The sequence below is a fragment of the Ranitomeya imitator genome, chromosome 1 (genome assembly GCF_032444005.1).
Source record: "Ranitomeya imitator isolate aRanImi1 chromosome 1, aRanImi1.pri, whole genome shotgun sequence".
Classification (NCBI taxonomy): domain Eukaryota; kingdom Metazoa; phylum Chordata; class Amphibia; order Anura; family Dendrobatidae; genus Ranitomeya; species Ranitomeya imitator.
In genome coordinates, this window is record NC_091282.1 from 630,265,927 (window position 1) to 630,554,284 (window position 288,358).

The 288,358-nt window shown below is 44.8% G+C and overlaps 2 protein-coding genes and 1 long non-coding RNA gene across 4 annotated transcripts in view; 2 read left to right on the forward strand and 1 right to left on the reverse strand.

Annotated features, from left to right (window-relative positions):
* Positions 1 to 47,023: 47,023 nt before the first annotated feature.
* On the reverse strand, positions 47,024 to 48,042 carry LOC138657980 (uncharacterized). Its single transcript, XR_011317280.1, has 3 exons — positions 47,881 to 48,042; positions 47,519 to 47,714; positions 47,024 to 47,372 (listed from the first exon to the last, which is right to left on the reverse strand). It is a non-coding gene; the product is annotated as an uncharacterized lncRNA (long non-coding RNA).
* Positions 48,043 to 92,056: 44,014 nt separating this feature from the next.
* Positions 92,057 to 230,092, forward strand: LOC138637985 (SH2 domain-containing adapter protein D-like). 2 transcript variants are annotated; one of them, XM_069726921.1, is made up of 9 exons: positions 92,057 to 92,192; positions 92,582 to 92,676; positions 100,234 to 100,528; positions 102,463 to 102,580; positions 115,931 to 116,113; positions 116,513 to 116,717; positions 116,791 to 116,904; positions 191,157 to 191,212; positions 228,900 to 230,092. In XM_069726921.1, exons 3-9 carry the CDS (start codon positions 100,241 to 100,243, stop codon positions 229,505 to 229,507), a joined length of 1,572 nt encoding a protein of 523 aa, XP_069583022.1. In that variant the 5' UTR covers positions 92,057 to 92,192; positions 92,582 to 92,676; positions 100,234 to 100,240; the 3' UTR covers positions 229,508 to 230,092. The 2 variants fall into 2 exon arrangements, with proteins under 2 accessions (XP_069583022.1, XP_069583029.1); XM_069726928.1 differs by lacking the exons at positions 191,157 to 191,212; positions 228,900 to 230,092 and adding an exon at positions 131,867 to 134,057.
* Positions 230,093 to 278,128: 48,036 nt separating this feature from the next.
* Positions 278,129 to 288,358, forward strand: part of LOC138637996 (C-reactive protein-like) — a 22,558-nt gene continuing 12,328 nt past the window's right edge. Inside the window, exon 1 of the mRNA XM_069726942.1 lies at positions 278,129 to 278,232. The gene's annotated coding sequence lies outside the window, so the exon portion shown is untranslated. The remainder of the gene's footprint in view (positions 278,233 to 288,358) is intronic.

Below are 288,358 nucleotides of genomic sequence, written 5' to 3' on the forward strand. Positions count from 1 at the left end.
GGCTTGGGAGTAAGGGTGGAACCACAAAAACCACAAAAAGAGAAAAAAATCCTCCAATATTCAAGAAAAAATCAAAAACAGGCAGAGATGATTACCTATCTAAATGGGCCTCAATACAATTGCACTACCAGGGTGCAGCGGACCCAAGTAAAATGGCAACTGCACAGGTGCAATACCAAATGAGACAACCAGCTTTCAATCAGGGATTGCTTGTGTGGCACACCAATGCAAAAAAATATACTTTGTATGCGGCAATGTTCACACAAGGAATGCAGAGCATAATGGTGGACCCACACACGGAGATGGCAATGGCAGGGAGAGAACACAAGGAGTTCAATTTTTGACAGATAGAAGGAGGACATGATGTTAGAGACAGCATTAAGACAATCACTGGTGTTTTCTAAAAAGGCAGGCGTGATATCAGGAGAAGTGTATAATTGGGTGTTATCAGCATAGGGATGGCACTGGAAACCAAATCTACTGATTTTTTGTCCAATAGGGGCACTATACAAAGAGATGAGGAGGGGGCCTTGGACTGATCCTTGAGGAACCCCAATAGTAAGGGGAAGGTGAGAGGAGGAGAAACCAGCAAAAGATACTGTGAAGGAGTGGTCAGAGAGATAGGAGGAGAACCAAGAGAGAAGGGTGTCCTTGAGGAGTGTAGCATAGTTGGGAGGAGTTGCTGATCCACAGTATCGAATGCTGCGGAGAGATCCAAGGGAATTAGCATGGAGTAGTGACCATTAGATTTAGCTGTTAGTAGATCATTAGAGACTTTAGTGAGGGCGGTTTCAGTAGAGTGTAAAGAGCTTAAACCAGATTGAAGAGGGTCGAGAAGAGAGTTATCTGAGAGATAGCGGATAAGACAGGAGTGGACCAGGCGTTCGAGAAGTTTAGAGATGAAGGGAAGATTAGAGACAGGTCTTTAAGTTTTTTTTAAAGTAATGAATGTATGATAGCCTGCTTAAATGAGGAGGGAAAGATACCGGAAGAGAGAGAGGTTGAATATTTTTGTTAGGTGAGAGGTGACAGCCGGGGAAAGGGACTGGAGGAGATGTGACGGTATGGGGTCACTGGTGCAAGTGGTCGGGCGAGAAGATGCAAGGAGCCTGATTAATTCTTCTTCTTTAACTGGTTCAAAGTCAGAGAGTGAACTTGATGCAGTGAAGGAAGGAGGACAGTGCATGGTATGAAGGGAATGGGAGATAATTTCCTGTCGGATGCAGTCAATTTTTTCTTTGAAGTAATTGGCCAGATCGTCAGCATGGAGATCCGTGGTTGGGGCCTGAACTCTTGGGTTGAGTAGGGCATGAAAAGTGTCAAAGAGACGTTTAGAGTTATTGGACAGTGAGGTGATGAGAGTGTTAAAATAGGTTTCTTTGGAGAGGTGAAAGGCAGAGTTGTATGTTTTAAGCATGACCTTATAATGGATGAAATCTTCGGGGAAATTTGATTTTCTCCACAGATGTTTGGCGCACCTGGAGAACTGCTGAAGGAAACGTGTTTGCAGCGTGTGCCATGGTTGTCGCCATCTGTGCCGAGTTGTTCTATGTATAGGAGGTGCAATTTCAACCAGGGCACTTTGCAGGGTTTCATTGTAATGCTTCAGTGAAGAATCAGGACATGAGATGGAGGAGATAGGAGCCAATCAGGACTGCAAGTTCTTCATAAGTTTCTGGGTGTTTATGGTCTGTATGTTTCTATAAATGTGGAAAGTGGGAGTGACCTGAGCGGGATGGCAGTTCTTGATAGAGAATGAAAAAAGGTTGTGGTCAGAGAGCGGGAGAGGGGAGTTTGTGAAATCGTCCATTGAGCAAAGCCAGGAGAAGACCAAGTCGAGGGAGTTTCCATCTTCATGCGTTGGAGAATTAGTATGCTGTGAGAGGCCGAAAGAGGAGGTTAGAGATAAAAGGTGAGAAGCAGATGAGGAGAGAGGAAAAGCAATTGGGATGTTGAAATCACCCATGATGAGGGTAGGGATGTCACAGGAGAGAAAGTGTGGAAGCCAGGTGGCAAAATGATCCAGGAACTGATCAGAGGGGCTGGGAGGATGATACACCACCGCCACTCACATGGAAAAGGGGGTGTAGGGTCTGACAGCATGGACTTCAAAGAAAGGGAAGACAAGGGAAGGTACTTGGGGGATAACTTGGAAGGTACATTTGGTTGATAGGAGCAGACCAACGCCTCCACCTGCTCTGTTGTCTGATCTTGGGGTATGAGAAAATGAAAGAGCAGCAGCAGCGGTGTCTGACTGCTGGATCCAGGTTTCAGTAAGAGCCAGGAGGTTAAGAGAATTAGAAAGGAAGAAGTCATGGATGAAAGGGAGTTTATTACACACAAGTTATATTAAGGATCCAATATCATGCCAAAGCTTTTACCTCCCGAGGCTCCTCTGGTACCCAGAAGGGCTGGTCTGACTCTGTTTACTAGGGTTGAGCGAAACGGGTCGAACATTTTCAAAAGTCGCCGACTTTTGGCTAAGTCGGGGTTTCATGAAACCCGATCCGACCCCTGTGCGGGGTCGGCCATGCGGTACGCGACTTTCGCGCCAAAGTCGCGTTTCAATGACGCGAAAAGCGCCATTTCTCAGCCAATGAAGGTAAACGCAGAGTGTGGGCAGCGTGATGACATAGGTCCTGGTCCCCACCATCTTAGAGAAGGGCATTGCAGTGATTGGCTTGCTGTCTGCGACGTCACAGGGGCTATAAAGAGGCGTTCCCGCCGACCGCCATCTTACTGCTGCTGATCTGAGCTTAGGGAGAGGTTGCTGCCGCTTTGTCAGAAGCAGGGATAGCGTTAGGCAGGGTCCATTAACCACAAAACCGCTTGTGCTGCAGCGATTTGCACTGTCCAACACCACCCTCGGTGTGCAGGGACAGTGGAAGTTTTTTTTTTTTTTTTTCCCCTCAGCGCTGTAGCTCATTGGGCTGCCCTAGAAGGCTCCCTGATAGCTGCATTGCTGTGTGTACGCCGCTGTGCAAACCAACTGCTTTTTTCAAAGCACAAATCCTCTTGTTCCTTCCTTTCTGCACAGCTATCTTTTTTGTTTGTCCACACTTTTTATTTCATTTGTGCATCAGTCCACTCCTTATTGCTGCCTGCCATACCTGGCTGAGATTACTGCAGGCAGGGAGATAGTAGCTGCCTGCCATACCTGGCTGAGATTACTGCAGGCAGGGAGATAGTAATTGTAGGACATTCCCTGTGTTTTTTTTTTTTTTTTTTTTGGTGGGAGATTAAGATTGGCAATTTGGCATTTCTGCTAGAGTGCCATCCCTGTGTGTGCCATCTCTCTCACATAGTGGGCCATAGAAAGCCTTTTCATTTTTCTGTATTTTTTTTTGTGGGGTGTATAAATTCTCCCTGATAAAAATACAGTGGGAGATTAATATTGGCCTTTGGGCTTGTGTGCCAGTCCTGAGTGTGCCATCTCTCTCACAAATAGTGGGCCATAGAAAGCCTATTTTATTTTTTTTGGGGTTTTATAAATTCTCCCTGAAAAAAAGGGAGATTAATATTGGCCTCTGGGCTTGTGTGCCAGTCCTGAGCGTGCCATCTGTGCCAGCCCTGAGCGTGCCATCTCTCTCACAAATAGTGGGCCATAGAAAGCCTATTTAATTTTTTTTTTGGTTTTATAAATTCTCCCTGAAAAAAAGGGAGATTAATATTGGCCTCTGGGCTTGTGTGCCAGTTGTGAGCGTGCCATCTGTGCCAGTCCTGAGCGTGCCATCTCTCTCACAAATAGTGGGCCATAGAAAGCCTATTTAATTTTTTTTTTTTGTTTTATAAATTTTCCCTGAAAAAAGGGAGATTAATATTGGCCTCTGGGCTTGTGTGCCAGTTGTGAGCGTGCCATCTGTGCCAGTCCTGAGCGTGCCATCTCTCTCACAAATAGTGGGCCATAGAAAGCCTATTTAATTTTTTTTTTGGTTTTATAAATTTTCCCTGAAAAAAGGGAGATTAATATTGGCCTCTGGGCTTGTGTGCCAGTTGTGAGCGTGCCATCTGTGCCAGTCCTGAGCGTGCCATCTCTCTCACAAATAGTGGGCCATAGAAAGCCTATTTAAATATTTTTTTGGTTTTATAAATTCTCCCAGAAAAAAAGGGAGATTAATATTGGCCTCTGGGCTTCTGTGCCAGTCCTGAGCGTGCCATCTGTGCCAGTCCTGAGCGTCCCATCTCTCTCACAAATAGTGGGCCATAGAAAGCCTATTTTTTTTTTTTGGGGGGTTTTAGAAATTCTCCCTGGAAAAAAAAAGGGAGATTAATATTGCCCTTTGGGCTTGTGTGCCAGTACTAAGCGTTCCATCTCTCTCTCTCTCTCTTAGTCAGTGGGCCATAGAACGCCTATTTTTGGTTTTATTTGTTTTCTAAATTCTCCCTGAAAAAATCATTTTATTTTATTTGGTTTCTAAATTCTTCCTGACAAAATCATATTTTTTTTATTATTTTTTTTTCTAAAGTCTCCCTGAAAAAAAAAAAAAAAACAGTGGGAGATTAATATTGGCCTTTCTGCTTGTGTGCCAGTCTTGACTCCTGGGTGCGTCATCTCTCAGTCAGTGGGCCATAGAACGCCTATTTTTGGTTTTATTTGTTTTATAAATTCTCCCTGAAAAAATCATTTTATTTTATTTGGTTTCTAAATTCTTCCTGATAAAATCATATTTTTTTTATTATTTTTTTTTCTAAAGTCTCCCTGAAAAAAAAAAAAAACAGTGGGAGATTAATATTGGCCTTTCTGCTTGTGTGCCAGTCTTGACTCCTGGGTGCGTCATCTCTCAGTCAGTGGGCCATAGAACGCCTATTTTTGGTTTTATTTGTTTTATAAATTCTCCCTGAAAAAATCATTTTATTTTATTTGGTTTCTAAATTCTTCCTGATAAAATCATATTTTTTTTATTATTTTTTTTTCTAAAGTCTCCCTGAAAAAAAAAAAAAAAAATCAACCAAAAAAAACAGTGGGAGATTAATATTGGCCTTTCTGCTTGTGTGCCAGTCTTGACTCCTGGGTGTGCCATCTCTCTCTCTCTCTCTCTCTCTCTCTCTCTCTCTCTCCAATTGTGGTCCATAGAAAGCCTATATTTTTTTTCCTTGATTTGGGTTCCAAAATGTACCAGAGAAAATAACTCCATCAATCATTGGTAGAAAAATATTGGCCTCTGGGCTTGTGTGCCACTCCTGATTCCTGTGTGCGTCATCTCTCACTCAGTGGCCCATAGAAAGCATATAGTTTGTTACATTTGTTTTCTAAATTCTCCCTGCAAAAATCAATGTTTTTTTTTTGGGGGGGTTTCTAAAGTGTTCCTGAAAAAAATAAAAATAAAAAAAAAATAATAGTGTGACATTAATATTAACATTTGTGCTTCAGTGACAGTCCTGCGTGTGGGGCATCTCTCTAATTTGCAGCCACCAAAAAAAGAGTGTGTAACATTGGGCCTGATTTTCGCTGTGGTCTCACCAACCTGTAAAGGGGTAGCTAAATCATACTGAAGTTATAGCTCACCGTGTAAGTTGTGTGACTGCAACAAATAACGTTAGTTTGGTTACGTTTTTAAAACAATGAGGAAGTCTAGTGGAAGAGGTCGTGGCCGGGGGCGTTCATTGTCAGCTGGTAATGAGGGTAGTGGTAGTGGTGGAGCATCAGGTGGTCGTGGGGAAAAAAATATTGCACCTAAGTCTGGAGCTGTGGAGCCAGGTTCGTCGTCCGGCTACACAAGGCCTCGAACGCTCCCTTTTCTGGGATTAGGAAAACCGCTTTTAAAGCCGGAGCAGCAAGAGCAAGTTTTGGCTTATCTTGCTGACTCAGCCTCTAGCTCTTTTGCCTCCTCTCGTGAAACTGGTAAAAGTAAAAGCAGCGCGTCGTTAGTGGATGTTCACGGTCAGGGACAAGTCACTTCCTTGTCCTCTTCAGCAAAAACAACAACAGAGAAGAATGCAGCAGGCGACACAACGGGTTACTCCATGGAGCTCTTTACACATACCGTCCCTGGCTTAGAAAGTGAAGCAGTTAACAGTCCATGCCCATTACAAATTGAATCTGACATGGAGTGCACTGACGCACAGCCACAGCCAGACTACTATGCTGGTCCTTTGACTCAGACCACAACATTGCCCTCGCAGGGTGCTGATCAAGAATCAGACCCTGATGAGACTATGTTGCCCCATCACGAACGCTATACCACCGAACGACACGGTGACACAGACGAAGTTGCGCAGGAGGTACAAGAAGAGTTATTAGATGACCCAGTTCTTGACCCCGATTGGCAGCCATTGGGGGAACAGGGTGCAGGCGGCAGCAGTTCTGAAGCAGAGGAGGAGGAGGGGCCGCAGCAGGCATCAACATCGCCACAGGTTCCATCTGCCGGGCCCGTATCTTGCCCAAAACGCGTGGCAAAGCCAAAACCTGGTGGAGGACAGCGTGGCCATCCGGTTAAAGCTCAGTCTGCAATGCCTGAAAAGGTATCCGATGCTAGAAAGAGTGCAGTCTGGCATTTTTTTAAACAACATCCAATTGATCAGCGCAAAGTCATCTGTCAAAAATGTTCTACTTCCTTAAGCAGAGGTCAGAATCTGAAAAGTCTCAATACTAGTTGCATGCATAGACATTTAACCACCATGCATTTGAAAGCTTGGACTAACTACCAAACGTCCCTTAAGGTTGTTGCACCCTCGGCCAATGAAGCTAGTCATCAACGCAACATCCCTTCCGGCAGTGTAGGACCACCATTTAGCGCACCACCTGCTGTATCTGTGCAGGTATCTTTGCCAGGCCAAAGCAGTCAGGGTCAGGGAATCACCAGTTTCGTAGTAGGAAACACTGCATCTAGGGCACCGGCGGCAACAATACCATCTCCCACCGTCTCTCAGTCTGCCATGTCCACCGGCACCCCCGCTAGTTCCACGATCTCCATCTCTCCAGTCCAGCTCACCCTACATGAGACTATGGTTAGAAAAAGGAAGTACTTAGCCTCGCATCCGCGTACACAGGGTTTGAACGCCCACATAGCTAGACTAATCTCGTTAGAGATGATGCCCTACCGGTTAGTTGAAAGCGAAGCTTTCAAAGACCTGATGGACTACGCTGTACCACGCTACGAGCTACCCAGTCGACACTTTTTTTCCAGAAAAGCCATCCCAGCCCTCCACCAGCATGTTAAAGAGCGCATCGTCCATGCACTCAGGCAATCTGTGAGCACAAAGGTGCACCTGACAACAGATGCATGGACCAGTAGGCATGGCCAGGGACGTTACGTGTCCATCACGGCACACTGGGTAAATGTGGTGGATTCAGGGTCCACAGGGGACAGCAAGTTTGGGACAGTTCTGCCTAGCCCACGGTCTAGTAAACAGTTGTCTGTAGCCGTTCGCACCCCCTCCTCCTCCTCCTCCTCCTCCTCGTCCTCCTGCAGAAGCAAGAGCTCGTCCACAGACCGCAGTCGCACAAACACTCCATCCGCACCTGCCACTGTTGCACACCAGGTCTCCCATTATGGGGCAGCTACTGGCATACGTCAGCAGGCTGTATTGGCTATGAAGTGTTTGGGCGACAATAGACACACCGCGGAAGTTCTGTCCGAGTTCTTGCAGCAAGAAACGCAGTCGTGGCTGGGCACTGTAGATCTTGAGGCAGGCAAGGTAGTGAGTGATAACGGAAGGAATTTCATGGCTGCCATCTCCCTTTCCCAACTGAAACACATTCCTTGCCTGGCTCACACCTTAAACCTGGTGGTGCAGTGCTTCCTGAAAAGTTATCCGGGGTTATCCGACCTGCTCCTCAAAGTGCGTGGACTTTGCGCACATATCCGCCGTTCGCCTGTACACTCCAGCCGTATGCAGACCTATCAGCGTTCTTTGAACCTTCCCCAGCATCGCCTAATCATAGACGTTGCAACAAGGTGGAACTCAACACTGCACATGCTTCAGAGACTGTGCGAACAGAGGCGGGCTGTTATGTTTTTGTGGGAGGATACACATACACGGGCAGGCAGTAGGATGGCAGACATGGAGTTGTCAGGTGTGCAGTGGTCGAAGATTCAAGACATGTGTCAAGTCCTTCAGTGTTTTGAGGAATGCACACGGCTGGTTAGTGCAGACAACGCCATAATAAGCATGAGCATCCCCCTAATGCGTCTGCTGATGCAAAGTTTGACGCACATAAAGGATCAGGCGTCTGCACCAGAGGAAGAGGAAAGCCTTGATGACAGTCAGCGATTGTCTGGTCAGGGCAGTGTACATGACGAGGTACCGGGCGAAGAGGAGGTGGAGGATGAGGAGGATGATGGGGATGAGTATATTTTTAATGAGGAAGCTTTCCCGGGGGCACGGGAAATTGGTGGCGTGGCAAGGCCGGGTTCTGGTTTTTTGAGGGACACAAGTGACGTAGATTTGCCTGCAACTGCCCCTCAACCAAGCACAACCGCAGATTTGACAACGGGAACTTTGGCCCACATGGCGGATTATGCCTTGCGTATCCTCAAAAGGGACACACGCATTACAAAAATGATGAACGATGACGATTACTGGTTGGCCTGCCTCCTTGATCCTCGCTATAAAGGCAAATTGCAAAATATTATGCCACATGAGAACTTGGAACTAATATTAGCAACAAAACAATCAACTCTTGTTGACCGTTTGCTTCTGGCATTCCCTGCACACAGCGCCCGTGATCGTTCTCACACGAGCTCCAGGGGCCAGCAGACCAGAGGTGTTAGAGGGGCAGAAATCAGAAGTGGCGTTGGCCAGAGGGGTTTTCTGACCAGGTTGTGGAGTGATTTTTCTATGACCGCAGACAGGACAGGTACTGCAGCATCAATTCAAAGTGACAGGAGACAACATTTGTCCAGTATGGTTACAAACTATTTTTCATCCCTTATCGACGTTCTCCCTCAACCGTCATTCCCATTTGATTACTGGGCATCCAAATTAGACACCTGGCCAGAATTGGCAGAATATGCATTGCAGGAGCTTGCTTGCCCGGCAGCTAGTGTCCTATCAGAAAGAGTATTCAGTGCTGCAGGTTCAATACTAACAGAAAAAAGGACTCGTCTGGCTACCCAAAATGTAGATGATCTAACCTTCATTAAAATGAACCACAACTGGATTTCAAAATCTTTTGCCCCACCCTGCCCGGCTGACACCTAGCTTTCCTATGAAAAGGTCTTGCCTGTGGACTATTCTGAATGACTTTTCCAATCTCGTAATTTTCTTCACCTGATTGTCCAGCATACGACATGTTTCCACCTCACGAAATGGCCAAACTCCCCACACGGGGCCGTGCTATCGCCACTTTGCGCTTGGACCCTTGAGAGTGCTGTTTGTCTGAAGAGGTGGGTGTGGCCGCTTTTGGTCGACGGCACTGCCACTGGGTCCCTCATAGTACAATAAAGTGTCTCTGGCGGTGGTGGTGCGCACCCAACGTCAGACACACCGTTGTAATATGAAGGGCCCTGTGCCTGTACCGCCGGCCACAAGCCAGTTCCCCCCCCAGCTCAAACAGTGCTCTACCACTAGCAAAATTATCTCTCACAGCTTCACCAATGTGTAGTCTAGGCGCTGACATCCTTCAATGCCTGGCACTGACAATACCATTGTTTTGACATTTTTGTTATGTTAGGCCTTCGAAGCCTGTCTGCGGTCCCTTCTTTCTACAACTACTACACTGACCAGGCCACTGCTGGCCGTGTTACCCTGGAACCAATTTAAAAGTGCCTATAGTCAGCCCAATTTTGTTATGTTAGGCCTTCGATGCCTGTCTGCGGTCACTCCTTCCACTAGGCCTCCACTGACCACACCACTGCTGCCCGTGTACCCCTGGAACCAATTTAAAATTGCCTACAGCCAGCCCAATTTTTTTATTTTAGGCCTTCGATGCCTGTCTGCGGTCCATTCTTTCAACTACTACTACACTGACCAGGGCACTGCTGCCCAAGTACCCCTGGAACCAATTTAAAATTGACTACAGCCATGTGTTAATATTTTAGGCCTTCGATGCCTGTCTGTGGTCACTCCTTCCACTAGGCCTCCACTGACCACACCACTGCTGCCCGTGTACCCCTGGAACCAATTTAAAATTGCCTACAGCCATGTGTGATTATTTTAGGCCTTCGATGCCTGTCTGCGGTCACTCCTTCCACTAGACTTCCACTGACCATACACTGCTGCCCGTGTACCCCTGGAACCAATTTAAAATTGCCTACAGCCAGCCCAATTTTTTTATTTTAGGCCTTCGATGCCTGTCTGCGGTCCATTCTTTCAACTACTACTACACTGACCAGGGCACTGCTGCCCAAGTACCCCTGGAACCAATTTAAAATTGACTACAGCCATGTGTTAATATTTTAGGCCTTCGATGCCTGTCTGTGGTCACTCCTTCCACTAGGCCTCCACTGACCACACCACTGCTGCCCGTGTACCCCTGGAACCAATTTAAAATTGCCTACAGCCAGCCCAATTTTTTTATTTTAGGCCTTCGATGCCTGTCTGCGGTCCATTCTTTCAACTACTACTATACTGACCAGGGCACTGCTGCCCGTGTACCCCTGGAACCAATTTAAAATTGCCTACAGCCATGTGTTATTATTTTAGGCCTTCGATGCCTGTCTGTGGTCCCTCCTTCCACTAGGCCTCCACTGACCTGTCTACTGCGGCCCGTGTACCCCTTGAACCAACCTAATAAAATATTTAAAAAATTAATTTGATTATAAAAAATAAGATCGTGTTGAGATCTCAAATGCAGACATTTTAACAATCAAAACAAACACACAACAAATATCTGGAACTGTACTACAAAGGTCCAACAGCTACAATTTCTTTCTCCTGCAAGAAGTTAACTGAAAGTTTTTTGGAGTTGTTAACACAGATATGGCATCCACCGAGTGTTGTCCTGTCGCGTCTCCTTTAAATTATTTCCAATAAGATGTTAAACTATTAATTTAATAAAATCAATAATTAAAAAAATAATTGAGTAAGTCAAAAGCACATTGCAAATAAACATTAATTACAAATCAAGAAGCATGGCGCGTCCGAGGGTGAGTAGATACCGAATAAGAATATAATCACCCTCGGACGCGCAATGCTTATTTACAACAGCCTTCCTTCCTAAGAATCAGCCCTTCCGTGGTGTAGAGAGAGGTTGTGTTACACTCCAAGGTGTTCCCCAGGTTGCCTTTCCTGAGCTTCGATCTTCCGGCTCTCGTTTAGTAGCTGTTGGAAACTACGCTGCATTAGGCCTACTAATTGTGTATGGGGTGTAGAGACAGGTTGTGTTACACTCCAAGGTTTTCACCAGGTTGCCTTTCCTGAGCTTCGATCTTCATGCTCTCGTTTAGTAGGTGTCGGAAAGTAGGCTGCATTAGGCCTACAAATTGGGTATGGGGTGGAGAGAGATGGTGTGTTACACTCCAAGGTGTTCCCCAGGTTTCCTTGCCATTGCTTCGGTCTTCCGACTCTCGTTTAGTAGTTGTAGAAAAGTACACAGCATTAGGCCTACAAAATGGGTATGGGGTGGAGAGAGATGGTGTGTTACACTCCAAGGTGTTCCCCAGGTTGCCTTTCCTGAGCTTCGATCTTCATGCTCTCGTTTAGTAGGTGTCGGAAAGTAGGCTGCATTAGGCCTAAAAAATGGGGAATGGGGTGGAGAGAGATGGTGTGTTACACTCCAAGGTGTTCCCCAGGTTTCCTTGCCATTGCTTCGGTCTTCCGACTCTCGTTTAGTAGTTGTAGAAAAGTACACTGCATTAGGCCTAAAAAATGGGTATGGGGTGGAGAGAGATGGTGTGTTACACTCCAAGGTGTTCCCCAGGTTGCCTTTCCTGAGCTTCGATCTTCATGCTCTCGTTTAGTAGGTGTCGGAAAGTAGGCTGCATTAGGCCTACAAATTGGGTATGGGGTGGAGAGAGATGGTGTGTTACACTCCAAGGTGTTCCCCAGGTTTCCTTGCCATTGCTTCGGTCTTCCGACTCTCGTTTAGTAGTTGTAGAAAAGTACACAGCATTAGGCCTACAAAATGGGTATGGGGTGGAGAGAGATGGTGTGTTACACTCCAAGGTGTTCCCCAGGTTGCCTTTCCTGAGCTTCTATCTTCAGGCTCTCATTAAATTGTGGTTAAATGGAACAACTGCATTTGGCGTACTAGTTGGTTTGGGGCCTACTATCGGTGTCTGCCACTCCTTGCTGTTCTCCTGGTTTCCTGTCCTGAAATTCCATTTTCAGCCTCTCGTTAAGTAGTTGTTAATGTTAGACTGCATTTGGCCTACTAGTTGGGTTGGGGCCTACTATCGGTGTCTGCCACTCCTTGCTGTTCTCCTCCACTGAACAAAGCTGTGCCGCCTGTTTACTACGGTTGCCAATTTTGAACTGCATTTCGACTACTTACTGATTTGGCCCTACTCTCTGTGTCAGCCTCTCATTCCAGTTGTCCTCCACTGCAATGCCCCCTGGTTATTCCTGTGTTACCAATTTTGAACTGCATTTAGCCCACTTTCTTCTTTGGGCCTATATCTGTGTTTCCACTTCATCGTGCCCATTGCCCAGCCAGTGATAGATGAGTCTGCTGGTACATTGACCCATAACGCAACATTCCCCGTGCACGCTACACAACAACATTGTGACCCTGCTGAAAGTCAGGTTGCTCTTCCCGCATACCATACCACCTTACACGGGGACAAAGAGGAAGGTGCAGAAGAAAGTGCAGGTTCCTTCATCAGGTGGGGGGAGGAATACTAGTTGGCGACGTCACTGGCACAGGGCCTCTCATAGTACGCAAAAGTGTTGCTGCCGGTGGGAGGCGCCCCCGCCGTGCAAACACACCGCTGTACTTTGAGGGGCCCTGTGCCAGTGCCAATGCCAACGAGTGGGCCCCCCCCTGCTTGCTCAGGATCACAGCACTTGCAAAGTTGAAATACTTACCTCTCCCTGCTCCACTGCCGTGACGTGGTCCAGATTTACTGGGCCCACTAATTACTTGAACCAGCCCTACCCCCCACAACTTTAGCCAAATGACCCCCAATTTCAAATGCCTTCCAATTATTTTAAGGTAAATTACGCTTGACAAGCTTCATTAAGAAGAATGGATGGTTTTGACATTAAAATGGGCACTCTAGGTGTTTTCCTGGCCCCCACTCACTGCCGACTATGCTGCCCCATTGACTTGCATTGGGTTTCGTGTTTCGGTCGATCCCGACTTTACGTCATAATCGGCCGATTTCACTCGACCCGACTTTGGACATAGTCGGGTTTCGCAAAACCCGGCTCGACTCTAAAAAGGTCAAGGTCGCTCAACTCTACTGTTTACCAGTAAATGATTGTATCTAGAAGAAATTAGGTTATAAACATAAGACCAGTTGGGTTTTATTGTCAACCAATTTTAGTCCATGTAGCTCAAGGTTTATTCTAGAATAGCGTGAACGTGAAAGTTACAGTCATTGGATATCTTCTGAAAACACAAAGCATAACAAGCCTTGAGCAATGTGGTCACGGCAGAAACTTAGATAAAAAAGGAACAAAATTACCACAAAAATTCTTTTTGTGTTGTTTCATGAAGACCCCTTCCGTTATTATCACAGCTGCAATGTGGGTTTTTAGAGGGACGTGTTAGAGTATTAGGTAACAGGAAGCATTTTGCTATACTTTGTGCCGCCATCCTGAGATTATCTACACTAGTTTTTTTTGTGTTTCAAAATAGAAATGGTCAATAAAAAAGGCATTTTAACTTTTGAATTACATTTAACATTTTATGATCCCATGGATCATGAAGTTTAGGACCGTAGTTCTTCCATGTCCATAACAAAAAACTAACAACATCAAAAATACAATTTTTTGTGTTGTGCACTTCTGCCAAGTTAAGCTCTATTAAGTCGGAAACTTGAAGCTTGTCCATTCGATGTTTCCTATCAGTCATATACAGACATCAACAGCTCCAGTTCCATGTAAGGAGGTCAAGCCTTCTTCGTTAAAATTACAGGAAGATTTTGAAGTCCAATGGGTAAGGCTGGTTTCACACTTGCGTTTCAAAACGCATGCGTTTTAAAAAAAAAAACATGGTGAAAAAATGCATGTAAACGCGTGCAAACGCTGCGCTTTTTTTACGCATGCGTTTTTGCATGTGGTGAAAAAAACGCGGCGTTTTGACGCGTTTACATGCGTTTTTTCATGCGTTTGCGTTTTTTAAACGCATGCAGATAAATGTGTGACAGCTGCCAATCATCAAAATAAAGTAAAAAACCCACTATAAACAGAAAGAGCTAGGGTTAGGGTTAGGGGTAGGGTTAGGGGTAGGGATCCTAACCCTACCCCTAACCCTAACCCTAACCCTACCCCTAACCCTAACCCTAACCCTACCCTTAAAGGGATTAGGGTTGGGGGTAGGGTTAGGGTTAGGGGTAGGGTAAGGGTTAGAGGTAGGGTTAGGGGTAGGGTTAGGGGTAGGGTTAGGGTTAGGGGTAGGATCCCTTTATCAATTTTATGGTGTGGGGTGGTTTATCAGTGTGTTTTTATGTTTTAAAAAAAAAAACGCATGCACAAAAAAACGCATGCGTTCCCATTGACTCCAATGTGTTTTTTGACCAAAAAAAACGCATGAAAACGCATGCGTTTTTTTGTGTCCAAAAATCGCCTCTCAAAAATACTACAAGTTGCATTTTTGAAAATGAACGCATGCAGTAAAAAAACGCATGCGATTAAAAACGCGACCAAACGCGTACACAAAAAACGCATGCGTTTTCAATGTTAAATATAGGGAAAAAAACGCATGTGTTTTTTTTGTGCAAAAAACGCTGCAGACAAAAACGCAAGTGTGAAACCACCCTTAGTCCACAGTTTGGAGCTGACCCATCACTGATAAATTCAACCATAGGAAATAACTATAAAAAACCATTAGTAACTTAGTGAAAAAGATAGCACCAACTTATAGTTTCACATGGATTTTTTTTAGATTTTAGGGAAAAATATTGTAGGTAAAACTCCCTGCCGCGGGCAAAACGCATGCGGAATTGGCATGCGTTTTCCCGCTAAACACTAGCGTTTTACAAGCATAATTAGCTTGCACAATGCTAGCGTTTTCCAAGCGTTCTGTAGCATCGCTTGGAAAACTGATTGACATAGTGTTTGACAAGTGTGACCAACTTTTTACTATTGCTGCTGCCTATGCAGCATCAATAGTAAAAATATCTAATGTTAAAAATAATTAAAAAAAATAAAAAATCATGATTCTCACCTTCCAGCGTCCCCGGCAGTCTTCCCGCTCCTCGCGATGCTACCGTTCCCAGTGATACCTAGCGGCAATGACCCCAGATGATGTAGCAGTCTCGCGAGACAGCTACATCATCACAGGTCATTGCCGCAAAGCATTATTGGGAACGTGAGCATCGCGAGGAGCGGGAAGGCTGCCTGCGACGCCGGAAGGTGAGAATATCATGATTTTTTATTTTAATTCTTTATTTAACAATTATACGGTTCTCAGGGCCTGGAGGAGAGTCTCCTCTTCTCCACCCTAGGTACCAACCGCGCATGATCCGCTTACTTCCCATATGGTGGGCATAACCACATGCGGAAAATAAGTGGATCAATGCATTCCTATGTGTGCAGAATCCCCGCGATTCCGCACAAAGAATAAACATGCTTTTTTTTCCGGAATGCGATTCCGCCACGGAAAAACGCAGCATATGCACAAAAAATGCGGAATGCATTCTAATAATAGGATGTTTAATGTATGCGTTTTTTTCGCATTTTTATTGTGTTTTTATAGCGAAAAAACGCTAAAGTTCCTGAACGTGTGCACATAGCCTAAAGAACCATCAAAAGGTTAAACATTTTTGTTTAAATAGCTATACTCACCCTACTGTTCACCTCTCTGGCAGCTCTGCTTCTCATCATCACCCTGGCCCTCATCGAATCTTGTGATTGCCGCCTCAAGAGCTGAAATCCCCAGTTCTTCACATACAAGGTCACAGGGTATGTCATGCACTTTCGTGCAAAAGCCTCACAGACCTTTTTTTTTTTATCAATTAGTGTTTATTGAAGATTTCCATAACAATACAGTGCAGTCAAACAGTAATAACAGTAACAGAGGTCAACTAAAAGGACTAGAAGTAAATGAGGAGAAAAACAAAACCAATCAGTAAGGAGAAAGTAGGAAAGAAGCAGGCAAGGGGGGGGGGAAGGAGGGGAAGGGAGGAGGGGTAGGTAAGGTAGGGGGAGTAGGGGGGGAGGAAAAGAGTATAGGCATTCACAAGACAATATCTAGCAGTTTAGTTATAGACATAAGGTACCGTCACATTAAGCGACGCTGCAGCGATCTAGACAACGATCCCGATCGCTGCAGCGTCGCTGTGTGGTCGCTGGAGAGCTGTCACACAGACAGCTCTCCAGCGACCAACGATGCCGGTCCCCTAGTAACCAGGGTAAACATCGGGTTACTAAGCGCAGGGCCGTGCTTAGTAACCCGATGTTTACCCTGGTTACCAGCGTAAACGTAAAAAAAAAACCAAACACTACATACTTACATTCCGGTGTCTGTCCTCCGGTGCTGTGCTTTCCTGCACTGTCAGCGCCGGCCAGCCGTAAAGCAGAGCGGTGACATCACCGCTGTGCTTTACGGCTGGCCGGCGCTCACAGCCAGTGCAGGAAAGAAAAGCGCCGGGGGACAGACACCGGAATGTAAGTATATAGTGTTTTTTTTTTTTTACGTATACGCTGGTAACCAGGGTAAACATCGGGTTACTAAGTGTGGCCCTGTGCTTAGTAACCCGATGTTTACCCTGGTTACCAGTGAAGATATCGCTGAATCGGCATCACACACGCCGATTCAGCGATGTCTGTGGGAGGTACAGCTATTCTGGACTTTCTGCTCCGACCAACGATGTCACAGCAGGATCCAGACCGCTGCTGCGTGTCAAACACAACAATATCGCTAGCCAGGATCTGCAACGTCACGGATCGCTACCGATATCGTTCAGTGTGACGGTACCTATAGACAAGGGGTCCTGGCAAACTGTGGCAGAATAAGAATATTACCAATACAAAAACAGACATGTCAATTATGCTTACTTATTCCCACTCAAGTAAGCGGTCAAACAAGGTGGTGCGGATCAATAGAGGAATGACCACTGTGTAACCAAGGGTGCCAAATATTTTGTCTTTTGGTTTTGGCAGTCATGGAGTGAGCCAAGGCAAGTTCATATTGGCAGTGGACATTAAGTTTATTAATTAATTCACTAATATTGGGAGAATTAGTGTCTTTCCATCGTGAGGCGACTAATAACCTGGCAGCTATTGGAATATGTGATAGTGTACCTTGAAGTATGTGTGGGATGTCCTCCAGGCCGATGTGAAGAATGACCTGCTTAGGTGACAGAGACAACTAGATCCCCAAGACCTGTGCAATTAAAAGGTCCATATCTCTCCACCAGGATTGAAGAATTGGACACGACCACCAGGTTTGTTCCGGAGTTCCCCCGTGACCACACCCCCACCAGCATTTGTCCGACCCGGCAGGGTCATAGTGAGCCACCTGAACTGGATATTGATAACATCTAAGGTGTACTTTTTTCAATTGTTCGAGATGATTGACGCAGGCAGACACCCGTAATACTTCACCCAGTCCCTCCTCCCAATCTATCGGGTCAGACAGGAAGTCCAGATCCTGTTCCCACTTGAGCATACACGGCAGTTTAACATCTTCTTCTGGGTCATTTAAGGCTTTATATAATATTGAAATTCCCTTCGGGCCAGAGTCAGGTAGCAAGAAATAACCATTAACCCTGTTATTTAACCCCTTCATGACCTTGGGATTTTTCGTTTTTCCGTGTTTGTTTTTCACTTTCCTCCTTCCCAGAGCTATAACTTTTTTATTTTTCCGTCAATTTGGCCATGTGAGGGCTTATTTTTTGCGGGACGAGTTGTACTTTTGAACGACATCATTGGTTTTAGCATGTCTTGTACTAGAAAACGGGAAAAAAATTCCAAGTGCGGTGAAATTGCAAAAAAAGTGCAATCCCACACTTGTTTGACTTTTTTGCTAGGTTCACTAAATGCTAAAACTGACCAAACATTATGATTCTCCAGGTCAGTACGAGTTCATAGACACCTAATATGACTAGGTTATTTTTTACCTAAGTGGTGAAAGAAAATTCCAAACTTTGCTAAAAAAAAAAAAAAAAAAAAAAATTGCGCCATTTTCCGATACTCGTAGCGTCTCCATTTTTCATGATCTGGGGTCCGGTGAGGGCTTATTTTTTGCGTGCCGAGATGACGTTTTTATTGATAGCATTTTGGTGCAGATACGTTCTTTTGATTGCCCGTTATTGCATTTTAATACAATGTCGCGGCTACCAAAAAAAGTTATTCTGGCGTTTCGAATTTTTTTCTCGCTACGCTGTTTAGTGATCAGGTTAATGCTTTTTTTTAATTGATAGATCAGGCAATTCTGAGCGCGGCGATACCAAATATGTGTAGATTTGATTTTTTTTTATTGATTTATTTTGATTGGGGCGAAAGGGGGGTGATTTAAACTTTTATATTTTTTTTATTTTTTTCACATTTTTTTAACTTTTTTTTTTTACTTTTGCCATGCTTCAATAGCCTCCATGGGAGGCTAGAAGCAGGAACAGCATGATCAGCTCTGCTACATGTTAAGATTGCCTTGTGCAGGCATGTACTACGGAGGGCAGAGAATGAACTTCAATCCAATATTGCAGCCAGCATGTAGCCAGTGGGTAAGGAAAGGGTGAATCAAACACCCAAAAACCCCGCCTCCATGGCTGAAGATTGTTCCCTCCAAATTCAGGTGACAGTGTCCCTTTAATAGAGGTTCTAATGCGTTCAGCAAGCGGCTCCATGCACAGTGCGAAAATGATAGGAGAGAGTGGGCAACCTTGACGAGTGCCATTCCTGATCTGAAACGGACCGGATAAAAAACCTGACGTCAAGACCCTGGCACAAGGAGTCGAGTACATAGCACAGATTGCTGAGAATATTGGGCCCGACAGTCCAAACCTTTCCAATACTGCCCGAAGATACCCCTGGTGCACCCTGTCAGAAGCCTTCTCAGCATCAAGTGACAGGAATGCACTGGGTAGGCCAGACAGCTCGGCTATTTTAATCAGATTCAGCATGCGCCGCACCCCATCTTTCATCTCACGTCCGGCCACAAAACCCACCTGGTCCGGTGAAATTATAGTTGGGATAATAAACTTTAGTCTGGACGCTATAATTTTAGTGAATATTTTGACATCCGAATTGAGCAGAGCGATGGGTCTAAAGTCACCAGGGTGTGTGAGGGGTTTCCCAGGCTTGGGTATGGTAGATATGATAGCTTCCAAACCAGGAGCCGTCACAGTACCCGAGTCCCTCCAGACCGAGAATAATCTCTGCAAATATGGAGTCAGCAACAGATAAAATGATTTATAATAGTCATTCGTCAGCCCGTCTGGGCCTGGGGCCTTATGGGATGGTGCTTTGGGTCAATGGAAAGATAAATTTGCAGAAAGAGTTTGAGAAAAGAGGAATTGAATATGTGGATCTTCAGATTTTAATAGGACCAGGACACATTTTTCTAGGTGGTAAACCAAAGATGGGTGTGGGAGAGATCACAGATGTCCACATGTGGGACAGAGTGCTGAACCCATGGGAAGTCATTGATTATTATCATAATAAGAAGGGAAAAGTTGGCAACATCATTAACTGGAGAGCTTTAAAATATGACGTAGCTGATGGGGATTTCATTATTGGTCCATTTCAGTGTAACTTTTAGAGTTTCACAACCTACAGTAAATATACTTTTAGAAAAAAAAATTGATTAACAATGCAAGTTAAGATGAAGAATGGCATAGTATGACTAAAGCTAAAGTTTTGTTCACATTACCTAAAGTATTGTCATGCTTTCTAGCTGTCACGGGGTTACTGCGACAGCTTGGAGCCAGAAGACGGCAGCGTCTGATTGCTCCTACTATGGCACTGAGAAGAAGCACTTCATTTTAAATGTGTTTATTTCTTCTGGCAGAACAGGGGTTAATCAACCATGTTGGAAATCCCTGTGTTCACAGCTAAGCTCGGTTAGCCACTTCTTTTCTCTTTATAATCTGGGCTCTGTTGCTAATCCTTGTCAGAGCTAGCATTTGCTGCATGGCTAACGGAGGGAGAGGAGTTCATATGAGAAGGAGAGTTGAAGGAGTTATTAGTGACTAGTACATGGACATACAATAAGGTAAATAACTTGTGTGGTAGAGCATGTAATACTCTCCTTAATCCTAAATTCCCTCACTGAATCCGAGTCCGCGAATGTAGAGTAGCCAATTTTTTGAAAAGAAGTATTCTTACAGCCATAGCACCTACCACAAGGTGTGAACCCAGGCCTTGTATCTTTGTGAGGGCCGGGATGGGATACCTGTCCAACAGAAGATTTAATTGTGGGAGCTATTAGGCTGCCCAATGAACGGGCCTTCCTGAATATGAATATGGGGACAGTAGGTAAATAGTCCCCTATAATTTTGTCCCCTTGTAAAATGGACCAGTGTTTACCGATGATGGACCTAAACTTGGAGTGGTCCGCATGGTACTGAGTGATGAAAGGTCCATCATCCGTAAACACTGGTCCATTTTACAAGGGGACAAAATTATAGGGGACTATTTACCACAAGTTATTTACCTTATTGTATGTCCATGTAATAAACTATACGTGGGTCGTACTAAGAGGCCCCTTATGGTGCGTATCAAGGAGCATTTCATAAATATTCGAAAAGGTTTTGCTGGCCACCCACTCTCTCGTCATTTCTGTGAGAAACATAACAAATCCACTATAAATGTGCGTTTTTTTGGTATTCAAAAAATCCAACAAAACGTGAGAGGGGGTAATCTAATACAGGTCATGTCCAGGGCTGAATCCAAATGGATTTTCGCCTTGGACTCCCTTGCACCAAAAGGCCTTAATTATGGGCTAGAATTATATGCCTTTAATTAGGTATGTGGACATATAGGGGTACTTTTTATTCATTTTTTATTCTTTTTTATGATCCCTTATCAGTGTTATATCTTTTATTACTCTATTTGTTCAAAAATTATATTGTTTTTAATTTTAATTATTAAATATTGTTTTTAATATATTTATATAAACATATGCACCTATCTACTAGACATATATTGTTGTTATTTCGAAACAGGCCGGTTTTTTTTCCCATACATGTATATACATACATATTTATATTATTTTCTTCTTACATACATGCTTCTTTTTTATGTACTTTTCAGATTAAGTTTCATTATTCTCTACAACGACCATTTGTTATGTGGTAATTACCCCCCTTTTTCTTATATTTTTAACATTTTTAGTACATTTGCTGTAAATTTCTGCTTTGTGATACATAATACACTTCTATGAGTATGTATTTGTCTTTCCGGTGTATTGAGTGGATGGGCGGGGTCTCCCTGGGGTGATTGACAGAGGACCAGCTTATAATCTTCGGAGTTAATGGGGCGGGTAACCCTGACGAAGAAGGACGCTGTTCCTTCGAAACTTGTTGGTACAACTTTGTCCCAGTGCCGCTCCGTAGTTCCCCAGCTGTGACGTCACACGCTTAGTCCTTTGTCAGCCATCTTTTCTTTTGCGCTCGTATCCAGGGACGCCACCGGCCGGGGCTTTCCCTGGCTCTGCGTAGCCTTCTGCTGCACTCTGTGCGGCGCACCTCCACGCTTGCTGACCCATTGCTCCATCTACTCATCCGACGCCGGACACTCCATCGGACAGCTCTATATTCTACTTTGTATCTGGCACCGTAGTGTCCGGACCCCGGCTGCGTACCTTCACACCTACGCAGTACATCCGCGGCTTCTTATGCATATAAGCACGGACTACAGGTACGTTTACCACCCATCCTGACGGGACCATTTTTATAGCACTGCTCTTATACCAGTATACATTAGTAGTACCTGTTCTATTGGATTTTGTGTTGCGATTTTTTTCTGTCTAGGGTATATATTGATTGTAGGCATCCACGGCTCCCGAGGGTTGTTGTTTCTTACCAGATGTCTTCTTAGTTGGTATTTAGGCATCTCACTCTATCCCTTATGCGCGGCTTCAATCTGTACTTGTCATTTTTTCTTTGATTCAGGTCTGACGTCCACCTGTCTTTGATTCCAGCAGCTAAGGGCATTGTTTTTGTGATTTAGCGCTGGTGTGTTTATTATACAGTTATTAGTGACTGTTGCTTGGTTTGTATGCGTGGTAGTTCCTTATCCTTCTCTATTTTGGTTTATTTCCCTACCTTCACACCCTTCAGACGACATGACGACTCCTGTAGAGTTTCCCCAGTTGATGTGTATTGTTGCAGTATTTCGGTTTAGTTGCTCAGTGTAAAAACCTATAAACATTTTCCTGGTTCTGGGGCTTGTGCAGACAATGTGACCTCTGGGGACGATTATTCATTACAGGAAATTGTCCTTATTTTCTAATCCATCTTGAACAAGTGACAGACAAAGTCTGGGGCTGAACCTGAGCAGCCTGGGGGCTGAAAGTGGATGGCTGCGGGACACTTAAGCTCCCAAGGGAGATGCCGCTTGCGATTTCTATTAGATACTTAAGGTCTTAACATAAATCTGACTTGTAAAGATCTCGAGTCATAATGAATTTCTTCACAAGCCTCCTGCTAATGCTCTTTATGCAGATGCATGGAGGACATCATTGTCCTTGATTGCGGCCTCTGTAATGGATCCCAGATACTACAATTCATTTTGTAGTGAAAGTGACCTGGTAATATAATTGTTCATGTCAGTACAATTGAAGCAATACCAAATTTATAAGATATATATATATATATATATATATATATATATATATATATATATATATATATACATACATCATACATATATTAGTGGTAAAAATACAACAGAATTTTTGTAAAAAAACAAAAAACTTTGGACATGTAACTTTTTTATCCTTGTAGTTGTGTTAGGTTTAGTTTTTTTCCATCGCAGGCTGTCATCTGTATCGGTTCCATTTTGGGGCACATAAAAAGTTTTGTTCTTTTGAGATCCTTTTTTTTTTACTGGGGGAAGACACGATAGAAAATTCCAGTTCAGGATTTCGATTTTATTTTCTTTACAGCATTTACCATATGGTTAAATAATTTAACATTTTTATTTAAAGTCACTTTTTTAAAAATCCACTAATATATACAGTACAGACCAAAAGTTTGGACACACCTTCTCATTTAAAGATTTTTCTGTATTTTCATAACTATGAAAATTGTACATTCACACTGAAGGCGTCAAGACTATGAATTAACACATGTGGAATTATATACTTAACAAAAAAGTGTGAAACAACTGAAAATATGTCTTATATTCTAGGTTCTTCAAAGTAGCCACTTTTTGCTTTGATGACTGCTTTGCACACTCTTGGCATTCTGTTGATGAGCTTCAAGAGGTAGTCTCTTCACAGGTGTGCCCTGTCAGCTTTAATAAGTGGGATTTCTTGCCTTATAAATGGGGTTGGGACCATCAGTTGTGTTGAGCAGATGTCTGGTGGATACACAGCTGATAGTCCTACTGAATAGACTGTTAGACTTTGTATTATGGCAAGAAAAAAGCAGCTAAGTAAAGAAAAACGAGCGGCCATCATTACTTTAAGAAATGAAGGTCAGTCAGTCCGAAAAATTGGGAAAACTTTGAAAGTGTCCCCAAGTGCAATTGCAAAAACCATCAAGCGCTACAAAGAAACTGGCTCACATGAGGACCGCCCCATGAAAGGAAGACCAGGAGTCACCTCTGCTTCTGAGGATAAATTTATCCGAGTCACCAGCCTCAGAAATCGCAGGTTAACAGCAGCTCAGATTAGAGACCAGGTCAATGTCACACAGAGTTCTAGCAGCAGACACATCTCTACAACAACTGTTAGGCCGGGGACACACACAACGTATAAAAAAACGGTCCGTTTTTGAAGGACGAGAATCGCACAAATGTTACCAAAACAGTGATCCGTGTGCAGTGCGAGGATGCGATTTTCTCGCATCAAATGATCCGTTTGACATCCGTGTGACATCCGTATGGCATCCGTATGGTGAGATTTTCTCACACACTTGCAAAATGAGCAAATAATGGCTGAGCCTTTCCTGTCACCTGCCCAATGCCTGAGAATTTCTCACAAGTCACACTGGTGGTCCGTGTGCTGTGCTATTTTTTCTCACCCCCATAGACTTTCCTTGGCGATTCTCGGCCAAGATACTCTGACAATCGCAGCATGCTGCGATTTCACTCGGATCCTGAATACGGCCGAGAAAATATCAGATGATGGGAGCTGCCCCATGGATTAACATTGGGACAAGCGCAATGCGATTTTGTAGCACATTGCAATCGTCCGTATTATGGTCTAGTGTGACCTCGGCCTTAAGAGGAGACTTTGTGCAGCAGGCCTTCATGGTAAAATAGCTGCTAGGAAACCACTGCTAAGGACAGGCAACAAGCAGAAGAGACTTGCTTGGGCTAAAGATCACAAGGAATGGACATTAGACCAGTGGAAATCTGTGCTTTGGTCTGATGAGTTCAAATTTGAGATCTTTGGTTCCAACCACCGTGTCTTTGTGTGATGCAGAAAAGGTGAACGGATGGACTCTACATGCCTGGTTCCCACCGTGAAGCATGGAGGAGGAGGTGTGATGGTGTGGGGGTGCTATGCTGGTGACACTGTTGGGGATTTATTCAAAATTGAAGCATACTGAACCAGCATGACTACTACAGCATCTTGCAGCGTCATGCTATTCCATCCGTTTGTGTTTAGTTGGACCATCATTTATTTTTCAACAGGACAATGACCCCAAACACACCTCCAGGGTGTGTAAGGGCTATTTGACCAAGAAGGAAAGTGATGGGGTGCTATGCCAGATGACATGGCCTCCACAGTCACCAGACCTGAACTCAATCGAGATGGTTTGGGGTGAGCTGGATCACAGAGTGAAGGCAAAAGGGCCAACAAGTGCTAAGCATCTCTGGGAACTCCCTCAAGATTGTTGGAAGACCATTCCCGGGGACTACCTCTTGAAGAAAATCAAGAGAATGCCAAGAGTATGCAAAGCAGTCATCAAAGCAAAAGGTGGCTACTTTGAAGAACCTAGAATATAAGACATATTGTCAGTTGTTTCACACTTTTTTGTTAAAGGGACACTGTCACCTGAATTTGGAGGGAACAATCTTCAGCCATAGAGGCGGGGTTTTCGAGTGTTTGATTCACCCTTTCCTTACCCGCTGGCTGCAAGCTGGCTGCAATATTGGATTGAAGTTCACTCTCTGTCCTCCATAGTACATGCCTGCACAAGGCAGAGATTGCCTTGTGCAGGCGTGTACTATGGAGGACAGAGAATGAACTTCAATCCAATATTGCAGCCAGCGGGTAAGGAAAGGGTGGATCAAACACCCCAAAACCCCGCCTCTATGGCTGAAGATTGTTCCCTTCAAATTCAGGTGACAGTGTCCCTTTAAGTATATAATTCCACATGTGTTAATTCATAGTTTTGATGCCATCAATGTGCATGTACAATTTTCATAGTCATGAAAATACAGAAAAGTCTTTAAATGAGAAGATGAGAAGTTTGGTATCTTTGTAAGTGCACCAACCTGGTGAATCGGGTAATCAGGTCATTTTTAGTGGACCATGAAAGTCATAAAAATTAATAGCAAAAAATGGCAGGAATGAGTTTTTTCACTGTTTCAGCTACATTGAATTTTTTGCCCATATTTAAGTACTTTTTATGGTAAATTGGTGTCATCAAAATCTCCAACTCGTCCTGCAAAAAATAAGCCCTCACATGGCTTTTTCGATGGAAGAATAAAAAAATTATGGCACTTGGAAGAGGGTAAGGAAAATACATAACTACAAAATGAAAAATACATAATACGGCTGTGTGCATGATGCCTCATTGTCTGTGGTTTGTGTATATAGATGAGATGAGCATATTTTACAATGTGCCTGAAATATAATGCACAGTAGAGATCCTTTACTACAAGTCCATAACAGGCTAATGCTGCTTTGCACTGGACTGTAATATGGCTGTGTGCATGATGCCTCATTGTATATTAGTGGATTGTGTATATAGATGACTTTATATAATATTTTTGCATGCTCCTGAAAAGACAATTAATGAACACAAGGGATCACCTGCTACAAGTCCACAAGGTTTTGCTGCGTTTCTTCAAGTTCTGGAACATGCTGAACCTGCCATTACCTTAGATGATTGCCTTTCGACAGGATCCACCAACCAATGAGGTTTTTTAAACCATAAAAACATCTTCCACCCAAATATATTTTTTGAAGCAGAGAATGGCATAGATTTGGTATTTCTGGAATGTCTTCATTCTTCTCTGCCCTCAGTAAAGAACTTATTCACCCTTGATATGAAGGATTGTGTTATAAAAGCCTTCAGGTGTGTAATCATAGTACAGTTATGTTCTCATTATTTTTTCATCAATTGTTTTCGCTGACATACACCAAATAAATCGATAGGGCTCTTTCATTCTGTTGTCTGCAAAAAAAGTCTCTTTTTGGCATATACCCAGCCAGCAATATAGGACTATATCAAGACTTAGGCCGGGTTCACACTTGCATTTGGCTGGTCTGTATACTTCCTTCCTTAAGCTCCGCCTACTTCCGCATGCATCCTGCGTACTTATCTTTAACATTGGGTACACAGGGACATGTGTTGTATGCGGATGCGCCCATATGCGGCGCTATGATGTGCCCGCCGAACGCAACATGTTGCATTGTCTTGCGGTTGGCAGGCATGTCAAAATGCCGCATGCAGATGCATCTGCATGAAGTGCATGTCCCTGTGTAAACCATGTTAAAGATAGGTACGTAGGACAACGCAGGACGCATGCAATAGTCGGCAGAGCGTAGGCGGAGCTTAAGCGAGGAAGTACGCAGCCAAACGCAGACCAGCCAAACGCAAGTGTGAACTTAGCCTTAGAGACTCAATACACAGTAGATGAAAGTTGACCCCACCAGCTGATTTTTGACTACCAATTGATGTTTTTGATGAGATACTCCCCATTGAAAACACATGAAACCTCTGCCATGCCGAGCGCTCATGTCTATGGGGCAGTTGAAAGAAATGGATGTCAGCCAAATGATCATTTGGTCATCAGTTATTGTATCTGTGTGGCCAGATATTTCTTTCTTCAGAAAAGCATCCTGATGTAGACCTCTGTAGCTGCCAAAATTTACAGGAGCAAGACCCATGGTAATCTGTTGGTTGTCCAGAAAAAAGAAAACGCTTTAAAATGCCTTTGCCAATGTTTTATGTGCAGGGAAAGGGTCCCTTAGGTTCTGATGACACAAGAATTAAAAGGGATTTTTCAACTAGGAAAATTGGAAAAATTGCAATGCTCTTGTAAAAAGAAGCAGTGTTACAAAGACCTGATTAAAAATCATCCTCTGCGTTCTCAGAGGTGACTGGCCTCCTTGGCATAAAACACAATGCTTTAAAGCTGTTTACCATAAAGTCTGTAGGCACTGCTTTGAAGGTGGTCAAGCCAGCCAGCATCAGGCCATACCACTCCTCCGATGGTACAGAGGCAAAGCTGCCTCTGCTTGACACATCGGAGCGCCCACAATTTAAACCAGCAGCTTAGCCATGCCACTGACAAAAACTATCAATCATTAAGGAATGATTGCCCCCTCACCGGCAATCAAGAAGACAAGAGACGGGAGCAGTGTGCTCCTGAAGAATGATCATGAAAAACCCCTTTAAGACTTCAACTTACATTCTAGCCATAACCGTTGACACATAACTATTTTTTTCTTCATATGTGCCAAACGGTTTTCAGTATTTTTTACAGCATTAATAGTTATTATTATTATACATTTTTATAGCGCCATTTATTCCATGGCGCTTTACATGTGAAGTTCTGTAGACTGCATTAGTCTTGCCAAAAATGCTAATGCCATGACTCAGCTGTCAGGTGACCCGGGAACAGGGGCTCCTTCCCTAACACTAGGGGGCTCCCTAGCTCGCCGTATTCCCCAGGATAGTTCAGATGGTGAAGATGCCGGGGCCTTCGCCCTTGCCTTATATCCCGAGTTAGCCCTCCGTCTGTTCTCTTCCCCAACCCAGGGAATAGGGGTGCTACTGTGCACCGCAGCACACCAACCCGACAAGGCAACACAAACAAGGGTTAACAGAAAACTCCAGACACACAAAATATTCACTCACATATAATATAGTAATCCACATTACAGTGATGAATATGTGGCTCCACCTCCCATAGGGGTGGAGCCGCATATTCATCACTGTAATAAGCGGCACCACGTGACCGCTCATACAGGAAGAGCTGCGACGCTGAGAGGAGTCATCGGGGGAGCTGGGTAAGTATTTTAATGCCAGCGGGCGGGCGCACAGGAGGAGGGAGGGGGGAGATAACCAGGAACTTTATTTTTACAAAAAAAAAAAAAAGATTTTTCATTCCTTCTCTCCAGCAAACGCTGCTGGGAAGAAGGAATGAATTCTGGATTCAGCACCCAAAGCAGGGGACAGGGCTTAACTGTAGCGCTGTCTCCTGCACGGTGCGTGTGGTACCCAGTCGGCACACGGACGGCACATGGCTGCCGCACGTGTGCCACACTGATGTGCCACGTGAGCACACGGACACACGAACACGGATAACTCCGGTTCCGATTTTTCAGGTACCGGAATTATCTGGACGTGACAACTTATGGGCAGGTAGAACTGGTTATGATCACCTGCAGGTCAATGGGAGGAGTGCAGAATCAGGCTGGAGGCAGCCAAACTAACAGTTAAATATCTGAAAAAAAAAAAAAAAACCTGACCAGCACCATGTGAAACCACTGAAAACTTTAACTCTAGACTATGTTACTACTCATAAAGATATTTTCAGTGTTTTCACATGGCCTAGCTTATGCAGAGTGCAGCCCTTTTTCTTTTACTATATAATGCAGCCATCGCAGCTTGCACCTGTTCACACTTAAAAGGTTCTGGTCAGGTTTTTCTGCAATCTCTCTATCTTGGAAAGGGAATGGTAACACCCAGTTGTCAAATTAGTCGTCCCCTGCCAGGAGGAATAACAGAAGAATAGCACAAGTTTGACTAAAATACACACCAAAATTGTCCTGCTTGATGGTGAAAATTAAAGATGAGCGAATATTTCAATGTTCGGTTCGGATTACAATCACCTAATTTGTAATATTTGCTGATAAATTTGTCAAATATTCGCCGAACATAACCGAACACCATTATAGTCAATAGGAGGCAAAAACAAACACATGCATAACACCATATAACAGCCTCAAATGCTGCCAAAACACATCAAATGAGGGACAGACACCAGGTAAGTGGCATCAATTCACCCACAGTACAAATTGTAGCATGGAACTGCAGCAATCAGCCAGGCATGAGGTATCGGGGTCTGGGACAGCATTTACAGCTTTCAATTGAACGTCACAGTAAGATTAGGTGGGTGAGGGATCAGTGTAGGCCTCCATTACAGGGAGCCGTGATGCCACGTGCAACAGATCTACCTGCTTTCATGCTGAGCCACACTCAGTTTTGTAGACTACCATTGTCAGAAAAATCTAAGGATAGTAACATGGGTAGTTGAGTCCAAGAAAGTGGAGGCCTGGTCTTGGAGGCCTACTGCTACAGGCAACACGCATGAAGGAGACCCAACCAAGAGTGTTCACATTTCCAAAAATTATTGGCAGACACCACCAAAGTGGCATCAATTTCACCACAGTATATCTTCTGTATATATATATATATATATATATATATATATACAGTTAGGTCCATATATATTTGGACAGAGACAACATTTTTCTAATTTTGGTTATAGACATTACCACAATGAATTTTAAACAAAACAATTCAGATGCAGTTGAAGATCAGACTTTCAGCTTTCATTTGAGGGTATCCACACTAAAATTGGATGAAGGGTTTAGGAGTTTCAGCTCCTTAATATGTGCCACCCTGTTTTTAAAGGGACCAAAAGTAATTGGACAATTGACTCCAAGGCTATTTCATGGACAGGTGTGGGCAATCCCTTCGTTATGTCATTCTCAATTAAGCAGATAAAAGGCCTGGAGTTGATTTGAGGTGTGCTGCTTGCATTTGGAAGGTTTTGCTGTGAAGTAAACATGCGGTCAAAGGAGCTCTCCATGCAGGTGAAACAAGCCATCCTTACGCTGCGAAAACAGAAAAAACCCTTCTGAGAAATTGCTACAATATTAGGAGTGGCAAAATCTACAGTTTGGTACATCCTGAGAAAGAAAAAAAGCACTGGTGAACTCATCAATGCAAAAAGACCTGGGCGCCCACGGAAGACAACAGTGGTGGATGATCGCAGAATTATCTCCATGGTGAAGAGAAACCCCTTCACAACAACCAACCAAGTGAACAACACTCTCCAGGAGGTCGGCGTATCAATATCCAAATCTACCATAAAGAGAAGACTGCATGAAAGTAAATACAGAGGGTTCACAGCATGGTGCAAGCCACTCATAAGCATCAAGAATAAAAACGCTAGACTGAACTTTGCTAAAAAGCATCTAAAAAAGCCAGCACAGTTCTGGAAGAACATTCTTTGGACAGATGAAACCAAGATCAACCTCTACCAGAATGATGGAAAGAGAAAAGTATGGCTAAGGCGTGGTACAGTTCACGAACCAAAGCATACCACATCATCTGTAAAAGACGGCGGAGGAAGTGTGATGGCTTGGGCATGCATGGCTGCCAGTGTTACTGGGTCACTAGTGTTTATTGATGATGTGACACAGGACAGAAGCAGCCGAATGAATTCTGAGGTATTCAGAGCCATACTGTGTGCTCAGATCCAGCCAAATGCAGCCAAACTGATTGGTCGCCGTTTCATACTACAGATGGACAATGACCCAAAACATAAAGCCAAAGCAATCCAGGAGTTTATTAAAGCAAAGAAGTGGAATATTTTTGAATGGCCAAGTCAGTCACCTGATCTCAACCCAATTGAGCATGCATTTCACTTGTTAAAGACTAAACTTCAGACAGAAAGGCCCACAACAAACAGCAACTGAAAACCACCGCAGTGAAGGCCTGGCAGAGCATCAAAAAGGAGGAAACACAGCATTTGGTGATGTCCATGAGTTCAAGACTTCAGGCAGTCATTGCCAACAAAGGGTATTCAACCAAGTACTAAAAATGAATATTTTATTTAAAATTATTGAATCTGTCCAATTACTTTTGGTCCCTTTTAAAACAGGGTGGCACATGTTAAGGAGCTGAAACTCCTAAACCCTTCATCCAATTTTAATGTGGATACCCTCAAATGAAAGCTGAAAGTCTGAACTTCAACTGCACCAGAATTGTTTTGTTTAAAATTCATTGTGGTAATGTCTATAACCAAAATTAGAAAAATGTTGTCTCTGTCCAAATATATATGGACCTAACTGTATATATATAATGAGTGTATGTATGTGTGTGTGTGTGTGTGTGTGTATGTATCGGCCATGCCCACTCCACATAGCCCCGCCCACTCCACAACCAATCACTATGCATCTTTCATTTCACTAGAGCTGTTTAAAAGATGAAAGCTGATCTGTGATTGGTTGCTATGTAAGGTACTTGCAGGAACACAGGATGCAGTGACGAGCAGGAGGCAGAGCAAGAGTTAATGGGTTTTTATATATATATATATATATATATATATATATATATATATATATATATATATATATATATATATATATAGTTATCACAGCAGTAAATACTCCAGGCAGGGAGTAAGGGGGTGTAAGTATACAGGCCCACAATATGAAGAAAAGAAAAAGTCGTTCCAGCACCATAATAGTAAAATCAAGGCTTCCAACTTTATTATGCCAATGTAAAAGCAGTGGGAATATGCTCTCCAAATGCACACCAGGACACAAGCGACGCGTTTCGATCACTGCGGATCTTTATCAAAGCTATATACCCAGAGTTCATTACCCGATATATAGATCCCGATAGAAATCGAATAGATGGTCACATGATCAAACAAAAGGTCCTTCAAATGTGAAGGAATACAATTGATAATTCATGACAAACCATAACAATAAAGAAGAAGAAAAGTGAAGCACTGTCTCTGTATAGCGACGAAGTATCCTGGTCTTCCTGTACGTGGTCTTGTGATCCTGGAACGAGGTGCTGAACAGGGAAAAGTCTGTTGCACAGCTAAGGCTGTACAACGTTCCGAAGTGAAGGCCGCAGTCTCACCACTACGTACTGCGTGCAACGCCAGATCATCGATGCAAAGAAAGACAGCAGATGTCAGATGTACTGACCAGATAGTACTGTAGGGGTCGGAGGGTAACGGGGAGTTGGTTTCAGGAGATGCACAGTCTGTATGCACGGGGGGATGGAACAATGCAATGCTGGGATGTCAGTCGGCGTCGGTCAGTGGAGAGGGAGTCAACCTTCTGCTGTAGCACACGCTGGGTACCCACCAAAAGCTCCGTTCCCATGCGCTCCATCTCTTTTATATCACGCCCGCCCCCAACAGGTGCAAAGGTCTACTCTGGTCAGGAAGTGCTTCCCCCGGCAACAATGGTGACAGTCCCGACAGTTCTGGCCCGGACACGCAAGAGAGACCACTATTCTGGTCTATCTTCCTACATTCCCCCACTCCTTTTGCTCGCCATTCAATGTTCGATTGAACATACAATGTTCTTGTGAAACACAAGGCCATCTTCCTCTCTTTAGTACCTTTTGCTGCCAAATGAAATGTTCCTGAACGAAATGATTTGGGGTTTGCCTGCTGTTGTTCGTTCAGAGCGTCGTAAATTGGAAGGAGTAGTGAAGTCCCCTTGAGTGATAGAATCAGGTTGTACAGAAGGAAGCAATGGTGCATCTGTATTGTCGGGAACAGATTCTTCAGGGACGGCAGGTCTTGGTTCCTCAATCTCCTCATCCTTTACTATCGCAGGAACTGACTCAGGAGTCTCTGGTGTCTCTTCTGCTCATACTGGGTCCTTTGATAGACAAGGATGAAGCATGTTCCTATGAACTATCTGAGTGGGAGAGCTCTGTTCTCCTTCAGGCTGAATCTCGTACACAGGCCCCTAGGAGCTGACTCATCACTTTACCAGGAATGGGTCCTTTTCCCACCGATTTTCCAGCTTCTCTCAAGGAAGTCTTTCTCGCACTAAGACACGGTCTCCGACCTGAAGATCTGTTCTCCATGGTGGCGTCCTCTCAGCATGCTCTGACTCCCGAAGCCTGGTCTGTACTAACCGATGCACAGTCTGCAGGTGATGACGATGTTCTTTTTCGAACCAAGGAGGACACCCCGTCCATGAGTAGTCTTCTTCTGGATCCAATTCTAACTCAACGATTTCCTTTCCAGCTCGACCGAATAGGAGAAAATAAGGGGTATAACCCGTGGTTCGTTGTACTCGATTATTGTATATCCACACCAGATCTGATACATACTCAGGCCACCGGGCCTTCCGATCTTCCAGAGTTCTCAACATTTGAATTAATGTTCGATTGAACCGTTCACAGGTGCCATTCCCCTGAGGGTGATACGGTGTGATGCGGGATTTGTCAGTCCGTTACATACGATGTAATTCTTCCATCACTTTACCCAAGAAACAGGCGCCCTGGATCTGTGTCGGACATTCGTAAAGGTGAATAAAATTTTTACAAATTGTATGTGCAGCTGACTTCGCAGTTTGGTCCCTGGTTGGAGTCACAACATCAAATTTCGTGAAGTGATCCACCATCATTAAGCAATGTTCATACCCCTGGTGGGCCGGCCCGATGGTCAGATAGTCTATCATTAACAGCTCCAGGGGGGTGGATGTCACAACTCTATAGGGGCTCTCTGCTCTAGTGGTGTAGCCAATTCACATGTCCGACATGCATTACAAGTCTCCTCCATGCCCGTCTTTAGCCGAGGATGATAAATTAACCATTGTAACCACTGAAAAGTCTTCTCCTGACCAAAGTGCGCTCCTTTTTCATGTCTTCAGTGGCTATCTCTGACAACAGCGCTTCTGGAACTATGACTTGCCATGTGGCACCCAGCTCTGCCTGAAGTGGCATTTTCCGATACAGTAATCTTTTCTTCATCTGAAGGCGTTCCCACTGTCGAAGAATCCACAGAGTCTCCTGAAACAGGGTATTTCTCTCCACCAAACTGGGAAGTCTCTTTAAGGTCACACACCGTCTAAGTAGAGCAATCTCACTATCTTCTTGTTGTAACCGGACCCACTCATCCCAGGATCGGCTCAAGGAGCCCCCTGAGTCAAGATTTGTACCTGTTTCTCCAATGCTACCACCATCCTGGCGAGACCTAGGAACCTGGGAACCTCCTCATTTTCCAGTTCTTCAGCTCTGTTTTGCTCCGGTTTAGCATGTTTCACCCTAGATAGGGCATCCACATGAGTGTTCTCTGCTCCTCTTTTGTAAGAAATTTTGTATTGAAACTTTGCTATTCTGGCCACCCATCGTTGTTCCAAAGCTCTCAGCCTCACATTTTCCAGGTGAGCCAATGGGTTGTTATCAGTGCGTACCAGCACTTCAGAAGCGGACAAATATTCCGCAAACCTCTCTGTCATAGCCCACACCAACACCAGCAGCTCCAACGTAAAGGAACTGTAATTGTCTGGATTACGTTCAGAATCGTGAAGGGACCTACTTGCGTAAGCGATCACCTTCTCTCTCCCGTCCTGTACCTGTGACAACACAGCTCCAAGTCCAAGCAAACTCCCGTCGGTGTGGAGAATAAACGGTTGAGAAAAGTCCACATATGCCAACACAGGAGCTTCCGTCAATGCCTTCTTCAAATCTTGAAAAGCTTCCTCCTGGTTTTCCTTCCAGTGAATGTTCCAGTTGTTTGCACCCGAGGGCACTCCTTTAACCCATTACTTGCCAAATTAGCAATTTTTTTTTAAATGACAGATTTTTAATGATTTGGGTCCTATTGAATCAGAAACATAATTTGCAAAATTTTTTCAAGTACGGATTTTTCAGAAAAGGGCGTCCCAATATTCAATTAAAAATGGCAATGACATGATTTCCTATTTTGTAAACATTCATTTTACAAACACAACACAAAAAATTGGACTTAATTATAAAAATTAAAAAATCTTAGTTGCTAGAAGCTAAAGATTAGGCGTTCCAAAAAGAGGACATTGGTACATAATGGGTTAAGCAGCTCCAGCAGCGTTCTTGCTCAGCAGGCAAAATTCTTCACAAAGCTGTGGTAATACCCGGTTAGTCCCAGGAATGCTCGAACATCTTTCACCATCTCTGGAGTGGGCCAAGTTTGTATCACTGTAATCTTCTCTCTGGATGGTTTCACCCCATCAGCAGAAACAAGTACTCAATCTGAGTGTGGAACAAATTACATTTTCGAGGTTTTACCTTTAATTCGTGCTTCTGAAGGTGACTCAACACCTGTTCCAGTCGTTGGAGATGTTCCTCAAATGAAGCAGCATAGACTATAATGTCGTCTAGATACATAAGGGTGGATTCCAAGTTCAAGTCACCCAGACACCTTTCCATGAGACATTGAAAAGTTCTGGGAGTGTTGGCCAAACCGAACGGCATTCGATTGAATTCAAACTGGCCCATGGGTAGAATAAAAGCGGTCTTTGCTCGATTCCGTTCGGACATCGGCACTTGCCAATAGCCACTGGCGAGGTCCAACGTAGAAAAAAATTTGGCTTTTCCTAGGGGAGACAGGTATTCCTCAATCCGGGATAATGGGTATGAGTCTCTCACGGTAAAAGCATTGAGTACGCGATAATCCTCACAAAAATGCAGAGTCCTGTTCTTCTTCTGCACCAGCACTAACGGAGCAGCCCATGGACTCTGATGACATCCTTCTGCAACATATGTCCCAACATATTCTTTACCTCTTGGTATAGCTGTGGTGGAATTGGCTGATAGCATTCTCTAATGGGCGCGGTATTTTCAGTAGGTATCTCGTGTGTGATAGCCGTGATTCAGCCAAAATCATCTTCATGGCGAGTGAACACATCCCTATATCACCCTATTAGAGCTTCCACCTGTTCCATCTGTGCCTGAGTGAGTCCTGCCAATTCGGCCCGCATTTGTTCCAGGACAAGTCATCCATCCTGTATGTGTTGGGGCTCTTTTGGCGAAGAGAAGTTCACCGTCACAGTCCAGGGATCTCCTTCCTGTACCTTCAGCTGTACAGTCTGAGATGGTACTTTTCTTCAGGCATACTCACAATCTGGGCTACTTCTTATTTGGGGAGAACCGTGATGTCCCAATCCTCTAAATATATGCAGCATACAGATCCATCGCACACAAAGACTAACGTACGTGCCACCAAAAATCCCGAGGGACGTTGCTCTGAGAAAGAATGCTCAATTTGAATCTTAACTCCTTCCAATGTGATGCGAGCTCAGACAGGCAAAGTGAGTTTGTCCGGGTTGTAGAATGAGTTTGGAAGAAGGAGAACGATCACTTTTCCTAACACTCCTCCTTCATTGCAAGATTCTTGAGCCTAAGATGAATGCACTAACTGTTGGAATACTCTTCTCTGAGGAGTATGTGGACTCCACTGCTCCGTGTCTTGTGAGAGGGTTCAATGATGAGGAGACTCCCGAATTCCTTCAAAACGTTCATCCCTAGAGTGACTATGTGTCCGCTATTCACTTCTCCTTGGGTTAGCACTACACCCTTTTGTCCCAGATCTTTTCCACAAATGGAGATTTACATCCATGCCATTCCTGCGACTGGAATGGGCAGTTGGTTGGCAGCCATCAACTTTATCACTGGGGCCCACTCAGGCCGCCTTGGTTCAGGAAAATGTCACTGGAAGTAAGTTTCTGGCATCATTCTTACTGATGGGATGATGTGGGATATTAGTCCGGTGGCTCTGGCTAACGGGTTGATATGGGATATTAGGGGTAATAATCTGGTGGCTCTGAATGAGGGGATGATGTGGGATATTAGAGGTAGTTTTCCGGAGGCTCTGGCTGACAGGATGATGTGGGATATTAGGGGTAATAGTCCGGTGGCTTTGGCTGATGGGAGGATGTGGGATATTAGGGGTAGTATTCCGGTGGCTGTGGCTGACAGAATGATGTAGGATATTAGGGGCAGTAGTCCAGTGGCTCTGGCTGACGGGATGATATGGGATATTAGGGGTAGTAGTCCGGTGGCTCTGACGGGATGATGTGGGATATTAGGGGTAGTATTCCGGTGGCTCTGGCTGATGGGATGATGTGGGATATTAGGGGTAATAATCTGGTGGCTCTGAATGAGGGGATGATGTGGCATATTAGAGGTAGTTTTCCGAAGGCTCTGGCTGACAGGATGATGTGGGATATTAGGGATAATAATCAGGTGGCTCCGGCTGACGGGATGATGTGGGACATTAGGGGTAGTAGTCCGGTGGCTCTGGCTGACGGGATGATATGGGATATTAGGGGTAGTAGTCCAGTGGTTCTGCCTGATGGGATGATGTGGGATATTAGGGGAACTAGTCAGGTGGCTCTGGCTGATGGGATGATGTGGGATATTAGGGGTAGTAGTCAGGTGGTTCTGGCTGATGGGATAATGTGGGATATTAGGGGTAGTAGTCAGGTGGTTCTGGCTGATGGGATGATGTGGGTTATTAGGGGTAGTAGTCAGATGGCTCTGGCTGATGGGATGATGTGGAATATTAGGGGTAGTAGTCCGGTGGCTCTGGCTGATGGGATGATATGGGATATTAGAGGTAATAGACTGGTGGCTCTGATTGACAGGATGATGTGGGATATTAGAGGTAGTTTTCCTGAGGCTCTGGCTGACGGGATGATGTGGGATATTAGGGGTAGTAGTCAGGTGGCTCTGGCTGATGGGATGATATGGGATATTAGAGGTAATAGACTGGTGGCTCTGATTGACAGGATGATGTGGGATATTAGAGGTAGTTTTCCTGAGGCTCTGGCTGACGGGATGATGTGGGATATTAGGGGTAGTAGTCAGGTGGCTCTGGCTGATGGGATGATGTGGGATATTAGGGGTAGTAGTCTGGTGGCTCTGGCTGATGGGATGATATGGGATATTAGAGGTAATAGACTGGTGGCTCTGAATGACAGGATGATGTGGGATATTAGAGGTAGTTTTCCTGAGGCTCTGGCTGACGGGATGATGTGGGATATTAGGGGTAGAACTCAGGTGGCTCTGGCTGATGGGATGATGTGGGATATTAGGGGTAGTAGTCCAGTGGCTCTGGCTGATGGGATGATGTGGGATATTAGGGGTAGTAGTCCTGTGGCACTGGTTGATGGGTGATGTGGGATATTAGAGTGATTTTGCCAATGTGGCGTGGGCGGGGCAATACACTCAGCTTTATATACTGTATAGATATAATCATTATAATTTGTTATAAATAACCACAGTTAGTTACTATGCCTGGGCAACGCTGGGCTCTTCGCCTGGGCAAGGCCAGGCTCTTCAGCTAGTATAGTATAATAGAGACAGACAGGTCTTCCACTACAACCAATCCAGCAGATGGACACCCATCCTGGAGTTTTCATATTTAAAAAATGAGGGCCTGACACCACTAAAGTGGAATAACTGTCACGAGAATAGAAATAGTATAATTGGGACCGACACGTCTTCCACTACACCTATCCCAGCCGATGTAGACCAACCATGACTGTTCAAATTTCCACAAATTTTTGTTAGCATTAGCAGCAGCAGCCACAGCAGGCACAGAAGCCACACTAAAGATATCACAGAGTGCAGTTACGTGACATTCATGTATCACACTAAAAAATGCAATATCACCTAGTCTGTACAGTCTGCGATTGGGGTGAAAATGTCCTTGGAGATCCAAGGATACACAGCGTCCAACCCGCAGCAGACAGATGTTACAGCATAGTGGATGGGATTTCAAGAAATCCCATGCCCACTATGCATGCACCAATGCCTGCAGCTCACCCGCAGAGACAAACATGTGCAGCATCTTTCCAGATCGCAGCATGTCTATTTATGTAGTGGAGAAGCTCAGTCTCCACTGCGTAAATTACCCAAAGAGTACAGATCATGTCCGCTGCATCGAAAGTGCTGCCGGCTTTTGAACGCAGGTGATTCTACATGTGTTCACTGAACCATGCGGAATCACCACGCCCAATATATTGGACCGGAAATTTATCTTGCGTAGACAGAGCGTCTCCGCAAGATAAATTGACATGCTGCAGTCTGGAAAGATGCGCCACATGTGTGTCTCCGCAGGGAAGTCGTTGCCTTCCCTGCACGCATAGTGGAGAGGGTATTTCTTGAAATCCCATCCATTATGCTGTAACATGGATTATGCTGTAACACGGATGAACGCAGCAACAAACTTGCATCGTTTACTGACCGTGGAAACATACCCTAAGTGGGTCAAGAGCTGGTTCAGGGATAGGAAACAAAGGGTGCTTATTAATGGAGCACACTCGGACTGGGTCGCTGTTAGGCTACGTTCACATTAGCGTCATGCGACGCAGCGTCGTCGATGCAACGCACGACGGATCGGAAACGCACGCAAAAACGCACCATTTTTGACGCATGCGTCGAACGGATGCGTCGTAAAACGCAGCGTTTTTTGTGCGTTTTTGTTGCGTTTTTCCAAAAAACGCAGCGTTTTACGACGCATGCGTTGTCAAACAATGATGTTATCTTTCCACACAATTTAGTGTCTAGACACTAGATAACACCACCAATGAATAGAAGAGGGTGGGTCTAGTGTCTAGACAATAGATAATGCCACCAATGGGTAGATGAGGGTGGGTATTAATGTAATAGTGGTATATATCCCGGCATAGATTATTTCCAACCATACAGCATCAAAATGGATCGTCCCATGGAGAGTATCTACCTCAATTTTGAGCTGGAATTAGCCTTTGCTATTGCTTATGCTATTGCCTGTCATGAACAGAGGAAAAGAGACAAACTATGGAGAAGGAGTCGTCGGCGTTTTTGGCTACACCCTATAGTGGAAGTCTGAGAGAGTCGTGGAGCCTACCATTGTCTGTTTGGCGAATTAAATGAGAACCAGGAGAAATACTTTGAATACACCAGGATGTCACAAAACAGCTTCCGATATCTGCTGCGTCTGGTGGAAGGAACCATTTCCAGGCAGGACACGCAGCTCCGTAAATCGATTTCCCCCGAAGAACTTCTGCTGGTGACTCTACGGTACGTAATGCAATGTGAAGGATTTATATGTTCTTGCCATTTTTTAAAGTAATGTGTTTTGGTTTTGTGGGGTGGGGGATTGTAATTAAGAATGAAAAATTCTTTCAAAACAATTTAATTAATTACATTTATTTATTTTTCTTCTTGTCAGTTTCCTTGCTACTGGAGAGACCTTGAGATCACTGCATTTCCAGTTTCGGATTGGAGTCTCCACACTGTCTGGTATTATTGCCTTTTAAAAACCTGACCTGCACATCCAAACATAGACTGAGTGTGAACAGGTGCTGAACCCAGAGTCGCCAACTCGTATATAGTTAAATAAATAGGGCAGCACACTGCAGCGCCAAAACATGCAAACTTGAAAAAACGAAATTTGAACTGCATTACTGCACTAGAAATATGAAAAATGAGAGCTTTTAGCGCACAAAAATGGCCAATTTTATGTGTACCTCGTAGCCACGTTAAGGCATCTCTCTTATACGAGGTCCTACGTTTGACCTACCTCACTGAGAATAAACGTCTCCATCTGAATGGGTACATGTAAAAACCTCTTCTTGGACTCAAATTCTCTCTCTATGTGGAGGGGTATTGGACCTACTATAATTAAAACACCTGAAGCTAGGAGGCGGGGAGTGCACGATCAGAAGGCTAGAGAATACATTTCAAAAACCTGACCTGCACATCCAAACATAGACTGAGTGTGAACAGGTGCTGAACCCAGAGTCGCCAACTCGTATATAGTTAAATAAATAGGGCAGCACACTGCAGCGCCAAAACATGCAAACTTGAAAAAACGAAATTTGAACTGCATTACTGCACTAGAAATATGAAAAATGAGAGCTTTCAGCACACAAAAATGGCCAATTTTATGTGTACCTCGTAGCCACGTTAAGGCATCTCTCTTATACGAGGTCCTACGTTTGACCTACCTCACTGAGAATAAACGTCTCCATCTGAATGGGTACATGTAAAAACCTCTTCTTGGACTCAAATTCTCTCTCTATGTGGAGGGGTATTGGACCTACTATAATTAAAACACCTGAAGCTAGGAGGCGGGGAGTGCACGATCAGAAGGCTAGAGAATACATTTCAAAAACCTGACCTGCACATCCAAACATAGACTGAGTGTGAACAGGTGCTGAACCCAGAGTCGCCAACTCGTATATAGTTAAATAAATAGGGCAGCACACTGCAGCGCCAAAACATGCAAACTTGAAAAAACGAAATTTGAACTGCATTACTGCACTAGAAATATGAAAAATGAGAGCTTTTAGCGCACAAAAATGGCCAATTTTATGTGTACCTCGTAGCCACGTTAAGGCATCTCTCTTATACGAGGTCCTACGTTTGACCTACCTCACTGAGAATAAACGTCTCCATCTGAATGGGTACATGTAAAAACCTCTTCTTGGACTCAAATTCTCTCTCTATGTGGAGGGGTATTGGACCTACTATAATTAAAACACCTGAAGCTAGGAGGCGGGGAGTGCACGATCAGAAGGCTAGAGAATACATTTCAAAAACCTGACCTGCACATCCAAACATAGACTGAGTGTGAACAGGTGCTGAACCCAGAGTCGCCAACTCGTATATAGTTAAATAAATAGGGCAGCACACTGCAGCGCCAAAACATGCAAACTTGAAAAACGAAATTTGAACTGCATTACTGCACTAGAAATATGAAAAATGAGAGCTTTTAGCGCACAAAAATGGCCAATTTTATGTGTACCTCGTAGCCACGTTAAGGCATCTCTCTTATACGAGGTCCTACGTTTGACCTACCTCACTGAGAATAAACGTCTCCATCTGAATGGGTACATGTAAAAACCTCTTCTTGGACTCAAATTCTCTCTCTATGTGGAGGGGTATTGGACCTACTATAATTAAAACACCTGAAGCTAGGAGGCGGGGAGTGCACGATCAGAAGGCTAGAGAATACATTTCAAAAACCTGACCTGCACATCCAAACATAGACTGAGTGTGAACAGGTGCTGAACCCAGAGTCGCCAACTCGTATATAGTTAAATAAATAGGGCAGCACACTGCAGCGCCAAAACATGCAAACTTGAAAAAACGAAATTTGAACTGCATTACTGCACTAGAAATATGAAAAATGAGAGCTTTTAGCGCACAAAAATGGCCAATTTTATGTGTAACTCGTAGCCACGTTAAGGCATCTCTCTTATACGAGGTCCTACGTTTGACCTACCTCACTGAGAATAAACGTCTCCATCTGAATGGGTACATGTAAAAACCTCTTCTTGGACTCAAATTCTCTCTCTATGTGGAGGGGTATTGGACCTACTATAATTAAAACACCTGAAGCTAGGAGGCGGGGAGTGCACGATCAGAAGGCTAGAGAATACATTTCAAAAACCTGACCTGCACATCCAAACATAGACTGAGTGTGAACAGGTGCTGAACCCAGAGTCGCCAACTCGTATATAGTTAAATAAATAGGGCAGCACACTGCAGCGCCAAAACATGCAAACTTGAAAAAACGAAATTTGAACTGCATTACTGCACTAGAAATATGAAAAATGAGAGCTTTTAGCGCACAAAAATGGCCAATTTTATGTGTACCTCGTAGCCACGTTAAGGCATCTCTCTTATACGAGGTCCTACGTTTGACCTACCTCACTGAGAATAAACGTCTCCATCTGAATGGGTACATGTAAAATTATTATGGTATTATTGCCGACACATGCCGTGCATTGTGGGACAACCTCCGGGAGGAATTTTTACCCATCCCTACAACAGAATTATGGCTGGCCAACGCCCAAAAATTCGAACAAGTGTGTTCATTCCCTAACTGTATTGGAGCCGTGGACGGGAAGCACATTAGGATTACCAAGCCTTCAAGAAGTGGATCTCTGTTTTTTAATTATAAAAAATACTTTTCCACCGTGCTCATGGCAATTGCAGGTGCGGACTGCAGGTTTCTCGCTGTGGACATTGGAGCGTTTGGCCGTGCAAATGATTCACGGACATTTAAGGAGTCTGACATGGGCCGAAGATTATACGAGAACAATTTTAATTTCCCCCAGCCACGACCTCTTCCCAACACCGAAGGACCGGCCCTGCCATTTGTTGTGGTTGGGGATGAGGCTTTTCAAATGAGTGGAAACCTACTTAAACCGTACTCCAGTCGGGGGTTGGACCGCACCAAAAGTATTTTTAATTATAGACTGTCCAGGGCCAGAAGAACTGTGGAGTGCGCCTTTGGCATCCTGGTCTCCAAATGGCGTATCTTAGGATCCGCTATAAATTTGAAAATTGAGACAGTGGATGAGGTGGTGAAGGCGTGTGTGGTTCTCCACAATTTTATTATTGATAAAGTCAACGTGGAACTCGATGAACCCATACCAAATCCATTGCCTGATTATCAAGATCATCCACTGCGGACAACTGTGGAGATTGCTCATATGAGGGACCAATTTGCTGCATACTTTGTTTCAGATGTTGGCCGTGTTTCATGGCAAGATCAAATGGTTTAATTCATCTTGGTATTATGATGTCATGTAAACACTGTGGAGTCCATGTCATTTTACCATCCTATGTAAGGTTATTGTTATAATGTCCCCTGATTGTCTAATGCGTTGTGTTTTGAAATAAAGTTCTTGTGCCTTTCCGTTTTCACAAAACAAATCTCCAATACGTTTTTCGATAGTAATAGAATTGTAAAATCCAATGTTATGGAAAGAAATGTGTGTCCCACAAAATTTATGTGAGCAGCAGTACCCAAATGGACTGTGACAAAACAAAAAATTTTTACAGCCGTGTGTTCCATAGTTTTGACGTATAACATGATCGGCTCCCACCTTGTCAACCATTTTTAATCCTGCAGACTATTTGCATATGGAACCTGGCTTGACAAGGAGGGAGACGATCATGTTTGCAAAATTCTACAGAGTTAACACTATTGTACTCAGGATGCTAGAATTCGTCCAGAGTCAAATAGTGGCGACACTGTGAACATTGCTACCACCTCACCTGACCAATATTCTTAAGGTACATTAATAAAACTATTATCCAACGATACCGACCAGTGATACGACCGAACCGTGATCGTTGTTTAGTTGTCGCGTGGTTGCTGGAGAGCTGTCACACAGACAGCTCTCCAGCGACCAAAAAAGAGCAAGTCCCGTGTAATCTGGGTAATGTTATGAAGCGCATGGCCGCACTCACGATGTTTACCATTGTAAATGTAATTTAAAAAAATTAAAAAAAAACTTACATTCCGGTGTGTGACACGTCCATCGCCGTCAGCTTTCCGTACTGTGCCAGCCCTAAAGCACAGCACAGCGTTTATATTAAGTAAACGGTGTGCTCAGCTTTACGGCCGGGAATGACAGTGTCAGTCACTGCGGGAAGATGACGGCGAGGGACGTGGTTGACACCTTTTTTTTTTTTGTGGGGTATTGTTCACTTTTTATTTGAGTGTTTAAAACACTGCGCTAGTAACCCAATATTCCCTTGTTTAAAACAAAGACATCGCTGGATCGGTGTCAAACACGCCGATCCAACAATGACAGCGTGTGATCAGTTACCCCAAAAAATTCCAAATCATTCGCTGACACCAAAAATCTCACAGCAGGGGCCTAATCATTGTACGATTTCAGAAAAGATAACGTTGGTTACACACAAAAACCAACTATATCGTTACTGAAATCGTTGTGTGATGGTACATTTTAAACTTGACATATTGAGCAATGCTGTTTGTGTTTGTAACATCTGATAGTACAATGAGCGACAGCCCTATAAAAAAATGAAAAAAAAAATTGATAAAATATTGTCAGACATTGCACATCAGGTGTAGATTTGTGTATACGGCGCACGGTGTGATTTGGTGCAAACTTTATTTGAGACAGTAAAAACTCAGTATTTTTTTTAAAAAAAAACTATTTTATTAGGGACACAAAAAAAAGAAATGGGAAATGTTATGGGGTATCTATCTCAGCAATTAAGGGGGATTGATATCCCCCACTTTGGGGGGGTGTTGAGGAGGCCGAGGAGGAGGACGAGGGGGAGGAAGCAGCATAGTCTATGACACTAGACGGGATGCCGACATCAATCCAGCCAGTTGACGGTGGCGAGACTGCCAAAGCAGGAGGTGAGGGAGGAGGAGGGACGACCAGTGTCCTTGGCTGGCTACTCCGGCTCCGGGTAGACCCAGGCTGTGTACTAGGTGTACTCCTTGTAGACCCAGGCTGGGTACTGGGTGTACTCCGTGTAGACCCAGCCTGGGTACTTGGTGTGCTCCGGGTAGACCCAGGCTGTGTACTAGGTGTACTTCTTGTAGACCCAGGCTGGGTACTGGGTGTACTCCGTGTAGACCCAGCCTGGATACTTGGTGTGCTCCGGGTCGACCCAGGCTGTGTACTGGTGGTTGTTTTGGGAGCAGCCATAGCCAAGGTCGTAGTGCTTGTCGTCGTCTTCTTTTTTTTCCTCCTCTCTCCCTCTGGGTGTGGGTCGGCTTCCCGTCTGTGTGCCCTTGAAGGCCTGGCATGATCAGAACTTTGGGGCTCTGTTCTGTGGTGGCGGTGGCGGTGGCGGTGGCCCTCGGCACGCGGAGCTCTGTGGTGGTGCTCTGCAGCAGGAGTCGGAGTCATGGCAGCCAGCGATGGTACTGCGGGCACATTTGTCGCTGACTGCATGACCCGAGCCTGCTGCAGAGCAGTGACATATGCATTGTTGCAGCCCTGCATGACCGAAATCTGGAGTTCCGGCGTAAGATGTTCAACCATGCCCTTGTGAATGGCACTAAAAAATGTTTGGCCGGCCTCGAGAGCTCCGATTCGATGTTTTCAAGACGCCGGTCGATATTGGACATTTTATCGCACAGCGCCTTGAAACCATTCTGAAATACGGTGCTCAAATGTAAAAATTCGGGCATGACCGCCCTGTCCGAGGCCCGCTGACGCTGTCGGGAAGACCCGAAGGAAGGAGCGACAGAGGCCTCGGCCAGGGGAACATCTGATGGACTGGCTGCCGGTTCGCCAGATTGTGGTGGTGCAGACCTGCTTTCGCTGTGGGATGGCTGCGATGGTTCAGATGGCGCTTCACGAAGGACCGCTCCAGAGGGTCGGACAGTCTCGCGGGTGCTGCTGTGTGTTCTGTGAAAACATAAGGAAACCATTAGTATACTAAATATAACATTTCACATGCGTCATTAATTAACTTTACCGGCGGTATCCATTGCCGCCGTTAATATTAACCTATTTTTAATATTGACACTGCATATGCCGCATCAATATTAAAAAAAAACACATTTTTTTATTTCAAAATAGTCACCCATGGTTGCGGTTTGTAACGCCCGACAATTACGCTTATCGTTGGAACTGCCATGACGTCACGTTCATGTGACCGAGACGTCATCACAGGTCCTGCGAGCAGAGCAACCATGGGAACATAACCTGCCTTGCAGTAGAAGGTATGCCGTGTCTATTATCTTTTAAGTTTTTGTGTGTAAAAAAAATGGGATACACCTGGATGGGCACTATACTACTCCACTATGAAATATTGCCTGGGCATGGCCAATCTACTATCTTTCTGTGTTCTGTATACTTCTGATTTCAGGGAAATAAATAGTAAGTCAAGCTCACCATTGTAGTAATCCCAGAAGGCTCAGAGCACGGAGCCGCTGTGTCAAGCGTGAGAAGACCAGAAATGAATAAAAGAATCCAAGTTAACCAAGGCGTGAAAAGTAAAAACTAAATACTTTATTCACTTCAATCAGAAGCAGAGGATGAAACATCTGCACAATACAATAAAAACACTATCTACGCGTTTCAGGTCTGATGTTCCCTGTCACCTGAAACACATAGATAGTGTCTATTGTATTGTGCTGATGTTTCATCCTCTGCTTATGATTGAAGTGGATAAAAGTATGTATTATTTACTTTTCACGCCTCGGTGAGCTTGCATTTTTGTCTTCATTTCTATACTTTGTACTTGCCAAAATAAATGGCTGGGCAATAAGCTACGTGGCTGGAATATAGTACGTGAATATGCATGTTGTAAAAACTAGGTGTGTGCATAGGTACTATACTTACTCTCTGCTGTCAAGGACCGGTCGCAAGAACTGCAATATACGGTTGTATTTGTACACAGAGGTCCTTGACGCTGCAGCACCACTACGGATCTGTCCCTCCTTTTTCAGGCCCCTCTTGAAACGGTCCTTCATGGAGCGCCATCTGGTCTTCAATTGTTTAACTGTGTATAAATTAAAAAAAAAAAAAAAGGTTAAGAGAATATATTGAAAACGATTACGCAACCGTGTGCAATCCCAATAGAAGACATCACAGACGGTTGTGTAATCCTGGCATGATGGGTCACAGCTGCATTTTGGAAATACTTACGAAATTTAGTTTGGACCGTGGGGGAAGCGCTGTCGAAGCCATCCCACAGCGATTGTGCCACCTCTATCCACAGACGGCGCAATATGCCCTGATCCGCGTGCCGGGGGTCACGGCTGTCCCACAACGGGCCCCGTTCCTCTATGGATGCCACCATCTTGTCGATATCCAGTGGGTCATCATGGGCCCGTTGTGAAACCTAGAATAAATGTAAAATATTAATGTTTGCAACATGAAAAATGTTGTCCCTACCTCCTCCACCGCCACCTACCACCTTCACCACCACTGCCTCCCACCACCCCCATACCCGCAAAAACAAAAAAAATTAACGAAACAAAAGGAATAAGTTTGACATAAAAACTTACTCGCCGTCCTGCAACCACAGCTTGGCCCCGTGGTCTCTGCTCCTGCTCCCTCTGTTCCTCCTGGCTCTCCTCCTCACTTGAAGAAGCCTGCAAAATAGTTTACCAAAAAGTTGAGTGACCCATCTACAAATGACAGCGAATAGTAAGCAATAGTAGATCATGTACTCACCGGACTCCTCAGCGGTGGGGTGTTGCTGGAATCGCTGGCCATAATGCAATTCTGAAATACAGAACAACAAACATTTATCCTATGCTCCTATGCACAATACAGCAATATAAAAAAAAAAAAAAAACATTTACATTTCAACCACAAAGAACATTGCACTCCAACTGAACTAACGCTGAGCAAACAACACTGCCACATTGATTAAAAGAAACAATGGCAGAGACAACCCAATGCCAGAACAAAAGCCTAAAGATAGGAAAACTAATCTACAACAGATCCTATGTAGTAATCCCAAAAGAGAGTTTTGTTTTTAAAAAAAATACAGTATGCATGGAGCAACCCAAAAAACACAATAGATTTTTGAAAGGAAAAAATTAACAACCCACAAAAATTAAGGGCAGAAACGATAATAACACACCATACTTTACAATAAAACCGCCAGGCCAGAGACAATAAAGGGCCATACAACGCCATACATCACAACCAGAAACATACAACAATGTCTTTACACAACCACAGTGCAGAACATAATACACAACTTGCAAAAAAAATTATTACATTTAGTAAAAGGGCGCAGAATCATTCTATACACTACCATACTTTACAATAAAACCATGGCCGGAGACAATAAAATTCATATAACGCAAGAATAAAACATTACAACTGAATCCAAAAAAACACCACCAAACCAATAAATGGAAAAGAAAAATCTATCCTGGAAAGAACAATAATCAAGGCCACAGACAATGAAACGCCATCCTATACAACGCCATACATCACAGCCAGACAAAAAATACCACAATATCTTTAAACAACCACAGTGCAATAATACACAACTTGCAAAAACAATTTTAAAAAACATGTAGAAAATGCAGAGAATCATTCTATACTTACATCTCTGGACAGCGGATGAAAAGACAGTCTGGTCTGATGTTGTCTGGTGTGTAGCCTGATGTGTAGCCTGCAGCAGAAGTGACAAACAATCCAAACATTTTCTTTATATATGGGGGATGTTTTTATCACTGTTTGCACTGTCTAGACACTGTCTAGACACTTTTTTGTTTAATTTTATCTAACGACGCATGCGTCGCACAACGCACGCACGACGCACACACGCGACGCAAGTGCGTTGTCAATAGGTTTCAATGGGAAATTGTAACGCAATGACGACGCACGAGCGACGCAAGTGCGACGCGTGCGTTTTTTTGACGCTACAAAAATGCAACATGTAGCGTCTCCGACGCCACCCAGGTGCGGTGAAACGACGCATGCGTCATGCGTTTTACCGAAAACGCACGACAACGCAACGCATGCGTCCCCAATGATAAAGATAGGGGCGCATGACGCATGCGTTGTCGTGCGTCGACGACGCAGCGTCGCATGACGCTAATGTGAACGTAGCCTTAGCAGTGGGGTACCGCAAGGGTTGGTGTTGGGTTCTTTTTAACAGATTTATTAATGACCTTGTAGGGGCATACAGAGTAGCATTTCAATATTTGCAGATGACACTGAACTCTGCAGGGTAATCAATACAGAGAAGGACAATTTAATATTACAGGAAGATTTATGTAAACTAGAAGCTTGGGTAATAAATGTCAAATGAGTTTTAATGGGGATAAATATAAGGTCATGCACTTGGGCAGAAGAAGTAAGATTTACAATAAGGCACATAATTATACAACACTGGGCAAAAATATCACTGAAAAAGCCCTAGGTGTATGGGTGTGTAAGGGGTTGTAAAGTCTACCCCTTTAAGCTTTCCATGCTGCTATATGTATATATTATATATATATATATACAGTGGGGCAAAAAAGTATTTAGTCAGTCAGCAATAGTGCAAGTTCCACCACTTAAAAAGATGAGAGGCGTCTGTAATTTACATCATAGGTAGACCTCAACTATGGGAGACAAACTGAGAAAAAAAAATCCAGAAAATCACATTGTCTGTTTTTTTAACATTTTATTTGCATATTATGGTGGAAAATAAGTATTTGGTCAGAAACAAAATTTCATCTCAATACTTTGTAATATATCCTTTGTTGGCAATGACAGAGGTCAAACGTTTTCTGTAAGTCTTCACAAGGTTGCCACACACTGTTGTTGGTATGTTGGCCCATTCCTCCATGCAGATCTCCTCTAGAGCAGTGATGTTTTTGGCTTTTCGCTTGGCAACACGGACTTTCACCTCCCTCCAAAGGTTTTCTATAGGGTTGAGATCTGGAGACTGGCTAGGCCACTCCAGGACCTTGAAATGCTTCTTACGAAGCCACTCCTTCGTTGCCCTGGCGGTGTGCTTTGGATCATTGTCATGATGAAAGACCCAGACACGTTTCATCTTCAATGCCCTTGCTGATGGAAGGAGGTTTGCACTCAAAATCTCACGATACATGGCCCCATTCATTCTTTCATGTACCCGGATCAGTCGTCCTGGCCCCTTTGCAGAGAAACAGCCCCAAAGCATGATGTTTTCACCACCATTCTTTACATTAGGTATGGTGTTTGATGGATGCAACTCAGTATTCTTTTTCCTCCAAACACGACAAGTTGTGTTTCTACCAAACAGTTCCAGTTTGGCTTCATCAGACCATAGGACATTCTCCCAAAACTCCTCTGGATCATCCAAATGCTCTCTAGCAAACTTCAGACGGGCCCGGACATGTACTGGCTTAAGCAGTGGGACACGTCTGGCACTGCAGGATCTGAGTCCATGGTGGCGTAGTGTGTTACTTATGGTAGGCCTTGTTACATTGGTCCCAGCTCTCTGCAGTTCATTCACTAGGTCCCCCCACGTGGTTCTGGGATTTTTGCTCACCGTTCTTGTGATCATTCTGACCCCACGGGGTGGGATTTTGCGTGGAGCCCCAGATCGAGGGAGATTATCAGTGGTCTTGTATGTCTTCCATTTTCTAATTATTGCTCCCACTGTTGATTTCTTCACTCCAAGCTGGTTGGCTATTGCAGATTCAGTCTTCCCAGCCTGGTGCAGGGCTACAATTTTGTTTCTGGTGTCCTTTGACAGCTCTTTGGTCTTCACCATAGTGGAGTTTGGAGTCAGACTGTTTGAGGGTGTGCACAGGTGTCTTTTTATACTGATAACAAGTTTAAACAGGTGCCATTACTACAGGTAATGAGTGGAGGAAGGAGGAGACTCTTAAAGAAGAAGTTACAGGTCTGTTAGAGCCAGAAATCTTGATTGTTTGTTTCTGACCAAATACTTATTTTCCACCATAATATGCAAATAAAATGTTAAAAAAAACAGACAATGTGATTTTCTGGATTTTTTTTTCTCAGTTTGTCTCCCATAGTTGAGGTTTACCTATGATGTAAATTACAGACGCCTCTCATCTTTTTAAGTGGTGGAACTTGCACTATTGCTGACTGACTAAATACTTTTTTGCCCCACTGTATATATATATAGCATATAATGTATTGAATTAATGTTAGTGTTAGGGAGAGTGTAGTGCTTATTTTTGACGACTACCTGGGGCATTTTAATAGAAGTAATATAGTACAGTGAAACCAGTTAGAGAACAGTTAAATGAAGGAGGGGTCAGCTGCAGCTAAGATAGGGAGAACTTCCTCATTTGAGTCAGAAGGGCTAGGGTGCCCAGACAGTCCACATGGGCTTAAGTGCCCAGAATGTTAGCAATGACCACACAACGTTCACTAAGGGAGAAGCCCAGACTTCCACATAGTAGGCCAGTACAGCAGCAAGCAAGGTGTCATGGTTTACTGGGTTCTCGGGTCAGGTAGTTGCAGGGTTAACTTGGATGGCCTTTTTCTGGGTCCTGGGACGCTTTTTATAGCCTCACAGTGAGGTCCATCCTTGTCGTTTATAATCTGACCCTTGGCTGAGTGTGTCTGACCCTGATGTGCCTCTGCTTTATGCATGTACTATTGTTTGTCTGTTTGGTTTCTGATCTGGTTCCGTCCCTGTCATGATTCTTGCCTGCCATTTCTGTACCATCTATTGCCCGTTCTGGTTTACTGATCTCTTGCTACACCCTGACTATTTTTCTGACTGCCCGTGTGTACAGCGCCGACCTCTCTGTGTATGACCTTGGCTTGTGTGACTATGTTCTTTCCTGTCATCCCTTTTAACATCCTTGGGAGTTCCTCTCTTTCTTACACTTTCTCCCAGAGCCATTGCAACCCAGTGCTGCAGGCTCAAACAGTGGTGCTAAGCTCCGCCCACCCCCTCTGACACACGGTCACGTGACCGCAGGTCCTGTCTGCCTTCTCTTGAGAGTGGCTAGCCCCTGCAGCGCTGCTGCTACCACTCTTGTTCACAGCTCCTCGGTGTCACAGGCTGTCCCTGGCATCAGATGTCCAGGCTAGCTTCCTGGGCTGTCGCCAGTGAGTGCCCGTCAGGTAGCTGGTCCTGACACAAGGAGACTAAAGACAGAAACTGTGACTGGACGAGGATGCAGGTAGCTCCAGTATGTTATGTAGCAGCTTATAGCATGGGCAGACAGGGCTGCCACTAGAAATTTCGGGGCCCCATACTGGCAAAATTTTCGGGGCCCCCTTGAAACTCCGCCCAGGCTCCACCCCAGCCCCGCCTCCAGGCTCCACCCCACAAACTGTCCACAGTCCCACCGCTCTCTCTTGGAAAATCTCCACTTCTCACCTATCACACATTAACAGTTCCCATCACCAGATCACACATATAGCCGGCAGCTTTTGTTTTGGCCAAAAGATTTTTTAAGCCGCCACCACAACAAGGTAGACACTTTTGGCCGGGCCCTACTCTACTGTAACCTACTAAATATTTGTTAAAATATGCAATACAATTTAGGTATATTTTTATTTATTTTTCAATTTTTAAAATGACCTATAATACTACGTACAAGGAACAAATACCACAGCACTATGACCAGATTACATATTACCACCACAGTGATCGAATAATATAAAATACAAGGAACAAATACCGCTACACCATGACCAGACCACATACTACCACCACATCATGACCAGACCACATATTACCAACAATGACTGAATACTACAATACTGATCAGTAATAAAAAAAAAAACCACAATACTATCACCATCAGTGTCATTATGCACAGGAGATCTGTAATTAGTAAGCAGTGTCTGTGTACAGGTAATACAGTGATCACTGGTGACATTACACACAGGAGCTCTGTATATAATGTATAGATAATACAGTGATCACTGGTGACATTGTACACAGGACCTCTGTATATAGTATACAGTGTATAGTGTAAGTGTATAGGTAACACTGACTCACCAGTGACGTCTCTAGGTGAAGTCCTTCATCTTTCATCCAGCACAGACCGCCATCACTTTATCCAGCCAGGACTCGTCTCTGCAGGAAATAAAACAGTTATCTCGAGTTCCGCTTGTAGAACACATTACTTAATTTTCCCAACTTCTACATTACACCACATGAAGAAGGCAACATAGTATCACTCTACACAGTAACAGGACCGCCCCCCCATTTAAAACAGTATACTCAAAAAATAAAATAAATACATCACTGCAATAATAATATCCCTTAATTAGCCCCTATGGTAATATTCGCCATCCTAGCCCCCGTGTGTCTCATTCCAGGCTCCAGCCATATGTTCTCCCATCCTGCCCTCATGAGTATCCATTCTGCCCCATATGATCTCCCCATCCTGCCCCATCTGTCTCCATCGTATCCATCCTGCCCCATCTGTCTCCAATCTTGCCCCATCTGTGTCCAGCACTCTGCCCCATCTGTGTCCAGCACTCTGCCCCATCTGTGTCCAGCACTCTGCCCCATCTGTGTCCAGCACTCTGCCCCATCTGTGTCCAGCACTCTGCCCCATCTGTTTCCAGCACTCTGCCCCATCTGTGTCCAGCACTCTGCCCCATCTGTGTCCAGCACTCTGCCCCATCTGTGTCCAGCACTCTGCACCATCTGTGTCCAATCCTGCACCATCTCTGTCCAGCACTCTGCACCATCTCTGTCCAGCACTCTGCACCATCTCTGTCCAGCACTCTGCACCATCTCTGTCCAGCACTCTGCACCATCTCTGTCCAGCACTCTGCACCATCTCTGTCCAGCACTCTGCACCATCTCTGTCCAGCACTCTGCCCCATCTCTGTCCAGCACTCTGCCCCATCTCTGTCCAGCACTCTGCCCCATCTCTGTCCAGCACTCTGCCCCATCTCTGTCCAGCACTCTGCCCCATCTCTGTCCAGCACTCTGCCCCATCTCTGTCCAGCACTCTGCCCCATCTCTGTCCAGCACTCTGCCCCATCTCTGTCCAGCACTCTGCCCCGTGTCCAGCTTTCTGCCCCCCATGTGTCCAGCTTTCTGCCCCCCATGTGTCCAGCTTTCTGCCCCCCCCGTGTCCAGCTTTCTGCCCCCCCCGTCCAGCTTTCTGCCCCCCCGTGTCCAGCTTTCTGCCCCCCCTGTGTCCAGCTTTCTGCCCCCCCGTGTCCAGCTTTCTGCCCCCCGTGTCCAGCTTTCTGCCCCCTCTGTGTCCAGCTTTCTGCCCCCCCCCCCGTGTCCAGCTTTACTGCCCCCTCTGTGTCCAGCTTTACTGCCCCCTCTGTGTCCAGATTTACTGCCCCGTGTCCAGCTTTACTGCCCCCTGTGTCCAGCTTTACTGCCCCGTGTCCAGCTTTACTGCCCCCTCTGTGTCCAGCTTTACTGCCCCCTCTGTGTCCAGCTTTACTGCCCCCTCTGTGTCCAGCCTTCTGCCCCCCGTGTCCAGCTTTACTGCCCCCCTGTGTCCAGCCTTCTGCCCCCCCTGTGTCCAGCTTTACTGCCCTTCTGTGTCCAGCGGCCTTCTGCCCCCCCTGTGTCCAGCTTTACTGCCCCCCTGTGTCCAGCGGCCTTCTGCCCCCTCTGTGTCCAGCTTTACTGCCCCCCTGTGTCCAGCCTTCTGCCCCATGTCCAGCTTTACTGCCCCCTCTGTGTCCAGCTTTACTGCCCCCTCTGTGTCCAGCCTTCTGCCCCCCCTGTGTCCAGCTTTACTGCCCCCCTGTGTCCAGCCTTCTGCCCCCCCTGTATCCAGCTTTACTGCCCTTCTGTGTCCAGCGGCCTTCTGCCCCCCCTGTGTCCAGCTTTACTGCCCCCCTTGTGTCCAGCTTTACTGCCCCCCTGTGTCCAGCGGCCTTCTGCCCCCTCTGTGTCCAGCATTACTGCCCCCCTGTGTCCAGCCTTCTGCCCCGTGTCCAGCCTTCTGCCCCCCCGTGTCCAGCTTTACTGCCTCCCCCTGTGTCCAGCGGCCTTCTGCCCCCCCCTGTGTCCAGCTTTACTGCCCCCCTGTGTCCAGCGGCCTTCTGCCCCCTCTGTGTCCAGCTGCCTTCTGCCCCCTCTGTGTCCAGCTGCCTTCTGCCCCCTCTGTGTCCAGCTTTACTGCCCCCGTGTCCAGCGGCCTTCTGCCCCCCTGTGTCCAGAGGCCTTCTGCCCCCCTGTGTCCAGAGGCCTTCTGCCCCCTCTGTGTCCAGCCTTCTGCCCAAACCCCCCCCCCGATCGCCGCTCTCAATAGAAAAAAAAAAAAAGTTCTGCTTACCTGCCGCGCTCCTGATCTCTCAACGCAGCTGCACTGTGCACTCGCCGGCAACTGACAATGACGTCAGACGCCGGCGACATGCACGCTGCGGCTGGCGGCTGTTAACTATTGACGTGCGGGCGCGGGTCCGCATGTCAATAGCGTACAGCTGCAGCGCCGGCCGCCGCTAAGGGCCCGGTTCAGCCTGCGGCTGCCGGTAGGGGCCCGGTGAGCAGGTAAGAGGGGGCCCCCTTACGCCAGTCACGGCTGTAATGCCCTGATGGCGGCCCTGTGGGCAGATGCCCTAAGAACCGGTGTTAAATGGCCAAGGGAACTCTCAGATGCAGTGAACGTGGACCAGGAGTGCGCTGTGTCATTGCAAAGTACAATACAGATGGGCAGGTTGCCCGCCAAGTGGCCACTGACTTCTGAGGCTGATAATCTCTTGTCTTGTGTGAAACAGACTAAAGGTACCGTCACATTAAGCGACGCTGCAGCGATATAGACAACGATGCCGATCTCTGCAGCGTCGCTGTTTGGTCGCTGGAGAGCTGTCACACAGACAGCTCCCCAGCGACCAACGATGCTGAAGTCTCCGGGTAACCAGGGTAAACATCGGGTTACTAAGCGCAGGGCTGGTTACCATTGTAACCCTGGTTACCATTGTAAATGTAAAAAAAAAAAAACACTACATACTTTAATTCCGGTGTCTGGTCACGTCCCTCGCCTTCAGCTTCCCGCACTGACTGTGAGTGGTGCGCCGGCCGGCCATAAAGCAGAGCGGTGACGTCACCGCTTTGCTCTGCTTTACGGCCAGCCGGCACTCACAGTCCTGAGGAATTATATACTTGCCAAAAAAGTGTGAAACAACCGAAAATATGTCTTATATTCTAGGTTCTTCAAAGTAGTCACCTTTTGCTTTGATGCTGCTTTGAACACCCTTGGCATTCTCTTGATAAGCTTCAAGAGGTAGTTACTGGAAATGGTCTTCCAACAATCTTGAAGGAGTTCCCAGAGATGCTTAGCACTTGTTGGCCCTTTTGCCTTCACTCTGCAGTCCAGCTCACCCCAAACCATCTGGATTGGGTTCAGGTCTGGTGACTGTGGAGGCCAGGTCACCTGGCGTAGCACCCCATCCATCTCCTTCTTGGTCAAATAACCCTACACAGCCTGGAGGTGTGTTTGGGGTCATTGTCCTGTTGAAAAATAAATGATTGTCCAACTAAACGCAACCCGGATGGAATAGCATGCAACTGCAAGATGCTGTGGTAGCCATGCTGGTTCAGTATGCCTTCAATTTTAAATAAATCCCCAACAGTGTCACCAGCAAAGCACCCCCACACCATCACACTTCCTCCTCCATGCTTCACGGTGAGAACCAGGCATGTAGAGACCATCCGTTCACCTTTTCTGCGTAGCACAAAGACACGATGGTTGGAAGTAGTTTCCTAGCAGCTATTTTACCATAAAGGCCTGCTGCACAAAGTCTCCTCTTAACAGTTGTAGAGATGTGTCTGTTGCTAGAACTCTGTGTGGCATTGACCAGGTCCCTAACCTTAGCTGCTGTTAACCTGCGATTTCTAAGGCTGGTGACTCGGATAAACTTATCCTCAGAAGCCGAGGTGACTCTTGTGAGTCCTCATGTGAGCCAGTTTCTTTGTAGTGCTTGATGGTTTTTACAACTGCAATTGGGGACACTTTCAAAGTTTTCCCAATTTTTCGGACTGACTGACTTTAATTTCTTAAAGTAATGGTGGCCACTCGTTTTTCTTTACTTAGATGCTTTTTTCTTGCCATAATACAAGTCTATTCAGTAGGACTATCAGCTGTGTATCCACCAGACTTCTGCTCAACACAACTGATGGTCCCAAACCCATGTGTAAGGCAAGAAATCCCACTTATTAAACATGACAGGGCACACCTGTGAAGTGAAAACCATTTCCGGTGACTATCTCTTGAAGCTCATCAAGAGAATGCCAAGAGTGTGCAAAGCAGTCATCAAAGCAAAAGGTGGCTACTTTGAAGACCCTAGAATATAAGGCATGTTTTCAGTTGTTTCATACTTTTTTGTTAAGTATATAATTCCACATGTGTTAATTCATAGTTTTGATGCCTTCAGTGTGAATATACAATTTTCATAGTCATAAAAATACAGAAAAATCTTTAAATGAGTAGGTGTGTCCAAACTTTTGGTCTGTACTGTATATAGAGTTCCAATATACACTACTGTTCAAAAGTTTAGGGTCACTTAGAAATTTCCTTATTTTTGAAAGAAAAGCATAGTTTTTTTCCAATGAAGCTAACATTAAGTAATTCAGAAATACACTCTATACATTGTTAATGTGGTAAATGACCATTCTAGCTGCACATGTCTGGTTTGTAATGCAATATCTTCATAGGCCCATTTCCAACATCCATCACTCCAGTGTTCTTATGGTACTTTGTGTTTGCTAACTGTGCAAGAAGGCTAATGGATGGTTAGAATACCATTGAAAACCCTTGTGAAAGTATGTTAGCACAGCTGAAAACAGTTTGGCTGATTAGAGAACCTATAAACCTGTCCTTCCTTTGCGCTAGTTGAGATTCTGAAGCATTACAATTGTTGGTTCCATTAAACTTTCAAAATGGCCAGAACAAAAGAACTTTCATGTGATACTTGACAGTCTATTCTTGTTCTTAGAAATGAAGGCTAATATATGCGAGAAACTGCCAAGAAACTGAAGATTTCTTACAACGGTGTGTTCTACTCCCTTCAGAGGACAGCACAAACAGGCTCTAACCAGAGTAGAAAGAGAAGTGGGAGGCCCCGCTGCACAACTGAGCAACAAGACAAGTACATTAGAGTCTGTAGTTTGAGAAATCGACACCTCACAGGTCCTCAACTGGCAGCTTCATTAAATAGTACACGCAAAATGCCAGTGTCAACGTCTACAGTGAAGAGGCGATTACGGGATGCTGGCCTTCAGGGCAGAGTGGCAAAGAAAAAGCCATATCTGAGACTGGCTAGTAAAAAGGGAAAAGATTTATATGGGCAAAAGAACAAAGACATTGGACAGAGGAAGATTGGAAAATGTGTTATGGACAGACGAATCCAAGTTTGAGGTGTTTGGATCACACAGAAGAACCTTTGTGAGACGCAGAACAACTGAAAAGATGCTGGATGATAGTCTGACGCCATCTGTTATGCATGGAGGAGGTAATGTGACGATCTGGGGCTGCTTTGGTGCTGGTAAAGTGGGAGATTTGTACAAGGTAAAGGGATTTTGAATAAGGAAGGCTATCACTCCATTTTGCATCGCCATGCCATACCCTGTGGACAGCGCTTGATTGAAGCCAATTTCATCCTACAACAGGACACTGACCCAAAGCACACCTCCAAATTATGCAAGAACTATTTAGGGAAGAAGCAGGCAGCTGGTATTCTATCTGTAATGGAGTGGCCAGCGCAGTCACCAGATCTCAACCCCATTGAGCTGTTGTGGGAGCAGCTTGACCGTATGGTACGCAAAAAGTGCCCAACAAGCCAAATCAACTTGTGGGAGGGGCTTCTGAATGCATGGGGTCAAATTTCTCCAGATTACCTCAGCAAATTAACTGCTAGAATGCTAAAGGTCTGCAATGCTGTAATTGCTGCAAAGGGAGCATTCTTTGAGAAAAACAAAGTTTGAAGGAGAAAATTATTATTTCAAATAAAAATCTTTTTTTTTCAAGCCTTGTCGATGTCTGGACTAGATTTTACATTCAATTGGCAACTCATTTGATTAATAAAAGTAATAAAATAAAAGTAAATAATACATTAAATCAAAAAATAAATAATACGTTTTCATGAAAAGCACAAAATTGTCTGGGTAACGCTAATTTTTTGAAAGGTAGTGTATATTATGTTTATTGTGCTACATGATTCCTAATAATTTAATGTTGGTGCTGTAGCTATACATATTCCTTTGCTTTCCCAATGCAGGCACTATAATTTAGGATATACCTATCCCATTATAGCCTTTCTACATTCATCAACCTACTCAAGGAAATCTCTTGAACTATACCTTCCAGGTAACTAACTGGGATTTATTTACCAACTAATGTTTATTGATAGAAACTATTATTCACATATGATGCGTTCATTTCCCCAGACGTAACAAATCTCCAGGGAAGAGAAATCACTGTCTAAGGCCGGTTTTACACGTCTATGGCTCCGGTACGTGAGGTGACAGTTTCCTCACGTACCGGAGACACTGACTCACGTAGACACATTGAAATCAATGTGTCTCTGCACATGTCAGCCTGTTTTCATGGACCGTGTGTCCGTGTGCAAAACACGGAGACATGTCAGTGTTCGTGGGAGCGCACGGATTACACAAACCCATTAAAGTCAATGGGTCCGTGTAAAACACGTACCGCACACGGTGTGCCGTGCAGGAGACAGCGCTACAGTAAGCGCTGTCCCCCCCACGTGGTGCGAAAGCCGCCATGCATATCTTCTCTCCAGCAGCATTCGCTGCAGAGAAGAAATGAAAAATCCTTTTTTTTTCTTTTTTCGTGTTAAAAATAAAGATCCCTGTCCCCACCCCCTCCCACCCCCTGTGCGCACGCCCGCTGTTAATAAAATACTCACCTGCTCCCTCGCAGCGTCCTCTCCGCGCCGCACCTGAGGGGTCCTGAGGAGGAAGGACTGAACCTGTGTTGCTACAGAGTAGGCTGCTACCCATAAAATGTATGGACTCTGTTACAGCAGAGTCTTTGTTGGGTTTCTATTTTTGCCTGAAGGGCTGTGTTTACTTTCCCTTTCTTGATGGTTTATGCTGTAATATAATAAACTATCTGAAGATTTAAAGAGACAGAGTTCCAGTTTTCTACCCCCATGTACTGCCAAGTGAGTTGAACTACAACAAGTGGTGTTTCCAATGCGGGCAACGTTCCGGGAACCTTGAGCAAAATAGAGGAGACAGTATATCGCACAATCAGTCCAAAGCACCACACATGTCCAACTGGAGAAGCATACAGTTGCCCAAGCGGTAATCGGGTGCTTACTCAGAAGAAAAAGACTTTTCCGTAGGTAAAAATGTATAAGAAAAGAGAGCACTCACCAACCGCTGTAATAGTCCTTACTTTATTGTGGCATCAATACAAATGTAGCAAAATGTGGCAAGGAGAAACTGTGGTTCCTTCAGACGATGGCCGTTTCGCGCTGATTGCGCTTCAGCGGGTCACCCGTGACTCAGGTAGAAGCCAACTCATCATTATTTTTGAATGGACATGTGTGCCGAAGGAGATTTCAAAAGACCAGGGAACCCCTTTTATGAGCAAGGTAATGAGGTAGTTGTGTAAGGTCCTTCAGATTGCCCATCCACGAACCTCTGCCATCTGCAGGCAGATGTCCTAGTAGAGTGCTTCAATAAGACCTTAAAGGCAATGCTCAAGAAGGTATTGAGAAGGACGGTCAAGACTGGGACTATCTACTTCCCTTTCTGCTTTTCTCAGTAAGAGAAGTTCCTCAAGCCTCTACTGGCTTCTCGCCGTCCAAGCTCCTGTATGGTTGACATACGCAAGGGCTCCTGGTCATCACCAAGGAAACCTGGGAAGCTGAGGTCACACTGTTATGATCTGGTGGCCTAGGAGCAGCATGTGACGTACTCTGGAGAAGGTGGTACCTGTACTGACCGCAGACCCTGAACTTAGCACCGCAACTAGAAGTAGCCGTGGGATGTACCTAACACTCCCTAGACACCTCGACACAGCCTAAGGACTAACTTCCCCTAAAGATAGAAACGGGAAAACTATCTTGCCTCAGAGAAAATCCCCAAAGGATAGACAGCCCCGCACAAATATTGACTGTGTGAGGAGAGGTAAATGACATACGCAGACTGAAATCAGGATTAGCAAAGGAGGCCTTTCTAGCTAAAAAGAAAGAATAGGACAGAGAACTATGCGGTCAGTATTAAAACACTAGAAAATATCCACCACAGAAAATACAAATCTCCACATCTGACTAAAGACATGGAGGGTATATCTGCATCTCCAGAGATACAGCTTGGCTGCAAAAATCCTAACACAGACAAAGCTGGACAAGACAAAACATGAAAATGCACAGAACTATAAGGCCCACAGCATGTGGACAGCAAAAACAAAGCCAGAACTTATCTTTGTTGAAAAGATCAGCAAACAGGAGAGACCAGTCAGGGATGTGAATCCTCCAAAAGCAATGGACAACTGGCACTGACTAAAGGATCAAGCAAGACTAAATAGCCCAGTCCAAATTGCAATTTGTCCAAGTGGACACACCTGATAAATGCTGCGATCCAAAGACAGCAGCACTACCACTCATAACCACCGGAGGGAGCCCAAGAGCAGAATTCACAACATCACACCACACCACAGTGTCATAGAGCATATTGCTTTTGCCCAGTTACAGGAGAGGATGGCAAAAGTAATGCACATTGTGAAGGAGGATCTTCTCCAGGCACAGGAGATACAGACAAGGGTTCAGTGAGGCTAAGGCAGTTCCAGCCCGGGGACCATGCTAGTGCTTATCCCCATGGTGGAAAGCAAGTTCCTAGCCAAGTGGTGAGGCCCATACATGGTGGTGAAAAAACTGAGAGAGGTGAATTACAAGGTACATCAGCTGGGCCGTAGGAAGCCGCATCAAATATATCATGTGATCTTGCTCAAGCCATGGCAAGATCGGGAGTCACTGGAACCCCCTTGCCTGGGAGCCAATCCCAAAGCCACAGTTGACAATGTCACCAGTGCAGAGTCTCTAATGCTGGCCGAGAGACAACAGTGTCGGGAACTGTTGCAGCAGAACCGAAACCTGTTCTCGGAGTTGTCAGGCATATGTAGGTGGTTGAGCATGACGTGTTGACAGAGCCACATGTAAGGGTGAACCTCAGGCTGTATGAAATTCCTGAAGCATGTCGGAAGGTAATAACAAATGAGGAGAAGAGGATATTAGACCTCAGGGTGATTGAGGGGTTGAAAAGTGGATGGTCGAGTCCCATCATCCCTGTGCTGAAGCCCGATGGTGAGTGGTGGTTTTGCAATGATTTTCGTAAGCTGAATGAGGTCTCCAAATATGATGCGTATCGAATGCCCCATGTGGATGAACTCATTGAGAGACTGAAAACCGCGAGGTACATTACAACCCTTCACCTGACAAAGGGCTACTAGCAGATACCCATGTCCCATAGTTCCAAGGAGATGACATTATCAATGCCTCATGGGTGTTTTCAATACACCAGAATGCCCTTTGGACTGCAGGGGACTCCAGCAACCTTCCATAGAGCTATGGATCAGGTCCTGGCTCCACACAAGAAGTATGCCGTGGCCTACCTACAGTAGATGACATTGTGGTCTTCAGCCCAGACTAGAGTAGTCATCTACCTAAAGTACAGGCAATCCGTGGTTGCATTGAGGAACGCAGGGTTCACAATAAACCCCCAAAAATGTGCCATAGGGAAGGAAGAAGCCAAACACCTAGGCTATGTCTTTGGGAGGGGCGAAATCAAGACTTGGATAAACAAGATTGAGGCAATCCAGAAGTGGCCACAATTGCTTTCCAAGAAGTAAGTGAGAGTGTTTCTTGGAATTGTGGGTTACTACCGGCGGTTTATCCCAATGTCAGCCATAATTGCCGAATCTCCTTCAAGGAACAATGATTAAATGGTCTGCTGACACTGAGATGGCTTACCAGGAGCTGAAGCAGGCTCTGTGTAGACATCCAGGTCTGGTCACACCAGACTTCAGCAATGAGTTTGTGTTCCAGACAGATGTGTCAGAAGTCGACTAGGGAGCCGTTCTGTCGCAGGAAGTGAATAGAGAGGAGCATCCCATCCTGTATCTGAGTTGGAAGCTCTCTTCATGCGAGAGAAATTATGCCATCATCGAGAAGTAGCGTCTAGCCATAAAGTGGGCTTCCCCTGACGAAGGCATGCCGCCGAAACGCATGTAGGGGCAGTGGCACCATCATTTGGGCTTTGGTAAGATATATTTATACTTGCTTTAAACTCTAATATTTGTGCAATATGTCTCTGTACTAAGTGTGGATTAGGTATACAGAGCTATGGGATCTGGGCATACAACATGGCATAACTAGTCTAACATAGCCTTATATACTTAATAGTGCCCTCTCCCTGCCTCTGGACTTATTGTAATCATATGGATATACTGCACTATGTAATTATGATGATATGTATGTGATTGTTCTGCCAACCCTATGGTGATGCCACTTCTGTCTTTTTTTGGCTCACTGTAAGCACTATTGGCTACCTTTTTAAATGGTTATATGTTTTTATAAACCAATAAAGTTTTTTCTGGTGTTGTTCAAAATACGCTTCTGTCTATATTTTTCCATAAAGTGGGCTGTAGGTTTAAGCTGGTATCTGACTATGTCCCTCTGAGGTGAATGAGGGAAAAGCAGGGTAAAAATGCTTAGGTAAATAGGTGGTTCTTAGGCCTCCAAAATTTCACTTTTCACATTGGGCATAGGCCAGGGAAGTTGTATGGCAATGCAGATGCTCTGTCCAGACTCCCCTGCTTAGTGAGTGAAGATGCCAAAACCCCTAGCTTTGGGTGATGGGGGGGGGGAATATATGACAAAGTCACTGGTAGAGTGCTGGAGGGGAGATATGTATCACTATGCTTAATGACGTCAATGGTGTAAAACCCAGCACATGACATTGGTATTGTCATTACCCAGGTAAAATGCACCCTCCCATGGGTCTCTGACCCTCTCCCCCCAACCCAAAATAACGACATGACTCCCAAATTGGATATAATTGGCCACAGCGACCTTTATTATAAACAAACAAAACATATAACAGTAAATAAGCTGGCAAGGGGTCCTTGAAGCTAAAGATCTGGTGTTAACCATAGTATAAACTAGTGGACAGAAAACCAACCATAGTTTACTCTCAGCCGTTACCCCACTGGCTCAAGAGCACCAAAAATACCCCGGAGGGTTACCATTGTCCGCTACCAACTTAGGAATCTGGCCCACTGTTGCCAAGATTCCCCCAAATCACCAGACCCGAAACCAAAACTTATACCAACTGAAGAATCCATATCCCGACGGATCCCCCAGGGCAATTTAGCACCAACTCCAAGGACTCCTCCCACAGCCACAGCGAGAGTACTTGACCCCCTCAAGTACCCGAGACCCCACCAACCTTAACCGCTATGGCTCTTTCAATTCCATTCTGCAGCCCCAGGGCCCACAAATCCATGCCCACGGTGTTCAAATGGACAACATCACCCAAAAGAAATTCGTCACCCCCATGTTCCAACTCAAAATGACGAACTGCCATACCCTCGTTCCGAACAACAAAACCAGACACTGCCTGATTCACCTTGATGCGGGCCTTATTAATCTTGTTTATATACAAAAAAGGTTGCAATCTATCGTGCAAAAGCATGTCTAATCTGAAATATATGAAATAAGAATAGCAAAATGGCTTTTGAACATTAGGAAAATATTTAAGAGACGCTTTGCACAGAATTTGATATAATCAAATAGTGTGAGCCCATCAACCGTCGTCAAGGTGGTCTCATAAAACTGATGGGTCCCCGACCCCCCTGTCCAAATGTGAACACTTACCGAAGGCCAATGTCTGTATGCCTGGGTGAATGTGGACACCTCTGTTCAGTAAAGCCTACATATGAGTTGGCCAGGACCAAGTGTGATGAGATGCAATTAAAAACCACATGGTGATGGGAGGAGTGCTTAGTCAGTCAGCTACCATAGAAATGACAAAAAAAAGACTCGCACATCCAAACTAGTGTGAATAGGTGCATACCAGGAGCAGCTACCTCCATACATAAATATCCAAAAAAGTTTGCACTCTATCGTGCAAAAGCATGTCTAATCTGAAATATATGAAATATGAATAGCAAAATGGCTTTTGAACATTAGGAAAATATTTAAGAGACGCTTTGCACAGAATTTGATATAATCAAATAGTGTGAGCCCATCAACCGTCGTCAAGGTGGTCTCATAAAACTGATGGGTCCCTGACCCCCCTGTCCAAATGTGAACACTTACCGAAGGCCAATGTCTGTATGCCTGGGTGAATGTGGACATCTCTGTTCAGCAAAGCATACATATGAGTTGGCCGGGACCAAGTGTGATGAGATGCAATTAAAAACCACATGGTGATGGGAGGAGTGCTGAGTCAGTCAGCTACCATAGAAATGACAAAAAAAAGACTCGCACATCCAAAGTAGTGTGAATAGGTGCATACCAGGAGCAGCTACCTCCATACATAAATATACAAAAAAGGTTGCACTCTATCGTGCAAAAGCATGTCTAATCTGAAATATATGAAATATGAATAGCAAAATGGCTTTTGAACATTAGGAAAATATTTAAGAGACGCTTTGCACAGAATTTGATATAATCAAATAGTGTGAGCCCATCAACCGTCGTCAAGGTGGTCTCATAAAACTGATGCGTCCCTGACCCCCCTGTCCAAATGTGAACACTTACCGAAGGCCAATGTCTGTATTCCTGGGTGAATGTGGACACCTCTGTTCAGAGGTGCAACCTTTTTTGTATATTTATGTATGGAGGTAGCTGCTACTGGTATGCGCCTATTCACACTAGTGTAACACCTGCGCTGGGAACTGTTAGGGCAGCTACTGGTATACTGGGATTTACAGACACTAAGAAGAGCTTTGCAGCTGCTGTTATACCAGGACCTACAGACATTAGCAGATTTTCCTCTGAGCTGCAGTGGACTACAATTCCCAAGGACCCCTGGACTACAATTCCCAGGGATCCTTGTTTGAGTCAGATGACACAGCTTGGATTGGAGGAGGAGGGACTTGGAGGCAGGAGCTGGGGAGAAAGTGAAACTAAGAATTCAGAGGAAGAAAAGAGCGTGGTATCTTGTTGGGAGAGACGGAGCACGGGGGACTTGCCTGGCCCCATGCTGCAGGGTTGCTGTCCTCCCGGATATACTCATGTTGCTGGAGAGAGTGCGACTTTGTTTTACCCTCTGGAGCAAGTTGCATCAAGAACTTGGAGAGTTCTGCCTGCACTCCCACCGTATAAAGGACTGAATCCGGCCGCCCCCAGCTGGTGTCCAGAGAACCATCCGACCGTTAGAGACGTGCCGTGAGTGACTTTCTGAGACTTGTGGTCCTACCAGCGTTATTTACAGTGAGTACATTACAGCCCAGACTATTGCCAGTTATATTCGTCTAAGTGCACCAACTGTTTTAATTTGCGCGCCTGCATCCACGGCAACTGGGCCCCAACGTTTGGACTGAGTTAAACTAGAAGAAACAAACAAAAAACCCTAGTACGTTATACTTGCAGGGTTGAAGTAGAATTAGAGTGAGATGTGTATATGACCTTGACAGAGCACAGTTATTTGTATTTCATGTTATTCTTTTAAATCCATCTAATTTATGCTGCGTAGCAATAAACCTGTTAAACTGTTTTACTCCTGATCCCTGTGAGTGTGTACTGAGAGTGGCAGGGGCTTCCCGAATCAGCCCCTGGCAGAAGATAATAGCCCTTCTGCAGTTCCAGAGAGAGAACTCCAATCAAGATTCGGGTGGAGGCACTGCGCCCTTGAGAGGTGAGACCCCCCATAACACCCAGTGTACCGTGGTAGCCCTAAAGGGGTGTTACAGTGGAGGCACTGCTGAGATCTAGAACTAACACAGGAGTATTTACTATGGAGACTTTAACAGAACAAGAAGTGTGTTTATGGTGTGAAGAGATGGATGTTCCCACCAAACAAAGCTTTGCAGTGAGTGGTGAGCTCTGTGATGCGTCTGATGAAGAGATATTGAAAATAGTTAACCGACTCACTGAACTTGCCCACCCTAAAGTGGTTGATCGCCGGAAGGAAAAGGGGGGACAGTTACCCACAGCCCTGATTTCAACCGGGCAGATCTTGAGGAAAGAATACTTCCCCTCTATGGTAGTTGTGTCTTCAGAGTATGGTCGACAATGGCAGATCACTTGGCCTACTGAGTCCGAAGTTGAGACCCGGCAACAGGAATCAACCACTCAGCCTAGAAAGACTAGTATATCTCCACCTTCTACTCCACCTAGATTCCGTCCTGAAGAGACAGCGGCCCCTGCTGATGTGCTTATGACAGCTATGGAAAAGTTAGTCAGTCAGTTTGCCAAGATGCAGCCAGAAGGGAACTACCGTCGTCTAAGAATTTTCTCGGGTGCCCTCCCCACCCCTACTGGAGAAGAAGGATATGATACTTGGAGGGATGTCACTTTACAGTGCCTAGAAGAGTGGCAGTGCACTGATGCTGTAAAGAGGCAGAGAATAGAAGAGAGCTTGAAGGGTACTGCTATGGAGGTGGTGCAGGCTGCTTGGCGGAGCAAGCCTCTGGCAACTAATCAAGATTATATGAGTGCTTTAGAAGATGCTTTTGGATCCCCTGAAGATTCTACTGATCTACTCTTTAAACTCCGTACCACCTACCAACAGCCAGATGAGAAGATGTCCGACTATTTATACCGACTAGATAAGCTGGTTCATAGAATAGTAGCTAAAGGTGGCATCAGCCCTCAAGAAGTTGATCAGTGTCGCCTGGAACAAGTACTCAGAGGAGCTCTCACTCATGATCCAATTGCCCAGCGGATGAAGTCTTGTGATAGAGAGAAAATTCCTGGATCTTTTCATGAGTTGCTTAAGGAAGTTCGGAAGGAGGAGGTTATTTTGGCCGCAAGAGAGAAGGCATCCCCTCGGGTGACTACTGTTGCCTTGAAGCCAGAAGCCGACTGCCGACACATAGAACTGTTGAAAGTCATCGAGAAACAGGGGGAGCAGATTACACAACTGTTAAGTGCTCAGGCCAAGACAATACAGCAACTTCAAAGTGTTGCGGAGGTAGCCGAGCAGAAAACACTGGTTTCAGGAAGAGAGAAAGAAGATCTCGGTAGAGTGGAGAGTAGGAAACCAGAAGGGTGCTTCGTCTGTGGGAGTCCAGGCCATATAGCTCGTCAGTGTCCAAAGAGGTGGAGCTCAAAGAACTCTTCACAGCTTCCCCATCACCCTCAGAGGCAGTCGGGAAACAGGAAAGGGGGCCAGTAGAACCCCATACTGAGCCCCCATCAGCAACTAGGACCTACTCTACCGCCCCATCTAATAGTGCATCATCGAAAACCCTGCCTGAAGGTTTAGTGGGACCATCCCCACATGTCCCCGCATATATCAATGGTCAACCTTGCACAGTATTACTGGATAGCGGGTCTCAAGTATCTATCATCTTTGAAGGATGGTATAAGAGATATTTATCCAAAGTGCCTCTGAAACCATTGTCTGGACTCGTGGTGTGGGGACTGAGTGAGCACAGCTACCCCTACAGAGGATACGTGTCCGTGACGCTACGATTCTCAGAGACTGTTGTTGGAGTGGATAAAGAGATACCCATCATAGCGCTAATCTGCCCAGAGGCCGAGGCAGATGAGAGACAAACACCTGTCATAGTGGGAACAAATGCCAACATCTTCCGTACGTTAGCTCAGTGGTGTCGGGAAGTTGGGGGAGAAAATTACTCGCAGACCCTATCCATCCACCCAGTCTGCCTGGAGGCCTATGTGAGAACGGAGGAGGAGAAGAGGGAACTACGGCCTGAAAGCTTTGACCCTTGTTTTGAAGGAAGCGAGCTAAATGGAAAAGAGAGGGGGTTGGTCATTGATGGCCTGATGATGCGAGGTGCATTTTTTTCTCTAGGTGAATGGGACATGGGCCTCGCTCATGGAGTGGAGCATCGCATTCGGTTGAAGGATCAAAAGCCTTTTCGAGAGAGGTCCCGAAGATTGGCCCCAGCAGATATCGAAGATGTCAGGCAGCATCTACGCGGTATGTTAGACACAGGAGTCATCATAGAATCTAGTAGCCCTTATGCTTCCCCCATTGTGATAACTCGAAAGAAAAATGGAGCTATTCGGATGTGTGTGGATTATCGAACCTTGAATAAGCGTACGATCCCCGACCAGTACACTGTGCCCAGAATCGATGAAGCTTTGGATTGCTTGCAAGGGAGCCAATGGTTTTCTGTGTTAGATCTCCGGAGTGGCTACTATCAGATACCCATGTCAAAAGAAGATCAAGAGAAGACTGCTTTTATCTGCCCCATTGGGTTCTTCGAGTTTCAGAGACTGCCTCAAGGACTGACAGGTGCTCCGGCCACTTTTCAGAGATGTATGGACAAAGTAGTGGGGGACATGCACTTACGTGAGGTCCTGGTTTATCTCGATGATCTAATTGTTTTTGGGAAGACTCTGGAAGAACACAACCAGCGGTTGTTCAAGGTGCTGGATCGGTTGAAGGAGGCTGGGTTGAAGTTGTCCCTTGATAAGTGCCGGATTTGCCAGACGACTGTGAAATATGTGGGGCACATAGTCAGCAGAGAAGGAATTTCCACCGACCCCGCCAAAGTGGAGGCTGTTGTAAACTGGCCAAAACCCACCAAACTGAAGGAGCTTAGGTCCTTTTTAGGATTTTGCGGATACTACCGAAGATTTGCACCCCAGTACTCTCGGATTGCGAAGCCGTTAACTGCCCTTACTCAGGGGTATCCCCCTTCCGGGAGGACAGCCCATTCCTCAAGGTCAGGAAAGAAGGTCTACTTCAAAGTTAATGAACTTTTTGGGGATAGATGGACACTGGCATGCGATGAGGCATTCAAGAGATTGAATTCATGCTTGACCCAAACTCCAGTGTTGGCCTATGCAGACCCCAGCAAACCATATGTGTTACATGTAGATGCTTCTCTTGACGGGCTAGGAGGGATTCTTTATCAAGACCATGAAGGCTGTCTGCATCCCGTCTACTACATTAGTCGAGGATTGACTCCCAGTGAACGCAACTACCCAGCCCACAAACTGGAGTTTCTGGCCTTGAAATGGGCTGTAGTGGACACGCTGCATGACTACCTCTATGGGGTACCCTTTGTGGTTCATACCGACAACAATCCATTAACATACGTGAGAACCACGGCAAAACTGGATGCCACGGGGTACCGGTGGCTTGCCGCACTCTCTTTGTACGATTTCAGCTTAAAATATCGACCGGGGATCAGTAACATCGATGCAGACACACTCTCTCGCCTGCCTAGGGAACCTTTAAATGAAGAAAAAGAAGGAGGATGGATAGAGGTCCCTGCCCCTGAGGTGAAGACTCTGTGCCATAGACATCAAACTAATGCTCTCCCTATGCAGGGTTGTGCTGAATTCCTAGGAGTATCCAGTGAAGCGCTCCCGTTGTTGTACTGCCAAGTGACAAATGTAACCCCAGACTTTCTCCCTCAACTGACTCGTAATCAAGTCCAAAAGGCGCAGCAGGAGGATCGATCAGTGGGGGTGGTCCGATGGTGGGTTAAGAGGGGCTGGAGGCCCGAAAAGATGGAAGCGGATATTGAAGACTACTGCAAATCATGCTCCCGATGTGTGTTGAGAAAAACCTTGCCTTTGAGAACAGCCCCCCTTGTGAACATTACCAGTGATGGCCCACTTGAGCTAGTGTGCATTGATTTCCTCTCCATCGAGCCTGATGAAAGCAATGTCAGTAATGTGTTAGTGGTCACTGACCATTTCACCCGATATGCCCAAGCCTACCCCACCAAAGATCAAAGGGCAACTACTGTAGCAAAAACACTATGGGAGAAGTTCTTCATGTATTATGGGCTGCCTGCCCGCATCCATACCGATCAAGGAAGAGATTTTGAAAGTAGACTAATCATGGAGCTATGCGCTATCTGTGGGATCAAGAAATCCAGAACCACCCCGTATCACCCCCAAGGGGACCCTCAACCTGAGAAGTTCAACCGTACCCCTCTGAACATGTTAGGCACTTTGGATCCCAGGAAGAAGGGACAATGGAGCAGGCATGTAAGTCAGTTGGTTCATGCTTACAATTGCACCACAAATGAGTCAACGGGATACTCGCCCTATTTTCTCATGTTTGGAAGAAAAGCTTGGCTACCAGTGGATATTAGTTTTGGGACATCCTTTGAAAATTCTAATGGGAAGACCTATTTAAAATATGTGTCCCAGCTAAAAGAAGATTTGGAAAAAGCGTACAGATTGGCAGAGCAGGCCTCTGGTCGGTCAGGGAAGCGCAATAAGACTCGCTACGACTGTAGAGTTCGGGAACAAGTTTTACTGCCTGGAGATAGAGTTCTTATCCAACTTCTAGGTCTTCCTGGGAAGCATAAGCTTGCTGATCGGTGGTGTACTGACCCTTATGTGGTGATGGAGAAGCTGCCTGGTGTCCCGACCTACAGAGTGAAGCCTGAGAAAGGGAGTGGAGCTGTCAAAACCTATCATCGACACCATTTGTTGCCTGTGGCAAAAAACATCCTGTTACCGCCATTGCCAACCCAAGGAGGTCATACAAACCTTCTATGCAATAGGAGAAGTCGTAGGTGTCAACAACCACCCCAGCCTGGAGTTGCTTCAGGAGGAAGTGACAGCGAGTCTGGGGATGAATGGGGATCTGAAGGTCAATGGAGCTACAGGTGGACTGAGGACCCATGCCCTATAGGGGGGGGCCCTGAAAAACAGACTTCTGAAGTGGAAGCACAAAAAAAGGACATTCGTCAGGAGGCGAGTGCGCTCTGCCCACCATTGGGGGAGAGTTCAGAAGAGGGACATTTATTAAATGAAGAGATCCACCTGGAGGAGCCCGTTCTTGACCGACAAGAGTCGGGAGCTGAGGAGGGGGCCCCCTCAGTGCACACTCGTCCCAAACGGGACACTAGGCCACCCATGATGCTGAGATAGAATGGGACATACCACTGAGGTCCCCTGGCTGATACACTTTAATTCAAAATCTGTTTGGCCTTATTTCCCAGTATCTCCTATGTGTCCAGGAGGTGGTTTGCGTGCATGTAAATTTGGTGTTAGTCAGGATGCTTTAACCCCCATTCATGTTTCAGGTGGTGAGTCCTCATGTCGTGATGGGACAGTTTCAATGACTCACCAGGGGGAGAGTGTAACACCTGCACTGGGAACTGTTAGGGCAGCTACTGGTATACTGGGATTTACAGACACTAAGAAGAGCTTTGCAGCTGCTGTTATACCAGGACCTACAGACATTAGCAGATTTTCCTCTGAGCTGCAGTGGACTACAATTCCCAAGGACCCCTGGACTACAATTCCCAGGGATCCTTGTTTGAGTCAGATGACACAGCTTGGATTGGAGGAGGAGGGACTTGGAGGCAGGAGCTGGGGAGAAAGTGAAACTAAGAATTCAGAGGAAGAAAAGAGCGTGGTATCTTGTTGGGAGAGACGGAGCACGGGGGACTTGCCTGGCCCCATGCTGCAGGGTTGCTGTCCTCCCGGATATACTCGTGTTGCTGGAGAGAGTGCGACTTTGTTTTACCCTCTGGAGCAAGTTGCATCAAGAACTTGGAGAGTTCTGCCTGCACTCCCACCGTATATAGGACTGAATCCGGCCGCCCCCAGCTGGTGTCCAGAGAACCATCCGACCGTTAGAGACGTGCCGTGAGTGACTTTCTGAGACTTGTGGTCCTACCAGCGTTATTTACAGTGAGTACATTACAGCCCAGACTATTGCCAGTTATATTCGTCTAAGTGCACCAACTGTTTTAATTTGCGCGCCTGCATCCACGGCAACTGGGCCCCAACATTTGGACTGAGTTAAACTAGAAGAAACAAACAAAAAACCCTACTACGTTATACTTGCAGGGTTGAAGTAGAATTAGAGTGAGATGTGTATATGACCTTGACAGAGCACAGTTATTTGTATTTCATGTTATTCTTTTAAATCCATCTAATTTATGCTGCGTAGCAATAAACCTGTTAAACTGTTTTACTCCTGATCCCTGTGAGTGTGTACTGAGAGTGGCAGGGGCTTCCCGAATCAGCCACTGGCAGAAGATAATAGCCCTTCTGCAGTTCCAGAGAGAGAACTCCAATCAAGATTCGGGTGGAGGCACTGCGCCCTGGAGAGGTGAGACCCCCCATAACACCCAGTGTACCGTGGCAGCCCTAAAGGGGTGTTACACTAGTTTGGATGTGCGAGTCTTTTTTTCTGTCATTTCTATGGTAGCTGACTGACTAAGCACTCCTCCCATCACCATGTGGTTTTTAATTGCATCTCATCACACTTGGTCCCGGCCAACTCATATGTAGGCTTTGCTGAACAGAGGTGTCCACATTCACCCAGGCATACAGACATTGGCCTTCGGTAAGTGTTCACATTTGGACAGGGGGGTCAGGGACCCATCAGTTTTATGAGACCACCTTGACGACGGTTGATGGGCTCACACTATTTGATTATATCAAATTCTGTGCAAAGCGTCTCTTAAATATTTTCCTAATGTTCAAAAGCCATTTTGTTATTCATATTTCATATATTTCAGATTAGACATGCTTTTGCACGATAGAGTGCAACCTTTTTTGTATATTTATGTATGGAGGTAGCTGCTCCTGGTATGCACCTATTCACACTAGTTTGGATGTGCGAGTCTTTTTTTTGTCATTTCCTTATTAATCTTGGTCACCGACCTAGCATGCCTCCAAAACTTCCGCGGAACAATATCCGACCACACTATGGACATCTCCCGAATGGAAACCCATAATCTGAGTAAGTCATGCTTGATGTCTCGCATCAACTCACGACAAGAGTGAACTCCCAAATCGTTTTCCCCAACATGAAACACCAAAATATCCGGCGGCCTGTCCAAGCAAACTCCATTATGCACCTCGTGCATGACTCTGTTCCAGCCCAAGTCCCGAAAACCCAACCACCTGATAAAGACCACGTCCCTGGAAAAACCGAGCTGTCTTCCATCATGTCGAACGTCTGCGCGCTTCGCGCTCCAATAAGCATAGGAGTGGCTGACAATCCAAACCAACAGCGAGGTTGAACCTGGAAAATATAAACAACTTAAAAAACATGCTGACAAAACAACAAGTCAACCGATAAGGTAACACCTCTCAAAGTCTAACATAACTCTGATAACGGCCAGACTCCCACCGCCCTATCCTCTGCACCATAGCAGGAGCCAAGCCACCCAGTGCTGCCTCAGTAGCAGCCCCAATCTGAAAGGAATGAGAAGCAAACCTGGAAGAGTCTATGCCAATGGCCACCAATGCTTGCCGAAAAACTGCCACAAATTGGTATCAGGAAAGAAAAGACCAGTCCTCGTGACGCAACAAAGGCCCTTCTCTACGTGGTTGAAAGCTATCAAAGACCCTCCAACAATGGATAGGACACATAGCCGAACCTGGAACAGCACCCATAACCACCTTTTTACCCCGTCCCGCCTGATCCATCTTAGACCGCCGGATCCAAAATTGCAAAGACCCCCCCGGTAACAAGGACATCCCCAGCCCAAAGCTCCCCTTGTCGAATGGTAGTAGGAGACACGAGCTCACCAACTCTCAAAGCTCCAAAAAAATGCAAGGGAAAAAGCTAGGCAAAAAAGGGCGGCCTCGAAACTGGAAAAACAGATGTCATCCAAACGGGCGCCCAAAAGCTCCAACATCCCAAAAGAAACCAAGCGCCTACGATCGCCTCGGCTGTTCTTCTCAACCCCTTCGCCGCTTGCTTCACCAAAAAGGACTTTGTCAAATCCTGAAGACCCGAAGCAGAAAACCAAATGCCAAAGCCGCTATTAGCCTGTCAACCTTCGCCGCCAACCATCCTTGATCTGCCCCATGTCTCAACCATAACAACAAGGCCCCCACTTGATCGTGGCCCGAATTAGAAATCCCGCACAACACCAACCAAGTCTCCTAAGAACTTCATACCGCCCGATATGCTGACCACGTACTAGGAGCCAACGATGCCTGAATTAAAGGTTCCGCAGCCCAGACACCACGCTCCAAAACTCCGCCGGGCATTTCAGCCCCGTCTCCTCGGCATCCGGAGCCAGCAACCGAAAACGCTCCAACTGAAAATGAGACAAAGAGTCGGCAATGCAATTTTGAACACCGGGCACATGAGATGCCGTATCATACGCATTTATAGACAAACAAGACAGAACCAGCTGACGAAGAACTCTAATAACCGGGGGCGAGGATGTAGTCAAACTGTTAATAGCACAAAAAACTGCCATGTAATCACAATTAAAATGAACCCTTTTGTTGCGGAAATCATTGCTCCATAAATGCACCGCAACCAAAATCGGGAAAATCTCCAGCAAAGTAAAGTTCTTCACCAATCCATTTGCAAACCATTCTTCCAGCCATCTGGCGGCACACCATCGGCCCCCAAAAAAGGCCCCAAAACCAACAACACCTGACGCATCAGTAAAAAGATCCATGTCGGCATTACCCACCACTTCTTCCATTAACAAAGAACGCCCATTGTAACAAGCCAGAAAACGGTCCCAAACCTTCAAATCAGCATTGTGTTTGGCTGATAAATGAACAAAATGATGAGGGGCGCTAACCCCAGCTGTAGCACTAGCCAACCTGCGTGAAAAACTCTCCCCATTGGGATAATCCTGCACGCAAAATTTAGTTTCCCAAGAAGCGACTGCACTTCACGCAATGGCAAGTTCTTCAAGCGTCTGGCCCGGGCCACCTCACTCCTCAAACCAAGCACCTTGTCGACAGGCAACCTAAACTCCCATTTCACTGAATCGATAACAATGCCTAGGAAGGATAAACTGGTACACGGACCCTCAGGTTTCCCCGGCGCCTGTGGGACTCCGAACCTCTCAGCTATCCAAACAACCGTCCTCAAAAGGACCTCGCAACATTGAGACTGATCTGGCCCTATGCACAGGAAATCATCCAAATAATGAATCACAGAATCCAAACCGGACACATCCCATACTGCCCATTCAAGAAAGGAACTAAAGGCCTCAAAATAAGCTCACGACAACGAGCAACCCATCGGCAAGCGTCTGTCAACATAAAACCCGCCATCCCAATAGCAGCCTAACAACCTCACGCTATCAGGGTCAACCGGCAACAAACGGAAAGCAGACTCAATATCGGTCTTAGTCAACAATGCCACCTTGCCACAACTCAGCACCCACCTAGCTGCCTCGTCAAACGACGTATAAACCACAGAACAAAGCTCTGGGTCGATCTCATCATTCACAGACCTCTCTTTCGGATACGATAAGTGCTGAATAAGCCTAAACTTGTTAGGCTCCTTTTTGGGAACCACACCCAAAGGCGACACAACCAGGTCGTCCAAAGGAGGAAAGGGAAACGGTCCAGACATCCTACCTAAAGCAACCTCTTTACTCAATTTGAATACACAAAAGAGCACAGTGAGGTCAAAAATACTCTGTTGTAAAAAAAATCACAGTAATAAGCAAGTGCTAGTCAAAAGATGGAAAAAAACAGGGTATTTAGTTGATACGTTTTTTGCAAAAAAAAAGTATACTAAGCTGCTCCACCAATCGTCAAGGTATACCCATATAGAGCAGTCCTAACTAATGTATATAATCCCTATCTGATGTATTTAAAAACCTGATCATCTGTATAGTACCTGTATAAGCAGGGTTCAGAGAGGGAATATCCATGTGGACATGCTGGATGGAACTGCTTTGATGCAAATGACCCATAAGGAGTGGTGGACTCCCTAGTCTTGTAGAAACAAGAGAACAATTATAGAACCAGAAACACATCGGCTACTTGCACATTGAACAAGTCTGTAGGAACCTGTTCACACACCACCAAGAAACTTGAAGACACAAAAGAGCACAGTGAGGTAAAAAATACTCTGTTGTAAAAAAAAATCACAGTAATAAGCAAGTTCTAGTCAAAAGATGGAAAAAAACAGGGTATTTAGTTGATACTTTTTTTGCAAAAAAAAAGAAAATGTATACTAAGCTGCTCCACCAATCGTCAAGGTATACCCATATAGAGTAGTCCTAACTAATGTATATAAACCCTATCTGATGTATTTAAAAACCTGATCATTTGTATAGTACAAGTAAGCAGGGTTCAGAGAGGGAATATCCACGTGGACATGCTGGAATGAACAGCTTTGATACAAATAACCCATAAGGAGTGGTGGACTCCCTAGTCTTGTAGAAACAAGAGAACAATTATAGAACCAGAAACACATGGGCTTATTACTGTGATTTCTTTTTACAACAGAGTATTTTTTACCTCACTGTGCTCTTTTGTGTCTTCAAGTTTCTTGGTGGTGTGTGAACAGGTTCCTACAGACTTGTTCAATGTGCAAGTAGCCCATGTGTTTCTGGTTCTGTTTCTCTTTACTCAATTTCTCTGACACAACCTGCGCATGTATCTCAGCCGATCTAAGGTTTTTCAAACTCTGGGTATAGCAAATGCAGGAGCTAGTATACAAAAACCATCACAAAAACCCACCCGCAGCAGCTCTGCCCTTTTCCTATCAGAGAACCTATTTAGATAGGGGACCATCGAGTCCAACCTCACTGGCGTTGCCCCCTTTGGAATTACTATCTGGTTTCCCTTTTTTATTAAAGCATCTGGCCGCTCCATGGGAAGACCCATTGCAGTGCGAGCACAAGTGCTTGAACTTACAAGTGGTTCCAAACTTACACTGGCCTTTGTTGAACTGCCAGCGTACGCCGTGCTTCTGACCTCCAGACTGCCCTGACTGACCCCCGGTACCCGAAGAACTACCTTGCAAAGCGGCCTGGCCAGAAGTTCCGGCCCCGCTTTGAAAGGAATGGCCAAATTTTGTTGGCGCCATAACACGCAGCCACAACCCTATGTCCTTCTGATCCCACCTAATCGAAGGACGAACCGCCTTCCTTTGTCTAAACTGTTCGCCATAGCACAACCACGTTTGGCCCCCATAGGCCCTATGCGCCTCCCCTATGGAATCCATGTAGCAAAATATTAGCAGAACAATTCTCAGGAGCCTTCTCCCCAATGATGCTTGCAAGAATCGCAAACGCCTGGAGCCAATTCACAAAAGTCTGAGGAATGAGGTGCCATCTCCGTTTTTCCTCATCCTCCTTCTTGCTATCCTCCTTCTTGTTCTTATCTAAATTACGTTTCTCCAACGGCAAAAGCGAAAAAATCTCCACATACTCATCTTTCAAATCTTTTCGCGCACCTCCTTCTTCAAATGAGCCCCTAACGGACCCTTGAAACAAACGTACACCTCACCACACGCCTTATCATCCAAGCGGATCTCACCTTCCTTTTCCTTCTCGGTTTGCACGGATACAGATACCGGCTCAGCCGACCTGTCCTGCACTGCCGCACCGCTACTCGACAACTCATGTCCCAAATCGGAAGGCCCCACCCAAACCGACAAAGGGGACGGCCCAGACCTAACGCCCCCCAACTGTGATAACAGCTCACGAACATTCAACAGAAGCATCACCACCCGCATTGGCCCTCACACCAACTCCTTCACTCTGACCTACTGACCCTACAGCCCGACTAACAACAACTGACGGAGACGTTAAAAACGCCGGTGACAAACAAGACACAGACTCATGCTCACCAGGCTGCAGGGGAGCTGTGATTCCCCCAGCCGCAGATGCCGTGGTTATCCCGCCGTCTCCAGACACCGATGCCATCCTGAGACCCTCCTGAAGATGAGGTCCTTCTCCTGGAGAAGGTCTCACCGTCCCAGCTACAGCAGAGTGCGCTGCCACGGAGCTGTCCACCACAAATGCAGCCTGGTGTGGGGGAGCCCCAAACTTGAGCCTACCGACTATGCCGCTGCGATCTGATCCCGCCGTGCGATACAGTCCCGTCCCGGTTGCAGGTGGAGTATGGAGTCCGGAATCGATGGCCAGGTCCAGCCACCCCGCTGTACCTGGAGCGCTGCCCGCCACTGCAACAGAGCTCCCCCGCCGTCTCCTGCTGCCGGACGTAGCAGGCCGCCTGGCCAGGTCATCACCGCGGCGCCCCACCGCGACATCACCACTGTGCATTGGTGGTGCCGGCGCGTGCAGGCCCTGCCCCTCGGAGCGAGGGAGGAGAAGGCCTGGCAGCCGTCGCAGGCCCCAGCGCGGGTGGCGGATTCCTCGGCCTGCTTGGGCGCTTGCGAGCAGGCACACGGTCCGGAGGGTCCCTGGAGGGGCTCATGCGCCGTCGCTGGGAACTCTGAGGCAGGTCGGGGGATAGGCGCTCAGGAGGCCTGACACGCCCGGAGGGCCGCTCACCAGAACCGCTCGCCGGGGAACCCCCGCTGCCGTCGCCCAGAAAGGAAGACACCTGGGACTCCAAACAGCCGGGAGGCTGGTTCACTACTGCCGCACGGAGCCGGGCCAGTAACTGCTACACAGAGCTCATTGTGGGTAAGCGTGGGCTTCCTGCTCGACTGCCTCCTGAGCGGGAAGTGACAGGCTCCAACCCCCACCACCACTAAAACCCCCTTTCCTTCCAGTAATTCCCTCCCCCTTGTTAAATTAACCCCCGCCTCACCTATTCCTGGCTCCAAACCCCCTGTCATGATGGCTTCCTCGTATGCCGCCCGTGGGAGGGGTGGGGCAGCTCGCTCCAGCCTGCTCTTTAAGTGTTGTGAGGATTTAGTTAAGTTGCATAATGGGCTGGTTTTTATGTGGACATCCACAGAGTGGGTGGGAGAGTCTCCACCTGCAGAGCCGGCACCGAGGTGTGTTGACAGGACTGTGTGATGTCACAGTCATGTGTTCAGTCACATGGGGGAAGAGTCACATGGTCTGGGGTTTAAATGGCTCGGCTCAATAGGCCGTCTTGGTTTAGCAGGACTGGAGGGAGGACCTCCAGTGGCTTGTGTCCTGAAGAGGAAAGACTGAATCTGTATTGCTCCAGAGGAGGATGCTACCCGCAAACGTATGGACTCTGTTACAGCATTTTGTTTTCTTTGTTTGTTTTGACTGAAGGGCTGTTTACTTTCCTCTTCTTGTTGTTTTATGCTGCAATGTAATAAACCAACTGAAGATTTAAAGAGACAGTGTTACAGTTTTCTACCCCTGTGTACCACCAAGTGAGTTGAATTACCACACTATGACCAAAAAGTTTTACAGGCCTGCTCCATATGATACTTATCTACCGAGCTACTAGATGCCGACCATCTATTTGTGATAGATTTAAGGATATATTACATTAGACAGTAGAATAAAGTTAGTTTCAGGGTTCTTACAAAAAATCAAGTTACCCCCTATCTTTTTACGATATGGGATAAGTTTGTAATTGCTGGTGGTCTGATCACTGGTACCTCTAGCGATCCTGAGACCAGGATACTGGAGCAAAGAGAATGAGGCTAAAAGGAGCAGAGGTGTGATTGCTCAACCTCCTCCATTCATTGTCTGTGGCACTGTGATTGGAAGGGAGGCCAAACATGTACACTCCATTCATCCCCATTCTCTGGTTTCCGGAGCCCTTTTCTCGGGATTGCTTGGGATCCCATTGTTCAGACTACCGATAATCTGTGAGTTATCACTGATCCTATAACTTGATGTTTTGAGAATAACTACAAGAGGTGTCCAGTTTAGAAAATAATTTTTTCATACCCTACTAGGGAATTGTGAGGGAGGAACTCTGTTCAGGATTCTCATCACTTGGTCAAGGAGAAGAACAGTTACAAAGAGTATCTCTCTTTGGAGGACCAGTCCTGTATTACATCAACAACCCACTGATTTCAATGTTGGGGTGCTGTAGAAAAATGTAACACATTTTCTGGCTTCTCCATGAATTCCATCTGATTTTTGGTGGTCTGAGTAAGGGGGGGGGGGGACATTGGGATATACTTATTGTCAAGAGAACCTTTCAACAAATAGTGATTGTTACCTGATACATTACTAGTTCGAGTGAGAAATTCTGCCGTATCAATATCCATTGTCCTGTATCACTTGAGGGCCCACATACCTTCCCGGGAGACTCTGGGAGTTCTCCTCGATCAGGAATTTTCTAAATTGTTAACATATGGAGACCCAAATCCTTTCATTTGCAAATGTCAGGATGAATACCCATCTTGTCAGTGACTGAGAAATTTCCCACAAGCTGTCAATCAATTGTATCCAGACAGGGGGTCTCTACAATCCAGACAAGACAAGATGAAGACAGATATCAGTACCAGATTATTTCTTGCTTTTCTACACTGTCCTGAATTTGCCATAACAAACCTGTGTACTGGACTGCAAAGGGGTGGAATTTACGCAAACTGACAAAAAAATTCAGGGTGGGGCTCACATGTTCCCCTTTTGCTTATTTTTGGTTGCATTTCTTAATCACCTTGAAAAAATCTAATGAGATAACTGTTGGTTGAATGTTTGTTAAAGGGGTTGTCCAAGCAAAATAAAACTTTGCCCAGAGGGTGAGATATGTAAAACCCAACCATACTCACCTATCAGTACCCACCTGGATCCAACGTAGTCTGACTGGCTGCAGCAATCAGATTACTTGAGTAGTGTGCCTAGAAATGTTATATGACATGTTACTCAAAGCCACCTGGCCACTGCAGCTAGTCACAGGTCGCAGCGGCTGGTAAAACGCTTACTGTCTTTGTTCGGACTACAGAGTGGCCTGCGCTGGATCATGGTGGGTGCCAGTCGGTGAGTAGGACTAAGTTTTATATATTTTTTCATATCTCATCCCCTTCCCAAAGTTTTACTTTGTCCAGACAACCCCTTCATGTAGAACGCTATCAGTCCTGACTCCCTAATACACTTGAGCGCTTGGCTCGGAGGAAAATCCATGAGTTTTCAATGCAGAGATGAGAAATACGCTCCTTTGGCTATGACTTAACATAATATCGCAAGAAAACAAAAAAATCAGCTGTTAAAATTCCACCTGCCCGATCCTTCTCTCCCCAAACATCATCTGTCAGAGAAAAATCCCTGTGGTTTTCACCAAAATTGATCAATTTTTTATCTAATGTGCATGGGGGTATGAATATGGGGCCGCTGCATACATCTCTCCACTATACCCTTAGTACATCATTGACCCAAGAAGATGCTGTTGGCACAGATAGTATTACTGAGCTTCTCTAGACAGCAAGTGTTTTCGCTGTGGACTTTACGCTTGCATTGAGGATTCCGTGCGGTAAAGGGTGAGACCCCATTTATTTTGAGAAACATACACATTAGATGCACCCACCAATTTTGCCTGGATCAGTTGCCCATCTCATTGGATTGGGGCTTCCCAACGTTTCTCCAACAGATGATACTGGGAGAAGGAAGTATTGGGTATTTTAAATGTCAATGCCCGATCCTTTTGGTTTCATGGAAGATAAGACTCTGCCAGGGAGCCTGGTGGCAGCGGCTTTCTCCTATCTCCCCCATTGAAAACACATGAACACTAAGACTAGTGTACACTAACTGAAGAAGACACAGAGGAGCCAGGTCTAGGATGTCCATGTGGTGTCCCGTAGTGCCTGGCAATGACAGCCATGGTGACAGGTTGGGTGGCTGACTAACTCCAAACTAGTTATTACTACCCTTCTGACTAGGCCGCCATTTTTACCCCCTCAGCTCTATTCCGCCACTACTACTATTACTCTACATTTACATGGCAGGTTTCCTTCTATACAAAATAGTTGAGGGAGTGACTATAAATGACTAATAATTCACTGAGCCACATATGGCATTTTAGCCAAATAGGCGTTGTCCACTTTTTTCAAAGTCTTTTTAAGGACTATGCCCAACTGCCTAAAAATACAAGGTTTGCAAACAAGTTAAAGGAGGCCATATCTCAGGAAAGGAGAGGCAAAAAGAAAACAATTACATATTCAGAAACACAACAGCATTTCCATAATTATGGCAAGTGAAATGTCCTCTTTAAAGGGATCAAATGAGATGAGAAAACATGGCTGCCTTCCTTCAGAAGACTGAAGCTTAGCTGCACCACCAGACATATAAATGTGGCACTGGCGCTGTTACTGGATGAAGGCAGCCATGTTTTTCTAAACTTAAAGTGTAACTGTTGCTTTAATTTTTGTTCAATTAATCAAAAGTACCCATGAAAATGATAAACTTTATAATACGTATATTTTATCAGATAAATCTGCTTCTTTATTCTTCTGGTCTGATAGTTCTTTTCCAAAATTCTTAATTCAGAGTCAAAATGTGTCTGCAGGGATTACAGATTTTCCCATAACTGAGTAAGGAGATGACAGTTGGTTCTTATAAAGTTCTACTAGATGGTGGCCCGATTCTAACGCATCGGGCATTCTAGAATATGTATGTATGTATGTACATCGCGCTTAGCACAGCCACATAGTATATAGCACAGCCACGTAGTATATAACACAGCCACGTAGTATATACCACAGACAGCTACGTAGTATATACCACAGCCACATAGTATATAGCACAGCCACATAGTATATAGCAGCCACATAGTATATAGAAGCCACATAGTATATAGCAGCCACATAGCATATACGTAGCAGCCACATAGTGTCATGCCACTGCCGCCGCCGCCGCTCCCCGTTCCCTGTCATACTCACCTGTCCTCAGCGTCCTGGTGCGGTTCCTCTGCTGCTGCGTCCTCCTTCCAGTGCTCGCTCCCGACTTCTGCTGCTCGTCGGGTGCACGCGCACGCCAGGTTCTGTTCTGCACACGCGCACTTCTAATCTCTCTGCTTGCACTTCCTATCCTGTCCTCTCTATCATCTTGAAGGACTCTCACCCGGAAGTAATGCACAGCGCTACTATATTTACCTGCCTCTTCCTCCCTCCTGCGCCTGATGCTCATTTGTGTATCCAAAAGCCCGTGATCTCTGTGCATTCCTTTGCTCTCTGATTTTGGGTTTCTTGTTTCTCCTAGTCACAGTCCTGTGTTTCAGCAGCGCTCTCTTCAGTTCCTGTGTCTCGACAGTTCCAGTGTCTCTCCAGTTCCTGAGTCTCTGCAATTCCTGTGTCTCTGCAGTCTCTGTTCGTCTCTGCAGTACCCTCGCCTGTCCCTGCAGTACCCTCGTCAGGTCCAGGGTCTCTGCAGTCTCTGTTTGTTTCTGCAGTCCTGTGTCTCTGCAGTGTCTTCATCTGACCTGTGTCTCAGCTGCTTCCACCAGCTCTGTGTCTCAGCAATATCTATCTGTCTCTAGTCCTGGTCGCTCCTGCCAGTCTAGTGTCTCCTCCACCCCTCTGGTCCTGAGTCTCCGCTGATCTCTCCTTTTCTCCCGTCCAGGTTCCCCAGCTTCCATGGTGATAGTCCCTCACGGGCCTGCCCCTAACTCTCCCTGTATAGGGGGCGGTTTATCTGGTCAGCTTGTCCATGAGGGGATCGTCATCACGGTCCAGTGGGTCCACTTTTTGTTTTCTACTACAGAATCATCACACATAGTATATAGCAGCCACATACTATATAGCACAGCCCACGTAACACAGACAGCCACGTAGTATATAGCACAGCCACGTAATATATAGCAGCCACATAGTATATAGCAGCCACATAGTATATAGCAGCCACATAGTATATAGCACAGCCCACGTAATATATAGCACAGCCCACACAGTATATAACACAGCCCATGTAGCATATAGCAGCCGGGCAGTATACAACACAGCCCACATAATATATAGCACAGCCCACGTAGTATATAACACAGCCCATGTAGTATATAACACACCCCACACAGTATATAACACAGCCCAGGCAGTATATAACACAGGCCATGTAGTATATAACACTGCCCACATAGTATATAGCAGCCAGGCAATATATAACACAGCCCACGTAATATATTGCACAGCCCACGTAGTATATAACACGCATCGGGTATTCTGGAATATGTATGTATGTATGTACGTCGCGCTTAGCACAGCCACATAGTATATAGCACAGCCACGTAGTATATAACACAGACAGCCACGTAGTATATACCATAGCCACATTGTATATAGCAGCCACATAGTATATTGCAGCCACGTAGTATATAGCACAGCCCACGTAATATATAGCACAGCCCACGCAGTATATAACACTGTCCATGCAGTATATAACACTGCCCACATAGTATATAGCAGCCAAGCAGTATATAACACAGCCCACGTAATATATAGCACAGCCCATGTAGTATATAACACAGCCAACGTAGTATATAGCAGTGTGGGCACCATATTCCTGTTAAAAAAAGAATTTAAATAAAAAATAGTTATATACTCACCCTCCATCGTCCACCGAAGCTGTCCCGACTCGCGCAATGCGGCCGCCACCTTCCGTTCCTAGAGATGCATTGCGAAATTACCCAGATGACTTAGCGGTCTCACAAGACCGCTAAGTCATCTGGGTAATTTCGCAATGCATCTCTGGGAACGGAAGCTGGCGGCAGCATCGCACGCATCGGTGGAAGTCGGAAGGTGAGAATAGCACAATTTTTTATTTTTTATTATTTTTAACATTATATATTTTTACTATTGATGCTGCATAGGCAGCATCAATAGTAAAAAGTTGGTCCGGGATGGGGCGACACACTGGCACTGACTAGAGGAGAGTAAGGAGGGGCCAATTTGCGGCCGGACTAAGCCTGTCGCTGATCGCGACACGGGATTTCCATTACAGACAAACAGACAGATGGAAGTACCCCTTAGATGATTATATAGATAGATGGTACGTACAGCAGAATGTCTGTTGGACTCATTTCCATAGAATTTTAAAAGCACCAACTATTGTCTACTATCTCAGTAATGAGAAAATCTGTCTTCACTGATTTTACATATTTTACCAATAAATCGAGAGTGAAAAATCAATCCAGGAGGAGAAAAAAGCAGAATTCTCTGATAAGATGAATCACAAAGTAGCTAATTGTGTACTATTGGTTTAGGAAATAAAAATTAAAACGGTGTTGCCACTTTAACAACTTCGCAATGTGCACTGTTGTTGTATGGCGCGTGTCGGGTCGCCCCCATTGGTGCGGGCTTCGACGCTGAGCCCACATCTTTTTCCGGCACATGATTTCATCAGCTGACACGTGCCCCTAACAGCTGCGGGTGAAATCAAGATCCACCTGCGGCTGACAGCGGCATTTAACATGATCGCGCCTGAAGCACTTCCCCACCCATGTCCATCGGAGATCGTGTCTCATGACCGTGGGTCGCCGATGGGTTGGCATGACAACTCAGGTCTGCAGGAGAGCCCTGTGGTTGTCATTGCCAATCTGCTACTGCCAGCCAGCGGTGGGCGCTCATAGCTGATGAGCATTTTTCTTAAATATAGCCGGGCTGAAGCCCTGCTCTGTGTAGCACAAGCGATCAGATGATCGCAGCTTCTAGTCTCCCATGGTAAAAAAATGTTTTTAAAAATATTAAAAAAGTAAAAAATCTAAAAGTTAAAAATCAACCCAATTCGCCCCATTCAAAATAAAACAATAAAAACAACAGCACATATTTGGTATCACCGTATTCAGAGTCGCCCGATCTATCAACATGTAAAAAGAATTAACCCGATCGGTACACAGTGTAGCGAAAAAGAAAAGTCAAAACGCTAGAATTAAGGTTTTTTAGTCAACGGAACATGCGACAACAGGCGATCAAAACATCATATCTACAGCAATATGGTGTCAATAAAAATGTCAACTCGGTGCACAAAAAATAAACCTTCACCCAGCCCCTAATCACGAAAAATGGAGACGCCACAGGTCTCGGAATATGGCGACTTTTTTTTTTACAAAGTTTAGATTTTTTTTTCACCACTTAAATAAAAAAATAATCCATGAACCTATACATGTTTGGTGTCTATGAATTTGTAATGACATGGAGAATCATAAAGGCAGGTCAGTTTTAGCATTTAGTGAACGTGGTAAGAAAAACAAAACAAAAAACAATTGTAGAATTGCACATTTTTTGCACTTTTACCGCACTTTGAATTTTGTTTCCCATTTTCCAGTGCACAACATGTTAAAACCAATTGCGACGTTCAAAAGTACAACTTGTCCCGCAAAAAACAAGCCCTCACATGTGCATATTGATGGAAACATAAAAAAGTTATGGCTCTGGGAAGAAGGGGAGCAAAAAACAGAAATGCAAAAACGGAAAAGGGCCCAGGGGTGAAGGGGTTAAGCTTTGCTAATGCCTATTGTCACCCTTTTGAAGAAATGCTAGATGCAACTTGTTCCAATCTTTATCCAACTGGAAAAAGCCACCATTGATTCAGTTGACCTGGACTACAGAAAATAATTCAAGGATTTGTAACGTGAGCTATGTATATTTTTCCTTTAATTTAACTCTGTACAGGTTGATGCAAAATGAAATAACATAGGAATCATAAAGCTCCTAAAACATGATTTACATGAAGAGGTATGCTGATGGAAGTCTCCATATATACCACACTCCGGGACCCTCCCCGCGGGCCCCTGCTGTTATGGAGATACTCCTGCCCCTGGGTTCCATTTTTGCTGCTACTTTCTCTCAGGGCTTAAAGGGTAGGATTAACTACTTCATGCCTAGGGTCAGATCTTTTCCTCAAACCTCAATTTGAGGAATTGATGCAAATTCTAAATCTAAATAAAAAAAATCTTTATCCGCAACTGTGTTTAAAAAGGGGGGTTGTCTGCTTTGGCCATCTTTTTTAATTAGTAGAGTCCCCTCAAAGTTAGCTGATCACAGATGTCCCAGTGATTAATTATCTAGTAGTAATCATTTAATTTGCCTATAGCGCCACCACTGGAGAAATTGGGTAATATAGTTCTCATTGTAATCACCTGTTGGATCATCCAGAGTAAAAGATACTCTTTGCTTTCACTAATACATGAGTGCCCTAAATGATAAGCCCCACTATACCAAAGAGCTATCCTCATTAGGGACATCCCATGTCCAAAAAGATACAGGTACTACAGCTTTGACCAACTAGCGAACATAAGCCATAAGTGTCCCAGATAGGATACACACTTTAAAAGAGCGTTATCATGGACTAAAATGTTTATGGGTAGGTCACCAATATCAAAGCATTGGGGTCCGACACCAGGAACTCCCACTGATCAGCTGATATCTGCTCCTGAAAGAGTACAGGTAGGGGAACGCCACAACTTCATAGATTGTCTAGTTGCTGCACCCAAGTACTGCAATTTATGACATGGCCTAACATTTGTGCTCTTGAGTGTCTTAAGTCTCTCGAGTGACTGCCTTCTAAGACAGCATGTCCTGGCCATGAGTCAGGCCAGAAGTTACACTAGTCACTTGTCCCATTCCTTGAGGCCACTCTTGGCTGATCTCCTTGGCTGTAAGAGTGTAATGTGCTCAAGTAAAATATCCTGGGCAACGGAAGGGAGAATAGCCCCATCAGCCAAAATGGCAGACACAGATCTGAGTCATATCATCTATAATTTGGTATGGCTACTGAAAAAGTCATTCAAAGGGCTACTGGGAGGAGAGTAGATAAAGGAGAAAATTAGCGCAAATAGGGGTATATGTCTTCATAAAATGCCAACTGGAGCTGTAGTTGGCCAGTGATTTGATTATTCCAGCCTTGAACATGAAGAGCGGTAATGGAGGCCATGATGTGGAGCTTAAGCAAGTAGAGATTCATCCAACATACTTGGAGGAGTCATGGGTGGTGGCTAGAGGAACAGAACCCTAGAGATTGGGGCTTGAGCCAGGAGGAAAAGGCTTTGGAGGAATGACCTTGGGAGGTGCAAGAAATAACCCTTTGGATTTAGTTGAAAGTGATTGACAGGTTGTGACTGTTGGAAATTGCACCGTCCTAGGACTTGTTATGTGAAGTGAATAGGGACCTGACATAAAAGACTGCACAGTTGCTCAGTATTTTATTCCTTTGTCTCATTCTACAACATCAGTAACATTGTTGTCTCGTGTGTACTGAAACCACCAAGATTTTGTGCCTCCTGTGAGTGTTGAAACCATAGGCAGATCACTCCTCGTAAAGTTACAGTAACCAAAAAGATCCTTGTCTCTCTGAAATACCCATAATGGAAGCTATAGCTAAGACTGAAATTATGCAAGCCTCAGCAACTTCCTCGTATTATGAGAGCTAATCCTTCAGGTTTTCTGAAGACAAACATTGGATGGCCAGCAAATAGCTCTACTATTATCTCCCTGTTTTCCATTACTCACTCAGATGGATCTGTGTCCCCAGTGGCCCTCACAATCTAATCTTCCCCCTTCAAAAAGTAATTGAGATGTTAGCAAAATAATTGGACCCTTGTATCATAATTGCAATTGTGTAAAGGTGACATGTAATTAGATGAATCATAAATGATAAATGACTGTCACCAGCTGCAACGTACCAGATGTAGATGACCAAGCCAAGTTAAAAAGGACATTTTTATGAAAGCAGCAGTGGCATACTGCTACATGACTGCTATGTGACCTGTAATGGCCTGGTGCCAATCGGCTTAGTCCCCTGCCTGCTGTCCGCCTACGTCTCCTGACATCTGCGGTATATCTATGGCAGAAGTTGACAGGATTTGAATGGAGCCTACTCCATAACCAGTGGCTGCTTTCTGTTTAAAACAGCAAGCACCCAGCTGTAACTGCTTAACCCTGTCAATGCTGTGTTGAAAAGTGACTATACCATCTAAGTAGTTGTTTCCGCAATTGGGCCTACAAGAGAAGTGGGAACCCAAAGGGCTATTTAATGGCTACCAGGAACATAGCTATGGGGCCCCTAGATTTTTATGTATTGTAGGCGCCTGAGGAGCAGAATGAAGAAATCCAGTCTGACAAATGCATTTAGCATCAGAAGAGTTACCATAATTTATCTGTACTCCTGCATGGCATTATATACCTGCCTATTAGAGATGATCAAATCTGTTAGTAATCTGTGGTTCCCTACCTTCCAGAATCCCCAACACATCTTCTGATTTGTTTGCCTGCCATAATCATTACGGCATAATGCACATGATACTGTGACAGACAAGAGAATCAAAAAGGAGCCTGGCAGGTAGAACGTGGTTCACAAGTCTCCCATTTGGGGTCCACAGACAACTGCCCTGATCACTGGATCAGGGTCCTGTAATCCGCTCATTTCTAATGCCTATGTGTTTGACTACCTGACATATTCATCCATATCTCCTTCCATGTATGCATCCTTCCATCTATCTGTCCGTATGTCCATTCTATCTCTCAACGCTTCCATCTATTATCTATCTATCTATCTATCTATTATCAATCTATCTATTATCTATCTATCTATCTATTATCAATCTATCTATTATCTATCTGTCTTCTATCTATCATCTATCTATCTATCTATTATCAATCTATCTATTATCTATCTATCATCTATCTATCATCTATTATCTGTTATCTATCTACTATGTACTATCTATCTATCTATCTATCTATTATCTATCTATCTATCTATCTATTATCTATCTATCTATCTATCTATCTATCTATCTATTATCAATCTATCTATCTATCTATCTATCTGTCTTCTATCTATCATCTATTATCTGTTATCTATCTATTTATTATCTATCTATCTATATATCTATCTATCTATCATCTATCTATTATCTAGTTATCTATCTATCTATTATCTATCTATATATCATCTATTATCTGTTATCTATCTGTTATCTATCTATTATCTATCTACCATCTATCTATCCTTCCATGTACGTATCTATCGATCATCTATTATCTGTTATCTATCTATTATAATAATAATCTCTTTATTTATATAGCGCCAACATATTCTGCAGTGCTTTACAGTTTTTGCAAACATTATCATCTATATCTATCTATCTATCTATCTATCTATCTATCTATCTATCTTCTATCTATCATGTATCTATTATATATCAATCAATCTATCTATTATCTATCTATGAACTATCTATCTATCTATCCCATATCTATCCAGCTATCATCTCTCTGTTATCTATCTATTGTCTACTATCTAGCTATTATCTATCATATATCTATTATCTATCTATCTGTATCTCTCATCTCTCTATCTATTATCTATATGTTATCTATCTGTTATCTATCTATCTATCAATCATCTATTATCTATCTATCTATTATCTATTTATCATCTATTATCTATCTATTATCTATCTATCTATTATCTATCTATCTATTATCTATCTATTATCTATCTATTATCTATCTATCTATTATCTATCTATCTATCTATCTATCTATCTATCTATCTCATATCTATCTATTATCTATCTATTATCTATCTATCTCATATCTATCTATCTATCTATCTATCTATCTATCTATCTATCTATCTATTATCTATCTATCTATTATCTATCTCATCTCTCTATCTATTATCTAGCTAGCTAGCTATTATCTTTCCATCCATCTCTCCTTTCATCATCCTTTCATCTATTTATCCAATTTTTTTTCAGATTTCTATTTGAACATGTCTAATATTTTAACACATACATACAATTTTTGTGCTTGTCTCTTGCAAAATAATTATTTCTAGATGTCGTTATAATTGGCCAAATCTGGAGTAAATGTCAATATTTATGTTGTGTTCCATCGATAATAAAGAGATCTTTAATTAAAGGGCTACGCTGGGTTATCTAATAATTACTTTTCTCTGGAATCACCAGGAGTTTGAGTCTTGTCTGGACACAATGGAGGGCTGTATGGCTTCCCCCATCTCTCACCTCCCTCCACTCTCCTTCTCCCCCACCTCACATACCTCCCACCCTCGTGCAGGGCTTTGTATTCCTGCAATCAGATCCAGACTTTCTTGTCTCCCCCTGGAGTAGTTTCACAAGGAGCCAGGACAGACCCTCCTCCCCTCCTCATCTGCCACCTCCTCCATCCTCCAGCAACCACAACAAGAAGCGACTTTATGTGGGCAGAGGGACCAGTCATTGCCAGGTGAAGTTGTGTTGGGTTCTTGGGTTGGCACATGGCCGCGGGCCGCACTCTCCTCCAACTTAGGAGAGTTGCCATAATCCAATGGCATTTCCCTCACTCCCAGTCTCTCCCACTCCCAGTATCCTTTGTGTGATGTGGACAATACTGGTCTACTCCCAGCAATGTGATACTGGATGGAGCAGAGCTAGCCAACCTGTGGCTATGGCTCCTCTGCTTCCAGTTGGATCGGCTGCGCCATCCTGTGACTTATAGTCCTACAACCTTTTAGCCCATTTCTAAAACTTACCCCAAGAAAGAGATTGTGTATTTCTCATCTTCTACCTCTTATTTTATCTTTTAAACACTACATTATGGCATAAATGAATTGTTGCATATATTACATTTTTCAGCCACTTAGACAGGAGTATGCCAGTGGTCCTCTACTAGCATAATAGTGGTCCCCAAAGAAGAAACAACAAAAGTTTCCATTGTCTAAAGGGGCAGGGTAAGGCTTTTTATTTCTATGTCATCATTAATTTCCATTTTATTCATTTCTGCTGTCCTTAATATATGTTCTTGCTGATTAATATTAATTAAAAAAAATTATGACATTTTTTATGTATTTTTTTATATTTAGCTATTGTGTTTATTTTCTATTTATTTGTATTTTAATATTTATTTTATTTTATATACTATATAATTTTTATTTTACATTTTATTTGACCCATAATATTTTGACAATTTTGCATGTTTTTTTCTTTTTAACATTGGTAATTATTTTTCATTTTATAACAATTTTTTATGTTATATATTTTTCATTTTTATTTTAAGCTATATTCTATATATAATATTTTTTCCATTTTGTATGTTTTTCATTATCTTAGATTTTTTTATTTGTTTCATTCTTCACTTTTATCATTTTACAATATTTAATAAGCAATACTTTTTACAAGTTGAATGTTTTTTATTAGTTAACATTTGCATTAATTATTTTTAAATAAAATATATATTTTAATTGAAATGTATTTTTTTACATATTATATATTTTACATTTTATTTGATACTTAATATTTTACATTTTCTGTCACTTTATACATCATATTTAGTTATTTTTCATGTTATAATCCATATGTTTAAAACTAGTTTACATTTACTGTATATTTTATAATATTTTATATCCGATATTGTTAACATTTTGGATGACATTTTACAACAGTTGGAATTTATTTTCCTTTCTTATTCATATTTTTTCCCATTTACTGTCTAATCATATATATTTTATTTATAATATTTTTAACATTTTAACATTTGCACTTATTTTTATATCTTACATTTAATTATTTTTTTTAATTTCATTTGACCTATACTTATTTATAATATCTTATATTTAATATATGTTCATTTTGAATGCCATTTTTTGTGTAAAATTTGTGTTTTGTAAGTTAATGGCTTTTTAAAACATTTTTTTTGCTTGATTTACAGTATTATTTTATATGTAGCATTTGTTTTCATTTTTAAGCCTTTACATTTTTCAATTGTCTTTAAAAGTTTTCTGGAATGAATAAACTTTATTGAATTTAGGGCAGCACATGTTAGGTGTAACAGTTGAGACAAGATCTCGGTAGCGTGTTCTGCATGACCACGCAGTTTAGCTATGAAGAATTAGGCTGCCGTCACACTAGCAGTATTTGGTCAGTATTTTGCATCAGTATTTGTAAGCCAAAACCAGGAGTGGAACAAATAGAGGAAAAACATAATAGAAACATATGCACCACTTCTGTATTTATCACCCACTCCTGGTTTTGACTTACAAATAATGATGTAAAATACTGACCAAATACTGCGAGTGTGACGGCAGCCTTAAACATAGGCTAGGCATTGCTCTTCATTTGACGTGCTCCATCCATGAATAGCTCCAAGAATTGCAAGATGAGCAGAGGATGTGGCTGCTCTTCATCAGGTACAATAATTCTGACTTTCCTTTTTCTCTTAACTCAGTAAAATCTGTAAAGCACAGGGACTATATAATACCGCCACATCATGACCACACATTAACTCCACAGTGACCTAAAGGTGTATTCCAGTCTACCAGTTGGATAAATGGGGGTCTCACCGATTGCCAGAAGAGGGGATTCATGTCATAGTTCTTCCCTGATTCTTTCCTGGCTGCAGGGTCATGGCCAAAAGTAGTTGCAGTGTGCAAGTGACAAGTTTTTTTACTATAGATATTCTCTCTCGTTTCTCCTTTATCTGACCCATACCATTGCTGCAGAGTCTACCATCCAGAAATTGTTGAACCCTCAACTTTTGAAAAACCTTCCCCACCTAATTCCTCTCTCCACACAAATTTCTCATTCTATCACCTGTTTAACAGCACCATCCTGTCTTCAACCTAATTTGTGTGCCTGCTGCTGCTGTTTATTCACACCCATTGGAAAAGTCCATAAAAATTTTAAGTAAATTTAAAGGTCCATCTCTCAGGAACAGTACAGCGGATTTGAAAAAAAAAACTAGAATACTCAGCGGGGTAGCGGAAAGAAAATAAGAGCAAAAACTGGCCACTTGACTTGTGGCAAGTTCACTTTACCTGTGGAAAGTGAGGCATATGTAGACGTGGTAGATGTGGGGTAAGATTGTGTGGATCACATAGCTGATAATCACGTCACTTTTGGCAGTAATCTGTGCAGTTGTGGGGCCGGCGTCCTCTGGCAGTAAAGCATTCATTATGGGTGATCAGTCTACCAGGCGCATTTGTGATGGATGGAAGCAGCCTTGGTTTATTTGTGGGTCACTATGAGGTCACAGTCATCATGGCTTGAGATAATTACATTTTTTGCATCTGAATCAGTTGCCTTAAAAAAAACATGCATTAGTAACGGTCACAATGGTAATTTGCTCCCTTCGGTATGGTGCACCGGTCCCTTGGCTATTGTGGTTTGGCTTATTCTGCTACATGTAGGCATTAAACAGTCATTGTTATAAATAGGAGTTATTGATTCTTCTGATCAATGGCTGAACTAAAGGAGATATGACATAGAAGGCTGAGTAAAAGCAAACGTGACGCCAAGCAGCTTATGTCCTTATTATATATCGGCAACCTACCTGTTAGCGTGGGATGAATTAAATCAGTCCCTAGTGTTGTATGCATAACTTAGTGGGGCCCGGATAACTCGTGACAATGAAGAGGTTGAAAATGGGGATTGGTTTCCCTTCCAATGCTCATCGATACTTGTGTAACATAATTGAAAAGTATGGGGGGATCAAATATCATTGATAGTGTAGTCTACAAAGAGGGTCCTCCCGTGTCTGCCATATCTGTACACCTATGAAGCCCTTCTTCTGGCTGAGCTTCATAGGAGATTGGTAATTTTGCAATACACTGGAATATTACAGTATTGCACAAATGATCTCACGTTGAAGTCCTCTAGGAGGACGAATCCAAAATGTAGAAAACAAAAATATATTTAAAAGTTAATCTCTCCTCTACTTTAACAGAGCCACCAAAACTAACATAGGTAATGTGAGAACTAATAAATTATTATAATACTTATCCCATGCCAAAACAGAGAAAGCACTAATAAAATATCATAACAGTTATTCCTTGCCAAAATGGTGAAAAAAAATCGAAATGACAAAGTGTTATTTTTTTTGGTTACTTGGATTCATGGAATCAAAAGATATTAGAATGTTGTATGGACCTTAAAATTATACCAATAAAAATTGAAGCTCAAAAAATGAAAAGGCAAAGTTCACCGGGACTCATAATATGTCTTACTTATCCCCTTACAAGTTGTCTGTCTCGTACTCTGCACATAGAAGGCAGTGATGGTTTTTTTTTAAACGTTCCTGCTTTCTTGTTCACTACACTATCTATTCTTTGCTGGATGGGCATTGTGTATACAGATCAGAAAGTGGTAGTGCCTCTGTTTATATCAACGTGCTAGATTTCTGTGGATTTCTTAGCAGACATTTTCAGTGCTCCAGTAATAACGGTAAAACAGCAATAAAAAAACTATTTCACATCAACATTTACCTTAAAGTTAATGTGTGTGTGTGTGTGTGTATATATATATATATATATATATATATATATACAGTGGGGCAAAAAAGTATTTAGTCAGTCAGCAATAGTGCAAGTTCCACCACTTAAAAAGATGAGAGGCGTCTGTAATTTACATCATAGGTAGACCTCAACTATGGGAGACAAACTGAGAAAAAAAAATCCAGAAAATCACATTGTCTGTTTTTTTATCATTTTATTTGCATATTATGGTGGAAAATAAGTATTTGGTCAGAAACAGACAATCAAGATTTCTGGCTCTCACAGACCTGTAACTTCTTCTTTAAGAGTCTCCTCTTTCCTCCACTCATTACCTGTAGTAATGGCACCTGTTTAAACTTGTTATCAGTATAAAAAGACACCTGTGCACACCCTCAAACAGTCTGACTCCAAACTCCACTATGGTGAAGACCAAAGAGCTGTCAAAGGACACCAGAAACAAAATTGTAGCCCTGCACCAGGCTGGGAAGACTGAATCTGCAATAGCCAACCAGCTTGGAGTGAAGAAATCAACAGTGGGAGCAATAATTAGAAAATGGAAGACATACAAGACCACTGATAATCTCCCTCGATCTGGGGCTCCACGCAAAATCCCACCCCGTGGGGTCAGAATGATCACAAGAACGGTGAGCAAAAATCCCAGAACCACGCGGGGGGACCTAGTGAATGAACTGCAGAGAGCTGGGACCAATGTGACAAGGCCTACCATAAGTAACACACTACGCCACCATGGACTCAGATCCTGCAGTGCCAGACGTGTCCCACTGCTTAAGCCAGTACATGTCTGGGACCATCTGAAGTTTGCTAGAGAGCATTTGGATGATCCAGAGGAGTTTTGGGAGAATGTCCTATGGTCTGATGAAACCAAACTGGAACTGTTTGGTAGAAACATAACTTGTCGTGTTTGGAGGAAAAAGAATACTGAGTTGCATCCATCAAACACCATACCTACTGTAAAGCATGGTGGTGGAAACATCATGCTTTGGGGCTGTTTCTCTGCAAAGGGGCCAGGACGACTGATCCGGGTACATGAAAGAATGAATGGGGCCATGTATCGTGAGATTTTGAGTGCAAACCTCCTTCCATCAGCAAGGGCATTGAAGATGAAACGTGGCTGGGTCTTTCAACATGACAATGATCCAAAGCACACCGCCAGAGCAACGAAGGAGTGGCTTTGTAAGAAGCATTTCAAGGTCCTGGAGTGGTCTAGCCAGTCTCCAGATCTCAACCCTATAGAAAACTTTTGGAGGGAGTTGAAAGTCCGTGTTGCCAAGCGAAAAGCCAAAAACATCACTGCTCTAGAGGAGATCTGCATGGAGGAATGGGCCAACATACCAAAAACAGTGTGTGGCAACCTTGTGAAGACTTACAGAAAACGTTTGACCTCTGTCATTGCCAACAAAGGATATATTACAAAGTATTGAGATGAAATTTTGTTTCTGACCAAATACTTATTTTCCACCATAATATGCAAATAAAATGATAAAAAAACAGACAATGTGATTTTCTGGATTTTTTTTTCTCAGTTTGTCTCCCATAGTTGAGGTCTACCTATGATGTAAATTACAGACGCCTCTCATCTTTTTAAGTGGTGGAACTTGCACTATTGCTGACTGACTAAATACTTTTTTGCCCCACTGTATATATATATATACAGGTATGTAATGTGGCCATGGTGTGGGTCACATGGGTTCCTGTGTTTGGACTTGTATGGCCCATGTGCAAGGTCAGGTCTGTGTTGGAGTCTCTTGGGAGTGGAGACATCCTGGTAGCACTTAAAAGGCTGTGGACCTGAATGCTCAAGGTGTTGGATTGTCCTGGGATGGACTGGAGTCCTGCAAGCACCTGGTAAGACCATGGACTGATGGCTTGTGTGTTGGAAGTGCCTGTGATTGGACTTCCTGGAAGCGCATGGAGAGGCTGCATCTACAGAGCCTGATGGTCTGTGTTGGGGAAGCTACAGTTCCTACTGTGGTTCTGGACTATCCGAGGTGCCCTGGTCACAAGGACAGTGATCCCAGTGAGGCAGCCTTTCCCTGTGAACCAGCACTGGCAAGAGTCAGGGTGTGGAGCCGGAGCTCCTGAAAGGTAACTCCAGGTAACAAGGGGTTACGGGCAGACACGGATCTGCGATTGGAACAGACAGTCGATGGTTAATATGTTCCATTGATGTGTATAATGAACTGTTTATGTTATGGTTTATGATGTCTAATAAACCGAATAAGACTGTTTATGTGGAGAAACCGTGCCTGAGTGCTTAAATCCCGTGCCAAGCGAGTGTTCCCCAACCCACTCAGGTAGCGGTTCACCACAATATATTAAAGATAATATTACTATTGGTATATTTTTTATCTTAATATATACTTGCCTTGTAATGTCTTCACATCCTGTTCCATCCAGATGTGTTCGGATCCCAGAATTCCAAGCGGCGGAAGTTCACCGACCACCATGTTGGAACATCCAAGTGATGGGTGTCTCAATATGGAAACTGCTGGTGGTACCAGCCTCTTGCTCGGTACCACCAGCGGAACACCATCGCACCACACACACTGTATACACCGTATGCACCACACACACACTGTATATGCCGTACGCAGCCTCTTGCACGGTACAACCAGCGGAACACTGGCGCGAACACGCCGCTGCCAAGATCAGCTGAATGATTCAATGACTGCCACCATCTTTGTACAGGAGGAGCGCATGCGTAGTTTTAAAGTGACCACCACTATCTGAATGCACAAAGATGGTGGTGGTCTGATTTACTGTGCCTGCGTAAATTCCGTGCATGCGCAGTGAATCATTCGGCTGATCCCGGCCGTAGATGTGCGACGTATCTACAGGCAGAGGAAGTCGGTCACATTAAAGGGGTTTTCCCACGAACGAAAGTTCATTTTAAAAATTGTCTGTGTCTGACCGTGTACGGAGTATACCACATCTCCTGAGCAGGGGAGGAAGCAAAAGACAATACTGACATTACAGCAGGGGTTCACAGAGGATTCATTTTGTCAGGTAAAATATTTCACTGACTGTTTTTAAACAAAATGTATCCTCTGCGATCTCCTGCTCTAATGTCAGTATTGTCTTTTGCTTCCTCTCCTGCCCAGGAGATGTGGTATGTTCTGTGCATGGTCAGACACAGACAATTTTTAAAATGAAGGGGTGAGAGAGACAGAGCACAGGGGGGGGAACAGCTCAAGCGGGACAGCACATGACAGGAGAAAACAGCACTGGAAGGAGAAAGACAGCAGACAAGGGGGGTAGCACATGGGGTAGACAGGTAAAAGAAGAGAGCACAGACGGGAGAAGTCAGCACATGGAGAAAGAGATAGTGGATAGGTGGGTCAGCACATGGGGGAGAGATACTCAATGCTGCAAAGCCTGCCCCATCGTGACATTACCGCCCTCCCGATGCGATGGCATCAGGCCTCCATCTAGTTAATAATAATGAACTCTAAAAACAATAATAAATAATAATAATTAAATAAACGGACACCATCACCAGCCCATCTACAGCTATATCCCCGCGACTGATAACTACCCACTACCATTTTTTGGACAGGGGTTTTGTTCAATAAAAAAAACTGTAAAACAAAACCAGATTATCTTGATTAATAGTTTCCCTTACAAAGAACACCACTACTATAACACTGGAAAAAATAAAGCCAATAAGAAATCTTGTTTTGAACCATCATGTATCAGAACAATGTTGGATCAATAACAAGAACATAGCCTAGCCTTGAACTAATTTATGGAACAGGGGATGGGCTTCTGAGTGGAAAGGTTTATGGTTGATTTCTGGGTACTTCTAGAGGATTTTTATCAGTAGTTTCCAAAAGATGTGTAGATGTTAGGGGCTCCAGAAGCAAGTGAACATGCTTGACCAGGAAACCCAAAATTCCCCTTGAGTAGTCATTTTATAGACAGGCATTGACCGTTTCAGCAGCCTGACCAGAATACCGCTTCTCATCAGTCCTACCTTTAAATCTTACCTTTTACATCCAGGGCTCTAATGGCAAGGTGGCTGAAGGATTACCTACATTTTGGGAGTAAGAGGTCTCCACCACAGCCTCCCAAGCCAGACTATACAGAAAGTGAAATCCTCCGTGCTTACAGAGCTCAAAAGAACTTAGATTTTGAGGACCCCTATGAAGACAAAGGCAATGACAAAGGATCCCAGGCCAGGCTGGAGGAGCTGCAGCTTACCATAGTGTCTCCTAGGCATCGTCTTATCAAGGTAGAACCATCAGAATGTATAAGGAAACTTCGCGTCGGGTCAGAAGAGAACGTGGAAGCAAAGGTCAGTGTCCAGATTACCATCATTACATCTTAGGTGCAAAAATGATTAATTCTACTAAATGCAGATTTGTTTCTTGGACTTTTCACTGTAGACTAGAACTTGCTTTGATAGTTACACCATCTTTTGTAGTAAAAACAATCTACTCTACTCCCCAAACATTTTTTTAAGTACTCAAAATAGCCTACACTAATCACTGCAGTTCTGCTCAGACATAGCAGCACAACTAGGAACCAAAAAGTTACACCACCACTCCTGCTAGCCAAAAAGTCACAGCAACGCTTCTAGTAACCAAAAAGACATTACAGCACTTCTATTAAACAAAAAATTAACACCAGCACTCCTACTAACCAAAAAGTCACACCAGCACTCCTACTGACCAAAAAGTCACACTAGCACTCCTACTAACCAAAAAGTCACAGTAGCTCATCTACTAATCAAAAAGTCACACCAGCACGCCTACTAACTAAAAAGTCACACTAGCACTCCTACTAACCAAAAAGTCACAGTAGCTCATCTACTAATCAAAAAGTCACACCAGCACTCCTACTGACCAAAAAGTCACACTAGCACTCCTACTAACCAAAAAGTCACAGTAGCTCATCTACTAACCAAAAAGTCACACCAGCACTCCTATTAACCAAAAAGTTGCAGCAGCACTCCTACTAACCAAAAAGTCACACCAGCACTCCTACTAACCAAAAAGTCACAGTAGCTCATCTACTAATCAAAAAGTCACACCAGCACGCCTACTAACTAAAAAGTCACACTAGCACTCCTACTAACCAAAAAGTCACAGTAGCTCATCTACTAATCAAAAAGTCACACCAGCACTCCTACTAACCAAAAAGTCACACAGCACTCCTATTAACCAAAAAGTCGCAGCAGCACTCCTACTAACCAAAAAGTCACACCAGCACTCCTACTAATCAAAATATCACACCAGCTCTCTTGCTAGCCAAAAAGTCACAGCAGGACTCTTACTAACCAAAAGGTCACAGTAGCACTTCTACTGACTAAAGTCACTGCATGACTTCTACTAACCAAAAAGTCACAGCAGCATTTCTGCTAATCAAAAAAATCACAGCAGCGCTTGTACTCACTAAAAAGTTAGACCAGTGCTCCTACTAACCAAAATGTCACAGCAGCGCTCAAAGTAACTAAAAAGGCACAGCAGCGCTCCTACTAACTAAAAGGTCACAGCAGCGTTATTAGTAACCAAAACGTCTCAGCAGCGCTATTACTAACAAAAAATTCACAGCATCTCTCCTACCAACCAAAAAGTCACAGCATCTCTCCTACTAGCAAAAAAGTAGTGCTCCAACTAACCAAAACATCACAGCAGCGCTCCTACTAACCAAAAAGTCACAACGGCAGTTTTATTGACCAAAAAGCCACAAAACTCCTACTAACTAAAGTCACTTAACCAAAAAGTCTTTAAAAGCAACCTGAAAACTTATGTGGACAAGAGAAAGGTTGAAAAAGCAAGGAGAAGCGTGTTTCATGCGAAACAGCAGTTGCTCTCTTCCATGTTTTGCCAAGTCAAGATCATCCATCAATAAACTGTTGCTATATTTTCAGCCTCTTTTACACATATGCAGACTATTGTAGCTGAGCACCACCTTAACTGTTTTTTTTCAGAACATTGTACAGATTCTGGTTTATTTTTACATTTGAAGTGATACACCCCAATTATAAATGATATGGACATGTGAGCAGTGCCAGCGTTTTATTTTCATATTCAATAACCTGAAACCTCATCTCCTCAAACGCTTACACCAATATGCCATATTAGTGGCTTCTTCTCTCTACTACGGTTGGCTTCCCTTGTTGCAGGAAGGGTCTTCTCTCCCTTTTACCAGTTTATCACTCACTTATATTATGTTTATTGTACAGGTTACTTCATTTTTTATTGTATTGTTATGATGTTATTACAGATCCCTGGGGTAACAGATTATTCGAATCCATTCGATATGAAGAACAATCATCTTGACAACGAAGACGTAGAAGACACTGGTTATATGGAACCGTATGAGATTCAAAGGCCAATAGAAGGTAAATTCATAGCATATGAATGGGATCTGCCATAAAGGTTTGATAGGTGGCAGTAATGTATGACCCATGGTCTGTCCATGATGCCATGAGCAAGAATTCTGTGTCCCCTATTTACAGAAGAGAAGTGCTAGGGGACCAAGAGATCCATGTCAATGGTAGATCATGCTGTAGACCATTAGTCCTTATATTTTGACTCTCTACTTGCTAAAAAAACAATTCCACCATCAGCGGCAGACAGAGATTGCAGAGGTCCCTGTGAAAGGAATGTGTCCGGGCCCTCCATCCTCCATACACAATGTTATCTAAACAAATTTGAAGATGAAAAACTGGGAACAAAAAAAAAAATGCAATAAGGTCTTTTCTGATGACAATGGGGTGTCAAAGGAGCTGGATCCACTCCCCCGGTATGATTTCTCAAAAGCAACATGTAACCAGCATGGAAGACATCAATGCCACTAATCATAAAGGATTTAGGGTCACAATTGTGGTGAGCCCTAAAATGGTGGAGAATTGTTTTGAGATCAGTGGGATCGGCCACTGTCTTGGCCACGCCAATGTCCCGCACCCGTACTAGGAGTTACCTAGATGTCAAGTGTTATGTAGGCAATCCAGTGACACAGTGTGCCAGCAATCAGAGCACATACAGTGATCTGACAATAACCCAAAAACAATAGAACGAGCTCTGAGACGTGGAATCTCTGTAGACCGCAATACCTGAACCTATCCTAAACACAACTAAAGGCAGCTGTGGATTGCGCCTGTCACTACCTATGCAACTCGGCACAGCCTGAGGAGCTGACTAGCCTGAAGATAGAAAAACAAGCCTGACTTGCCTCAGAGAAATACCCCAAAGGAAAAGGCAGCCCCCCACATATAATGACTGTTAGCAAGATGAAAAGACAAACGTAGGGATGAAATAGATTCAGCAAAGTGAGGCCCGATATTCTAGATAGAGCGAGGATAGCAAAGAGAACTTTGCAGTCTACAAAAAACCCTAAAGCAAAAAACCACGCAAAGGGGGCAAAAAGACCCACCGTGCCAAACTAACGGCACGGCGGTGCACCCTTTGCGTCTCAGAGCTTCCAGCAAAAACGAATAGACAAGCTGGACAGAAAAAGTAGCAACAAAAGCAAAAAGCACTTATCTAAGCAGAGCAGCAGGCCACAGGAAAGATCCAGAAGCTCAGGTCCAACACTGGAACATTGACAAGGAGCAAGGAAGACAGAATCAGGTGGAATTAAATAACAAAGCAGTCAACGAGCTCACCAGAACACCTGAGGGAGGAAGCTCAGAGGCTGCAGTACCACTTGTGACCACAGGAGTGAATTCAGCCACAGAATTCACAACAGTACCCCCCCCTTGAGGAGGGGTCACCGAACCCTCACCAGAGCCCCCAGGCCGACCAGGATGAGCCACATGAAAGGCACGAACAAGATCTGGAGCATGGACATCAGAGGCAAAAACCCAGGAATTATCTTCCTGAGCATAACCCTTCCATTTAACCAGATACTGGAGTTTCCGTCTAGAAACACGAGAATCCAAAATTTTCTCCACAATATACTCCAATTCCCCCTCCACCAAAACCGGGGCAGGAGGCTCAACAGATGGAACCATAGGTGCCACGTATCTCCGCAACAACGACCTATGGAATACATTATGTATGGAAAAGGAGTCTGGGAGGGTCAGACGAAAAGACACAGGATTGAGAATCTCAGAAATCCTATACGGACCAATAAAACGAGGTTTAAATTTAGGAGAGGAAACCTTCATAGGAATATGACGAGAAGATAACCAAACCAGATCCCCAACACGATGTCGGGGACCCACACGGCGTCTGCGATTAGCGAAAAGTTGAGCCTTCTCCTGGGACAAGGTCAAATTGTCCACTACCTGAGTCCAGATCTGCTGCAACCTGTCCACCACAGAATCCACACCAGGACAGTCCGAAGACTCAACCTGTCCTGAAGAGAAACGAGGATGGAACCCAGAATTGCAGAAAAATGGAGAGACCAAGGTAGCCGAGCTGGCCCGATTATTAAGGGCGAACTCAGCCAACGGCAAAAAGGACACCCAATCATCCTGGTCTGCAGAAACAAAACATCTCAGATATGTCTCCAAGGTCTGATTGGTTCGTTCGGTCTGGCCATTAGTCTGAGGATGGAAAGCCGAGGAAAAAGACAGGTCAATGCCCATCCTACCACAAAAGGCTCGCCAAAACCTCGAAACAAACTGGGAACGTCTGTCAGAAACAATATTCTCAGGAATGCCATGCAAACGAACCACATGCTGGAAGAACAAAGGCACCAAATCAGAGGAGGAAGGCAATTTAACTAAGGGCACCAGATGGACCATTTTAGAAAAGCGATCACAGACCACCCAAATGACTGACATCTTTTGAGAAACGGGAAGGTCAGAAATGAAATCCATCGAAATATGTGTCCAAGGCCTCTTTGGGACCGGCAAGGGCAAAAGCAACCCACTGGCACGTGAACAGCAGGGCTTAGCCCTAGCACAAATCCCACAGGACTGCACAAAAGTACGTACATCCCGTGACAGAGATGGCCACCAGAAGGATCTAGCCACCAACTCTCTGATACCAAATATTCCAGGATGACCAGCCAACACCGAACAATGAAGTTCAGAGATAACTTTAGTAGTCCACCTATCAGGGACGAACAGTTTCTCCGCCGGACAACGATCAGGTTTATTCGCCTGAAATTTTTGCAACACTCGCCGCAAATCAGGGGAGATGGCTCCTTCCTTGAGGATACTCGCCGGTTCAGATGAACCCGGAGAGTCGGGCACAAAACTCCTAGACAGAGCATCCGCCTTAACATTTTTAGAGCCCGGAAGGTACGAAATCACAAAATCGAAGCGGGCAAAAAATAACGACCAACGGGCCTGTCTAGGATTCAAGCGCTTGGCAGACTCGAGATAAGTAAGGTTCTTATGATCAGTCAATACCACCACGCGATGCTTAGCTCCTTCAAGCCAATGACGCCATTCCTCGAATGCCCACTTCATGGCCAGCAACTCTCGGTTGCCCACATCATAATTACGCTCAGCAGCCGAAAACTTCCTGGAAAAGAAAGCACATGGTTTCAACACTGAGCAACCAGAACCTCTCTGTGACAAAACCGCCCCTGCTCCAATCTCAGAAGCATCAACCTCGACCTGGAACGGAAGAGAAACATCTGGTTGACACAACACAGGGGCAGAACAAAAACGATGCTTCAACTCCTGAAAAGCTTCCACAGCAGCAGAAGACCAATTAACCAAATCAGCACCCTTCTTGGTCAAATCGGTCAATGGTTTGGCAATGCTAGAAAAATTACAGATGAAGCGACGATAAAAATTAGCAAAGCCCAGGAATTTTTGCAGACTTTTCAGAGATGTCGGCTGAGTCCAATCCTGGATGGCTTGGACCTTAACCGGATCCATCTCGATAGTAGAAGGGGAAAAGATGAACCCCAAAAATGAAACTTTCTGCACACCGAAGAGACACTTTGATCCCTTCACAAACAAAGAATTAGCACGCAGGACCTGGAAAACCATTCTGACCTGCTTCACATGAGAGTCCCAATCATCTGAGAAGATCAAAATGTCATCCAAGTAAACAATCAGGAATTTATCCAGATACTCACGAAAGATGTCATGCATAAAAGACTGAAACACAGATGGAGCATTGGCAAGTCCGAACGGCATCACTAGATACTCAAAATGACCCTCGGGCGTATTAAATGCAGTTTTCCATTCATCTCCTTGCCTGATTCTCACCAGATTATACGCACCACGAAGATCTATCTTAGTGAACCAACTAGCCCCCTTAATCCGAGCAAACAAGTCAGATAACAATGGCAAGGGATACTGAAATTTAACAGTGATCTTATTAAGAAGGCGGTAATCAATACATGGTCTCAGCGAACCATCCTTCTTGGCTACAAAAAAGAACCCTGCTCCCAGTGGTGATGACGATGGGCGAATATGTCCCTTCTCCAGGGATTCCTTCACATAACTGCGCATAGCGGCGTGTTCAGGCACGGATAAATTAAATAATCGACCTTTAGGGAATTTACTACCAGGAATCAAATTGATAGCACAATCACAATCCCTATGCGGAGGTAGGGCATCGGACTTGGGCTCTTCAAATACATCCTGATAATCAGACAAGAACTCTGGGACCTCAGAAGGAGTGGATGACGAAATAGACAAAAATGGAACATCACCATGTACCCCCTGACAACCCCAGCTGGATACCGACATAGAGTTCCAATCCAATACTGGATTATGGGTTTGCAGCCATGGCAACCCCAACACGACCACATCATGCAGATTATGTAGCACCAGAAAGCGAATAACTTCCTGATGTGCAGGAGCCATGCACATGGTCAGCTGGGTCCAGTACTGAGGTTTATTCTTGGCCAAAGGTGTAGCATCAATTCCTCTCAACGGAATAGGACACCGCAAAGGTTCCAAGAAAAACCCACAACGTTTAGCATAATCCAAATCCATCAGATTCAGGGCAGCGCCTGAATCCACAAACGCCATGACAGAATACGATGACAAAGAGCATATCAAGGTAATGGACAGAAGGAATTTGGATTGTACAGTACCAATGACGGCAGACCTATCGAACTGCTTAGTGCGCTTAGGACAATCAGAAATAGCATGAGTGGAATCACCACAGTAGAAACACAGACCATTCAGACGTCTGTGTTCTTCCGTTCAACTCTGGTCATAGTCCTATCGCACTGCATAGGCTCAGGTTTAATCTTAGACAATACCGCCAAATGGTGCACAGATTTACGCTCGCGCAAGCAACGACCGATCTGAATGGCCAAAGACATAGACTCATTCAAACCAGCAGTCATAGGAAAACCCACCATGACATCCTTAAGAGCCTCAGAGAGACCCTTTCTGAACAAAGCTGCCAGCGCAGATTCATTCCACAGAGTGAGTACTGACCACTTCCTAAATTTCTGACAATATACTTCTATATCATCCTGACCCTGGCACAAAGCCAGCAAATTTTTCTCAGCCTGATCCACTGAATTAGGCTCATCGTAAAGCAATCCGAGCGCCAGGAAAAACGCACTGACATTACTCAATGCAGGGTCTCCTGGCGCAAGAGAAAATGCCCAGTCCTGAGGGTCGCCGCGCAAAAAAGAAATAATAATCAAAACCTGTTGAATAGGATTACCAGAAGAATGAGGTTTCAAGGCCAGAAATAGCTTACAATTATTTTTGAAATTAAGAAACTTAGTTCTATCACCAAAAAACAAATCAGGAATAGGAATTCTTGGTTCTAACATAGATTTCTGATCAATAGTATCTTGAATCCTTTGTACATTTGTAACGAGATTATCCATTGAAGAGCACAGACCCTGAATATCCATGTCCACACCTGTGTCCTGAAACACCCAAATGTCTAGGGGAAAAAAAAGACTGAACACAGAGCTGAGAAAAAAAAATGATGTCAGAACTTCTTTTTTCCCTCTATTGAGAATCATTAGGTTTTGGCTCCTTGTACTGTTATGTAGGCAATCCAGTGACACAGTGTGCCAGCAATCAGAGCACATACAGTGATCTGACAATAATTCAAAAACAATAGAACGAGCTCTGAGACGTGGAATCTCTGTAGACCGCAATACCTGAACCTATCCTAAACACAACTAAAGGCAGCTGTGGATTGCGCCTGTCACTACCTATGCAACTCGGCACAGCCTGAGGAGCTGACTAGCCTGAAGATAGAAAAACAAGCCTGACTTGCCTCAGAGAAATACCCCAAAGGAAAAGGCAGCCCCCCACATATAATGACTGTTAGCAAGATGAAAAGACAAACATAGGGATGAAATAGATTCAGCAAAGTGAGGCCCGATATTCTAGATAGAGCGAGGATAGCAAAGAGAACTTTGCAGTCTACAAAAAACCCTAAAGCAAAAAACCACGCAAAGGGGGCAAAAAGACCCACCGTGCCGAACTAACGGCACGGCGGTGCACCCTTTGCGTCTCAGAGCTTCCAGCAAAAACGAATAGACAAGCTGGACAGAAAAAGTAGCAACAAAAGCAAAAAGCACTTATCTAAGCAGAGCAGCAGGCCACAGGAAAGATCCAGAAGCTCAGGTCCAACACTGGAACATTGACAAGGAGCAAGGAAGACAGAATCAGGTGGAGTTAAATAACAAAGCAGCCAACGAGCTCACCAGAACACCTGAGGGAGGAAGCTCAGAAGCTGCAGTACCACTTGTGACCACAGGAGTGAATTCACCCACAGAATTCACAACAGTCAAGCCTACAAATATCAAAGGTCATCTATATTTGGCATAATAAATTACATTAGTGCTGCTGCATAATATATATTGCCTAATTTGTAAATGTTTGGAAATATCCAAAGAATAGAATGTGGAGCAGCGAAGGACATTGGTGTAGGCAAGACATTGGCTGCATGGAAACAATCTCAGCACTGGTCCTCTTGATCCAAAAGAATTTGATTTAGTTGGAACATAGTGACTTTTGACTAGGAAATTGTTAAGATTTTTTGGTCTCCTAGATGTCATTGATGGAAAGTCGCTAGATGGCGTCCCAGGGAGGGTTCTGTCCTAAGTATGGCCCAATGTTTGGCCAGAACATCCCTCATGCTTGTCCACTCAGGACTATATGTTGATATAAATCTAATCTTATAATTGCAGCTACCACTGTTTTTATTTCAGTACATGACTGCGTATCCCAAGATGGGACCTTTGAGATACCACGCTGATCTTACCCCCTGATCCTTTTACCCAAGACATGTTTCTACCCCTAAATTAAGACATGACAATTATTTCTTTGGATAATTTCTCCACAGCGGCCATTTTATTAATAACAAACATAAACAACCATTTATACATTTGTATAAAACTTGAGGGGAGGGTTCTTGGAGCTAATAAATCTGGCACCTAATAGGCAAAAGCCCAAACCAACTTGAAGTGAAAACCCTTCTTTACCCTCAGCCGTAACCACCAGCTCGAGGGCACCATGTAACCCGTTTACCGGGCAAATCAACCCCAAAGCTCCCGAGGTAAAATCCCCGTCCAGAGCCAGTAAACCAAAGCCAGATCAGCCCCATAAAACCAACTCCAAGAACCCCGCCCCCCGCCAACCAGCCACTGTGACAACATTACTACTCAAACCCATACAAAAAGACTCATTTAGCTCCTAAATTCCCTTACTACTCCCCCATTAACCCATATAAAGCACCCAAAGCAAAAACTAAAAACAAGGGAGGGTGGGTGGGCTTCTCAGCTCTGATACCAAAAGGTAATGGCCCCCTTTCCCGCACTTTTCCTACAACCCGCCCCTAAGTCACGGACCACCACCTTTCCCTCCCCATCCCTTAAACCAATCACCCTCGTCCCTGCACTATTTGAAAAATTGCTCTCCTTCGTTCCCCTGGTAACGCAGTCATGGGGGGCTTTCGTTTGACTGCGTTCCTACAGCTCCCCTCGCTGGAGATTATTACGTGATGTCTTTCTTGCACTGTCATAGCCACGTTTAATACATCTTCGACCGTATCCTCTTTGTTCAAAACATCTTTTCAGATCACAAACTTATGTCTTAACTTTTTCATCTGATGAGCAGATTCACCTCATTCTTAAGAATTGTCCAGTCAGGACATGGCAGGATTGTGAGTAGAATCTGCATATTTCAAGGCATTGAGTGACATAGGTTTCCTGTAGACATCCATCTGTATGCATTGATTTTCATTAATTTCCAGGGTGATATCCAGGAAATATATATTTTTTAGATTATAGTTAATGTTAATCTGATATTGCGTGAATCGGTACTAAGTTGATCCATAAACATCTCGAGCTGCTGCACCGTCCCATTCCACAATAGCAGGATGTCATCAAGATACCTAAGCCAGCACAGCACATGGTCGGTGGCCTCCACACCCGAGTCGTTAAAAAGGAATCTTTCCCACAAACCGAGGAAGAGCTTAACATATGAGGGCGTGCAGACCGCTCCCATGGCTGTGCCACTCTTCTGCAGATAGAAAGAATCTTTAAACACAAAAAAATTGTGGGTGAGAATGAAGTGCAGCAGCTCGAGAATGAGCTCACACATAGGTCTGTCAAGGTTGAAGACCCCGAAGAAGAGGTGGATTGCATCCAAGCCATGTGTGTGGCTGAGACAGGTATATAAGGTCTCAATGTTGGTGGTGTACTTGAAAACACACATTATTATATACACTATATACTGAATACACACATGTACTGTAAATACACACACTGTACAAAACAATGATGTATATTACATACACGTGTATATTATATGATATATATATATATACTCTGTGGTAGATTGGCTCACTTGGCTGCACATAGAAGTAGACACAGGAACACTGTCTTTCTAAATCTTTCACTGGTTTATTAACAGTACTGCATAAACCAGTGTATCATTATCAAAAACAATCCTGGCCTTCCTGGCTTAACAGAAAACCAAAGCATAACGTATAGCACAGTCCTTGTTGCTACAGGAATCCACCTGCTTCAGGAACAAACAGCAAAAGGTTCAGCTTTCTTTAACAATAAAACCACAGCTCCAGAGCTTGCACCTCCAGGCCCACCCCATACTGAATGCTCTAGAAGGCTGGGTATTTATCCTCTGGAATCCTCCCACTCTACAGCTGTTCAATCAACCTAGCACTAAACATGGCTGATTAACCACTTTCTGCACTTGATGTGCTGGAGATTTTCCTAGGTTGCCATGACATCACTGAAGCTAACATCCTTAATGGAAAATACCTTCCCGCCAGTACTTTGCCAGTGACTTTGTCACAACACTGTGTATTGCATATACAGTATATATATATATATATATATATATATATATTTATTATGTGCACTTCTGCCTCCTTCCCAAGACAGCAGCCATGACCAGTGCAGGTGACTAGTTTGGATAGCAGAGGAGGCAGCACGAGAGCTGAGCTGCTTCCTGCCACAGGCTCCGCGGACAGCAAAGCAACCACGTCCTCCCTCTGCTCTCAGGCCCGACTACCTCTGTCTTATTTTCCATTCCCTCCCTCATTTTACACCCTTTCCTCCTTCTCTTTCCCACACCTGACAGATCAGCAGTTTCAAAATTCGCCCGATACAAAGGCTGGTGTCTGTGGGGCACAGAAGAGAGATCCTGCCTGGCGGTGTTAGTGACAGTCACAGGAGCAGCAGGGACAGCATCATTGCAGTGTGCAGCAAAGCAGTCTGGCCACTCCATCTACAAGGGACATCGTCATGGTGCCCTGTATTTCCTGCTACTGTTGTTACCGATGCTTGTTTCAATTATGGATGAAGATTTTGATAGTTGTTCACCCATTTCTTCGGGGCCCCTGTCCAGCAGGCCCCAGTACTGTATGCCCTAGTAGGATTGGTAGTAATTTTGAAACAGTTGGGAGTCACAGGTGAGGTATCACTGTGCATCTGCAACCATCTATTATCTCTATATGGGGCCTTCAAATAGAGTCCTGGGTCACATCTATGGCCCCGTCAGGTGTCTACAATGCCATCTGTTTGCATCATTTTAACCCACATCTTCTTTCAGAAAACCACTAGGCAAGCGTGAAATATGGAAAAAATTAAATGTGCTACATGTCTGGCAACATTTGGACTCCAAATTGCTGCCGGTTCTTTTTTTCATAACTTAAGCCGGCCCTACATATGAGATAGTTTTCGTTGGTCATTCCATCATTCGTTTGTTGGACAGCTATCTCTCTCAACTCTTCCACCCACATGAGCGACTGTTGCTGGTGAGCATTCTCGTGTTTTTCTCGTGTTTTTTTTCTCGTGAAAACAAAAAAATTATCTGCTGAAAATTTTTCTCCTCCCTGACATCATTTGTCAGGAGAGAGTCAGGAAGCCCTCATACACATGATTGACTGGTCTCATTGGTTGGTTTCCAGCTTATATGCAATGGGGTCTTTACTCCCATTGTGGGTACCCTTTGTACTCTGTGTTTGTGCCCCCTGATGCGTGGAACATGGAGTCAGACTTTAATATGGAGGCATTAAGTTGCCTGTTATCTTGTCTGGTTATAGTCTTCATCCTACTAGTGGAAGATACTGCCGAAATGGACTAACCTGAGCTAAAGAATAGGAGCATTATCCCATGGGAGAGCCAGGGTGAAGTCTGGATAGACTAGTGGCTGAAATCAAACAGGCGGCATAAAGTCAAGTGGCAAGAAGTAAACATTAAAGTGGTTGTCTGTTCTGTTTGATAGGTCAGAACTATCAGATCAGTGTAGGCCCAACACCCGATATTCCCTCTGATCAGCTGTGTGTTCATCCAGCCACCATATTGAGCTTAAAACAGCTAATCGCTGGAAATGTCAGGTTCAGATCTTGGCTCAATATCTTGTGGCTGGACAACCCCTTTAGATCTTCAAGATTTAGGATCAAAATTGTCCCAAAATGTTTCAGAACACCTGACTGCTGCAACTAATCACTGGCCTCAGTAGTCACATAAAATGTATCGAGAATCACCGCGGAAGACAGTGATTGGCTGTGTCGCTTAGGTGACTTTTGGACTGAATACCATCACTGCAAGAAAACTAAGTAGACATGCTGTATATTACTGACCTTATTCTTGGGCAGATTTTGTAAAATCCTTTAAAACCTTTTTAAAAGGGCAATAATCAGATCCTGACTGAATTATAGCAGTCCAATACATTTTTCTCCAGCATTTCAGAGAAAATATAGTTTGAAGAATCGTCAGGGAGGAGATTAGTCGCTTTTCCCAGCACTGCTCTAGGTGATTGACAAGTCCTATTAACATTTATCACGTACCCATATAATTGATGATAATTCTGATCTTGGGGGATCCATCTACTGTGACTTGTATGGATCACAAGATCAGAGTCCCAAGCTTGCCCTTTGTGAATGTAGCTATAGTGCGCATGTATAACCACCACTGCTATAGGTGGTAAATGTAATGGTGGTTGCGCACGGGGACTTCAGGACTCCTGTTCATATGATCAGTGGAGGTCTCAGCAGTTGGACCTGCCAGAGGTCATACATTTATCATCTATGGGGTAACAACCAAGTAAGTAGGGTTGTGGCTGACACAAGTCAGGATCCTGAAACTAGAGAATGTATGAGATCAGCACAGTGGATATGTTTAGTACAGACACCAGGGACCACCCTGACATCATAAGCCTAGCGGAGTACAGATAACCCATCAACAGTGTCATCATCAGGTTACACTAAAGAGCATGGAGAAACAGTGCAGCTGCAAAGGAGGAAGGAGAAAGCCAAGGACAGAAGACGAACTGCAAAGGAACCAAACACGAGGAAGCAGGGGGCACTTGTACCTTTCATGGTTGCCTGTTGTGAATCCATCTCACTATAACTTATACTTATGTCTTTATACAATGGCAAAACATAAAAACTAACTTCCAGCAACCCATGGAAACATTTGAGATCCTTGTCTTATCAATGCCCCAGAGGGTCATCATTAGCTAAGGGCATTGTAAGAACACAAAGATACATACATCAATGGGGAAATAGATTCTCTAAGCAGCAAGTCAGAGTCAACAACACGGAGTGTAGGTGTTGTCACAACTGGCAGAATTTGTCTTGGGGCAAGAGGACCTGGATAGAAGACACACATGCAGAGCTGGAAACTCCAAAAGATACAAAACTAGGGGTATAAGCATGCATGGAAACTAAATATATATAGACAGTCCTGGACTTGCAACAGCCTTTGTAGTGTGAACAGCTCTAGATAAGAGTTTGTTATGCTTACAGTATATAAAGGGTTAATCAGCAAACTGTTGTATAGCCACTGGCAGCAGTGAAAAATGGGCAAGCTAGTTTGTAGAGTGTCACGGATACCTTCTCCGTGGTGTCACTTATTCGTCACGTGCCTTCTCTCACACGTGACTTGGGGTGGTGCCTGCAAGGGTTAATCTATCTCCCCACTCTCAGTCCAGCATTCAACCTCTGTCCTATGCTGTAATGGGAGCATAAATCACACCAACCCAATCCACACACCCTCTCGTACACGCTGCCACCACTCATCGAATACACGGGCGATGAGTCCCGGAACTAACAATACTAATAAAAATATGCCTATCACTCATAAGGCTCACACACCTTACGCTATGGATTCTTTTAGAACATTCAAGGTTCAACTGGTTAAAGTTTTATACTTTAATAGCAAAAGGTTCAATGCTTACAAGAAAAAGGTATAAAAATATGATAATGAAAAGACATACAACTTATGCAAAACAGTGTCACAATAAACAGGAGAAACTTACAGAAATTATCTAACTGGTAGTTGCTTTCTGCTCCCTGAGGGTAGGAAGAATGTAGATTGGATCACACCAGCTTCTCAGCCTGCCCCCATCACGTGAACACAATTCTCTGTCTGCAGCCTAAATTTATAACTTTGGCCTGAGGTCAGGTTTCTAGACCGGCCCCCCAGGTTAATATCATAATTGCGGTCTGTTTGATTGGGCACGGCCGCTCTACTAATGAATATATATTATTTTCCTCTGGAGACACGTGTGAGATGGTTCCCAGGAATAGCTAACCTCAGGCCGCAATTAGCATCTCCCCTCCAAGCACTAGGGTGTTTCAAGTGGTCCTTTCTTCTTGGCCTTAGCCAGACCTCCTGGTGAGATATGGAGACACAATTCTACTAGTCCCAAAGAAGTACCTATTAACACCTAGGCGGGACTTGCCTTCAGGACAGATGTTACATTATCACTAGTCACACATATAACCCTAGACATATGTCACTACACACATATAGATATATATACACATATTTCACCACATAGAGTAAATATAGTCAGTAGCGTTTTATAATATGAACAGCCCAAGAGAAGAGTTTGTTATACTTACAGCAGGTGAAGGGTTAGCAGCAGGTCTGAGCCAGGATATAAATACAGAATACTGAAAAACAGGAGTTTGCTAAGATGATTGCCAGCTGAGAGATGTGGTTGGAGATTCAAAAGCTAAGACATTTGGTATGAGTGTCAAAGTACAGTATGCCTTAAAATCCTTGGGTGATATTGTCACAGGAGTTCACCAGGCACTTTGTGAAACCTGGAGTGGAGCACAGTAAAGTACATCAGTAATAGAAGAGATCAGGGCTTTACCCTGGAGCTGAGATAGATGAGTAACACTTTTCTGAGTCAAGGTTGACCTAGAAGTCTCCTTCTGACCACCAGGGCCATTAAAAGCTCATTGAGGTTTTTGTGAAAGCAAAACCTAGAATACATCTTTATCTATGAAAGGGAAGGAGGTCCTAAAAGTGGAGTATGTCCTGAAGATGAAGGTAGAGCATCATTACTTCACTTTTTTCTTATCTACAGATCATCATGATGGAGGAGAGAAAGTGCCAGACAAGGTAATGCAGATCTACGATTCACCTTATAATGACAAATACAGGACAATACCCCATGAAAGATGCCAGCCATCCGAAGATGAAAGACCAGCTGATGAGTATGACCAGCCATGGGAGTGGAAGAAAGATGACATCAGCAGAGCATTTGCCGGTAGGGGAGTAGTAGACAAATCTTGCCGTAGATACTTTTGATTAGTCATGTCTACTAGGGCAAGATGATTGAGTACAAGAGATGTGCGGACTCTCCCTTGATGGAAGATGTAAAGGAGAAAAAGGATTGGGCATGTTGGATTTAAACATGTTCATCTTTTGTTCTCAGGAGAGATAACAGGTGTCTGTTTCCTTTTCCCCATAAATAACACATGTACACTCAGATGAACATATATGTGGATTAGGAGAAATAGCTGTGTTAATTAACAGATATTGAAGATATATGGTTATCTCTTTACATCAGTTATGACAAAGAAGGGGCTGGCTTTGCTCTTAAAGTGCTTTTAACGTTAGGTGCCATCTAACAAGAGGTAAATGTTTTTTGTTTTGCTTTTTCCAGTACAGTTTGAGAGCTCAGCCTGGCCTTGTAGTTCTCCCCACATGAGAGCGCGGCTTCTACAGTCCACTCCGAGAAGTCCAGTAAATCTCAGACCATCTAGCCCCGAAATGGTCTCTCATCTGCGAGAACATGGGTCTCCGCCCAAAGAGCTCATAGATTCTACAAGGGTGCGGAAAGCAAATTTTGTAGAGTTGCAAAGACAAACGTGAGTAGATAGTGAGCTAGAAGAAGAAAGAGCGATACATTCAAGTCTAACTGCAAATTTGTTCCACGTACAGGTGGTTCCATGGAGCTCTGAGCTGCACTGATGCCGAGAGACGCTTGCACAAAAGCGAACCTGGGAGCTTTTTAGTGCGTACAGAGGCTGAGAGTATGTTCTTCCTATCGGTTAGGTAAGTGATGAATCAGTGAGTTTAATTTTTTTACTTCTTTTATTTCTCCCGTTTTCCTGTGTCGGGGCCGGACTAGGACAAAAAAGCAGCCTGCCATACAAACCCCGCCATCTCACATACTATAACACTCATCAGCCCCGATCAGTGAATTTGTGCTATACTTTGTTCTCTTAAAGGAGTTATTTGAAGAGACACATGTGAATGACTCCACAGTGCGTATGATCGATCACAGCTCCATTTACACGGTGCTCTTCAAATCTAAATTTCCCAGGATCATGGGGGTCCCAGCGGTCAGATCCACAACAAACAGAAAGTGATCCCCTACCCAGAAGATAGGGGAGAACATACAGTATAATGGGCCCCATATATTACTCCATACAGTATAATGGGCCCCAAATATTACTTCAACAGTATAATGGGCCCTATATAACACTTATCCCTGTTCCCCGCTGCTCTGGTCTTCTCGGCGTATTCTGACCATTTGCATTGCTCGGCACAGAGAGTGCACAGTACTGACGTCATTGCACCCTCTATGCTAAGATGTAACAGAGCTCAGACACAGAAGGGGAATGATGGGAGAGGGAGCGTCAGCGGATGTCTCCCTTGTTTATCATTGTTTTCAATTGTGTCGGAGCTGGCATCAAGGCCTCGCTACTTACAAGCCCCATAGTATGCCATGTTCCAGAGGACTTGTAGACCCCAGCACTTGCCCTCTTGCCCGGGATGGTGATGTCGGCCTTGATATATGTGTCATAACTGAGCACCACCAAATATTAAGCAGTGGGTGAAATGATTTTAGGACACACCCTTAAATCAAAGAGATTTATAAAAAGAAAATAATCAGCACATTGATTATTAGCCCATGTCGTAACATTTTAATTCCATAGCAGAGAAATGTTCTGTTATGGATCGGAAACGTCACAAGGGTTAACAAAAAGTCATCCACTTTCCACAATTTATAGGAGTGCTGCTTATTTTCATCTACTATATAATCATCTAATTCTGTCTGTTTGTCTGTAACGGAAATCCCGTGTCGCTGATTGGTTGCAGCCGGCTGGCGCGACCAATCAGCGATATTGGCGCGGAATTTAACCCCCACTCACAGCGCGACGTAGTTCACTCACATTTCTGAACAAGTTCTGTCAGTCACAGTATGATGTAGTTCAGTCACGTTTACTGGACAAGTTCTGTCAGTCACAGTGCCACATCGTTCAGTCACATTTACTGAACAAGTTCTGTCAGTCACAGTGCCACGTAGTTCAGTCACGTTTACTGAACAAATTCTGTCAGTCACAGTGCCACATAGTTCACTCACGTTTACTTCATAAATAAACCTACATACATATTCTAGAATACCCGATGCGTTAGAATCGGGCCACTATCTAGTATATAATAATAATCTTTTATTTATATAGCACCAACATATTCCACAGCGCTTTACAGTTTGTACACATTATCATCGCTGTCCCCGATGGGGCTCACAATCTAAAATCCCTATCAGTATGTCTTTGGAATATAGAAGTGCTTCTCACAAAATTAGAATATAATCAAAAAGTTAATTTATTTCAGTTCTTCAGTGCCAAAAGTTAAACTCCTATATTATACAGAAGCATTCCAAATAGAGTGATCTATTTCAAGTGTTTATTTCTGTTGATGTTGATGATTATAGCTTACAGCCAATGAAAAACCAAAAGTGATTATCTCAGTAAATTAGAATACTTTCTAGTACCAGCTTGAAAAAATGATTTTAAAATACGAAATGTTGGCCTACTGAAATAAATGTATGTTCAGTAAATGCACTCAATACTTGGTCGGGGCTCCTTTTGCCCCAATTCCTGCATCAATGCAGCGTGGCATGGAGGTGATCAGCCTATGGAACTGCGGAGGTGTTATGGAAGCCCAGGTTGCTTTGATAGCAGCCATCAGTTCATCTGCATTATTGAGTCTGGCGTCTCTCATCTTCCTCTTGACAATACTCCATAGATTCTCTATGGGGTTAAGGTCAGGTGAATTTGTTGGACAATGAAGCACAGTGATACTGTTTGTAAACCAAATATTGATACTTTTTGCAGTGTGGAGAGGTGCCAAGTCCTGCTGGAGAATGAAATTTCCATCTCTAAAAAGCTTGTCCGCAGAGGGAAGCATGAAGTGCTCTAAAATTTCCTGGTAGACGGCTGTGCTGACTTTGGTCTTGATAAAACACAGTGGACCTGCACCAGCAGATGACATGGCTCCACAAACCATCACTGATTGTGGAAACTTCACACTAGACCTCAAGCAGCTTGGATTGTATGCCTCTGCATTCTACATTTCAGTAGGCCAACATTTCGGATTTTAAAGTCATTTTTCAAGCTGCTGTTATAAAGTATTCTAATTTACTAAGATAATGATTTTTGGGTTTTCATTGGCTGTAAGCCATAAACATCAACATTAACAGAAATCAATACTTTTCACTTTTTGTATTGAAGAACTGAAATAAATTAACTTTTTCCCTTCCCCCATGACGGCACACCTGAGAGAGGGGATTTGCCCAGTCAGGACAGGAAACCCTACTGAAAATAAAAGGGCGGTACCTCTCTGTCGCATCAGTTGGGTTTCCTGTCCTGACAGGGACCCTCGTGCTGAACACGCCGGAAGTTTCCACTTACCAGGGACCCAGCATGGTAGAACAGGCAGCGCCTGTGTGTCGGTGCTCTTGGTTCTGGATGCACCATCCGCAGGTCCTCCGGGGCTCTGGGTCCAAGCGGGCATCTGTGCAGCATGGTAGGATGGCCGGGCTCCTTCCATGGCTGCCACGCCGCCCTCCTCTCTCTGCCTGCATCCAGGTGCGGCAGCCACTTCCGGGTCGCCCGTCTGATGTCACACGCAAGGCACGCTGGGAATGGGCGTGCCCACGTGACGTCAGAGGTGGGCGCCGGATCCAAGATTGCGGCGCCCATGAAGAAAACGCCGGCCAGTGGAAAAGGACTCCGGCAGTGCGGCAGAGGAGGGGAGGGGCCACTATTGGGAGGTGGGGAGTGCAGTGGATCGCCCATAAAAAGCGGGGTTGACCACAGAAGACGTGCTCTTGCCCAAAAGCTTCATCATGGAAGTGAGGCAACAGGAGCAGCAGCAGCAGCCGCCATCACAGCAGCAGCAGCAGCCGCATCAGGAGCTCTCGCCAGGTGCCTTGCCGAGCCACAAGCATACCAGGAGCAGCCGCTCAAGTGGTAGGAGCAGCAGTCGTCCTGTCTGGCAAGACTCTTCGGCGTCCAGAAGGGACGCTGCACGTACATCTGTCCAGCCTTCGAAACCGGTACCCTTGACTGTCTGCGGTGGTGAGTGATCTACGTGAATGACACCCTTATGGTAACAGGGTCCATTTTTTCTGTTTGATCACTAGGGGTCGAGGAAATCTAGCGGCAAAACAAAGAACCGAGAATGTGCCCTGTGTAAAGTTCCACTTGCAGTTCAGTGGCAGAAGGACCTCTGCTCTGACTGCATTAATAAAACCATACAGGATGAAACCCCTAATTTCACCACTAGCCTTAAAGCCATAATACAGGCAGAGATAAAAGACTCCTTAAAACTGGCCCTTAAAAAAACAGGGAGGAAAAGCCACAAGGTGTCTACGGATTCAGATGTCTCTCAGAGACAGGAGAGTCATAAATCATCCCGGTCTCCCTCAACCTCCTCCGCCTCTATCTGGTCCTGAGATTCCTCCTCAGATAGTGATACAGGGGGTCGACCATGTTTTCCAACTGAGGATGTAGAAAAACTGGTCAAAGCGGTCAGGTCTGCAATGGGTCTTAAAGTACCTTCACTGACTGTGCTTCACTACCCTGTGATTTTTTTCTTAACCTTCGTCCGGCTGAGTAGGTACAATTGTAACTATTCCGTTTTAAAATTGCAATAACTTTTTTTTTCGAAAAGCCGTAGAGGGCTGACATTTCATGACATCTCTGCAGTTTTGGTCCAGAATATATTGGCCAAATTTCAATAAAATATACAGTTAGGTCCATATATATTTGGACAGAGACAACATTTTTCTAATTTTGGTTATAGACATTGCCACAATGAATTTTAAACAAAACAATTCAGATGCAGTTGAAATTCAGACTGTCAGCTTTCATTAGAGGGTATCCACATTAAAATTGGCTGAAGGGTTTAGGAGTTTCAGCTCCTTAACATGTGCCACCCTGTTTTTAAAGGGACCAAAAGTAATTGGACAGATTCAATAATTTTAAATAAAATGTTCATTTTTAGTACTTGGTTGAAAACCCTTTGTTGGCAATGACTGCCTGAAGTCTTGAACTCATGGACATCACCAGACGCTGTGTTTCCTCTATTTGATGCTCTGCCAGGCCTTCACTGCGGTAGTTTTCAGTTGCTGTTTGTTTGTGGGCCTTTCTGTCTGAAGTTTCGTCTTTAACAAGTGAAATGCATGCTCAATTGGGTTGAGATCAGGTGACTGACTTGGCCATTCAAGGATATTCCACTTCTTTGCTTTAATAAACTCCTGGGTTGCTTTGGCTTTATGTTTTGGGTCATTGTCCATTTGTAGTATGAAACGAGGACCAATCAGTTTGGCTTCATTTGGCTGGATCTGAGCACACAGTATGGCTCTGAATACCTCAGAATTCATTTGGCTGCTTCTGTCCTGTGTCAGATCATCAATAAACACTAGTGATCCAGTGCCACTGGCAGCCATGCATGCCCAAGCCATCACACTGCCTCCGCCGTGTTTTACAGATGACGCTATTCATTTCTTCTCTCCAGCATCGTTCGCTGGAGAGAAGATATGAAAAATCTTATTTTATTTTTTTTTGGTGTTTAAAAATACGATCCCTGTCCCCAACCCTCTCCCACCCCCTGTGCGGCCCCCCCCCCCCGCTGTAAATAAAATACTTACCCGGCTCCCTCGCTGCTTCCTGTCCTCGCTGCAGCTTCTCCTTTATGAGCGGTCACGTGGTGCCGCCCATTACGGTGATGAATATGTGGCTCCACCCCTATGGGAAGTAGGAAGCAGCGAGGGAGCCGGGTAAGTATTTTATTAACAGCTGGGGGGGCGCACAGGGGGTGGGAGGGGCTTGGGGCCAGGGATCTTGTTTTTAAACACCCAAAAAAAAAAGATTTTTCATATCTTCTCTCCAGCGAACGATGCTGGAGAGAAGAAATGAATGGCGGCTTCAGCACCAGATGCAGGGGACAGCGCTTAACTGTAGTGCTGTCTCCTGCACGGTGCGTGTGGTACCCAGTCGGCACACGGGCGGCACACAGATGCCGCATGTGTGCCACACTGATGTGCCACGTGAGCACACGGACACATGGACACGGATAATTCCGGTACTGATTTCTCCGGTACCGAAATTATCTGGACGTGTGAGACTGGCCTTAGTAGAATATTTGTAGCTTCCACTTTTGCACCGTAGATTACGCCCCCACGGTGCAACTGTGACAAAAATTCCTAATACTACCAACTGCATTTTGTGTGAGATTGCACTCTAATTGGAATCACCACAATACTTCCAATTAGTGTCGGTTTACACCTCTGTGCAGCAGTCGAGGTGTAATCACACTATCGTGTTTTTGTTGTGGGATTGTGCAGCCTTGCACATTCTCACCTAGTATTCGCAGAATATTTGTAGATTCCACTTTTGCACCGTAGATTACGCCCCCACGGTGCAACTGCTGCAAAAACTCTGTGATACTTTCAGATTTTGATAAATACAGTTCACACAACAACAGTTCATATTCATTTAGGCCACATCAGTTTCTATTAAAGTTTGCGCCAAACTAGATCCAATTAGTGTTTCTTACACCTGTCTGCAGCTTTAGAGGTTTAGGCACACTAAATAGGAGAACTCTTCTGCCCTTCTGCCCATCTAAGACTAGAGAGATGAGGAAGGCAGGGAGTAAGAGACGTGGTCGCGGCCGCGGTTGCGGAGGTGTTGCAGGGAGAGTGGAGAATCTTTGCCTGCTGTGGGCACAAGTGACTCAGCCACTAGCTATTCCCGGGAACAGTCCTTCATGCGCAGCTTTGTTGGAGGTCGTGGTATCCCATTGCTGGGGGAAGAACAAATTGAAACCGTTGTTGGATGGATGGCAGCTGCGACATCGACTTCAATTCGTTCCTCATCCTCATCCTCCCAGATACAGAGCATAGAGTCTGCTCATGTCAGTGTAGAGCACCGCTCTGCTTCTTCACCACCACCTGCCAAATTACCCAGGCAGTTAGAGGGACCAGTACAGGAGCCATCTTTACTTCTGTTTGAAGAATCTGTTGGCTGTGGATCAGGGGGCCAGTCAGGCAGTATTCGACAACAGGAAGAAGAGCTTTTAAGCAGTGGTGCCCAACTTTTATTTCTCTCAGAAGAAGAAGAGGCGGGTAGCCCTGTGCACACAGTCAGCCGACCACAGTACGCATCAGATGATGATGAAACTCAGGTGGCATTAGCTGGTGCATCCTGCAGTATACAAACGACCCGGGAGGAGCAGTCATCTGAGGTGTTGGAAGAGGGTCCAACAGATAAGGTCTTTGATTCATCATGGTGTGAGGGACAGCAAAGAGGTGGTAGCAGCTCAGAGGTAGAGATTCCCACAACAGTACAGCAACAGAGGGCTAAAAAAGGGAGTAGAGTGAGGGGCGAGAGTTGGTTGCCTGTAGCCTCCACTTCGGCACCCGGAAGGAGCAGGACCCACAAAAAAACTAATGCAAGGGGTGCTCCAAAGAGAGCACCTGGGCCTTTTTTTACCAAGTTGCTGATGACATTACAACAGTTAGATGTCATCTAACTCTGAAGCGAGGGAAAAACGTTCACAACCTCAATACCACCAATATGTTGAGGCATTTGAGGAATAAGCACGTTGCGGAGTGGACAAGTCACAAGTGCCCAACCTGCAGCTCCATGTGCCACCTCTTCCGCTAACGTTGTAACTTGTTCCTCCCAGGAGAGAGAGGGAACGTCCTCCTGCAGTAGTGTATAGACAGCCATCATCACTGTCACACCGCCACCAACCTCACAATCCCGGTTATCCTTACAGTCCCAGTCTAGCCTGCAGCCATCCGTCCCACAGTTATGGGCTCAAAAAAGGAAATTAATATTAATACTAATAATCTTTATTTTTTATATAGCGCTAACATATTCCGCAGCGCTTTACAGTTTTGCACACATTATCATCACTGTCCCCGATGGAGCTCAAAATCTAGAATCCCTATCAGTATGTCTTTGGAATGTGGGAGGAAACCGGAGTGCCCGGAGGAAACCCATACAAACTCTTTGCAGATGATGTCCTGGGTGGGATTAGAACCCACGACCCCAGCGCTGCAAGGCTGCAGTGCTAACCACTGTGCCACCGTGCCACCCACAAATTCCTGGCAAGCCACCCCTGAGCACAGGCCCTCAATGCTAGCATTTCAAAACTGCTGGCCCTTGAAATGCTATCATTCAGGCTGGTGGACATGGACGCCTTTCGCAACCTCATGACATTGGCAGTCCCACAATACTGTGTTCCTTGCCGCCACTATTTTAGTCGAAAAGCCGTCCCTGCCCTGCAACAGCACGTGGAGAAAAATATCAAGCATGCACTACTTAACGCCATCAGCAGCAAGGTCCAACTGACCACCGATGCATGTACCAGTAAGCACGGTCAGGGACCCTACATTTCTCTTACTGCCCATTGGGTAAATGTGGTGGAGCCGGGTACAGAAGTGGATAGTGGCACTGTGCAGCTCCTGCAACGCCAAGAATTGCAGGACTTTCATCCGTTTGCATTGCTTCTTCCTCCTACTCCACTTCCTCAGATTCCTCCGCACAGCAGTTGGCACCATCTACATCCACAAGGATTGGTGAACCATCCACTGGCACGCCCAAGTTGAGCACTGCCATGGCCAAACGTCAACAGGCCGTGTTGAAATTAATTAGTTTGGGGGATACAAGCCACACTGCAGAGCAGCTGTGGAATGCCATCAAGCAGCAGAGCAACTAGTGGTTTGGGCCGCTCAACTTCCAGCCAGGTATGTGGTGTGTGATAATGGGCGAAACCTGGTGGCAGCTCTGGGTCTAGCCAATCTGACTGACATCCCATGCCTGGCACATGTGTTAAATTTGGTCGTGCAGAGTTTTCTTAAAAGCTGTCCGGATCTTGAATATCTTCTGCACAAGGTCCGTGGCGAGTGCGCTCACTTGAGCCATTCGAGCGTACACAATGCGTGCATTGCAGCTCTGCAGCGAAGATTTAACCTGCCTGAACACCGCCTCATAAGTGACATCCGCAGTAGGTGGAATTCCATGTTGCATATTCTGGAGAGGTTGTGTGAGCAGCAGCAGGCAGTAATGGAATTCCAGCTGCATCAGGCGCAAACGAGTCACACAGCTCGCAGGCCACACTTCATATGTGCCGAGTGGGCATATATGAAGGACATCTGCTGTATTTTGCGGCCCTTTCATGATTCCATTCTCATGTAGAGCGTGGATGATGCTATAGTCAGCATCACTGTACCCCTCATATGCCTCTTTGAAAAAACTATGCTAGGGATCAGGGATGCAGTTTTGGACGAGGAGAAGGAATAAATGCTGACAATGCCTTCTGTATCGGGACAGTCTACCCACAGCTCTACGGGTGGGTTGTTAGCCAGGCAACATGGCAGCTCACAAAGGTCCAGACAGGGGACACTTTTTGATGAAGAGAAGGAGGAAGAATTGGAGGAGGAAGTAGTATGGCCAGAGGAGGGTGGTACACCACACACTGGTAGTCATCATTTACAGCGAGCATGGGGGGATGCAGAAGAGACAGAGAGCACGCCTCAAGCAGGAGACAGTGGGGTGTGGCCAGTCGGCAGTCTGCAACACATGAGTGATTTCATGCTGCAGTGCCTTCTAAATGACCGCCGCATCGCTCGCATTCTCAACACTGATGATTACTCGGTGGCCAGCCTCCTGGATCCTCGCTACCGGGACAACCTACAAACCCTGATAACACCGTTGAACCGGGATCGTAAAATGCAAGAGTTCCAAGACACACTGGTACATTCGATGTTGTCCTCATTTCCACCTGAGAGGACTACTTCGAGGGTTTCACATGGAAGCTCAGTGCCTCCAGGACAGGGAGGAAGCCGTCCACAGAGCAGGAGCAGCACCTCTGCAGAAGGCCAGTCCAGTCTTGCCAAAATGTGGCAAAGTTTTGTGTGCCCGCAACCACGTCATGCACCATCCCATATGGTTCCATTCAGCAGGACGCAGCATTACCGTAAGATGGTGGCAGACTACATGTCCAACCATGTCAGTGGTCCCAGGATGGTTCTGCCCCCTTTAAGTTTTGGGTTTCCAAGCTTGATATATGGCTAGAGCTTAGCCAGTATGCCTTGGAGGTGCCGGCCTGCCCCGTTGCCAGTGTATTATCGGAGCAAAAGTTCCATATGTTAGATGTAAGAAGATCTATGTTACAATACATGACCATGTCTAGTCAGTGGGGGAAAGACCAAACCCTATTTGTAGCCTTTCAGGGTAGTAAAAAAGGGTGTGGGGTAGCTAAAAGTACCATTGCTAGATGGATCAGGGAGGCCATTAGTCTGTCCTATTCTGCGAGTGGCCTCCGATTCCTGATGGCATCAAGGCTCACTCCACCAGAGCCGTGGCTACCTCCTGGGCAGAGAAGGCTGAGGTATCAATTGACCAAATTTGCAAGGCCGCTACCTGGTCCTCACCCTAAACTTTTTTCAAACACTACCGGCTTGACCTTTCCTCCTCTGCTGACCTAACCTTTGTTAGAAGGGTACTTCAAGCGGTGGTCCCTCCCTAAGGTTTCATTCTACAAAAGTCTCTCAGGTGTGCCGTCATGGGGGAAGGGAAAACACCAAGATAACTTACCGGTAGCTGTTTTTTCTGGAACCCATGACGGCACCTGTATATTCCCCCCCATTATCACCTCTTTGGTGTGCACTATAGTTTTGGGTGTTTTTAGTTCATATGATGTGGTGATGGATTTGCCATGTGAACTAACCAGGGGGGCCTCTTATGCTCTGAAAACCAACTGAAGCGACAGAGAGGTACCGCCCTTTTATTTTCAGTAGGGTTTCCTGTCCTGACTGGGCAGATCCCCTCTCTCAGGTGTACTGTCGTGGGTTCCAGAAAAAACGGCTACCGGTAGGTAACCTTGGTGTTTTTATGATATTCTAATTTTGTGAGAAGCACTTGTATCTCTAATGAGTATAGGGGGTTTCAAAGGATTTTTCCCATCTGCACAAATGGCTATTGTTGGATAGAGCTTGTAAATGCAAGCAATTTTGCAATTTACTGCTAATTTATGTGCATAAATATGTGATTCTTCAGAATTTATTTTAGTCTTTGTCTGATGAAGAGACCTGTGTAGTATGGAAAGCTTGCAATTTGTTACCATCTTTTCAGATAGCCATTAAAAGGTATCAACCACTGAGGACTCTCAATCTACTATATAAAGCTGAATGTGTGTATGTGTGTGTGTGTGTGTGTGTGTGTGTGTGTATGTGTGTATGTCCGGGATTGGCATCTGCACCGTCGCAGCTACAGCCACAAAATTTTGCACAGTCACACATCTGGACCCCGAGAGCGTCATAGGCTATATTGTGAGGCGAAATTTTAACCCCACGCGTTCCAATTCACCAAACAATTTTGCCCCTATCTACATAATGGGGAAAAAAGTGAAAGGAAAAGTGTTGGAGGCGTCGCAGCTACAGAAACAAAATTTTGCACAGTCACACGTCTGGACCCTGAGAGCGTCATAGGCTACGTTGTGAGGTGAAATTTTACCCCCGCGCTTTCCAATTCAAAAAAAAATTTTGCCCCTATCTACATAACGGGGAAAAAGTGAAATGAAAAGTGTTGGAGGCGTCGCAGCTACAGCCACAAAATTTTGCACAGTCACACGTCTGGACCCTGAGAGAGTCATAGGATATGTTGTGAGGTGAAATTTTAACACTGCGCTTTCCAATTCACCAAACTATTTTTCCCCTATCTACATAATGGGGAAAAGTGAAAGGAAAAGTGTTGGAGGCAAATTGACAGCTGCCAGATGTGAACAAGGGGGACTTAAAGAATGAGCGCGATGGCGCCAAAGAGTATATACCGATCAGTTGCTAAGGTGGGGCCCCGACATGAGATACTCACCACACACGGGGATATGAACACACACACAAAATGCGCCACACACTACCACATGCTTGAACACATATACCACCCTCAGCACACATTTCACCACACATACACCAACCTCGCCACATAAAAGTCGAAACACAAAAGGCGCCTCTCAAAACTCGCCACGCGCAAAACTCGCCACATGCAAAAACTAGGCTCATGCAAAACTCGCCACAAGTGCAAAACTCACCTCATGGAAAACTCGCCACACGCAAAATTTGCACACGCGGAAAAATTGCCACATGCACAAAATTTGCAACACATGCAAAAGTTGCCTCACACAAAACTTGCACATACTCAAAAGGCACCAGACATAAAACTCACCACGCGCAAAACTCGCCATGCGCAAAACTTGCTGCACACAACTTGCTACACTAACCTGTCACATGCAACTCGACACACAACAAGTTGCTACACGCATGTTGCCACACAAAACTCATCTCACAAAAGTCGCTACATGCATGTCGCCACACACAACTTAACACACACAACTTGACAAACGAAACTCGCCCTAAAACACACACAAGTCTGGTATTATCCTTCAAAAATAAAAATCTGATTAATAAGCAGACAAACTACAAGAGCAATAAATGTACCATATAGGAAATACGGCAGCTGTCAGTCACATGACCTGACTATTATGTGTATGTGTGAGCTAATATATACAGCCAGGGGGAGGGCTTCCTGTTGGCTGGGGATTTATCAGGCTGCCAATTTAGCTTACAAATACTGAGGTAAAAATACTGAGCAAATAACGTGTGAACGAGGTCTAATACAGGAGGAGATGACACACAGGTATGTACTATATACAGGGGAGATGACACACAGATATATACTATATACAGGAGAGATGACACACAGGTATATACTATATAGAGGAGGAGATGACATACAGGTATATACTATATACAGGAGGAGATGACACACAGGTATATGCTATATATAGAAGATGACATGCAGGTATATACTATATACAGGAGGAGATGACACACAGATATATACTATATACAGGGGAGATGACACACAGGTATATACTATATACAGGAGGAGATGACATACAGGTATATACTATATATAGAAGGAGATGACATTCAGGTATATACTATACATAGGGGAGATGACACAGCAGGTATATACTATATACAGGGGAGATGACATACAGGTATATACTATATACAGGAGATGACATACAGATGTATACTATATATAAGGGAGATGACAAACATGTATATACTGAGGTGATGAGGTGAAAATGAGAGGTGTGAGGTGAAAATGAAAAGGTGTGAGTGCAAAATGAGAGGAGTGAGGAAAAATAGTGGAGTGATCAGAAAATGACAGATGTGAGGTTGAAATGACAAGTGTTAGGGGGGAATGAGAGGAGTGAGGGAGAAAATGAGAGGTGTGAGGGAGAAAATGAGAGCTGTGAGGGGGAAAATGAAAGATGTGATTGGGAAAATGAGAGGCTCTTCAGCTAGTCTAATATATAAAGCTGAATGTGTGTATGTATGTGTGTGTGTGTGTATGTCCGGGATTGGCATCTGAACCGTCGCAGCTACAGCCACAAAATTTTGCACAGTCACACGTCTGGACCCCGAGAGCGTCATAGGCTATGTTGTGAGGTGAAATTTTAACCCCACGCCTTCCAATTCACCAAACAATTTTGCCCCTATCTACATAATGGGGAAAAAGTGAAAGGAAAAGTGTTGGAAGTGTCGCAGCTACAACCACAAAATTTTGCACAGTCACACGTCTGGACCCCGAGAGCGTCATAGGCTATGTTGTGAGGTGAAATTTTAACCCCGCGCTTTCCAATTCACAAAACAATTTTGCCCCTATCTACATAATGGGGAAAAAGTGAAAGGAAAAGTGTTGGAGGCAAATTGACAGCTGCCAGATGTGAACAAGGGGGACTTAAAGAATGAGAGCGATGGCGCCAAAGAGTATATACCGTACAGTTGCTAAGGTGGGGCCCCGACATGGGGTACTCACCACACACGGGGATATGAACACACACACAAAATGCGCCACACACTACCACGTGCTTGAACACATATACCACCCTCAGCACACATTTCACCACACATACACCAACCTCGCCACATAAAAGTTGAAACAGAAAAGTCGCCGCTCAAAACTCGCCACGTGCAAAACTCGCCACATGCAAAACTAGGCTCACGCAAAACTCACCACACATGCAAAACTCACCTCATGGAAAACTCGCCACACGCGGAAAAATTGCCACATGCACAAAAGTTGCAACACATGCAAAAGTTGCCTCACAGAAAACTTGCACATACTCAAAACGCAACACACATAAAACTCGCCATGCGCAAAACTCGCCATGCGCAAAACTTGCTGCACACAACTTGCTACACTAACCTGTCACGTGCAACTTGACGCACAAAAAGTTGCTACATGCATGTCGCCACACAAAACTCATCTCACAAAAATTGCTACATGCATGTAGCCACATGCAACTCAAAACACACAACTTGACACACGAAACTCGGCCTAAAATACACACAAGTCTGGTATTATCCTTCAAAAATAAAAATCAGATTAATAAGCAGACAAACTACAAGAGCAACAAATGTACCTTATAGGAAATACGGCAGCTGTCAGTCACATGACCTGTCAGGGGGAGGGCTTCCTGTTGGCTGGGGATTTATCAGGCTGCCAATTTAGCTTACAAATACTGAGGTAAAAATACTTACCAAATAACGTGTGAACGAGGTCTAATACAGGAGGAGATGACATACAGATATATACTATGTACGGTGAGATGACACACAGGTATATACTATATACAGGAGAAATGACACACATGTATATACTATATAGAGGAGATGACATACGGGTACATACTATATACAGGAGGAGATGACATACAGGTATATACTATATACAGGAGGAGATGACACACAGGTATATACTATATACAGGAGCAGATGACCTACAGGTATATACTATATACAGGAGGAGATGACATACAGGTATATGCTATATATAGGAGGAGATGACATACAGGTATATACTATATACAGGAGGAGATGACTTACAGGTATATGCTATATATAGGAGGAGATGACATACAGGTATATACTATATACAGGAGGAGATGATACACAGATATATACTATATACAGGGGAGATGACACACAGGTATATACTATATACAGGGGAGATGACATACAGGTATATACTACATACAGGAGATGACATACAGGTGTATACTATATATAAGGGAAATGACAAACATGTATATACTGAGGTGAAAATGAGAGGTGTGAGGTGAAAATGAAAAGTTGTGAGTGCAAAATGAGAGGAGTGAGGGAAAATAGTGGAGTGATCGGAAAATGACAGATATGAGGTCGAAATGACAAGTGTTAGGGGGGAATGAGAGGAGTGAGGGGGAACATAAGAGGAATGAGGGGGAAAATGAGAGGTGTGAGGGAGAAAATGAGAGATGTGAGGGGGGAAATGAAAGATGTGATGGGGAAAATGAGAGGTGATGGGAAAATAAGAGAAGTGAGGTGCTATAACTAACCACAGATATTTACTATGCCCAGGCAACGCCAGGCTCTTCAGCTAGTTCTAAATATTTTTCTACAAGAGAAGTGTCATTTTTCTCATCATTTTACCACCTATACAGCCGTACCATTACTTAGATTAGTAGAATTTTCCTAAAAGGTTCTCTTTTTTACATAGGGCACACCTTTTTGGCACAGTTTGAATGTATTTGATGGAGGAACTACAGCTCAAATTTTTCACTTTTCTAATCAGTTAATCTGAAAATTCTTTATATTTGACAGAGGACGTGGCAGCATCTTGCACGTAAAGGTGATAGGCCTGCCAGATGGCCGGTACATGCTTGGTGACAGTGGCCCATCTTTACCATGCGTCATCGATCTGGTCCAGCATTATATCCAATCTCCACTACTCTTCCCAGGAGAGGGACAAGTGTGTCTTCAGCATCCGGTGCCTGCGATGATACATTAGTGAAACCAAACACTGACTCTGTGACTTTACCATCACCCATCAAAGGCCTTAAAACCAACATGCAAGAAGAAGTATTTTGGCAAAGAAACAATGTTTTTTAAAACTTTTTTCAAGTTTGACATAAAACCATCCATCACAAATGCAGCATAACATTGTAAAACACATCTCAATGACACAACATGGGCGGAGGACATGTGCAGAAGATCCCTTGTCCTTCTCGGTCTTGTAAACCTAAGGCTAGGGCCACAAGGGGCCTCTGCTCTCTTAACATTAACACCTCAAGGATGCAGCAAATTTGAGTTTTTCCCTTTGGTTTATATTTTTTAATGGTTTATATTTTTTACAAGTTTTACCTGCCGAACTATAGTTTTTGATGGTACAATTTTGGGGGACATACATGCAATATTTTTAATTCTATTTATTGCTTTTTTCTTGCACTTTTGGCACTTCAGTTTTTTTTCATTAATCGGCTTTTACTTTATGGGTTACATAATCTGATGTTTTCACAGTTCAGACTCTTATGGATGAGGCGTTACCAAATATGTTTAGGTTTTAAAATTTCTTAAATTTTGGATGGGGAGGGGGGGATTTTTAAATTTTGCTTGTTTTTCTTGTTTTTTTTATATATATTTTTTGTTTTCTCCATATTAGGAAACTTGTGATTGTTTGATGGACAGTGCTATGAAGTGTAATGCTCCGGTATTGCAGTATGTAGCAATAATCATCGTCTTAGGGGACTTTCAACTTGCCATCAGCCTCCGTGGCAAGCCACGATTACATCGCAGAGATGGTGAAAAGGCTCCTGAACATACGATCCACAGGGAATGTAATGTTTAAGTGCCACTGTCAATGGCTGAAAGTGGCATTTAAGGGGGTAAACAACTGCGCTACGTCTGATTGCTGCCGTGAAAGGCGGGTGCCCTTGTCTGGAGCGGGCTCAGATCTTGAGCCAGCACGATGATGTAATAGTATGTCATGGGGTGGGAAGGGTTTAAGATTGTGGCGTTACATTTTGACGTCCCATCTAATTGTCGATCGGGTCATTTTACAACCCAGGTCCAAATCTCAACAGTGCTAGTAATAGGAAAATTCAACACTACTAGATACAAAGTGCAAACGTGGCGTAACTTTGTCCCCATAGACTTCTATGTAGGTTGTATACCAATACCTACCGGTCCTATGGATGGATTTGGCTAAAACAGTCACACAAATTTTTTTTGGTTACATGATCGGGATTGCCGTGTGGCGCTAGTCTACAGGGTTAAATGATGGTGCTTAAAACTGGAAACTGCGCCACCCTTGTAAAAGGTATTGCAGCTCACATAAAGAGAATTAAGCTGCAATACCAGGCACAGTCTACGAACAAGGGTGGTGCTGTTTTGAAGTTTTAAAGAAAACAAAAATAGGTGCTTTTTTTCTAATCTCCAAATTTTTTAAGCAACTATATAGCAGGACTGACCCCCCCATCCTTCGACTTGACTCATTTTACTCTGAAACACATGTCCTCTCGCTGCCTATGAGAGAGTCAGCATCCCGGAAAATAAAGGTTTGTCTTCTTCAGGACATCATCAACACAGCGAAGGAACCATGAAGACCAGCGACCCTCAGGGTAAAATGTGCCATCCATTCTGTCCATCTTTGGCATCGACTTTTGAAGATTTAAAAGTTACCACAAATTAAACATTTTATATTTACAACCCTGTTGTCCTCTCTCTATATAAATATATGCTGTGTGTGTACAAGGGTGAGGGATCTCAAACTCTGCCATTTGGTCTGTTGATTAATGTATAAAAAGAAAGGGTTTTTCAAGAAATTACAAAACACTAGGCCTCAATTGTTAAAACTGTCTAGTAGTAGAACTGTTGCCCATAGCAACCAATCAGAGCCCAGCTTGCATTTTTGAAACAGCTCTGGTAAAATGAAACGTGTGCTGTGATTGGTCACTATGACCAACAAAAACATTTTCTTTTGTAGACACTTTTAATAAATCGTTTTTCAACACTAGTCCTTCGAGGGTTTGTCCAGGATGATAACATGTGTTTTTTAAACAAAAAACAGGACCATAGGTTGTATGTACAGTATATGGTATTGCGGCTTAGCCCCATTTTTTTGTAATAGAGCTGAGCTACATTAGGCTAAGTTCACATTAGCGTTGTGCGGGGCTGCGTCGAGCGCAGCCGCGGCGACGCATGCGTCATGCGCCCCTATAGGGCACATGGACATGCATTGTCTTGCGTTTTGTGATGCATGCGTCATTTTGACATGATGCAGTTTTTTCTGCGCCAAAAATCATGCAAAAATGAACGCATGCATCACAAAAAGCTGCGTTTTGCATGCGTTTTTGCATGCGTTGAGCGCTGCGTCGCCGACGCAGCACCGCACAGCGCAAATGTGAACGTAGCCTTACCTGACACACTGAGTGGACAGGTGTGGCGCAGTTTCTGGAGAAGGCAGCCAGAATTTTCTAATCTTGGAAAACCATCTGAGTACACTTAGTAGATCACAATCATTACATCTTTATGAGCACTGTAAAGTGATCATTTCAGGTAGTGTAACCCATGGTCAGGGCAGGACTTGCTTCCATGTTGTCATGACAGACATGTTGGTACTCCTATAAAGCCCTGTGGACGATAGGTAGAGATTCGGAGGGGATCCTTCATTTTACAGTAGACTGTACCAAGTGATCAAAGATTCTCTGGAGGGAAAAAATATGTACAACAGAAAAAATAAAATATATGTATAATAATAGTAGTAATAATAATATAAAATAACATAAAAAAATCCTAATTACAAATAATAAATACAAAATATGTAAAATAATAATCATAATTATAATACTAATCTAAAATTAAAAAAATATAAAAAGAATCATCATACAAATGTAAAATACAAATTTGTAAATTATTAATAATAATAACTACAGATCTAAAATAAAAATATAAAAAAATCAAATTTAATATAAAATAAATATGTAAACTAATAGCTAACAATAATACAAAACTAAAATAAAAATCTAAAAAAGAATAAACAAATACAAAAACTAAAGTATGTAAACTGCAAATCTAAAATAAAAACATATATTAAAAATATGTATAATAATACAAATCTAAAATAAAACTATAAAAATTCTAACTCTAATTCTAATTCTCCGGTGGTGAGCCCGCATCAAAGCCGGGACATGTCAGCTGTTTTGAACAGCTGACATGTGCCCGCAATAGCGCCTGGTGAAATCGCGATTCACCCGCCGCTATTAACTAGTTAAATGTCGCTGTCAAACGCTGACAGCGGCATCTAACCAGCGCTTCCGGCCGGGCGGCCGGAAATGAGTGCATCGCTGACCCCGTCATATGATCGGGGGTCAGCGATGCTTCTGTATAGTAACCATAGAGGTCATTGAGACCTCTATGGTTACTCATGCCGGCCTGCTGTGAGCGCCACCCTGTGGTCGGCGCTCATAACACACCTGCATTTCTGCTGCATAGCAGCGATCTGATGATCGCTGCTATGTAGCAGAGGCGATCGAATTGTGCCAGCTTCTAGCCTTCTATGGAGGCTATTGAAGCATGGCAAAAGTAAAAAAAAAAAAAAAAGTAAAAAAAATGTGAAAAAATAAAAAAAATATAAAAGTTTAAATCACCCCCCTTTCGCCCCATTCAAAATAAATCAATAAAAAAATCAAACGTACACATATTTGATATCGCCACGTTCAGAATTGCCCGATCTATCAATAAAAAAAAGCATTAACCTGATCACTAAACAGCATAGCGAGAAAAAAATTAGAAATGCCAAATTACGTTTTTTTGGTCGCCGCAACATTGCATTAAAATGCAATAACGGGCGATCAAAAGAATGTATCTGCACCGAAATGGTATCACTAAAAACGCCAGCTCAGCACACAAAAAATAAGCCCTCAACTGACCCCAGATCATGAAAAATGGAGACGCTACGGGTATCGGAAAATGGCGCAATTTTTTATTTTTTTAAAGCAAAGTTTGGAATTTTTTTTCACCACTTAGGTAAAAAATAACCTAGTCATGTTAGGTGTCTATGAACTCGTAATGACTGGGAGAATCATATTGGCTGGTCAGTTTTAGCATTTAGTGAACCTAGCAAAAAAGCCAAACAAAAAACAAGTGTGGGATTGCACTTTTTTTGCAATTTCACCGCACTTGGAATTCTTTTCCCGTTTTCTAGTACACGACATGGTAAAACCAATGCTGTCGTTCAAAAGCACAACTTGTTTCGCAAAAAATAAGCCTTCACATGGCCATATTGACGGAAAAATAAAAAAGTTATGGCTCTGGGAAGGAGGGGAGCGAAAAACGAACATGGAAAAACGGAAAATCCCAAGGTCATGAAGGTCTGCCGTATTTTACTGTCAAACCAATCTAATCAGTTTTTATGAAGAGGTAAGCTATAGGCTGGACCACGGTGAGTCATTGGACGTGGTATATCTCGATTTTTCCAAAGCGTTTGATACCGTGCCGCACAAGAGGTTGGTACACAAAATGAGAATGCTTGGTCTGGGGGAAAATGTGTGTAAATGGGTTAGTAACTGGCTTAGTGATAGAAAGCAGAGGGTGGTTATAAATGGTATAGTCTCTAACTGGGTCGCTGTGACCAGTGGGGTACCGCAGGGGTCAGTATTGGGACCTGTTCTCTTCAACATATTTATTAATGATCTGGTAGAAGGTTTACACAGTAAAATATCGATATTTGCAGATGATACAAAACTATGTAAAGCAGTTAATACAAGAGAAGATAGTATTCTGCTACAGATGGATCTGGATAAGTTGGAAACTTGGGCTGAAAGGTGGCAGATGAGGTTTAACAATGATAAATGTAAGGTTATACACATGGGAAGAGGGAATCAATATCACCATTACACACTGAACGGGAAACCACTGGGTAAATCTGACAGGGAGAAGGACTTGGGGATCCTAGTTAATGATAAACTTACCTGGAGCAGCCAGTGCCAGGCAGCAGCTGCCAAGGCAAACAGGATCATGGGGTGCATTAAAAGAGGTCTGGATACACATGATGAGAGCATTATACTGCCTCTGTACAAATCCCTAGTTAGACCGCACATGGAGTACTGTGTCCAGTTTTGGGCACCGGTGCTCAGGAAGGATATAATGGAACTAGAGAGAGTACAAAGGAGGGCAACAAAATTAATAAAGGGGATGGGAGAACTACAATACCCAGATAGATTAGCGAAATTAGGATTATTTAGTCTAGAAAAAAGACGACTGAGGGGCGATCTAATAACCATGTATAAGTATATAAGGGGACAATACAAATATCTCGCTGAGGATCTGTTTATACCAAGGAAGGTGACGGGCACAAGGGGGCATTCTTTGCGTCTGGAGGAGAGAAGGTTTTTCCACCAACACAGAAGAGGATTCTTTACTGTTAGGGCAGTGAGAATCTGGAATTGCTTGCCTGAGGAGGTGGTGATGGCAAACTCAGTCGAGGGGTTCAAGAGAGGCCTGGATGTCTTCCTGGAGCAGAACAATATTGTATCATACAATTATTAGGTTCTGTAGAAGGACGTAGATCTGGGTATTTATTATGATGGAATATAGGCTGAACTGGATGGACAAATGTCTTTTTTCGGCCTTACTAACTATGTTACTATGTTACTATGTTACTGATCCGTATACGGTCTTCTACGGCCGTAGAAAATCGCAGCATGATGCGTTTGTCACCGTATTGCGCAAAAAATATGCCAATGAAAGTCTATGGGGATCAGAAAAATACGGATTACACACGGACCAGCAGTGTGACTTGCGAGAAATACGCAGCGGTGTTCTAGAGAAAAGCGGGCAATTCAGTGCGGTGTACAGTAAAATTACACTGACAGGTTAGAATAGAATAGCTAAGATAAATGTCTACACATAGTATAGGGGTATATATATATATATATATATATATATATGTCAGCGAGACACATATATGTCTATATATTAATATTTCATACAGCGCTAGATAGCTTAAAAGCTGGTAATTCAAATGCCGGCTTTTCCTATCTCCTTCTCAAACCCGACATGATATGAGACATGGTTTGCATACAGTAAACCATGTCATATCCCTTTTTTTTGCATATTCCACACTACTAATGTTAGTAGTGTGTATGTGCAAAATTTGGCCGCTCTAGCTATTAAACTAAAGGGTTAAATCGCGGAAAAAATTGGCGCGGAAAAAAAAATTTTTTTGTTTGTTTTTTTTACATTTGTTACAGGTGACAAGGGTCTTCAGGTGGATTACCAGTATAATAAAATATTACAACAACCTGTGTATTTATTTCATTAAAATACTTTGTAATAATGTGTGTGTTTTTTTAACCATTTCATACTATTGGATTAATAATGGATAGGTGTCATAATTGACGCCTCTCCATTATTAATCTGGCTTAATGTCACCTTACAATAGCAAGGTGACATTAACCCTTCATTACCCCATATCCCACCGCTACACGGGAATGGGAAGAGAGTGGCCAAGTGCGAGAATAAGCGCATCTTCCAGATGTGCCTTTTCTGGGGTGGCTGGGGGCAGATGTGTTTAGCCAGAGGGGGGGGGGGCAATAACCATGGACCCTCTCCAGGCTATTAATATCTGCCCTCAGTCACTGGCTTTACCATTCTGGCGGAGAAAATTGCGCGGGAGCCCACGCCAATTTTTTCCGCGATTTGACCCTTTAATTTAATAGCTGCAGCGCCCAAATTTTGCACATACACACTACTAACATTAGTAGTGTGGATAATGCAAAAAAAATGGGGATATGACATGGTTTACTGTATGTAATCCAGGTCTCATATCATGTCGGGTTTGAGAATTGAATTACCGGCTCTTAAGCTATCTAGCGCTGTATGATATATTAATATATATATATATATATATATATATACAGTGGGGCAAAAAAGTATTTAGTCAGTCAGCAATAGTGCAAGTTCCACCACTTAAAAAGATGAGAGGCGTCTGTAATTTACATCATAGGTAGACCTCAACTATGGGAGACAAACTGAGAAAAAAAAATCCAGAAAATCACATTGTCTGTTTTTTTTAATAATTTTTTTTGCATATTATGGTGGAAAATAAGTATTTGGTCAGAAACAAACAATCAAGATTTCTGGCTCTCACAGACTTGTAACTTCTTCTTTAAGAGTCTCCTCTTTCCTCCACTCATTACCTGTAGTAATGGCACCTGTTTAAACTTGTTATCAGTATAAAAAAACACCTGTGCACACCCTCAAACAGTCTGACTCCAAACTCCACTATGGTGAAGACCAAAGAGCTGTCAAAGGACACCAGAAACAAAATTGTAGCCCTGCACCAGGCTGGGAAGACTGAATCTGCAATAGCCAACCAGCTTGGAGTGAAGAAATCAACAGTGGGAGCAATAATTAGAAAATGGAAGACATACAAGACCACTGATAATCTCCCTCGATCTGGGGCTCCATGCAAAATCCCACCCCGTGGGGTCAGAATGATCACAAGAACGGTGAGCAAAAATCCCAGAACCACGCGGGGGGACCTAGTGAATGAACTGCAGAGAGCTGGGACCAATGTAACAAGGCCTACAATAAGTAACACACTGTGCCACCATGGACTCAGATCCTGCAGTGCCAGACGTGTCCCACTGCTTAAGCCAGTACATGTCCGGGCCCGTCTGAAGTTTGCTAGAGAGCATTTTGGATGATCCAGAGGAGTTTTGGGAGAATGTCCTATGGTCTGATGAAACCAAACTGGAACTGTTTGGTAGAAACACAACTTGTCGTGTTTGGAGGAAAAAGAATATTGAGTTGCATCCATCAAACACCATACCTACTGTAAAGCATGGTGGTGGAAACATCATGCTTTGGGGCTGTTTCTCTGCAAAGGGGCCAGGACGACTGATCCGGGTACATGAAAGAATGAATGGGGCCATGTATCGTGAGATTTTGAGTGCAAACCTCCTTCCATCAGCAAGGGCATTGAAGATGAAACGTGGCTGGGTCTTTCAACATGACAATGATCCAAAGCACACCGCCAGGGCATTGAAGGAGTAGCTTCGTAAGAAGCATTTCAAGGTCCTGGAGTGGCCTAGCCAGTCTCCAGATCTCAACCCTATAGAAAACCTTTGGAGGGAGTTGAAAGTCCGTGTTGCCAAGCGAAAAGCCAAAAACATCACTGCTCTAGAGGAGATCTGCATGGAGGAATGGGCCAACATACCAACAACAGTGTGTGGCAACCTTGTGAAGACTTACAGAAAACGTTTGACCTCTGTCATTGCCAACAAAGGATATATTACAAAGTATTGAGATGAAATTTTGTTTCTGACCAAATACTTATTTCCCACCATAATATGCAAATAAAATGTTAAAAAAACAGACAATGTGATTTTCTGGATTTTTTTTTCTCAGTTTGTCTCCCATAGTTGAGGTCTACCTATGATGTAAATTACAGACGCCTCTCATCTTTTTAAGTGGTGGAACTTGCACTATTGCTGACTGACTAAATACTTTTTTGCCCCACTGTATATCTCACTGACAAATTATATATATATATAACAGTATATATGTTTTTATGATTATTTGAGCCCATGGATCCATCGTATGTCGGTTTTGCAAGCCTGCGAGAAAATCTCGCAGTACGGATGCCATACGGATTACATACGGAGGATGCCATGCGCAAAATACGCTGACACACCCTGCCTACGGATGACATACGGATCACTATTTTGGGGACTTTTCTGCGTATTACGGCCGTAAATACCGGACCGTATTTTTATACGCTGAGTGTGAGGCCGGCCTTAAACTGTTTTATCCATCCTCCTAATAAACCAAATGAGAAGCCGAGTAATTGACATTACTAGTGTACAACAATTCCCACCTCCATGTTACTTTTTGGCCAATTATCTGGACTATTGGCCATCAGTGTTTAACACTCTGTTTGCCTTGATCGGCCTATCAGTTTAATTTCTCTGTGGACTGCAAATCAATATTCAGATATTATCATAGGCTGACATCTAGTGGCCAAAACTAAAACTTTTTTTTATCCGTTTGTGCATTTATAACTTAAAATTGGGTTTCATAACGCATTTTTTAAAAAAATTGTATTGTTTTTTAAACTTACTGTCAGGGTGAAATGTACTTTAAGCAGAAATATTATTAAAAAAAGAATAGAATGTAATATATATTATATATTGATCTGTATCTACATGGAAATAAGGGCTAAGGTTTAGGGTTGAGCGAAACGGATTGGTCAATTTCATAAGTCGCCGACTTTTGGCAAAGTCAGGTTTCATGAAACCCGAGCCGATCCCAGTGTGGGGTCGGCCATGCGGTACGCGATCTTCGCGCCAAAGTCGCATTTCATATGACGCGTTAAGCGCTATTTCTCAGCCAATGAAGGTGGACGCAGAGTGTGGGTAGCGTGATGACATAGGTCTCAGTCCCCACCATCTTAGAGAAGGGCATGGCAGTGATTGGCTTGCTTTCTGCGGCGTCACAGGGGCTATAAAGGGGCGTGCACGCCGACCGCCATCTTACTTCTGCCGATCTGAGCATAGGGAGAGGTTGCTGTAGCTTCGTCTGAAGCAAAGATATTGTTAGGAAGGGAATATTAACCCACAAACCGCTTGTGCTGTAGCGATTTCCACTGTCCAACACCACCTTTTCCTTGCAGGGACAGTGGAGGTTTTTTTTGGGTGCCTCCGCTCTGTAGCTCATTGGGCTGCCCTAGAAGGCTTCCTGATAGCTGCATTGCTGTTTGCACGCCGCTGTGCAAACCAACTGCTTTTTTCAAAGCAAAAATCCTGTTGCTCCTTTTCTGCACAGTTCTCTTGTTTATTTGTCCACACTTTTGTGTGCAGCAGTCCTTTTTATTGCTGGCATACTTGTCCTGAGATCATTGTAGGGAGATTGAAATTCTACTACAGCCCTTGTATTTTTTGATATATCTGTCATCCACTTTCTGCCACTCAAACTGTTGTGTAATACAGTGGGCCTGATTTTTTCCTGCTGTCTCCCACACATATAAAAGGGAGATTTGTATTGCCACTGAGTGCATCTGCGTCAGTCCTGTTTGTGGCATCTGTCATCCACTTTCTGCCACTCAAACTGTGTAGTGTAATACAGTGGGCATGATTTTCCCAGCAGTCTCACACACCTATAAAGGGAGATTTAAACTCACAACAAGTTTACGTACACCTTCTAACTGGTTTTACAGTATCATATAATGTTTGTTAGTTTGGTTACATTTTTCCAAGAATGAGGAAGTCTCGTGGAAGAGGTCGTGGCCGTGGGCGGTCATTGCCAGCTGGTAATGATGGTAGTGGTGGTGGAGCATCAGGCGGTTGTGGGAAAAGCAATATAGCACCTAAGTCTCGAGTTGTTGAACCAGCATCATCGTCTGGCTACACAAGGCCTCGAACGCTCCCTTTTCTGGGAGTAGGAAAACCGCTTTTAAAGCCGGAGCAGCAGGAACAAGTTTTTGCTTTCCCTGCTGACTCTGCCTCTAGCTCTTTCGCCACCTCTTCGGAAAGTGCAAAATTTAAAAGCAGTGCATTGTCAGTGGATGCTCCCGGTCAGGAACAAGTCGCTTCCTTGTGTCCTTCACCCAGAAAAACAGAGAAGGATGCGTCAGGCGACACAACAGGTTACTCCATGGAGCTCTTTACACATACCGTGCCTGGGTTAGAAAGGGAAATTGTTAACAGGCCATGTCCATTACAAGATGAATCGGACATGGAGTGCACAGCCACAGCTAGATTATTATGCTGTTCCATTGACTCAGATCACAACATTGCCCTCACAGTGTACTGAGCCAGAATCTGACCCTGATGAGACTATGGTGCCCCGTCCCGAACGCTATAGCACCGGCTTACACAGTGACACAGAGGAAGGTGCACAGGACATAGAAGAGGAGGTGATAGATGACCCAGTTGTTGACCCCGATTGGCAGCCATTGGGGGAACAGGGTGCCACCGGCAGTAGTTTTGAAGCGGAGGAGGAGGAGCCGCAGCAGGCATCAACATCGCAACAGCTTTCATCTGGCAGGCCCGTATCTGGCCAAAAACGTGTGTCAAAACCAAAAACAGTTGTAGGACAGCGTGGCCATCCAGATAAAGTAGCTCAGTGTGCAATGCCTGAAAAGGTATCCGATAGTAGGAAGAGTGCAGTTTGGCAATTTTTTTAACCAAGAGCCAAATGATCAGTGCAAAGTCATCTGTAAGAAATGCTCAAGGACCTTTAGCAGAGGTCAGAATGTGAAAAATCTAAACACAACTTGCATGCGTAGACACTTAACCACCATGCACTTGCAAGCCTGGACTAACTACCAAACGTCCCGTAACGTTGTTGCACCTGCTCACAATGAAGCTAGTCAGCAACGCTACATTCCTTCCCTCACTGTAAGCACACCGTTTACCACACCACCTGCAGCAAATGTGGAGGTATCGTCGCAAGGCCAAAGCAGTCAGGGAATCACCAGGTTCTTGGTAGGAAACACTGTATGTAGGCCAACAGCAAGAATACCATCAACAACCCTCTCTCAGTCTGCCATGTCCACCATCACCCGCGCTAGTTCCACCATATGCAGCTCTCCAGTCCAGCTCACCCTACAAGAGACTCTCGTTAGGAAAAGGAAGTACACATCCTCTCATCTGCGTACACAGGGTTTGAACGCCCACATTGCTAGACTAATCTCGTTAGAGATGATGCCCTACCGGTTAGTTGAAAGCAAAGCTTTCAAAGCCCTGATGGACTACGCAGTACCACGCTACGACATACCCAGTCGACACTTCTTTGTGAGAAAAGCCATCCCAGCCCTCCACCAGCATGTAAAAGACCGCATTGTCCATGCACTCAGGCAATCTGTCAGTAGAAAGGTGCACCTCACAACAGATGCATGGACCAGTAGGCATGGCCAGGGACGTTACGTGTCCATCACGGCACACTGGGTTAATGTGGTGGATGCAGGGTCCACAGGGGACAGCCATATTGGGACAGTTCTGCCTAGCCCACGGTCTAGGAAACAGTTGGCTGTAGGCGTTCGCCCCCCCCTCCTCCTCGTCCTCCAGCAGAAGCGAGAGCTCGTCCACAGACCGCAGTCGCACGGCCACTCCATCCGCAGCTGCCAGTGTTGCACGAGAGGTGTCCCATTATGGAACAGCTAGTGGGAAGCGTCAGCAGGCTGTGTTGGGAATGAAGTGTTTGGGTGACAACAGACACACCGCAAAACTTCTGTCCGAGTTCTTGCAGCAAGAAACTCAGTCATGGCTGGGCAGTGTACATCTTGAAGCAGGCAAGGTAGTCAGTGATAACGGAAGGAATTTTATGGCTGCCATAGCCCTTTCACAACTGAAACACATTCCTTGCCTGGCTCACACCTTGAACCTGGTGATGCAGTGCTTCCTGAAAAGTTATCTGGGGTTACTCCTGAAGGTGCACAGACTTTGCTCGCACATCCGCCGTTCGCCCATACACTCCAGCCGTATGCAGAACCATCAGCGATCTTTGAAGCTTCCCCAGCACCGCCTAATAATCGACGATGCAACAAGGTGGAACTCCACACTGCACATGCTTCAGAGGCTGTGCGAACAGAGGCGTGCTGTTATGTATTTGTGGGAGGATACACATACACGGGCTGGCAGTTGGATGGCAGACATGGAGTTGTCAGGTGTGCAGTGGTCGAAGCTACAAGACCTGTGTCAAGTCCTTCAGTGTTTTGAGGAATGCACATGCCTGGTTAGTGCAGATGACGCCATCATAAGCATGAGCATCCCCCTAATGCGTCTGCTGATGCAAAGTTTGATGCACATAAAGGAGCAGGCGTCAGCAGCCGAGGACGAGGGAAGCCTTGATGACAGTCAGCCATTGTCTGGTCAGGGAAGTCTACTGGACGAGGTGGCAGGCGAAGAGGAGGAGGACGAGGAGGATGATGGGGATGAATATTTTTTGCATGAGGAAGCTTCTCAGGGGGCAATAGAAACTGGTGGCGTTGCAAGGTCAGGTTCAGGGTTTTTGAGGGAGACAAGTGACGTTGATTTGCCAAAAAGTGCTCCTCAACCCAGCACAAGCAGTGAATTGACACTTGGAACATTGACCCACATGGCGGATTATGCCTTGTGCATCCTAAAAAGGGACCCACACATTATAAAAATGATGACCGATGATGATTACTGGTTGGCCTGCCTCCTGGATCCACGCTATAAAGGGAAATTGCAAAATATCATGCCACATGAGAACCTTGAGCAAACATTGGCTACCAAACAAGCAACTCTTGTAGACCGTTTGGTTCAGGCATTCCCAGCACACAGCGGCGGTGATGGTTCTCACACGAGCTGCAGGGGGCAACATGACAGAGGTGTTAGAGGTGCACAAATCAGAAGTGGTGTTGGACAGAGGGGTTTTCTGACCAGGTTGTGGAGTGATTTCACAATGACCGCAGACAGGACAGGTACTGCAGCATCAATTCAAAGTGACAGGAGACATTTGTCCAGTATGGTTACTAACTATTTTTCCTCCCTTATCGATGTTCTCCCTCACCCGTCAATCCCATTTGATTACTGGGCATCCAAAATAGACACCTGGCCTGAATTGGCAGAATATGCATTGCAGGAGCTTGCTTGCCCAGCAGCTAGTGTGCTATCAGAAAGAGTATTGAGTGCTGCTGGTTCAATACTGACCGAAAGAAGGAGTCATCTGGCTACCCAAAATGTTGATGATCTAACCTTCATTAGAATGAACCACTCATGGATTTCTAATTATTTTGCCCCACCTTTCCCGGCTGACACCTAGCTTTCCTGTAAAAAGGTCTTGCTTTTGGACTGGTCTTACTGAGTGTTCCAATTTCTCCATTTGCAGCTGCTGTATGTCCAGCATACGACATTTTTACACCTCCCTAAATGGGATGACTCCCCCCCACGGGGCCGTGGTCACCACTTGGCGCAAGCACCCGTGAGAGTGCCATTTGTCTGAAGAGGTGGGTGTGCCAACTTTTGGGGGACGGCACTGGCACAGGGTCCCTCATAGTACAATGAAGTGTCTCTGGCGGTGGTGGTGCGCACCCAATGTCAGACAGACCGTTGAAACATGAGGGGCCCTGGGCCAGTACCGCCGGCCACGAAAGAGTGTCCCCCCAAGCTCAAACAGTGCTCTACCACTTGCAAAATTATCTCTTACTGCTCCACCACTGTTTAGTTTATGCGATTAAATCCTTCAATGGCACTGCCAATACCAATTTGTTGACATATATGATGCTAGCAAAAATATTCAGGGGCCCTGTCCTACATTTACACCAGTTAATACTTTGCGCCAAATACCACTGTCTGCAAGTCAACAGAGGAGCCCACCCCTGTACCTAGGAATGCCACCTGTTTATTTGATAAATTTCTTTTTTGCCAGACATTAACCTCAATTTATTATTTTGGCCTACTAACTGTGTCAGACACTCCTTCCAATTGTCCTCCGCTGACCACACCAATGCTGCCTGTGTACCCCTGGAACCTATTAAAAATTGCATAGAGCCTACTTTTTTTTATTTTAGGCCTAGTACGTCTGTCTGCGGTCCCTCCTTCCAATTGTCCTCCACTGACCACACCAATGCTGCCTGTGTACCCCTGGAATCTATTAAAAAGTGCTTAGAGCCTACTTTTTTATTTTAGGCCTAGTAAGTCTGTCTGCGGTCCCTTCCAATTATCCTCCACTGACAACACCAATGCTGCCTGTGTACCCCTGGAACCTATTAAAAAGTGCATAGAGCCTTCTTTTTTATGTTAGGCCTAGTAAGTCTGGCTGCGGTCCCTCCTTCCAATTGTCCTCCACTGACCACACCAATGCTGCCTGTGTACCCCTGGAACCTTTTTTAAACTGCTTTGAGCCAACTTTTTGGTTTAAGGCCTACTACCTGTGTCTGTCTGCGCCACTCAATATAGCTGTCCTCCTCTTAAAGAAGCTGAGCTTCAATTGTCAGGTTTTCAGCCTATCGTAATTTCAAAACTGCATTGGGACTACTAGTTTGGTTGGGGCCAACCAATGGTGTCTGCCGCTCCAAGGTTTTCTCCTGGTTTCCTTTACTGAGCTTCTATCTTCATGCTTTCATTAAGTAGTTTTAATAATATAAAGCATGGGGCCTACTAGTTTGGCTGGGGCCTACTAACGGTGTCTGCCGCTCCTAGGTGTTCTTCTGGTTTCCTTTACTGAGCTTCTATCTTCAGGCTTTCATTAAGTAGTTTTTAGATTACACTGCATTTGGCCTACTAGTTGGGTTGGGGCCTACTAACGGTGTCTGTCGCTCCAAGGTTTTCTCCTGGTCTCCTTTCCTCTGCTTCGATCTTCAGGCTTTCATTAAGTAGTTTTTATATTACACTGCATTTGGCCTACTAGTTGGGTTGGGGCCTATTAACGGTGTCTGCCGCTCCAAGGTTTTCTCCTGGTCTCCTTTCCTCAGCTTCGATCTTCAGGCTTTCATTAAGTAGTTTTTAGATTACACTGCATTTGGCCTACTAGTTGGGTTGGGGCCTACTAACGGTATCTGCCGCTCCAAGGTTTTCTCCTGGTCTCCTTTCCTCAGCTTCGATCTTCAGGCTTTCATTAAGTAGTTTTTAGATTACACTGCATTTGGCCTACTAGTTGGGTTGGGACCTACTAACGGTATCTGCCGCTCCAAGGTTTTCTCCTGGTCTCCTGTCCTCAGCTTCGATCTTCAGGCTTTCATTAAGTAGTTTTTAGATTACACTGCATTTGGCCTACTAGTTGGGTTGGGGCCTACTAACGGTATCTGCCGCTCCAAGGTTTTCTCCTGGTCTCCTTTCCTCAGCTTCGATCTTCAGGCTTTCATTAAGTAGTTTTTAGATTACACAACATTTGGCCTACTAGTTGGGTTGGGGTCTACTAACGGTGTCTGCCACTCCAAGGTTTTCTCCTGGTTTCCTTTCCTAAGCTTCGATCTTCAGGCTTTCATTAAGTAGTTTTTAGATTACACTGCATTTGGCCTACTAGTTGGGTTGGGGCCTACTAACGGTGTCTGCCGCTCCTTGCTGTTCTCCTCCACTGAACAAAGCAGTGCCGCCTGTTTACTACTGTTACCAATTTTGAACTGCATTTAGCCTACTTACTGATTTGGGCCTTCTCACTGTGTCAGCCTCTCATTACAGTTGTCCCCCACTGAACAAAGCAATGCTGCCTGGTTAGTCCTGTTACCAATTTTGAAATGCATTTAGCCCACTTTATTTTTTTGGGCCTATATCTGTGTTTCCTCCTCATCCTGCCCATTGCCCAGACAGTGCTAGATGACTCTGCTGGTACATTGACCCAGACCACTACATTCCCCTTGCACGCTACACAGCCAGAATCTGACCCTGCTGAAAGTCAGGTTCCCCTTCCCGCATACTATACCACCTTACATGGGGACAAAGAGGAAGGTGCAGATGAAAGTGCAGGTTCCTTCATCAGGTGCGGGGGGAATACTCATTGGCGACGTCACTGGCACAGGGCCCCTCATAGTACGCAAAAGTGTTGTTGCCGGTGGGAGGCGCCCCCGCCGTGCAAACACACCGCCGTACTTTGAGGGGCCCTGTGCCAGTGCCAATGCGAACGAGTGCGCCCCCCCTGCTTGCTCAGGATCACAGCACTTGCAAAGTTGAAATACTTACCTCTCCCTGCTCCACTGCCGTGACATGGTCCATGTTTCCTGGGCCCACTAAATACTTGAACCAACCATACCCCCCACAACTTTAGCCAAATGACCCCCAATTTCCAATGCCTAACTATTATTATAAGGTAAATTAAGATTGACAAGCTTCAGTAACAAGAATGGATGTTTTTGCCATTAAAATGGGCACTGTAGGTGTTTTCCTGGCCTCCACTCACTGCCGACTATTCTTCCTTATTGACTTGCATTGGGTTTCATGTTTCGGTCGATCCCCGACTTTTCGCAATAATCGGCCGATTTCACTCGACTCGACTTTTGAGATAGTCGGATTTCACGAAACCCGACTCAATCCTAAAAAAGTTGCTCAACCCTACTAAGGTTGTGTGTCAGCCCTTTATTCATCCCCTTCAATATATACATATTCTTCTATACATGACTCCAATCATAGTGCCTGCCACAGTGCAAACATAAAGTGCGTTCTAGTCGACTGCCATAATGTCCACATAAATGTGTCTAGATAGTGCCAGTATAATAGTTTCTGCCATAGTGTCCTCATAAATGTGTCTACTGTGAGATAGCGCTCACTAACACGTTGGGGGACACTCGTTTGGCAGTGATATAAGTGCACACAGGTACGGTTTTTAACACACAACCAGACCGTATTTTCTTCAAAGAGTTCAACTGGGTTTGATTACTCCACTAGATGGTAGCCCGATTCTAACGCATCAGGCATTCTAGAATATGTATAATTAGACACAGTCTTCGAAAAATAACTGGCAAAATCGAAAAAGTACAAGATGAAATACACACTACCACTACAATGGAGGGTAGAAAAAACGAAAAAAAGCCAAAATAAAATATAATGAATTTTATTAGATATATTATTAAAAAATAATGATAAAATACCAAAGCAAGCTACTAGAGCCACACAAAAAGAAGGACACGCTTGAGAGGAAACCTATGGACAGTGTCCAACATATATAAATGTCACAATGATGACGAAAAGTTTTGTTCAAAATCCATAGAAGCACATCAAAAAAATATATAAATATTTGATAATAATAATAACAAAAATAACCTCTATGCAAAAAATAAAAATAACAATAGTAAAAAATACTAACAAAAAAGTGCCTAGTGCAAGATGTAGACAGAAAAATCCATGAATAAATACTAATGTCAGATGATAATGATGTAATAATATAACCTCTGTGCAAAAAAATGCTACAAATGGCAATAGCTAGCAAATGCTAACAAAAAGTGCCTAGTGCAAGGTGCAAGCAGAGAGATACATGTATGTACAAATAAAGTGCTCCAAATGAGTAAAAAACACAATGAATTTATCCAGGAGTTACTGAGGGTCATAAGTGTACAAAAAAACAAATATCTAGCCTGACACAGCAGATCTATGCATATGCAAAAATTGTACCATGTAGCGCCCTCCTGAATAAAAAGTGCTTGGTGTGCTGTGCAACTCATGAACTATAGCAACTTTTTATATAAAGTCCGAAATATGATGAAGACAGAGAGAGCAGCACAGCCCGATGACAAGAAGTAATAGTGGGATCACTGGAGGAACTACTGAGCTCAGAAAGCACGGGGAGGTGCTCACGTCTGAAACACAACAAGAGTGTACCAGTACAAAAATAGAGAAAAAGACGTGGCAACACTCACCGATCCTGTGAAGCAGATTGTGTCCTTTATTTAAGCAATGATGAAACCGTGTTCATGGCACGGGGGAGAGAGACATACAAGAGGTGAGCGGGGAGAGGACAACAGCAGTTTCGCGCCCACACCGGCGCTTCTACAGGTCCACGTAGAAGCGCCGGTGTGGGCGCGAAATGGCTGTTGTCCTCTCCGCGCTCACCTCTTGTATGTCTCTCTCCCCCGTGCCGTGAACACGGTTTCATCATTGCTTAAATAAAGGACACAATCTGCTTCACAGGATCGGTGAGTGTTGCCACGTCTTTTTCTCTATTTTTGTATTTTTATATAAAGTGCTTGATGTGCTGTGCAAAAAGATATAAAGTACAAAGGTGTCTATATGAAAAGTATGTGTGAACCTGCAGTCTGCAACAAATACCGGTCTGAAGCTTTTAAGCACAAGTGCATATATCAAAAGACTGCAGGCATAATCATTACATACAAAATAAAGGGCAAAACGACATTATATATTTTATTTTGGCTTTTTTTCGTTTTTTCTACCCTCCATTGTAGTGGTAGTGTGTATTTCATTCTAGAATATGTATGTAGTTTATTTATGAAGATTTAAGAATAATGCAATGAATACATAGGATTCGGTCGGCCGGGCACGACCAATTAGCGAAGCGTGGTTGAAATCCCATGTCAATTCGCGGTTGGACTGCATCTGCCGCTGATTGGTCACACCCGGCCGGGCACGACCAATCAGTGAAGCCAGGGCCGGCTCCAGGTTTTTGAGGGCCCCGGGCGAAAGAGTCTCACAGCCCACGTAGCATGTAACACAGCCCACGTAGTATATAGGACAGCTATGTAGTATATAACACAGCTACGTAGTATATAGCACAGCCACATAGTATATAGCACAGCCACATAGTATATAGCACAGCCACGTATGATATTGCACAACTACGTAGTATATAGCACAGCCACGAAGTATATAGCACAGCCACGTAGTATATAGCACAGCCACGTAGTATACAACACAGCCCATGTAGTGTATAGCACCGCCCACGCAGTATGTAACAAAGCCCACGTAGTATATAACACAGCCACGCAGTATATAGCACAGCCACGTAGTGTATTGCACAGCCACTTAGTATATAGCACAGCCCGCGTAGTATATAGCACAGCAACATAGCATATAACACAGCCCACACAGTATATAACACAGGCCACGCAGTATATAAAACAGGCCACATAGTATATAACACAGCCCACGTAGTATATAGCAATGTGGGCCATATATCCCTGTTAAAAAAAAGAATTAAAATAGAAAATAGTTATATACTCACCTTCAGGCGGCCCCCGGATCCAGCCCAGGCCTTTAGCAATGCTCGTTGCGACGCTCCGTTCCCAGTAATGCCTTGCGGCAATAACCCGTGATGATGTAGCAGTCTCGCGAGATCGCTACATCATCTGGAGTCATTGCTGCAAATCATTCTTGGGACCAGAGCGTCGCGAGGAGCGGGAAAGGCTGCCGCGAACGCCGAAAGGTGAGAATATAATGATTTTTTTAAATTTTTTTTTTAACATTATATGTTTTTACTATTGATGCTCACACTTACAGGGGTAATGGCAGCGTTAATGGACTGCGTTACACCGCGTTATGCCATGGTGTAACACAGTCCAGTTAATGGATTGCTACAGCTATGTGGACGTTGACTGGAGGGAAATATGGAGGGGGCACTGACTGGAGGGGAGTAGGGAGGGGACAATTCGTGGCCGGACTGTGCCTGTCGCTGATTGGTCGCGCCCAGCCAGCCGCGACCAATCAGTGACGCGCGATTTCCGCGGCAGACAAACAGACGGAAGTGGACCTTAAACAATTATACATATAAACTCCAGTAGCAGAAAACACAAAGTAACATTGTTCATAGCATGGCTCTGCTCCATCAGGTCTATGACCATACACACTTGAGTCCAATATTCAGGCTGACTCCTCGTCAGTCCAAGGTCCTCACCACAGGTGACCTGTCGGGTGCTCTTCAGGACGTCAATCCCAGGCTGGGACCGTCCAACACCCCAGGCCACCAGTGCCACCACGTGCTCTACAGGGAGACAGCACTCCCAACACATAGGCTTCCAGGACCTTCCAGCACAGAACCATTCAGGTCCACACTCAGAGAGCATACAGGAACATGTGACCCACACCCTGGTCACATTATGTACTTTTTAACCACACCCCACAGGTGAGGTATGGATCACAAGGGCTGGTCACTTGATCCTGACATCACTGCAGATCCTCAAACACCTGCACTTCCCGCAGGAAAAAAGGGTACAGTGAGCACCCTCACCCAGAGGTGAGGTATATGGGTAGCCAGACCCTCCCATCTCTCATAGCTACCCACAACCCAGACCCAGATTCACTAAACAACATCTTAGTGCTCATGTGCACCAAAGACCAAATACTCTGGGTTGCATTGCAGGGACCAGCTCCCCATATCAAGGGAGGCTTACAGTGCAGAAGACCCCCTCCTCTGCGACACATACCGGTCATTCACAATGCCGGACACTGTCTCACTATCCCCATTACGCCTCCATGTGTGTCCTGAGGAGCACATACAGGGCCCCATAGCTGTAACAGGGGTCACTGCATCACTCTACATAGTGCCAGTATAATAGTGCCTGCCACAGTGCCACATAAATCTGTATATATAGTGTCATGTCCATATGATAGTATTCATGAGCACAGTGACTTTGCATTTTGTTACTCTGGGCTAGAGGACATATAAGTTGGTGTGATTTGTGCTCAGTTGGGAAAATTAGATAATATTCCGTAGCAAAAAAATTAGTGTTACATATTTGTAAGCAGAAGTTCGTAGCTGCAGAAGTAAGAAGGGTAAAAAGTCATCATGGAGAACCGACAAGTTAAGGCATGACAAGCTTACAACCGGCTGAGTAGCTTCAGCTGTGTTTTTCAGGAACAGTTGAAATGTAGGAGAGAGGGTTGGGTGTGGGTTGGTTTTGGTTTGGGGGAGGGTATCTGAGCAATATAAAAAATAACATAGGACTGCAGATCAGATATTATACAGAAGGTCTACACACTACATGAGATACTTATGATGAAGTCTGAATCCAAGTAAGTGAAAACATTTTGTACCATCATACCTAATTATCATAAACTTGTACGCACGTGACATGTAAAGTATGGGGTCTATGGGGGCGTGGGTCAGGTCGTTAAGCTTAAGTAGATGCTAGCTGTCTTATCAGCAAATCAGGAACTGATTTTTGAAGAAAAAGGGACCCCAGTCAGTCAGTCACATCTTGTAATTTACCTGGTGGTTTGAGGTAGTAACTAGGGTTGAGCGAAACGGATCGGTCATTTTCATAAGTCGCCGACTTTTGGCAAAGTCGGGTTTCATAAAACCCGACCCGATCCCTGTGTGGGGTCGGCCATGCGGTACGCGACCTTCGCGCCAAAGTCGCGTTTCATATGACGCTTCAGCGCCATTTCTAAGCCAATGAAGGAGGACGCAGAGTGTGGGCAGCGTGATGACATAGTTCTCGGTCCCCAACATCTTAGAGAAGGGCATGGCAGTGATTGGCTTGCTTTGTGCGGCGTCATAGGGGCTATAAAGAGGCGTGCACGCCGACCGCCTTCTTACTGCTGCTGAGCTGAGCATAGGGAGAGGTTGCTGCCGCTTCGTCAGAAGCAGGGATAGCGTTAGGCAGGGTACATTAACCACCAAACCGCTTGTGCTGTAGCGATTTCCACTGTCCAACACCACCTTTTCTTTGCAGGGACAGTGGAGTTTTTTTTTTGGTGCATCAGCTCTATAGCTTATTAGGCTGCCCTAGAAGGCTCCCTGATAGCTGCATTGCTGTGTGTACGCCGCTGTGCAAACCAACTGCTTTTTTCAAAGCACAAATCCTGTTGAGTAGTGTAGCATCCATATGTTTCGTCAAACTCAATCTGAGAGGTGCCCCGCCCCTATCAAAGTGTATCAAAGTGTGTAACCCCTCCCCTCCTCCTGTCAGCCAGCTGTCCCTGAGGCTGGCTGATTTCCCCTTTTGATATCGTTTGATATACTTTAATTTGTTGTAGTTTTGATATTATTCCTCGTATTTTGTTTTTATACGTAGTCCGAGTTTGATTCTGTAAGCTGTGTTTTGAGAACTTATATAACACATGTTTATAATTATAGCCTAGTCGTGTATTTATTTTACACGTGGTTTATAACACCTTTCTCATTTGTTTTATATTAGATTTTATACGTAGCCCGAGTTTGATTCTGCAAGCTGTGTTTTATTCAGTGTATTCATATAGTGGAGAACTTAAAGCTGTCTATTTGTTTTTGTAAATGGTGAACACTAACTAAATGGTGAACATTACCTAAATGTTTAGGTTAACTGCGGTTCAGAGGTTTATAACACCTAGGTCAATTGTTGTTGTATTTGCGTACCCAATAAATGTTTATTTTCACAAGCAGAAGAGGCAGCTTTTCTGTTTGTACATGTATTGTACCTGAAGGTTATTGCGGGTCATGTGCCCAGGCATTGGTTTTTATAACGCCGAATGTTTGATATTTGCTTTCTCTTTTTTGTGTCCTGAAGATGGCATCTGAGAAGTTATTTAGCTGTTATCTGTGGGGCATTGTAAGCTGTGTTTATTCACAGTGTAGCAGATTTTCTCCTTGTGGCTGCCTTATATACACAAACAGAAGAGTTACTGGACAATTTATTTCTGATATATATATATATAATATGCACCAATGTTACAACACAAGCTATAACATGACCCAATGTTACAACACAAGTAAGAAGCGGCGTGTTTTATACGAATAAAAACCAAAGACACGATATTGTAAAAATGTAAAAAAATTTATTTCTCACAATAAAGCAACATCTCAAAGACATTTCAATACTATAAAAAATTCTTACAGAATATAAAAAGTAAAAAACATTAAATAGTACAATGAACAATTACACTTCTCACAAAATAATTAATATAGCGTTACAAGGCGTGTACAGCATTTATCCAGTACATTCTTTACATCGTGAGCCACATGGTTTGTAGCATCGGTAGAGACCTTTTTTTAGGTAGCAAAGTCCCACGTGTGGTACCTAATGACGGGGAATGTAAAGATTGAATTGTACGGGGAGCCGCCGCTAACTTCAGCGGTGTAGATACAGAGCGTGTCTCACTGTTGGTAATTTTTAATTCATCTAAAAGCTTCCTAGTAGCGGGGTTAGCCACAACTGTAGACGGCATATTTAGCTCGGCCATAGCCTGCATAAATGAATCCCAACCCGGCGGTAAATTACTACTGTTCAGAGCATGACTCTGCGTTGTACTACGTACCAAATCCAGTAAGTTAGACCCGGGTATTACGGATCCTTTGAAAATAAATTCAGCATTATTATTCCATGCTGTGACATTTTTATTCTGCAGCAGCCTGTTTAGTAAAAATTCAGCATTCTTTTTATATCTTTGGTTTATATGTCCGACAATTTCAGCGATCTCATGATTTTTATCAGAGTCGGTATTTGGCAATTGCTGCTGATCAGGATCAGGAGGGCTAACGAGATTTAAAGCCGTTACTTCTTTTGAGCTGTGCCTCGTATGTACCAAGTAGCGTTGTAGCACAGAGCTATACATTTTAATTTTCACATCATCGGGAATGTCACGACGCTGTAAAATGTCGCTAATCTCACCATCAAGGCGCCGAATAACACTGTCGCGTATGTTATCTGTAGTACCGGGTCTTAGTTTGTCTAGCTCCTGTTTGGGGACTAGATACATTTTCGCTGCATGCTCCATTATCTTCCGGCGATCAGGCTTGTTATTATTGGGATTGCAAAAGCTAAAAGAGGACCGATAAACCCGCCGGCCTGTTTTAGTAGTCGCTTCTTTTTCTTTATGGGCTGAGATCTGTCGCTCAGTGTTCTTATAGCTTTACGCCACTTCTTTAATATACCTTTTTGGCGCTCTTTCAGCGGAATCCTGCCTTTTAAGATATTTAAAGCAATCTCGCCTATGGCTGTAATTAAATCATTGCTTGCATCGCGCAAAATAGACTTTCTGACAGCGGGGGTTGCTTTCACTAGGGTTTTTAAGAGAGCCCAGTTACGCCGGAGCCTCTCAGACATCTTTACATCACAACGCCCACAGCGTAGAATGCCTGATACCGGGTAAAATTCACTTTTTAGAAGTGTTTTTCTTCTGAACATAGACAGCGGGCAACGCGGGTGGAAACAACCCAGTCCTTAAACGCAGATCCTCAGGAGTATTAGCTCTCAAATCTACAAGCAAATACCCGTAAGGCTCCCGCGTGGCATCCTCAAAAGCTTCTAGGAAAAAACGTGTTTTTCCGGGATACATCTGACGAGCTAGAGTTAAAATTTGTAATTTATCTCGGGGGTTATTAAAAAGCACCATGTACTTTGTGTTTAAATTTATCGTACGGCTTTTCTTACCCTGACAAAATATGTTTTGCACCAGGTAGAAAATGCTGAGATTTCTGTGGTGCACATACTTGGTAAAGGCTTTTTCTATCTCACAATTCTCACTAGCACTCTCCATGAGATCATCAACAATCGCCAAATTCAAAGAGAGAGAGATTTCATCATATAGTTTTTGCCAACACGAATAAAACCATACAATATTATCAGGTTTCTGAGAAAAATTAGCTTCAATATTATATAGCAGCTGTTTTACAAAATAGCTCTTTCCAGAATTAGACGGTCCTGCTAGAATGCACGAGAACGGGTGTTGCAGACGCGTATCCATCACAATACTCGACTAATACCCAAAAGGTAATGTTGTGAAGTCGCCGCTTTGTATAAACGCACTTTTGTGTTTTGCGTAATGGCCTTGTTTCAATATCCCAGTACTTTTTATTTCTCACAATGGACGACTGCTGTACGACAATACGTTTCTGAGTTTCTGCAGCAGAATTGCGCGGGTAGTCCAGAACTAGATCTTTCAGACTGTTGAAATTAATAGATTGAGAGTTACCAACATTTAGTGTTATCCCCTTAACTTTTAAGACAGTTTTACCGGTGTTGAGTTTGTAGCCGTAAGTTGGGGCCCGCGGATACAAATTCTGTGATGTGTGTACCATCGGGTATTTCACTGGTCAGCTCCCCCAGGTAATCGCCTAAAGGCGGCTGCCACTCACCATCTCTCTGTACAAAAATAACTGAGTCTGTGTCGTGATAAAGGCACCTCTCCTGCAGCCGGTCCAGCAGCGAATAGAGCTCTAACCGAGCATACGCTGTTGTAAAACACGCTATAAAAATGTTTGTGTTTTTGTTGAGTGTGTGGTGGCCTTTTGCATATTTCCAGTTAATGGTTGCGGTGTCATCATCAAGGAAATGTAACATCGAAATGTCATAGTAAGGCAGGAACAAATACTTAAAAAGCTCATCTGGATCCCTAACAATGCTGGTACATGATAGATTAGATCTCTGAGCAAACTTTCCCCATAAAGAATTTAAGAAAAGCTTGGAGATCTGTCGCTTAGCAGGATTGACAGCTATATTTTCAGGCCGTAATTGGACACCTTCTTTTTCAAGAAAAGAGTCAATGTACTGCCGTTTCTTGGCGTCATCAGTGCACCAGCTAGGATAACCAGAGGCTTCCTGCTTATCCCTAAGATGTAATTTAATGTAAGGCGCAAACAGATCATCAGTGGTTTTAGGAAAATGCCATATTTCATAGATGTGGGCGATCCGATACCCTTTTTCTATCGCCATCTCGAGCTCTATAGTGCACCAGGTCCCTGTCAGCGCCCGTTCTTTATCACTGTGGGCACAAATATCTGGCTGGGAATTTGCAGCGCATGTGTAGCAAAGGGGAAACATTAATTTTTTGTTGAGTTTTACCGGTAGAACTGGAAAAAATAAATCTCTCGGCGGGTAGACCTTGACTCTAGCAATGCCAAAGTATTTTTTAATGAATCCAAAATTGTCGTAGATGATGTCTGGATGGCCTACAGGGTATGTTTTAGTTTTGTTTACAAAGGGGTACAGACTGGTGAAATCGTAGTAGTGTAAAGTCTCCCCTTCTTCCAGATGGTGATAGAGCTTAATGGCGTTAGTTCGTCCGCCATAAAGCGCATCACGGGGGTCTAAAGGAACGGGGAATTCCATCTGGCGAAGAAATGTTTGAAGGTTAGAATCATTTTCAACCATTTCATTCCACTCATGTTCCCACATCAGTCTTACTGTGTACCCGCAACACTGTAAGTAACGATTTTTAGCTAAAAAGGTGTAATATAACTGGCCGTAGGACGTGCTTGTGACCTTATTTGTGTCATTTTCATTATAGCACACGGGACATCCGTGGTAAAAACAACCCTGAAATTCAAAGGCTATGTGCTGACCGCTAACATAGGCATAACCATCTAGAAAATACTTCCCGACCTGTTTTTCACCGCCTCTCAAAGCGTGCTGTATGTCGATGTTCTCAGAGTGGGCTACATACATGAGCCACTGTATAGCGGGTGTCGAGTAGCGCTTTTTTGCCTTGTGATAATTATCACCAGGTAAAATGGCGATTGTATTTTTTGGAAGAAATTTAAACCGGTACATTGTCATACACACCGAGGCCAGGGTGATGAGCTGAAAAGGATCAACATATCTGCTCACTACAATCCTTTGCTTTTGACGCTTACAGTATTTTTTAACATTTTTCTGCGTCATCTGCATAATACGCTCTCTATAGATCTCGCAGGCGTGTCTCAAAATTTCAACATCTTGTTTGCAATAAGATTTTAGCTCGGCCTTGAATTCGAAAGTTGTATTTACCTGGGTCTCATACCACTCCAGGAACTCTATCTTCTCACCAGGTGACATGTACTCCACCCCATAATATTTTACATTAGGTATGGGGCCTACATAGTTTTGGTTTTCTCGGGTATTGAAAAAGTGTGGAAAATGTCCTTTACCGCCTGAAAAGCCCATGGCCTGTGGTAATTTACTGAGTTTCATGGGGATAAAATTTAGAGAGTCTATGAACCTTATAGACAAATCGGGTAGCGACACACACAAGAGCCGGCCACCTTGGGTTATCAACTGTACTTGTAGTTTTTCAGAAATCAGTTCCTTAACAATAAAGTATGCGTCGTATCGTCCACCATTGTGGGCAATAAATGTATGATCTGAAAATTTACCGCTTGTAAAGAACTGAACAAAGTCATGTGTACAGGTATCACCCTCAAACTCCCAGGAGGGGTGGCCATACAGCGTTGTAGCATAAATGTAATTCGGGACGTGCGTGCCTGTCTCCTGCATACATTCAAAATCATAAAACATATAGCAATCTGACTCATCCTGTGCTACATACTTCCGCATGTAACAAAGATGGGCATCGAATTTATTTATACGACTGCGACATACAGGACACCGCAGACCATTACATTTATGCTCAGTCTCGCTATTTCTGGGAACAAAACGGTTGCATTTATCACAAAATGTTTTAAGTCTGCAGAATGCCGGGTCGCCTACAGCCAATTGTTTGTGATAATCTAAGCACTCGCTCGAGCGGCAATAAACTCTGCAAACAGGACATCTGGGCAGTTGGTCGGCACCGCTTTCTTCACAACTCTCTCTCTGACAGGTTTTACAAAAATACTGGCAGGAGTGGTTGTTTTTGTGGTGAAACACTGAATTGCAGAACTCACAAAAGTAATCAGACCCGATAAAACCCTTCATATTTTTGATCCCGTAGTAGTGATTATCATGGAACAATATGAATACGGTTTTGCCATTAGGTGTATTACCGCTCTGAAAGTAGCGCCATTCGCCCTGACTATAGTACAGTACTTTAATGGTGACCCCCAAATATTTTTCAAATGCAGGGATGTCGCTAAAACTCACTAATTGATCATCAGGGATGCCCAGTGCTGCGTGTATGTTTTTAGAGCGGCTCAGTAAAACAGCATCAGTGACATCCGTGTCGTCCATCAGGGCGCACACACTAGCAGCCAAACACAGATTTGTCGTGTAATTGTTAAAATCATACTGCCATTGTCTCTTTTGTTTAATGATCTGACTGCTCGCTATAGATTTCAAGCGCCTTTTTACACCACCGCGTCGGTTTTTAATGATGGTGACGACTAGCTTTAGCGAATTGGATGATATACATTCAGCGTTACTTTGAAGGGCGCTGGCAACAGCATTTAAAAAAGATTCGGAATTAAAATCTTCACGGGTTTGTTTTGTAGTGAAAATAGGTTCTAAAGTATCGCCGACATCAAACCTTAACTGTACAAAGTCGCCAGGTTCAATGTCCCTGATGATTCTATCCAGTAATGCCTGAATGCCTTCATGAACAATATTCAAGCCCTCTTCAAATGATCGTACACGCTCCAAATTTACAAATCTAAAATGATCTGTATGTATATGGCCGTTGAAATTGCGGAGGGCCCTTTCATGATGATGGATGTGTTGCAAAAATACTGTATGATCGGTGCTCCGCACATTACCAGCAGCGTCAGCGTCTGCGGCTTGTGAATTTTGTGTAGATGCATGTGCGGCATCTGCAGGGCTGCCTGGGCTATGTGAGTGCTGTTCTGACTCTTGTGACGACGTCTGTGGTGTCTGTAGAGGCACTGCAGGACACATGTCACCACGACGCCTCCTAGAGCATAGCGCCCGTCTAGCGCTGACCAACAATTTTAGAGCCCTCTTTATAACTCTAGCCCTATTATACCTGGGTAGTGTTAGTTTAGGTGATTTATGCATGCCGTAGCCGACCATATTTAGTCATAATGGGGTCGCTGTAGTTGTTATCTCGCCATCCAGCAGCAGGCTCCGAAGTGCGTATAGTTCGGACTTATTAGCCTGTGTTGGGCTTTGTGTTGATAATAATTTTTCAAAAGTATCGCAAAAAAACATTATTTTGGGGACCCAGCGTTTGTAGCGTAAGTAGCGGACGACGTGTTCCTGAAACACAAGCATTTCAACGGGGCCCCAGCTGCGGGATTCATGCTGCAGATCTATAGCTGGCGCATGAATCCGTGGCTTTTTACACACCTTAAGCTCTTTACACACCTTAACATCAGCCGGCCGCGCCCTCTTTGACCGTTTCTTAACATTAACAGAGTTAGATACACAGACATGAGATATGTCACCCAAATTAGAGGGTCCTGAGGGTCCAACCCCAGAGGCATTAGCAGGCCCCGTTACACATGGCGCTGACGGTTGCATAGTGTGGGACATACGTATAATGAGCGGTTCTACGGATGGTTGCTTACCATCAGCGAGCTGATCAATCTCGCGATCATACTCTTAACGAGTCATCGTGGCTGTTGCACCCACGGCGCAGGATGCGGTTGGTGGCTCTGTAACATGTTTTGTTTTTCGCTTATGTTTTCGGGGTGTCTCGACCACTTCTGGATATAGTAGCGTGGGGTCATTCACACGGATTGTCGATGGCTGGCCGGTGCTTGAATGGGGTATTTCACGATGGTCCGACGGCACAGGGTTTCCTGCGTCCTGCACCACGCAGATCGGTGATAGCGGATATGCTCTAACAGCTCCATTAGCCGTCTGTATTGCCGGCCACGCTGGTGCTGCGCCATTCTCGGTGATCTGTAGCGGCTGTAGAGGTGCTGGAGGTGTTTTTCTCATGACTTTGCGCTTAGCTGTAGGAAAGATTATACATGTGTCAAATATGTGCGAGACCGTCGCAAGTCGCTGCGCTTAGCTGTAGGAAAGATTATACATGTGTCAAATATGTGCGAGACCGCCGCAGGCCGCTGCGCTTAGCTGCAGGAAAGATTATACATGTGTCAGATATGTGGGTGCCCTGGATCTCAATGGTGAAGCACGTGTATCATTGATTGTACAGAGACTGTGCATGTATGCCAAAATATACACTTACGGGATAGCGATGTGTGGTGAATGATTGCCGTGGCGTCTTCTGTAGCTTCGGCGAGGCTCTCCATTAGCTCTGGTATATTCTCTTTTGTGAAAATTCTTCTAGGCTTCAGTTTACAAGCTATAAATAAAGATATAGGCCTTAGTAGAGGCGTGGTGGATTTTCTCAGAGCGGTTGTGCAAAAACTTTTCATACGATTCTCACCTTTTCCTTTCCGGCACCCCGGTCCAAGCTGTTTTTTAGGGGCTCTAGAATCAGGGCTGTTTCTCGGCGTGGGGGTCTGGTACATCGGTTCCTCAACAGGCAGCTGATTGTGTTCCGTGGTGGTTGGTTCTGGAAGCATGTCGACATCTGTAAAGAAATAATATATATATTTACACGTCTAAATACTTAAAAGCTATATACACACACACACACATACACAGCAGTCACACAACGCACCTATGATGTCCTGAGTCAAAGCCCCCACAGCAGCGCCACACTCCAGAGTAGGCACGCTGAAGCCGTTTAAAAAATCATCGCTGAAGTTGCTGATAAATTCATCTACAGCATCGGGGGTGTTCCTGGTAAATTCATCTAGATTATCGGGGAGGACCCTGATTAATTCATCTTAAACAAGAAAGAATAAACAATATAAAGATAATAAATAAAACAATCCTTACTTAGAATGGGCCGCTAACAGATACATGTATATAAATCTTGAAACATACCTATTACCGAATCCTCAGCTTGGCTGAAAAAAGCCGAAAAATTTTGGGATTCCATCTAAAATAAATTATCTGTGTAAATTTTTTGCGCAATCTATATTAACCACACACCACCACTCGTCAAACTCATTTATATACCCCAACAAATAAAACTGCGGCCCGTGTATAAATATTCTTATACTAAGCAAATCATGGGTAATACGGCTAAGTCTTTCTATATTAATTATGCGCCACTAAATATGGTTTATGCGGTAAAACTATATTACACAGCCCCACTAAATATACCGCTACTGTATAAATATGACTATAAATATGTCTATGTTAAACAAAACACATGTAGTAAGTAAGCGCTGCATACGCTAGTTAGGGCGCATTAACAGTTATTAACTACTGTATTACATAAATTATGTTATAATAGCTGTCCGCGTCTAAGTCTTTCTATATTAATTATGGACCACAGAATATGGTTTTATGCAGTAAAACTATATTATACAATGATACTAAATATGCAGCTAGCCTCCAGTATAACACTAACTTTTAAACAAATAACACCCTTAATTATGGTTTAGAGATGCATAGTTAAATATAATTAAGCATTTGCGAATAATAAGACAACTGGCATATATACTTACATTTAGAATAGCTCTGCTTTTTTTAGTCTAGTCGGACTTCTGGTGAATGTCTGATGTACTGTAGTGGGACAGTCAGCTGTATTTATCCTGAGTGTCAGAAATCAGCTCACCTGTTAACACCCAGAAACACACCCAGTTACGCCCCCACCACACGCCTTCTGTTAACACCCAGAACACAACCATACATGCAATTAATGCATGCATTAACTCACGCATGATATAGCCGGATTAAAACAGGAATTTTTATACAGCTGAATTTCTGAAAGAAGCAGGATGTTGATTAACGAGCCACAATCATTTTAATCAATCATGATGTCTAAATCGTATGATGCCATATTAGAAAAACAATATTTTACAAGCCAGGCACCTGGATCATTCTCAGGTATTGACAAATTATTTAGATCTGCAAGAGCGCGCGGAATAAATAAATCTGATGTTATTGCTTGGTTAAATAAGCAAGACACCTACACGCTACACAAGCCTGCTAGAAAACGCTTTTTGACAAATAAAATTTACGTCTCGGCCATTGATGCGCAGTGGCAGGCGGATCTCGTAAGTTTAATTGACTATTCAAGGGAAAATGATAATGTCAAATACATCCTGACGGTGATTGATGTTCTATCGAGATACGCATGGTGCGTGGCCTTGACAAACAAGACAGGCGCTAGTGTCGCCAGATCGTTCGAATTAATATTTCAAAATGATAAGCGCATACCGAAGAAACTGCAGACGGATCGCGGCAAAGAATTTATAAAGTCATCACTCAAGCAACTATGTAATACGCACAATATTCATCACTTTTTTACAAACAATGATGTAAAAGCCGCTATGGTCGAGCGTTTTAATCGCACATTAAAAACCCGTATGTGGCGCTATCTTACGCATCATAATACCTTTAGGTATATTGATATTTTACCGGATTTGCTGTATAGCTACAACCATACGTACCACTCAACGATCCGCTGTAGTCCCGCGTCTGTGTCAGAGAGAAACGTGATGCAAATCTGGCGCAATATTTACAGTTCTACTATTACTAATAAACCGATTAAACCGTCTTTAACGGTTGGCTCTCATGTGAGAATATCGCGCTATAAATCGCCCTTCTGTAAGGGCTATGAGAAGACGTACAGCAAAGAGATTTTTTTAATTACCGCCGTCTCCAATAAATTTCATAAACCCCTTTATAAAATCAGTGATTTAGCCGGGGAGCCTGTAGAGGGGTCATTTTATAAGGAAGAGCTGCAAAAAATACCTATGGATGAGGATCGTGTCTACAGAGTAGAAAAAATTTTGAGAAAAAAACGTGTCAGGGGTGTGAGTCACGGCTTTGTCAAATGGCTGGGCTACCCCGAAAAATTCAATAGTTGGATCCCGGCCTCGGAGTTGACAGATATATAACCATGGAAGCGGGCTCATTTTTCGTGACATTACCCAGTAATTCGTCAATTAAAATCTACCCTGAAAACACAATATCGGAGTACAATACCAAGTTAGCGCGGGCCGTTCATCTTTTGGCAGATTATGAGGTGGCGTTAACGGAAATACAGTACCCCCATACGTGGAACACGTTTGATGCTTTTGAAGGGAGCTTCTACGCGGCTAAACACGGCGAACCTTTAGTACAGTATCACATAAAATCAGGATTTTACTCGTCCATTCCTAAGCTAGTTGGCGCGGTCAATGCCCGAATAGAAGCGCTGTATTTATCTACGCCTGCCTACAGAATACGGTATGATGAGCTACGCCGCGAGGTGATCCTGACCGACCCATCCCCTATACAGTTTGCTCTGGGTACTAAGTTAAAATTTATTTTCGGACTGCAGACCGTCGATGACTCCCGCGTTGCTTTAATGCCGTGGAATCGCCGCTTTTACCCCGATTCAAAAGCTGGTTTTTATTCGCTTTTTGTATACACTGATATAATTCAACATCAACTTGTAGGCGACAGTTACGTTCAACTGCTACGAACCGTAGAAGTTAGCGGCGATGATAATGATATTGTCACGGTGCGCTACTCACGGCCCGATTACATACCGCTGTGCAAGCAACACTTTGACTCCATAAACATTACAGTCATGTCGGACCAGGGCACGCCGGTTAAATTCAGATACGGAAAGTGTATAGTGCGATTACATTTTAGACCTCGCCAGCATTGACACGATAAAATGCTGTCTCAAAGGGTGTATGGAGATCCTGCTGTTTATGCCCGCTACTATACTGCCCAGTCGGGGCACGGACTAGAGGGGTTCCACGGGAGCGAGTACATGTATGGCTCTGGACTGGCAGGACTATTTAAAGGCTTATTTCGTCGCGCCGTGCCGCTTTTCAGAAAAGGCTTAGAATTAGTAAAACCACACATTCGGACGGCTGCCCGGAACATCGCTGCAGATGCCGTGACATCAGCATCGACGGCCCTTATGAAAAGGATAAATACGCCAACACAGCAAGACGGCTCTGGGATAATCTATGTCGCTAAAAAAGCCCAAAAAAGAAAGCGGCGCGTTTGCCCTCCTTTACCGCCGATGCTCATGAATAAAACTACATCCAAGAGACGGCCCCATCAGAAACAAGTAAGACGCTCTGCGGACGACATCTTCTAATCAGTTACCATGGCTTTCCTGCATGACGCTTCTGTAGAGTGCGCAAAATCTGAACTGGATATTTTTGCCGTACCACCGACTCAAACAAGTATCGAGAAATCTCTATTTGTAGAAGTACAGCCGGTTGCTGCTCTGTCATACAATGGACCGTTGGAGTTTTACATATCTGGTAGCGGTGATTATTATTATGATCTGAACAACACGCTGCTGTACATAAGCTGTCGCATCATGAAGCAGGATAATACAGCCATCGCCGATGGTGCGCGTGTGGCGCTCATAAACTACCCTCTAGCCACTCTTTTTAACCAGGTCGATATTACTCTGGGAGACCGACTTATCTCACAATCGGACAATCTCTACAGCTATAGAGCGTACATAGAGACCCTTTTAAATTACAGTTCACAGACGCTGGCATCGCAATTTACATCCGGTTTGTTCTATAAAGACACTGCGGGGCATCATAATGACAGGCGCCTGGATGGTGCAAATGCGGGATTTATCAAAAGAGCCAGTGCCGCCTCTCACTCAAAACCCATCGACCTTTTGGGACCCATTTTTGGGGATATATTTAACCAGCCAAAGTTAATATTGAACGGCCTTGACCTTAAGGTTAAGCTGTCAAGAAATAAGGATACTTTCTGCCTCATGTCCGCAGAAGCCGAGCCGCTGAAGGTACAAATCTCGCAGGCGGCTCTCTATGTGAAAAGAGTGCAGGTATCACCGGCTGTCCGAATCGGCCACAGCCAGGCCCTCCTAGCCGCTACAGCCAAGTACGCTGTTGACCGAACATGCCTGAAAGTGTACAGCATCGCCGCAGGGACACGGATCACGAACCACGAGAACCTCTTCCTAGGACAGATACCAAAAACTGTTATATTGGGGTTTGTAGATAATGAGGGCTTCAGCGGTTCTTATACAAAAAACCCACTGGACTTTCACCACTACCACGTCAGCCACGCGGCATTATATCTGGATGGTCAGCAGATACCCGCGAGGCCTTATAATCCTAATTTTAATGCTGATTTAGCCATCAGAGAATATATGGCGCTTGCCCATATATCGGGCAAGCAAAAGGCTGATTGTGCCATGGCGATAGATCGTGAAGAATTTATGGCTGGCTTCACGCTATTTGCTTTTGATTTATCGCCTGATCAAGAGCCTGGAGGCCATTTCTCGCTCATTAAAACAGGTAATCTGCGTGCTGAAGTCCGCTTTGCGATAGCGACACCCCACACGATAAATATGATTGTCTTTGCAGTCAACCACACCATTCTGGAAATTAATAACAGGCGAGAGATCTTGTACGATTTTAATTAAGCAACGATGGACAGTCTGCAGCTTACAGTTGTAGCGCGGTCCGATAATTATACAGACCGCATATTCGCCGGTGTGTTTCCGTGTGATTTGCTTCCGGCAGAAAGAGTGACTCAGAGACCCGCGGCATATATTGTGAATACAGACCCGGCGAATCAAGCTGGTCGCCACTGGATATTAATTGTACTCTGCGACGATAAGACGGGCATATTTTTTGACAGTTACGGCTTCCGTGCGGATAATATTATCTTTCCACGCGCTTTTGTGACATTCCTGAACAAGAATTGTTATTCTTATTGTTATCAGAGCGCACAAATTCAAGATTTGTATAGCCGTGTATGCGGTCATTATTGCATATATGTATTATACCATTTAGCGCGAGGCTTTCCATTTAAGAAGATTTTACAAAATTTTACGTCTGACATACAGAATAATGATCGAGCCGTATCAGATTTTGTGACATCAAGATTTTCAGGCGCAGTCCTTTGTTCATCGTGTCGTTATCAGATACCGCAAAGATGCATTTGCCAGCATCATGCTGTTAGCTAACTTAAAATTTGAGCTGTTGTTTTATTGTGAGAAATAAATCTTTTTTTTAAATTTTTTACAATATCGTGTCTTTGGTTTTTATTCGTATAAAACACGCCGCTTCTTACTTGTGTTGTAACATTGGGTCATGTTATAGCTTGTGTTGTAACATTGGTGCATATTATATATATATATATATCAGAAATAAGTTGTCCAGTAACTCTTCTGTTTGTGTATATAAGGCAGCCACAAGGAGAAAATCTGCTACACTGTGAATAAACACAGCTTACAATGCCCCACAGATAACAGCTAAATAACTTCTCAGATGCCATCTTCAGGACACAAAAAAGAGAAAGCAAATATCAAACATTCAGCATTATAAAAACCAATGCCTGGGCACATGACCCGCAATAACCTTCAGGTACAATACATGTACAAACAGAAAAGCTGCCTCTTCTGCTTGTGAAAATAAACATTTATTGGGTACGCAAATACAACAACAATTGACCTAGGTGTTATAAACCTCTGAACCGCAGTTAACCTAAACATTTAGGTAATGTTCACCATTTAGTTAGTGTTCACCATTTACAAAAACAAATAGACAGCTTTAAGTTCTCCACTATATGAATACACTGAATAAAACACAGCTTGCAGAATCAAACTCGGGCTACGTATAAAATCTAATATAAAACAAATGAGAAAGGTGTTATAAACCACGTGTAAAATAAATACACGACTAGGCTATAATTATAAACATGTGTTATATAAGTTCTCAAAACACAGCTTACAGAATCAAACTCGGATTACGTATAAAAACAAAATACGAGGAATAATATCAAAACTACAACAAATTAAAGTATATCAAACGATATCAAAAGGGGAAATCAGCCAGCATCAGGGACAGCTGGCTGACAGGAGGAGGGGAGGGGTTACACACTTTGATACACTTTGATAGGGGCGGGGCACCTGTCAGATTGAGTTTGACGAAACATATGGATGCTACACTACTCTGTTGTTCCTTCCTTTCTGCACAGCTATCTTGTTTGTTTGTCCACACTTTTGTGTGCAGCAGTCCTTTTTATTGCTGCCTGCCATACTTTTCTGAGATTACTGTAGGGAGATAGTAATTGTAGTACAGTCCCTTTTTTATATATATACTAGCTGAAGAGCCCGGCGTTGCCTGGGCATAGTAAATATCTGTGGTTAGTTATAGCACGTCACTTCTCTTATTTTCCCATCACGCCTCTCATTTTCCCAATCACATCTTTAATTTTCCCCCTCACATCTCTCATTTTCTCCCTCACACCTCTCATTTTCTCCCTCACTCCTCTCATTCCCGCCTAACACTTGTCATTTCGACCTCACATCTGTCATTTTCCGATCACTACGCTATTTTCCCTAACTCCTCTCATTTTGCACTCACACCTTTTCATTTTCACCTCACACCTCTCATTTTCACCTCAGTATATACATGTTTGTCATCTCCCTTATATATAGTATACACCTGTATGTCATCTCCTGTATATAGTATATACCTGTATGTCATCTCCCCTGTATATAGTATATACCTGCTGTGTGTCATCTCCCCTGTATATAGTATATACCTGTATGTCATCTCCTCCTATATATAGTATATACCTGTATGTCATCTCCTCCTACATATAGTATATACCTGTATGTCATCTCCTCCTATATATAGTATATACCTGTATGTCATCTCCTTTTATACATAGTATATACCTGTATGTCATCTCCTCCTGTATATAGTATATACCTGTGTGTCATCTCCCCTGTATATAGTATATATCTGTGTGTCATTTCCTCCTGTATATAGTATATACCTGTATGTCATCTTCTATATATAGCATATACCTGTATGTCATCTCCTCCTGTATATAGTATATACCTGTAGGTAATCTGCTCCTGTATATAGTATATACCTGTGTGTCATCTCCTCCTGTATATAGTATATACCTGTATGTCATCTCCTCCTGTATATAGTATGTACCTGTATGTCATCTCCTCCTTTATATAGTATATACCTGTGTGTCATCTCTCCTGTATATAGTATATATCTGTGTGTCATCTCCCCTGTATAAAGTATATACCTGTGTGATCTCCTGTATTAGACCTCGTTTACACGTTATTTGCTCAGTATTTTTACCTCAGTATTTGTAAGATAAATTGGCAGCCTGATAAATCCCCAGCCAACAGGAAGCCCTCCCCCTGGCAGTATATATTAGCTCACACATACACATAATAGACAGGTCATGTGACTGACAGCTGCCGTATTTCCTAAATGGTACATTTGTTGCTCTTGTAGTTTGTCTGCTTATTAATCAGATTTTTATTTTTGAAGGCTAATACCAGACTTGTGTGTGTTTTAGGGCGAGTTTCGTTTGTCAAGTTTTGTGAGATGAGTTTTGTGTGGCAACATGCGTGTAGCAACTTTTTGTGTGTCGAGTTGCATGTGACAGGTTAGTGTAGCAAGTTGTGTGCAGCAAGTTTTGCGCATGGCGAGTTTTGCGCGTGGTGAGTTTTATGTCTGGTGCCTTTTGAGTATGTGCAAGTTTTGTGTGAGGCAACTTTTGCATGTGTTGCAAATTTTGTGCATGTGGCAATTTTTCCGCATGTGCAAGTTTTGTGTGTGGCGAGTTTTCCATGAGGTGAGTTTTGCACTTGTGGCGAGTTTTGCGTGAGCCTATTTTTTGCATGTGGCGAGTTTTGCTCGTGGTGAGTTTTGAGCGGCGACTTTTGTGTTTCGACTTTTATGTGGCGAGGTTGGTGTATGTGTGGTGAAATGTGTGCTGAGGGTGGTATATGTGTTCAAGCACGTGGTAGTGTGTGGCGCATTTTGTGTGTGTGTTCATATCCCCGTGTGTGGTGAGTATCCCATGTCGGGGTCCCACCTTAGCAACTGTATGGTATATACTCTTTGGCGCCATCGCTCTCACTCTTTAAGTACCCCTTGTTCACATCTGGCAGCTGTCAATTTGCCTCCAACACTTTTCCTTTCACTTTTCCCCATTATGTAGATAGGGGAAAAATAGTTTGGTGAATTGGAAAGCGCAGAGTTAAAATTTCACCTCACAACATAGCCTATGACGCTCTCAGGGTCCAGACGTGTGACTGTGCAAAATTTTGTGGCTGTAGCTGCGACGCCTCTAACACTTTTCATTTCACTTTTTCCCCATTATGTAGATAGGGGCAAAATTGTTTGGTGAATTGGAAAGCGCGGGGTTAAAATTTCACCTCACAACGTAACTTATGACGCTGTCAGGGTCCAGACATGTGACTGTGCAAAATGTTGTTGCTGTAGCTGCGACACCTCCAACACTTTTCCTTTCACTTTTTTCCCTATTATGTAGATAGGGGCAAAATTGTTTGGTGAATTGGAACGCGCGGGGTTAAAATTTCGCCTCACAATATAGCCTATGACGCTCTCGGGGTCCAGTCGTGTGACTGTGCAAAATTTTGTGGCTGTAGCTGCGACGCCTCCAACACTTTTCATTTCACTTTTTCCCCATTATGTAGATAGGGGCAAAATTGTTTGGTGAATTGGAAAGCGCAGGGTTAAAAATTCACCTCACAACGTAGCCTATGACGCTCTCAGGGTCCAGACGTGTGACTGTGCAAAATTTTGTTTCTGTAGCTGCGACGCCTCCAACACTTTTCCTTTCACTTTTTTCCCCATTATGTAGATAGGGGCAAAATTGTTTGGTGAATTGGAAAGCGCGGGGTTAAAATTTCACCTCACAACGTAGCCTATGACGCTCTCAGGGTCCAGACGTGTGACTGTGCAAAATTTTGTTGCTGTAGCTGCGACACTTCCAACACTTTTCCTTTCACTTTTTCCCCATTATGTAGATAGGGGCAAAATTGTTTGGTGAATTGGAACGCGCGGGGTTAAAATTTTGCCTCACAATATAGCCTATGACGCTCTCGGGGTCCAGACGTGTGACTGTGCAACATTTTGTAGCTGTAGCTGCGACGCCTCCAACACTTTTCATTTCACTTTTTCCCCATTATGTAGATAGGGGCAAAATTGTTTGGTGAATTGGAAAGCGCGGGGTTAAAATTTCACCTCACAACGTAGCCTATGACGCTCTCAGGGTCCAGACGTGTGACTGTGCAAAATTTTGTGGCTGTAGCTGCGACGCCTCCAACACTTTTCCTTTCACTTTTTTCCCCATTATGTAGATATGGGCAAAATTGTTTGGTGAATTGGAAAGCGCGGGGTTAAAATTTCACCTCACAACGTAGCCTATGACGCTCTCAGGGTCCAGACATGTGACTGTGCAAAATTTTGTTGCTGTAGCTGCGACACTTCCAACACTTTTCCTTTCACTTTTTTCCCCATTATGTAGATAGGGGCAAAATAGTTTGGTGAATTGGAACGCGCGGGGTTAAAATTTCGCCTCACAATATAGCCTATGACGCTCTCGGGGTCCAGACGTGTGACTGTGCAAAATTTTGTGGCTGTAGCTGCGACGGTGCAGATGCCAATCCTGGACATACACACACATACACACACACACACATTCAGCTTTATATAGTAGACTAGCTGAAGAGCCTGGCGTTGCCTGGGCATAGTAAATATCTGTGGTTTGTTATAGCACCTCACTTCTCTTATTTTCCCATCACGCCTCTCATTTTCCCAATCACATCTTTAATTTTCCCCCTCGCATCTCTCATTTTCTCCCTCACACCTCTCATTTTCTCCCTTACTCCTCTCATTCCCGCCTAACACTTGTCATTTCGACCTCACATCTGTCATTTTCCGATCACTACACTATTTTCCCTCACTCCTCTCATTTTGCATTCACACCTTTTCATTTTCACCTCACACCTCTCATTTTCACCTCAGTATATACATGTTTGTCATCTCCCTTATATATAGTATACACCTGTATGTCATCTCCTGTATATAGTATATACCTGTATGTCATCTCCCCTGTATATAGTATATACCTGCTGTGTGTCATCTCCCCTGTATATAGTATATACCTGTATTGTTGTGAATTCTGTGGCCAAGCTCCCTCCTGTGGTCGTGAGTGGTACTTCGGCTGGTTCTGTCTATGAGCTTCCTTTGGTGGATGAGAGTAGTACTGCGGCTTCTGAGTTTCCTTCCTCAGGTGATGAGGTTAAGTCGTTAGGTGCTGCTCTATTTAACTCCACCTAGTGCTTTGATCCTGGCCTCCAGTCAATGTTCTAGTATTGGTCTTGCTTTCTCCTGGATCGTTCCTGTGGCCTGTCTTCCTGCATAAGCTAAGTTTTGCTTGTGTTATTTTTGTTTGCTATTTTTTCTGTCCAGCTTGCTATATTGGTTTTTCTTGCTTGCTGGAAGCTCTGGGACGCAGAGGGAGCACCTCTGTACCGTTAGTCGGTGCGGAGGGTCTTTTTGCCCCCTTTGCGTGGTTGTTTGTAGGGTTTTGTGTTGACCGCAAAGCAATCTTTCCTATCTTCGGTCTGTTCAGTAAGTTGGGCCTCACTTTGCTAAATCTATTTCATCTCTGCGTTTGTATTTTCATCTCAACTCACAGTCATTATATGTGGGGGGCTGCCTTTTCCTTTGGGGTATTTCTCTGAGGCAAGCTAGGCTTATTTTTCTTTCTTAGGGCTAGCTAGTTTCTCAGGCTGTGCTCGAGGAGCATAGGACTGGTCAGGAGCGCTCCACGGCTACCTCTAGTGTGGTTGGATAGGATTAGGGATTGCGGTCAGCAGAGTTCCCACGTCTCAGAGCTCGTCCTATGTTTTTGGTAATTGTCAGGTCACTTTGTGTGCTCTGAACTTCAAGGTCCATTGTGGTTCTGAATTACCTGTTCATAACACTGTATGTCATCTCCTCCTATATATAGTATATACCTGTATGTCATCTCCTCCTATATATAGTATATACCTGTATGTCATCTCCTCCGATATACAGTATATACCTGTATGTCATCTCCTTCTATATATAGTATATACCTGTATGTCATCTCCTCCTGTATATAGTATATACCTGTGTGTCATCTCCCCTGTATATAGTATATATCTGTATGTCATCTCCTCCTGTATATAGTATATACCTGTATGTCATCTTCTATATATAGCATATACCTGTATGTCATCTCCTCCTGTATATAGTATATACCTGTAGGTAATCTGCTCCTTTATATAGTATATACCTGTGTGTCATCTCCTCCTGTATATAGTATATACCTGTATGTCATCTCCTCCTGTATATAGTATGTACCTGTATGTCATCTCCTCCTTTATATAGTATATACCTGTGTGTCATCTCTCCTGTATATAGTATATATCTGTGTGTCATCACCCCTGTATATAGTATATACCTGTGTGATCTCCTGTATTAGACCTCGTTAACACGTTATTTGCTCAGTATTTTTACCTCAGTATTTGTAAGCTAAATTGGCAGCCTGATAAATCCCCAGCCAACAGGAAACCCTCCCCCTGGCAGTATATATTAGCTCACACATACACATAATAGACAGGTTATGTGACTGACAGCTGCCGTATTTCCTATATGGTACATTTGTTGCTCTTGTAGTTTGTCTGCTTATTAATCAGAATTTTATTTTTGAAGGCTAATACCAGACTTGTGTGTGTTTTAGGGCGAGTTTCGTTTGTCAAGTTGTGTGTGTTTAGTTGTGTGTGGCGACATGCATGTAGCGACTTTTGTGAGATGAGTTTTGTGTGGCGACATGCATGTAGCAACTTTTTGTGTGTCGAGTTGCATGTGACAGTTTAGTGTAGCAAGTTGTGTGCAGCAAGTTTTGCGCATGGCGAGTTTTGCGCGTGGTGAGTTTTATGTCTGATGCCTTTTGAGTATGTGCAAGTTTTGTGTGAGGCAACTTTTGCATGTGTTGCAAATTTTGTGCATGTGGCAATTTTTCCGCATGTGCAAGTTTTGCGTGTGGCGAGTTTTCCATGAGGTGAGTTTTGCACTTGTGGCGAGTTTTGCGTGAGCCTATTTTTTGCATGTGGCGAGTTTTGCGCGTGGTGAGTTTTGAGAGGCGACTTTTGTGTTTCGACTTTTATGTGGCGAGGTTGGTGTATTTGTGGTGAAATGTGTGCTGAGGGTAATATGTGTTCAAGCACGTGGTAGTGTGTGGCGCATTTTGTGTGTGTGTTCATTCATATCCCCGTGTGTGGTGAGTATCCCATGTCGGGGTCCCACCTTAGCAACTGTACGGTATATACTCTTTGGCGCCATCGCGCTCATTCTTTAAGTCCCCCTTGTTCACATCTGGCAGCTGTCAATTTGCCTCCAACACTTTTCCTTTCACTTTTCCCCATTATGTAGATAGGGGAAAAATAGTTTGGTGAATTGGAAAGCGCGGAGTTAAAATTTCACCTCACAACATAGCCTATGACGCTCTCAGGGTCCAGACGTGTGACTGTGCAAAATTTTGTGGCTGTAGCTGCGACGCCTCCAACACTTTTCATTTCACTTTTTCCCCATTATGTAGATAGGGGCAAAATTGTTTGGTGAATTGGAAAGCGCGGGGTTAAAATTTCACCTCAGAACATAGCCTATGACGCTCTCAGGGTCCAGACGTGTGACTGTGCAAAATTTTGTTTCTGTAGCTGCGACGCCTCCAACACTTTTCCTTTCACTTTTTCCCCATTATGTAGATAGGGGCAAAATTGTTTGGTGAATTGGAAAGCGCGGGGTTAAAATTTCACCTCACAACGTAGCCTATGACACTCTCAGGGTCCAGACGTGTGACTGTGCAAAATTCTGTTGCTGTAGCTGCGACGCTTCCAACTCTTTTCCTTTCACTTTTTCCCCATTATGTAGATAGGGGCAAAATTGTTTGGTGAATTGGAACGCGCGGGGTTAAAATTTCGCCTCACAATATAGCCTATGACGCTCTCGGGGTCCAGACGTGTGACTGTGCAAAATTTTGTGGCTGTAGCTGCGACGGTGCAGATGCCAATCCCGGACATACACACACACATACACACACACACACACACACACATTCAGCTTTATATAGTAGACTAGCTGAAGAGCCCGGCGTTGCCTGGGCATAGTAAATATCTGTGGTTAGTTATAGCACCTCACTTCTCTTATTTTCCCATCACGCCTCTCATTTTCCCAATCACATCTCTCATTTTCTCCCTCACTCCTCTCATTCCCCCCTAACACTTGTCATTTCAACCTCACATCTGTCATTTTCTGATCACTCCATTATTTTTCCTCACTCCTCTCATTTTGCACTCACACCTTTTCATTTTCACCTCACACCTCTCATTTTCACCTCATCACCTCAGTATATACATGTTTGTCATCTCCCTTATATATAGTATACATCTGTATGTCATCTCCTGTATATAGTATATACCTGTATGTCATCTCCCCTGTGTATATTATATACCTGCTGTGTGTCATCTCCCCTATATATAGTATATACCTGAATGTCATCTCCTTCTATATATAGTATATACCTGTATGTCATCTCCTCCTGTATATAGTATATACCTGTGTGTCATCTCCCCTGTATATAGTATATATCTGTGTGTCATCTCCTCCTGTATATAGTATATACCTGCATGTCATCTTCTATATATAGCATATACCTGTATGTCATCTCCTCCTGTATATAGTATATACCTGTAGGTCATCTGCTCCTGTATATAGTATATACCTGTGTGTCATCTCCTCCTGTATATAGTATATACCTGTATGTCATCTCCTCCTGTATATATATGCACCTGTATGTCATCTCCTCCTCTATATAGTATATACCTGTGTGTCATATCTCCTGTATATAGTATATATCTGTGTGTCATCTCCCCTGTATATAGTATATACCTGTGTGTCATCTCCTCCTGTATTAGACCTCGTTCACACGTTATTTGCTCAGTATTTTTACCTCAGTATTTGTAAGCTAAATTGGCAGCCTGATAAATCCCCAGCCAACAGGAAGCCCTCCCCCTGGCAGTATATATTAGCTCACACATACACATAATAGACAGGTCATGTGACTGACAGCTGCCGTATTTCCTATATGGTACATTTGTTGTAGTTTGTCTGCTTATTAATCAGATTTTTATTTTTGAAGGATAAGACCAGACTTGTGTGTGTTTTAGGGCGAGTTTCGTTTGTCAAGTTGTGTGTGTTGAGTTGCGTGTGGCGACATGCATGTAGCGACTTTTGTGAGATGAGTTTTGTGTGGCAACATGTGTGTAGCAACTTTTTGTGTGTCGAGTTGCATGTGACAGGTTAGTGTAGCAAATTGTATGCAGCAAGTTTTGCGCATGGCGAGTTTTGTGTGGTGCCTTTTGAGTATGTGCAAGTTTTGTGTGAGGCAAATTTTGCATGTGTTGCAACTTTTGTGCATGTGGCAATTTTTCCACGTGTGCAAGTTTTGCGTGTGGCGAGTTTTCCATGAGGTGAGTTTTGCACTTGTGGCGAGTTTTGCAAGAGCCTAGTTTTTGCATGTGGCGAGTTCTGCGCATGGCGAGTTTTGAGCGGCGACTTTTGTGTTTCGACTTTTATGTGGCGAGGTTGGAGAATGTGTGGTGAAATGTGTGCTGAGGGTGATATGTGTTCAAGCACGTGGTAGTGTGTGGCGCATTTTGTGTGTGGTGAGTATCCCATGTCGGGGCCCCACCTTAGCAACTGTACGGTATATACTCTTTGGCGCCATCGCTCTCACTCTTTACGTCCCCCATGTTCACATCTGGCAGCTGTCAATTTGCCTCCAACACTTTTCCTTTCATTTTTTCCCATTATGTAGATAGGGGCAAAATTGTTTGGTGAATTGGAAAGCACGGGGTTAAAATTTCACCTCACAACATAGCCTATGATGCTCTCAGGGTCCAGACGTGTGACTGTGCAAGATTTGGTGGCTGTAGTTTCGACGCCTCCAACACTTTTCCTTTCACTTTTTTCCCCATTATGTAGATAGGGGCAAAATTGTTTGGTGAATTGGAACGCGTGGGGTTAAAATTTCGCCTCACAACATAGCCTATGACGCTCTCGGGGTCCAGACGTGTGACTGTGCAAAATTTTGTGGCTGTAGCTTCGACGCCTCCAACACTTTTCCTTTCACTTTTTTCCCCATTATGTAGATAGGGGCAAAATTGTTTGGTGAATTGGAACGCGCGGGGTTAAAATTTCACCTCACAACATAGCCTATGACGCTCTCGGGGTCCAGACGTGTGACTGTGCAAAATTTTGTGGCTGTAGCTTCAACGCCTCCAACACTTTTCCTTTCACTTTTTTCCCCATTATGTAGATAGGGGCAAAATTGTTTGGTGAATTGGAACGCGCGGGGTTAAAATTTCGCCTCACAATATAGCCTATGACGCTCTCGGGGTCCAGACGTGTGACCGTGCAAAATTTTGTGGCTGTAGCTGCGACGGTGCAGATGCCAATCCCGGACATACGTACACACACACATACACACATTCAGCTTTATATATTAGATATGTATCTTCAAGCCACTTTCTGCCCCTGAAACTGTGTAGTGTGAAACAGTGGGCCTGTATTTTTCTGCACTGTCCCACACCTAAAAAGGGAGATTTATATTGCCAATGAGTGCATCTGTGCCAGTCCAGTCTGTTGTATCTGTCAGTCATTTTCTGCCACAGAAACAATACTGTAAAACAGTGGGCCAGATTTATTCACTAGTCTTCCATATAAAAACAAAAAGGGGAGATTAATATTGGCAAATCTGTGCATCTGTGCCAGTCCAGTCTGTGGTATCGGTCTGTCATTCTGTCTGCCACTGAAACGCTACTGTAAAACTGTGGGCCAGATTGATTCACTAGTCTCCCATCCCCCCAAAAAAAGAAGGGGAGATTAATATTGGCAAATCTGTGCATCTGCGTCAGTCCTGTTAGTGGCATATCTGTCAGCCACTGTCTGCCACTGAAACACTACTGTAAAACTGTGGGCCAGATTGATTCACTAGTCTCCCATCCCCCCCAAAAAAGAAGGGGAGATTAATATTGGCAAATCTGTGCATCTGCGTCAGTCCTGTTAGTGGCATATCTGTCAGCCACTGTCTGCCACTGAAACACTACTGTAAAACTGTGGGCCAGATTGATTCACTAGTCTCTCATCCGCCCCAAAAAAAGAAGGGGAGATTAATATTGGCAAATCTGTGCATCTGCGTCAGTCCTGTTAGTGGCATATCTGTCAGCCACTGTCTGCCACTGAAACACTACTGTAAAACTGTGGGCCAGATTGATTCACTAGTCTCCCATCCCCCCAAAAAAGAAGGGGAGATTAATATTGGCAAATCTGTGCATCTGCGTCAGTCCTGTTAGTGGCATATCTGTCAGCCACTGTCTGCCACTGAAACACTACTGTAAAACTGTGGGCCAGATTGATTCACTAGTCTCCCATTCCCCCCCCCCCAAAAAAAAAGAAGGGGAGATTAATATTGGCAAATCTGTGCATCTGCGTCAGTCCTGTTAGTGGCATATCTGTCAGCCACTCTCTGCCACTGAAACACTAATGTAAAACTGTGGGCCAGATTGATTCACTAGTCTCCCATCCCCCCAAAAAAGAAGGGGAGATTAATATTGGCAAATCTGTGCATCTGCGTCAGTCCTGTTAGTGGCATATCTGTCAGCCACTGTCTGCCACTGAAACACTACTGTAGAACTGTGGGCTAGATTGATTCACTAGTCTCCCATCCCCCCCCAAAAAGAAGGGGAGATTAATATTGGCAAATCTGTGCATCTGCGTCAGTCCTGTTAGTGGCATATCTGTCAGCCACTGACACTGTGTATTGTAATACAGTGGGCCTGATTTTCTCTGCACTCTCACACACATATAAAGGGAGATTTAAATTCACAACAATTTTGCGTCCACCTTGTAACAGGTTTTACAATACCAAATAACGTTTGTAAGTTTGGTTACATATTTCCAAGAATGAGGAAGTCTGGTGGAAGAGGTCGTGGCCGTGGGCGGTCATTGCCAGCTGGTAATGATGGTAGTGGTGGTGGAGCATCAGGTGGTCGTGGGAAAAGCAATATAGCACCTAAGTCTCGAGTTGTTCAGCCACCGTCATCGTCTGGCAACACAAGGCCTCGAACGCTCCCTTTTCTGGGAGTAGGAAAACCGCTTTTAAAGCCGGAGCAGCAGGAACAAGTTTTGGCTTTCCTTGCTGACTCTGCCTCTAGCTCTTTTGCCTCCTCTTCGGAAACTGCAAAATGTAAAAGCAGCGTGTCGTCAGTGGATGTTCCCAGTCAGGGACAAGTCGCTTCCTTGCGTTCTTCACCCAGAACAACAGAGAAGGATGCGTCAGGCGACACAACGGGTTACTCCATGGAGCTCTTTACACATACCGTTCCAGAGGGGGGGCTGGAGGAACGGAGTTAAGAAAAGCCCCCCATGACTGCGTTGCCAAGGGAACGCAGGGGAGCAATTTTTAAATATGAAGGCAGGGAAAAGCGATTGGTTAGGGGTTGGGGAGGAGTAGAGGGGTGGCCTAGTGGGGGTGGGGACGTGTCATGGGAAAGTGCGGGAAAGGGGGCCATTACTGGTAGAGCATCGGACCTGAGAAGACGTCACATCAGACCGGAGCAGAAGTTCAGGATGGCCTCAGTGGATGTGATCCTGGGGCAGCTGCGTGAGATGGCGAGATCGCGGCGGGGAGGCTGGCTGGAGGATCAGCTGGCGTCGTTGCTGGGCAGTCCGGGAGTCCAGGGGACAAGATGGAGGAGGACCCGTCCCCCAGAGCGACTGTCGCCGGAAATCGGAGGGCGCGGCAACCGCCGGCCACGGAGCCCCTCTCGGGACCCTGCGGAGCGTGCGGGCCGGCGATCACCTACTCCCTCCGGCCCGTCCTCCGGCAGGAATCCACCGGCCGGCGTTGCGGGCGCTGGACGTCGGACGGGAGCAGCGGCGGCGCAGGCCCAGGGAGGAGAGCAGGCCGCACCGGAAGTGCCCGGCGGACTTCCGGTTCGCGGCACCAACATGGCGGCGCCCAGCAGGAGCGGTACCCGGCGAGCAGCGGCGGTGTCTGCGGCGCCGGCGACGTCACCGGCGACGAGGAGCAGGACAAAGGGAGCAGTGGGACGAGGCAGCAGCAGCGGAGTGGCGGCGGGTACCTCGGGGTTTGTATCACCCCGGGTGCCTGGCAGAGGCGGCACGGCAAGAAGCAGAGCAACGGGCAGGTATACCTCAACCCCGCAGCCTGGCCCAGCACGGTGGGGAAGAATGTCGGCAGCGGCCGGGGCTCGCGGGAGAGCCCGGCAAGAAGACAGGTCCGGAGTCGGGCTGGCGGCGGCCAGGTCTAGGTCACCCAGAAGATCCAGGGAAAGTTCCAGCTCACCTGCTCCGGTCCCCCCTGGTGACGTGGAGGCCAGGGGCGCGGGCCTGGAGCAACACAGCGGCGCGGAGGATTCCGGTTCCAGGAGCGACCCGCGGGAGTTCGGTGATCGCACGGCTGGCGGGGACACAGCACCCGCGCAGCTTGGTGAGTTTGAAAATGAATCTGTTGCAGGGTGGGATAGTGACGCTCGGGTGGGGGATAGTTGGTATGGTGGTGTTAATTCGGCGGGGAGTGGGGGGCCCAGCACCGCGGGGGTCCCGGGGGTCAGAGAGCTTTTGGCGGGTATGTCCCAGATTTTGAGGAGATTGGATGGGGAGGGCCGGGATAGTGTGCGGTCGTCTCCGTTAGGGGCTTGGTTGCCGGTTTCTGGTACGGGTTCGGGAGGGGGAGGCGGATCCGATAGGGCGAGTGGGGTGGAACAGGCGACATCGGCGGGGGTGTCGGTGTCGGTACAGACGGATAAGGAAAAAGGGGATAGAATCAAGTTGGACGATAGAGCTAAGGGGGAGGTTTATGTGTGTTTTGAGGGGCCGTTGGGTGCTCATTTAAAGAAAGAGGTTAAGGAGAAAATATGGAAGGATGAATATGTAGAGATTTTTTCCTTGTTGCCCCTGGAGAAGTTTAATCTGGATAAGGGTAAGAAAGAGGATAGCAAAAAGGAAGAGGAGGAGAAGAGGCGTTGGCGATTGATACCGCAGATGTTTGCGAACTGGCAACTGGCGTTTTTTATTTTGGCGGGAGTTTTAGGCGAGAAGTTTCCGGAGAACTGTACTGGTTTGTTCTGCTATGTCGATGCGATAGGGGAAGCATACAGGGCGTATGGGGGCCAGGTGTGGTTACGTTACGACGAGCAGTTTCGGCAGAGGAAGGCTATTAGGCCTGAGATAAAGTGGGAACAAAAAGACATAGGTTTGTGGTTGAAGGTAATGGCCCCGACGAGGTTTGGGCAGTCCTTTCATGGGGGTGGAGGGAGTAGCGGTCAGCAGTCAGGACAAGGAAGTGGGGGTCAGGGGTCACAAGGGGTTAAGGACATAACAGGGACGTGTTGGCAGTTCAATGACAGCCAATGCAAATATGGCAGCACATGCAAGTTCAAGCATGTTTGTTCCCACTGCAGAGGGGCCTCACATGGAGCGGCCAAGTGTTTCAAGAAAGCGAGGGGTAAACCAGGAGTGGGAGGCGGTCATGGGGGTGACACCGGTGAAGGTTCTAAGGATGGCCCCTTATCTAAGTAGGTATCCGGATAGGGAAAAGGCTAGGTTGCTGTGTGAGGGGTTTTCTGAGGGGTTTAGAATTCCTCATCCGGCTCATGCTATCCCCTTTTCTAAGAAGAACTTGAGGTCGGCTAATTTGCAGCCGGATGTGGTTACGGCTAAATTGGCGAAGGAGTTTGAGCTGGGGCGCATGGCGGGGCCGTTTAGTGATTTGCCTGTGGAGGGGGTGGTTGTGTCACCGCTTGGGGTGGTTCCTAAAAAAGAGCCCAACAAGTTTCGCCTTATTCAGCATCTGTCTTATCCGAAGGGCCAGTCAGTTAATGACGGGATAGCGGATGATCTCTGCTCTGTGGTGTATACCTCTTTTGATACTGCCGTGCAATGGGTGCGGAGGTATGGCACAGGTGCATTAATGGCTAAGACAGATGTTGAATCGGCTTTTCGTTTGCTTCCGGTTCACCCCGATAGTATCCCGCTGTTGGGATGTTTTTGGAATGGGGGGTTCTACTTGGATAGGTGTTTGCCGATGGGTTGTTCAATTTCCTGCTCGCTGTTTGAAGCCTTTAGTACTTTTCTGGAGTGGGTTGTTCGGGACGTTTCCCAGGTTCCGTCGGTTATTCATTACTTAGATGATTTTTTGTTTGTTGGCCCCCCGGATTCTTTGTTGTGTGGCAATTTGTTGGCTACGATGGAGTGGGTAGCAGGTCAGTTTGGGGTGCCCTTAGCGCGTGACAAAACGGAAGGACCTGTTACGGTGTTGAGTTTTTTAGGCGGTTAAACTTTGCGTGCCGGATCATGCCGACGGGCAGGATATTTTGTAGGAGATTGTCGAGAGCTACGGCCGGAGTGCAGTCTGCGCATCATTTCGTACGCTTGAAAAGAGAGCACAGGGAGGATTTGGTGGTTTGGAGGCGTTTGGAGGCGTTTTTTGGACAACTATAATGGCAGGGCCCTGATTCAACAGGAGGATTTGAACGATTTCGATTGTGAAATTTTTACGGACGCGGCTGGTAGTGTCGGATACGGGGCTTATTGTGCTGGAAAGTGGAGTGTTGGGGGATGGCCGGATTGGTGGCGTGATGCGGGGTTTACAAAAAATTTGGCGTTGTTGGAGCTGTTTCCAATTGTGGTTTCGGTGTTCATTTGGGGCAGTACGTTTCAGGATAGGCGGATACGTTTCCATTGCGATAATTCGAGTGTGGTGTCGGTGATCAATAGTTTGTCATCTTCATCTCCTCCGGTAATCAAATTGGTTCGGGAGTTAGTTTTGCGGTGCTTGGAGTTGAATACATGGATTTCAGCTGTACATGTTCCCGGTGTGCAAAACTCTATAGCCGATGCTCTGTCTCGTTTGCAGTGGGAGCGTTTCCGGGAGTTGGCTCCAGAGGCGGAAGATGCAGGAACGACATGCCCTTCTCATTTGTGGCAGATAATTGCGGACGAGGAGGACGTCTGATACAGTCGTCAGTGTCGGGAAGGACGTGGTCAGGTTATGAGGCGTCGTGGCATTTGTGGGAAGGGTGGTTGGAACAGTTGGGTTCAGTCGAATCGGATGATGATAGGGTGATGGCGTTGTTGCTTTTCATTGGTTCGGCGGACGAATGGGGTTGGTCCGTATCAAAGTTGAATAAATTTATAGCTGGGGTTGCTTTTGGTTTCAAGCTTCAGGGTTCTGTTGATGTTACTAAGGAATTTCTGATTCGGCAGGCATTAAAAGGTTTTAGAAGGGGTTTTTCAACGTGTGATACTCGGCGGCCCATATCGTTCGGGATGTTGGAACGTTTGGGGGTAGTTTTGGGAGAGGTTTGTAGTTCTGATTATGAGGCTGTGCTGTTTCGACTGGCTTTTTCGCTAGCTTTTTTCGGGGCTTTGAGAATAGGGGAGCTGGTTTCCCCTAGCAGGTTCACAGCCGGGGGTTTGTTGGCGGGGGATACTGAATTTTGGTCAGGTGGGGTTGCTTTTTGGATCCGGCGGTCAAAGACTGATCAGTTGGGGAAAGGAAGGCGTGTGGTTTTAGGAAAAGTGATTGGGGGGGCGATGTGCCCTCATAGGTGTTTGGAAGAGTATTGGGGTTTGGATCCGGATAGGTCGGGCCCACTTTTGCGGCATCGTCAGGGCGAATTTTTATCGCGGTTTCAGTTTACGGCTGTTTTGAGACAAGCGTTGACAATTTTGGGCCTGGATCCGTCGTTATTTGGGACGCATTCCTTCCGAATTGGGGCAGCATCTGAGGCTGCTGGTTTGGGGCTGGGTCCGGAGGTTATTCGGCGTATTGGTAGGTGGTCGTCGAATCGTTATTTATCTTATGTGCGTAATTGATTTGTTATTTTAGTGGGGGTATTAATCATTATTGTATTTTGCAGGGCGGACCCCACTTCTGGCGTGGATTTTCGGACATTCTTTCGTGCATTGGGGGGCAATTCGTGCTGATGTTAGACACGATGGTAGGCAATTGGGATTTCAGAGGGAGGCGGTGGTGGTCCGTTGGTTGGGTTTTCGGGGCATGTCCTGGCGCGGGTTTTTGACCGAATTTTCTCGATCGGTTAGTTTGGATCGTTCTCCGGATATTGTTGTTGTGCATTTGGGTGGTAATGATTTGGGGTCTAAGCCGGTGAGGGAATTAATTCAAGATATAAGGTACGATTTTTTGCGATTGTGGGTATCCTTTCCAGGGATGGTTACGGTGTGGTCCGATATTGTGCCCAGAAAAACGTGGAGGGCAGCACGCTCTATGAAGGGTATCAATCGGGCCCGGGTAAAGTTAAATAGGGCTGTGGCGAGTTTTGTTTCTCGGAACGGGGGGATGGCGGTTCGCCATTTTGAGTTGGAAGCTGGTGTGGGAAATTACTGGAGGAGTGATGGCGTTCATTTGAACGATATTGGTTTGGATTTGTGGATGTTGGCAATACAAGAAGGGGTGGAGAGGGCCATGGCGGTGGTGGGGCACTCGCGAGCCTGAGGTGTTCAGTGCTGCTCGTGGTTGGCGGGGGGCGGGGTTCTTGGAGTTGGTTTCATGGGGCTGATCTGGCTTTGGTTTACTGGCTCTGGACGGGGATTTGACCTCGGGAGCTTTGGGGTTGGTTTGCCCGGTAAACGGGTTACATGGTGCCCTCGAGCTGGTGGTTACGGCTGAGGGTAAAGAAGGGGTTTTTCCATGTTGGTTTTCGGCTTTGCCTATTGGGTGCCAGATTTATTAGCTCCAAGAACCCTCCCCTCAAGTTTTATATAAATGTATAAATGGTTGTTATGTTTGTTACTTAATAAAATGGCCGCTGTGGCCAAATTATCCAAAAGAATTAATTGTTGTGTTTTATTTAAGAGAGCCTTAATTAGGCCTGGCAGGTGGGGTATAAGGATCAACGCGGTAAGAGAGGTATGGTAGCTCGGAGGTCCCATTTTGGAATACGCAGTCATGGGTTAGAAAGGGAAATTGTTAACTGGTCATGCCTATTACAAGATGAATCGGACACGGAGTGCACAGATGCACAGCAACAGCCAGATTCTTATGCTGTTCCTTTGACTCAGATCACAACATTGCCCTCGCAGTGTACTGGTCCAGAATCTGACCCAGATGAGACTATGGAGCCCCGTCACGAACGCTATAGCACCGGCTTACACAGTGACACAGAGGAAGGTGCACAGGACATAGAAGAGGAGGTCATAGATGACCCAGTTCTTGACCCCGATTGGCAGCCATTGGGGAACAGGGTGCAGCCGGCAGTAGCTCTGAAGCAGAGGAGGATGAGCCGCAGCAGGCATCAACATCGCAACAGGTTCGATATGGCAGGCCCGTCTCTGGCCAAAAACGTGTGGCTAAACCAAAACCAGTTGTAGGACAGCGTGGCCATCCAATTAAAGTAGCTCAGTGTGCAATGCCTGAAAAGGTATCCAATAGTAGGAAGAGTGCAGTCTGACATTTTTTAACCAACATCCAAATGATCAGTGCAAAGTCATCTGTAAGAAATGCTCAAGGACCTTCAGCAGAGGTCAGAATGTTAAAAGTCTAAATACAAGTTGCATGCGTAGACATTTAAACACCATGCACTTGCAAGCCTGGACTAACTACCAAACGTTTCTTAAAGTTGTTGCACCCTCTCACAATGAAGCTAGTCAGCAACGCTACATCCCTTCCCTCACTGTAAGCCCAACGTTTACCACACCACCTGCAGCAAATGTGGAGGTTTTGTCGCAAGGCCAAAGCAGTCAGGGAATCACCAGGTTCTTGGTAGGAAACTGTTGTGAATTCCACTCTTGGGCTCCCTCCGGTGGTTGTCAGTGGCACTTTTGTGAGTTCTGCTCTTGGGCTCCCTCTTGTGGTTTCTAGTGGTATGGCTGCTCCTTGGAGTTAGCTGTCATCAGCTGCCTCCACTTATCGTCTCTTCTGCTCGGCTATTTAGGTCTGGCTCTTTCTTCAGCCAGTGCCACTTGTAAATGGTTCCTGGTTGGATTCACATCTCTTTGGAGTTCCCTGTTATCCTGACCAGTTCAGCTAAGCTAAGTTTTTGCTGTCTTTTCTGTCCATAGATTGTGGACTTATCCCTTCTGTGCTTTCTATGTTTGTCCAGCTTATCAGTGTGAATTAATTCTGTCTTGCTGGAAGCTCTGGGAGGCAGATTTGCCCTCCACACCTTTAGTCAGGTGTGGAGATTTTTTGTAAACTCTGCGTGGATTTTTGTAGTGTTTTATACTGACCGCACAGTATTCCATCCTGTCCTATCTATTTAGCTATGTAGAGGAGCTGTGGAGACACCATCACGTGTTTCTCAACGCAGGCAGTGAATAGCCAGGCCTTTTTCCGGGAAGGAACAACCAAGGGAAGGGCAGCATCCAATAAAGGAAAACATCCAATAAAGGAAAACCACCTATGCCAAGCATGGTATCCATCCACAGACAGCTGTTTCGGGGTTTTTGCCCCTCATCAGTGTGGAGTAGGAAACTGGCTATCAGGAGCAGTGCCTAGTAGAAAGTCTATAAAGGCACGGATGATTGACCTCGGTGAGACCAAAACATCCAACACCTCGGAGACACCATCACGTGTTTCTCAACGCAATGATCCAGAACACTGCCCCCAAATATGCAAATGCATGTAGAGGAGCTGCGGAGACACCATCACGTGTTTCTCAACACAGGCAGTGAATAGCCAGGCCTTTCCCCGGGAAGGAACAACCAAGGGAAGGGCAGCATCCAATAAAGGAAAACATCCAATAAAGGAAAACCACCTATGCCAAGCATGGTATCCATCCACAGACAGCGGTTTTGGGATTTTTGCCCCTCATCAGTGTGGAGTAGGAAACTGGCTATCAGGAGCAGTGCCTAGTAGAAAGTCTATAAAGGCACGGATGATTGACCTCGGTGAGACCAAAACATCCAACACCGCGGAGACACTATCACGTGTTTCTCAATGCAGTGATCCAGAACACTGCCCCCAAATATGCAAATGCATGTAGAGGATCTAATTATTTTGCCCCACCTTTCCCGGCTTACACCTAGCTTTCCTTTAAAAAGGTTTTGCTTTTGGACTGGTCTTACTGAGTGTTCCAATTTCTCCATTTGCAGCTGCTGTATGTCCAGCATATGACACGTTTACACCTCCCTAAATGGGCTGACTCCCCCGACGGGGCCGTGGTCTCGCCACTTGGCGAAAGCACCCGTGAGAGTGCCTTTTTTCTGAAGAGGTGGGTGTGCCCACTTTTGGTCGACGGCACTGGCACCGGGTCCCTCATAGTAAAATGAAGTGTCTCTGGCGGTGGTGGCGCGCACCCAACGTCATACACACCGTTGTAACATGAGGGGCCTTTGGGCAGTACCGCCGGGCATGAGAGAGTGCCCCCCATCCCCCAGCTCAAACTGTGCTCTACCACTTGCAAAATTATCTGTCACTGCTCCACTGTTGTTTAGTCTATGCGGTAAAATCCTTCAATGCTAGGCACCGACAATACCAATTTGTTGACATGTATGATGCTACTTAAAATATTCAGTGGCCCTGTCCTACATTTATACCAGTAAATACTTTGCGTCAAATAACAATGTCTGAAAGTCAGCAGAGGAGCCCACCCCTGTCAGACACTCCTTCCAATAGTCCTCCGCCTACCACACCAATGCTGCCTGTGTACCCCTGCAAGATAATTGAAACTGCATTGAGCCACCTTTTTTTATGTTAGGCTTACTAAGTCTGTCTGCGGTCCCTTCTTCCAATAGTCCTCCACTGACCACACCAATGCTGCCTGTGTACCCCTGGATCCTATTTAAATGTGCATAGAGCCACCTTTTTTTTTATTTTAGGCCTACTAAGTCTGTCTGCGGTCCCTCTTTCCAATAGTCCTCCACTGACCATACCAATCCTGCCTGTGTACCCCTGCAAGATAATTGAAACTGCATTGAGCCACCTTTTTATTATGTTAGGCCTACTAAGTCTGTCTGCAGTCCCTCCTTCCAATAGTCCTCCACTGACCACACCAATGCTTCCTGTGTACCCCCGCAAGATAATTGAAACTGCATTGAGACTCCTTTTGTTATTTTAGGCCTACTAAGTCGGTCTGTGGTCCTTCCTTCCAATTGTCCTCCACTGACCACACCAATGCTGACCGTGTACCCATGTAACCTTTTTTAAACCTGCATCAAGCCAACTTTGTGGTGTAAGGCCTACTAGCAGTGTCTGGCTGTGCCACTCAATACAGCTGTCTTCTTTAAAAAAAAGGACCTGCAATTATCAGGCTTTCAGCCTATCGGAATTTTAAAACTGCAGTGGGGCTACTAGCTTGGTTGGGGCCTACTAACGGTGTCTGCCGCTCCTTGCTGTTCTCCTGGTTTCCTGTCCTGAACTTCCATTTTCAAGCTCTCGTTAAGTAGTTGTTAATATTACACTGCATTTGGCCTACTAGTTGGGTTGGGGCCTACTAACGGTGTCTGCCGCTCCTTGCTGTTCTCCTCCACTGAACAAAGCAGTGCCGCCTGTTTACTACTGTTACCAATTTTGAACTGCATTTAGACTACTTACTGATTTGGGCCTACTCACTGTGTCAGCCTCTCATTACAGTTGTCCTCCACTGAACAAAGCAATGCCGCCTGGTTAGTCCTGTTACCAATTTTGAAATGCATTTAGCCCACTTTATTATTTGGGCCTATATATGTGTTTCCTCCTCATCCTGCCCATTGCCCAGCCAGTGCTAGATGACTCTGCTGGTACATTGACCCAGACCGCTACATTCCCCTTGCACGCTACACAGCCAGATTCTGACCCTGCTGAAAGTGAGGTTCCCCTTCCTGCATACTATACCACCTTACACGGGGACAAAGAGGAAGGTGCAGATGAAAGTGCAGGTTCCTTCATCAGGTAGGGGGGATACTCGTTGGCGATGCCACTGGCACAGGGCCCCTCACAGTACGCAAAAGTGTCGCTGCCGGTGGGAGGTGCCCCCGCCGTGCAAACACACCGCCGTACTTTGAGGGGCCCTGTGCCAGTGCCAATGCCAACGAGTGGGCCCCCCCTGCTTGCTCAGGATCACAGCACTTGCAAAGTTGAAATACTTACCTCTCTCTGCTCCACTGCCGTGACGTGGTCCACGTTTCCTGGGCCCACTAAATACTTGAACCACCATACCCCCCACAACTTTAGCCAAATGACCCCCAATTTCCAATGCCTAACTATTATTATAAGGTAAATTAAGATTGACAAGCTTCAGTAACAAGAATGGATGTTTTTGCCATTAAAATGTGCACTGTAGGTGTTTTCCTGGCCTCCACTCACTGCTGACTATGCTCCCCCATTGACTTGCATTGGGTTTCGTGTTTCGGTCGATCTTGACCCCGACTTTACGCGATAATCGGCCGATTTCACTCAACTCGACTTTTGAGATAGTCGGGTTTCGCAAAACCCGACTCAACCCTAAAAAAGTAAAAGTCGCTCAACCCTAGTAGTAACCAAATAATTAACATATTCCATGTTAGTCTTAAAAAGACCCTCCAACCAAGGACTGAAAAGGACTATACATTTCTTATCTATAATCAGCCTTCCTGGTGCCCTATGATTGACTCTTTTGATCGTTTATGCATTCATTTCCTCCTGCTGCCACCACAGTGGCATTGTGAGTGCAGGGGTAAGTCTAAACCACTGTTCTCTTGCCTTTTATGTCCTACAGCACAAGGGAGGCATGGTTTGGACTTACCTCTGAATCCTCCATGCCATGGTTGTGGCCATCTTGGAAGCAGGAGGAAAGGAATGCAGATCTGAACGAAGGACTCAAAGGTAGGCAAACTGAGGACATATGAAGGTTGACTATACATATATGTAGTCATTTTTCAGTCACCGGGTAGAGGATCACTTTAAGCCATGAAGAGTTTAATTATACATTTCCTGGAGGTAAAGAATGTGAACGTGGTTTTAGGGGTGTAATTTCTTGTGGGCCTCTTTGGAAATGGAGCATTGGACAACTATACAGTTTGCTTCTCTCAAAACCAGTCATTTACAACAGTAAACAGGTAGTCAACACTTCAAAAACGGATGACCATCAGGAAGTCCAGTAAAATTCCTGTTTTTCCAGTCATGGGAGCCTCTAATAGGTACATGTGAGTGAATGAGTATGAGCGATGTACCAAAGTGTAAACAACATCCAACCTGGTTTATGTTCTATCTCTATGTTCTTTACAGGATGAAGATCCCAGCTCTGCTGTTTGTGGTCATCACCGGATGTTGTGCCAAAGAGAGTAAGTTGGCATTTCATTGGTATCAATGGAGCATGTGTTGGTGGTTCTGATGGATCCTGATTAGTGATGAGCGCGTATACCTCTGAGTATTTGTTAGATTAAGTTCAGCGGCAGCTGAAGGATTTACAGCTACTAGACAGCTTGCTACATGTGAGGATTCCCTAGCAACCAGGCAACCCCCACATGTACTCAGCCTGGCTAATAGCTGTAAATCATTCAGCTGAGGCGATGAAAACTTAATCTCCGAACACTAACATATACTCGGCGGTCACCCGAGCATGCTTGGGAAAACCCGAGCAACGAGTACACTCGCTCATCACTATTCCTGATACCTCTGAAAATTGTTTTATATGCTGACCATTATTTATTGGATTTTGATTGTATCATGCAAATCGAATCCAGAAAATAATGCCTTCACCTACATCTAACCACAGTACTTCTATTCAAAAGTCCTTGTGTAACACCCCAGGGTCCTGGTGGTTACTGTGGCATTGCTTTCCTCACAGGGAGATTGATGTCATGCTTGGAAGCGAAGGAAGATCTCTTTCACCAGGTAAACACAAAGCATACAACATGTTCGCACTCCAGGCCAGAAGGGGGAGCTCTGAACCCGGTTTTCAGGGGAACTTCCCTAGAGATATATTCTGGCTGGAGGAGTAGTGAGTGAGTAGTCTGTCAGGAGGACAGAGAAGAGAACAGTCAGACAGTGAGTGTCAAAAGAAACAACAAAAAAAGAGAGAACAAAGAAGGACTGCCAATCCAATGTATAAACATATATAAACAGCAAATTTTATTAATACATATAATACATACAAAAAAGTACAGAAATATGGATACTCGGCAGATGGGACAGTACACAGACCAATATGTGCACGGAACACCGATGCCACAATGTATATATAGAGAAGGACGTCAGAAGTATATATCGATCATAATAATTGCTCCCTATAGAGCATAGGAGGTATATCTAAATGATGGAAAAATATCTAAAAAAGCACCTACCTATAGCTCAAATACATATACATAACCTGCTGACCACCAACTAATATAGTGCCACAGGTATAGCTAATAACAAATATGGCTATTGTAAAATACAAAGCAAACAAGCTGCCATAGTGCAAGAGAATTGCCTCAAAGCGTATAACTACACAAGACTATACCTGTAGACATGTTTCCACCTGTGGACATGGCGGCAAAAGTGCCCGTGCACAAAGAGCCTCGACGCGCGTTTCGCTGTATCCTACAGCTTCGTCGGGAGGTGAAGTAGCCACAAAATGGACCCCCATATATAGCACCTGTCTAATGTGGTAATTGGCATCACGTACGGTGGCGCATAACCCCCATGATGCAACGCCACGGAGAGCGCGTAGCTCCATGCGCCCGGTATCCGGTGACGCTGCCAGGTCACATGACCCGCCCGTCTCCCAGACAACGAGCAACATAAACAGAGCGCCGTCCCACCATGGCGCTACAGCGCATGCGCAGGTATGCGCACGCAATGCTACCAGAAACGCTGGAACAACACTGAATCACCACTAACACTACGCTGTGGCTGAGTAGTATATCAGCAAATAGCTTGTCTCCGGCTACACTGCGTCTATATTAACCACCATTGGCCGAACATATGGCTCAACTTAATATTGTTAAATAAGATACACATAATTAATCTACACGTAGCGAGCATGAAGCAATACCAGTACTGTCAGTACAAATTACCATCACTAAAACAGTAATTAATTATCATGTCCTGACACAAATGATCGCTATAACAAGATTTTACAATAAGTGTAATGTATATTAAACAACATAATATAGCACGCATTCACCTGCAATGTATTGCATAGTTGTCTGATAAACAGGCACAAACCTATGGATACATATAGAGCAATATATTAAATGCCCCATATGCTAGATAGTATATTACAACATTATAATAAGTCGTGCCTCACATATAACTAAATGCATAGGTGGATACATACATATATACAGTAATGTTATATAAAGTGCTGTGTGCTAAAGATTATTACCTCCAGAGGATACCACAATCTCAAACAGCACTATAGAAGGCACATAAATATACCAAATTTATCTAAATTCAAAATATCTAGGATATAAATAAGCATATATTAATGCCATAACCATAATGGTACAAATGCACATAAACGTAATAATAATCTCTACATAATCCTCATATGATAGTGATTAAGGTGCTTAGAGTTGCTGCAGTTCCTGGGGAAAGAGAATTGAGAAAGAAGAACAGTGTTTACTGAGCGTGCAGGAAAACGAAGCACAGGAGATAGACACCAGGGGAGCATAGCAACGTTTGGGCTACCTCCCTGGCCGAGCGCAGATTCCTGTAGCCGGAATACCGAGGTTGTGTCGAACTCTAGGAGGCACAGCAGAAACCGGCAGGACAGCTGGATTACACAGCACCTGTCTGCCCTAATACCCAGGAGGCACAGTGGCACATAGAGCTCGGACCGTGATAGAGACCTTATAAAAAGGCTCGAGCCACCTGTCATACGGATTTGTCCCCACTGACCGAATACCACAGCTGTCGTCACGACCACAAACTTTATTAAACCCTTAAATGACCATTCCCTTTATTTGGGTGCCCAGGGCCACAGACTGGGTCGCAGCCACCGTGACATTCACTTTAATTGCGACCGGACCCAGTACCGAGAACCCCACTGCCCTGACGGGCGACTCACTTGACATGGCCACAGCCTCCAACATACTTGGTTGAAACAAGTAGTGTGCCTAAGCATTATAAGCAAAGGTAAATATTCTGGGTCTGCAATTTTTAAAAGGTCTTCCCTGGTGTCAGTTTTCATATTGAGTTTGGGCTGAGGTCTGGTTTATTTAGTAGGGTCTGGCTGGAGATATACACACGTGGTCAAAATTGTTGGTATCCCTCGTTTAATGACAGAAAAACCCACAATGGTAACTTGAATCTGACAAAAGTAATAATAATAAAAAAAAATCTATGAAAATGAACAAATGAAAGTCAGACATTGCTTTTTAACAATGTTTCCACAGAATTTAAAAAAATTAAAATCATGAAATAGTCCTGGACAGAAACCCTTAACTTAATATTTTGTTACACAACCTTTTGAGGCAATTACTGCAATCAAATGATTCCTGTAACTATCAATGAGATTTCTGCACCTCTCGACAGGTACTTTGGCCCACTCCTCAAGACCAAACTGCTCCAGTTGTCTCGTGTTTGAAGGTTGCCTTTTCCAGACGGCATGTTTCAGCTCTTTCCAAAGATGCTCAATAGGATTTAGGTCAGGGCTCATAGAAGGCCACTTCAAATAGTCCAATGGTTTCCTCTTGGCCATTCTTGGGTGTTTTTAGCTTTGTGTTTTGGGTCATTATCTTATTGCAAGACCCATGACCTGCGACTGAAGCCAAGCTTTCTGACACTGGGCAGCACATTTTTCTCTAGAATCTCTTGATAGTCTTGATATTTCATTGTACTTTGCACAGATTCTAGATACCCTGTGCCAGATGCAGCAAAGCAGCCACAGAACATAAAAGAGCCTCCTCCATGTTTCACAGTAGGGACAGTGTTCTTTTCTTGATATGCTTCATTTTTCCATCTGTGAACATATGTGGCGCCCCAGGGTCCCGGTCGTCGCAGTGGTATTGCTTTCCTCTTGGGGAGAGTGATGCTACGTTTGGAGGCAAAGAAGGATAACTGCATCCAGGCATCACAAACAACACAATGTGTGCAACACACATTCACACTTCAGGCCACCAGGGGGAGCTCCTGCTCCTATTTATTAGGTCACTTTCGACATATATATAACTGGTAGTCTGTAGGGAAAGTTGGAAAGTTCCAGACAGGATTCAGTTCCTGACAGAGCTCCAGTCAGGTGTTCTGTTAGGAGTTTCAGACAGAAGTCTGAGGAGGACAGAAGGTTAAAGGAGCTGTGCATGCCCTCAGAGCTGCAGCTCCCAGAAAGAGACATCGATGGGCAGAATTGTATTGCAGCGATCATGAAGGAAGTTGAAGCAAAGGAGAGGATACCAGAAGGGGACCAGCCCCGCTCAAGCTATCTCCTTCTGAGGCGTAAAATCCCGGTAGCCGAAACACAGAGGGAGTAAGGACCTCTACGCCTTATTTCAGAGACCAGCAGGACAGCTAATTGCAGGTTACCTGTCCGCACCTACACCCAGGAGGCACGATGACACCTACAGAGCCAGGTTATCTAAGAGACCCTATAAACAGGCTCAAGTCACCAGTCATATGGGTTTTGTCCTATCCTATACGGGGGACAGAGAGAGCGAAACATCGCATATGTGAGACACTTATGTGAAGCCATAGGCAGTAAGGGACTACACCACTGCAGCGCAAGGGAAGGCTACTGATTTCTATCTGGACAAGGGAACTCTGGATTTGCCTCTGAACCAGCCGGACTCTGCCTGCCCTGTTATCTGGTGCCCTACACAGTGGATGCTGAAGTCTTCAGTAAAGGTAAAGAGAGTGCAACCTTGTGTCCTCGTTCTTCTCTGCGCCTCTCACCATACTACCATCTACACACCGGGAAGCCCTGGGGACATACTTCACCTGTGGGAAGGTATACCATCTACCTGCCATAACATCACCCCAGCGGACCCCTTAAAGCAGCATCGGTCACCCTGACCGAATACCACAGGTGGTGTCACGAACATAAACTTTATCCCTTTAAAGACCTTTCCCTTTTATATGGACGTCCCAGGGCCACGGACTCGGTTAGCCACTGTGACATCCCCCTGTGAACCGAAGGACCCGGTACCGAGTTCCCCACGGCCCTTGGGGGGCGATCCACAGAGCTGATGTGCCTTGCCAAAAAGTTCAATTTTTGTCTCATCTGTCCATAGGACATTCTCCCAGAAGCTTTGTGGCTTGTCAACATGTAATTTGGCAAATTCCAGACTGGCTTTTTCATGATATTTTTTCAACAATGGTGTCCTCCTTGGTCGTTGCCATGAAGTCCACTTTGGCTTTTACAACGACGGATGGTGCGATCTAACACTGATGTTCCTTGAGCTTGAAGTTCACCTTTAATCTGTTTAGAATTTTTCTGGGCTCTTTTGATACCATTTCATATTATCCGTCTCTTTGATTTGTCATCAATTTTCCTCCTGCTGCCACATCCAAGGAGGTTGGCTACAGTCCCATGGATCTTAAATTTTGGAATAATATGTGCAACTATAGTCACAGGAACATAAAATGCTTGGAGATGGTCTTATAACTTTTACCTTTAACATGTTTGTCTATAATTTTCTTTCTAATCTCCTGAGACAACTCTTTCCTTCGCTTCCTCTGGTCCATGTTGAGTGTGATACACACCATGTCACCAAACAGCACAGTGAATATCTGTAGCCCTATATGCAGGCCAACTCACTGATTCCAAGATAGTAGATAACTGTGATGCTAGTTAGTAGACACACCCTGATTTAACACGTTTCTTTTGTCACATTTTTTTCAGGGGTACCATCATTTCTGTCCAGGCCTATTTCATGAGTTTTATTTTTATTTTTTTTAATTCTGTGGAAGCATGGTTGAAAAGCAATGTCTGACTTTCATTTGTTTATTTTCATAGATCTTTTACTTATTATTACTTTTGTCAGATTCAAGTTATTTCTGTGACCATTGTGGGTTTTTCTGTAATTAAACGAGGGGTACTAACTAGGGTTGAGCGAAACGGATCGTTCATTTTCAAAAGTCGCCGACTTTTGCCACAGTCGGGTTTCATGAAACCCGACCCGATCCCTGTGTGGGGTCGGCCATGCGGTACGCGACGTTCGCGCCAAAGTCGCGTTTCAATGACGCAAAAAGTGCCATTTCTCAGCCAATGAAGGTGGACGCAGAGTGTGGGCAGCGTGATGACATAGGTCCTGGTCCCCACCATCTTAGAGAAGAGCATTGCAGTGATTGGCTTGCTGTCTACGGCGTCACAGGGGCTATAAAGGGGCGTCCCCGCCGACCGCCATGTTACTGCTGCTGATCTGAGCATAGGGAGAGGTTGCTGCCGCTTCGTCAGAAGCAGGGATAGCGTTAGGCAGGGTCCATTAACCCCCAAACCGCTTGTGCTGTAGCGATTTCCACTGTCCAACACCACCTTTTGTTTGCAGGGACAGTGGAAGCTACATTTTTTTTCCTCAGCGCTGTAGCTCATTGGGCTGCCCTAGAAGGCTCCCTGATAGCTGCATTGCTGTGTGTACGCCGCTGTGCAAACCAACTGCTTTTTTCAAAGCACAAATCCTGTTGTTCCTTCCTTTCTGCACAGCTATCTTATAATAATAATAATCTTTATTTTTATATAGCGCTAACATATTCCGCAGCGCTTTACAGTTTGCACACATTATCATCACTGTCCCCAATTGGGCTCACAATCTAGAATTCCTATCAGTATGTCTTTGGCATGTGGGAGGAAACCGGAGTGCCCGGAGGAAACCCACGCAAACACGGAGAGAACATACAAACTCTTTGCAGATGTTGTCCTGGGTGGGATTAGAACCCAGGACCCCAGCGCTGCAAGGCTGTAGTGCTAACCACTGCGCCACCGTGCTGCCCATATCTTGTTTGTTTGTCCACACTTTTGATGTAATTTGTGCAGCAGTCCACTCCTTGTTATTGCTGCCTGCCATACCTGGCTGAGACTACTGCAGGGAGATAGTAATTTTAGGACAGTCCCAGTTTTTTTTTTTTTTTTTTTTTTAAATTCTCCCTGAAAAAAAAAAATAGTGGGAGATTAATCTTGGCATTTGTGCTTGAGTGCTAGTCGTGTGTGCCATCTCTCTACAATTGTGGGGCACAGATAGCCTAGTGTCTATAATCCTTTATTTTATTTTTTTTAATTCTCCCTAATAAAAAAAAATAGTGGGAGATTAAGATTGGCATTTCTGCTAGACTGCCAGTCCTGTGTGTGCCATCTCTCTCCAATTTTGGGGCACAGAAAGCCTAGTGTGTAATACTGGCCCTGATTTCTTGGCAATTCTCCCTAACAAAAAAAAAGTAGTGGGAGATTAATATTGGCATTTCTGCTAGAGTGCCAGTCCTGTGTGTGCCATCTCTCTCCAATTTTGGGGCACAGAAAGCCTAGTGTCTGTTTTTTTTATTTCTGTTTTTAAATTCTCCCTGAAAAAAAAAAAAATAGTGGGAGATTAATATTGGCCTTTATGCTTCTGTGCCAGTCCTGTCTGTGCCATCTCGCTCAAATTGTCGGCCACAGAAAGCCTAGTGTTTTTTTTTTATTTTGGTTTTTCAATTCTCCCTGAAAAAAAAAATAGTGGGAGATTAATTTTGGCCTTTGTGCTTCTGTGCCAGTCCTGTCTGTGCCATATGTTATGATTAGGTAATTCAGTACCACAATGGACATAGAAGTCAGAGCACATACAGTGACCTGACAATAACCCAAAAACATAGAACGAGCTCTGAGACGTGGGAACTCTGCTGACCGCAATCCCTAATCCTCTCCAACCACACGAAAGGCAGCCGTGGATTGCGCTTAATGCTCCCTATGCAACTCGGCACAGCCTGAGAAACTAGCTAGCCTGAAGATAGAAAATAAGCCTACCTTGCCTCATAGAAATACCCCAAAGGAAAAGGCAGCCCCCCACATATAATGACTGTGAGTTAAGATGAAAAGACAAACGTAGAGATGAAATAGATTTAGCAAAGTGAGGCCCGACTTTCTGAACAGAGCGAGGATAGGAAAGGTAACTTTGCGGTCAACACAAAACCCTACAAACAACCACGCAAAGGGGCAAAAAGACCCTCCGTACCGACTAACGGCACGGAGGTACACCCTCTGCGTCCCAGAGCTTCCAGCAAGCAAGAAAAACCAAATAAGCAAGCTGGACAGAAAAAACAGCAAACAAAAATAACAAAAGCGGAACTTAGCTATGCAGAGCAGCAGGCCACAGGAACGATCCAGGAGGAAGCAAGTCCAATACTAGAACATTGACTGGAGGCCAGGATCAAAGCACTAGGTGGAGTTAAATAGAGCAGCACCTAACGACTTCACCACATCACCTGAGGAAGGAAACTCAGAAGCCGCAGTACCACTTTCCTCCACCAACGGAAGCTCATAGAGAGAATCAGCCGAAGTACCACTTGTGACCACAGGAGGGAGCTCTGCCACAGAATTCACAACAGTACCCCCCCTTGAGGAGGGGTCACCGAACCCTCACCAGAGCCCCCAGGACGACCAGGATGAGCCATATGAAAGGCACGAACAAGATCGGGAGCATGGACATCAGAGGCAAAGACCCAGGAATTATCTTCCTGAGCATAACCCTTCCACTTAACCAGATACTGGAGTTTCCGTCTTGAAACACGAGAATCCAAAATCTTCTCCACAATATACTCCAACTCCCCCTCCACCAAAATTGGGGCAGGAGGATCAACTGATGGAACCATAGGTGCCACGTATCTCCGCAACAATGACCTATGGAATACGTTATGGATGGAAAAAGAATCTGGAAGGGTCAAACGAAAAGACACAGGATTAAGAACCTCAGAAATCCTATACGGACCAATGAAACGAGGTTTAAACTTAGGAGAGGAAATCTTCATAGGAATATGACGAGAAGACAACAAAACCAAATCCCCAACACGAAGTCGGGGACCCACACAGCGTCTGCGATTAGCGAAACATTGAGCCTTCTCCTGGGACAAGGTCAAATTGTCCACTACATGAGTCCAAATCTGCTGCAACCTGTCCACCACAGTATCCACACCAGGACTGTCCGAAGACTCAACCTGCCCTGAAGAGAAACGAGGATGGAACCCAGAGTTGCAGAAAAACGGCGAAACCAAAGTAGCCGAGCTGGCCGATTATTAAGGGCGAATTCAGCCAAAGGCAAAAAGGACACCCAGTCATCCTGATCAGCAGAAACAAAGCATCTCAGATATGTTTCCAAGGTCTGATTGGTTCGTTCGGTCTGGCCATTAGTCTGAGGATGGAAAGCCGAGGAAAAAGACAAGTTAATGCCCATCCTAGCACAAAAAGCTCGCCAAAACCTCGAAAAATACTGGGAACCTCTGTCAGAAACGATATTCTCTGGAATGCCATGTAAACGAACCACATGCTGGAAGAACAATGGCACCAAATCAGAGGAGGAAGGTAATTTAGACAAGGGTACCAAATGGACCATCTTAGAGAAGCGATCACAAACCACCCAAATGACTGACATTTTTTGAGAGACGGGGAGATCTGAAATAAAATCCATAGAGATATGTGTCCAAGGCCTCTTTGGGACCGGCAAGGGCAAAAGCAACCCACTGGCATGAGAACAGCAGGGCTTAGCCCGAGCACAAATCCCACAGGACTGCACAAAAGAACGCACATCCCGCGACAGAGATGGCCACCAAAAGGATCTAGCCACCAACTCTCTGGTACCAAAGATTCCAGGATGACCAGCCAACACCGAACAATGAACCTCAGAGATAACTTTATTCGTCCACCTATCAGGGACAAACAGTTTCTCCGCTGGGCAACGATCAGGTTTATTAGCCTGAAATTTTTGCAGCACCCGCCGCAAATCAGGGGAGATGGCAGACACAATTACTCCCTCTTTGAGAATACCCGCCGGCTCAGATAAACCCGGAGAGTCGGGCACAAAACTCCTAGACAGGGCATCCGCCTTCACATTTTTAGAGCCCGGAAGGTACGAGTAGTGTATAATCCATAGGTTTCGTCAAACTCAATCTGACAGGTGCCCCGCCCCTATCAAAGTGTATCAAAGTGTGTAACCCCTCCCCTCCTCCTGTCAGCCAGCTGACCCTGAGGCTGGCTGATTTCCCCTTTTGATATTGTTTGATATACTTTAATTTGTTGCAGTTTGATATTATTCACGTATTTTGTTTTTATACGTAGCTCGAGTTTTATTCTGTAAGCTGTGTGATTCTGCAAGCTGTGTTTTATTCAGTGTATTCATATAGTGCAGAACTTATAACACACCAAGCTGTTTATTTGTGGTCCTACAGAACATTAACTAAATGGTAGGGTTATTTGCGGGTCAGAGGTTTATAAAGCCTAGGTCAATTGCTCTTGTAATCGCTTTACCAATAAATGTTTATTTACACAAACAGAAAAGTTATTGTGTCCTGTAGCTGTCTATTTGTTTTTTGTATTCGCTTCCTTAGAAAACTTATTTGTAATTCTACTGAACATTAACAGTAAATTGTAAGCTGTGTTTATTCACAGTGTAGCAGATTTTCTCCTACAGAAAAGTTATTGTGTCCTGTAGCTGTCTATTTGTTTTTTGTATTCGCTTCCTTAGAAAACTTATTTGTGTTTCGACGGATCATTAACAGTAAATTGTAAGCTGTGTTTATTCACAGTGTAGCAGATTTTCTCCTTGTGGCTGCCTTATATACACAAACAGAAAAGTTACTGGACAACTTATTTTATATATATATATATATATATATATATATATATATATATATATATATATATATAATATGCACCAATGTTGCAACACAAGCTATAATATGACCCAATGTTACAACACAAGTAAGAAGCGGCGTGTTTTATACGAATATAAACCAAAGACACGATATTGTAAAAAATTTAAAAAGATTTATTTCTCACAATAAAACAACATCTCAAAGACATTTCAATACTATAAAATTCCAGGAAGCACATTTTAAGTTAGCTAACAGCATGATGCTGACAAATGCATCTTTGCGGAATCTGATAACGACACGATGAACAAAGGACTGTGCCTGAAAATCTTGATGTCACAAAACCTGATACGGTTCGATCATTATTCTGCAAGTCAGACGTGAAATTTTGTAAAACCTTCTTAAATGGAAAGCCTCGAGCTAAATGGTATAATACATATATGCAATAATGACCGCATACACGGCTATACAAATCTTGAATTTGTGCGCTCTAATAACAATAAGAATAACAATTCTTGTTCAGGAATGTCACAAAAGCGCGTGGAAAGATAATATTATCCGCACGGAAGCCGTAACTGTCAAAAAATATGCCCGTCTTATCGTCGCAGAGTACGATTAATATCCAGTGGCGACCAGCTTGATTCGCCGGGTCTGTATTCACAATATATGCCGCGGGTCTCTGAGTCACTCTTTCTTCCGGAAGCAAATCACACGGAAACACACCGGCGAATATGCGGTCTGTATAATTATCGGACCGCGCTACAACTGTAAGCTGCAGACTGTCCATCGTTGCTTAATTAAAATCGTACAAGATCTCTCGCCTGTTATTAATTTCCAGAATGGTGTGGTTGACTGCAAAGACAATCATATTTATCGTGTGGGGTGTCGCTATCGCAAAGCGGACTTCAGCACGCAGATTACCTGTTTTAATGAGCGAGAAATGGCCTCCAGGCTCTTGATCAGGCGATAAATCAAAAGCAAATAGCGTGAAGCCAGCCATAAATTCTTCACGATCTATCGCCATGGCACAATCAGCCTTTTGCTTGCCTGATATATGGGCAAGCGCCATATATTCTCTGATGGCTAAATCAGCATTAAAATTAGGATTATAAGGCCTCGCGGGTATCTGCTGACCATCAAGATATAATGCCGCGTGGTTGACGTGGTAGTGGTGAAAGTCCAGTGGGTTTTTTGTATAAGAACCGCTGAAGCCCTCATTATCTACAAACCCCAATATAACAGTTTTTGGTATCCGTCCTAGGAAGAGGTTCTCATGGTTCGTGATCCGTGTCCCTGCGGCGATGCTGTACACTTTCAGGCATGTTCGGTCAACAGCGTACTTGGCTGTTGCGGCTAGGAGGGCCTGGCTGTGGCCGATTCGGACAGCCAGTGATACCTGCACTCTTTTCACATAGAGAGCCACCTGCGAGATTTGTACCTTCAGCGGCTCGGCTTCTGCGGACATGAGGCAGAAAGTATCCTTATTTCTTGACAGCTTAACCTTAAGGTCAAGACCGTTCAATATTAACTTTGGCTGGTTAAATATATCCCCAAAAATGGGCCCCAAAAGATCGATGGGTTTTGAGCGAGAAGCGGCACTGGCTCTTTTGATAAATCCCGCATTTGCGCCATCCAGGCGCCTGTCATTATGATGCCCCGCAGTGTCTTTATAGAACAAACCGGCTGTAAATTGTGATGCCAGCGTCTGTGAACTGTAATTTAAAAGGGTCTCTATGTACGCTCTATAGCTGTAGAGATTGTCCGATTGTGAGATAAGTCGGTCTCCCAGAGTAATATTGACCTGGTTAAAAAGAGTGGCTAGAGGGTAGTTTATGAGCGCCACACACGCACCATCGGCGATGGCCGTATTATCCTGCTTCACGTTGCGACAGCTTATGTACAGAAGCGTGTTGTTCAGATCATAATAATAATCACCGCTACCAGATATGTAAAACTCCAATGGTCCATTGTCTGACAGAGCAGCAACCGGCTGTACTTCTACAAATAGAGATTTCTCGATACTTGTTTGAGTCGGTGGTACGGCAAAAATATCCAGTTCAGATTTTGCGCACTCTACAGAAGCGTCATGCAGGAAAGCCATGGTAACTGATTAGAAGATGTCGTCTGCAGAGCGTCTTACTCGTTTCTGACGGGGACGTCTCTTGGATGTAGTTTTATTCATGAGCATCGGCGGTAAAGGAGGGCAAACGCGCCGCTTTCTTTTTTGGGCTTTTTTAGCGACATAGATTATCCCAGAGCCGTCTTGCTGGGTTGGTGTATTTATCCTTTTCATAAGGGCCGTCGATGCTGATGTCACGGCATCTGCAGCGATGTTCTGGGCAGCCGTCCGAACGTGTGGTTTTACTAATTCTAAGCCTTTTCTGAAAAGCGGTACGGCGCGACGAAATAAGCCTTTAAATAGCCCTGCCAGGCCAGAGCCATACATGTACTCGCTCCCGCGGAATCCCTCTAGCCCGTGCCCCGACTGGGCAGTATAGTAGCGGGCATAAACAGCTGGATCTCCATACACCCTTTGAGACAGCATTTTATCGTGTCAATGCTGACGAGGTCTAAAATGTAATCGCACTATACACTTTCCGTATCTGAATTTAACCGGCGTGCCCTGGTCCGACATGACTGTAATGTTTATTGAGTCAAAGTGTTGCTTGCACAGCGGTATGTAATCGGGCCGTGAGTAGCGCACCGTGACAATATCATTATCATCGCCGCTAACTTCTACGGTTCGTAGCAGTTGAACGTAACTGTCACCTACAAGTTGATGTTGAATTATATCAGTGTATACAAAAAGCGAATAAAAACCAGCCTTTGAATCGGGGTAAAAGCGGCGATTCCACGGCATTAAAGCAACGGGGGAGTCATCGACGGTCTGCAGTACGAAAATAAATTTTAGCTTAGTACCCAGAGCAAATTGTATAGGGGATGGGTCGGGCAGGATCACCTCGCGGCGTAGCTCATCATACCGTATTCTGTAGGCAGGCGTAGATAAATACAGCGCTTCTATTCGGGCATTGACCGCGCCAACTAGCTTAGGAATGGACGAGTAAAATCCTGATTTTATGTGATACTGTACTAACGGTTTGCCGTGTTTAGCCGCGTAGAAGCTCCCTTCAAAAGCATCAAACGTGTTCCACGTATGGGGGTACTGTATTTCCGTTAACGCCACCTCATAATCTGCCGAAAGATGAACGGCCCGCGCTAACTTGGTATTGTACTCCGATATTGTGTTTTCAGGGTAGATTTTAATTGACGAATTACTGGGTAATGTCACGAAAAATGAGCCCGCTTCCATGGTTATATATCTGTCAACTCCGAGGCCGGGATCCAACTATTGAATTTTTCGGGGTAGCCCAGCCATTTGACAAAGCAGTGACTCACACCCCTGACACGTTTTTTTCTCAAAATTTTTTCTACTCTGTAGACACGATCCTCATCCATAGGTATTTTTTGCAGCTCTTCCTTATAAAATGACCCCTCTACAGGCTCCCCGGCTAAATCACTGATTTTATAAAGGGGTTTATGAAATTTATTGGAGACGCCGGTGATTAAAAAAATCTCATCGCTGTACGTCTTCTCATAGCCCTTACAGAAGGTCGACTTATAGCGAGATATTCTCACATGAGAGCCAACCGTTAAAGATGGTTTAATCGGTTTATTAGTAATAGTAGAACTGTAAATATTGCGCCAGATTTGCATCACGTTTCTCTCTGGCACAGACGCGGGACTACAGCGGATCGTTGAGTGGTACGTATGGTTGTAGCTATGCAGCAAATCCGGTAAAATATCAATATATCTAAAGGTATTATGATGCGTAAGATAGCACCACATACGGGTTGTTAATGTGCGATTAAAACGCTCGACCATAGCGGCTTTTACATCATTGTTTGTAAAAAAGTGATGAATATTGTGCGTATTACATAGTTGCCTGAGTGATGAATTTATAAATTCTTTGCCGCGATCCGTCTGCAGTTTCTTCGGTATGCGCTTATCATTTTGAAATATTAATTCGAACAATCTGGCGACACTAGCGCCTGTCTTGTTTGTCAAGGCCACGCACCATGCGTATCTCGATAGAACATCAATCACCGTCAGGATGTATTTGACATTATCATTTTCCCTTGAATAGTCAATTAAACTTACGAGATCCGCCTGCCACTGCACATCAATGGCCGAGACGTAAATTTTATTTGTCAAAAAGCGTTTTCTAGCAGGCTTGTGTAGCGTGTAGGTGTCTTGCTTATTCAACCAAGCAATCACATCAGATTTCTTTATTCCGCGCGCTCTTGCAGATCTAAATAATTTGTCAATACCCGAGAATGATCCGGGTGCCTGGCTTGTAAAATATTGTTTTTCTAACATGGCATCATACGATTTAGACGTCATGATTGATTAAAATGATTGTGGCTCGTTAATCAAAAGCCTGCTTCTTTCAGAAATTCAGCTGTATAAAAATTCCTGTTTTAATCCGGATATATCATGCGTGAGTTAATGCATGCATTAATTGCATGTATGGTTGTGTTCTGGGTGTTAACAGAAGGCGTGTGATGGGGCGTAACTGGGTGTGTTTCTGGGTGTTAACAGGTGAGCTGATTTCTGACACTCAGGATAAATACAGCTGGCTGGACCACTAAGTACATCAGACATTCACCAGAAGTCCGACTAGACTAAAAAGCAGAGCTATTCTAAATGTAAGTATATAAGACAGTTGTCTTATTATTCGCAAATGCTTAATTATATTTAACTATGCATCTCTAAAACCATAATTAAGGGTGTTATTTGTTTAATAAGTTAGTGTTATACTGGAGGCTAGCTGCATATTTAGTATCGTTGTATAATATAGTTTTACTGCATAAACCATATTCTGTGGTCCATAATTAATATAGAAAGACTTAGCCGCGGACAGCTATTATAACATAATTTATGTAATACAGTAGTTAATAACTGTTAATGCGTCCTAACTAGCGCATGCAGCGCTTACTTACTACCTGTGTTTTGTTTAACATAGACATATTTATAGTCATATTTATACAGTAGCGGTATATTTAGTGGGGCTGTATAATATAGTTTTACCGCATAAACCATATTTAGTGACGCTGTATAATATAGAAAGACTTAGCCGTATTACCCATGATTTGCTTAGTATAAGAATATTTATACACGGGCCGCAGTTTTATTTGTTGGGGTATATAAATGAGTTTGACGAGTGGTGGTGTGTGGTTAATATAGATTGCACAAAAAATTTACACAGATAATTTATTTTAGATGGAATCCCAAAATTTTTCGGCTTTTTCCAGCCAAGCTGAGGATTCTGTAATAGGTATGTTTCAAGATTTATATACATGTATCTGTTAGCGGCCCATTCTAAGTAAGGATTGTTTTATATATTATCTTTATATTGTTTATTCTTTCTTGTTTAAGATGAATTAATCAGGGCCCTCCCCGATAATCTAGATGAATTTACCAGGAACACCCCCGATGCTGTAGATGAATTTACCAGGAACACCCCCGATGCTGTAGATGACTTTATCAGGAGCATTCCCGATGAGTTTTTCAACGGCTTCAGCGTGCCTACTCTGGACTGTGATACACCTGGAGCTGAGTATAGTAACACTAATGCAGGTGCCGCTGCTGTGTGGGATTTGACTCAGGACATCATAGGTGCGTTGTGTGTCTGCGTGTATGTATGTGTGTGTGTGTATATAGCTTTTAAGTATTTAGACGTGTAAATATATATATTAATTCTTTACAGATGTCGACATGTTTCCAGAACCAACCACCACGGAACACAATCAGCTGCCTGTTGAGGAACTGATGTACCAGAACCCCACGCCGAGAAACAGCCCTGTTTCTAGAGCCCCTAAAAAACAGCTCTGACCGGGGTGCCGGAAAGGAAAAGGTAATCGTATGAAAAGTTTTTGCACAACCGCTCTGAGAAAATCCACCACGCCTCTACTAAGGCCTATATCTTTATTTATAGCTTGTAAACTGAAGCCTAGAAGAATTTTCACAAAAGAGAATATACCGGAGCTAATGGAGAGCCTCGCAGAAGCTACAGAAGACGCCACGGCAATCATTCACCACACATCGCTATCCCGTAAGTGTATATTTTGGTATACATGCACAGTCTCTGTACAATCAATGATACACGTGCTTCACCATTGAGATCCATGGCACACACATATCTGACACATGTATAATCTTTCCTGCAGCTAAGCGCAGCGACCTGCGTCGGTCTCACACATATCTGACACATGTATAATCTTTCCTGCAGCTAAGCGCAGCGGCCTGCGACGGTCTCGCACATATCTGACACATGTATAATCTTTCCTACAGCTAAGCGCAAAGTCATGAGAAAAACACCTCCAGCACCTCTACAGCCGCTACAGATCACCGAGAATGGCGCAGCACCAGCGTGGTCGGCGATACAGACGGCTAATGGAGCTGTTAGAGCATATCCGCTATCACCCATCTGCGTGGTGCAGGACGCAGGAAACCCTGTACCGTCGGACCATCGTGAAATACTCCATTCAAGCACCGGACAGCCATGGACAATCCGTGTGAATGACCCCGCGCTACTATATCCAGAAGTGGTCGAGGCACCCCAAAAACATAAGCGAAAAACAAAACATGTTACAGAGCCACCAACCACATCCTGCGCCGTGGGTGCAACAGCCACGATGACTCGTGAAGAGTATGATCGCGAGATTGATCAGCTCGCTGATGGTAAGCAACCATCCGTAGAACCGCTCATTATACGTATGTCCCACACTATGCAACCGTCAGCGCCATGTGTAACAGGGCCTGCTAATGCCTCTGGGGTCGGACCCTCAGGACCCTCTAATTTGGGTGACATATCTCATGTCTGTGTATCTAACTCTGTTAATGTTAAGAAACGGTCAAAGAGGTCGCGGCCGGCTGATGTTAAGGGGTGTAAAGAGCTTAAGGTGTGTAAAAAGCCACGGATTCATGCGCCAGCTATAGATCTGCAGCATGAATCCCACAGCTGGGGCCCCGTTGAAATGCTTGTGTTTCAGGAACACTTCGTCCGCTACTTACGCTACAAACGCTGGGTCCCCAAAATAATGTTTTTTTGCGATACTTTTGAAAAATTATTATCAACACAAAGACCAACACAGGCTAATAAGTCCAAACTATACGCACTTCGGAGCCTGCTGCTGGATGGCGAGATAACAACTACAGCTACCCCATTATGACTAGATATGGTCGGCTACGGCATGCATAAACCACCTAAACTAACACTACCCAGGTATAATAGGGCTAGAGTTATAAAGAGGGCTCTAAAATTGTTGGTCAGCACTAGACGGGCGCTATGCTCTAGGAGGCGTCGTGGTGACATGTGTCCTGCAGGGCCTCTACAGACACCACAGACGTCGTCACAAGAGTCAGAACAGCACTCACATAGCCAAGGCAGCTCTGCAGATGCCGCACATGCATCTACACAAAATTCACAAGCCTCAGACGCTGTCGCTGATGGTAATGTGCGGAGCCCCGATCATACAGTATTTTTGCAACACATCCATCATCATGAAAGAGCCCTCCGCAATTTCAATGGCCATATACATACAGATCATTTTAGATTTGTAAATTTGGAGCGTGTACGATCATTTGAAGAGGGCTTGAATATTGTTCATGAAGGCATTCAGGCATTACTGGATAGAATCATCAGGGACATTGAACCTGGCGACTTTGTACAGTTAAGGTTTGATGCCGGCGATACTTTAGACCCTATTTTCACTACAAAACAAACCCGTGAAGATTTTAATTCAGAATCTTTTTTAAATGCTGTTGCCAGCGCACTTCAAAGTAACAATGAATGCATATCATCCAATTCGCTAAAGCTAGTCGTCACCATCATTAAAAACCGACGCGGTGGTGTAAAACAAAAAAGGCGCTTGAAATCTATAGCGAGCAGTCAGATCATTAAACACAAGAGACAATGGCTGTATGATTTTAACAATTACACGACAAATCTGTGTTTGGCTGCTAGTGTGTGCGCCCTGATGGACGACACGGATGTCACTGATGGTGTTTTACTGAGCCGCTCTAAAAACATACACGCAGCACTGGGCATCCCTGATGATCAATTAGTGAGTTTTAGCGACATCCCTGCATTTGAAAAATATTTGAGGGTCACCATTAAAGTACTGTACTATAGTCAGGGCGATTGGCGTTACTTTGAGAGTAATACAGCTAATGGCAAAACCGTATTCATATTGTTCCATGATAATCACTACTACGGGATCAAAAATATGAAGGGTTTTATCGGTGCTAATTACTTTTGTGAGCTCTGCAATTCAGTGTTTCACCACAAAAACAATCACTCCTGCCAGTATTTTTGTAAAGCCTGTCAGAGATAGAATTGCGTAGAAAGCGGTGCCGACCAACTGCCCAGATGTCCTGTTTGCAGAGTTTATTGCCGCTCGAGCGTGTGCCTAGATTATCACAAACAATTGGGATTAGGCGACCCAGCATTCTGCAGACTTAAAACATTTTGTGATAAATGCAACCTTTTTGTCCCCAGAAATAGCGAAACAGAGCATAAATGTAATGGTTTGCGCTGTCCTGTATGTCGCAGACATATAAATAAATTCGATGCCCATCTTTGTTACATGCGGAAGTATGTAGCACAGGATGAGTCAGATTGCTATATCTTTTATGATTTTGAATGTATGCAGGAGACAGGCACGCGCATCCCGAATTACATTTATGCTACAACGCTGTATGGCCACCCCTCCTGGGAGTTTGAGGGTGATACCTGTACACATGACTTTGTACAGTTCCTTACAAGCGGTAAATTTTCAGATCATACATTTATTGCCCACAATGGTGGAAGATACGACGCATACTTTATTGTTAAGGAACTGATTTCTGAAAAACTACAAGTACAGTTGATAACCCAAGGTGGCCGTCTCTTGTGTGTGTCGCTACCCGATTTGTCTATAAGGTTCATAGACTCTCTAAATTTTATCCCCATGAAACTCAGTAAATTACCACAGGCCATGGGCTTTTCAGGAGGCAAAGGGCATTTTCCACACTTTTTCAATACCCGAGAAAACCAAAACTATGTAGGTCCCATACCTGATGTAAAATATTATGGGGTAGAGTACATGTCACCTGGTGAGAAGGTAGAGTTCCTGGAGTGGTATGAGACCCAGGTAAATACAACTTTTGACTTCAAGGCCGAGCTAAAATCTTATTGCAAACAAGATGTTGAAATTTTGAGACACACCTGCGAGATCTATAGAGAGCGTATTATGCAGATGACGCAGAAAAATGTTAAAAAATACTGTAAGCGTCAAAAGCAAAGGATTGTAGTGAGCAGATGTGTTGATCCTTTTCAGCTCATCACCCTGGCCTCGGTGTGTATGACAATGTACCGGTTTAAATTTCTTCCAAAAAAGACAATCGCCATTTTACCTGGTGATAATTATCACAAGGCAAAAAAGCGCTACTCGACACCCGCTATACAGTGGCTCATGTATGTAGCCCACTCTGAGAACATCGACATACAGCACGCTTTGAGAGGCAGTGAAAAACAGGTCGGGAAGTATTTTCTAGATGGTTATGCCTATGTTAGCGGTCAGCACATAGCCTTTGAATTTCAGGGGTGTTTTTACCACGGATGCCCCGTGTGCTATAATGAAAATGACACGAATAAGGTCACAAGTACGTCCTACGGTCAGTTATATTACACCTTTTTAGCTAAAAAGCGTTACTTACAGTGCTGCGGGTACACAGTAAGACTGATGTGGGAGCATGAGTGGAATGAAATGATTGAAAATGATTCTAACCTTCAAGCATTTCTCCGCCAGATGGAATTCCCCGTTCCTTTAGACCCCCGTGATGCGCTTTATGGTGGGCGAACTAACGCCATTAAGCTCTATCACCATCTGGAAGAAGGGGAGACTTTACATTACTACGATTTCACCAGTCTGTACCCCTTTGTAAACAAAACTAAAACATACCCTGTAGGCCATCCAGACATCATCTACGACAATTTTGGATTCATTAAAAAATACTTTGGTATTGCTAGAGTCAAGGTCTACCCGCCGAGAGATTTATTTTTTCCAGTTCTACCGGTAAAACTCAACAAAAAATTAATGTTTCCCCTTTGCAACACATGCGCTGCAAATTCCCAGGTAGATATTTGTGCCCACAGTGATGAAGAACGGGCGCTGACAGGCACCTGGTGCACTATAGAGCTCGAGATGGCTATAGAAAAAGGGTATCGGATCGCTCACATCTATGAAATATGGCATTTTCCTAAAACCACTGATGATCTGTTTGCTCCCTACATTAAATTACATCTTAGGGATAAGCAGGAAGCCTCTGGTTATCCTAGCTGGTGCACTGATGACGCCAAGAAACGGCAGTACATTGACTCTTTTCTTGAAAAAGAAGGTGTCCAATTACGGCCTGAAAATATAGCTGTCAATCCTGCTAAGCGACAGATCTCCAAGCTTTTCTTAAATTCTTTATGGGGAAAGTTTGCCCAGAGATCTAATCTATCATGTACCAGCATTGTTAGGGATCCAGATGAGCTTTTTAAGTATTTGTTCCTGCCTTACTATGACATTTCGATGTTACATTTCCTTGATGATGACACCGCAACCGTTAACTGGAAATATGCAAAAGGCCACCACACACTCAACAAAAACACAAACATTTTTATAGCGTGTTTTACAACAGCGTATGCTCGGTTAGAGCTCTATTCGCTGCTGGACCGGCTGCAGGAGAGGTGCCTTTATCACGACACAGACTCAGTTATTTTTGTACAGAGAGATGGTGAGTGGCAACCGCCTTTAGGCGATTACCTGGGGGAGCTGACCAGTGAAATACCCGATGGTACACACATCACAGAATTTGTATCCGCGGGCCCCAAAACTTACGGCTACAAACTCAACACCGGTAAAACTGTCTTAAAAGTTAAGGGGATAACACTAAATGTTGGTAACTCTCAATCTATTAATTTCAACAGTCTGAAAGATCTAGTTCTGGACTACCCGCGCAATTCTGCCGCAGAAACTCAGAAACGTATTGTCGTACAGCAGGCGTCCACTGTGAGAAATAAAAAGTACTGGGATATTGAAACAAGGCCATTACGCAAAACACAAAAGTGCGTTTATACAAAGCGCCGACTATTAGACGATTTCACAACATTACCTTTTGGGTATTAGTCGAGTATTGTGATGGATACGCGTCTGCAGCACCCTTTCTCTTGCATTCTAGCAGGACCGTCTAATTCTGGAAAGAGCTATTTTGTAAAACAGCTGCTATATAATATTGAAGCTAATTTTTCTCAGAAACCTGATAATATTGTATGGTTTTATTCGTGTTGGCAAAAACTATATGATGAAATCTCTCTCTCTTTTCCCCACGCCAGATTTGTGGAGGGTCTGCCGAATACATTCGTAGATGACGAATTATTCCCACCGGAGAAGGTGAATTTGGCGATTGTTGATGATCTCATGGAGAGTGCTAGTGAGAATTGTGAGATAGCAAAAGCCTTTACCAAGTATGTGCACCACAGAAATCTCAGCATTTTCTACCTGGTGCAAAACATATTTTGTCAGGGCAAGAAAAGCCGTACGATAAATTTAAACACAAAGTACATGGTGCTTTTTAACAACCCCCGAGATAAATTACAAATTTTAACTCTAGCTCGTCAGATGTATCCCGGAAAAACACGTTTTTTCCTAGAAGCTTTTGAGGATGCCACGCGGGAGTCTTACGGGTATTTGCTTGTAGATTTGCGAGCTAATACGCCTGAGGATCTGCATTTAAGGACTGGGTTGTTTCCACCCGCGTTTCCCACTGTCTATGTTCAAAAGAAAAACACTTCTAAAAAGTGAATTTTACCCGGTATCAGACATTCTACGCTGTGTGCGTTGTGCTGTAAAGATGTCTGAGAGGCTCCGGCGTAACTGGGCTCTCTTAAAAACCCTAGTGAAAGCAACCCCCGCTGTCAGAAAGTCTATTTTGCGCGATGCAAGCAATGATTTAATTACAGCCATAGGCGAGATTGCTTTAAATATCTTAAAAGGCAGGATTCCGCTGAAAGAGCGCCAAAAAGGTATATTAAAGAAGTGGCATAAAGCTATAAGAACCATGAGTGACAGATCTCAGCCCATAAAGAAAAAGAAGCGCCTACTAAAACAGGCCGGCGGGTTTATCGGCCCTCTTTTAGCTTTTGCAATTCCAATAATAACAAGCCTGATCGCCGGAAGATAATGGCGCATGCAACGAAAATGTATCTAGTCCCCAAACAGGAGCTAGACAAACTAAGACCCGGTACTACAGATAACATACGCGACAGTGTTATTCGACGCCTTGATGGTGAAATTAGCGACATTTTACAGCGTCGTGACATTCCCGATGATGTGAAAATTAAAATGTATAGCTCTGTGCTACAACGCTACTTGGTACATACGAGGCACAGCTCAAAAGAAGTAACGGCTTTAAATCTCGTTAGCCCTCCTGATCCCGGTCAGCAGCAATTGCCAAATACCGACTCTGATAAAAATCATGAGATCGCTGAAATTGTCGGACATATAAACCAAAGATATAAAAAGAATGCTGAATTTTTACTAAACAGGCTGCTGCAGAATAAAAATGTCACAGCATGGAATAATAATGCTGAATTTATTTTCAAAGGATCCGTAATACCCGGGTCTAACTTACTGGATTTGGTACGTAGTACAACGCAGAGTCATGCTCTGAACAGTAGAAATTTACCGCCGGGTTGGGATTCATTTATGCAGGCTATGGCCGAGCTAAATATGCCGTCTACAGTTGTGGGTAACCCCGCTACTAGGAAGCTTTTAGATGAATTAAAAATTACCAACAGTGAGACACGCTCTGTATCTACACCGCTGAAGTTAGCGGCGGCACCCCGTACAATTCAATCTTTACATTCCCCGTCATTAGGTACCACACGTGGAACTTTGCTACCTAAAAAAAGGTCTCTACCGATGCTACAAACCATGTGGCTCATGATGTAAAGAATGTACTAGATAAATGCTGTACTCGTCTTGTAACGCTATATTAATTATTTTGTGAGAAGTGTAATTGTTCATTGTACTATTTAATGTTTTTACTTTTTATATTCTGTAAGAATTTTTATAGTATTGAAATGTCTTTGAGATGTTGTTTTATTGTGAGAAATAAATCTTTTAAAATTTTTTACAATATCGTGTCTTTGGTTTATATTCGTATAAAACACGCCGCTTCTTACTTGTGTTGTAACATTGGGTCATATTATAGCTTGTGTTGTAACATTGGTGCATATTATATATATATATATATATATATATATATATATATATATATATATATAATAAGTTGTCCAGTAACTTTTCTGTTTGTGTATATAAGGCAGCCACAAGGAGAAAATCTGCTACACTGTGAATAAACACAGCTTACAATTTACTGTTAATGATCCGTCGAAACACAAAAACACAAATAAGTTTTCTAAGGAAGCGAATACAAAAACAAATAGACAGCTACAGGACGCAATAACTTTTCTGTAGGAGAAAATCTGCTACACTGTGAATAAACACAGCTTACAATTTACTGTTAATGTTCAGTAGAATTACAAATAAGTTTTCTAAGGAAGCGAATACAAAAAACAAATAGACAGCTACAGGACACAATAACTTTTCTGTTTGTGTAAATAAACATTTATTGGTAAAGCGATTACAACAGCAATTGACCTAGGCTTTGTAAACCTCTGACCCGCAAATAACCCTACCATTTAGTTAATGTTCTGTAGGAACACAAATAAACAGCTTGGTGTGTTATAAGTTCTGCACTATATGAATACACTGAATAAAACACAGCTTGCAGAATCACACAGCTTACAGAATAAAACTCGAGCTACGTATAAAAACAAAATACGTGAATAATATCAAACTGCAACAAATTAAAGTATATCAAACGATATCAAAAGGGGAAATCAGCCAGCCTCAGGGTCAGCTGGCTGACAGGAGGAGGGGAGGGGTTACACACTTTGATACACTTTGATAGGGGCGGGGCACCTGTCAGATTGAGTTTGACGAAACCTATGGATTATACACTACTGGTACGAAACCACAAAGTCAAAACGGGAGAAAAACAGCGACCAGCGAGCCTGCCTAGGATTCAACCGTTTGGCAGACTCGAGATAAGTCAAGTTCTTATGATCAGTCAAGACCACCACGCGATGCTTAGCTCCTTCAAGCCAATGACGCCACTCCTCGAATGCCCACTTCATGGCTAGCAACTCTCGATTGCCAACATCATAATTTCGCTCAGCAGGCGAAAACTTCCTGGAAAAGAAGGCGCATGGTTTCATCACCTAGCAATCAGAACTTCTCTGCGACAAAACAGCCCCCGCTCCAATCTCAGAAGCATCAACCTCGACCTGGAATGGAAGAGAAACATCTGGTTGGCAGAAGAAAAACGACGCTTCAACTCTTGAAAAGCTTCCACAGCAGCAGAAGACCAATTGACTACATCAGCACCCTTCTTGGTCAAATCGGTCAATGGTTTAGCAATACTAGAAAAATTGCAGATGAAGCGACGATAAAAATTAGCAAAGCCCAGGAACTTTTGCAGACTTTTCAGAGATGTCGGCTGAGTCCAATCATGGATGGCTTGGACCTTAACAGGGTCCATCTCGATAGTAGAAGGGGAAAAAATGAACCCCCAAAATGAAACCTTCTGAACACCAAAGAGACACTTTGATCCCTTCACAAACAAAGAATTAGCACGCAGGACCTGAAACACCGTTCTGACCTGCTTCACATGAGACTCCCAATCATCCGAGAAGACCAAAATATCATCCAAGTATACAATCAGGAATTTATCCAGGTACTCTCGGAAGATGTCATGCATAAAGGACTGAAACACTGAAGGAGCATTGGCAAGTTCGAATGGCATTACTAGGTACTCAAAATGGCCCTCGGGCGTATTAAATGCAGTTTTCCATTCATCGCCTCGCTTAATACGCACAAGATTATACGCACCACGAAGATCTATCTTGGTGAACCAACTAGCCCCCTTAATCCGAGCAAACAAATCAGATAACAGCGGCAAGGGGTACTGAAATTCAACCGTGATCTTATTTAGAAGTCGGTAATCTATACAAGGTCTCAGCGAACCATCCTTCTTGGCCACAAAAAAGAACCCCGCTCCTAATGGCGACGATGACGGGCGAATATGCCCCTTCTCCAAGGACTCCTTCACATAACTCCGCATAGCGGCGTGCTCAGGCACAGATAAATTAAACAGTCGACCTTTTGGGAATTTACTACCAGGAATCAAATCGATAGCACAATCACAATCCCTATGCGGAGGTAGGGTATCGGACTTGGGCTCATCAAATACATCCCGGTAATCAGACAAGAACTCTGGGACCTCAGAAGGGGTGGATGACGAAATAGACAGAAATGGGACATCACCATGTACCCCCTGACAACCCCAGCTGGACACAGACATGGATTTCCAATTTAATACTGGATTATGGACTTGTAGCCATGGCAACCCCAACACGACCACATCATGCAAGTTATGCAACACCAGAAAGCGAATAACCTCCTGATGTGCAGGAGCCATGCACATGGTCAGCTGGGTCCAGTACTGAGGCTTATTCTTGGCCAAAGGCGTAGCATCAATTCCTCTCAATGGAATAGGACACTGCAAGGGCTCCAAGAAAAACCCACAACGCCTGGCATACTCCAAGTCCATCAAATTCAGGGCAGCGCCTGAATCCACAAATGCCATGACAGAATAAGATGACAAAGAGCAAATCAAGGTAACGGACAAAATAAATTTTGACTGTACCGTACCAATGGTGGCAGACCTAGCGAACCGCTTAGTGCGCTTAGGACAATCAGAGATAGCATGAGTGGAATCACCACAGTAGAAACACAGCCCATTCCGACGTCTGTGCTCTTGCCGTTCAAGTCTAGTCAAAGTCCTATCGCACTGCATAGGCTCAGGTCCATGCTCAGATAATACCGCCAAATGGTGCACAGATTTACGCTCACGCAAACGTCGACCGATCTGAATGGCCAAAGACATAGACTCATTCAGACCAGCAGGCATAGGAAATCCAACCATGACATCCTTAAGGGCTTCAGAGAGACCCTTTCTGAAAATAGCTGCGAGCGCACCTTCATTCCATTGAGTGAGTACGGACCACTTTCTAAATTTCTGACAATATACCTCTATCTCATCCTGACCCTGACACAGAGCCAGCAAATTTTTCTCTGCCTGATCCACTGAATTAGGTTCATCGTACAGCAATCCGAGCGCCAGGAAAAATGCATCAATATTACATAATGCAGGATCTCCTGGCGCAAGAGAAAATGCCCAGTCCTGAGGGTCGCCACGTAAAAAAGAAATAATGATCCTAACTTGTTGAACTGGGTCACCAGAGGAGCGAGGTTTCAAAGCCAGAAATAGTTTACAATTATTTTTGAAACTCATAAATTTAGTTCTATCTCCAAAAAACAAATCAGGAATAGGAATTCTTGGATTCTAACATAGAATTCTGAACCACAAAGTCTTGAATATTTTGTACTCTTGCCGTGAGCTGATCCACACATGAAGATAGACCTTTAATGTCCATCGCTACACCTGTGTCCTGAACCACCCAAATGTCTAGGGGAAAAAAAGGCAAAACACAGTGCAGAGAAAAAAAAATGGTCTCAGAACTTCTTTTTTCCCTCTATTGAGAATCATTAGTACTTTGGGCCTCCAGTACTGTTATGATTAGGTAATTCAGTACCACAATGGACATAGAAGTCAGAGCACATACAGTGACCTGACAATAACCCAAAAACATAGAACGAGCTCTGAGACGTGGGAACTCTGCTGACCGCAATCCCTAATCCTCTCCAACCACACTAAAGTCAGCCGTGGATTGCGCCTAACGCTCCCTATGCAACTCGGCACAGCCTGAGAAACTAGCTAGCCTGAAGATAGAAAATAAGCCTACCTTGCCTCAGAGAAATACCCCAAAGGAAAAGGCAGCCCCCCACATATAATGACTGTGAGTTAAGATGAAAAGACAAACGTAGAGATGAAATAGATTTAGCAAAGTGAGGCCCGACTTTCTGAACAGAGCGAGGATAGGAAAGGTAACTTTGCGGTCAACACAAAACCCTACAAACAACCACGCAAAGGGGGCAAAAAGACCCTCCATACCGACTAACGGCACGGAGGTACACCCTCTGCGTCCCAGAGCTTCCAGCAAGCAAGAAAAACCAAATAAGCAAGCTGGACAGAAAAAACAGCAAACAAAAATAACAAAAGCGGAACTTAGCTATGCAGAGCAGCAGGCCACAGGAACGATCCAGGAGGAAGCAAGTCCAATACTAGAACATTGACTGGAGGCCAGGATCAAAGCACTAGGTGGAGTTAAATAGAGCAGCACCTAACGACTTCACCACATTACCTGATGAAGGAAACTCAGAAGCCGCAGTACCACTTTCCTCCACTAACGGAAGCTCATAGAGAGAATCAGCCGAAGTACCACTTGTGACCACAGGAGGGAGCTCTGCCACAGAATTCACAACAGCCATCTCTCTCAAATTGTGGGCCACAGAAAGCCTAGTGTCTGTTTTTTTATTTTGGTTTATAAATTCTCCCTGAAAAAAATAAATAAATAGTGGGAGATTAATATTGGCCTTTGTGCTTCTGTGCCCTTCCTGTCTGTGCCATCTCAACTACCAAACGTCCCTTAAGGTTGTAGCACCCTCGGCCAATGAAGCTAGTCAGCAACGCTACATCCCTTCCGTCACTGTAAGGCCACCATTTTCCGCACCACCTGCAGTATCTGTGCAGGTTTCGTTGCCAGGCCAAAGCAGTCAGGGTCAGGGAATCACCAGTTTCGTAGTTGGAAACACTGCATGTAGGGCACCAGCAAGAATACCGTCTCCAACCGTCTCTCAGTCTGCCATGTCCATCGGCACCCCCGCTAGTTCCACAATCTCCAGCTCTCCAGTCCACCTCACCCTACATGAGACTCTCGTTAGAAAAAGGAAGTACTTAGCCTCGCATCCGCGTACACAGGGTTTGAACGCCCACATAGCTAGACTAATCTCGTTAGAGATGATGCCCTACCGGTTAGTTGAAAGCAAAGCTTTCAAAGCCCTGATGGACTACGCAGTACCACGCTACGAGCTACCCAGTCGACACTTCTTTTTGAGAAAAGCCATCCCAGCCCTGCACCAGCATGTTAAAGAGCGCATCGTCCATGCACTCAGGCAGTCTGTGAGTACAAAGGTGCACCTGACAACAGATGCATGGACCAGTAGGCATGGCCAGGGACGTTACGTGTCCATCACGGCACACTGGGTGAATGTGGTGGATGCAGGGTCCACAGGGGACAGCAATTTTGGGACAGTTCTGCCTAGCCCACGGTCTAGGAAACAGTTGGCTGTAGCCGTTCGCACCCCCTCCTCCTCGTCCTCCTGCAGAAGCGAGAGCTCGTCCACAGACCGCAGTCGCACAACCACTCCATCCGCAGCTGCCACTGTTGCACACCAGGTGTCCCATTATGGGGCAGCTACTGCCAAGCGTCAGCAGGCTGTATTGGCTATGAAGTTTTTTGGCGACAACAGACACACCGCGGAAGTTCTGTCCGAGTTCTTGCAGAAAGAAATGCAGTTGTGGCTGGGCACTGTAGATCTTGAGGCAGGCAAGGTAGCGAGTGATAACGGAAGGAATTTCATGGCTGCCATCTCCCTTTCCCAACTGAAACACATTCCTTGCCTGGCTCACACCTTAAACCTGGTGGTGCAGTGCTTCCTGAAAAGTTATCCGGGGTTATCCGACCTGCTCTTCAAAGTGCGCGGACTTTGCTCGCATATCCGCCGTTCGCCCGTACACTCCAGCCGTATGCAGACCTATCAGCGGTCTTTGAACCTTCCCCAGCATCGCCTAATCATCGAAGTTGCAACAAGGTGGAACTCAACACTGCACATGCTTCAGAGACTGTGCGAACAGAGGCGTGCTGTTATGTTTTTGTGGGAGGATACACATACACGGGCAGGCAGTAGGATGGAAGACATGGAGTTGTCAGGTGTGCAGTGGTCGAAGGTACAAGACATGTGTCAAGTCCTTCAGTGTTTTGAGGAATGCACACGGCTGGTTAGTGCAGACAACGCCATAATAAGCATGAGCATCCCCCTAATGCGTCTGCTGATGCAAAGTTTGACGCACATAAAGGAGCAGGTGTCTGCAGCAGAGGAAGAGAAAAGCCTTGATGACAGTCAGATATTGTCTGGTCAGGGCAGTGTACAGGACGAGGTAGCGGGTGAACAGGAGGAGGAGGAGGACGAGGAGGATAATGGGGATGAGTATTTTTTTAATGAGGAAGCTTCTCCGGGGCCAATAGCAACTGGTGGCGTTGCAAGGCCGGGTTCAGGTTTTTTTAGGGAGACAAGTGACGGAGATTTGCCTGAAACTGCCCCTCAACCCAGCACAACCGCAGATTTAACAACTGGAACTTTGGCCCACATGGCGGATAATGCCTTACGTATCCTGAAAAGGGACCCACGCATTATTAAAATGATGACCGAAGACGATTACTGGTTGTTACTGGTTGGCCTGCCTCCTTGATCCTCGCTATAAAGGAAAATTGCAAAATATTATGCCACATGAGAACCTGGAACAAATATTAGCAACCAAACAATCAACTCTTGTTGACCGTTTGATTCAGGCGTTCCCAGCACACAGCGCCGGTGATCGTTATCACACGAGCTGCAGGGGGCAGCAGGCCAGAGGTGTTAGAGGTGCACAAATCAGAAGTGGCGTTGGACAGAGGGGTTTTCTGACCATGCTGTGGAGTGATTTTGCTATGACCGCAGACAGGACAGGTACTGCAGCATCAATTCAAAGTGACAGGAGACAACATTTGTCCAGTATGGTTACAAACTATTTTTCATCCCTTATCGATGTTCTCCCTCAACCGTCATTCCCATTTGATTACTGGGCATCCAAATTAGACACCTGGCCAGAATTGGCAGAATATGCATTGCAGGAGCTTGCTTGCCCAGCAGCTAGTGTGCTATCAGAAAGAGTATTCAGTGCTGCTTGTTCAATATTAACCAAAAAAAGGACTCGTCTGGCTACCCAAAATGTTGATGATCTAACCTTCATTAAAATGAACCACTACTGGATTTCGAATTCTTTTGCCCCACCTTTCCCGGCTGACACCTAGCTTTCCTATGAAAAGGTTTTGCTTGTGGACTGCTCTGACTGACTTTTCAAATCTCGTAATTTGCAGCAGCTGTTTGTCCAGCATACGACATGTTTACACCTCCCTAAATGGCCAATCTCCCCCCACGGGGCCGTGGTCTCGCCACTTGGCGCAAGCACCCGTGAGAGTGCCGTTTGTCTGAAGAGGTGGGTGTGCACGCTTTTGGTCGACGGCACTGCCACTGGGTCCCTCATAGTACAATAAAGTGTCTCTGGCGGTGGTGGTGCGCACCCAACGTCAGACACACCGTTGTAACATGAGGGACCCTGGGCCTGTACCGCCGGCGACAAGAGAGTTCCCTTCCCCAGCTCAAACAGTGCTCTACCACTTGCAAAATTATCTCTCACAGCTCCACCAATGTTTAGTCTATGCGCTGACATCCTTCAATGCCTGGCACTGACAATACCACTGTGTTGACATGTATGATGCTACTTAAAATAGTCAGGGGCAGTGTCCTATATTTACACCAGTAAATACTTTGCGCCAAATTACTAGGTCTGAAACTCAGCAGAGGAGCCCACCCCTGTACCTAAGTATGCCAACCTTTTGTGTTTTGGTTTTGTTGTATTGCGAGACATTAACATCTATTTGTTTTTTGTGAGTACTAACTGTCAGACACTCATTACAATCGGCCTCCGCTGACAACACCAATGCTGCCTGTGTACCCCTGCAAGACAATTCCAAGTGTCTACAGCCTACTTTTGTTATGTTAGGCCTACTAAGCCTGTCTGCGGTCCCTCCTTCCAATAGTCCTCCACTGACCAGACCACTGCTGCCCGTGTACCCCTGGAACCTATTTTAAAGTGCATACAGCCCACTTTTGTTATGTTAGGCCTACTAAGCCTGTCTGCAGTCCCTCCTTCCAATAGTCCTCCACTGACCAGACCACTGCTGCCCGTGTACCCCTGGAACCTATTTTAAAGTGCCTACAGCCTACTTTTGTTATGTTAGGCCTACTAAGCCTGTCTGCGGTCCATCCTTCCAATAGTCCTCCACTGACCATACCAATGCTGTCCGTGTACCCCTGGAACCTATTTTAAATTGCATAGAGCATCTTTTTTTTAATAGTAGGCGTACTAAGTCTGTCTGCGGTCCATAATTGAAATTGTCCTCCACTGACCAGACCAATGCTGCCTGTGTACCCCTGTAACCTTTTTTAAACTGCATTGAGCCAAATTTTTTGTTTAAGGACTACTACCTGTGTCTGTCTGCACCACTCAATACAGCTGTCCTCCTCTGAAAAAAGCTGAGCGTCAATAGTCTGGTTTTCAGCCTATAGGAATTTGAAAACTGCATTGGGGCTACTACTTCGGTAGGGCCTACTAACGGTGTCTGCCGCTCCAAGGTGTTCTCCAGGTTGCCTCTCCATAGCTTCAATCTTCATGCTCGTGTTAAGTAGTTGTTGAAACAACACTATATTAGGCCTGCAAGTTGGGTCTGGGTCGTAGAGACGGTGTCTGCCGCTCCAAGGTGTTCTCCAGGTTGCCTCTCCATAGCTTCAATCTTCATGCTCGTGTTAAGTAGTTGTTGAAACAACACTACATTAGGCCTACAATTTGGGTCTGGGTCGTAGAGACGGTGTCTGCCGCTTCAAGGTGTTCTCCAGGTTGCCACATAATCGAAGCTGCATAGAGCCTATTTTGTTATTTTACGCCTACTAAGTCTTTCTGCGGTCCCTCCTTCCAATTGTCCTCCACTGAGCACACCAATGCAGACCGTGTACCCATGTAACCTTTTTTAAACTTGCGTCGAGCCAACTTTGTGGTGTAAGGCCTACTTGTAGTGTCTGGCTGCGCCACTCAATACAGCTGTCCTCTTTACAAAAAATTACCTACAATTATCTGGTTTTCAGCCTATCGGAATTTTAAAACTGCAGTGGGCCTACTAGTTGGGTTGGGGCCTTCTATCGGTGTCTGCCGCTCCTTGCTGTTCTCCTCCAGTAAACAAAGCTGTGCCGCCTGTTTACTACTGTTGCCAATTTCGAACTGCATTTAGACTACTTACTGATTTGGGCCTACTCTCTTTGTCAGCCTCTCATTCCAGTTGTCCTCCACTGAACAAAGCAATGCCCCCTGGTTAGTCCTGTTACCAATTTTGAACTGCATTTAGCCCACTTTATTCTTTGGGCCCATATCTGTTTCCCCCTCATCCTGCCCATTGCCCAGCCAGTGATAGATGAGTCTGCTGGTACATTGACCCATAACGCAACATTCCTCGTGCACGCTACACTGCAAGATTGTGACCCTGCTGAAAGTCAGGTTCCCCTTCCCGCATACCATACCACCTTACACGGGGACAAAGAGGAAGGTGCAGATGAAGGTGCAGGTTCCTTCATCAGGTGGGGGGAGGAATACTCGTTGGCGACGTCACTGGCACAGGGCCCCTCATAGTACGCAAAAGTGTCGCTGCCGGTGGGAGGCGCCCCCGCCGTGCAAACACACCGCCGTACTTTGAGGGGCCCTGTGCCAGTGCCAATGCCAACGAGTGGGCCCCCCCTGCTTGCTCAGGATCACAGCACTTGCAAAGTTGAAATACTTACATCTCCCTGCTCCACTGCCGTAACGTGGTCCAGATTTCCTGGGCCCACTAAATACTTGAACCAGCCCTACCCCACACAACTTTAGCCAAATGACCCCCAATTTCCAATGCCTTACTATAATTATAAGGTAAATTAAGATTGACAAGCTTCAGTAACAAGAATGTATGTTTTTGCCATTAAAATGGGCACTGTACATGTTTTCCTGGCCTCCACTCACTGCCGACTATGCTTCCTCATTGACTTGCATTGGGTTTCGTGTTTCGGTCGATCCCCGACTTTTCGCGTTTTGCGAAACCTGACTCGACTCTAAAAAAGTCAAGGTCGCTCAACCCTAGTGGTGAGTACTTTGAACCCCCAAGTGCTTCACAGAAGTTTATAATGCAGAGCCGTGAAAATAATAAATACATTTTCTTTCCTCAAAAATAATTTTTTAGCCCAGAATTTTTTATTTTCCCAAGGGTTACAGGAGAAATTGGACCCCAAAATTTGTTGTCCAGTTTCTCCTGAGTACGCTGATACCCCATGTGTGGGGTAAACCACTGTTTGGGCACACGTCGGGGCTCAGAAGGGAAGTAGTGACTTTTGAAATGCAGACTTTGATGGAATGGTCTGCGGGCGTCATGTTGCGTTTGCAGAGCCCCTGGTGTGCCTAAACAGTAGAAACCCCCTACAAGTGACCCCATTTTGGAAACTAGACCCCCAAGGAACTTATCTAGATATGTGGTGAGCACTTTGAACCCCCAAGTACTTCACAGACGTTTACAACGCAGAGCCGTGAAAATAAAAAATAATTTTTCTTTCCTCAAAAATGTTTTAGGAAGCAATTTTTTATTTTCACAAGGGCAACAAGAGAAATTGGACCCCAGTAATTGTTGTGCAGTTTGTCCTGAGTATGCTGATACCCCATATGTGGGGGTAAACCACTGTTTGGACACACATCGGAGCTCGGAAGTGAGGGAGCACCATTTGACTTTTTGAATACAAAATTGGCTGGAATCAATGGTAGCACCATGTTGCGTTTGGAGACCCCTGATGTGCCTAAACAGTGGAAACCCCTCAATTCTACCTCCAACACTAACCCCCCCACACCCCTAACCCTAATCCCAATTGTAGCCATAACCCTAATCACAACCCTAACCACAACCCTAATTCCAACCCTAACCCTAAGGCTATGTGCCCACGTTGCGGATTCGTGTGAGATTTTTCAGCACCATTTTTGAAAAATCCGCGGGTAAAAGGCACTGCGTTTTACCTGCAGATTTACTGCGGATTTCCAGTGTTTTTTGTGCGGATTTCACCTGCAGATTCCTATTGAGGAACAGGTGTAAAACGCTACAGAATCCGCACAAAGAATTGACATGCTGCGGAAAATACAACGCAGCGTTTCCGCGCGCGTATTTTTCGCACCATGGGCACAGCGGATTTGGTTTTCCATAGGTTTACATGGAACTGTAAACCTGATGGAACACTGCTGCGAATCCGCAGTGGCCAATCTGCTGCGGATCCGCAGCCAAATCCGCACCGTGTGCACATAGCCTGATTCTAAAGGTATGTGCACACGCTGCGGAAAATGCTGCAGATCCGCAGCAGTTTCCCATGAGTTTACAGTTCAATGTAAACCTATGGGAAACAAAAATCGCTGTACACATGCAGCAGAAAAACTGCACGGAAACGCAGCGGTTTACATTCCGCAGCATGTCACTTTCTGCGGATTCCGCAGCGGTTTTACAACTGCTCCAATAGAAAATCGCAGTTGTAAAACCGCAGTGAAATGCACAGAAAAACCGCGGTAAATCCGCCAAAAATCTGCGGATTTTTCCGCAGCGGATTTGATAAATCCGCAGTGCTAAACCGCTGCGGAAAAATCCGCAAAGGACCAGAATACGTGTGCACATACCGAAACCCTAACCCTAACCCTAGTTCTAAAAAAAAAAAAATTCTTTACTTTATTATTGTCCCTACCTATGGGGGTTAGGGTTGAGCGAAATGGGTCGGCCATTTTCAGAAGTCGCTGACTTTTGGCAAAGTCGGGTTTCATGAAACCCGACCCGACCCCTGTGTGGGGTTGGCCATGAAGTCGGCGATCTTCTGAATCTGGTATCGGAATTCCGATCCCGAGTTCCGATATGTTTGCAATATCGGAAATCGGTATCGGAATCCATATTTAAGTGTAAAATAAAGAATTAAAATAAAAAATATTGCTATACTCACCCTCTGACGCGCCCTGGTTCTCACCGGCAGCCTTTCTTCCTTCGAATCAGCGCGTGAAGGGCCTTAGATTACGTCGCGGCTTGTGATTGGTCGCGCGACCGCCCATGTGACCGCTCGCGCGACCAATCACAAGCCGCGACGTCACCGCAAGGTCCTTCAAACGCTGATTCTTAGGAAGGAAGGCTGCCGGAAAGAAGCAGGGCGCATCTGAGGGTGAGTATATACCTAATAGGAATATACTCACCCTCGGACGCGCCCTGCTTCTTTCCTGGGAACCATTTCGAGTTTCGGCCGACCCCGACCCCGACTTTTTTATAGGATCGGACGATTTCACTCGACCCGACTTTTGAAAAAGTCGGGTTTCGTGAAACCCGACCCGATCCTATAAATGTAAAAGTCGCTCAACCCTACTGGGGGTTACAAAGGGGGGGGGGGGTCATTTACTATCACTGTGATAGGTTTTATCACAGTGATCAAAATGCACATTGGAACGAATCTGCCTACCGGCAGATTCGGCGGGCGCACTGCACATGCGCCCACCATTTTGGAAGATGGCGGCGCCCATGGAGAAGACGGACGGATCCCGGGAGGCACGGTAAGTATGATGGGGTGGGGGGGAGCACGGGCCGTGGATCGGAGCATGGGGGGTGGATCGGAGCACGGGGGGTGGATTGGAGCATGGGGGGGTGGATCGGAGCATGCGGGGGTGGATTGGAGCACGGGGGGTGGATTGGAGCACAGGGGGGTGGATTGGAGTGCAGGGGGTTGGATTGGAGCACAGGGGGTGGGATTGGAGCACGGGGGGGCGGACAAGAACACGGGGGGAGCGGACAGGAGGACGGAGGGGAGCGGAGCAGTGTACAGGACTGATCGGAGGACTGGGGGGGGAATCGGTGGCGGTGGGGGGGATATGAAATTCTTCACTGTCTCTTGCTCCATGCATATGTAACACCCCAGGTAACCGGTTGTTACAGTGATGTTGCCTTCCTTTCGGGGAAGCCGATATCATGCTTGGAGGCAGTGAGGATTCTCTTTACCAGGTAAGCACCTACACACAACACAATCTGAATCCAGGCCAGGAGGGGGAGCTCAGGACCCGGATTCAGGGGAACTTGCCTCAGCTATATATATCCTGGTCTAGAGGAGGAGTGAGTTCAGATGGAGAGAGACACTGAGGAGAAAAGAAGTCTGGTAGAGAGTGCAGACAGCGGAGCCGTGCAGCCAGGACTGAGCTGCGGCTCATGGGAAGGAAGAGAACCCAAGAGATTGTTGGATGCAGTGAAGCAATTGAGTGAAGGAGCATAGGAGTGGAAAAGGGCTTAGAGGGGAACTGTGATCGGGCACCCTCAGAGCCGAAGCGCAGAAATCGGGAACCGGGAGCCCAAGGCTTTTGTGGGACTCTAAGACACATAGCAGAACTGGAGGGCATTAGACTGTACGTTACTTGCCCGCACCACACCTGGAGGTGAAGCAGAACCGTAGGAGCCCTTTGTAGTGATAGAGACCCTGTAACGGCTCAAGCTGCCCATCATACAGGTACCTATCCTATGGCAGGAGTGAAAGGACTTTGCCAGCAAGCTTCAGGCAGCCGGGACCTCACATACTAGCGCAGTAGGAAGGCTTACGGACCTCACCTGGAAGTGAGATTACCCTTGCCTCCAAACCTGCCAGACCACATCACCACCTGTGCCTGGTACCTTGGACTGTGGACTACTACCACCAGTAAACCAGGTAAAGACTTTACAACTTGTGTCCTCCACTTATTCATTGGCATACCCCATTCCTGCCATGCACCTTGGGAGCCCTGGGGACCCTGCTTCACCTGTGGGAAGCATCACCATCTAGCCACCATACCATCACTCCAGAGGACCCCTTTAAGCAGCATCGGTCCCTACTGACCGAGAGCCACAGGTGGTGTCACGAAAATAGACTTTAACAATACCCCTTAAAAGAGTGTTCCCTTTCAATTGGGCGCCCAGGGCCACGGACCGGGTCGCAGCCACCGTGACATCCCCTTTAAAAGCGACCGGACCCGGTACCGAGTACCCCATGGCCTTGATGGGCGACTCACATATCTAAATCTAGTCCATGGTAGAGCCTTGCTTGGCTCCATTACAATAAATGACCCATTTGCTTTTCAACAATTTTTTCATATAAATCTAAACATTGTGAGATTTATCTTGAATGCTAATGTCTTTCTGGTCTGAACTTTCCATCAGGCATTGTTGTTTTTCTTTTTTAGATTTGCATGGCATGTCATTTCTATTTTCTAAAAGCAGTGACACGTCAAGAGTGGTTTTGAAGCCCACCATCACAGGACCTATGAGAGATATCACCGCCTGCCTGCAGTCCTTCACGGACAACGTCCAGAGAGACTCTCTCTTTACGCTGGAGGCTAAAAAGTCTAAACCTCAGTTCCATCTTTTTCAAGTCTCAAATTATTACAACATTGCCATAGATGGACATCAGATTTACTATCTGACCAGTAAAGAGAGCATGGAATGGAGGCTCATCTGTGTGTCCTGGGAATCCAGCACAGGGGTCATCCATTTAGTTGTCAATGGGAAACTCTTCCCAAGAAGAGTTTTAAAACCAGGTTTTATCATAGATTCAAATGTTACTATGGTCCTCGGACAGACCCTTGCGGGCCTAATTTTTTCTGAAGGACCCTCTTATGTGGGTGAAATTAGAAACGTCAATGTGTGGGATCGCGCACTTCACCCCAGTGAGATGCAGTCATTGTACTATAATAATTGTTATTACTGTAATGGAAGTGTCATTAGCTGGGAGTCTGTGGACTATGAGATTTATGGAGATGTTATTCTGTATAAACAATCCATAAAACCTTAAAGATGCTTTTTATAGACTAATCTTTGGGAATGACACCTATAACCATAGTCTTCTTGACTCAAATGGTAGAAATGTTTTTTTGTAGGGTAACTTCTGGGAACAACACCTATCAGAGGCTTTTTGATTCAAACTGTAGATATGTGTTTTGTAGGGTAACCTCTGGGAACAACATTGTAGAGATGTGTTTTTTAGGGTAAGCTCTAGGAATGACACTTACCTATAGCCAGAACTTTTCTGGCTCAAACTGTAAAGATGCTTTTTTGTAGGGTAACCTGTGGGAACAACATCTATAGAGTCAGAGTCTCTTCAACTCAAACTGTAAAGATGTTATTTTGATTATGAAGATTTGGCACCCCCATTTATCTAGAGATCAAGGGTTCACTGACCCCCATTAAGGCAAAAAAATGCTTCTTATATTAGACAAAGTGACCTGTATACATATACTACAGAGGCTTTCATGGGGTTAAATGCAAATATGCATGGTCTTCTCTCCATTTGTTTCTTTAGTTGCTGCTGACTGTCATTACTTGCTAGGATCAGAGATCCAAATCCTTCACTACAGGTCCTTCTCAAAAAATTAGCATATAGTGTTAAATTTCATTATTTACCATAATGTAATGATTACAATTAAACTTTCATATATTATAGATTCATTATCCACCAACTGAAATTTGTCAGGTCTTTTATTGTTTTAATACTGATGATTTTGGCATACAACTCCTGATAACCCAAAAAACCTGTCTCAATAAATTAGCATATTTCACCCATCCAATCAAATAAAAGTGTTTTTTAATAACAAACAAAAAAACCAACAAATAAAAATGTTCAGTTATGCACTCAATACTTGGTCGGGAATCCTTTGGCAGAAATGACTGCTTCAATGCGGCGTGGCATGGAGGCAATCAGCCTGTGACACTGCTGAGATGTTATGGAGGCCCAGGATGCTTCAATAGCGGCCTTAAGCTCATCCAGAGTGTTGGGTCTTGCGTCTCTCAACTTTCTCTTCACAATATCCCACAGATTCTCTATGGGGTTCAGGTCAGGAGAGTTGGCAGGCCAATTGAGCACAGTAATACCATGGTCAGTAAACCATTTACCAGTGGTTTTGGCACTGTGAGCAGGTGCCAGGTCGTGCTGAAAAATGAAATCTTCATCTCCATAAAGCATTTCAGCCGATGGAAGCATGAAGTGCTCCAAAATCTCCTGATAGCTAGCTGCATTGACCCTGCCCTTGATGAAACACAGTGGACCAACACCAGCAGCTGACATGGCACCCCACACCATCACTGACTGTGGGTACTTGACACTGGACTTCAGGCATTTTGGCATTTCCTTCTCCCCAGTCTTCCTCCAGACTCTGGCACCTTGATTTCCGAATGACATGCAAAATTTGCTTTCATCAGAAAAAAGTACTTGGGACCACTTAGCAACAGTCCAGTGCTGCTTCTCTGTAGCTCAAAAGTGGCTTTACCTGGGGAATGCGGCACCTGTAGCCCATTTCCTGCACACGCCTGTGCACGGTGGCTCTGGATGTTTCCACACCAGACTCAGTCCACTGCTTCCTCAGGTTCCCCAAGGTCTGGAATCGGTCCTTCTCCACAATCTTCCTCAGGGTCCGGTCTCCTCTTCTCGTTGTACAGCGTTTTCTGCCACATTGTTTCCTTCCAACAGACTTACCATTGAGGTGCCTTGATACAGCACTCTGGGAACAGCCTATTTGTTGAGAAATTTCTTTCTGGGTCTTACCCTCTTGCTTGAGGGTGTCAATGATGGCCTTCTTGACATCTGTCAGGTCGCTAGTCTTACCCATGATGGGGGTTTTGAGTAATGAACCAGGCAGGGAGTTTATAAAAGCCTCAGGTATCTTTTGCATGTGTTTAGAGTTAATTAGTTGATTCAGAAGATTAGGGTAATAGGTCGTTTAGAGAACCTTTTCTTGATATGCTAATTTATTGAGACAGGTTTTTTGGGTTATCAGGAGTTGTATGCCAAAATCATCAGTATTAAAACAATAAAAGACCTGACAAATTTCAGTTGGTGGATAATGAATCTATAATATATGAAAGTTTAATTGTAATCATTACATTATGGTAAATAATGAAATTTAACACTATATGCTAATTTTTTGAGAACATAGTAACATAGTAACATAGGAAGGACCTGTATACTTGGGACTAGTAAACTACGTTGATACTGAGTTTCTTGAGGAGTTCAAAACTCACACTTTTTTTACACAGCTTCAGAAACTCTCCTTTTTGGGCATGTGCATACAATGTCTATTTTGGGTGTATCCCGCTCCGAAAACAGTCTGAAAAAGCACTAGCTAAACACTTTAAAAATGAACATATGTGTCTTTATGGAAAAAGAGCTTGCTGTTAATAGTTTTAGTCTTTTGAGTGTCTTTTAACTGCTTCAGATTTTCCTAGACGCTAAGTGGTTAAAAGAAGTTATCTGACCATTCTTCAGAATTTCTCCACTGCGAAGATGCTATGTACTTTATTCGAGAAGTTAATGCTAATGGTCAAAAGATGCCTGGAAGATGCCCAGGAGTTAGGTTTTTGTTTTAGCATTACAAAAGCATTTTTTTAAAAAAACTTCTAGTGGTTTCTTCATAGTTGAATGTAAATAAAAGAAAAAAATAGCCCGAAAACACCAGTTAAAAAAAAGATGTCACAAAAATGCTGGAAAGAAGTTAAAAAACCCACATGTGGCCAAAAATGTTGAAAATTTGGTCATGAAATGACAATAAAAAAATAAGAAGAAAGATTCTTCAGAAAATAAAAGGCACCGGAATTTCCTGAAGCATCATCTGCTTGAAAAACTCATCAGGTTTGCTTGAGTTTAAAGGTGTGCGCAGAGCCATATGAACAGCTGCAGTCATGGCCAAAAGTATTGACACGCCTGCAATTCTGTCAGATAATACTCAGTTTCTTCCTGAAAATGATTGCAAACACAAATTATTTGGTATTATTATCTTCATTTAATTTGTTTTAAATGAAAAAACACAAAAGAGAATGAAGCAAAAAGCAAGACATTGATCATTTCACACAAAACTCCAAAAATAGGCCAGACAAAAGTATTGGCACCCTCAGCCTAATACTTGGTTGCACAACCTTTAGCCAAAATAACTGCGACCAACTGCTTCCGGTAACCATCATTGAGTTTCTTACAATGCTCTGCTGGAATTTTAGACCATTCTTCTTTGGCAAACTGCTCCAGGTCCCTGATATTTGAAGGGTGCCTTCTCAAAACTGCCATGTTTAGATCTCTCCACAGGTGTTCTATGGGATTCAGGTCTGGACTCATTGCTGGCCACCTTAGAAGTCTCCAGTGCTTTCTCTCAAACCATTTTCTAGTGGTTTTTGAAGTGTGTTTTGGGTCATTGTCCTGCTGGAAGACCCATGACCTCTGAGAGAGACCCAGCTTTCTCACACTGGGCCCTACATTATGCTGCAAAATTTGTTGGTAGTCTTCAGACTTCATAATGCCATGCACTAAGCAGTCCAGTGCATGAGGCAGCAAAGCAACCCCAAAACATCAGGAAACCTCTGCCATGTTTGACTGTAGGGACCGTGTTCTTTTCTTTCAATGCCTCTTTTTTTCTCCTGTAAACTCTATGTTGATGCCTTTGCCCAAAAAGCTCTACTTTTGTCTCATCTGACCAGAAAACATTCTTCCAAAATGAGGTTGAGTCAACTTTAATCCATATCAACTGGCTGCAAGTGTGATTTAGTTATTGCCAACACCTGTTAGGTGCCACAGGTAAGTTACAGGTGCTGTTAATTACACAAATTAGAGAAGCATCACATGATTTTTTGAACAGTGTCAATACTTTTGTCCACCCCCATTTTTATGTTTGGTGTGGAATTATATCCAATTTGGCTTTAGGACAATTCTTTTAAGACATATTAAATGAAGATAATAATACCAAAAAATTTGTGTTTGCAATCATTTTCAGGAAGAAAATTAGTATTATCTGACAGAATTGCAGGGGTGTCAATACTTTTGTCCATGACTGTAGGTGTAAAAATGAAGAGTTTTGAAAGCAGATTTTGAGGAGGATTATGGAGATTATCTGCTTCAAAAAATTTCCATGTGCACATAACCTGCCCTATCTGACATTTATGGCATATTAAAGTCAAAATGGGATCCATCTAAGTACCTCAAACTCACAATGCTGATATGCCACATTCCACATAACAACAGGTTGACAAATATTAACACATTACTGTGATGACATAGCATTTCTTCTTAATAATGCTAGATGTAAATTCAGGAGGCCCAGAATCATAAACTGTTGTCTGAAGTATTGACTCTTCTTATATTTTAAATTGATATTTGTAAATGGACAAATGGTTGCTATTTGCATCTTATATCAGCTCATACAACTTATTGTCTGCTATCTTTGTAAAATAGTGATGCGGAATCATTGAACAATGATGTTTTCTGATATGTTTATTACACATTGTACTGGGCCATGCAGTTTGTTGACTTGCAAACATTGAAGAACAAACTATAAATAATCACACAATGTGAGCTAATCTCATCACATCTTTCTGTTGACCTCTGGATGCTGGCTTGAAGGACAGTTGTGAAATATATAGGGAGACTTTGCCTCTGTTCCATGAGAGTGTACAGGATGTCGGCTTAAGAAACCACGGCCCTAGATGGAAGAACACAGATCTGCTCCAGTAACCATCACTGAACCCTCCAGAGACGTCTTGAAGAATCCAGGATGGGGCAATTAGGTCACCTGGCTACATACTCGGTTAGTTTCTTAAGTTTGTCTTTACCTCCTCTCTATGAGGGCCTGCCAAAAGCGGGGTGCCACTGGTGGAGGTAGTTTGTCCTGGAAGCAGCTTAAATACCAGCAAGTCAGTGGAAGGGTGAAACTCTGTAAGTTGCACCATCTTTGGTATTTTGCTGGGGCTGTTCTATACGTTGTTGTTTGCTACTGGTTCAATAAATTATTGCCACACTGTTTTACCCTCACCCTGTGTTGTCTGAGGAGTGTTTTGCCCACAGAAAAAGAGAGCGGGTGTTCAGTGGTATGAGCCCTTGTCCATGCGGTTTTGGCTAGCAGACTGGAGCACCCGCTGTCCTACACAGCTTTCATTCCCGTGTCTTCACAATTATATCTTGGAAATTAGATTTGGGGTAGTCCTTTTCAGAAACTCTGTGGTGTAAACCAGCCACATTTATTACTTTAAAGGGAATCTGTCAGCAGGTTTTGTTATGTAATCTGACAACAGCATGATATTGGGGCAGAAACTCTGATTCCAGTGATGTGTCACATACTGGGTGCAGCAGTTATAAAAGAATCACAGATTTTTGTGCTGCGGATCTAGCAGAGCTCAGAATGCCGAGCTGTGTATAACTCCGCCCACACCACTGATTGGCCTCTTTCTGTGTACACTGCATACTGACAGAAAACAGCCAATCAGTAGTGGGGGTATGGGTCGACTAGGAAGCATTGGATACCTAGTCCTGTAATGATGATCTCCTGTTAATAAAACACTGAGTATATTGAAATAGCAAAACACAGCCTGGTAAGTGACACACTACTGAAATCAGGGTCTCTACATCATGCTGCTCTCACAATACAAATAAAAACCTGCTGACAGATTCACATTAAGCATATGATCGCACTAAATCGTTTTTGTGAGACCCATGGTTTCATTAGATGTGACCACACTGACCTAAAGGGTTTTAATAAATCTTTTTTTCACAGTTGTTTGCATAATATTTTTGAGCTAATAAAGTTTGCAATTTTTAAAAAATTCTAAAGTTATTGCTGTTGAGAAATAATTATTTTTTTTATGTGAGTTGTTTGTAGAATATCAGAAGAACTTCTCTCCTGTGTCACCCAGGACTTTCCATTCCTGAACATTTACCATCACAATAGGAACAAGAGGTTATATGTAGCAAATAAAAACATGATTAGCATTTTTATAGTGCGAGTAAGTGACTGGGATCCACAAAGTTTTTACCATATAAACATGGAACATCTGGGCAAGTGGCTGGGACCCTCTCAAAACTTTGACCATACTTACATTTTCCACATCGTGCGGAGAGATAAAACATGTGGTGGGAAGAGACTTACCCCTGTTCTGGTCTCTGTGGGAGACCAGGGTTAACCCTCCCAGGGTAACTGGTATTCCAAGAACAGAACCCGAAGATCCCGAATCAGCGATACCTGCCGTAGGGTTCTCCAACCAAGAATCAGAGTGTAACCCCGATAGGTTTCCCTTAGAGGTATTGGCAGGAAAGGTCAATGAGACTCCACCGCTTCCCGAGCTGAAAGTGTCCCCTGGAAAGTTTGAGATGGCTCTGGATCTCACCCTACCCCGGGCAAGGGAAAGAGCAATCAACGTAAATGGGGTGGCTCAGCAACTGGGTGCGGAGACGGAGTTTCCACAGATGGCGATAAACCAGGAGTTGCTGTACAGGGTTGATAAAATCCGGGATAAGGTGGTAGAACAACTAGTAGTGCCCCAATCCTACCGTTGGGCGGTGCTCGACATGGCCCACACTTAATATTGCCCTGTGTGCCCCTTTATAAGTCACAGTAACCTGAGATCCCCTATAAGGCCGGGATCACACACACGCGAGATACGGCTGAGTTTCATAGGTGAAAAGCCAGCTCTGGCGCCGGCATTCTGGAGTGGAGCATGCAGCTCCATGTATTGCTGTGCGGCTGCACACTCCGCTCCAGAGTGCCGGCGCCAGAGCTGAGTTTTCACCTGTGAGACTCGGCCATATCTCGCGTATGTGTGATCCCGACCTAACAATAAGTGCCCACTAGGGTTGAGCGAAACGGGTCGAACATTTTCAAAAGTCGCCGACTTTTGGCTAAGTCGGGGTTTCATGAAACCCGATCCGACCCCTGTGCGGGGTCGGCCATGCGGTACGCGACTTTCGCGCCAAAGTCGCGTTTCAATGACGCGAAAAGCGCCATTTCTCAGCCAATGAAGGTAAACGCAGAGTGTGGGCAGCGTGATGACATAGGTCCTGGTCCCCACCATCTTAGAGAAGGGCATTGCAGTGATTGGCTTGCTGTCTGCGACGTCACAGGGGCTATAAAGAGGCGTTCCCGCCGACCGCCATCTTACTGCTGCTGATCTGAGCTTAGGGAGAGGTTGCTGCCGCTTTGTCAGAAGCAGGGATAGCGTTAGGCAGGGTCCATTAACCACAAAACCGCTTGTGCTGCAGCGATTTGCACTGTCCAACACCACCCTCGGTGTGCAGGGACAGTGGAAGTTTTTTTTTTTTTTTTTTTCCCCTCAGCGCTGTAGCTCATTGGGCTGCCCTAGAAGGCTCCCTGATAGCTGCATTGCTGTGTGTACGCCGCTGTGCAAACCAACTGCTTTTTTCAAAGCACAAATCCTCTTGTTCCTTCCTTTCTGCACAGCTATCTTTTTTGTTTGTCCACACTTTTTATTTCATTTGTGCATCAGTCCACTCCTTATTGCTGCCTGCCATACCTGGCTGAGATTACTGCAGGCAGGGAGATAGTAGCTGCCTGCCATACCTGGCTGAGATTACTGCAGGCAGGGAGATAGTAATTGTAGGACATTCCCTGTTTTTTTTTTTTTTGGTGGGAGATTAAGATTGGCAATTTGGCATTTCTGCTAGAGTGCCATCCCTGTGTGTGCCATCTCTCTCACATAGTGGGCCATAGAAAGCCTTTTCATTTTTCTGTATTTTTTTTTGTGGGGTGTATAAATTCTCCCTGATAAAAATACAGTGGGAGATTAATATTGGCCTTTGGGCTTGTGTGCCAGTCCTGAGTGTGCCATCTCTCTCACAAATAGTGGGCCATAGAAAGCCTATTTTTTTTTTTTTTTGGTTTTATAAATTCTCCCTGAAAAAAAGGGAGATTAATATTGGCCTCTGGGCTTGTGTGCCAGTCCTGAGCGTGCCATCTGTGCCAGCCCTGAGCGTGCCATCTCTCTCACAAATAGTGGGCCATAGAAAGCCTATTTAATTTTTTTTTTTGTTTTATAAATTTTCCCTGAAAAAAGGGAGATTAATATTGGCCTCTGGGCTTGTGTGCCAGTTGTGAGCGTGCCATCTGTGCCAGTCCTGAGCGTGCCATCTCTCTCACAAATAGTGGGCCATAGAAAGCCTATTTAAATATTTTTTTGGTTTTATAAATTCTCCCAGAAAAAAAGGGAGATTAATATTGGCCTCTGGGCTTGTGTGCCAGTCCTGAGCGTGCCATCTGTGCCAGCCAGCCCTGAGCGTGCCATCTCTCTCACAAATAGTGGGCCATAGAAAGCCTATTTAATTTTTTTTTTTGTTTTATCAATTTTCCCTGAAAAAAGGGAGATTAATATTGGCCTCTGGGCTTGTGTGCCAGTTGTGAGCGTGCCATCTGTGCCAGTCCTGAGCGTGCCATCTCTCTCACAAATAGTGGGCCATAGAAAGCCTATTTAAATATTTTTTTGGTTTTATAAATTCTCCCAGAAAAAAAGGGAGATTAATATTGGCCTCTGGGCTTGTGTGCCAGTCCTGAGCGTGCCATCTGTGCCAGCCAGCCCTGAGCGTGCCATCTCTCTCACAAATAGTGGGCCATAGAAAGCCTATTTAATTTTTTTTTTTGTTTTATCAATTTTCCCTGAAAAAAGGGAGATTAATATTGGCCTCTGGGCTTGTGTGCCAGTTGTGAGCGTGCCATCTGTGCCAGTCCTGAGCGTGCCATCTCTCTCACAAATAGTGGGCCATAGAAAGCCTATTTAAATATTTTTTTGGTTTTATAAATTCTCCCAGAAAAAAAGGGAGATTAATATTGGCCTCTGGGCTTGTGTGCCAGTCCTGAGCGTGCCATCTGTGCCAGCCAGCCCTGAGCGTGCCATCTCTCTCACAAATAGTGGGCCATAGAAAGCCTATTTAATTTTTTTTTTTGTTTTATCAATTTTCCCTGAAAAAAGGGAGATTAATATTGGCCTCTGGGCTTGTGTGCCAGTTGTGAGCGTGCCATCTGTGCCAGTCCTGAGCGTGCCATCTCTCTCACAAATAGTGGGCCATAGAAAGCCTATTTAAATATTTTTTTGGTTTTATAAATTCTCCCAGAAAAAAAGGGAGATTAATATTGGCCTCTGGGCTTCTGTGCCAGTCCTGAGCGTGCCATCTGTGCCAGTCCTGAGCGTCCCATCTCTCTCACAAATAGTGGGCCATAGAAAGCCTATTTTTTTTTTTTTTTGGGTTTTAGAAATTCTCCCTGAAAAAAGGGAGATTAATATTGGCCTCTGGGCTTGTGTGCCAGTTGTGAGCGTGCCATCTGTGCCAGTCCTGAGCGTGCCATCTCTCTCACAAATAGTGGGCCATAGAAAGCCTATTTAAATATTTTTTTGGTTTTATAAATTCTCCCAGAAAAAAAGGGAGATTAATATTGGCCTCTGGGCTTCTGTGCCAGTCCTGAGCGTGCCATCTGTGCCAGTCCTGAGCGTCCCATCTCTCTCACAAATAGTGGGCCATAGAAAGCCTATTTTATTTTTTTTTTGGGTTTTAGAAATTCTCCCTGAAAAAAGGGAGATTAATATTGGCCTCTGGGCTTGTGTGCCAGTTGTGAGCGTGCCATCTGTGCCAGTCCTGAGCGTGCCATCTCTCTCACAAATAGTGGGCCATAGAAAGCCTATTTAAATATTTTTTTGGTTTTATAAATTCTCCCAGAAAAAAAGGGAGATTAATATTGGCCTCTGGGCTTCTGTGCCAGTCCTGAGCGTGCCATCTGTGCCAGTCCTGAGCGTCCCATCTCTCTCACAAATAGTGGGCCATAGAAAGCCTATTTTATTTTTTTTTTGGGTTTCAGAAATTCTCCCTGGAAAAAAAAAGGGAGATTAATATTGCCCTTTGGGCTTGTGTGCCAGTACTAAGCGTTCCATCTCTCTCTCTCTCTCAGTCAGTGGGCCATAGAACGCATATTTTTGGTTTTATTTGTTTTCTAAATTCTCCCTGAAAAAATCATTTTATTTTATTTGGTTTCTAAATTCTTCCTGATAAAATCATATTTTTTTTATTATTTTTATTTCTAAAGTCTCCCTGAAAAAAAAAAAAAAAAAACAACCAAAAAAACAGTGGGAGATTAATATTGGCCTTTCTGCTTGTGTGCCAGTCTTGACTCCTGGGTGTGCCATCTCTCTCTCTCTCTCTCTCTCTCTCTCTCCAATTGTGGTCCATAGAAAGCCTATATTTTTTTTCCTTGATTTGGGTTCTAAAATCTACCAGAGAAAATAACTACATCAATCATTGGTAGAAAAATATTGGCCTCTGGGTTTGTGTGCCACTCCTGACTCCTGTGTGCGTCATCTCTCAGTCAGTGGGCCATAGAACGCCTATTTTTGGTTTTATTTGTTTTCTAAATTCTCCCTGAAAAAATCATTTTATTTTATTTGGTTTCTAAATTCTTCCTGATAAAATCATATTTTTTTTATTATTTTTTTTTCTAAAGTCTCCCTGAAAAAAAAAAAAAAAACAGTGGGAGATTAATATTGGCCTTTCTGCTTGTGTGCCAGTCTTGACTCCTGGGTGCGTCATCTCTCAGTCAGTGGGCCATAGAACGCCTATTTTTGGTTTTATTTGTTTTATAAATTCTCCCTGAAAAAATCATTTTATTTTATTTGGTTTCTAAATTCTTCCTGATAAAATCATATTTTTTTTATTATTTTTTTTTCTAAAGTCTCCCTGAAAAAAAAAAAAAAAAAACAACCAAAAAAAACAGTGGGAGATTAATATTGGCCTTTCTGCTTGTGTGCCAGTCTTGACTCCTGGGTGCGTCATCTCTCAGTCAGTGGGCCATAGAACGCCTATTTTTGGTTTTATTTGTTTTATAAATTCTCCCTGAAAAAATCATTTTATTTTATTTGGTTTCTAAATTCTTCCTGATAAAATCATATTTTTTTTATTATTTTTTTTTCTAAAGTCTCCCTGAAAAAAAAAAAAAAAAAAACAACCAAAAAAAACAGTGGGAGATTAATATTGGCCTTTCTGCTTGTGTGCCAGTCTTGACTCCTGGGTGTGCCATCTCTCTCTCTCTCTCTCTCTCTCTCTCTCTCTCTCTCTCTCCAATTGTGGTCCATAGAAAGCCTATATTTTTTTTCCTTGATTTGGGTTCTAAAATCTACCAGAGAAAATAACTACATCAATCATTGGTAGAAAAATATTGGCCTCTGGGTTTGTGTGCCACTCCTGACTCCTGTGTGCGTCATCTCTCAGTCAGTGGGCCATAGAACGCCTATTTTTGTTTTTATTTGTTTTATAAATTCTCCCTGAAAAAATCATTTTATTTTATTTGGTTTCTAAATTCTTCCTGATAAAATCATATTTTTTTTATTATTTTTTTTTCTAAAGTCTCCCTGAAAAAAAAAAACAAAAAAAAAAACAAAAAAAAAACAGTGGGAGATTAATATTGGCCTTTCTGCTTGTGTGCCAGTCTTGACTCCTGGGTGTGCCATCTCTCTCTCTCTCTCTCTCCAATTGTGGTCCATAGAAAGCCTACATTTTTTTTCCTTGATTTGGGTTCCAAAATCTACCAGAGAAAATAACTCCATCAATCATTGGTAGAAAAATATTGGCCTCTGGGCTTGTGTGCCACTCCTGATTCCTGTGTGCGTCATCTCTCACTCAGTGGCCCATAGAAAGCATATAGTTTGTTACATTTGTTTTCTAAATTCTCCCTGCAAAAATCTATTTTTTTTTTTTGGGGGGTTTCTAAAGTGTTCCTGAAAAAAATAAAAATAAAAAAAAAATAATAGTGTGACATTAATATTAACATTTGTGCTTCAGTGACAGTCCTGCGTGTGGGGCATCTCTCTAATTTGCAGCCACCAAAAAAAGAGTGTGTAACATTGGGCCTGATTTTCGCTGTGGTCTCACCAACCTGTAAAGGGGTAGCTAAATCATACTGAAGTTATAGCTCACCGTGTAAGTTGTGTGACTGCAACAAATAACGTTAGTTTGGTTACGTTTTTAAAACAATGAGGAAGTCTAGTGGAAGAGGTCGTGGCCGGGGGCGTTCATTGTCAGCTGGTAATGAGGGTAGTGGTAGTGGTGGAGCATCAGGTGGTCGTGGGGGAAAAAATATTGCACCTAAGTCTGGAGCTGTGGAGCCAGGTTCGTCGTCCGGCTACACAAGGCCTCGAACGCTCCCTTTTCTGGGATTAGGAAAACCGCTTTTAAAGCCGGAGCAGCAAGAGCAAGTTTTGGCTTATCTTGCTGACTCAGCCTCTAGCTCTTTTGCCTCATCTCGTGAAACTGGTAAAAGTAAAAGCAGCGCGTCGTTAGTGGATGTTCACGGTCAGGGACAAGTCACTTCCTTGTCCTCTTCAGCAAAAACAACAACAGAGAAGAATGCAGCAGGCGACACAACGGGTTACTCCATGGAGCTCTTTACACATACCGTCCCTGGCTTAGAAAGTGAAGCAGTTAACAGTCCATGCCCATTACAAATTGAATCTGACATGGAGTGCACTGACGCACAGCCACAGCCAGACTACTATGCTGGTCCTTTGACTCAGACCACAACATTGCCCTCGCAGGGTGCTGATCAAGAATCAGACCCTGATGAGACTATGTTGCCCCATCACGAACGCTATACCACCGAACGACACGGTGACACAGACGAAGTTGCGCAGGAGGTACAAGAAGAGTTATTAGATGACCCAGTTCTTGACCCCGATTGGCAGCCATTGGGGGAACAGGGTGCAGGCGGCAGCAGTTCTGAAGCAGAGGAGGAGGAGGGGCCGCAGCAGGCATCAACATCGCCACAGGTTCCATCTGCCGGGCCCGTATCTTGCCCAAAACGCGTGGCAAAGCCAAAACCTGGTGGAGGACAGCGTGGCCATCCGGTTAAAGCTCAGTCTGCAATGCCTGAAAAGGTATCCGATGCTAGAAAGAGTGCAGTCTGGCATTTTTTTAAACAACATCCAATTGATCAGCGCAAAGTCATCTGTCAAAAATGTTCTACTTCCTTAAGCAGAGGTCAGAATCTGAAAAGTCTCAATACTAGTTGCATGCATAGACATTTAACCACCATGCATTTGAAAGCTTGGACTAACTACCAAACGTCCCTTAAGGTTGTTGCACCCTCGGCCAATGAAGCTAGTCATCAACGCAACATCCCTTCCGGCAGTGTAGGACCACCATTTAGCGCACCACCTGCTGTATCTGTGCAGGTATCTTTGCCAGGCCAAAGCAGTCAGGGTCAGGGAATCACCAGTTTCGTAGTAGGAAACACTGCATCTAGGGCACCGGCGGCAACAATACCATCTCCCACCGTCTCTCAGTCTGCCATGTCCACCGGCACCCCCGCTAGTTCCACGATCTCCAGCTCTCCAGTCCAGCTCACCCTACATGAGACTATGGTTAGAAAAAGGAAATACTTAGCCTCGCATCCGCGTACACAGGGTTTGAACGCCCACATAGCTAGACTAATCTCGTTAGAGATGATGCCCTACCGGTTAGTTGAAAGCGAAGCTTTCAAAGACCTGATGGACTACGCTGTACCACGCTACGAGCTACCCAGTCGACACTTTTTTTCCAGAAAAGCCATCCCAGCCCTCCACCAGCATGTTAAAGAGCGCATCGTCCATGCACTCAGGCAATCTGTGAGCACAAAGGTGCACCTGACAACAGATGCATGGACCAGTAGGCATGGCCAGGGACGTTACGTGTCCATCACGGCACACTGGGTAAATGTGGTGGATTCAGGGTCCACAGGGGACAGCAAGTTTGGGACAGTTCTGCCTAGCCCACGGTCTAGTAAACAGTTGTCTGTAGCCGTTCGCACCCCCTCCTCCTCCTCCTCCTCGTCCTCCTGCAGAAGCAAGAGCTCGTCCACAGACCGCAGTCGCACAAACACTCCATCCGCACCTGCCACTGTTGCACACCAGGTCTCCCATTATAGGGCAGCTACTGGCATACGTCAGCAGGCTGTATTGGCTATGAAGTGTTTGGGCGACAATAGACACACCGCGGAAGTTCTGTCCGAGTTCTTGCAGCAAGAAACGCAGTCGTGGCTGGGCACTGTAGATCTTGAGGCAGGCAAGGTAGTGAGTGATAACGGAAGGAATTTCATGGCTGCCATCTCCCTTTCCCAACTTAAACACATTCCTTGCCTGGCTCACACCTTAAACCTGGTGGTGCAGTGCTTCCTGAAAAGTTATCCGGGGTTATCCGACCTGCTCCTCAAAGTGCGTGGACTTTGCGCACATATCCGCCGTTCGCCTGTACACTCCAGCCGTATGCAGACCTATCAGCGTTCTTTGAACCTTCCCCAGCATCGCCTAATCATAGACGTTGCAACAAGGTGGAACTCAACACTGCACATGCTTCAGAGACTGTGCGAACAGAGGCGGGCTGTTATGTTTTTGTGGGAGGATACACATACACGGGCAGGCAGTAGGATGGCAGACATGGAGTTGTCAGGTGTGCAGTGGTCGAAGATTCAAGACATGTGTCAAGTCCTTCAGTGTTTTGAGGAATGCACACGGCTGGTTAGTGCAGACAACGCCATAATAAGCATGAGCATCCCCCTAATGCGTCTGCTGATGCAAAGTTTGACGCACATAAAGGATCAGGCGTCTGCACCAGAGGAAGAGGAAAGCCTTGATGACAGTCAGCGATTGTCTGGTCAGGGCAGTGTACATGACGAGGTACCGGGCGAAGAGGAGGTGGAGGATGAGGAGGATGATGGGGATGAGTATATTTTTAATGAGGAAGCTTTCCCGGGGGCACGGGAAATTGGTGGCGTGGCAAGGCCGGGTTCTGGTTTTTTGAGGGACACAAGTGACGTAGATTTGCCTGCAACTGCCCCTCAACCAAGCACAACCGCAGATTTGACAACGGGAACTTTGGCCCACATGGCGGATTATGCCTTGCGTATCCTCAAAAGGGACACACGCATTACAAAAATGATGAACGATGACGATTACTGGTTGGCCTGCCTCCTTGATCCTCGCTATAAAGGCAAATTGCAAAATATTATGCCACATGAGAACTTGGAACTAATATTAGCAACAAAACAATCAACTCTTGTTGACCGTTTGCTTCTGGCATTCCCTGCACACAGCGCCCGTGATCGTTCTCACACGAGCTCCAGGGGCCAGCAGACCAGAGGTGTTAGAGGGGCAGAAATCAGAAGTGGCGTTGGACAGAGGGGTTTTCTGACCAGGTTGTGGAGTGATTTTTCTATGACCGCAGACAGGACAGGTACTGCAGCATCAATTCAAAGTGACAGGAGACAACATTTGTCCAGTATGGTTACAAACTATTTTTCATCCCTTATCGACGTTCTCCCTCAACCGTCATTCCCATTTGATTACTGGGCATCCAAATTAGACACCTGGCCAGAATTGGCAGAATATGCATTGCAGGAGCTTGCTTGCCCGGCAGCTAGTGTCCTATCAGAAAGAGTATTCAGTGCTGCAGGTTCAATACTAACAGAAAAAAGGACTCGTCTGGCTACCCAAAATGTAGATGATCTAACCTTCATTAAAATGAACCACAACTGGATTTCAAAATCTTTTGCCCCACCCTGCCCGGCTGACACCTAGCTTTCCTATGAAAAGGTCTTGCCTGTGGACTATTCTGAATGACTTTTCCAATCTCGTAATTTTCTTCACCTGATTGTCCAGCATACGACATGTTTCCACCTCACGAAATGGCCAAACTCCCCACACGGGGCCGTGCTATCGCCACTTTGCGCTTGGACCCTTGAGAGTGCTGTTTGTCTGAAGAGGTGGGTGTGGCCGCTTTTGGTCGACGGCACTGCCACTGGGTCCCTCATAGTACAATAAAGTGTCTCTGGCGGTGGTGGTGCGCACCCAACGTCAGACACACCGTTGTAATATGAGGGGCCCTGTGCCTGTACCGCCGGCCACAAGACAGTTCCCCCCCCCAGCTCAAACAGTGCTCTACCACTAGCAAAATTATCTCTCACAGCTTCACCAATGTGTAGTCTAGCCGCTGACATCCTTCAATGCCTGGCACTGACAATACCATTGTTTTGACATTTTTGTTATGTTAGGCCTTCGAAGCCTGTCTGCGGTCCCTTCTTTCTACAACTACTACACTGACCAGGCCACTGCTGGCCGTGTTACCCTGGAACCAATTTAAAAGTGCCTACAGTCAGCCCAATTTTGTTATGTTAGGCCTTCGAAGACTGTCTGCCGTCACTCCTTCCACTAGACTTCCACTGACCATACACTGCTGCCCATGTACCCCTGGAACCAATTTAAAGTGCCTACAGCCAGCCCAATTTTGTTATGTTAGGCCTTCGAAGCCTGTCTGCGGTCACTCCTTCCACTAGACTTCCACTGACCAGACCACTGCTGCCCGTGTACCCCTGGAACCAATTTAAAAGTGCCTACAGCCAGCCCAAGTTTGTTATGTTAGGCCTTGGAAGCCTGTCTGCGGTCACTCCTTCCACTAGACTTCCACTGACCAGACCACTGCTGCCCGTGTACCCCTGGAACCAATTTAAAAGTGCCTACAGCCAGCCCAAGTTTGTTATGTTAGGCCTTGGAAGCCTGTCTGCGGTCACTCCTTCCACTAGACTTCCACTGACCAGACCACTGCTGCCCGTGTACCCCTGGAACCAATTTAAAAGTGCCTACAGCCAGCCCAAGTTTGTTATGTTAGGCCTTGGAAGCCTGTCTGCGGTCACTCCTTCCACTAGACTTCCACTGACCAGACCACTGCTGCCCGTGTACCCCTGGAACCAATTTAAAAGTGCCTACAGCCAGCCCAAGTTTGTTATGTTAGGCCTTCTAAGCCTGTCTGCGGTCCATTCTTTCAACTACTACTACACTGACCAGGTCACTGCTGCCCGTGTACCCCTGGAACCAATTTAAAATTGCCTACAGGCAGCCCAATTTTTTTATTTTAGGCCTTCGATGCCTGTCTGCGGTCCATTCTTTCAACTACTACTACACTGACCAGGTCACTGCTGTCCGTGTACCCCTGGAACCAATTTAAAATTGCCTACAGCCATGTGTTATTATTTTAGGCCTTCGATGCCTGTCTGCGGTCACTCCTTCCACTAGGCCTCCACTGACCACACCACTGCTGTCCGTGTACCCCTGGAACCAATTTAAAATTGCCTACAGCCATGTGTTATTATTTTAGGCATTCGATGCCTGTCTGCGGTCCATTTTTTCAACTACTACTACACTGACCAGGTCACTGCTGCCCGTGTACCCCTGGAACCAATTTAAAATTGCCTACAGCCATGTGTTATTATTTTAGGCCTTCGATGCCTGTCTGCGGTCACTCCTTCCACTAGGCCTCCACTGACCACACCACTGCTGTCCGTGTACCCCTGGAACCAATTTAAAATTGCCTACAGCCAGCCCAATTTTTTTATTTTAGGCCTTCGATGCCTGTCTGCGGTCCATTCTTTCAACTACTACTACACTGACCAGGTCACTGCTGCCCGTGTACCCCTGGAACCAATTTAAAATTGCCTACAGCCATGTGTTATTATTTTAGGCATTCGATGCCTGTCTGCGGTCCATTTTTTCAACTACTACTACACTGACCAGGTCACTGCTGCCCGTGTACCCCTGGAACCAATTTAAAATTGCCTACAGCCATGTGTTATTATTTTAGGCCTTCGATGCCTGTCTGCGGTCACTCCTTCCACTAGGCCTCCACTGACCACACCACTGCTGTCCGTGTACCCCTGGAACCAATTTAAAATTGCCTACAGCCAGCCCAATTTTTTTATTTTAGGCCTTCGATGCCTGTCTGCGGTCCATTCTTTCAACTACTACTACACTGACCAGGTCACTGCTGCCCGTGTACCCCTGGAACCAATTTAAAATTGCCTACAGCCATGTGTTATTATTTTAGGCCTTCGATGCCTGTCTGCGGTCACTCCTTCCACTAGGCCTCCACTGACCACACCACTGCTGTCCGTGTACCCCTGGAACCAATTTAAAATTGCCTACAGCCAGCCCAATTTTTTTATTTTAGGCCTTCGATGCCTGTCTGCGGTCCATTCTTTCAACTACTACTACACTGACCAGGTCACTGCTGCCCGTGTACCCCTGGAACCAATTTAAAATTGCCTACAGCCATGTGTTATTATTTTAGGCCTTCGATGCCTGTCTGCGGTCACTCCTTCCACTAGGCCTCCACTGACCACACCACTGCTGTCCGTGTACCCCTGGAACCAATTTAAAATTGCCTACAGCCATGTGTTATTATTTTAGGCCTTCGATGCCTGTCTGCGGTCACTCCTTCCACTAGGCCTCCACTGACCACACCACTGCTGCCCGTGTACCCCTGGAACCAATTTAAAATTGCCTACAGCCAGCCCAATTTTTTTATTTTAGGCCTTCGATGCCTGTCTGCGGTCCATTCTTTCAACTACTACTACACTGACCAGGTCACTGCTGTCCGTGTACCCCTGGAACCAATTTAAAATTGCCTACAGCCATGTGTTATTATTTTAGGCCTTCGATGCCTGTCTGCGGTCACTCCTTCCACTAGGCCTCCACTGACCACACCACTGCTGTCCGTGTACCCCTGGAACCAATTTAAAATTGCCTACAGCCATGTGTTATTATTTTAGGCCTTCGATGCCTGTCTGCGGTCACTCCTTCCACTAGGCCTCCACTGACCACACCACTGCTGTCCGTGTACCCCTGGAACCAATTTAAAATTGCCTACAGCCAGCCCAATTTTTTTATTTTAGGCCTTCGATGCCTGTCTGCGGTCCATTCTTTCAACTACTACTACACTGACCAGGTCACTGCTGTCCGTGTACCCCTGTAACCAATTTAAAATTGCCTACAGCCATGTGTTATTATTTTAGGCATTCGATGCCTGTCTGCGGTCCATTTTTTCAACTACTACTACACTGACCAGGTCACTGCTGCCCGTGTACCCCTGGAACCAATTTAAAATTGCCTACAGCCATGTGTTATTATTTTAGGCCTTCGATGCCTGTCTGCGGTCACTCCTTCCACTAGGCCTCCACTGACCACACCACTGCTGCCCGTGTACCCCTGGAACCAATTTAAAATTGCCTACAGCCAGCCCAATTTTTTTATTTTAGGCCTTCGATGCCTGTCTGCGGTCCATTCTTTCAACTACTACTACACTGACCAGGTCACTGCTGCCCGTGTACCCCTGGAACCAATTTAAAATTGCCTACAGCCATGTGTTATTATTTTAGGCCTTCGATGCCTGTCTGCGGTCACTCCTTCCACTAGGCCTCCACTGACCACACCACTGCTGTCCGTGTACCCCTGGAACCAATTTAAAATTGCCTACAGCCATGTGTTATTATTTTAGGCCTTCGATGCCTGTCTGCGGTCCATTCTTTCAACTACTACTACACTGACCAGGGCACTGCTGGCCGTGTACCCCTGGAACCAACATCAGAAAATATAAAAATAAGTATTTTGCTTATAAAAAAGAAAATACTGGTGAGATATCAAATGCAGACATTTTAACATTAAAAACAAACACACAACTCTAATCTGGTACAGTACTAAAAATGGCCACCAGCTACAATTACTTTCTCCTGCAAGTAGTTAACTGAAAGTTTTTTTAAATTGAAAACACACATATGGCATCCACCGAGTGTTGTCCTGTCGCGTCTTCTTTATATTATTGCCGAGAAGATGCAAAATAATGAAAATAATAAAATCATTAATTACCAAAATAATAGAGAAAGTCAACACCACATTGCAAATAAACATTCATTCCAAATAAAGAAGCAGGGCGCGTCCGAGGGTGAGTATATACCTAATAAGAATATAATCACCCTCGGACGCGCAATGCTTATTTCCAACAGCCTTCCTTCCTAAGAATCAGCCCTTCCGTCGTGTAGAGAGACGTTGTGTTACACTCCAAGGTGTTCCCCAGGTTGCCTTTCCTGAGCTTCGATCTTCCGGCTCTCGTTTAGTAGTTCTTGGAAACTACTCTGCATTAGGCCTTCAAATTGGGTATGGGGTGTAGAGAGATGGTGTGTTCCACTCCAAGGTGTTCCCCAGGTTGCCTTTCCTGAGCTTCTATCTTCAGGCTCTCATTAAATTGTGTTTAAATGGAACAACTGCATTTGGCGTACTAGTTGGTTTGGGGCCTACTATCGGTGTCTGCCACTCCTTGCTGTTCTCCTCCACTGAACAAAGCTGTGCCGCCTGTTTACTACGGTTGCCAATTTTGAACTGCATTTCGACTACTTACTGATTTGGCCCTACTCTCTGTGTCAGCCTCTCATTCCAGTTGTCCTCCACTGCAATGCCCCCTGGTTATTCCTGTGTTACCAATTTTGAACTGCATTTAGCCCACTTTCTTCTTTGGGCCTATATCTGTGTTTCCACTTCATCGTGCCCATTGCCCAGCCAGTGATAGATGAGTCTGCTGGTACATTGACCCATAACGCAACATTCCCCGTGCACGCTACACAACAACATTGTGACCCTGCTGAAAGTCAGGTTGCTCTTCCCGCATACCATACCACCTTACACGGGGACAAAGAGGAAGGTGCAGATGAAAGTGCAGGTTCCTTCATCAGGTGGGGGGAGGAATACTAGTTGGCGACGTCACTGGCACAGGGCCTCTCATAGTACGCAAAAGTGTTGCTGCCGGTGGGAGGCGCCCCCGCCGTGCAAACACACCGCTGTACTTTGAGGGGCCCTGTGCCAGTGCCAATGCCAACGAGTGGGCCCCCCCTGCTTGCTCAGGTTCACAGCACTTGCAAAGTTGAAATACTTACCTCTCCCTGCTCCACTGCCGTGACGTGGTCCAGATTTCCTGGGCCCACTAATTACTTGAACCAGCCCTACCCCCCACAACTTTAGCCAAATGACCCCCAATTTCAAATGCCTTCCAATTATTATAAGGTAAATTACGCTTGACAAGCTTCATTAAGAAGAATGGATGGTTTTGACATTAAAATGGCCACTCTAGGTGTTTTCCTGGCCCCCACTCACTGCCGACTATGCTGCCCCATTGACTTGCATTGGGTTTCGTGTTTCGGTCGATCCCGACTTTACGTCATAATCGGCCGATTTCACTCGACCCGACTTTGGACATAGTCGGGTTTCGCAAAACCCGGCTCGACTCTAAAAAGGTCAAGGTCGCTCAACTCTAGTGCCCACTTCACATTGAATAATGTCCCGAGTCTGCCTCCCTGTACAGCATCCCAATACACAGTATGATGCTCTCTTATACATACCATGATGCCTCCTCACCGTAATACACTCCCACACAGTATACTGACCCCTTAGTAGCCCCCAAACTGTTTGATGGCTCCAGCACTCTATGATGGTCCCCTCACTGTAATCCTCACACTGTGCAATGGCTCCCTAGATGACCTATATATATTATAATGCACCAGATAGTCCTCACTATAGTATAATGCACTCCCCATAGGCAAACTCTATAGCACAAGGCACCACCCAAAGGCAGACTCTATAGCACACGGCAACACCCCATAGGCAAACTCTGTAGTATAAGACAGCACCCCCATAGGCAGACTCTAGTATAAGGCAGCACTCCATAGGTAGACCCTGTAGTATATGACAGCACCTCACAGACAGACCCTTTAATAAAGACAGCACCCCATAGGCAGACCCTGTAGTATAAGAGAGCACCCCATATGCAGACCCTCTGTAAAAAGCAACATCCCACAGGCAGACCCTGTAGTACAAGGCAGTACCCCCATAGGCAGATCCTGTAGTACAAGGCAGTACCCCCATAGGCAAACAGTGTAGTATAAGACAGTACCCCCATATGCAGAACCTGTAGTATAAGACAATACCCCCACAGGCAGACCCTGCAGTATAAGACAGTAAGCCCATAGGCAGACCCTGTAGTATAAGACAGTACCCCCATAGGTAGACCCTGTAAGTATAAGACATTACTCCCATAAGCAGACCCTGTAGTATAAGACAGTACCCCATAGGCAAACCCTGCAGAATAAGACAGTACCCCCATAGGCAGACCCTGTAGTAAAAGAAATTACCCCCATAGGCAGACCCTGTAAGTATAAGAGAGTACCCCCAAACACAGACACTGTAGTATAAGACAGTACCCCATAGACAGACTCTGTAGTATACGACAGCAACCCCATAGGCAGACACTGTAGTATAAGACAGTATCCCTATAGGCAGACCATGCAGTATAAGACAGTATCCCCATAGGCAGACCTTGTAAGTATAAGACAGTACTTCCGGCAGACCCTGTAGTATAAGGCAGCACCCCTATAGGCAGACTCTGTAGTATAAGAAAGTACCCCATAGGCAGACCCTGTAGTATAAGACAGTAACCCCATAGGCAGACCTTGTGGTATGAGACAGTACCCCATTAGGCAGACCCTGTAGTAAAAGACAGTCCCCCTATAGGCAGACCTTGCATTATAAGAAAGTACCACTATAGGCAGACCCTGTAGTATAAGACAGTACCCAGGGCCGTATTTAGAGTTTCTGCTGCCCTAGGCACTTTTCGTGCTGCCTCCCCCATTGGTGAGTATGACTAATGCAGACACTATCGGCAGTGACTTAGGCTACTTTCACATCAGCGATTTTTGACATTTGTGGCAGATCCGGCAGTTTTTTCGCATCCGTAATGGATCACTTATGGCAACACTGTGTTTGGCCTCATTCATTCCCTATGGGACTTGCGGCAAATGCGGTACTTGCAGCAACAGGAAAAAAAATGCAGCTAGCAGTGTTTTTTTTTTGTCTCACCTCAAGTGCTGCACATGTCCGCAAGTCCCATAGGGAATGAATGAGGTCGAATGCAGAGTTGCCGGCCTGTAAGTGATATGTTACACGACAGAGGCGGCAAAAACTGCAGTATCTGCCGCGAACGGAGAATATCGCTGATGTGAAAGGAGCCTTAGCAAACCTTTCCATTAGTTGTCATGTGAGAATCTGGTGGATCTCATGCACAGTACATGGTCAGTTGATTCTGCCACGGTTGCAAGGTTTGGCTGACAGGTTTTTAAGGGGAACCTGTCAGTCGATTCATACTACCAAAACCACGGGCAGCATCACTCAGACTGCAAACAGAGAAGTTTATCTCTGCAATGCTGGGACGTTTCAGAGAGAATAGTTTGAAGAGCTGGATGGGTAATTTAGTGAGAGAACGGACTAATCTGTGGGCTTCACACTCCATGTCTCCAGATCAGGGGTGGGCAATTTATTTTCCCGAGGGGCCAGATGAAAGACCATGACTGTTGTGGAGGCCGAACCAATAGCATGAAAATAATTCTACTCAATATTAATTAATATTAATTGTATCACTTAATTTTGAGCAGAATTAAGTATGCTGACACCCCCTATATATCTTTAAACCCCCACAGCCCCTTAAATACAGCATGAGCCCCACACAGCCTCCCCATATACAGCATGAGACCAGCCTCTCATCTCCTCTCCTCAGCAGCCTCCCCTCTCCTCACCAGCCTCTCACATCCTCCCATCACCAGCCTCCCCTCTCCTCTCCTCAGCAGCCTCCCCTCACCAGCCTCTCATCTCCTCTCCTCAGCAGCCTCTCCTCACAAGCCTCTCATCTCTTCTCCAGCCTCTCATCTCCTCTCCTTTCCAGCCTCTCATCTCCTTTCCAGCCTCTCATCTCCTCTCCAGCCTCTCATCTCCTCTCCAGCCTCTCATCTCCTCTCCAGCCTTTCATCTCCTCTCCAGCCTATCCTCTCCTCTCCAGCCTCTCCTCTCCAGCCTCTCCTCTCCAGCCTCTCATCTCCTCTCCTTTCCAGCCTCTCATCTCCTTTCCAGCCTCTCATCTCCTCTCCTTTCCAGCCTCTCATCTCCTCTCCTTACCAGCCTCTCATCTCCTCTCCTTACCAGCCTCTCATTGCCTCTCCTCTCCAGCCTCTCCTTTCCAGCCTCTCCTCTCCTCTCCAGCCTCTCCTCTCCAGCCTCTCCTCTCCAGCCTCTCCTCCTTTCCAGCTTCTCCTCTCCAGCCTCTCATCTCCTCTCCAGCCTCTCATCTCCTCTCCTTACGAGCCTCTCATCTACTCTCCTTACCAGCCTCTCATCTCCTCTCCTTACCAGCCTCTCATCTCCTCTCCTTACCAGCCTCTCATCTCCTCTCCTTACCAGCCTCTCATTGCCTCTCCTCTCCAGCCTCTCCTTTCCAGCCTCTCCTCTCCTCTCCAGCCTCTCCTCTCCAGCCTCTCCTCTCCAGCCTCTCCTCCTTTCCAGCTTCTCCTCTCCAGCCTCTCATCTCCTCTCCAGCCTCTCATCTCCTCTCCTTACGAGCCTCTCATCTACTCTCCTTACCAGCCTCTCATCTCCTCTCCTTACCAGCCTCTCATCTCCTCTCCTTACCAGCCTCTCATCTCCTCTCCTTACCAGCCTCTCATCGCCTCTCCTCTCCAGCCTCTCCTCTCCAGCCTCTCCTCTCCTTTTCAGCCTCTCCTCCTTTCCAGCTTCTCCTCTCCAGCCTCTCATCTCCTCTCCTTTCCAGCCTGTCATCTCCTCTCCTTACCAGCCTCTCATCTCTTCTCCTTACCAGCCTCTCATCTCCTCTCCTCTCCAGCCTCTCCTCCTTTCCAGCTTCTCCTCTCCAGCCTCTCATCTCCTCTCCTTTCCAGCCTCTCATCTCCTTTCCAGCCTATCATATCCTCTCCTTTCCAGCCTCTCATCTCCTCTCCTTACCAGCCTCTCATCTCCTCTCCTTACCAGCCTCTCATCGCCTCTCCTTTCCAGCCTCTCCTCTCCTTTCCAGCCTCTCCTCTCCTTTCCAGCCTCTCCTCTCCTTTCCAGCTTCTCCTCTCCAGCCTCTCATCTCCTCTCCTTCCCAGCCTCTCCTTTCCAGCCTCTCATCTCCTCTCCTTTCCAGCCTTTCATCTCCTCTCCTTACCAGCCTCTCATCTCCTCTCCTTACCAGCCTCTCCTTTCCTTTCCAGCCTCTCCACTCCTTTCCAGCCTCTCCACTCCTGCCTCTCATTTCCTCTCCTTACCAGCCTCTCATCTCCTCTCCTTTCCAGCCTCTCCTCTCCTTTCCAGCCTCTCCTCTCCTGCCTCTCATTTCCTCTCCTTACCAGCCTCTCATCTCCTCTCCTTTCCAGCCTCTCCTCTCCTGCCTCTCATCTCCTTACCAGCCTCTCATCTCCTCTCCTTTCTAGCCTCTCCTCTCCTGCCTCTCATCTCCTGCCTCTCATCTCCTTTCCAGCCTCTCCTCTCCTTACCAGCCTCTCATCTCCTCTCCTTTCCAGCCTCTCCTCTCCTTTCCAGCTTCTCCTCTCCAGCCTCTCATCTCCTCTCCTTCCCAGCCTCTCCTTTCCAGCCTCTCATCTCCTCTCCTTACCAGCCTCTCATCTCCTCTCCTTTCCAGCCTCTCCTCTGCTTTCCAGCCTCTCCTCTCCAGCCTCTTCTCTCCAGCCTCTCCTCTCCAGCCTCTCCTCTCCAGCCTCTCCTCTCCTCTCCAGCCTCTCATGTCCTCTCTTTTCCAGCCTCTCATCTCCTCTCCTTACCAGCCTCTCCTCTCCTGCCTCTCCTCTCCTTTCCAGCCTCTCCTCTCCTGCCTCTCATCTCCTTTCCAGCCTCTCCTCTCCTGCCTATCATCTCCTTACCAGCCTCTCATCCCCTCCCCTTAGCAGCCTCCCCTCTCCTCACTCACTCACATCAGCAGACTCCCGTCTCCTCTCTCACCTCACTCCTCTCTGCAGCTTCCTCTCCTCTGAGTCCTCACACAGACACACACTGCCCGCCTCCTCTCCCTGCTCACCGCCGACTTCAGTATCTTCTCCCACAAACCTGCTTCTCTGCAGTCTGCTCCAGTGCTCTTACAGTAAGAAGAGCGCGCAGCGTGTCACATGACCGATGTCAGGAGGAACATGATGCACTTGGGCTGCTGCTGCTTAAAGGTACAGCACCCATTTCTGCCCCATACAGTAGTCAGGGCAGCAATGCCCTGATGGCTGCCTTTCGCCTGAGTCCCCCTCCCCCCGCAGCAACTGGGACTGAGGTGGGTGGGCGGAGGGACCCCCGGACTTAAAAAAAAAATAAAAAAATAAAAAAAATTTTTTTTAAACTTGCTCAGGTGCCGCCCCCCTGCATTGTCCCCGCCCTAGGCACGTGCCCTCAAGTGCCTAGTGGCAAATACGGCCCTGACAGTACCCCTATAGGCATACCCTGCCATATAAGGCAGCACCCCCATAGGCAGACTTTGTAGTATAATACAGTACCCCCATAGTCATACCCTGTAGTATAAGACAGTACCCATACAGGCAGATCCTGTAGTATAAGACAGTACCCCCATAGGCAGACCGTGTAGTATAAGACAATACCCCTATAGGCAGACTCTATAAGTATAAGACAGTACCCCCCGCATACCCTGTAGTATAAGACAGCACCCCCATAGGCAGACACTGTAGTGTAAGACAGTACCCCCCAGCAGACCCTGTAGTATAGAGCAGTACAACTATTGACAGACCCTGTAGTATAAGACAGTACTCCATAGACAGACCCTGTAGTATAAGACAGCACCCCAAATGCAGACCCTGTAGTTTAAGACAGTACCCCCCAGCAGACCCTGTAGTATAGAGCAGTACAACTATAGACAGACCTTGTAGTATAAGACAGTACGCACAAAGGCAGACCTTGTAGTATAATACAATACCCCTATAGGCAGACCCTGTAGTATAAGACAGTACCTCCATAGCCAGACCCTGTGGTATAAGACAATACCCCAATAGGCAGACCCTGCAGTATAAGACAGTACCCCCATAGGCAGAACATGTAGTGTAAGACAGTACCCCTAAAGGCAGACCTTGCAGTTTAAGACAATACCCCCATAAGCAGACCCTGTATTATAAGACAGTACCCTTATAGGCAGACCCTGCAGTATAAGACAGTACCCCTATAGGCAGACCCTGCATTAAAAGATAGTACCCCTATAGGCAGACCCTGAAGAATAAGACAAAACTCCCATAGGCAGACCCTGTAAGTATAAGACATTACTCCCATAAGCAGACCCTGTAGTATAAGACAGTACCCCCAAAGGCAGACCTTGTTAGTATAAGACAGTACCCCCATAGGCAGACCCTGTAAGTATAAGAGAGTACCCCCAAACACAGACACTGTAGAATAAGACAGTACCCCCATAGACAGACCCTGCAGTATAAGACAGTACCCCCATAGGCAGACCTTGTAAGTATAAGACAGTACCCCCGGCAGACCCTGTAGTATATGGCAGTTCCTCTATAGGCAGACCCTGTAGTATAAGACAGTACCCCCATAGGCAGACCCTGTAGTATAAGACAGTACCCCCATAGGCAGACCTTGTAGTGTAAGACAGTACCCCTATAGGCAGACCCTGTAGTATAAGACATTACCCCCATAGCCAGACCCTGTAGTATAAGACAGTACCCCTATAGGCAGACCCTGCAGTATACGACAGTACCCCATAGGCAGACCGTGTAGTATAAGACAGTACCCCTATAGGCAAACCCTGCAGTATAAGACAGTACCCCCCATAGGCTGACCCTGTAAGTTTAAGACAGTACCCCCATAGGCAGACCCTGCAATATAAGACAATACCCCTATAGGCAGACCCTGTAGTATAAGACAGTACCCCATTAGGCAGACTCTGTAGTATAAGACAGTCCTCCTATAGGCAGGCCTTGCATTATACGACAGTACCCCTATAGGCAGACACTGTAGTATAAGAAAGTACCCCTATAGGCAGACCCTGCCGTATAAGGCAGCACCCCCATAGGCAGACTTTGTAGTATAGGACAGCACCCACATAGCCAGACCCTGTAGTATAAGATGGTACCCCCATAGGCAGACAATGCAGTATAAGACATTACCCCTATAGGCAGACCCTGTAAGTATAAGACAGTATCCCAATAGGAAGACCTTTAATATAAGGCAGCACCCCATTGGCAGACCTTGAAGTATAAGGCAGTACCCCCATAGGCAGACCCTGCAGTATAATACAGTACCCCCCTAGGCAGAACCTGTAGTATAAGACAGTACCCCCATAGGCAGACCCTGCAGTATAAGACAGTACCCCCATAGACAGACCCTGTAGTATAAGACAGTACCCCCATAGGCAGACCCTGAAGTATAAGACAGTCCACCTATAGGCAGACCCTACATTATAAGACAGTAGCCCTATAGGCGGACCCTGTAGTATAAGACAGTACCCCTACAGGCAGACCCTGAAGTATAAGACAGTACCCCCATAGGCAGACAATGCAGTATAAGACATTACCCCTATAGGTAGACCCTGTAAGTATAAGACAGTACCCCTATAGGCAGACCCTGTAGTATAAGACAGTATCCCAATAGGCAGACCTTTAATATAAGGCAGCACCCCATTGGCAGACCTTAAAGTATAAGGCAGTACCCCCATAGGCAGACCCTGCAGTATAATACAGTACCCCCCTAGGCAGAACCTGAAGTATAAGACAGTACCCCCATAGGCAGACCCTGCAGTATAAGACAGTACCCCCATAGACAGACCCTGTAGTATAAGACAGTACCCCCATAGGCAGACCCTGAAGTATAAGACAGTCCACCTATAGGCAGACCCTACATTATAAGACAGTAGCCCTATAGGCGGACCCTGTAGTATAAGACAGTACCCCTATAGGCAGACCCTGTAGTATAAGACAGTACTCCCATAGGCAGACCCTGTAAGTATAAGACAGTACCCCCATAAGCAGACCCTGTAGAATAAGACAGTACCCCATAGGCAGACCCAGCAGTATAAGACAGTACCCCTATAGGCAGATCCTGTAAATATAAGACAGTACCCCCGGCAGACCCTTTAGTATTAGACAGTATCCTAATAGGCAGACCCTGTAATATAAGGCAGCACCCCATAGGCAGACCCTGTAAGTATAAGACATTACTCCCATAGGCAGACCCTGTAGTATAAGACAGTACCCCCAAAGGCAGACCTTGTTAGTATAAGACAGTACCCCCATAGGCAGACCCTGTAAGTATAAGAGAGTACCCCCAAACACAGACACTTTAGAATAAGACAGTACCCTCATAGACAGACCCTGCAGTATAAGACAGTACCCCCATAGGCAGACCTTGTAAGTATAAGACAGTACCCCCGGCAGACCCTGTAGTATATGGCAGTACCTCTATAGGCAGACCCTGTAGCATAAGACAGTACCCCCATAGGCAGACCCTGTAGTATAAGACAGTACCCCCATAGGCAGACCTTGTAGTGTAAGACAGTACCCCTATAGGCAGACCCTGTAGTATAAGACATTACCCCCATAGCCAGACCCTGTAGTATAAGACAGTACCCCTATAGGCAGACCCTGCAGTATACGGCAGTACCCCATAGGCAGACCGTGTAGTATAAGACAATACCCCTATAAGCAGACCCTGTAGTATAAGACAGTACCCCATTAGGCAGACCCTGTAGTATAAGACAGTCCTTCTATAGGCAGGCCCTGCATTATACGACAGTACACCTATAGGCAGACACTGTAGTATAAGACAGTACCCCTATAGGCAGACCCTGCCGTATAAGGCAGCACCCCCATAGGCAGACTTTGTAGTATAGGACAGCACCCACATAGCCAGACCCTGTAGTATAAGATGGTACCCCTATAGGCAGACCCTGAAGTATAAGACACTACCCCCATAGGCAGACAATGCAGTATAAGACATTACCCCTATAGGCAGACCCTGTAAGTATAAGACAGTACCCCTATAGGCAGACCCTGTAGTATAAGACAGTATCCCAATAGGCAGACCTTTAATATAAGGCAGCACCCCATTGGCAGACCTTGAAGTATAACGCAGTACCCCCATAGGCAGACCCTGCATGCACTTTCAAGCCTGGACTAACTACCAAACGTCCAGTACCGTTGGTGCACCTGCTGAGAATGAAGGTAGTCAGCAATGCTACATTGCTTCCCTCACAGTAAGCCCACTGGTTAGGACACCACCAGCAGCAAATGTGGAGGTATAGTCACAAGGCCAAAGCAGTCAGGGAATCACAAGGTTCTTGGTAGGAAACACTGTAGGTACGCCAACATCAAGAATACCATCACCAACCCTCTCTCCATCTGCCATGTCCACCACTATCCCCGCTAGTTCCACCATATGCAGCCCTCCAGTCCAGCTCACCCTACAAGAGACTCTCGTTAGGAAAAGAAAGTACTCATCCTGTCATCCGCGTACACAGGGTTTGAACGCCCACATTGCTAGACTAATCTCCTTAGAGATGTTGCCCTACCGGTTGGTTGAAAGCAAAGCTTTCAAAGCCCTGATGGCCTACACAGTACCACGCTATGACCTACCCAGGCGACACTTCTTTGCGAGAAAAGCCATCCCGGCACTCCACCAGCATGTCAAAGACTGCATTGTCCATGCACTGAGGCAATCAGTCAGTAGAAAGGTGCACCTCACAACAGGTGCATGGACCAGTAGGCATGGCCAGGGATGTTACGTGTCCATCACGGCGCACTGGGTTAATGTGGATGCAAGGTCCACAGGGTACAGCCATAGTGGGACAGTTCTGCCTAGCCCACAGTCTAGGAAACAGTTGGCTGTATGCGTTCGCCACCCCTCCTCCTCCTCCTCCTCCTCCTCCAGAAGTGAAAGCTCATCCACAGAGTGCAGTCGCACGACCACTTCATCCGCAGCTGCCAGTGTTGCACACGAAGTGTCCCATTATGGAACAACTAGTGGTAAGTGTCAGCAGGATGTGCTATAAATGAAGTGTTTGGGCTACAACAGACACACCGCGGAAGTACTGGCCGAGTACTTGCAGCAAGAAACTCAGTCATGGCTGGGCAGTGTACATCTTGAGGCAGGCAAGTTAGTCAGTGATAACAGAAGGAATTTTATGGCTGCCACAGCCCTTTCAGAACTGAAACACATTCCTTGCCTGGCTCACATCTTGAACCTGGTGGTGTAGTGCTTCCTGAAAAATTATCCGGAGTTACCAGCTCTGCTCCTGAAGGTGCAAAGACTTTGCTCGCACATCCGCCGGTCGTCTGTACACTCCAGCTGTATGCAGAACCATCAGCGATCACTGAATCTTCCCCAGAACCGCCTAATATTCGACGTTGCAACAAGGTGGAACTCCACACTGCACATGCTTCAGAGGCTGTGCGAACAGAGGCGTGCTGTCATTTATTTGTGGGAGGATACACATACACGGGCAGGCCGTTGGATGCCATACATGGAGTTGTCTGGTGTGCAGTGGTCGAAGCTCCAAGACCTCTGTCAAGTCCTTCAGTGTTTTGAGAAATGCACATGGCTGGTAAGTGCAGACGACGCCATCATAAGCATGAGCATCCCACTAATGCGTCTGCTGATGCAAAGTTTGACACACATCAAGGAGCAGGCGTCTGCAGCCGAGGAGGAGGGATGCCTTGATGACAGTCAGCCATTGTCTGGTCAGGGAACTCTCCTGGACGAGGTGGTGGATGAAGAGGAGGAGGATGATGGGGATGAATATTTATGGGAGGAGGATGCTTCTCATGGGGCAATAGAATCTGGTGGTGTTGCAAGGTCAGGTACAGGGTTTTTGCGGGCCACGAGTGATGTTGATTTGCAAGAAAGTGCTCCTCAACCCAGTACAAGCAGTGAATTGACACCTGGAACATTGGCCCACATGGCAGAGTATGCCTTGTGTACCCTAAAAAGGGACCCCCGCATTAACAAAATGATGACCGATGACGTTTACTGGTTGGCCTGCCTCCTGGATCCACGATACAAAGGAAAATTACAAAATATCATGCCACATGAGAACCTTGAGCAAATATTGGCTACCAAACAAGCAACTCTTGTAGACCATTTGGTTCAGGCATTCCCAGCACAAAGAGACGGTGATGGTTCTCACACGAGCTGTAGGGGGCAACATGGCAGAGGTGTTAGAGGTGCACAAATCCGAAGTGGCGTTGGACAGATGGGTTTTATGACCAGGTTGTGGAGTGATTTCACAATGACCGCATACATGACAGGTACTGCTGCATCAATTCAAAGTGACAGGAGACAGCATTTGTCCAGTATGGTTACCAACTATTTTTCCTCCCTTATCGATGTTCTCCCTCACAGGTCATTCCCCTTTGATTTCTGGGCATCTAAAATAGACACCTGGCCTGAATTGGCAGAATATGCATTACAGGAGCTCGCTTGCCCAGCTGCTAGTGTGCTATCAGAAAGAGTCTTCATTGCTGCTAGTTCAATACTGACCGAAAAAAGGACACGTCTGGCTACCCAGAATGTTGATGATCTAACCTTCATTAAAATGAACCAATCATGGATTTCAAATTATTTTGCCCCACCTTCCCCTGCTGACACGTAGCTTGCCTTAAAAATCTCTTGCTTTTGGTCTCCTCTTACTGACTGCTCCAATTCCTCCATTTGCAGCTGCTGAATGTCCACCATAGGCCATTTTTATACTTCCCTAAATGGGCTGACTCCCCCCACAGGTCGGTGGTCACCACTTGGCGCAAGCACCAGTGCGAGTGCCGTTTGCCTGGAAAGGTGGGTGTGCCCACTCTTGGGCGATGGCACTGGCACAGGGTCCCTCATAGTACAATGAAGTGTCTCTGATGGTGGTGGTGCACAACCAACGTCAGACACACCATCGTAATATGAGGGGCCCTGTGCCAGTACCGCCGCCCACGAGAGAGTGTTCCCCCCCAGCTCGAACAGTGATCTACCACTTGCAAAACTTACCTCTCCCTGCTCCACCACTGTGTAGTCTGTGCTGTTAAATCCTTCAATGGCACTGCCAATACAAATTTGTTGAAATGATACATGATAGTAAAAATATACAGGGGCCCTGGTCTCCATTTAGACCAGTTAATACTTTGCGCCAACTACCACTGTCTGCTACTCAGCAGAGGAACCCTCCCCTGTACCTAGCTATGCCACCGGTTTATTTATGAACTTTTCTTGGCGGACATTTAGCCCACTTTATTATTTTGGCCTACTAACTGTGTCAGCCACTTATTACAGTTGTCCTCCTCCACTAAACAAAGCAATGCCGCCTGTGTACTCCTGTTACCAATTTTGAACTGCATTCAGCCTACTTTTTTATTTTAGGCCTACTCAGTCTGTCTGAGCCACTTATTACAGTTGTCCTCCACTGAACAAAGCAATGCCGCCTGTGTACTCCTGTTACCAATTTTGAACTGCATTTAGCCTACTTTTTTATTTTAGGCTTACTAAGTCTGTGTGAGCCTCTCATAACAGTTGTCCTCCTCCGCTGAAAAAAAGCTATGCCGCCTGTGTACTCCTCTTACCAATTTTGAACTGCATTTTGCCTACTTACTTACTTGAGCCTAGTAACTGTGTGAGCCTCTCATAACAGTTATCCTCCTTCGCTGAAAAAAGCTATGCTGCCTGTGTACTCCTCTTACCAATTTTGAACTGCATTTAGCCTAATTACTTACTTGGGCCTAGTAACTGTGTGAGCCTCTCATAACAGTTGTTCTCCTCTGCTAAAAAAAGCTATGCCGCCTGTGTACTCCTCTTACCAATTGTGAACTGCATTTAGCCTACTTACTTTCTTGGGCCTAGTAACTGTGTGAGCCTCTCATAACAGTTGTCCTCCTCCGCTGAAAAAAGCTATGCCGCCTGTGTACTCCTCTTACCAATTGTGAACTGCATTTAGCCTACTTACCTACTTGGGCCTAGTAACTGTGTGAGCCTCTCATAACAGTTGTCCTCCTCCGCTGAAAATGCTTATGCCGCCTGTGTACTCCTCTTAAAAATTTTGAACTGCATTTAGCCTACTTACGAGGGTTGAGCGAAACAGATCGGCCAATTTCAAAAGTCGCCGACTTTTGGCAAAGTCGGGTTTCGTGAAACCCGACCCGATCCCACTGTGGGATCGGTTCGGCAGTCGGCGATCTTTTCTCCAAAGTCGGGTATCGTCATAGAGACACATATACAGTTAGGGCCAGAAATATTTGGACAGTGACACAAGTTTTGTTATTTTAGCTGTTTACAAAAACATGTTCAGAAATACAATTATATATATAATATGGGCTGAAAGTGCACACTCCCAGCTGCAATATGATAGTTTCCACATCCAAATCGGAGAAAGGGTTTAGGAATCATAGCTCTGTAATGCATAGCGTCCTCTTTTTCAAGGGACCAAAAGTAATTGGACAATGGACTCTAAGGGCTGCAATTAACTCTGAAGGCGTCTCCCTCGTTAACCTGTAATCAATGAAGTAGTTAAAAGGTCAGGGGTGGATTCCAGGTGTGTGGTTTTGCATTTGGAAGCTGTTGCTGTGAGCAGACAACATGCGGTCAAAGGAACTCTCAATTGAGGTGAAGCAGAACATCCTGAGGCTGGAAAAAAAGAAAAAATACATCAGAGAGATAGCAGACATGCTTGGAGTAGCAAAATCAACAGTTGGGTACATTCTGAGAAAAAAGGAATTGACTGGTGAGCTTGGGAACTCAAAAAGGCCTGGGCGTCCACGGATGACAACAGTGGTGGATGATCGCCGCATACTTAATTTGGTGAAGAAGAACCCGTTCACAACATCAACTGAAGTCCAGAACACTCTCAGTGAAGTAGGTGTATCTGTCTCTAAGTCAACAGTAAAGAGAAGACTCCATGACAGTAAATACAAAGGGTTCACATCTAGATGCAAACCATTCATCAATACCAAAAATAGACAGGCCAGAGTTAAATTTGCAGAAAAACACCTCAAGAAGCCAGCTCAGTTCTGGAAAAGTATTCTATGGACAGATGAGACAAAGATCAACCTGTACCAGAATGATGGGAAGAAAAAAGTTTGAGAAGAAAGGGAACGGCACATGATCCAAGGCAAACCACATCCTCTGTAAAACATGGTGGAGGCAACGTGATGGCATGGGCATGCATGGCTTTCAATGGCACTGGGTCACTTGTGTTTATTGATGACATAAGAGCAGACAAGAGTAGCCGGATGAATTCTGAAGTGTACCGGGATATACTTTCAGCCCAGATTCAGCCAAATGCTGCAAAGTTGATTGGACGGCGCTTCATAGTACAGATGGACAATGACCCCAAGCATACAGCCAAAGCTACCCAGGAGTTCATGAGTGCCAAAAAGTGGAACATTCTGCAATGGCCAAGTCAATCTCCAGATCTAAACCCAATTGAGCATGCATTTCACTTGCTCAAATCCAGACTTAAGACGGAAAGACCTGAAGGCTGCGGCTGTAAAGGCCTGGCAAAGCATTAAGAAGGAGGAAACCCAGCGTTTGGTGATGTCCATGGGTTCCAGACTTAAGGCAGTGATTGCCTCCAAAGGATTTGCAACAAAATATTGAAAATAAAAATATTTTGTTTGGGTTATGTTTATTTGTCCAATTACTTTTGACCTCCTAAAATGTGGAGTGTTTGTAAAGAAATGTGTACAATTCCTACATTTTCTATCAGATATTTTTGTTCAACCTTTCAAATTAAACTTTACAATCTGCACTTGAATTCTGTTGTAGAGGTTTCATTTCAAATCCAATGTGGTGGCATGCAGAGCCCAACTCGCGAAAATTGTGTCACTGTCAAAATATTTCTGGCCCTAACTGTATATATATATATTTATATTTACTTCAGCGCGATAATGTTGAAAAGCCGGTAATTCAATTGCCGGCTTTTCATTTCTGCTTCCTAAACCCAACATGATATGAGACATGGTTTACATACAGTAAACCATGTCATATCCCCATTTTTTTTGCATATTCCACACTATTAATGTTAGTAGCGTGTATGTGCAAAATTTGGGCGCTGTAGCTATTAAATTTAAGGGTTAAATCACAGAAAAAATTGGCGTGGGCTCCCGCGCAATTTTCTCTGCCAGAGTAGTAAAGCCTGTGACTGAGGGCAGATATTAATAGCCTGGAGAGGGTCCATGATTATTGGCCCCCCCCCCGGCTAAAAACATCAGCCCCCAGCCACCCCAGAAAAGGCACATCTAGAAGATGTGCCTATTCTGGCACTTGGCCACTCTCTTCCCATTCCCGTGTAGCGGTGGGATATGGAGTAATGAAGGGTTAATGTCACCTTGCTATTGTAAGGTGTCATTAAGCCAGATTAATAATGGAGAGGTGTCAATTATGACACCTATCCATTATTAATCCAATTGTATGAAATGGTTAAAAAAACACACACACACACACACACACATTATTACAAAGTCTTTTAATGAAATAAAGACACAGGTTGTTGTAATATTTTATTAGACTCTTAATCCACCTGAAGACCCTCGCTCTGTAATAAAGGAAAAATAAAAAAACAACAATATCCCATACCTTCCGATGATCTGTCACGTCCCACGCTATAAATCCATCTGAAGGGGTTAAATAATTTTACACCCAGGAGCTCTGCTAATGCAGCTGTGCTCGTGGCTGTAAAACCCCAGCGAATGAAGGTAATGTAGGTCAATGACCTGTAGTTACCTTCATTCGCGGTGATGCGCCCTCTGCTGGATGTCCCTCGAGGGTGGGAAAATATTCAGAAAAGTTCCCAGGCTCGAGATCATATGAGGACATCCAGCAGAGGGCGCATCACCGCGAATGAAGGTAACTACAGGTCATTGACCTACATTACCTTCATTCCCCGGGGTTTTACAGGCACGAGCACAGCTGCATTATAGCAGAGCTCCTGCCTGTAAAATATTTTAACCCCTTCAGATGGATTTGCATCGTGGGACGTGATAGATCATCGGAAGGTATGAGATATTGTTGTTTTTTTATTTTTCCTTTGTTACAGAGCGATGGTCTTCAGGTGGATTGAGAGTGGAATAAAATATTACAACAACCTGTGTGTTTATTTCATTAAAATACTTTGCAACATTGTGTGTGTGTTTTTTTTTTACCATTTCATACAATTGGATTAATAATGGATAGGTGTCATAATTGACGCCTCTCCATTATTAATCTGGCTTAATGTCACCTTACAATAGCAACGTGACATTAACCCTTCATTACCCATATCCCACCGCTACACGGGAGTGGGAAGAGAGTGGCCAAGTGCCAGAATAGGCGCATCTTCCAGATGTGCCTTTTCTGGGGTGGCTAGGGGCAGATGTTTTTAGGCAGGGGTGGCCAAAAACCATGGACCCTCTCTAGGCTATTAATATCTGCCCTCAGTCACTGGCTTTACCACTCTGGCAGAGAAAATTGCGCGGGAGCCCACGCCAATTTTTTCCGTGATTTAACCCTTAAATTTAATAGCTACAGCGCCCAAATTTTGCACATACACACTACTAAAATTAGTAGTGTGGAATATGCAAAAAAATGGGGATATGACATGGTTTACTGTATGTAAACCATGTCTCATATCATGTTGGGTTTAGGAAAGAGAAATGAAAAGTCGGCAATTGAATTACCGGCTTTTCAACATTATCGCGCTGAAGTAAATATAAATATATAGAGATTTCCCAATGACTTGCATTGGGTTTCATGTTTCGGCCAATCCCACGACCCCGACTTTACAAGATAATCGGCCGATTTCACTCGAATCGACTTTTGAGAAAGTCGGGTTTCGCGAAACCCGACTCGACATCAAAAAAGGAAAAGTCGCTCAACCCTACTACTTACTTACTTGGGCCTAGTAACTGTGTGAGCCACTCATAACAGTTGTCCTCTTCTGAACAAAGCTATGCCGCCTGTGTACTCCTGTTAGCAATTTTGAACTGCATTTAGCCTACTTACTTACTTGGGCCTACTAACTGTGTCTGCCCCTCATTACAGTTGTCCTCTGCTGAACAAAGCAATGCCGCCAGTTTAGACCTGTTACCAATTTTGAACTGCATTTAGCCTACTTACTTTTTGGGGCCTACTAACTGTGTCAGCCTCTCATTACAGTTGTCCTCCTCTGAACAAAGCAATGCCGCCTGTTTAGTCCTGCTACCAATTTTTAACTGGATTTAGCCTACTTTCTTATTTGGGCCGATATCTGTGTTTCCTTCTCATCCTACCCATTGGCCAGCCACTGCTAGATGAGTCTGCTGGTACATTGACCCAGACCACTACATTCTCCTTGCACTCTACACAGCCAGAATCTGACCCTGCTGAAAGTCAGGTTCCCCTTCCCGCATACTATACCACCTTACACGGGACAAAGAGGAAGGTGCAGATGAAAGTGCAGGTTCCTTCATCAGGTGGGGGGGCATACTCTTTGGCACTGGCACAGGGCCCCTCATAGTACGCAAAAGTGTCTCTGGCAGTGGGAAGCGCCACCCACTGTCAAACACACCACCGTACTATGAGGGGCCCTGTGCCAGTGCCAACTAGTGGGCACCCCCTGCTTGCTCAGGATCGCAGCACTTGCAAAGTTGAAATACTTACCGCTCCCTGCTCCACCGCCGTGACGTATTCTGCGTTTCCTGGGCCCACGAAAATTTTGAGCCAGCCCTACCCCCCCCCACAACTTTAGCCAAATGAGCCCCTGTTTTCAATGCCTAACTATTATTAAAAAGGAAATTAAGATTGACAAGCTTAAGAAATACGAATTGATGTTTTTGGCATTAAAATGGGCACTGTAGGTGTTTTCCTGTCCTCTACTCACTGCCGACTTTGATTCCCCATTAACTTGCATTGGGTTTCGTGTTTCGGCCGACCCCCGACTTTTCACAATAATCGGCCGATTTCACCCGACCCGACTTTTGAGAAAGTCGGGTTTCACGAAACCCGAAACGATCCTAAAAAGTAAAAGTCGCTCAACTCTAGTCAGCACGTCTCGCAAACCTGTCACTAGGAGGTCTCGTAACATAATGTCTGTGTATTCTACTCCCTTGTCGTCTTTTCTAATAATTGCAGTGTGTAGCTCTTGTAATGCATTCATATATTGGGATACGGTCTCCCCCTCCCTCTGCATTCTGCTAAAAAGACATGTTCTCAGCTCCCCCACGTCTGTGGAGTCTCCGTGAGTCTCCTCCAAGATCTATAACACTTGTTAAAAGTAGCCCGGTCTTGTGGGGTCTGTAACATTACTGAAACCCTGGCTTCTCCGTCCAGTGCCATAATGGCCACCTCAGCCTCCAGCGCAGGGGTCATGGGGTGCATTCTCATCATGCCTCTAAGGCGTTCAGTCCAGCTCCACAGCATAGAGTTGCTCCCCGTGAATTTGGGCAAATTGCTCAGCATGGCCCCCAGGGAAAGGCTAGTCCTGGGGCCACTCCCAACTGCTTGGTCTGCCACCTGCTTGCTATTGAATTGCATTATGCCGACAACGCCAATTGTTGTATGTTAGCAGGTGCGTAGGATGCACTGACACGCAAGAGGCAGAGCAAGGGTTAACAGGCTCTTTATATATATAAACAGTAAGGCTGCCGTCACACTAGCAGTATTTGGTCAGTATTTTACATCAGTATTTGTAAGCCAAAACCAGGAGTGGGTGATAAATGCAGAAGTGGTGCATATGTTTCTATTATACTTTTCCTATAATTTTTCCACTCCTGGTTTTGGCTACAAATACTGAGGTAAAATACTGACCAAATACTGCTAGTGTGACGGCAGCCTAATGGTACAAGCAGGGGGGTAACGGATGTGAACTTGAGGATGGGAGAAAGACAAATGCAGAAGATATAGGTTAACTTATCAGTCTCTGTGCGCTGGAGGAAGGTGGCTGGAAGATCGCTCGGTGGCGCCGCAGGCGGCGCGAGATGTCTCCAATCTGGTCCCGCAGAAGGGAGATGCACTGTCTCCTGGCGACGTCGAATCCTTCGGGTTCTTCAGCAAGTGATCTCCTGATCCAGGCACATGGTGGGGTAGAGATGATGGTCAGTGGCACAGTGGGAGAAGCAGAAAGTTCAGTAGACAAGGTCTCAGCTGAAGCACACAGTCCAGCGGACACAGCCACAGGCACAGGCTGGTCGTCAGCAGGCGCCGCAAGGATGGGACTGAACAGCGGGCAGGTGGTGAGTGAAGCCAAGGTATGCACTCTATCCTGGTCACTACCCGGTGCGGATGTTTCTCTGGGCTGAGGGTAGTACAGTACAGACCAAAAGTTTGGACACACCTTCTCATTTAAAGATTTTTCTGTATTTTCATGACTATAAAAATTGTAAATTCTCACTGAAGGCATCAAAACTATGAATTGACACTTGCTGAATTATATACTTAACAAAAAATTGTGAAACAACTGAAAATATGTCTTATATTCTAGGTTCTTCAAAGTACTGTAGCCACCTTTTGCTTTGATGACTGCTTTGCACACTCTTGGCATTCTCTTGATGAGCTTCAAGAGATAGTCACCAGAAATGGTCTTCCAACAATCTTCAAGGAGTTCCCAGAGATGCTAAGCACTTGTTGGCCCTTTTGCCTTCACTCTGCAGTCCAGCTCACCCCAAACCATCTCGATTGGGTTCAGGTCTGGTGACTGTGGAGGCCAGGTCATCTGGCGTAGCACCCCATCACTCTCCTTCTTGGTCAAATAGCCCTTATACAGCCTGGAGGTGTGTTTGGGGTCATTGTCCTGTTGAAAAATAAATGATGGTCCAAATAAACGCAAACCGGATGGAATAGCATGACGATAAAGATGCTGTGGTAGCCATGCTGGTTCAGTATGCCTTCAATTTTGAATAAATCCCCAACAGTGTCACCAGCAACCCCTACACCATCACACCTCCTCCTCCATGCTTCACGGTGGGAACCAGGTGTGTAGAGTCCATTCGTTCACCTCTTCTGTGTCGCACAAAGACACGGTCGTTGGAACCAAAGATCTCAAATTTGGACTCATCAGACCAAAGCACAGATTTCCACTGGTCTAATGTCCATTCCTTGTGTTCTTTAGCCCAAACAAGTGTCTTCTGCTTGTTGTATGTCCTTAGCAGTGGTTTCCTAGCAGCTATTTTACCATGAAGGCCTGCTGCACAAAGTCTCCTCTTAACATTTGTTGTAGAGATGTGTCTGCTGCTAGAACTCTGTGTGGCATTGACCTGGTCTCTAATCTGAGCTGCTGTTAACCTGCGATTTCTGAGGCTGGTGACTTGGATAAACTTATCCTCAGAAGCAGAGGTGACTCTTGGTCTTCCTTTCCTGGGGCGGTCCACATGTGAGCCAGTTTCTTTGTAGCGCTTGATGGTTTTTGCCACTGCACTTGGGGACACTTTCAAAGTTTGCCCAATTTTTCAGACTGACTGACCTTCATTTCTTAAAGTAATGATGGCCACTCGTTTATCTTTACTTAGCTGCTCTTTTCTTGCCATAATACAAATTCTAACAGTCTATTCAGTAGGACTATCAGCTGTGTATCCTGTTTTGGACCTGGTGGTTAGGAACACCCGGCACGACCTGATAGTTAAACTCACACAGGACAAGCTGTGGGATGTGGGAGCTCTGCTGACCGCAAGCCCTAATCCTATCACAACAACTAGAAATAGCCGTGGAGCGTTCCTGACTCTCCCTAGGCGCCTCTTCACAGCCTAAGAGCTAGCTAGCCCTAGAGATAGAAAATAAAGCCTACCTTGCCTCAGAGAAATTCCCCAAAGGAAAAGGCAGCCCCCCACATATATTGACTGTGAGTAAAGATGAAAGTCACAAACGCAGAAATGAAACAGGTTTCAGCAAAGGGAGGCCAGACTTACTAAACAGACAGAGGATAGGAAAGGTATCTTTGCGGTCAGCACAAAAACTACAAAAGACCACGCAGAGTGTGCAAAAAGACCTCCGCACCGACTCACGGTGCGAAGGTGCCACTCTGCATCCCAGAGCTTCCAGCTAGCAAGACAAAATCATGATAACCAGCTGGACAAGGAAACAATGAACAAATAATAACTATCAGGAACTTAGCTTCTGCTGGAGAAGACAGGTCATCAGAAAGATCCAAGAGCGAACTGAACCAATGCAGGAACATTGACAGCTGGCATGGAGTAATGATCTGAGTGGAGTTAAATAGAGCAGCCAACCAAAGGATAAACCACGTCACCTGTGTAAGGAACCTCAGAAGCAGCAGCTTCACTCACAGCCACCAGAGGGAGTCCATGGACAGAACTCACCGAAGTACCATTCACGACCACAGGAGGGAGTTCGACAACAGAATTCACAACAGTACCCCCCCCTTGAGGAGGGGTCACCGAACCCTCACCAGAGCCCCCAGGCCGATCAGGATGAGCCAAATGAAAGGCACAAACTAGATCGGCAGCATGAACATCAGAGGCAAAAACCCAGGAATTATCTTCCTAACCATAACCCTTCCACTTGACCAGGTACTGGAGTTTCCGTCTCGAAACACGAGAATCCAAAATCTTCTCCACCACATACTCCAACTCCCCCTCGACCAACACCGGGGCAGGAGGATCAACGGAGGGAACCATAGGCGCCAAGTATCTCCGCAACAACGACCTATGGAACACATTATGGATGGCAAAAGAAGTTGGAAGGTCCAAACGAAATGACACAGGATTAAGAACTTCAGAAATCTTATATGGCCCAATGAAACGAGGCTTAAACTTAGGAGAGGAAACCTTCATAGGAATATGACGAGATGACAACCAAAGCAAATCCCCATCACGAAGTCGGGGACCAACACAGCGCTGGCGGTTAGCGAAACGTTGAGCCTTCTCCTGGGACAATGTCAAATTGTCTACCACATGAGTCCAAATCTGCTGCAACCTGTCCACCACCGTATCCACACCAGGACAGTCCGAAGGCTCAACCTGCCCTGAAAAGAAACGAGGATGGAAACCAGAATTACAGAAAAAAGGAGAAACTAAAGTAGCCGAGCTGGCCCGATTATTAAGGGCGAACTCAGCCAAAGGCAAGAAGGACACCCAATCATCCTGATCAGCAGAAACAAAGCATCTCAGATATGTTTCCAAAGTCTGATTAGTTCATTTGGTTTGGCCATTAGTCTGGGGATAGAAAGCCGAAGAAAAAGACAAATCAATGCCCATCTTAGCACAAAAGGACCGCCAAAACCTCGAAACAAACTGGGAACCTCTGTCCGAGACAATGTTCTCTGGAATGCCATGCAAACGAACCACATGCTGGAAAAACAATGGCACCAAATCAGAGGAGGAAGGCAATTTAGACAAGGGTACCAAATGTAACATCTTAGAGAAGCGATCACAAACCATCCAAATGACCGACATCCTTTGAGAAACAGGGAGATCAGAAATAAAATCCATGGAAATATGCGTCCAGGGCCTCTTCGGGACCGGCAAGGGCAAAAGCAACCCACTGTCACGAGAACAGCAGGGCTTAGCCCGAGCACAAGTCCCACAGGACTGCACAAAAGAACGCACATCCCGTGACAAAGAAGGCCACCAAAAGGATCTAGCCACCAAATCTCTGGTACCAAAGATTCCAGGATGACCAGCCAACACCGAACAATGAACCTCAGAGATAACTCTACTAGTCCATCTATCAGGGACAAACAGTTTCTCCGTAGGACAACGGTCAGGTCCAGCAGCCTGAAACTTCTGCAGCACGCGCCGCAAATCAGGGGAGATGGCAGACAAAATTACCCCCTCTTTAAGAATACCCGCCGGCTCCGGAACACCCGGAGAATCAGGCACAAAACTCCTTGACAGGGCATCAGCCTTCACATTCTTAGATCCCGGAAGGTATGAAACCACAAAATCAAAATGGGACAAAAAGAGCGACCATCGAGCCTGTCTAGGATTCAACCGTTTGGCAGACTCGAGATAAGTCAAATTCTTGTGATCCGTCAAGACCACCACGCGATGTTTAGCTCCTTCAAGCCAATGTCGCCACTCCTCGAATGCCCACTTCATGGCCAACATCATAATTGCGCTCAGCAGGCGAGAATTTTCTAGAAAAGAAGGCACATGGTTTCATCACCGAGCCATCAGAACTTCTTTGCGACAAAACAGCCCCTGCTCCAATCTCAGAAGCATCAACCTCAACCTGAAACGGGAGCAAAACATCTGGCTGGCACAACACAGGGGCAGAAGAAAAACGACGCTTCAACTCCTGAAAAGCCTCTACAGCCGCAGAGGACCAATTGACCACATCAGCACCTTTCTTGGTCAAATCAGTCAACGGTTTAGCAATACTAGAAAAATTAGCGATGAAGCGACGGTAAAAATTAGCAAAGCCCAGGATCTGCTGCAGGCTCTTCACAGATGTCGGCTGAGTCCAATCATAAATGGCCTGAACTTTAACAGGGTCCATCTCGATAGTAGAAGGGGAAAAAATGAAACCCAAAAATGAAACCTTCTGAACTCCAAAGAGACACTTTGACCCCTTCACAAACAAGGAATTCGCACGAAGGACCTGGAACACCATTCTGACCTGCTTCACATGAGATTCCCAATCATCCGAAAAGACCAAAATGTCATCCAAATATACAATCATGAATCTATCCAGGTACTCTCGGAAGATGTCATGCATAAAGGACTGAAACACAGATGGAGCATTAGAAAGCCCGAATGGCATAACCAGGTACTCAAAATGGCCCTCGGGTGTATTAAATGCTGTTTTCCATTCATCGCCCTGTTTAATTCGCACAAGATTATACGCCCCTCGAAGATCTATCTTGGTGAACCAACTAGCCCCCTTAATCCGAGCAAACAAATCAGACAGCAGCGGCAAAGGATACTGAAATTTGACTGTGATCTTATTAAGAAGGCGGTAATCAATACAAGGTCTCAAAGAGCCATCCTTCTTGGCCACAAAAAAGAACCCTGCTCCCAATGGTGACGACGACGGGCGAATATGACCCGTCTCCAAGGATTCCTTTACATAACTCCGCATAGCGGCGTGCTCTGGCACAGATAAATTAAACAGACGGCCCTTAGGAAACTTACTACCAGGAATCAAATTAATAGCACAATCGCAATCCCTATGAGGAGGTAGGGCACCGGATTTGGGCTCTTCAAATGCATCCCGGTAATCTGATAAAAACTCAGGGACTTCAGAAGGAGTGGAAGGCGAAATTGACAACAATGGAACATCACCATGTACTCCGTGACAACCCCAGCCAGACACAGACATATATTTCCAATCCAACACTGGATTATGGACCTGTAGCCATGGCAACCCCAAAACGACCACATCATGCAGATTATGCAACACCAAAAAGCGAATATCCTCCTGATGTGCAGGAGCCATGCACATGGTCAATTGAGTCCAGTACTGAGGCTTATTCTTGGCCAAAGGCGTAGCATCAATTCCTCTCAATGGAATAGGATACTGCAAAGGCTCCAAGAAACAACCACAGCGCCTGGCAAACTCCAAGTCCATCAAATTCAGGGCAGCGCCTGAATCCACAAATGCCATAACAGAATAGGACGACAGAGAGCAAACCAGAGTAACGGACAAAAGAAATTTAGACTGTACCGTACCAATGGTGGCAGACCTAGCAAACCGCTTAGTGCGCTTAGGACAATCGGAGATAGCATGAGTGGATTCACCACAGTAAAAACACAGCCCAGTCCGACGTCTGTGTTCTTGCCGTTCAGCTCTGGTCAAAGTCCTATCACACTGCATAGGCTCAGGCCTATGCTCAGAGAATACCGCCAGATGGTGCACAGCTTTGCGCTCACGCAAGCGCCGATCGATCTGAATGGCCAAGGACATAGACTCATTCAGACCAGCAGGCGTGGGAAATCCCACCATGACATCCTTAAGGGCTTCAGAAAGACCCTTTCTGAAAATTGCCGCCAGGGCACACTCATTCCACTGAGTAAGCACAGACCACTTTCTAAACTTCTGACAGTACACCTCCGCTTCATCTTGACCCTGACACAAAGCCAGCAAGATTTTCTCTGCCTGATCCACTGAATTTGGTTCATCATAAAGCAATCCAAGCGCCAGAAAAAACGCATCAACATCACGCAATGCAGGATCTCCTGGCGCAAGGGAAAATGCCCAGTCTTGAGGGTCACCACGCAACAAAGAAATAATGATTTTTACTTGTTGAACGGGGTCACCAGAGGAGCGGGGTTTCAAAGCTAGAAACAGTTTACAATTATTTTTGAAATTCAAGAACTTAGATCTATTCCCAGAAAATAAATCAGGAATAGGAATTCTAGGCTCTAACATAGGATTCTGAACCACAAAATCTTGAATGTTTTGTACCCTTGCAGTGAGATGATCCACACAAGAGGACAGACCTTGAATGTCCATATCTACACCTGTGTCCTGAACCACCCAAAGGTTTAGGGGAAAAGAAAGACAAAACACAGTGCAAAGATAAAAAAAAATGGTCTCAGAACTTCTCTTATCCCTCTATTGAGATGCATTAATACTTTTGGCCAGCTGTACTGTTATGGACCTGGTGGTTAGGAGCACCCGGCACGACCTGATAGTTAAACTCACACAGGACAAGCTCTGGGATGTGGGAGCTCTGCTGACCGCAAGCCCTAATCCTATCACAACAACTAGAAATAGCCATGGAGCGTTCCTGACTCTCCCTAGACGCCTCTTCACAGCCTAAGAGCTAGCTAGCCCTAGAGATAGAAAATAAAGCCTACCTTGCCTCAGAGAAATTCCCCAAAGGAAAAGGCAGCCCCCCACATATATTGACTGTGAGTAAAGATGAAAGTCACAAACGCAGAAATGAAACAGGTTTCAGCAAAGGGAGGCCAGACTTACTAAACAGACAGAGGATAGGAAAGGTATCTTTGTGGTCAGCACAAAAACTACAAAAGACCATGCAGAGTGTGCAAAAAGACCTCCGCACCGACTCACGGTGCGGAGGTGCCACTCTGCATCCCAGAGCTTCCAGCTAGCAAGACAAAATCATGATAACCAGCTGGACAAGGAAACAATGAACAAATAATAACTATCAGGAACTTAGCTTCTGCTGGAGAAGACAGGTCACCAGAAAGATCCAAAAGCGAACTGAACCAATGCAGGAACATTGACAGCTGGCATGGAGTAACGATCTGAGTGAGTTAAATAGAGCAGCCAACCAAAGGATAAACCACGTCACCTGTGTAAGGAACCTCAGAAGCAGCAGCTTCACTCACAGCCACCAGAGGGAGTCCATGGACAGAACTCGCCGAAGTACCATTCACGACCACAGGAGGGAGTTCAACAACAGAATTCACAACAGTACCCCCCCTTGAGGAGGGGTCACCAAACCCTCACCAGAGCCCCCAGGCCGATCAGGATGAGCCAAATGAGAGTTTGACAACAGAATTCACAACAGTATCCACCAGACTTCTGCTCAACACAACTGATGGTCCCAACCCCATTTATAAGGCAAGAAATCCCACTTATTAAACCTGACAGGGCACACCTGTGAAGTGAAAACGATTCCCGGTGACTACCTCTTGAAGTTCATCAAGAGAATGCCAAGAGTGTGCAAAGCAGTCATCAAAGCAAAAGGTGGCTACTTTGAAGAACCTAGAATATAAGACATATTTTCAGTTGTTTCACACTTTTTGATAAGTATATAATTCCACATGTGTTAATTCATAGTTTTGATGCCGTCAGTGTGAATTTACAATTTTCATAGTCATGAAAATACAGAAAAATCTTGAAATAAGAAGGTGTGTCCAAACTTTTGGTTTGTACTGTATGTGTCGGCAGTATAGCTAGGCGGGGATACAGGGACAGCTAGCTGGTGTGGGACTGTTGAGAGGGAGTCAATCATCTCACTACTCACAGGCTCGTTCCCCGCCAAATGTCCCATCTTCCCGCTTAGACACCTATTTATGTCAGACCCGCCCCCCATCAATCAGGTGTCCTGAACTGCTCCGGTCCAAAATGAATTCCTGCTGAAGCACCGGTGACAGTCCCGACAGTTCCGGCCCAGACACTCAAGAGAGACCGCAAGTTTGGCTCTCCTTCCTACAGCTGGTACCATCAGGGAAGGTAGAGGTGGGTGCAGGTCGAGCAGAACGGAGTCAATGACTGATAGTACACAGGACAAAGGGAACATAACCAAAAAAGGATTCTGTCTCAATATATATGCCGCAACTAGTTGTATTCGTGCTTCAAAGTAAAGCCGAACCTGATGAACCGGACCTATGAGCTCCTGTCTTGTCTGAAGACGGATCTGGTACCTTGGATGGGGGGATAGCAAGGACTCCCAAACTACAAGTGAGAGAAGCACAAACTCCACAGCACAACACTCTTCTCCTGTATGACTCCTGTTTAGACGAGAGGTTCAGGGCAAAGAGAACTCAGTTCTGGTCTACAACAGCTGGCCCTGTGTTCCCTGAACATGCCACACTCTAAAGCTAATGTCTTAGAGAACAAAAAGATTGACCATCCAAAATCAGACATGTCTTAACATCATCTATAAATGGGACAGCCAAGAGACTCCATACAGATTAGACTATCGGCCAAACCCATCTATGTTGGTAGGTTTGGGTTATGTTAGTCTAATGTTCATGGGGCCCTAACTCTAAAGGGAATCTGTCGCCAGGTTTTTACTATCCCATCTGAGAACAGCATGATGTAGGTGCTGCTTAGTGTAGTTTTGATATAATCGCTGTTTTATTTGCTGCTGATCTGTCAGTTCTCTGAATGGTGACCTCTGTATAACTCTGCCCAAACCACTGATTGGTATCTTGTACATGGGCAGAAAGCTACCAATCAGTGGTGGGTCCAGGATATACAGAGCTCCTCAATATAGAGGACTTCGTGGCAGCAAATCTGTTGTCAGAACTACAGCTTTTTTTTTTTTAGCCACAACGGATGTCTGATCAGGCTGCTTGACCCATGTTTTCCTGGAATTATTGAAAAGTGAAGAAAAAGCAGAAAAATATCCGGCGGATGGGTTGGGGGTCTGACCTGTGATAACACATACCGTGTGATTGCAATTTAGTCATTACACAACTTCATCACCCATTAGATTGGACCTCGTAGGACAATCAAGTCAGAATCCAAGTAAGTTAACTTTTCTGTTACTCTACATGCGTGATATGTACAATAAAAAATACAATGATTGTGGGGTGGCTTTTTAAAAGTTGAGTAGATCCCTTCTTTTGACTAGTAGGATAATATAGGGACAAGCCCTTGTTTGGGCTCCTACCACACACAGGTTATTACATCTTATTGTTCTCTGTTACCTGCCATTAATGGTCTATTTTATAGAAGATTGGACCCTGGGCAGCAAGGAAAGTAGTAACCTAGTGTACGCCTGCAGCAGTGAAAACATTAATTAGGTTTATGCTCACACGGTGCTTTTCCATAGCGTGAAAAATGCAGAATGTTGCCAATATACAGTGGGGCAAAAAAGTATTTAGTCAGTCAGCAATAGTGCAAGTTCCACCACTTAAAAAGATGAGAGGTGTCTGTAATTTACATCATAGGTAGACCTCAACTATGGGAGACAAACTGAGAAAAAAAAATCCAGAAAATCACATTGTCTGTTTTTTTAACATTTTATTTGCATATTATGGTGGAAAATAAGTATTTGGTCAGAAACAAAATTTCATCTCAATACTTTGTAATATATCCTTTGTTGGCAATGACAGAGGTCAAACGTTTTCTGTAAGTCTTCACAAGGTTGCCACACACTGTTGTTGGTATGTTGGCCCATTCCTCCATGCAGATCTCCTCTAGAGCAGTGATGTTTTTGGCTTTTCGCTTGGCAACACGGACTTTCAACTCCCTCCAAAGGTTTTCTATAGGGTTGAGATCTGGAGACTGGCTAGGCCACTCCAGGACCTTGAAATGCTTCTTACGAAGCCACTCCTTCGTTGCCCTGGCGGTGTGCTTTGGATCATTGTCATGTTGAAAGACCCAGCCACGTTTCATCTTCAATGCCCTTGCTGATGGAAGGAGGTTTGCACTCAAAATCTCACGATACATGGTCCCATTCATTCTTTCATGTACCCGGATCAGTCGTCCTGGCCCCTTTGCAGAGAAACAGCCCCAAAGCATGATGTTTCCACCACCATGCTTTACAGTAGGTATGGTGTTTGATGGATGCAACTCAGTATTCTTTTTCCTCCAAACACGACAAGTTGTGTTTCTACCAAACAGTTCCAGTTTGGTTTCATCAGACCATAGGACATTCTCCCAAAACTCCTCTGGATCATCCAAATGCTCTCTAGCAAACTTCAGACAGGCCCGGACATGTACTGGCTTAAGCAGTGGGACACGTCTGGCACTGCAGGATCTGAGTCCATGGTGGCGTAGTGTGTTACTTATGGTAGGCCTTGTTACATTGGTCCCAGCTCTCTGCAGTTCATTCACTAGGTCCCCCCGCGTGGTTCTGGGATTTTTGCTCACCGTTCTTGTGATCATTCTGACCCCATGGGGTGGGATTTTGCGTGGAGCCCCAGATCGAGGGAGATTATCAGTGGCCTTGTATGTCTTCCATTTTCTAATTATTGCTCCCACTGTTGATTTCTTCACTCCAAGCTGGTTGGCTATTGCAGATTCAGTCTTCCCAGCCTGGTGCAGGGCTACAATTTTGTTTCTGGTGTCCTTTGACAGCTCTTTGGTCTTCACCATAGTGGAGTTTGGAGTCAGACTGTTTGAGGGTGTGCACAGGTGTCTTTTTATACTGATAACAAGTTTAAACAGGTGCCATTACTACAGGTAATGAGTGGAGGAAAGAGGAGACTCTTAAAGAAGAAGTTACAGGTCTGTGAGAGCCAGAAATCTTGATTGTTTGTTTCTGACCAAATACTTATTTTCCACCATAAAATGCAAAAAAAAATGATAAAAAAACAGACAATGTGATTTTCTGGATTTTTTTTTCTCAGTTTGTCTCCCATAGTTGAGGTCTACCTATGATGTAAATTACAGACGCCTCTCATCTTTTTAAGTGGTGGAACTTGCACTATTGCTGACTGACTAAATACTTTTTTGCCCCACTGTAAATTCTGCAAACATTACATGTGTTTTTAAAGCATTTTTGATGATTTTTTATGCTTTTGATTAAATGGGTAAAAAAAACAGCAAAAACTCGGAAAGAATTGACACAGTGCAGGTTAAAATTTAGAAAAAAGGCAAGGAAAAAAAATGCACCAAATTAGATTTTTGGAAACGTTGTTGTTACTGTAATGCTGTATTTTTTCCTGTACAAAAAAAGCACGGGAAAAAAAGCAGCAAAAATGCTGTAAGTGAATAAGCCCTGAGTTCAAAGGTTTTCTAGGTGTATAACGGAGGTGTCCAGGACCATGTACATGTCAGAGCAGTGCCTAGAGTTCAGCTCTAGTTCAGCTCTAGGCACTGCTCTCACATGTACATTGTCCTGACCACCTTCTTTATATGCTTAGAAAACCTAAGGACTCAGGGCTGGTTCACTTACAGCATTTTTGCTGCTTTTTTCCGTGCTTTACAAATTCAATTTCGCCAGCTTTGCTTAATTTTACCTAAAAATTTAATTTGCGGCCAATAAATTTGCTGAAAATCGCAGGACTGCATAGCCTCTAACTGACTAGAAAATCTGTGTATAACACCATGAGGTCTTCTAGGACATTAATGAACCTTTTTTGAGTTTTGTAACGCAAACACAGCCTTTTACTGTCCAAGTGACCTCAACTTATCTGTCTGTGGAAAAATGGATGGTAACCAGTGGTCAAGAACGTTGTCATCCACATGGCGTGTACTGGTCTAATACTGGACTATTGAAAAATGAAGTGTGCAAAGAAAAATGTACAACATGTACACTTTGTAAGGTAGAAAGAAAAAGACAACAAAGTAGCATATACATGTATATATGTATGTGTGTGTGTATGTGTGTATATACATATATATATATATATATATATATACTGTATATATATATATTAGATGGTGGCCCGATTCTAACGCATCAGGTATTCTAGAATATGTATGTAGTTTATTTATGAAGATTTAAGACTAATGCAATGAATACACAGGATTTTCCGGGTAAAATATACACATTATCAGTGAAGTGGCGCGACCAATCAGCGCAGCAGGGTTTAAATCCCGAGCCAATATCTTTGATTGGTCGTGGCCGGCCGGCCACGACCAATCAGCGAAGCGTGGTTTAAATCCTGCGCCAATTTGCGGCCGGACTGCACCTGTCGCTGATTGGTCGCACCCGGCCACAACCAATCAGTGAAGCGGTGTTTAAATCCCGCGCCAATATCGCTGATTGGTCGCCCCCAGCCGGACATGACCAATCAGTGCAGTAGGGTTTAAATCCTGAGCCAATATCGCTGATTGGTCGTGGCCGGCCAGGCATGACCAATCAGCGAAGCGTATTTCAAATCCCAGGCCAATTCGCAGCCGGACTGCGCCTGTCGCTGATTGGTTGCAGGCAGCTGGCGAGACCAATCAGCGACGCGGGATTTCCGTTACAGACAAACAGACAGAATTAGGCGATTATATAGTAGATACATTAGAATCGGGCCACCATCTACTATTCATATAAACATTGGTGCTTACATTTATGTTTTAACCTATTGGACATACTGCCATTGTTTTTCTCCTGTCTTTATTTTAAAGGGACTCTGTCACCTGAATTTGGCGGGACTGGTTTTGGGTCATATGGGCGGAGTTTTCGGGTGTTTGATTCACTCTTTCCTTACCCGCTGGCTGCATGCTGGCTGCAATATTGGATTGAAGTTCATTCTCTGTCCTCCATAGTACACGCCTGCGCAAAGCAATCTTGCCTTGTGCAGGCGTGTACTATAGAGGACAGAGAATGAACTTCAATCCAATATTGCAGCCAGCATGCAGCCAGCGGGTAAGGAAAGGGTGAATCAAACACCCGAAAACTCCGCCCATATGACCCAAAACCAGTCCTGCCAAATTCAGGTGACAGGTTCCCTTTAAGAGTCAAAACTTTATTAGTCATCTATCGGTGTATGACAGCTCATTTTCTACAGGATGACTTATAGTTTTCAAAGACACCATTTATTTTACCATATGATAAACTTAAAAGCGGGGAATATTTTTATTCTCTCCCTCACAGACTGTCCTCCATGTTATTTTCTCACTCACAGACTGTCCTCCATGTTTTTCTCTCCCTCACAGCCTGTCCTCCATGATATTCTCTCCTTCACAGACTGTCCTCCATGTTATTTTCTCCTTCACAGACTGTCCTTCATGTTATTCTCTCCCTCACAGCCTGTCCTCCATGTTATTCTCTCCCTCACAGACTGTCCTCCATGTTATTTTCTCCCTCACACACTGTCCTCCATGTTATTCTCTCCCTCACAGACTGTCCTCCATGTTATTCTCTCCCTCACACACTGTCCTCCATGTTATTCTCGCCCTCGCAGACTGTCCATGTTATTCTCGCCCTCACAGACTGTCCTCCATGTTATTCTCTCCCTCACAGACTGTCCTCCATGTTATTCTCTCAATCACAAACTGTCCTCCATGTTATTCTCTCCGTCACAGACTGTCCTCCATGTTATTCTCTCCCTCACAGACTGCCCTCCATGTTATTCTCTCCTTCACAGACTGTCCTCCATGTTATTCTCTCCCTCACACACTGTCCTCCATGTTATTCTTGCCCTCACAGACTGTTCATGTTATTCTCGCACTCACAGACTGTTCTCCATGTTATTCTCTCCCTCAGACTGTCCTCCATTTTATTCTCTCGCTCACACACTGTCCTCCATGTTATTTTCTCCCTCACATACTGTCCTCCATGTTATTTTCTCCCTCACAGACTGTCCTCCATGTTATTCTCTCCCTCACACACTGTCCTCCATGTTAGGGCTTGTTTTCACTTGCGAGGAACACGTCCGTGTCTCGCATGTGGAAACGAAGCTCTGGTGCCGGCACTCCGGAGCGGAGTGTGTGGCTCCATGTGTTGCTATGCAGCCGCACGCTCCGCTCCACAGCGCCAGCGCCAGAGCTTTGTTTCCACATGCGAGACACGGACGTGTTCCTCGCAAGTGAAAACAAGCCCTTATTCTCTCCCTCACATACTGTCCTCCATGTTATTCTCTCCCTCACAGACTGTCCTCCATGTTATTCTCTCCCTCACAGACTGTCCTCCATGTTATTCTCTCCCTCAGACACTGTCCTCCATGTTATTCTCTCCCTCACAGACTATCCTCCATGTTATTCTTTCCCTCACAGACTGTTCTCCATGTTATTCTCTCTCTCACAGACTGTCCTCCATGTTATTCTCTCCCTCAAACACTTTCCTCCATGTTATTCTTTCCCTCACAGACTGTTCTCCATGTTATTCTCTTCCTCACAGACTGTCCTCCATGTTATTATCTCCCTCACAGACTGTCCTCCATGTTATTCTTTCCCTTAGACTATCCGCCATGTTATTCTCTCCCTCACAGACTGTCCTCCATGTTATTCTCTCCTTCACAGACTGTTCTCCATGTTATTCTCTCCTTCACAGACTGTTCTCCATGTTATTCTCTCCTTCACAGACTGTCCTCCATGTTATTCTCTCCCTCACAAACTGTCGTCCATGTTATTCTCCCCTCACAGACTGTCCTCCATGTTATTCTCTCCCTCACAGACTGTCCTCCATGTTATTTTCCAAATCAACTACTAAACAAACTAACTTTGTCCTGTTCCCTCCTTCCAAATATAATCTGCATGTGAATCTGCACCCTACTATTCATCTGTCTCCACACCCTCCATGCACATGATAACTGCACTTGATACTTGACTATTGCACTTAAACACATGGGCTGATGCCCGGATCATGCAGCTTTATATGAAAATCCCTATTATAATTGCCAGACCTGAAATAACAAGCACTTTTCACCTATTGTGTTCCCCCATTTCCTTGTAGAATGTAAGCTTGCGAGCAGGGACCTCACCCCTAATGTCACTGTTTAAATTGTCTTAACTTGTACTGAATTTATTGTCTGTACATGTCCGCGCTTAATTGTAAAGTGCTGCGGAATTTGTTGGCGCTATATAAATAAAAATTATTATAATTATTATTATTCTCTCCCTCACAGACTGTCCATGTTATTCTCGCCCTCACAGACTGGCCTCCATGTTATTCTCTCCCTCACAGACTGTCCTCCATGTTATTTTCTCCCTCACAGACTGTCTTCCATGTTATTCTCTCCCTCACAGACTGTCCTCCATGTTATTCTCTCCCTCACAGACTGTCCTCCATGTTATTCTCTCCCTCATAGACTGTCCTCCATGTTATTCTCTCCCTCACAGACTGTCCTCCATGTTATTCTCTCCCTCACACACTGTCCTCCATGTTATTCTCTCCCTCACAGACTGTCCTCCATGTTATTCTCTCCCTCACACACTGTCCTCCATGTTATTCTCGCCCTCGCAGACTGTCCATGTTATTCTCACCCTCACAGACTGTCCTCCATGTTATTCTCTCCCTCACAGACTGTCCTCCATGTTATTTTCTCCCTCACACACTGTCCTCCATGTTATTCTCTCCCTCACAGACTGTCCTCCATGTTATTCTCTCCCTCACACACTGTCCTCCATGTTATTCTCGCCCTCGCAGACTGTCCATGTTATTCTCGCCCTTACAGACTGTCCTCCATGTTATTCTCTCCCTCACAGACTGTCCTCCATGTTATTCTCTGAATCACAAACTGTCCTCCATGTTATTCTCTCCGTCACAGACTGTCCTCCATGTTATTCTCTCCCTCACAGACTGCCCTCCATGTTATTCTCTCCTTCACAGACTGTCCTCCATGTTATTCTCTCCCTCACACACTGTCCTCCATGTTATTCTTGCCCTCACAGACTGTTCATGTTATTCTCGCCCTCACAGACTGTTCTCCATGTTATTCTCTCCCTCAGACTGTCCTCCATTTTATTCTCTCGCTCACACACTGTCCTCCATGATATTTTCTCCCTCACATACTGTCCTCCATGTTATTTTCTCCCTCACAGACTGTCCTCCATGTTATTCTCTCCCTCACACACTGTCCTCCATGTTAGGGCTTGTTTTCACTTGCGAGGAACACGTCCGTGTCTCGCATGTGGAAACGAGGCTCTGTTGCCGGCACTCCGGAGCGGAGTGTGTGGTTCCATGTGTTGCTATGCAGCCGCACGCTCCGCTCCACAGCGCCAGCGCCAGAGCTTTGTTTCCACATGCGAGACACGGACGTGTTCCTCGCAAGTGAAAACAAGCCCTTATTCTCTCCCTCACAGACTGTCCTCCATGTTATTCTCTCCCTCACAGACTGTCCTCCATGTTATTCTCTCCCTCACAGACTGTCCTCCATGTTATTCTCTCCCTCAGACACTGTCCTCCATGTTATTCTCTCCCTCACAGACTATCCTCCATGTTATTCTTTCCCTCACAGACTGTTCTCCATGTTATTCTCTCTCTCACAGACTGTCCTCCATGTTATTCTCTCCCTCAGACACTGTCCTCCATGTTATTCTTTCCCTCACAGACTGTTCTCCATGTTATTCTCTTCCTCACAGACTGTCCTCCATGTTATTATCTCCCTCACAGACTGTCCTCCATGTTATTCTTTCCCTTAGACTGTCCGCCATGTTATTCTCTCCCTCACAGACTGTCCTCCATGTTATTCTCTCCTTCACAGACTGTTCTCCATGTTATTCTCTCCTTCACAGACTGTTCTCCATGTTATTCTCTTCTTCACAGACTGTCCTCCATGTTATTCTCTCCCTCACAAACTGTTGTCTATGTTATTCTCCCCTCACAGACTGTCCTCCATGTTATTCTCTCCCTCACAGACTGTCCTCCATGTTATTTTCCAAATCAACTACTAAATAAACTAACTTTGTCCTGTTCCCTCCTTCCAAATATAATCTGCATGTGAATCTGCACCCTACTATTCATCTGTCTCCACACCCTCCATGCACATGATAACTGCACTTGATACTTGACTATTGCACTTAAACACACGGGCTGATGCACGGATCATGCAGCTTTATATGAAAATCCCTATTATAATTGCCAGACCTGAAATAACAAGCACTTTTCACCTATTGTGTTCCCCCATTTCCTTGTAGAATGTAAGCTTGCGAGCAGGGACCTCACCCCTAATGTCACTGTTTAAATTGTCTTAACTTGTACTGAATTTATTGCCTGTACATGTCCGCGCTTAATTGTAAAGTGCTGCGGAATTTGTTGGCGCTATATAAATAAAAATTATTATAATTATTATTATTCTCTCCCTCACAGACTGTCCATGTTATTCTCGCCCTCACAGACTGGCCTCCATGTTATTCTCTCCCTCACAGACTGTCCTCCATGTTATTCTCTCCCTCACAGACTGTCTTCCATGTTATTCTCTCCCTCACAGACTGTCCTCCATGTTATTCTCTCCCTCACAGACTGTCCTCCATGTTATTCTCTCCCTCATAGACTGTCCTCCATGTTATTCTCTCCCTCACAGACTGTCCTCCATGTTATTCTCTCCCTCACACACTGTCCTCCATGTTATTCTCTCCCTCACACACTGTCCTCCATGTTATTCTCTCCCTCACAGACAGTCCTCCATGTTATTCTCTCCCTCAGACACTGTCCTCCATGTTATTCTCTCCATCAGAATGTCCTCCATGTTGTTCTCTCCCTCATAGCCTGTCCTCCATGTTATTCTCTTTCCATCACAGACTGTCCTCCATGTTATTCTCTCCCTCACACACTGTCCTCCATGTTATTATCTCCCTCACAGACTGTCCTCCATGTTATTCTTTCCCTTAGACTGTCCTCCATGTTATTCTCTTTCCATCACAGACTGTCCTCCATGTTATTCTCTCCCTCACAGACTGTCCTCCAAGTTATTCTCTCCCTCAAACACTGTCCTCCATGTTATTATCTCCCTCACAGACTGTCCTCCATGTTATTCTTTCCCTTAGACTGTCCTCCATGTTATTCTCTCCCTCACAGACTGTTCTCCATGTTATTCTCTCCCTCACAGACTGTCCTCCATGTTATTCTCTCCCTCATAGACTGTCCTTCACGTTATTCTCATTCTAGTATATGTGCATACATATTAGTCCATATATAAATAGCAAGAACACATTCCCATACAATTAGAACAAAGACCTCCCAAGAATAAAGACAGGTCAAATGATTGTATAGTTCAAACAGTATACAAAATTTCTTAGATTAACGATAAAACACTTTTGCAATATAACATATCATAAAAAATAGCAAAAAAATGCCTCCGATCATAAACACAGGTCACGTGTCACCCATATATAAAAGATATGCCAAAAATTGGCTCCATATAGTCTATATCCACAAAGATGGTAAAGGGCAAATGAATGAGCATATCTAAGAGGGAGTTTCACCCATATACATAGTTCCAGATGTACATACCTATGCATGTATCAAGGACAAGATAAGGGCTGCATTTAATAGTATAAGGGACTGAACCCTAAGAATACTAGAATCCTAACAGGAATCACCCGATCAATAGTCCTAACCAAACTGCAGGCAATGAAAGCATGAAAAGAGCTCAATGCATATTTACCCAAGGACGGCACGAGACCTGAACCAGCCCCTACGAGCGTTTCGATGATTCTTCTTCCAGGGGCGTGGTACCTGTGTTTATGATCGGAGGCATTTTTTTGCTATTTTTTATGATATGTTATATTGCAAAAGTGTTTTATCGTTAATCTAAGAAATTTTGTATACTGTTTGAACTATACATTCATTTGGCCTGTCTTTATTCTTGGGAGGTCTTTGTTCTCATTCTAGTATATGTATGTAGTTTATTTATGAACGCTGATTGGTCGCGCCTGGCCAGCCTCGACCAATCAGCGATGCGGGATTTTGGTTACAGACAAACAGACACTTAGACAATTATATATATATAGATACTGTATACAGTATATATATATGCCAATCCAAGTAATAATAATAATAATAATGCATATGTCCCAATTGTTGGAATAATGTGTGTACTTGTAAGCAACAGACTAATGATATTACATGATCCTCGGAGAATTAAGATGCAGACAAGAAAAAAAAAAGAAAAACAAGATAACGATCACAAGATACAAAAAGCATGCTATTATTGAAGCAAAAATCAATTAAGAAATCTGCAATTATTCTGCAACATACCAGAAAGAAGAAAATGAGAGAATGAATAAAAAATGCAAAGTACTATACCATATAAAGCACTGAGATGCA

What these genes read in the sequence shown, in the direction of transcription:
- LOC138637985 (XM_069726921.1), top strand. Translation starts at nt 100,241, where the DNA reads ATGGCAAGGTGGCTGAAGGATTACCTACATTTTGGGAGTAAGAGGTCT. An exon ending in CATCAGCAGAGCATTTGCCG is followed by an intron (nt 116,114 to 116,512) that starts GTAGGGGAGTAG and finishes TGCTTTTTCCAG; the next exon opens with TACAGTTTGAGAGCTCAGCC. An exon ending in GTAGAGTTGCAAAGACAAAC is followed by an intron (nt 116,718 to 116,790) that starts GTGAGTAGATAG and finishes TTCCACGTACAG; the next exon opens with GTGGTTCCATGGAGCTCTGA.